This window comes from Aquarana catesbeiana, linkage group LG07 (assembly GCF_042186555.1).
Source record: "Aquarana catesbeiana isolate 2022-GZ linkage group LG07, ASM4218655v1, whole genome shotgun sequence".
In the NCBI taxonomy this organism is placed as follows: Eukaryota; Metazoa; Chordata; class Amphibia; order Anura; family Ranidae; genus Aquarana; species Aquarana catesbeiana.
In genome coordinates, this window is record NC_133330.1 from 254,175,714 (window position 1) to 254,464,071 (window position 288,358).

Here is a 288,358-nt window from a genome sequence, read left to right on the forward strand (position 1 = left end):
GAGCGGGAAGCCTTCCTTCCTGCAGTATCCTGAAGCTTTCCTATCATGGATTATATGTTCAAAGAAGATTGATTTATTGAATGACTGTAGTTCAACTTATCCACTCATGGCTGACATGATATGTTTTCTGAAAGCTGAGGCTCTGGAGGATGTTGGAATTTTTTATGTTAAAGTGATTGTAAAGGATTGTTTTTTATTTTTTAAAAATAACAAATTTTATCATACTTACCTCCACTGTGCAGCTCGTTTTGCACTGAGTGGCCCCAAACATCCTCTTCTGGGGTCCCCCGGCGGCTCTCGCGGCTCCTCCCCGCATCAGTTAACCCCCTACCTAGGAGAAGCTCTCTCACAAGGGGTTACCTTGCGGGCGCGCTCTCGAGTCCAGCATTTACGTCCACTGACACGAATGCTGGACTCGGCCCTGGCGCCCGCGCCATTGGATTTGATTGACAGCAGTGGGAGCCAATGGCTGCACTGCTATCAATCTATCCAATCAAGAGTCGGAACCCTATGGAGAGAGGGACAGCGCGTCCCCGCTGAGGAGATGACTGACAATTGCGCAGTTGTTAGCAGTTTTTGTCCGTGGAGTTTTCTGGCTGTGAAAAAAACCACAGAACTAGTGGGTTTTGAGAGGAGTTTTTCAGCTGTAAAACTGCTCCAACTCTAAAAAAAAGCTTAAAAACGCGGCTATTCGGGGTTTATCACTGTTTTTGTGGGAGTAGAATTTTGTTTAAAAAATGTGAAAAACGCTACTGCAAAAACGCTGAAAAACTCATTCTACAGCTACAGCTTTCTATAGCTAACGTGACTGGATTTTTTATAACATCCAGTGTGCATGTCAGATAAGGGTACTCACCGAGACTGAGATGCTGAGAGCGGTAACCTCTTGCGACTAAGCGCACTCCACTCCTGGTGATGGTACAGGGGGTGAAGGTCACAAAGAGCCACGAGTCACCAGCAGGCTGGCAGGTCTTGCATGAAGGTCTCCAGCAGAGAGACAGCTGTGCAGGACTGGAAGATGCTGAAGCTCAAGAAGGAGGATGAACAGCTGATCCAACAACAGGCCGGGGGTCAAACGCCGTTGACTAGTAAGAGTCTCTAGATAGGCAAAAACAGTCTAGTGCAAAGGACTGTTAGCAGGTCTGTCAGCAGGCTGATGACTAGTACTGAAGATTGATAGCAAAAGTCCGTAGACAGGCCGAGGGTCAAACACAGGTGACTGGAAGCAAAGACTGTGAGCAAGCCAGGGGTCGAGCACTGAAGACAATAGCAAAGTCCAGGAGCAGGCTGAGGGTCAATCACTGGAGACAGGAGGCAATATCCGTGGACAGGCCGAGGGTCAAACACAGTAAGCAAGTGGAGAAGTCCGAGAGGCAAGCCGAGGGTCAGATGCAGGTAAAGATCAGAGCAGGTCAAGGTCAATCCGGGTCACAACATGCAATCAAGAATCAGGTTACAAAGCAGGAAACACACGGAGAGCTGAAAGACAAACCAGCAATCTGGTCATGGCACAGAGTGGCTTTTATAGGCCAGTGTGAGGCTCGTGTTTGCCGTTACGCTGAATCGCGCATTAGCTGTTTTGCTGAATTGCACACAAACAGCCGTTTAGCCGAATTGCGCAAGCGCATTAGCCGTTTCTCTGTATTGTGCCCAGGGATGCACCGGAGTGCCGCTCTACCGTGCATGTGTGAAGGTAGGCAGCGATATTGGCGAGACTGGTACTTGCCTCTTTCCTGACAGTGCATCACTGGCCTTAGGGGGGCTGCTGCACATAGAAAGTTTTTAACCTTAAAGTGGATGTAAACCTGATTCATATACTTGTAGTATTTCCCTATTTCTCTCTCCAAAGCACTATGTTCCGTGTCTTTCTGCTGCTCCGCTCTTCTGTTATCAGCATTATAACTTCTGACAAGTTCTCTGATACAGGAGATAAAAGCATCCTGAAATGTGTCGTGGGAGGTTGCTATAAATAGATTAGCAGAGAGCTTGCTTTGTAAAAGCACAGCTATGAAAACATTTTCCTTCTTCTGCCAATGTGGATTGGGGGTGTGTTCCTTTCCTTCAATCAGCTGTCACACAGTGTATGTCAGAACAACACTCCTACTGCTGAATGAGGAAGTGAAAATTCTTACCCGATGTAAGGATTCTAAAGAATATAGCAAGCTGAAGACGGCAGATATACATGTAAAACTTATGTAGGGAGATTTGTTTCATCGCTGTGTATCATCATCTGAAGCTGTTCACTTCACTGGGTATATGTGAGGGTTTACAGCCCCTTTAATGCATAGCATGCATTAATGGGGCTGTAAACCCTCACGGTTTTTCACCTTGATGCATTCTCTTTTACTTACCTGAACCCAACCTTTCAAGCGATGTGGACGAGCACAGCAGCTCCAGCTGCTGTCTCGAGTCCTCATTGGATAGATTGATAGTAGCGGGAGCCAAAGGCTCCCGCTGCTGTCAATCAAATCCAGTGAAGCGGGGGCGGGGCATAGTCCTACTGTCTTTGTCAATAGACACAGCAGCAAGAGCCCTACTGTCTTTGTCAATAGACACAGCAGCAAGATTCGGGAGTGCGCCCGCACAGGTGCCCCCATGGAAAGGGGCTCTCTGAGGGGGCACTCGAGAAGAGAAGGAGCCAGGAGCACCGTGGGGGGACCCCAGAAGAGGAGGATCGGGGCCCCTCTAGCAAAACCCTTGCAAAGAGCAGGTAAGTATGACAGGTTTGTTATTAATAAATATAAATAATTTGTCAACAACTGTGGATCATACAACCAAAGTGCTCCATAAGTAGATTCCACTTACCAGATGGATATGACCTATTTAATTAAAAAGAAGGTCATAAGGCGCTTTTAGCAAAGTATAAAAACTGCTTAACCACTTGCCGACTGGCTCACGCCGATATATGGCGGCAAAGTGGTTTGTTCCCGCGAAGCGCCGTATGGGTACGTCTGTACCTTTAAGGGCACACTGCATGTCGGGGAACCCGATGCGCGTGGCCGGTGGGCGTGATCGCCGCCGGCCACGCGCAATCGCATGCACGGGAGCAGGAACAGGGATTTGGGTGTGTAAACACCCAAATCCCTGTTCTGTCAGAACTACGATTACCCCACCAGCAACCACCCACCACAATATGAACCTAACCAAATACTTTGTTGAAATGATTTATGATTTTAGGCTGCTTTCATAATGCAGTGCTTCTAAAATGCATTATGCTTTTTTTTTTTTGCATTACAGCACAAATTGGTGAATAGCTGGTTGTTAGGACACCATCAGGTGCCAGCTCCTTAACAACAAGCTATTCATTGGTCGTTAAAGGCGCTGGTGGTTGATTGTTCAAGTGATTGTAAAGTCTTTTTTTGTTTGTTTTTTAAATAACAAACATGTTCTACTTACCTCCTCTGTGCAGTTGGTTTTGCACAGAGCAGCCCGGATCCTCCTCTTCTGGAGTCCCTCTTTGCTGCTCGTGGCCCCTCCCTCCTATCGTGTGCCCCCTTAGCCAGTAGTTCTCTATGGGGGGCACCCACCCAAGCAAAGTCAGAGCTCCTTGTATCCATTCAGATACAGAGCCTCAACTAGGCCCTGCCCCCTCTCTCCCCTGAGTGGCTGTCTGACTTTGATTGACAGCCGCGGGAGCCAATAGCACCACTGCTCTGTCTCAGCCAAACAGGAGGACTGTCCCGGGTGGCTTAGACACTTGTGGACATCGCTGGAGAGAGATGGGGCTCAGGTAAGTAATTGGGGGTGCTGGGGAGGCTACTACACACAGAAGGTTTTTTATCTTAATGCATTAAGATAAAAAAAACCTTCTGCCTATTACAACTCCTTTAAGGAGCCAGAACCCACTGGCATCCTTAACAACCAGTGATAATGTCTTCCCCTGTACCCCCTCAGTGGTCAGCATTAGGGATGGGTGAACGGTTCAGCCCGAGCATAAGTTCGGGCCAAACTTTCGTTGTTCGGACGTTCGGCAAACCGACCACAATGCATTGCGGCGCTGAACAGTGCATAGCAAGCCCTGATTGGCTGAAGCAGTGAAAGTTTCAGCCAATCAGGGCACAGAGCACTGTCAGAGTCATGATTGGACACTGTCATCATGACTTTATCCAATCATGGCTCATTCCTGCCCCACAGTATAAAAGTATTCTTTCAATGGCAACCAGTTTCAGTGTGATTTCGGCATGGAGAGAGATAGAACAGGGCTCTGTTCAGTGCTATTAGTTAGTGTGCTATACTGTGCTATTTTGCTTCAATTGTCAGTGTAGAATATTAGTTTTGTATCAGTCTAAGGATAGTGCGAGTGTAGTGAGGAGGACCATCATTCAGTTTTGCATAGTGTGCAGCTAGAGTAGGGACAGCTCAGATAGTTTCAGTGTAGTGTAGTGAGACTGTGTCAGTAATCTTAACATTAGTGTATAGCTAGAGTAGGGACAGTTCAAAAAGCTTCGGTGTAGTGACAGTTGAACACCGTCTATTTGATTGCGTTACTGCCAGTTTAACGCCATTTACTTCTGTGTGCGTTACTGCCAGTTTACCGCCATTTACTTCTGTGTGTGTTACTGCCAGTTTAACGCCATATAATTCTGTGTGCATTACTATCAGTTTAACGCCATATAGTTTTGTAAGTTACTGCAAGTTTAATGCCATTTACTTCTGTGTGTGTTACTGCCAGTTTAACGCCATCTAGTTTTGTGTGCGTTACTGCCAGTTTAATGCCATATAGTTCTGTGTGCGTTACTGCAAGTTTAACGTCATTTACTTCTGTGTGCATTACTGCAAGTTTAATTCCATAAAGTTCTGTGCATCACTGTACGTTTGCTGCATTATATTGCAGTATATTATAGTGTATCCGTGGAGTGTGTCTGTGTAGTGTGAGTACTCAAATTACAGTGCATCAAACACCACTTTACATTGATTAAAGTGCATCTACGTACAGATTCCCACTTCTTTTTTAAATTTGCTTATAAGCACCTCCCCCTCCCTCCCATTATTGTTTGGGAGGACAACAAGGAGAGGCAGATGTTCCCTTGGTATTGTAAGGGGGTAACAAATGTGTCCACAGGCAAAGGTGGATGTGGTGGTCAGTCCTCAGGCAGGGCATCATTTCCTCTGTTTAGTGAGTTTGCCCGTGCTATCCAGCCACAGCATGCAGAGGAGGTGGTAGACTGGCTAAATAAACCTTGCTCATCCTCCTCATCCTCTGTCACGCAAGCAGAGACAAGTGTGCAGTCCCTTGCAGTTGCCAGAGTGGATAAACCTGTCTCCTTGTCCACATCTATTCCTGCCATAGCCCCAACATCAGCCATGGAGGAGTCAGCTGAGTTATTTGACCACAGCATCAGCCACTTGCTCCGTGATGATGCCCAGCCATTACTGGATTCAGATGTTGGTTCTGAGGTTGAGGATGACAGGAACATGAGCCTAGAGAGAAGAGAGAACACTGGTAGACAAATTGGCATTCATGTTCCCCCAGCCGCAGCGTATTGGCAAGTTGTCTCCAGTGGTAATGGCGATGATGGAGGAGATGGGGATGATGATGGTGAGGTCACTGATGCGACTTGGGTGCCAGATAGAGCAGAGGAGGAAATTGAAGGTGAGGGTAACAACCCCAAGAAGGCCAACATCAAGAAAGAGTAGAGAGCAGCCACCCTATTCCATCACATTCTGCAGCTGTTATCTCCCGGGCCAATCCCCAAAGCTCAGCTGTCTGGGCCTTTTTCAGCACATCTGCAGAAGATCGCACTGTTGCTATCTGCAAACTGTGTCATTAAACGTGGCAAAAACACCAGCCATTTGGGTACCACATGCTTAACAAGGCATTTAACGTCCAACCACTCAGCCCTTTGGCAAGAGCACCTAAAAGCCACACAAAAGGGGCACAAATCTGTCCCTCCTCCTTACCCACTTCAGTCTGCCCCAGCTATACCAAGTCATTACCTCTCAGCAGCCTCCACTGACAGGGATGATGGTATAGCACAGTTTGTTCCAGGTCCTAGCAGCACATCTGCCAGCAGCACACCACCAGCTGTAGACTGTAGCTGGCAAATTTCTCTGCCCCATCTGCTGCAGAGGGAAAAAAATACAGTCCCTGCCACCCACATGCCCAGCGTCTAAATGCAAGCTTGTCAAAGCTGTTGGCTCTCCAACTTCTGCCTTTCAGCCTGGTGGATTCTGCCCTCTTCCGTGAATTTGCACAATGTGCACAATGGCAGGTTCCCAGTCGCTACTACTTTTCACGTAAGGCCGTTCCATCTCTCTATCATCACGTGGAAGGGAATGTTCTGGCATTGTTGGGCAAGGCAGTCAGCCGTAAAATCCACCTTAGTGCTGACACGTGGTTCAGCAAGCATGAGCAGGGACGATATATTTTGTTCACAGCACACTGAGTAATGCTGCTTGCAACTCGAAAGGATGCAGGACAGGGCTCAGTGCTCCAGCTTGTTGTGCCCCCACGTCTCCATACAGCTGGTAGTGATGATGCCAGATGTGTGAGCTCTGCCCCCTCCTCCTCCTCCTGCACCACCTCCATGCCCTCCTCTGCAGAATTGTCCTATGAACATCAGGTACCCCCTGAGCGTTCAAAGGGCTATTCCCAGAGTCAGGCTAAAAGGTGCCATGCAGTACTTCAGCTGGTGCTTAGAGGACAGGAACCACACTGGAGCAGAGATTCTTGTAGCTCTACAGGGATAGACCCAGAGGTGGTTCACACCACGCCAGCTGGAGCTAGGAATGGTGGTGTGCGACAATGGCTCAAACCTCCTGTCCGCCCTTAGGGAAAGTTGACACATGTGCCATGCCTGGCACACGTCCTTAATTTGGTGGTACAGCGTTTCCTAAATATGTACCCAGGGTTGCAAGATGTGCTAAATCTGGCCAGAAGAATCTGTAGTCATTTCAGGTGGTCATACACAGCCAGTGCTTGGTTGGCTGAAATTCAGCAGGAAATCACTTGCCTGTAAACCACCTGATTTGTGACGTGCCCACCAGGTGGAACTTGACTTTGTCAATGCTACAGCGGCTATACACGCAGCAGAGGGCCATCAATGAGTACCTGTGCAGATACGGCACGACGACAGGCTCAGGCCGCCTCAGCTTTTTTTCCCCCACGCCGATGGCTGATCATTAAGGATGCATGCACTGTATTGTCACCATTTGAGGTGGCTACAAGGATGGTGAGCCGTGACAGTGCATGCATCAGTGACACAATCCCTGTTGTGTTCCTGCTGGAGCAGACTCTGCGTGGCATTATGGACAGGGCACTGGAGGCAGAGCAGCAGGGGGAAGAGGAGGACTTCCTTTCCTCTCAAGGCCCACTTTATCCAGACACCATCATTCCTATGTCACAGAACACACAGGAGGAGAGAGGGGAGGAGGAGGAGGATTCTGGCACTTTCATAGGCTTCGAAGAAGAGGAAGACATGCATCAATCTGTAAGCGATGGCTTTCCAACCCCAGGACCCTTGGGAGTAGTACGTGGCTGGGAGGAGGAAGTTCCAGATGCTGTCATCCTGAGTGACCCCGAGGAGTCTGCTTCTGAAGCCTCAGCAAATTTGAGGTGCATGGGCAACCTCATGCTTCAAAGCCTGCGAAAGGACCCAAGAATACGTGGCATAAAAGAGAAGGATGATTACCAGTTGGCAACCCTCCTTGACCACCGTTATAAGGCGAAGGTCTGTGAACTCATCCCGTCCCTGCAGAGAGTGCAGAAGATAAAATCTCTTGAGGACACGTTAAAGAGGATTTTATTGAATGTTTTTCCTGACTGCAGTAGGTTACAGTGTCATAGAAAATGTTGTTTTCAATCTTCTGTTGGTCAAGAGAGCAGCATTGGAGAAGACTTCCGCCTAAGTGAGGCATTTCGGAATTTTTTTAGTCCTCGCCGCCCAGGGCTGTCAGCTTCCACATGCCATCGGCAGCGTCTGCATCACATGGTGGACAATTACCTCTGGGCCAAAACAGAGATGGAGAGCTTTCCAGCTGACGATCCACTGACTTACTGGGTCATGAGAATAGACCACTGGCAAGAACTTTCCCAGTATTCTATTGATTTGATGGGCTGCGCTGTATCCAGAGTGCTATCAGAACGGGCATTCAGTGCTGCAGGAGGTTTTCGTTAGTGATCATAGAACGCGTCTGTCCACAGACTCCGCGGACCTTTTCACTTTTATAAAAATGAATCAGTCCTGGAATACCAGCTGTGAAGCCCCTGATGCCGATGTCACTGATTAATTCTTTTTGGGATGTGGAATCTCTGCAGAACTTCGAGGCTGCCTAGCTTTGAGGGTGTTAAAACATTTCATCTGGAAGAATGTTTTTGGTATAGGTTTCATGGGCACAATTAACATCCAAAGACCAATTTATCAGCACCTGTTTGACAGGTGCATATTATTGCAATTTTTTTTGCCTTTATCAAGAGCACCTCTATAGGTTTACGGTGGGAAGGCGCCCCCGACACCCAAAGAGTAGTTAGGCCAATTCTTGCTTTCATCAAGAGTACCGCTATAGTGTTATGGTGGGAAGGCGCCACCGACACCCAAAGACCGATTTTTCTGCACCTGTTTGACAGGTGCATATCATTGCAATTTTTTACAGCTAGGCCAATGCTTGCTTTCATCAAGATTACCTCTATAGGGTTACAGTGGGAAGGCGCCACCGACACCCAAAGACCAATTTTTATGCACTCGTTACTTCAATACAAAGTCAAAGTGACACCAACTCTTGCGGTGTTCTAAAGTTCTAGTGCGAACCAAACAGGGGTCCGTTCGGCCCATCCCTAGTCATATCCCCGAGTTCTTGATTTTGGTATCATATTGAAAAGACCACCTTCCTGAACTTTATTCACCCCCTTGATCTATTTAAAGGTTTCAATCATGTCTCCCCATTCCATTCTTTCCCAAAGACCAATTTTTACGTTACTTCTATACAAAGTCAAAGTGACACCAGAATGTATCCAAAAAATCTCTAATCTTGTTCCCAGTGCACTACATTGTAGCCTCATCATACACACTGGCTCCCCAGCTGTTAGCAGCTTGCAGGTAATTTTTTTGGGCTTTATAAATACAATTATTGCTGCAGCAGATTCTAGACATGGTACAGATCTGCCACTTTACAGGTAGACTAAGGGGACCCCCCAGGCACTATATTGGAAGGAATTTTTCATTTGTATGCTTTTAATTTAAAAATAAAAAAATCATTGCTCATTTAAAAATGACGTTTTTTACAAACTTTTTTTTTTATTGATACAGGGCAGGATCCAGACCCTTATAACCATTGTATGCCCAATTACTTGCATATAAGCCATCAAAATGGGCACTTTTGATTTTTGACGATTAGGTCCCATTGACCCATCACTACTCCAACCCCCCTTGTGATGCCACCACTGGAGCAGGGAGGAGGCAAAGAGATAGTGGGCAGGATGGCCTGGAGGATCAGCTCCTAGAATGCAAGGAGAGGAGAGGAGGGTGGCTGAATTGGTACAGGAAGATAATTGTGACCACCATGGGGGGGGGGGGCATTGTTTAGATATCCACTGATTGTTAAGGAAGCTATTCAATGTTTGTTAAGGATGCCGAGTGGGTACCTGCTCCTTAACAACCAGCATATTTTTGCTATGTGACCCCAAAAACACATCTAAAAACACACCGTGGGTGCATTTTTGATATGTTTCCCATTGACTTCAATGTAAAGTGCATCTTTGGTGCGCTTTTTAAAAGTGCACCAAAGATGCAGCAGGCAGGGCCTTTCAAACCGCAGCACATTTATGTGAAATGTCATATAGGATTTAAAGGGAAATAATCTGAATGCATTTTTGTCATGCTGGAAAGATGTGTTCCAGCACAGCAAAAGCACATCAGTTGGAAAGGGGTCTTAGGCTGGATTCACACCTATGCAGTTTTAGTGCTTTTTGCATTTTGCAGATTTGCACTACAGAACGTGTTCCATAGGAAACCATGTTAAATGGACTGTAGTGCAAATCTGCAAAATGCAAAAAGCACTAAAAATGCATAGGTGTGAATCCAGCCTTAAGCCTGGCTGGTTGCTGTATACATAAGTTTTATTTTGTTCTAATATCCTTCTTACCATTTGGAATAACATTGTTCTAGGCTCACCCCCTGTATGCATACCTAGGCTAGGTTTACATTATGTGTCTGTACGTGTTTTATTTATCCATTTTTTTATGTGTTTTTTTTATGCATTCCCATTGAAATCTATGGGGCCAGAGATGCACATTGTTGCACAGTGTGAAGGGACCCCATCTAAACAAATGGAAATCTTATTGTGTATCATCCAACATTTGCACAGGTGTGAACAGGGACTTAACAGATCTTGTCTCCTTCTGTGACAAAGATGTGGCTTCCTAGTCCCCTCTTTGTCATTTTGAACAATTGGGCTAGGTCTAGTGTGTAACAAGGCTTAGCCTGCCACGTTAGGGCACCAGGATGGGGTAGGGGCACTAAAATGCATCTTTGGCTATGTAGACAAAAACCCTTGCACCGACCCTGAGTCCAGGGTAGCTCTGGTATCACAGGAGAACAGTTGGATGGATCCTGAACCCACCTACCCACTGGGTACAGTACTCTATTAGCAATCAGGTAAGGGGCACCCAAAACTAACTGGGTCCTTTGTAGAAACTGCATGCTATTAGTCTCTGCCCACAAACTGATTTTGACAGTGAAGGGCCTTTCACATGGCTGCAGATCACTTGTCCAGCTACCTCTGCTTTATCAGGTGTCTGAGCTACTGCCAGTGGGAAGAAGATAAATGTATCTTCTCTGAGTATGTATTAAAACAGAGAGAGCTGTGAGAGTGGGGGACTGCGTCTGAACATGGATAGTATATGGACATTACATCTGTGGTAGACTGCAGCCACTGATATTTAGTGATCCCGGGAGCTGTATGTATATAATGTATGTATATATGTGTGTATATATATATATGAAGTTTCTCATTAAAAAGTCTGTTCCGCAGCAGTGTGTTATATTAGACTTCAGAGGACTGCCTGCAAGCAGCACCTGCAAATCAGGTTAAGTTCACACTATTGGGTGCCTGGGACGCACGGACAATCGTATGCTTTCTTGATGTGTGAGAGAAACACGCTGCTTTGTAGCAAACACATGTGATTCTAAATGGCACCCCCCTCACATATGTAAAACACCCACATTTTTGCACACACAACTGCATGGTGTCACAGCACCATGCGATTCTTTGTGGCACAATTTTCAAAAAGAGTCTGGGACACCTTTCCCAGCATTTCGGGAAGGGCAGCCAATTGAAATAAATGGACTGCCCTATCCGCAGAACGCAGCACATACAAGTGTGAACTGGACCTTGCAGACTCTACAACAAACATGCTTTGTGACCACATAATGCTATAAGGGTGTGAACAAGCCTATACAGACAGACACACTCACTCACAAATAGACACAAGACCTACACACAAACAGACACAAAACCGACACACAAACAGACATACTCACTTCCTCTGCTTGGAAAGTGTTGAATGGGCTGTCCCCACCCAACTTCTCTTCCCCTCCAATCAGCAGAAAGTGGGTGTTCTGCGCTGGAATTTAAATTGGCATTCCCTACAACCACAACAGGAGGACAGAGGAAGGAGTTTCTCATTCTGCTGCAGTTTTCTGGTCCACAGGGCCTCTGTGGGTCCTGATTTCTATTGATGATGTTGCTCTGAGGCCACCCACAGGTGGTAACTGGTAGGCCTGGGCCCCCCTACTGACCTGATGGGGCCCGTGTCCAGTACAAGAGGGCTGCCTGTACCCCAGAGTATACAGGAAGATATCAGTTCACAAGATTTCTGGCAAAATCAACAGGTTTTTATTGTTTTGCATACTTGAACAAATATAACAGAATGCTTTCAGTGGTGTATTTAACAGACCAAATGGGAATTCATATAAAACAGGGTTTTCATACTCTTTCAATTTGGTATTACTACATTTTGTTTTATTTCTACAGAAGCCAGGCTGGCTCTGAAGACTTACATAAGTTTTATTCAGCAAACCATCTCAGACCCTGAAAAGGTTCAAGGGAGACTCCATAAAGATGATAAGGTATATTAGCAGAAATATACTGTTTTATATAGAGTAGATCACTGAACATAGTCTTTAACTACTTTGGCTCACCCCTGTATACCCGCTTTGGACCAGAGCAATTTTTACAATTCTGCTCAGTGGCTGTTTATTCTGCATTATCTTTGTTATTGTTTATTATGACAAAGATATATATATAATATATACAGTACCTCACACACCCCTCACATTTTTGTAAATATTTTAGTCTATCTTTTCATGTGACAACACTGAAGAAATGACACTTTACTACAATGTAAAGTAGTGAGTTTACAGCTTGTATAATAGTGTAAATTTGCTGTCCCCTCAAAATAACTCAACACACAGCCATTAATGTCTAAACCGCTGGCAACAAAAGTGAGTACACCCCTAAATGAAAATGTCCAAATTGGGCCCAATTAGCCATTTTCCCTCCCCGGTGTCATGTGACTCGTTAGTGTAACAAGGTCTCAGGTGTGAATGGGGAGCAGGTGTGTTAAATTTGGTGTTCTTGGTCTCACTCTCTTATACTGGTCACTGGAAGTTCAACATGGCACCTCATGGCAAAGAACTTTCTGGGGATCTGAAAAAAAAGAATTGTTGATCTACATAAAGATGCCCTAGGCTATAAGAAGATTGCCAAGACCCTGAAACTGAGCTGCAGCGCGGTGGCCAAGGCCATACACAGGTTTAACAGGGCAGGTTCCATTCAGAACAGGCCTTGCCATGGTCAACCAAAGACGTTGACTGCACATGCTCAGCTTCATATACAGAGGTTGTCTTTGGGAAATAGACATATGAGTGCTGCCAGCATTGCTGCAGAGGTTGAAGGGGTGGGGGGCCAGCCTGTCAGTGCTCAGACCATAAGCCGCACACTGCATCAAATTGATCTGCATGTCTGTTGTCCCAGAAGGAAGCCTCTTCTAAAGATGATGCACAAGAATGCCCGCAAACAGTTTGCTGAAGACAAGCAGACTAAGGGCATGGATTACTGGAACCATGTCCTATGGTCTGATGAGAACAAAATAAACTTATTTGGTTGAAATGGTGTCAAGCGTTTGTGGCAGCAAGCAGATGAGGAGTACAAAGACAAGTGTGTCTTGCCTAGAGTCAAGTATGGTGGTTGGAGTGTCATGGTCTGGGGCTGAATGAGTGTTGCCAGCACTGGAGAGCTACAGTTCATTGAGGGAACCATGAATGCCAACATGTACTGTGACATACTGAAGCAGAGCGTGATCCCCTCCCTTCAGAGACTGGGCTGCAGGGCAGTATTCCAACATGATAATAACCCCAAACACACCTCCAAGACGACCACTGCCTTGCTAAAGAAGCCGAGGGTAAAGGTGATGGATTGGCCAAGCATGTCCCTAGACCTAAACCCAATTGAACATGTGTGGAGCATCCTTAAACGAAAGGTGGAGGAGCGCAAGGTCATCATGGAGGAGTGGAAGAGGACTCCAGTGGCAACCTGGTGAACTCCATGCCTAAGAGGGTTAAGGCAATGATGGAAAATAATGGTGGCCACACCAAATATTGACACTTTGGGCCCAATTTGTACATTTTCACTGCAGCTCAGTTTCAGGGTCTTGGCAATCTTCTTATAGCCTAGGACATCTTTATGTAGATCAACAATTCTTTTTTTCAGATCCCCAGAAAGTTCTTTGCCATGAGGTGCCATGTTGAACTTCCAGTGACCAGTATGAGGGAGTGAGATCGAGAACACCAAATTTAACACACCTGCTCCCCATTCACACCTTGTAACACTAACAAGTCACATGACACCGGGGAGGGAAAATAGCTAATTAGGCCCAATTTGGACATTTTCACTTAGGGGTGTACTCACTTTTGTTGCCAGCGGTTTAGACATTAATGGCTGTGTGTTGAGTTATTTTGAGGGGACAGCAAATTTACACTGTTTTACAAGCTGTACACTCACTACTTTACATTATAGCAAATTGTCATTTCTTCAATGTTGTCACATGAAAATATAATAAAATACTTACAAAAATGTGAGGGGTGTACTTGTGTATATATACTGCATGTGTATATATATATATATATATATATATATATATATATATATATATATATATATAAAACATACAAGTAAAAAAGTAAATGTGCACATGAACGGGTCGCTATACCAACCAGTACAAAGGGTGTCCATAGCACTCTTTCAATATAGTCAGCAAAAAATTTTTTTTTTCTTGGGGGGGGGGGGGGCTGGCAAGCTTGAGGCCCATTCACACTAGGTGCAGTTACCTGCTTTTTTTTACACGCAATAAAATGCTCATAACATCACCCCCTGCCACTCTGCTCTGCAACCCAAAACACTGTGCAGTTTGGGCTGCAGATCACTGTGAATGAGCCCTAAAAGGGTGATGGGGACACCCTTTGTACAGCTTTAGCAGGATGATATCTGCATTTATAGCGAACACGTAACACACATCTAGTTTATTTCTTTCAGAACTTAGCTATGAATGCTTGTAAAGCCAAAAATGAATGGCTGGAGAACAACAAAAATGCAACAACACAAGACTTTATAGACCAGAAGCTACAACTGGAAAGCACCATGCAGTCTGTCTTCACAAAACTTAATACACCACGTAAGAATTTCTTTTTTTTTCTTTTTTTTAATCAGCTGTGTTTAACCACTTCAATACAGGGCACCTATACACCTTCTTGCCCAGACCAATTTTCAGCTTTCAGCGCTGCTGCAGTTTGAATGACAATTGCGCAGTCATGCTACACTGTACCCAAACTAAATTTTTATCATTGTGTTCCCACAAATAGAGCTTTCTTTTGGTGGTATTTGATCACCTCTGCAGTTTTTATTTTTTACAAACATCTAAACAAATAAAAAAAGACCGAACATTTTGAAAAAAATAAAAGTTTTACTTTTGTTTCTGTTAAAAAAATTTGTAAATAAGTAAGTTTTCTCTTTCACTGATGGGCACTGATACGGCGGCGCCGGTGAGGTGGCACCAATGAGCAGGCACTGACGATGGGCACTGATATGCGGAACTGATGGGCACTGGTAGGCGGCACTGATGGGTGGCACTAATATGCAGCACTGATGGGCATTGATAGGCGGCACTGATGGGCACTTATGGGTGGCACTGATAGGCGACACTGATGGGCACTGAAAGACGGCACTGCTGAGCACTGATAGGCGGCACTGCTGGGCACTGATAGACAGCACTGATGGGCACTGATACGTGGCACTGATGGGCACTGATACGCGGCACTGATAGGCATCCCTGGTGGCGCTGGCAGTGGTAGGCATTGGAGTGGGCACTGATTGGCAGCTGCCTGGGCACATATTGGTATTTCCTTGGGGGTCTAGGGGGCATACCTGGTGGTCCAGTGTGGTGGCCATCCTGGTGGTCCTGGGCAGCTTCCCTGGTAGTCCTGGGCGGGCTGTGCTGATAAACAATCAGCACAGACCCCCCCGTCAGGAGAGCAGCCAATCGGCTCTCCTCTACTCGCATCTGTCAGATGCGAGTGAGGAAAAGCCGATCACCGGCTCTTCCTATTTATATTGTGATCAGCCGTGATTGGACACGGCTGATCACGTGGAAAAAAGTCTCCATCAGAGACTCTTTACCCAGATCGGAGTTGCGGTGTGTCAGACTGACACACCACAACAACGATCGCCGCAATGCGAGCCCCCGGGGGCACGCAGTGGCTCAATATCCTGATCACGTCATATGACGTCCGGTCAGGATATTGAAACCACTTTGCCGCCGTCATTTTACTATATGGCGGGCGGCAAGTGGTTAACCACTTCAGCACTGGAAGGATTTACCCCCTTAATGACCAGGCCATTTTTTGCAATACGGCACTTCAACGTTTTAACTGACAATTGCGTGGTCGTGCTACGCTGTACCTAAACAAAATGAATGTCCTTTTTTCCCACAAATAAAGCTTTCTTTTGGTAGTATTTGATCACCTTAGCTTTTTTTTTTTTTTTTTTTGCGCTATAAACAAAAAAAGATCAACAATTTAAAAAAAAAAAAAAAACAATATTTTTTTACTTTTTGCTATAATAAATATCCCAAAAAATGTAAAAAAAAACAAATTTCTTCATCAGTTTAGGCCAATATGTATTCTACATATTTTTGGTACAAAAAAAATCACAATAAGTGTATATTGATTGGTTTGCGCAAAAGTTATAGCGTCTACAAAATAGGGGATATATTTATGGCATTTTTATTTAAATTATTTTTACTAGTAATGGCGGTGATCAGTGATTTTTAGTGGGACTGCGACATTGCGGCGGACAGATCGGACACTTTGACACTTTTGGGACCAGCCCTCTTGCTGTGGGGGCACTCGAGAGGAGGGGCCAGGAGCACAGAAGAGGGTCCTGAGAAGAGGAGGATCTGGGCTGCTCTGTGCAAATCCACTACAACAGAGCAGGTAAGTATAATAGGTTTCTTATTTTTATAGAAAAAAAAACAAGACTTTACAATCACTTTAAAAAATGTATAAATAGACCCCAAAATCTGAAATGTACAGTACCAGTTACTGTAATTTTCTAGAATACTGGATTGTTTATATCATACATTTTAAAAAAGCAACTCTAGGAACATACATGGAAACAATCCCCATATTAAACAACTGCATTCAAAAACAAAGTCTATAACGTACAACTAAATAAGATAAAAATCTTTTGGAATATGGAATTATTTATTTAATTTGAACATAAAATAGTTTTGAAAAAGTAACCATGAGTAAAGACATGGGAACCCTTTTATTATACTGAGTAAAATCTGTACATGAAAAATAATTTAGGCTTCTATTACAGAAAATAATTACATACTCTTTTTATTAATATCTGGAGCAATTTAAAATAATTATTGTTTGTTTTTCTTTAAAGGTACAGAAACCGGAAAATTCAAACGCTGATAAATGCTGAGCACCAGTTTAATTTTATTTTGAGATGTATTTTTATTAGAGCTATTTGGTTTTTATTTACTAAATACTTCTTGTATTTGGAGACAGAAAATTGTTTATTTTACCTCCTATACCACTCTTACTACCTATGTTTTTTTTTTTTTGTTTTGTTTTCTTTACAAATAACAGAAATTCTAATATTGTAAGTCTCCATTACTAAAATGTCATATAAGTTTTAACATGTTAATTAAAAATGTTTTCAATGTTTCAAATATGACACCTTTATTAAAATACTGGTGACCCTGCCATGAACATCCTTGTTCAAGCAATTCCTGTTATGGGGTGACAACCCTCTCACAGTTGTGCTCCTGCATTGTCACCCTGTCACAAGCACCCCTGGTAGGCAGTAAGGATATGTGAAGGGTCGAGAATCAACATCCAATTTAGGCAATTCCGAGTAGCTTGTCATGGGTGATTCCAGCAATAGATTCCAAATTTTGTGCAAGCTTTTAGGGTACTAATTTAAAGATTTTGGGGTTACTAAAAAGAAAATGCTCAGATTTGATCACTTTTGTGTGTAAAATTCAGCTTGAAGGTATTCAGAAGAATTGTAAAAAATAGGCTGTTTTTCACAAAGCAAAACTGAAAACCCAGCTTTTCTCAATGCTTTTGCCTTATCTTGATATACTATATGTTTCAATTCACTTCCTATTACCCCATTTAACTACATATTCTGCAGATAACTGCAAGTGGTGTATAGAAAAGTGTTTGAGGTGCACCTAAGCTGTCCCTGTGTCTTTTAGTGCTCATGTGTGCTGATGCTTCAGACAAAGTGACATCACCTGCAAGCTTGACGCGTTTCATCCAAAAGCACATTTCTTTCCCTTTCACTGAGGGTAGATACAGTTGGGTTAAACTGTTACTAACAAGAGGATTGGACACTAGCAAACAGGAAAATGGTAAACCAGCCCACCTGTATAACCCCTCCTCTACCAAGCATGCCTCAGATTTTTTTCTACTGTCCTAGCAGGATGGAGGTCTTTTCTCTAGCTCAGCCACGGAAAGTTTTTTGTACTAGCCTTTTTTTCTGCATGCATTCCTTCTCCATTAACCACTTGACCTCTGGTAGGTTTACCCCTCTTCATGACCAGGCCATTTTTTGCAATATGGTTCTGCGTTACTTTAACTGACAATTGCACGGTCATGCGACGATGTACCCAAATAAAATTTGTCTTTTTTTCACACAAATAGAGCTTTCTTTTGGTGGTATTTGATCACCTCCTGCGGTTTGTATTTTTTGCACTATAGAGAGAAAAAAAAGACACAATTTTGAAAACAAAAACAATATTTTTTACTTTCTGCTATAAAACATATCCAATAAAAAAGATGCAAAAAATCTAATTTATTCATGAATTTTAGGTCAATATTTAGGAGCTATCTTAATATTTAGGGGCTATCTCATAAGCTGCACCATTGGGTGCCATTTTCAAATTATCGCCACTGCCGGTTCACCCAGCAAGGGTCAACCCTAATTATGATAGTGCTGATGTCATTTGCTGGGTGGAGTGCTGCACTGCTGCTGTTCCTACATACAAGCAATCTAGTGGAACTCTAGTCTCCGGTCATTTACCACTGCCTGCCTCCAGCCATCTGACAATCATCAGCACCAGTAGCCTTGGGTTTGTAAATAATCAAAGCCTTGCCGCACACTTTGGGCCTAGTTGCTGTACCACCAAGCAGCCGCAACATATTTACACAAAGACACATGGGAACAGTTCCACTGTCACAGGTGACCCCAGTCCATACTTCCCTGGTGATTCTTGAACATCTGCTCAAGTATCCACTGTAGGAGCCGACATTTATAATCTGGAACCTGGTACCCCCATTGTTATTGGGTCTTTATCGATGCATTGGGTGGTACTGAGTTGCTGTCCTCCACATCCACTCAGGACTTTTTGACTTTGTGTGCCCAACTACTTTGACACTACTTCGAGTTTCAGCACGCTCCAGCTCCGCTGCAGAGACTATCTCTGATCCTCCACGATGTTTACATCAGGCCAGACCACTGGCTCCAGATGTCTCCAGCCTTGGGTCTTTAAGGGCTCCGTCACTCTAGCAATTGGGGGGCGGTACACTCCCACGGTTGAGCCACACTTGCACTCCCCAGGGTTTTGTTCTATTTTATATGATTTATTTAATAAAATATTTGTTACACTATGGAAGATCTCTCTACTCTTCTGTTTATGAGCCAAAGTGCCCTGCATTTATCTGTGGATTACCTTTGGAGCAAGGAGCTGTTTTAATGTCATTGATTATTGTAATACAACAATAGAAAATAAAAAATGTGACTTGTTGCACACCGTGTTGCACCTTCATCCCTAGTGAGACATACGAAAACAACATTTTGACATTGGGACCTTGAATGAGGTGCGACACTACTATGAATTAAATATAAAAACACATTTAATGATACAGGCAGGATCAACAGTAGCCACAGGCAATGCCATATTGTTAAACAGATCTGTAATGTTATACATATTATATACAGTTATCCATGGTAAGTATAAGTATGCAATATAGCAGCCCGACGTGTTTTGTGAACATTGTTCAATTGCTCAGTGGTTGATGCAAACTTACAGAACTGTAACAAGAAAATCACATGTTCATATTCACTTGGCTGCTACTAGAAATGCCTGTCCCGGGAGGTGTTGGATGGGTGTCCAACGGAGGCCCGGCAAGAAAAAACAGAGAGGGCGCAAGTCCAGAACAATAGAGTGGCATTGTTGGTGATAGCTGTAGAAAGTCAGGCTAAGTACAATAGGTCTAAGGCTGTACAAAAAGTAGATATATGTTGGTGTCACTGAAATTGAGCCTGGGTATATGAAATATAAGGTAAGGAGTATGTCCATGGTGATAACAGTAAAGAAAAATTCCTGAATATAAGGCTCACTACTGTGATATGTATACGTGCAAAGTCAGACTGAGTACAATGAATCTAATGCTGAACAAGAAGTAAAGAGATATGTTGATGTCACTGAGTGAGCCTAGGTATATGGAGTATACCAGTGCTCAAAGCACAAGTTAGGAAAATTAGGGAGTGTGAATATATATATATGTGTAGCCATGCTTTGCTAATTTAAGGCATTACAGGTGGTATGAGTTTTGCTCCCTCTATTGTCCATTTAGTGCTATTAAGACTTTGTTTAGTTTCTGTGAAGCAGCGCTACAAAGCATTGTGGTAGATGTAGTTTAATGAGGAAGTGACTCATGTGTTAACTTAGTTTGGGAACTACTAAACCCACAATGCCAAGTCACATGCCCACAAGGCTAAGTTATTGCGCTGCATGCTGGTAGCCGGAATAAAAAGGACAGCGTGGCCATCTTTGGGTCTCTTGGGATGTCATTCAATACCTGCCGGCAGTGAGGTCTGTGTGTGTGACCGGGAGACTGCGGCCTGTAGGGCGCAGAGCGGAATTGATCAGCCTCTGAGGTGTTCCAGAGTACAGCCGGCTGACCTAGTGAGCGGATGGACCTGAGGAACCAGGGTCTTTGGAGGTTTCCTGCTTTTCGGCCATCAGCAATCTGGAGGGGCGTGACGGCGCTATCCTTGGATCAGACTGAGACATCAGGAACGGAGTGTTACAGTTCTGCGTCTAATGTGGTGAGAAGGGTACTTGCCCAGTTCAGTAAAGTGCATTGTTGCTAAGTGAGTTATTTAGAGACTGCTGGTGAGACTTGTAGTTCCACAGAAGTGATTCTACTTATGCACAGGCCACATACAGCGGAACTCTGGGGTTTGTTGTCCCCTGCACTGTAGAGTCAGCACTGCATTGCACTCACAAACAAGAAGAAAGTGTTACAAGTGTTCTGTTTTTTCATTTAAACCAGTTATCAAGGCACCTAGTTTGTTTCCGTTTGGATTACAAATACTGAAGTTTAAATAACAGGCTAGCTGAAGAATAATTGAAGACAAGGAACTTTTATAATCTTCTGCAAAGCATCACGGTTCTACTTTATATTTTGAACATTGAATTGCAACTTAGGGGGAGCCCTTGAGTACAGGATATATATATATATATATATATATATATATATATATATGTTGCATTGTATTATTGCTTGAGAAGTATCATAGTGCGGTTTGATATGTGAATTGAGGTCTTAGTGAGAAGGTGTTTAATATAAGTCTTGGAGAATATTGAACATTTGTCTCACTGTGTACCTCTCTGCATATACCCCCTCCCCTTGCAGTAATTATTGAATCTGCTATTTTTATGGTTACACTGATTGTTATCAACTGACGCTTATTGTTTATGTTGTTTAATTGCATTGTTCTTGTGTTCAATATCCACTCTACTAAATTTTCTAAGTGGTTCAGTGATTTTGTGTGCAATCTTTATTGATAACATCCTATTACAGCATGGAACCTGAGGTGTCAGAGGTAAAAGAGGATCTGCAGAGTCGGGGTAGTCAGTGGGGTATAGAGCAGTGGTTCTCAACCTGGGGGTCAAATGATGATTTGCCAGGTGTCACCAAATCCTTGGCTGTTCCTGAAGCCCGCACCGCTCTCCCAGCCGGGCTGTCCCTGGAGCCCGTGGCCACCCACTCAGCCCCTTCGCAGCCGTCCATTCAGTTCACGGCATGGCTGGGGGCAGAGACTAGAGGTCAGCTGACTGGTGAGGAATGTGAAGTGGGAGGGGCTGAAAGAGACCCTATCTCCTGATTTCGGCATAAGTGTCACTGCTACGAGACACCACAAAGTCGGAGACACAGTGAGTAACACTATCTGTGATTATAGTTGCCATTAAAAGTCTCCACTACAGTTCTCAGATCAGCAGATGACCTTGATCAAGAGCACCTAAGTTGGCTGATCAGAACTCCCCCCAGCATTGCCACTCATCCCATTCCCCCCACTAAGGAGTAAGAGAAGGAATAAAAATAGAGAATACATAGAAGGGAGAGGAAAAGAGGGGGCGGGACAAGGAAAAAGGGAGAGAAAGAACAAGAAAGATGGCTAGAAAGCGGGATGGGGGGGGGACCAAGAAATTAGGATAGAGAGAGGTAAAAGGGAAAGAAAGGAGAACAAAGAGAAAGAGTGGTGCATCCTAAAATGTACCATAAGGGGTTTTAATACTGTACAAGTGGAAGGGACTCAGGGAGCGCTAAATGTCCATGGGTTAGGGGCGCAAATTACTTGTCTTGCCTTGGGTGCTGATAACCCACGCTATGAAAATCATTTTACGATTAGGGTTCTCCACAACTTGGGAAATTTTATCAAGGGGTCACGGCCCTAGAGAGGTTGAGAATCACTGGTATAGAGTCAATCAGCAGCCCTCATGGGGGTCCTGCTACATATATATTTGTAGGAAATTCCCTGGTGAAAAGTGAGGTGACAGAAGAGACAAAATAACTTAAAATGAGCCTCCACCATTGTGAGTACCCCAGGGAGGGAGGGAAGGTGTATAGGGGTGTCCCAAAAGTACATCCAAATATGACAACAAAGTGGTATTTAGAACTCATGTGTAATCATGGTAAATGAACTATATCCAATATTGGAGGTCAAAAAGTGACAGATGACCTCTGTAAACTAAAATATACTGAATTGCTTACGTGCATTGAGAAAGATCCTGTTGAATAATACTTCTCAATTGAGGTCAAAGTCTGATGTAGTTCTCATTTATGAATACAATATGGTGCATGGTTGACAGGATATGACGAAATAGGATTGCAAGCAAACGATGAGGAAAAGGATGTGGTAATAAATGATAGTAATGTGTAAAGGCATGGTAACTGAATAGTCGCAGTGTGTGTGAAACTATTAGGCTCTGTTCACATGTCCACGTATGGGGGCAACAAGTGCAGTAAAAACCCACAAATAGAATCGGGGGACACCTGTCACCCAAAAGAAGAGAAGCTTCTGTATTTCTTTTGCACGACAGGTGTCCCGCAATTCTGTTTACGTGTTTTAATTTGTTGCCTGACGGATCGCGGGAAAACAACATCATCATGTTTGGGGTGCTATTGGAATCGATGGGCAACGCACCTGGGATGCATGGGCGTCATTTATTTTTTTTATACACATACACATATATATATACACACACACACATATATATATATATATATATACACATATACACACACACATAATTTTCAGAGTTGTCACATGGTACAATATGCTTTCACATGCAACATTTAGTGTGCATCTGTAGTCATATCATGAACTTTTAGGCCCCTTTCACACGGGTGGACTGTTCAGGTCTGCCCGTCAGTTTTTGGGCAGACGCTCCATGGAGGTCTATTGAGCGACGGATGTCAGCGGCGATGTCTGCTGACATCCGATCCGCTAAAATCATATGGCAAAACGTTCGCCATCCGTCCTGGCGGATCAGATGAAAACGGACATGCTGTCCGTTTTCAATGATCTCTCCATAGGAATTAGCGGCGCTCAACAGGCCCCTCCCCGCTCAGTGAGCAGAGACAGACTTGTCATCCACCGGCTCAGCGGAGATCAACGGAGAGATCTTCCGCTGAGCTGGCGGACTCTGCTGAAACGGATCCGCCTTGTGTGGAAGGGGCCTATATTTTAGTTTGTCAGTGTTTACCCAATGTCTTTTTCAGTTGTAAAAGTGATATTTATCTTGCATGTATTCATTTATTACGATTTGTTTCTTTTCTTCTATCAATTCGTTTTGTTTGAAGGTTTCACTTGGTGAATATTTGTTTTTGTGTTTATACTTGTATGTTTTGATTTAATCATTGATCAAGGTTGTCACCTGCCTCTGATTGACATTCCCCCAGCACCTGCACAGGGGATAGATCTATATAACACGTATCAGTTAGGCATATCTTTGTAATGTTTAAGCACATTTCTGTTGTGTGAAACAGGTCTACCTTGACCACTGCTGGTGTCATTTTGGATGTTTTCATATTCCAATAAACTTGACTTGGAGCCCACGTGAGGTGCAGCCCTTTCTTCTTTTGATGGTTTCTTGCACCGGGCTCCTGAAGGTTCTAGTTAAGCCCCTGGGTCTTATGGATATCATGAGAAGAGGTATCCTTAACATTTCAGTTGTTTAGCGATTTTGGGAATCAAGCCACCTCATCCTCTACAAATAGATTATCCCCACTGCATCACCTCTTGTAGGGTGACTTCAAACCACACACAATGTCTGGAGGTACATTTATTACCAGCATGGATAAACAGTTTTGAAAGCAATTATACAAAAGATCAATTTCCAGTTCACATGAAGCATTTATTTGACAAAAATTATTTCACAGGTAGCCCAGATACTTGAAAGGCAAACTTTCTGTAGTGAGTACAAATGCCTAGATGGTTTACAAAAGACTCCTGCAAATTTTTATTTTTGGAATTCAATGGAAAAATATCTAACACAAGAGAAAAAAAAAAGCCACACTGCTTTAAGAGCATTGTATTTGGTCAAAAGGCACTCAATGGCTGGGATAGGCTTTCAGGGGGCTTGATACCCCTTTAAGCCTCCTGCTAATCAGATCGTTAAGTCTCAACATTTGTGTAGTAACAGTAGTGCAATGCAGACCGGAGATTTGGTGCAGGCCAACATAATTATACAAAGCCTTACATAAAAGAAAAGCAACTATTCATTTACGATAGGCATAATGTTAAGCCACAAATACAAAAAAATTACATAATGATTCAGTCATTTTTTTGTGGGCTGAATTACTGAAATGTGAGGCGATCATACATAAACATATTTTATTATTTGTGTAAAACCTGGCTTAATCTCTTTTCACCACCCATCAGAAGTGGTTCAGCATGGAAGATTAATGTGGCTGAGCAGTATACCGCATGTATTTCTTCCCAGAAGGCAGCTCTTTGGTGAAAACGCCACAGGTGAAGATCTTGACAGCGTCTGCCTCTGGTACATTTGGTGGAACCATGACTCTGTCTCCAGGCTGTGTGAATGGAAAAGCACATGGACTTTGTTATGACAGGTTGTATACAGGGCATGTACAACACAAGGCTTGCTGTAGAGGTACTCAACAGGAGGGAGGAGCACCAAAAGAGGGACACGAGGAGGATCTGGGCTGCTATGTGCAAAACCCACACACAAAGCAAGTATAAACATTTTTTTTTTTTTTAATTTTGGTTAAAAATAACACAACACACACACACTTTAGTATCACTTTAAAATTACTCTTCTGCATTAGGCACCGTACTCATGGGGGCATTCGTTCTTACAGTGTAAAAAAATGGGATGTGTTTCGGTGCTTGCGAGGCATTGATTTTGGCAGGCTGCTGCCAGGGGCACCAAAATACGCTCAATTTTTACACTGTACAGACAAACATGCCTGTGCGCATGAGGCCTTAGAAAGTTAAAGTAGAACTATGGGCAATTGTAAGGGAGGGTTATAAACGTCAGACCTCCCCCCCCCCCCAATCTCTGTCCCATTGCGGAGATTTCCCTTCACTTCCTATCTCAAAGCCAAACAGGAAGTAAGAGGAAATTCCTGCAAATTAAGGGAATTCCTTGGGGATCCCCTCTATTACTTTTCTGGGGACAACCCAAAGTTTTGGGATTTTCTTTGATACTTTCAATGATAATAGTAAACAGCACAAATTAGAGAGGCAATCTCCCCAACGGGGACACAGACCGCAATACAAATTGACAGGTGTTCTAATCTATCCAAAACAACAAGAAAAAAAAAAAAAAAAAAAAAATTTGCCTTTAGTTAGTTATACTTTAATTCCAAGTTCATTCATTCACAAAACCCGGTTTTCATGGTGTACTGTATACCAAAGTGCAACACATGGAGCATTTTTATTAAATTTGTACAGTCTTGATGTGTGAACCTAAATCATATCAGAAAAAAATAAATAAATAGGGTAGGTTAATAAGTTGGTATGGTGTAGGGTGTCTGAAGGCTCTAATTTATAGGCCGCACTTTTAAAATAGGGTTTTCCAGCTTATTCTAAAATATTTTCAGGCACAGTATGCCAATTTTCATTAGAAAATAAAGTTGTAAAGATGTACAAAAACTAATTACACCCAGATGCAGTTTAAGCCCTGGTTCACACCAATGCGTTTTGATAGAAAAAAAAAAAAAAAAAAATTTGCATGATAAGTCACACCCCATTAGCAGAATTGAAACTATTCAAATCGTTGCGACTCAAGGTCACGACTTTGAAACAAGTTCCTGCACATCAAAAATCGAACTGATCTGCAGCTTTGAAATCATGCCAAAGTAGCGCAATTTCAAAGCCGCACTGGTGTGAACCACAGCCTACCTGCAGCCCCAAAGCCAGTCACCTTCATCTTAGAACACAAGGGCAGCACAGTGGTGTAGTGGATAGCACTTTCACCTATCAAAAAGGGTCGCTGGTTTGAATCCCGACCGCGATACCATTGGCCTGGAGTTCGCATGTTCTCCGTGTGCCTGCGTGGGTTTCCTCCGGGTACTCCGGTTTCCTCCCACACTCTAAAGACATGCTGGTAGGTAAATCGGATCCTGTCTAAATTGGCCCTAGTATGTATGAATGTGTGTTAGGGGTCTTAGATTGAAAGCTCCTTGAGGGCAGGGACTGATGTGAATCTACAATGTATACGTAAAGTGCTGTGTAAATTGACGGCGCTATACAAGTACCCAAAATAAATAAAAAAAGATTTAATGCTGTAAAAACATGAATGACAAGGGTGGTAAACCTGGGAGGCGTGACTTGTGAATAGTGGGAGCTCCGAGACCAGCCTGAGAATTCGTCAGGATCCTGAATAGCACCTGTGACTAAGACCCATAACCCAGAAACGAACGCTCTCGGCGGTGGGATGAACAGCAAACACTCGGCAGTGGACCGTCTCAAGGAATTTGCAAGGACAGACAAGCAGGACGGTGGGCGAAGCCCCCACAGACACGGAGTGGCGGACCACCAGCTATGGAAGCCCAGAAGCCCTGCATGCCCCAGCCTGAAAAGCATGAAAAGAAGGAGAAGCAGCCCAAGCTGTCACTGGAACAGATGAACTCGCAGCTAATGGAAGCCATCCAGCTAAGTAATGCAGCCCTGACAGGTAAAATGGATGAAATTAAAATTGATATCGGACTGATCAGGCAAGATATGCATAGCATGAGAGATAGGATGGCAGTGGTGGAAAACAGGATAACTTTATTGGAGGATGCTGTTAATCCTATACCTAAAAAAACAATAGCAAAAAAAAACAGATTGTTATATTGCAACAAAAAACAGACAATTTTGAGAATCGGATGCGCCGCAACAATTTAAGAATAGTTGGATTGCCAGAGAAAGTGGAGGGGTTTAATCCAGGGGACTTTATAGAGAAATGGTTAAAAAACACGTTCCCAGATATGGAGGCATCAGCAACATTTGCAGTTGAGAAGGTGCACAGGGTGCCTGCAACAACGACAAAACCAGGGTTCCCCCCCCCCCCGACCTTTGCTAGCACGCATGTTGAACTGCAGAGATAGAGATATAATTCTGCGGAAGGAAAGACAAAAAGGAGAGATTCACTATGAAAATAGCTAAGTGTCAATATTTCCGGATTTTTATTTAGAGTTACAAAAGCAAAGAGCAACGTTTTTTTTTAGATAAAAAGAAGGCTGAGAGAAGCAGGAATTGAATACTGTATGGCATATCCAGCACGTCTAAGAGTGGAGGAAGGGGGAAAGACTATGTATTTTAGTACAACGGAACAAGCTAGAGAATGGATGTGGACTATTAAACCTACATCTAGATAAGGGGAAATATAGGCTTCTGTGGAAAAACTTCCAGAAAAAGACGCTACGAGAGGATTAATTCATATTAGAAGTGGGGGTGGGGAAAAGGGAAAAGTTTTTTGTTTTTTTTTTTGCTTTTGCTGTGAAGGGCATGGATAGATTGCACTGGAAAAAAAAAAAAAAACCAGAGTACACTGAATGAGCATGATTTTGATAAGTGTTAAACAGATATTATAATTAGATAAGGAGTACACATAAGTATTGGATATAATAAGGTTGTGGGGGGGTTGGAGGGGGAAAAATGGGGAGCTGAACACAAGAGGAAGGAATAATGGAAACACCGTAAAAACACAAGAAGACACGTACGAGGGAGGGGAAATAGGTGACACATTTGGGTTTTTTTCGTTTTCTTTTTTTATCCCCCTTTTCTCATTCTTTTTGCCCTATGCGCCCCCTTTTGCCTGCCTTTGCCCCACTATTAGTATGGTGGGGTGGGTCGGGAAGCAGAAAGGCTAAAATAGATACGAATTACCTACATAAGAGCAGATGCATTATGTCGGTAATGCCCTAAAAAAAAATTTTGTGTAAGAAAGTTGAATGAATGAGGGGGGAGGGGGAGGGGAGAAGAGTCACAAAGGAAAAAAAAAAAAAAAAAAAAAGAAATCAGGTTTTCGGGTCAAGGAAGGGAAAAGCAGAAAGAAAACATGAGTAATCAGTGCACTTTTTTTCATGGACTGTGAGAGGTTTGGGTACACAATTAAAACAAATACAGGTCTTTACAGAAATTAGCAAGGTACAAGCTAAAATAATTTGCATCCAAGAGACACATTTAGTTAAAGAAAGCCTTGATCTTTTGAAAAAACCCTGGATTCAATGGTCAAGTCATTCATGCCATACAACATTTTCAAGGGGGGTTTCCCCTATTGTGGTACGAACGGTAACTTGGGAATGCATCAGGGTAAAGAAGGATCCGGAGAGGAGATATGTTTTTGTATTTGCCCTGGTGCAGTCACTGCCATTTGTTATTATGGGTATATAAAACCCCCCACCTGCTACAATGAAAGTATTAAAAGAGGCAATGATATTTATGTCAGAACATCCAGACGCACATGTTATACGTATGGGTGATTTTAATATGTGGTTAAATCCAAAATTAGATAGGTTTGGAAAAAACATTCAAAGGGGAATGGTGGGGTCTAAGTCCTTGGAAAGGTTTGCAAACGAAGTTGGATGGTTTGACCTGTGAAGGATTAGAAATCCAGATACCAGGACATATTCTTGGCATGCACCAGGGAGGGGGTGCATGTCTAGAATCGACCTGACGATGGGAAATGAGAAGATACTCCCGATGGTGCAATCTGTTAAATATATGTCTAGAGGGGTGTCTGATCACTCTGGGTTGGTCTTCGAGTTAAAAATGGGCTCTAGAGGAAGGAGTCCGGGGGATAGGATTCAATACCACTGGTTGACCCAAACTGGACCGAATGATAGAATACCAGACCAGATGGTAATGTTTCTGTAAGACCATGGGGAGAGAAAAATGGAAGGGGTGCTCTGGGATACCTTTAAGACGAATTTAAGAGGGATAACTAGATCTACAATATCATATATAAAACGCACTAATAGACAGGAAGAGGAGGAATTGGCAGAGATGCGCACATGCAGAAGCTGAGTTTGTAAACAACCCCTCGAATATAAATCAGATAAGGTGGGCAGGATTAGAACATCAGTATAAAAATCAAATATCAGTTAATGCCAAACGTAAGAGGTTCCAGCAAAAACAAAAAAAGATTCAGCAAGGACATCAATTAAACAGGATTCTAAACTATTTGATAAAGCAACAGACAGCATCATTGGGGATTTCAGAAGTGAGAAATGAGAAGGGGGAAATGGTGAAAACAGCAGAAGAGATACTTATGAGATTCCAAAGATACTATGTCAATATGTATTCTTCAACATTGACTTGCAATGGAGAAGAGATAGAGAAATATCTATAGGACCTAGAATTCCTTAAACTAAACAGAGGAACAAAAAGAAGGGTTGGAGAAAGATTGAGGAAGGGGAAGTGCGAGAGGCTATTTTTTCCATGGGTAAGGGTAAAGCTCCAGGACCGGATGGTATACCGCTGGAAATGTACCAGAGATGTGCAGATATATTGGCACCAGCCCTGACTAAGATGTATAGGGAAGCATTTTCTCAGGGAGAGATGCCCCAGTCCATGTATGAAGCAACAGTAATATTAATACCAAAACCAAAAAAAGGACAGATCCGATTGTGCGTCATACAGACCAATTTCTTTGCCGAATATCGATTAATAATAATAAATATTAGAAGAACCCAACTTATTGTACAGCTGAGAGAGTTTATTCCGGAGACAAGTGCCTTGGCATCGGTGGATACGGCCAAGGCATTTGATTCCATAGAATGGGAGTTTTTACAAATAGTGCTGAAAAAAAAAGTGGTTTTGGGGAAAAATTTAGGAAATGGGTAGGAATATTATATAAGCAACCATGCTCAAAATTATTAATAAATGGAATAGTATCGCCTACATTAAAATTATATAGGGGAACAAGACAGGAATGCCCAATGTCCCCTCAACTACTTGCCCTTGCAATCGAAGCATTGGCAAATAGATTTAGACAATCTAAAAAGTATATAGGGATTAAATTGGGGGAAAAGGTTGAGCACATAGGGTTATATGCAGATTACATCATATTGTATATGGAGGATGTGCATACCTCCCTGAGAGAGGCAATGAATATAATAGAAAGATATGGGATATTTTCAGGGTTGAAGATTAATTGGCAGAAATCTGCTTTGATGCCGCTTGGACCAGGTAATGGCAGAAGACCCCAGACCCCACAAAAAAAATGGTTGAAACATTCAAATATTTAGGAGTAAATATTACCCTGGATCATGCCGACTCTATTAAAGCTAATATCCTTCCTGTGGTAGAATATATTAAGAGAAAACTGACAATATGGGTAAAATTACCAATATCAATGGCAGGAAGAATACAGCTAATAAAGTTGATTGTGCTTCCTAAGTGCCTGTATGCGTTTACACATTCCCCGGTAAAAATACCAAAACAGATATTTAAAGATTTGAATTCTCAGATGACTAGGTTTATTTGGGCATATGGTAGATGTAAATTAAAAAACTTAACACGCTACAGAGACCCAAAACAGCAGCAGGGTTGGCGCTCCCGGATTTATATTTATATTATCTGGCAGGGCAACTGAAACTCTTAAGCATTTGGGTAAATCAGGAACAAAAAACAAGGATAGAGGATTATTTATTAAGTAAGATGCAGGTAGACGATCTTCTGGTGGGATTAGAAACAACTGACTTGAGGAGAGTGGGAGTTAGAATTCCCCTTCTAAAACCGGCTAGGGCAATTTGGAAGGAGGCAAAAAAAAAAAAAAAAAAAAAAAAAAAGAAGGGATACGCAGATATCCCACCAGAAACTGCCTTATGGAATAACCCGACATTTGAGCATTTGGAAAAATTTGAGGGAAGTAAATTTTGGAAACAAACTAAGGTAACAAGCATTGGTCAGCTGTATGCTAAAAATATAATATTGTCCTATGAAAACTTGTGTAAACAATATAATTTAACAAGCAGTTTTATAGATATTTGCAGTTAAGGCAGGTATTACAGGTACAGTTTAGAAGTAAGGAATTAAAAATATCTAAATACCCCCTTATAGGTATTTTGAGATCACAGGGACCAAAGGGATTGGTATCCAAATTATACTCACACCTGTTACAGAATAAAATAAGAGGGGAACCACTGGGAGTAAGAGATAAATGGCAGATAGCTGTTCCAGATATGAGTGATCAGGAATGGGATGAAGTCTGCTCCTCCCACTTGAAAGTATCCCCAGCAATGAATAATAAGATAATTCAATTAAACATAATACATCAGACCTATTTGGCTCCGAATAGGTTATATAAAATGGGGAGGATGGCTACACCTGAATGCACAAGATGTGGGCAGGGAGGAGCAGACTTCCTCCATGTGATGTGGTATTGTGACAATATAGGGAGGTACTGGCAGCAGGTGGTCAGGAAACTGGAAAAAGATATAAATAGATCTGTCACGGGTATGATTGAACTTTGTTGGCTGGGAGTATTGGAAGAGAAGGGTGAGAACAGAGACACTAGGATGTTTTTGTGGGAAGCGTTATTTTTGGCAAGAAAACAAATAGTAGAGAAATGGATTCAGCCAGACCCACCGACATTAAATCAATGGGTAAGAGCAGTAAATCAGATCCTACCATATGAGAAGATATTGTATGAACAAAGGGGAAATGTGCAGAGATATAAAAATATATGGTAAAAGTGGAATAGATCCTATTTAACAATGGATATGGGAATACCTGAAAATAGAACATAAAAGTGACTATAAGTGGTTGAGTGAGAATGAAAGGAATTGGAGAGATTGGTAGTAGAATGAGAAAAATTTGGGGATTTATTTATATAGTAAAGAAATAAAATGTAAAGATATGTAAACTAACATGTATAGAAATGTAAACTAACATGTATAGAAATGTGTAATAAAGAGTTTTGAAAAAAAAAAAAAAAAATTATAATATAATATACAGGTAAAAGCCAGTAAATTAGAATATTTTGAAAAACTTGATTTATTTCAGTAATTGCATTCAAAAGGTGTAACTTGTACATTATATTTATTCATTGCACACAGACTGATGCATTCAAATGTTTATTTCATTTAATTTTGATGATTTGAAGTGGCAACAAATGAAAATCCAAAATTCCGTGTGTCACAAAATTAGAATATTACTTAAGGCTAATACAAAAAAGGGATTTTTTAGAAATGTTGGCCAACTGAAAAGTATGAAAATGAAAAATATGAGCATGTACAATACTCAATACTTGGTTGGAGCTCCTTTTGCCTCAATTACTGCATTAATGCGGCGTGGCATGGAGTCGATGAGTTTCTGGCACTGCTCAGGTGTTATGAGAGCCCAGGTTGCTCTGATAGTGGCCTTCAACTCTTCTGCATTGTTGGGTCTGGCATTCTGCATCTTCCTTTTCACAATACCCCACAGATTTTCTATGGGGCTAAGGTCAGGGGAGTTGGCTGGCCAATTTAGAACAGAAATACCATGGTCCGTAAACCAGGCACGGGTAGATTTTGCGCTGTGTGCAGGCGCCAAGTCCTGTTGGAACCTGAAATCTCCATCTCCATAGAGCAGGTCAGCAGCAGGAAGCATGAAGTGCTCTAAAACTTGCTGGTAGACGGCTGCGTTGACCCTGGATCTCAGGAAACAGAGTGGACCGACACCAGCAGATGACATGGCACCCCAAACCATCACTGATGGTGGAAACTTTACACTAGACTTCAGGCAACGTGGATCCTGTGCCTCTCCTGTCTTCCTCCAGACTCTGGGACCTCGATTTCTAAAGGAAATGCAAAATTTGCTTTCGTCAGAAAACATGACTTTGGACCACTCAGCAGCAGTCCAGCTCTTTTTTTCCTTAGCCCAGGTGAGACGGTTTTCGCGCTGTTTCTTGGTCAACAGTGGCTTGACACGAGGTATGCGGTAGTTGAAACCCATGTCTTTCAAGCGTCTCTTGGTGGTGGATCTTGAAGCACTGACTCCAGCAGCTGTCCACTCCTTGTGAATCTCCCCCACATTTTTGAATGGGTTTTTTTCACAATCTTGACTAGGGCGCGGTGATCCCTATCGCTTGTACACTTTTTCTGACCACAGTTTTTCCTTCCCTTTGCCTCTCTATTAATGTGTTTGGACACAGAGCTCTGAGAACAGCCAGCCTCTTCAGCAATAACCTTTTGTGTCTTTCCCTCCTTGTGCAATGTGTCGATGGTCGCCTTTTGGACAGCTGTCAAATCTGAAGTCTTCCCCATGTTTGTGTAGGCTTCAGAACTGGACTGAGAGACCATTTAAAGCCCTTTGCAGGTGTTTTGAGTTAATCAGCTGATTAGTTTGTGGCACCAGGTGTCTTCAAAATTTAACCCTTACACAATATTCTAATTTTGTGACACACGGAATTTTGGATTTTCATTTGTTGCCACTTCAAATCATCAAAATTAAATGAAATAAACATTTGAATGCATCAGTCTGTGTGCAATGAATAAATATAATGTACAAGTTACACCTTTTGAATGCAATTACTGAAATAAATCAAGTTTTTCAAAATATTCTAATTTACTGGCTTTTACGTGTAATTACACACAAATGACAAATGTATAATATTGTCCATTTTTCAATAGGACTTATAGGAGTTGGGAAGCTGGATAAAGAAACCAAAAATAAAGAGCATCAAAAGCCAAACATCAAGCACCAACATAATGCAAATATTCATTTATTAGAAAAATAGGAATTATAAAATTTGGCAGAAACAAAAGTGTGGACTGAACCCCATAAATAGCCAGCAGCAGAAAGGAACACTGGATGCTCCACAGACCACTTATTGACTAGCCAGATCTGGTGATAGTACATACTGAACTTGGAGTTTGAAAGAGGCTGGACAGGCAAGTGAACTAAAGCCGGGTACACAAAGGCCGAATGTCAGGAGACATTTGCCGGTTCAAAAAAAGTCCGACATTCTGCGTGTATGTATGTATGTATGTATGTATGTATGTAGGTCTGGCCGGCTTCTGTCGGATGAGCATGCTGGAAAACCAGCAGCCGACTGACTCCTGATCCGTGCTCTCAGCCAATAGTGGACAGTGCTGATCAGTGTTTTCTGGAGGGGGGGTGGGGGGCGCGGGGCTAGGGGCGTCCCCCTGTCAGAACACAACAGCTTAACGGGGGGGGGGGGGGTTGGGGTGTGTGGGTGTGAGATTACTGTACTAATGTCGGATTGTTAGTACAGCAGCTCCAACCTGGGCTGTCAGTTTGCATCAGGCTATAGCTTTTAAAAGCTCAAATACATGTTTTTTTCACATGCTGCCTATAGTGTCATAGTATGAAATACAATATACTACAAGTGCAGTGAAAGAAAAGTGTTGCAACATGTGTGGTCAGCATTAGAACAAGTCATTGTTACCTTCCAGTCCACGGGGGTTGCAACATTGTGGTTTGCCGTCAGCTGCAGTGAGTCTACAACCCTCAAGATCTCATCAAAATTTCTACCAGTGGTTGCTGGGTATAGGATAGAAAGCTTCATTTTCTTATCTGGACCAATAACAAAGACCTGAGGAAATACAGAACAGAGGATTTAGTAATTACACATCACTGGCATTAGTTGGCATTTACACATTAATGCCCATTATCTTCAAGATACTCACACATCGGGCAGTCACTGGCATTCCCTGAGAGTCCTTCTCATCAGGGTCCAGCATACCCAACAGTACAGCAAGTTCCCTTTTAGGATCTGCAATAATTGGAAAGGGCAGAGTCTCCGTTGGCTCATCACAGTTGTAAGAATTTATGTCCTGGGAAAAAAAAAAAAAAAAATTAAAAAAAAAAAAAAAAAAAAAAAAAAAAAAAAAGGACAGAGCCAAGAACTTTAAAATTAGCATATTAAAAATAACAGTGGAACTAAAAAAAACTCTTTAACTGGTATCATAAAAAACAAACAGGGGGACCAAGAACTTTGGCATAGTTTAAGCAGTTTTCAGAAATAGACCATGGCTGCAAACATTTTACCAAATACACTTGCAAGGTTTGCAGGGGTATGGCAAAAGGGCAGTGCTAGGGCAAATAAAGGACATCTTTACTAAAAAGTGCCAACTTCACCAAAAAATATTGATTAGCTTTAGAACGTATCCCCCTTCCAGCAATCTACCTAAAAATACTTACAGTAACCCTAATCCCAGGATCCCCACTATGTGGACCTGTTCAGCACCACACAGCTTTTGCAGAATGAAGTACTGGCTGCATCGAGCTTTCCCCATTAGCTGTTTGCCATTAGCTGTTTGCATTTATTTCTATAGCTGGTCTGTACTACTGGCAGCCATCCAGAGGACAGATACAGCCATATAAATAAATGGGTCGAGTGGCACTAGGGAGGTGGTCAGGATTTTTTCTGCAAAGGCTGTGTGGCATAAGTCAGGTGACATAGTAAAGATCTCGGGAGCGAAGCTGAAGGCAAACACTTTCTGTAGGTGGCTGCCACTTAAGAGTGGTTTAAAGGACAATTTTCCTAGAAAGAAATTTGTCTTATATAATACTCTCTCACATCAGAATGACTATGTGAAATCCTGGCACTGGGTACAGTGTCCCTCTTTCCATCTGCAAATACCAATATCTTTATACAGTCATAATTTATCATAAAAAGGACAGTTATAGGTTAGTAAAAGCAATACTAGTAGGGGTGCACATCTTCACTGGTCTCACGATTCGGATTACAATTATCCTGTCCACTATTCGATGATGCATCGAAAAACTCGAGTTTTTCTCCAGGGGCCGAGGGATGGTGGAATCAGGGACACAGGCATAGTGGGATCAGAGGCACAGGGGTGATGGTAGTGGAGGGATGGGATCATTAACATTGGCACTCACCTGCTCTCAGTGTCAGTCGATTTCCCCTCCTCCATGCTGCTCAGTGTGTCTTTGCCCTTCCGGTGCCTCCAGTGAAGCCTTTCCTGATGTCGGGTCTCCTTGAGCTCCTCCCCCTGCACTGTACTGGCTGTCAGCTCATCAGCTGACTTTCTGCTTCAGTGAAGGGGCAGGGGCTTTAATCACCATGCAGGCTCTGCCTCAGTGTTTCTCTAGGAGAGGCAGAGCACTGCATGGAGGGACGGATGACGTCACCAGACATCCATTCAGCCGACTTGCACCATCATGAATGTCTGAATTGCGATGCATCAATGCTGCGATTATATTCCACACCCCTAAATCCTAGGGCATTGCGTTGATCAATGGTTGTATGCCAACCAATGTTTAACAACAAAGCATAGGCTGAAATTTACATCTGATTTTGGTATGCTGGGTCTTGTTGTAGTTTCCATAAAAAACACACTTTCAATAGGAATGAATGCAAACATGTAAAATCATACTGAAAACTTCACCACATGAAAGATGCAGGTGTGTAAATGTCAGCTTAGACCAGTGGTCGCCGGATGCTGCCCTTTGCCTGCTTTTATCTGGCCCTTGGGGCACTATTGCAGACAATGACCTCAACGATGGGGCACAATGACACCAACCATGAAGCCCAATTCCTGCTAATGACACCAATGATGAGACACATTCCTACCAATGGCACCAAAGATGGTGCATGGTTTACTTCAACTGATGCTAGGCCATGTTCTACGCCAAATGGCCACAGACCCCCCTAAAGACTGAAGGACAGTACACCAGCTTTTTATTTGAGCCCCTACCTTAGACTGTATATTATACATATTCTTTCTATATACTGTACTGCATTCTCTTACTCGCTCTCGTTTCTCACTTGCTCATGAATAAAGGAACAAAGTCTTTAATCATGGCAGAGGTCACCTCCTAAAACAGTTAATGCAGGACATGTGGAAGTGGTTACAATGCGTCTCCTTAGATTCTGACCACTTTTTTTAAAAGCAAAACAAGTAAGGAAAGTAGACCACCACCAGTATTAAACCCTCTGCGTTTTTTCCTTCTTCAAATGACAGCAAGTCTGTCAAGGGTAAAGAAAATTTAATATGTGTATGACCCCATCAGAACAGATCTTGATCTTCCGCAAACACAAATCTGGTGCTAAAAATGACCAGAACATCATATCAAGCAACAAAGAGTCCTCTTTTCTCTTTCCTTGTGTGGAGTGCTCAACCATGTCTCGTCACTGCAGCTACTCAAGCCACCTGACAGAAGTTTTTCCCCGAGGCCTATCGAGTATTAAAGTCTATGTATGGTCAAAATTTTAAATCATATTTATTTAAAGATAACTTTAATATGCGACAAAAAAAAAAAAAAAAAAAGTGGAAACCTTAATTTCTACATCAAATTTCAATGATTTCTAGCCTCCTTTCACACTGAGGCAGTTTTCAGGCATTTTAGCACTAGCAATAGCACCTGTAAACCGCCTCCCATTCATTTCAGTGTGACTTTTCACACTGGGGCGGTGTGCTTGCGGAACGTTAGGAAAAGTCCTGCAAGAGGCATCTTAGAGGTGGTTTGGGAGTGCTGTATTTAGCGCTCCCAAAACACCCTGCCCATTGAAATGAATGGGAGCGCAGCTTGAGCGGCACTTTAACGCTAACATGGTTGTGGCCCCAGTGTGAAAGGGGTCTTAAAGATCTTTGAAAAACAGCTAGGGGTAGATGGTGCAGGGTGTGCGCTAATGAGATCAGCTGGTCAACTGAGTATTTAAACAGCTGGGTTTTTTTTTTTTTTTTTTTTTTTTTTTAACGCTGAAAAAACAAAAAGCAACAATTTTGGGGAAAGAAAAAAAAAAAAAACAGTAAAAACAAAAATGTATTCATCAATTTAGATCAATTTGTATTCTGCTAAATATTTTTTTTTTGTAAAAAAAAAAAAAAAAAAAACATCCCAATAAGCGTATATTGACAAAAAATAGGGGATTAATGGCATTTTTATTATTTATTTACTAGTAATAGCGGTGATCAGCGATTTTTAGCGTGACTGCGACAATGTGGCAGACAGATCGGACACTTAATGGACATTTTTGACACTTTTTGGGAACAAGTGACATTATTACAGTAATCAGTGCTAAAAATATGCACGGTTATTGTACTAATGACACTGGCAGGAAAGGGGTTAACCGTGTTCCCTCACTGTGTGTTCTAATTGTATGGGGGAGGGGCTCACTGGGACAACACACAGATCCATCTTCCAGCATAGCAGAAAGTCAGGATCTGTGTGATCTCCCCTGTTAGAACAGAGATTTGCCTTGTTTACACAGGCAGATCCCCATTCTGTCACTGCGGAGAACGATCGTGGGTGACCGGCAGACAGAGTCCGTCAGACCCGCTGATTGGCTCCCCCGCTGACCAATGGAGCCCCACAGATCGCCATGTATGAGCCCCACGTATACCCATGGCGATTTGCGCAGTTGAGCCAATCTGCTACAGTATAACTGCAGGGGCTGGTCAGCAAGTGGTTAAAGCTGATCTTCACTGCATCTAAACACAACAAACCAAAAACACCATTTAATTCACTTTTAAATATTTAAAGCAAACTCCCCCATTCACGTATCCATGCTTCATTTTTTTGAGAAATCACTTTGAAAAGCAACCTGCTAGCATTTCTGGTTGTGGCCATCTTGAGTAAGGGCAGATGATTCATGCAGCATTTAGTTCCTGGAATCCATCTGCCCTTAGCTCAAGCATGCATGCAGGAGTGTGCGCTTTGCTGAGAACCCCCCCCCCCTTCCTCATGAAGACTCCTGGGGCATATGACATAATTTGCCTTGGCAAAAAACAAGGCAGTAACTGAAGAAATGTTAACAAAAACATTTTTAAAAATTGTAAATATGTTATACTTTCCTATTTACTAATGCTAGCAGCATGAGGGTCAAAGATAATCAATGTTGATTGGGAGAGTGAAGTTTCACTTTAAATACATCAAGGGAGTGAAGAACCTTAAAGCAGAGTTCCACCCAAAAACGCCAGAGCGGAAACCCTCTTTTCAGAGGGTCCCAGCTCCCACTTCCTCCCGGGGCTCCGCAGCGCCGGAAGGGATATCACCTCTCCCCCCTCCTTCTCGCCAATCATCTGGGACATGTCAGATGATTGCGGCTCGCGCATGCGCAGTGCATGCCCACAGTGACAATGCCAATGCCGTAGAGAGGAGGGGGAGACGAGCGGGGCTTAATTCCCGTGCATCGCTGGACCCTGGGACAGGTAAGTGTCCGATTATTAAAAGTCAGCAGCTGCAGTATTTGTAGCTGCTGACTTAATTATTTTTTATTGGAATTCCACTTTAAGGAGGGCAGTTTTTTTCCAATAGGAAACCAAAATAAAGTACACGAGGACATGACCCCAAACTGGAGGAAAGTTCAAAACAAAATTTTAGACGGTATTTTTTATTATGGAAAGGGTAGTTAATGCTTGGAATAAACTTGCAGCAGAGGTAGTGAGACAGTAAATGGTTTCAAACATGCTTGGGACAAACATAGATCTATAAATCAGACAAAAAAAAAAAAAAAAAAAACAAACACACCACACTATGGACTACTGTCTTTTCTGCCGTCACTTTTCTAGGATTCTAGGTGTGTAATTCTTGCCTACTTTACACAAAGAAAGGCATCTGGGCATACTAATTCACACCTTTATGACACAATTCTTCTACAAAAATGATCACCCTAATCAAATACAGTGGATATAAAAAAGTCTACACACCCCTGTTAAAATGTCATTTTTCTGTGATGTAAAAAAAATATATTACAAAAAGATAAATAGTGTGGTTGCATAAGTGTGCACACCCTCATAACTGGGGATGTAGCTGTATTCAGAATTAAGAGATCACATTCAAACTCATGTTGAATAGGAGTCAGTACACACCTGTCATTTAAAGTGCCTCTGATTGACCCCAAATAAAAGTTCACTGTGCTAGTAGGTCTTTCCTGATATTTTCTTATGCTGGCCATACACTATAGGAGAAAAAAAAAAAAAAAAAAAAAAAAAAAAAACACCCCACGCCCTAAATTCGGTCATTTAGACAGTTCATTCATTTATCGGCCAGTTAATGGACACAAGAATCGATAATCGTTGGGACGTTTGAGCCAAAAAAACTAAGGACAAGTTTGGAAATTTTCTGCCGAACAAACGATAAATTGAAAAACGTTCATGTGTTTCCCATGAATAAGTCGATTGCGACGAAACATGTCAGGGCGTGGATATACGGCAAGCACCTGAAGCTTGACGCAAGACGTGACACGCTGCATCGAATGGTGGACGCTTGAGACTAGGAGTGGATGAGACTGCACAGCTGTCACACTATCCTGGGTCCACCGTGACCACTATAGATCGCTTTACCAGTGCATGGAGTTTATGTTACGATTTCCTTTGGAGTGTTTTTTTGGCCTGCTTTGGTTTTTACACACGAGTGCAATGGTGTGCGATGGTTTGAATTTTTAATAAATTTGCTTTACTTAATCACACTATTTGGAGCATTTTTTGGAATCTGGAGATCACATTTTAACCCCCCAATAAGGGTGGGTTGAGGAGAGTTATGCCAAACACGAGAGTGGGAGGTAATTGTAGTTGGTAAAAGCAAATCTTTAAGTGGGAGTGAAAGCACAAACACTGAGGTGTGGTGGAAGATCAAACAACCACCAAGAGTTTTCATTTATAGATTTTTTTTTTTCAGACCGTTCATCGGAATATTTATGAGCTTTATGTCAACACTTTATTCATTATTCTCACATCTGTCACAGGGTGTGTTGTTTTGAACATTATGTGATAGGATGTGTTTGCTCACCAATAACTTTTTTGTTAGATCACATTTATATTGTGACCGAATTTCAATGAGGGTATTATTGTCAATATTCACACATATATACCTTTACTGTTCATTTAGATTGATCAATGCTTTCATTAGCACATTTTTATTTTTTTTATTTTTTTGAGCGTTACTATTTACTCCACTCAGTCACGTATTTGTTACATATTAAGTGGCAGCTATAGTTTATTTAAATGATACTTTTCTCACTTATTCAGAAGCGCAGTGAAGGTATCACAGGGTGTAGGGCGTTAGCGTGTGAACTATCAAATGAGAGTTCAGCCAACTGTATGGCTGAACTCGCATAGCACAGACATCACATGTGACAGGCACCTGCAGTGCGGGTGCGAATTACCGTATTTATCGGCGTATAACACACGCCGGCGTATAACACGCACCCCAAGTTTAGGAGGAAAGTTTAAGGAAAAAAACTTACATTTAAATGCCCATCAATGCAGCCTCATCAGTGTCCATCTGCAGTGTTGTCCCCCAGTGCAGCCTTGTCCCCCAGTGCAGCCTTGTCCCCCAGTGCAGCCTTGTCCGTGTCCATCTGTAGTCTGTGCATCTTTGAAAATGGCGCCGCCGTTCTCGGTCGCTTTCGGCCATTCTCGGCGGCTCTCGGCCGCACTCGGCTTTCGGCGGCTCCCGTGGGACTACGAGAGGCACCGAGAATGGCCGAAAGTGGCCTAAAGCCGTCGAAAATGGCCGAGAGCCGCCGAGAATTGCCGAAAGCGGCCGAGAACTGCGGCGCCATTTCCAAAGCCGCCGAGAAAAGCTAAAAGCCGTTCAGAGCGGCCGAAAAGCTTACAATCGGCGGGGGATCGGCGTATAACACGCACCCACGATTTTCAGGGGAAAAAAGTGCATGTTATACGCCGATAAATACGGTACATGCAATGTCTGAGATCACATATGTGTGAACCTGGGCTAAAAGGTGGAAACATTTTTGAAATGATTTATCTGTCACATTTTTTTTTTACATCACAGAAACCTGACATTTTAATAGGCGTGTAAACTTTTTATATCCACTGTAGCTGCAAATAAAGATACACAGACCATGAGCTCTTTAGAGATTATGCAGGATTGTGTACGCCTGTCACATAAGCAGCAGTCATCTGACAGATATCCACAACTGTTATTTGCTCCAGTTGCCCCAGGCAGGCTCACACCTGATGGCTTCAACTAGAGAACCATAACTTGTTTAACCACCTCAATACTGGGCACTTTCACCCACTTCCTGCCCAAGCCATTTTTCAGCGCTGTCACACTTTGAATGACAATTGCGGTCATGCAACACTGTACCCAAATGAAATGATTTTTTTCCCCCCACAAATAGAGCTTTCTTTTGGTGGTATTTGATTACCTCTGCGGTTTTTATTTTTTGCGCTATAAACAAAAGAGCGAAAAAAATAAATAAATATCGCAATAAGTGTACATTGATTGGTTTGCGCAAAAGTTATAGCATCTACAAAATAGGGAATAGATTTATAACATTTTTATTATTATTATTTTTTTTACTAGTAATGATGGCGATCTGCGATTTTTATCATGACTGCAACATTATGGCGGACACATCGGACACTTGACACATTTTTGGGACCATTCACATTTATACAGTGATCCATACTATAAAAATGCACTGATTACTGTATAAGTGTGACTGGCAGGGAAGGGGTTAACACTAGGGGGTGATCGAGGGGTTAATTATGTTTCCTAGGGAGTGATTCTAACTGTAGGGGGAGGGGACTCACAAGGGGAGGAGACCAATCGGTGTTCCTCTGTACTGAGAGCATACCATCGGTCTCCTCTCCCCTGACAGGATGTGGCTCTGTGCGTTTACACACACAGATCCTCGGTCCTACTGTGTTACCGGGCAATCGCGGGTGCCCATCGCGGCTGCCAGGCACACGCATCGGGACCACAGTGACACGGCGGGCGCACACACACACGCCGCCAGCGTGCGCCCCCTGGTGGGCTGGGAAGGCGAGGGCGTCATACGACGCCCTCCCAGAACGAGAGCCGTGCCACTTGGCCGTCATATGACAGCCGACGGGCGGAAAGCGGTTAATAGAAAAAAAAAAAAAAAAACCCACACACCAGACTTCGGACCAAACTCGCACAGGACCCTTTTTATGGTACGCACCAGAATCGGATCGCATGGGTGTACTGTTCACACCCATGCAATCCGATTCATGTCCAAACTGCGATATGCAATCTACAATGGGGATGTCATTAACATTGTATTGACACTCCCGGCAGTGCGCATATGGCAGTGTGAACTGCTGTGCGTTGAGGGAACCCGCAGTGGATTCGCAGAGTTCCCGCATTGCACAAGTGTGAACCGAGCCCAAGTGGAACTGCATCTCTCAATCAACTTTGACTATTTTTAATCCTTATGCTGCTAGCATCAGTAAATAGATGGGAAAGTAAATCATATTCTGTTCCAACCCTTTTTTTCACATTTCTTCAGTTACTTTCTGGTTTCCATGCTTGGTCAAATGATGTCATACATCCCAGGAGTCTTCAGGAGGGGTTTTCTAAGCTAAGCACACCCTCCTGCTCTTATGAGCGAAGGGCATATGGATTTCAGGAAGTAAATGCTACATAATTTAGCTCCCCTTACTCAAGATGGCCACACTTTGTTTTCTCTCTCTTCCCTCTTGAGGCCCCCCCACTCACATACATATGTACAAATGTAAATGCATGCGTCGGGGGCGCCTGCACGTTGATTGCGATACACATATTGCTGCGCACGTCGGAGTGAGAGCAATAATTCTAGCACCAGACCTCCTCTGTAACACTAAACTGATACCTATAGGGGGCTTTTGAAGTGTCACTTATAGAAAATATAGGGTACTGAAGTTTGATGCTATTTCACGGGCGCACATAAATTTAAGGTTGGACATGCTGGACATTTACTCACTCGGTGCAACCTCGTCTTTTAGATTCTACCAAAAATTGGGCTAGTTGATGGTGTTGGTTTGCCTTGAAATTTCACTTGTGTGTTTTCTACTGAAATGTTGCCTTTCCTAGAACTTTGCAGTAATAACGTGTGACATAAAAAATTGCAACTATCTTAATTTTATTTTCTAGAATGTCTACTTTCAAAATGTATATAATGTTTGGGCGTTTTGTGTAATCTTCAGGCCTAAGGCTTTAATGTCTAAAGATGAAAAACGGCGCACACACACACCTCTCCTAGCTTCCATATAGGACTCAATTCTGAGCCTTTCCTCAGTTGAATGTTATGTGGTCAAGGTCCACAATCTGCTGGGGTCTACTGATGTCATAAAAATTAAAGTGTTTGGCTCCACATGGAAGGAGTTGTCTTTGGGTGCAATTGAAGACAATAATGAGCTGAATATTATTACTACCATTAATAATAAAAAACACACACACTTTTTTTGGGGGGGGGGGGGGGGGGGGGGGGGGGAGGGGGGTTGGCTCGGGTACCTGGTTTTGACAGGTACCCTCTCCCACTTCCGGGCCTCTCCTCCTTTGCCCTGCTGCTTTCTGGGACAGATAGAGGTCCCAGAAGATGGCTGGGCCATTCAGAAAAGCGCAACGCAACTCGTGCATACGCAGTTGGAAACAGGCTGTGTAGCTGCAAGGCGGCACTTCCCGTTTCCCTTACAGAAGACGGCGCCTGCACCCAAAGAAGACATTGTGGGATCCCTGGACAGGCAAGTGTCCTATAGTAAAAGTCAGCAGCTTTTTATTTATTTATTTTAATTTACAGACTGGAACTTCTTAAACTGTAGATTTATTTTAATTGCAACAGCAGCCTTTATTTATTTATTTATTAAAAAAGGGTCAGAGTTGCCCCTGACTGTCCTATCTCTATTTCAGTAACAGCCAGAAAGGAATACAAATACACAAATATATACCTTGCTCCATCCCAGATGGTCTTCCACACTGTCTATGGACAAAGCAATCATGCGGACATTGCGTTTCTTGAATTCTGGCGCCAACTTTACTGCCCGTCCGAGCTCTGTGGTGCAGACTGGTGTATAATCTCTTGGATGTGAAAAAAGTACACCCCAACTGAAAAGAAAGAGAAAAAAAAAAAAAAAAAAGTTTAGTTAAAATTTTGAATTTATAAGCGTTACATGCCAACTTACCACATGAATGAATATGGACCACGTGCGTTCAGGGCCATGCACCGCACCCACTCCTGCCCACCTGTCAAAATTCAACTGCATCTGCATTCACTTCAATAAGCTGCCTTGCCACACACACACAAGAAAGAAGACTACACTAAACTGGCAAAGTCACAACCTTCCAAAACTAAAAAATACACATGTATGATGTCTGATCAATGCAGAGGGCATTCACACTACTTTCACGGAGGCGCTTTGCAGGCTCTAAAGTGCTAAAAATAGCGCCTGTAAAGCTCCCTGAAAGAGCCGCTCAATGCATTCCAATGTGAAAGCCCCGAGGGCCTTCACACTGGGGCGGTGCACTTGCAGGGCGGTCAAAAAAGTCCTGCAAGCCGCATCTTTGAAGCGCTGTATTTACCGCTCCTAAAGCGCCCCTTCCCATTGAAAACAATGGGGCAGCGCTGCAAACCTGCCGCCCGCCCTTTTTCGCCCGCTAGCGGGGGTTAAAACCACCCCGCTAACGGCCGCATAGCGCCGATATAACAACGCTATATTTAATAAATCTCATGATCTGCAATTTGTGGATAAAGTCCTCTGCAGCCTAAGGGTTCAGATCTACCCATCTGCAATATGGTCTTAGTCCTGCATGGCTTCCTTTAACCAACCTATGTAGATGTCAGGGACAGGGGGGGTCAGGAAGGAATTTTTTCCCCTGCTGTAGAAAATTGGAGCATGCTCTGCTGGGGTTTTTTGCCTTCCTCTGGATCAACTGTGGGTATAGAATTGGGTATATTGGATTATACGATATTTTTTATTTTATTTATTTATTGTTTTTGTGGTTGAACTGGTTGGACTTGTGTCTTTTTTCAACCTGACTAACTATGTAACCTATCTTGCCCTAAACCAGTAAAAACATTAACAGGCACACAGATATCAAAGATGCAAAATATCATGCTCTCCAGACAGCAAGCCTAGGAGTAATGCCAAAAATGCCACAGGGTTAAAGGGCTGTACAAGTTTGCATTCCTGCAGTGCAAAGCACAAGCTGAACTATTTAATCTGGTCTGAGAAACTATGCTCGATATGCCTACTAAATCTGCAACATTATGCAAACTTTACACACACAACAAAGTGCAAACCACCACCTCTTCTTTATTATTTTGCAAATTCTATACATAGGAAGCACGCAAAAGTACAAAGCTGAACTCAAACTCCTGTAAAAACACTTGTACCCCCTCCTTACCGTAACTTCCATAGTTATGCAAAAAACTGATGAAAATTGCTGTATGAACATTTCAAACTGATACTTTGAGACCTGAAGGTGGTGTTTTTTTATCTTACGAGGTATAGGGGGCCTCAACTGTGGCCCCCGACCTCAAAGAGGGCCATACAAAATGTTCACTATATGTAATGCTAGAGAGGACCATCAGACATACTACAGGAAATGATGGTCAAAGACTGGAGACCTGCTGGGTCGATGTCACAAGGGGGTGGGTCACCAAAGGATCCCCCCCCCCCCCACGTTGAGGGCACGTGGCCTGGTATGGTTCATGAGTGGGGGGAGGCTGATTTGCTCATCCCCCCCCCCCCCCCCCTTTTGCTGACCTGCATGCCATTTTTATTTATTTTTTTTTGGTGTGAGGTTCCCCATAAAATCCCTGGTCTGGTATAGATAGGGAAAACCCATGCCCCCCCGCCCCACCCCGCCCCTTTACTTTTCATTGCCAGAATTCTTTTGTTCACATTCAGGTGTCAGTGGAGAAAATCCCATCAACATAAAGAGCAAGTTTAATTTTTTTTTTTTTTTTTTTATTAACATGTTATACTTGCCTGCTCTGTGCAATGGTTTTGCACAGAGCAGCTCCGATCCTCCTCTCAGGTCCCCTCCCTCCTGCCAAGTTTCCCCCATAGCAAGCAGCTTGCTGTGGGGGTACCCGTGCAGGCTCACTCCCGGGCTGCTGTTCTGCGTGTCCATTTAAAACACAGAAACGCTGCCCAGGGCCACCCTTTCTCTCTCTTTCCATTGGCTCACAGGCTGTGAATGACACAACCAATGAGAAGGGAGAGTCCCCAGAGAGCTGAGGCACATCACTGGACAGGTAAGTATTAGGGGGGGGCTGCTGCACACAGAAGTTTTTTTACCTTCATGCATTTAAAAAAAAACAAAACACCTTGAGCCTTTTGAAACACTTTCGTTTCTCAGACTCCAAAAATATAGCCTGGCCCCTCACCAACAAATACATGTTCTGTGCAGTGAAGGGTACTCTCAATTCATAGTGAGGAAGCTGGTGCTTTTATGAATGTACGGGAGGCAGAATATTATATATATTTTTAACCTTCATACATTCTATGCCTAAGATAAAAAAAACAAAACACCCCATACATCTTTTAACCACTTCCCACCCAAAGCCATCATATGACCACCTGGACTTTGAGAGATATCGTTTTTTATAGCCAGCAATTCCCTGCAGCGTAAAAGCGATCAAAGCGGCTGTTTAGCCCGGTGCTTCTCCCGGCTCGTCCGTGTTTTCAGGGTGCTGGAGAATGACAGCGCTAGTGGCGGCAGTTTACCATAGAGCTGACTGCAGACCAGATGGTCCCTGGCCATCTCTATGGCCTTTGGAGGTCACGGGGTCGCTTCCGATGCTGGCAGATGTAAACACTGCCATTTTTTTCTTGCTGGGAAGCCTGAGATCAATTATTTATTTTTTTTATTTTAGGTTTTTCAGTATAGAGGAGAGATGTGGGGACTTATAGACCTCAGATCTCTCTGGACCTGTCATGCCCTATTCCTTTTGCAAGCGATGTTTACATTCCTTGTAATAGGAATAAGAAAGTGATAAAAAAAAAAAAAAAAAAAAGTAAAAAGGAAAAAAAAATAAAAATAAAAAAAAAGTGGCGCAATAATTCTAGTCTTCTCCTCTAACTGTAAACTGGTAGCCTGTATTTTTTTTTTTTTAAAGCATAACCTATAGAGGTTTTTGTCGCTATTCCACGACTGTGCGCACTTTTAAAGTGTGACAGGTTAGGCATCCATTTAATCGGTGTAACATCTTTCACATTATAGAAATTATTATATATATATATATATATATATATACACACACACACACACACACACACATACATACATACATACATACATACATACATATATATATATATATATATATATATAAAAAAAAAAATTTTAATTCATTAAAGTGTTTTTTTTTTCTAAAAAAAAGTAGCTGCGGGGGTGGGTGGGGGTGATGTTTGTTGGTGGGGGGGAATTGTAAGGCGTATGATGATGAGCAGGAATTGTAGGGTGAAGGATGATGGGGGGGAGGGGAATTGTAGGGTGAAGAATGATGGGGGGGGGAGGGGAATTGCAGGGTGAAGGATGATGGGGGGGAGGGGAATTGCTGGGTGAAGGATGATGGGGGGGAGGGGAATTGCAGGGTGAAGGATGATGGGGGGGGAGGGGAATTGCAGGGTGAAGGATGATGGGGGGGGGGAGGGGAATTGCAGGGTGAAGGATGATGGGGGGGGGAGGGGAATTGCAGGGTGAAGGATGATGGGGGGGGAGGGGATTTGCAGGGTGAAGGATGATAGGGGGGGGAGGGGAATTGCAGGGTGAAGGATGATAGGGGGGGGGAGGGGAATTGCAGGGTGAAGGATGATGGGGGGGGAGGGAGTTGCAGGGTGAAGGATGATAGGGGGGGGGAGGGGAATTGCAGGGTGAAGGATGATAGGGGGGGGAGGGGAATTGCAGGGTGAAGGATGATAGGGGGGGAGGGGAATTGCAGGGTGAATGATGATGGGGGGGGGGGAATTGCAGGGTGAATGATGGGGGGGGGGAGGAATTGCAGGGTGAATGATGGGGGGGAGGGGAATTGCAGGGTGAATGATGGGGGGGGAGGGGAATTGCAGGGTGAATGATGGGGGGGGAGGGGAATTGCAGGGTGAATGATGGGGGGGGGAGGGGAATTGCAGGGTGAATGATGGGGGGGAGGGGAATTGCAGGGTGAATGATGGGGGGGAGGGGAATTGCAGGGTGAATGATGGGGGGAGGGGAATTGCAGGGTGAATGATGGGGGGGAGGGGAATTGCAGGGTGAATGATGGGGGGGGGGGGGGTTGGGGGGTTGTAGGGTGAATGATGAGAATTGTAGGATCACATTGCTGAAGAAATCCGGTGCTATGTTGCAATGATCCCTCCACCCTGTCTGCTATAGCAGGAAACTCTCATGTAGCTCTCCGATCCTAGTAGAGAAGGATTGCAGACTACTCACTCATTTCCCAGGAATTCGTACAGTTTGATCCGGCCGATGGTGGTGTCAGCCTCGATGTTAGGGAAGTCTTCCCCGAGCAGTACTCCGGGCATGGCGGCTGTCACTTCTAGTGATGAGGGACACGTAAGAATGACAACTCAGTTAATACGATAGTCCGGAGCATGCGGGGCCAACCGGGAAGGGGGAGGGGCTTATGGCTTGACTTTGGAGCAATGGTGGGCAGACCTTAAGGGGCGTGTCTCAGTGATAGACGTTTTAGTGTGTGGTTGGCTCTTCTCCTTCCTCTTTGGATTGGTGAGTCAGATGAATGCGGACGTGATAGCTGTGTGTACCGGCGGGGGGGGAGGGGGTCACAGACCGGAAGATTGAATGTCTTCAGAGACTGATTAATCATTAAAGCGGAACATTACCCATAACAACTTGATAACAAAAAATGTTTTTTAGCAAGGAACATACATTCCACATTAATATTTATACTACCAATATGTTCGCTGTAAATTGCCTCCAGCATTGTTTCTTCTCGCTTGGAGCTGCCATTTTGCTGAAGCCCAGAGCCCCTGAACAGCAGTAAATCCTAAAGTGGGAACTAAACCCAATGATTTAACCACTTCAGCCCCTTTTTTTGTGATATGGCGCTGCGTTACTTTACTGACAATTACACAGTCATGCAACGCAGTAACCAAACAAAATTGATGTCCTTATTTTTCCCCACAAATAGAGCTTTCTTTTGGTGGTATTTGATCACCTCTGCGGTTTTCATTTTTTGCGCTATAAACAAAAAAAGACTGACAATTTTGAAAAAAATATATATTTTTTTATTTTCTGCTATAAAACACACCCAATAAAAAAATGTTGAAAATCGGGAAAAAAAAATCCGAAAAAGTGTTTATTGATTAGTTTGCGCAAAATTTATAGCGTCTACAAAATAGGGTATGGATTTATGGCTTTTTTCATTTTTTTTACTAGTAATTGCGGTGATCAGCGATTTTTATTTGCGACGGACAGATCGGAGACCTAACTGACATTTTTGACACTTTGTTGAGAACCGGTGACATTACTACAGTGATCAGTGCTAAAAATATACACTGACATTGTACTAATGACACTGGCAGGGAAGGGGTTAACATCAGGGGTGATCAAGGGGTTAACTGTGCTCCCTGGGTGTGTTCTAACTGTGTGGGGGGTAGGGTTGCCACCTGTACGGGATTCACCCGGACAGTCCGGGTTCTGAATCATCTGCCCGGTTTTCAGACTGCCTGAAACCCGGACAGACTATTCTGGCAGAGGGAGAGCTTCATTAACATACTTGTCACTGTGGCGTCAGTCACAGCAGCAGTGTCATTTCTTCTCTCTAAATACACACACTGTGCTGGTGTGTGTGTTGGGAATCTGAAGCTGCCTTCTGTCTCCCCTCTCCAGGCTCCTACAGTCTCTGTTATCTCGGATCCCCCCTCTCCAATCACTAGTGCCGTGTTCTGAGAGAAGAGGGGGGCGGAGCTGAGGAGATCACTGGAGCTGCTGTCGGGCTGGCCGCTGCTCACTAGGAGGTGAGCTGATTTATTTATTTTTCTAAGGAAAGTTTCCGAGGGTGCAAAGTTCCAGGAGGATTTCTTTTGCATTGCATTGAAGGGTTAGGATAAGGAGAATCAGAAGAGACAGCAAGTGAGTGTGTGTGGGGGAAGAGTCTGCAGCCCGATCACAGCCGACTCACAGTATCTCCCAAGCAGCACACTTATCTATAGATACAAACATCCCCCATCCTCTGTCCAGATTATGTTATGTAATTTATGACCATTCACTTAACCCTGTGTGTATGTGGTGAGTCTACACCTCTGATTGCCCAGACTCAGAGCCTGGATAACACAGGGTTATATGAATGGTCATCAATTACCTTCACATATTCTGGACATACAGAGTTCTGGGGGCTGGCATCTTATAACAGATTGTTGTCATTGAGTAGTATTGTTGTATATTTTAGTAGATGACCACAATAGCTTTTTTTTATTATAGGCATTACTATCTGACCACTTCTCAGCCCCCAACTCCCCCCAGCTTACATCAGACCACTTCATACAGATCACTCAGAGCTGCTTCCTACCCCCCTGCTGAGGGACATCACTCCCTGGTCACCCCACAGACACTGCAAGAAATCCCTCCCCATTCTGCCCCCATCACACCCTCCGCACTCCTCTCCTTTACATACTGCCCCCATCACACCCTCCGCACTCCTCTCCTTTACATACTGCCCCCATCACACCCTCCGCACTCCTCTCCTTTACATACTGCCCCCATCACACCCTCCGCACTCCTCTCCTTTACATACTGCCCCCATCACACCCTCCGCACTCCTCTCCTGTACATACTACCCCCATCACACCCTCCGCACTCCTCTCCTTTACATACTGCCCCCATCACACCCTCCGCACTCCTCTCCTTTACATACTGCCCCCATCATACCCTTCACACTCCTCTCCTGTACATACTGCCCCCGTCACACCCTCCACACTCTTCTCCTGTACATACTGCCCCCATCACACCCCCTGCACTCCTCTCCTGTACATACTGCCCCCGTCACACCCTCCACACTCCTCTCCTGTACATACTGCCCCCGTCACACCCTCCACACTCCTCTCCTGTACATACTGCCCCGTCACACCCTCCACACTCCTCTCCTGTACATACTGCCCCCATCACACCCTCCGCACTCCTCTCCTGTACATACTGCCCCCATCACACCCTCCGCACTCCTCTCCTGTACATACTGCCCCCATCACACCCTCCACACTCCTCTCCTGTACATACTGCCCCCATCACACCCTCCGCACTCCTCTCCTGTACATACTGCCCCCATCACACCCTCCGCACTCCTCTCCTGTACATACTGCCCCGTCACACCCTCCGCACTCCTCTCCTGTACATACTGCCCTGTCACACCCTCCACACTCCTCTCCTGTACATACTGCCCCGTCACACCCTCCACACTCCTCTCCTGTACATACTGCCCCCATCACACCCTCCGCACTCCTCTCCTGTACATACTGCCCCCATCACACCCTCCGCACTCCTCTCCTTTACATACTGCCCCCATCACACCCTCCGCACTCCTCTCCTTTACATACTGCCCCCATCACACCCTCCGCACTCCTCTCCTTTACATACTGCCCCCATCACACCCTCCGCACTCCTCTCCTTTACATACTGCCCCCATCACACCCTCCGCACTCCTCTCCTTTACATACTGCCCCCATCACACCCTCCGCACTCCTCTCCTTTACATACTGCCCCCATCACACCCTCCGCACTCCTCTCCTTTACATACTGCCCCCATCACACCCTCCGCACTCCTCTCCTGTACATACTACCCCCATCACACCCTCCGCACTCCTCTCCTTTACATACTGCCCCCATCACACCCTCCGCACTCCTCTCCTTTACATACTGCCCCCATCATACCCTTCACACTCCTCTCCTGTACATACTGCCCCCGTCACACCCTCCACACTCTTCTCCTGTACATACTGCCCCCATCACACCCCTGCACTCCTCTCCTGTACATACTGCCCCCGTCACACCCTCCACACTCCTCTCCTGTACATACTGCCCCCGTCACACCCTCCACACTCCTCTCCTGTACATACTGCCCCGTCACACCCTCCACACTCCTCTCCTGTACATACTGCCCCCATCACACCCTCCGCACTCCTCTCCTGTACATACTGCCCCCATCACACCCTCCGCACTCCCTCTCCTGTACATACTGCCCCCATCACACCCTCCACACTCCTCTCCTGTACATACTGCCCCCATCACACCCTCCGCACTCCCTCTCCTGTACATACTGCCCCCATCACACCCTCCGCACTCCTCTCCTGTACATACTGCCCCGTCACACCCTCCGCACTCCTCTCCTGTACATACTGCCCTGTCACACCCTCCACACTCCTCTCCTGTACATACTGCCCCGTCACACCCTCCACACTCCTCTCCTGTACATACTGCCCCCATCACACCCTCCGCACTCCTCTCCTGTACATACTGCCCCTCATCACACCCTCCGCACTCCTCTCCTGTACATACTGCCCCCATCACACCCCTCCGCACTCCTCTCCTGTACATACTGCCCCCATCACACCCTCCGCACTCCTCTCCTGTACATACTGCCCCCATCACACCCTCCGCACTCCTCTCCTGTACATACTGCCCTGTCACACCCTCCACACTCCTCTCCTGTACATACTGCCCCCTTCACACCCTCCGCACTCCTCTCCTGTACATACTGCCCCCGTCATACCCTCCAGAAATGTTATTTAATCACAAAACTATATATATAGTGTATACTACATAAAAAAAATTGTCGTTCATTGCATTGTACAGAGGTAATGAAGGTAATGCTACAAAAAAAAAAAAATTGCCGTGCCCTGCTAAAGTGTTCGGGTTTGGCTTGATGAAAAGGTGGCAACCCTAGTGGGGGGGGGGGGGGGGGAATGGGCTGCCCGGGACAACACACAGATCCGTATTCCTGCACAACAGAAAGACAAGATCTCTGTGTGATCTCCCCTGTCAGAACGGAGATCTGCCTTGTTTACTATGGAAGATCCCTGTTCTGTCACTGTGGGGGAATGGCGCAGGAGGACGGCGGACATCGAGTCCACCAGACCCGCTGGCCAATCGGCGTGTGCCAGCCTACAGAGAGATGCGTACAATCTGGTGTACCGGTACAGCGATTCGCACAGCTGAGCCAACCTGCCGCAGTATAGCTGCAGCGGATGTTCAGCAAGCAGTTAAAGTGGAGCTTTAGTCATTAAATGAAGTCCTGCTAGATCACTTCGGGCTGGCCCCTTCTGCAGGTATAGATATGTAAAACATTCAAAATAAGCGCCTATACTGTTTAAAATCCAGCAATACGCTGTCTCACCCTGCTCTGCACATGCTCAGTTGCAGTGGCATCACCCTCTCTCCCTGCCATCTGTGAAGCTGACACATCGAAAGAGAAGCCACTGACTGAGGCAGTGAGCCTGGGGGGCCATCCAAGTGACCAGACCCTGCCCCCCCTCTCTCTCTCCCTGCCCCCCTCTCTCTCTCTTTCCGTGCCCCGTTCTCTCTCCCTGCCCCCCTCTCTCTCTCCCTGCCCCCCGTCTCTCTCTCCCTGCCCCCTCTCTCTCCCTGCCCCCCCTCTCTCTCTCTCCCTGCCCCCCCCTCTCTCTCTCCCTGCCCCCCTCTCTCTCTCTTTCCGTGCCCGTTCTCTCTCCCTGCCCCCCTCTCTCTCTCCCTGCCCCCTCTCTCTCCTGCCCCCTCTCTCTCCCTGCCCCCCTCTCTCTCCCTGCCCCCTCTCTCTCCTCCCTGCCCCCCCTCTCTCTCTCCCTGCCCCTCCCTCTCTCCCTGCCCCCCTCTCTCTCTCTCCCTGCCCCTCCCTCTCTCCCTGCCCCCCCCTCTCTCTCTCTCCCTGCCCCCCTCTTCTCCCTGCCCCCTCTCCCTCTCTCTCCCTGCCCCCCCTCTCTCCCTGCCCCCCCTCTCTCTCTCTTTCCGTGCCCCCTCTCTCTTCCTGCCCCCCCTCTCTCTCCCTGCCCCCCTCTCTCTCTCTCTCTCCATGCCCCCTCTCTTTCCGTGACCCCTCTCTCTCCATGCCCCCCTCTCTTTCTCTGTGCCTCCTCTCACTCCGTGCCCCTTTCTCTCTCTCCCTGACCCCCCTCTTTTTCTATCTCTCTGTGCCCCCTCTCTTCCTGGCCCCCCCCACTCTCTTTCCCTGCCCCCCCTCTCTCTCTCTGCCTGCCCCCTCTAATTCTATCTCTCCTTGCCCTCCACTCTCTTTCCCTGCCCCCCTCTCTCTCCCCCCCCCCACTCTCTCATTGCCCTCTTTCTCTCTCCCTGCCCCCCTCTACTTCTATCTCTCCTTGCCCTCCACTCTCTTTCCCTGCCCCCCTCTCTCTCTCTCCCCCCACTCTCTCCTTGCCCTATCTCTCTCCCTATCCCCCTCTCTTCCCTCTCTCTGCCCCCCCTCTCCCTGCCCACTGCTCCCTCTCTCGCCCCATCTTTGTCTCCCACAAGGTGCAAAAATGATTGGGGGGGGGGGTGACACCATGTTTTACCACACCAGGTGGCACCAACTCTAGTAGCTCCACTGCTCAGTTGCTCTCTATTTTTAGGCGCTGCTGAGTTTGTAGAGGCTGATTTGCTGACAGCATCAAGCCCAGGTTCACACCGCTGCGTGAATGAAATGGTGCGAGTTCAGCTGAACTCACACTATTTCATTCCCACATGTCAGTCCCGAATTTGGCGGCGATTTCTGAGACATCTGTGCAGATTTCTACTACTTTTAAAATCGGTGCTACTTTTTGAAATCAGTGCGGCGCCGCAAATGCGGCGTCGCAGCGATTAGGACGCTGCCATTGCTGGCAATTGCCGCCGATTTGACATGTCAAATCGCAAGCCTCCTATCCTTTACAGCCAAGGAAGCTGCTTCTGTTTGATCTGCAACTACCATGGTGATCAGATATGACACTGGCCATTTGACAGTTTGACAAGAATATAACTGCTTTTTGAAACTGTTAAAGAGGAAGTAAACCCTGATGAGTTTACTTCCTCTTTGTTTCCCTGCAAAGGTAAAGCATAATGGGCTACTATGCATCGCATAGTAGCCCATTATGTGTCACTTACCTGACACAGAAGCCTGCAATGTCACCGCTGTCCCTTCTCCTACGAAGCGTCCATCTTCTTTCCGGGTATCGCGACTCCGGCGCTGTGATTGGCCGGAGCCGCAATGACGTCACTCCCTGCATGATCGCTATTAGAGATGGCACGCCCAGTGCACCTGCACGCCGTTGTCTACGGCGCATGCGCCGTAGACATCGTTGTCTGTCTTTTGGAAATATCTCCTAAAGCATGTAGGTTTAGGAGATATTTCTTGCACCTATAGGTAGGCCTTAATCTAGGCTTACCTGTAGGTAAATGAGGTCTGTAAGGGTTTACAACCACTTTAAATCGATGTGTTTAGTTCCGGGGCTCTGGGCTTCAACAAAGTGGCAGTCTCCAGCAACAAGAAACAGGTACAATGCTGGAGGCAATTTACAGCACACACTAATTCTGGTAGAATAATTATTAATGTGGAATGTATGTACTTTCCTAACGAACATTATTAAGTTGTTATGGGTAAAGTTCCGCTTTAACGGTTTCAAAAAACAGTTACAATTCATGGAATGCTGGGATTGCTAATTGTTACATTAGCGTCTGTCCTCAACTGTCAAATCATCCAATGACTGGTGTCATAACTGATCACATGTGCAGCACCATGGAAGTTGAAGATCAAACGGAAGCAGCTTCATAGGATAGGAGGGTTTAAAGCGGAGGTTTGCTGAAAAAAATATTAAAAGCCAGCAGCTACAAATACTGCAGCTGCTGACTTTTAATATATGGACACTTACCTGTCCAAGGTGCCCGCGATGTTGGCAGCCGAAGCCGATCCGTCCTTCGGCTCTCAGCTGCTGCCGCCGCCATCCTCGGTAAGGGAATAAGGAAGTGAAGCCGTGCGGCTTCACTTCCTGGTTCCCTACTGCACATGCGCGAGTCGCGCTGCGCGTCCTCTCAGGTCCCTTCTGTATTCCTTGTCTCACAGAATACAGCGGGGGAGGACGGGGTAGGCGGCGGAAGTGGTGTAGGTCACCGAAATCACCGCGGTGATCTATGCCAGGAAGTGGGAGCAAATACCTGTATTAGACAGTTATCTGCTCCCTCCTCCCCCCTGAAAGGTGCCAAATGTGACAGCGGAGGGGGGGAGGAATCCAAAAAGTGGAAGTTCCATTTTTGGGTGGAACTCCACTTTAATTCCGCTTTAGCCCAGGTTCACACTGACAGCGAGAATCAAAACATGCGAGTTTAGCTGAACTCGCACAATTTCATTCCGCATGTCAGCCCCGACTTCGGGAGCAATTTCAGAGACATCTGTGTGGGTTTCGGCATAGATGTCTATTGAAATCGCACCCCAAAGTCGCCAAAAGTAGTACAGAAACTACTTTTGGGAATCAGTGCGGTGCCGCAAATGCAGTGTCGCACTGATTCTGACGGAGCCATTGCTGGCAATAGCCACCGATTTGGCATGCAATTTGACATGTCAAATCGCATGCCAAATCGCTGTAATATGAACCAGGGCTTAAGGCTGTCAGCAGATCAGCCTCTACAAACTCAGCAGTGCCTTAAAATGCCTAAAATTGGGAGAAACTGAGCATGTGCAGAGCAGGATGAAATATTGTATTATTGGATTTTACACAGTGTAGGCACTTCTATACCTGCAAAAGGGACCAGCCTGCAGTGATCTAGCGAGACTTAATTTTCTGACTAAAGTTCCACTTTAAAGCGGAAATTCACTTCCCCCTCAGATTTTTTAAAAATTTTATTTAAAGGAGAACTAAAAGCATTTTTTTTTTATTTTGGATAGAGTAAGGGAGGGTAATAACCACTTTATTTTTGCCATCTGTGTCCTATCAAGGAGATTTCCCTTCACTTCCTGTCCTATAAATCTCACCAAAATGAGGGAATCCCTGATTGTCATCAGAACTAATGTCCCCATTGGAAGATTTTCCCTCTATTCCTGCCAGATTCCCTCCCCTCCTCTCCTTCTGGCTGCTGCTGTGGACACATGGGGGTGTTTCAGGATGGAGAGCAGAGGAAGGGGCCGGTAAATATATCATTCATCACTCACTGTGTTCATTCATAAATGAAGTATAGTAAACTGTTTACTATGCTTCAGTGTGTGAATGAATATGACGCTGCTCACCACAGAAGTGATTCCCTGCCGGCAGAACACAAGAAACATAAATTGCTTCTATATATCCCTATGGGGGCAGCCTCTGTCTACCTCTGTAAACCTCCAACAAAATGGCACTCCGCTCACTTCCGGTTGCGGCGTGACCTCAAACACTGCAACCAAAAGTGAGCGGAGCACCATTTTGTTGGAGGTTTACAGAGGAACAGTGTGTACTAGGTGATAGTGTGTACTAGGCTTAAGCCAAGTCTGTGACACTCTCCCTCACACTCCCTAGAGCTAGCACAGAGCGTGCCCCTCCCCCCCCTCCCCCACGGTCCTGAGAGGACTCGATCTGCTTTTCCTCCTCCCGCCCCTACCCCTCTGTGTCTGTCGGTGGGAGATTTGAAGCCCAGCAGCTGGCAGATACATCATAGATGAAAGATGATGATGCCTCAGCCTCCATCCCTGGGTGAGTGAGCTCACTGTCCATTAAAGTGATTTTAAAGTCTTGTTTTTTTTTTTTATAACAAACATATTATACTTATACCTGCTCTGTGCAGTGGATTTGCACAGAGCAGCCCAGATCCTTCTCTTCTCAGGTCCCTCCTGGCCCCTCCCTCCTGTCAAGTGCCCCCACAGCAAGCAGCTTGCTATGGGGGCACCCGAGCCAAGCTGCAGCTCTGTGTGTCCATTCAGACACGGAGCTGCCATTAGGCCCCACCCCCTATCTCCCCTGATTGGCTAACTGGCTTTGATTGACAGCAGCGGGAGCCAATGGCGCTGCTGCTGTGTCTTAGTCAATCTGGAGGGAGAGTCTCGGACGGCCCAAAAGACTCGTGGACATCACTGGACAGAAAGGGGGCTTAGGTAAGTATTAGGGGGTGCTGGGGCGGCTGCTACATACAGAAGGTTTTTTATCTTAATACATAGAATGTATTAAGATTAAAAAATCTTCTGCCTTTACAAACCCTTTAAGTCTGATGGAAGTCTGTCCCCTCCCTCCCTTCTCTCTCCTGCCTCCAAGCAAATGAGTACGCTAAGATAAGGGGGACTTAGATGTAAAGGGTGCTCTGCGGGCTCTGATGTAAGGCGGGCTTTGATCTGATACCCTGATTTTAGGGGGAATGCTGGGAACTCTGATATAAGTGGGGGCTTTGGTGAACAGAAACCCCCTTACATCAGAGTTCCCCTTTACACCAGAGTCCACAGTGTTCCCCCTTAAAAAAAAAAAAGAAATGTTCAAGTTTTGCTTGAAGAAAAGATGGCAACCATAGGCTAAAAAGAGATATTTCGCCTCCTCACAGTTTGTGTTAGTCACTGAAAGCCCACTGTACCCATGTTTGTACAGTTTGTATATACTGAAATTTGCTGTAGTGCTGTAGATGTAACAGCCGGTGGTAATCAAAGCATTTTCAAGCACAATCTGACTACTCGGTTTTACACCTCTGAGCCAACCAGTGTTTACCAATATGTATAGACCTGACCTCTACCACCGTGCTCTTCCTCCTGCCAGTGTAGACTGAAGGTCAGACTGATTAGGCTGTTATGTTTCTTTCAGGACTTATATGGTCACCACCAGGAAACATGATTATTACCCTACTTTATGGTAGAAAACGCCCTGCTTATAACAACCATTTATCATACCTAATCTAGGTCAAACTTTAACTGTCTGCATTTAAAAGATTTGATATTACAGTTCTGGCAGCTTGAATGCTGCTGGTAAAACACACACTAGTCCTACAGTTTGTATTTTTTTCTATGATCATGGAAACTTTGACATTTGCTGTTTGTAAAAGCTGTATCTTCAGCTATACCAGATTAGGATACTGGACTTCATCAATAATAAATATATTGCTGTGGGATCTCACCTCACTGAAAACAACTTGCACTAAAATGCAAGGTCTGCTAGTAGGGTAGGTGGGTGACACTTTCTCCATGTACACCATTAACTCATTGGGCACCAAGTGTGGTTCACCTAGGAGACCTACCCTGAGGTGGGTTCCTTGGGCTACTCCAGGTGATGAACGGGGTCACTTGCCTAGCACAGAAGAACCGCCTTGCCCAAAGGCGTGCTCACCAGTTCCGGGACCAGGCGAGGGCACCGGCATGTGAAAGTCAAAGATTAAGGTTTTCCCCCAACTCAAAGATGAGCCACTTGTGTGTAGTGTTATATACAGAGTTCCTCCAGGAGATGTTGTCCCTTGTCCTACACACTTAAACAGTTGTATCTATTGCATTAGGAGGGACAACAAAATAGACTAATGACTTTGTATTATTTTCTCCAAATTCTTAAATTGTGTATTAAAATCTAATAAAATCACAGCCCCAATTTCTGTTTTACATTTGTTTTTTCTAAAAGTTCATTCCTATCCTTCATAAAAACTTTCTTTCTGGAGGTTAATTAAGATTAATAAGGATATTGGTCTGGTCCAAAAAATGGGAATCTATTTTACAATTTCTTCTAATTCTAGTGAATTGGCTCTTAGGCTTTTAAAATGGCAATACCACTCTGTGATGAGTGATGGCGTACATCGATTCCGCCCCTGGAGGACATCAGTCAATGAAACGCGTAGGGTAGGGCCTTTGCGTCACTACACATGCCGGGTTTGAGCTTGTGGTCAGTGGATGGCCAGAGTCAGGCTGGGAACAGACCCCAGTGTGCTATTTCAGACCCTGGTTCCTTAGAGAGAGATGCCAGGACCTCACATGCACACCTTGAGTGACTTCAGACCAGACTTTAAGCAAAGTAAACAACTTTACTGAACATTTGGCAGAACATGTACAACATGCTACAATGTCCTTTCCCTAACCAAACTTAACTGTGGCTGCTCAAGGTTACCTGTTTGTGTGTAGCAGATTTGTGGAAAAGTCCAAACTCAAACAAAGGACTCCATGTCCTTGGGAGTATTCCGATGAGTCGGTGGTCCAACAGGCTTCTTAGGACATAATTTTGAGTTTCAGTGCATTCCGAGCCCTTTCTAAGTTCCCAATCATCACATCCATCTCATCCCACTCCAGGATCCAGGCCTCTGTCCTTTATATCAGACTGGAGGGAGGCTGGACCCCCGAGGAAAAGCCAACACACTAGGAAAGTTGGAACAAGCATTAGCCCCTTCCCTCCCAACTTGGGCAGCAGGGTAGACTGATTAACCAAGAGTAGGCAAACTGCCTACTGACATTGCTATGTTTACCTACCTCACTTATATGGTTAATAATACCTAACATAAATGATTAAAACCTTTTATCTATATGAATCAACCCATGAAATTAGGGACAAATGATACCTGTGCGAAAAGGATAACAATCTAATTTATTTAAATTTACTACAGAAAAGAAACTTGTATTAATCCGAGGTTAGCAACTATCACATAAATGATACAACCTTAAAAACAAAGATGCTACCAATGATACAAATTTTTTTTATAATGGTCATACACATGCTATCAAGTTATTAACTAGGATAGAAAAAAGTTAGAGAGAAGAGAAGAGACATATAGATAATACAGATACATTACCTAGACAGCCCTTATGTTACCATGTTTCATTAGACAGTGAGCCGAAGGGAGTTAGCATTCCTAGGCTTTGTTTTTTCTGTTCCCTCTCTATCCATCCCTGCCAATCAAAACCCTGGACCACCTCATTGGTTCAGAAGTGGCACTGAATCCTGATTGGCTGAAATTTAAGCATGCTTCCCACACAAGCAAGAGGCTATCTCCGATGCCTCTGTGTCTGCCCTAAAACAGTTAGCCATCTTTGATCTTAATATAACCAGTTCCGAAATTAGCATGTCAAAAAACCGCCAACCAGGTGGTGACACAAAGTCTGAAGAGTAACCTAATTATCACCTGCCTAAAACATTCAACAGCTTTTGAGAACCAGGAATAAAAGAAGTATTTTTAAAATCTAAGCTGGGCTTGAACTGATATCACAAAATATATAAAGTCCTGTAAAAACATATACAAACATATATACAGTATATATATATATATATATATATATATATATATATATATATATATATATATATATATCTCCAATGGGGCATATATATATCCAATGGGGCATGGTAATTTAATAAGAGAGTCCTTTTATTAGAGAGTTCCCTTGAAGATACACATATGGATTTCAAAATCTCCACCACAGTCCCCCCTGAAGTTCATTCATGAACTTATGTCCTTCTTCAATGATTTTATATCCACCCACAACAGCCAGAAGCCCCGACCCTTCCCCACCACCACCACTGCGGCCTCCTCTTCCTTTCTTGAACACGCCAGATCAAAGTAGACTCGAGACAGCAAAGAAATTCTGGTGCCTTTGAGACTTCACATCCAAACCATGAGTGTCTGTACTGCAATGTTTCATCCAACCTCTGCCTTGGAAGAGCGGAACTCCAACATTGATGACGGGATCCTAGCATATCTAGTCCTGTAACTTGGGAATACAGTGTAATGATTATAATGATTGGATCGGACCGAGAGACAGCACTTTTCAGCATGGTGAAGGAAAGTTCAGGAGAGTCTTATTCATTGCACATCTGTCTCAAGAAATAATTTGGTTGTCATTGCTTCTTCCGGTGGTGGTTGGGCGGGCCTCCGGACAGTCGTGCATGAATACAAAAAAAAAAGGAGAATGTCAGTGTACAGGTATTGGAGGAATGCCGGACAGGAGCAGAGGGTTGGCCATTAAGACTAAATGCTTATAAGGGGTGTAATGTGGACAAGTAAAGTGGGATCCCCACAGGGTACAGAGTCCGGGCAACAGCCAGTATCATCCATGGCCCTTGATGGTAGGAATAGTCAACACTGCCTGCTATTGCCAGGTCCCTAGATTCACCACACCTGCTCACAGGGCTCAGGTTAAAGTGGTGTTCCACCCAAAAATGGAACTTCCACTTTTTGGAATCCTCCCCCCCTCCGGTGTCACATTTGGCACCTTTCAGGGGGGAGGAGGGAGCAGATATCTGTCTAATACAGTATTTGCTCCCACTTCCTGGCATAGCTTACCGTGGCGCTTGCAGTGACCTATGCCACTTCCGGCGCCTACCCCGTCCTCCCCCGCTGTATTCTGTGAGACACAGAACACAGCAGGGACCTGAGAGGACGCGCAGTGCGACTTGTGCATGCGCAGTAGGGAACCAGGAAGTGAAGCTGTTTATTCCCTTACCGAGGATGGCGGCGGCAGCAGCCAAGAGCCGAAGGACGGATCGGCTTTGGCTGCCGACATCGCGGGCTCCCTGGATAGGTAAGTGTCCATATATTAAAAGTCAGCAGCTGCAGTATTTGTAGCTGCTGGCTTTTAATATTTTTTTTTCAGCGAACCACCGCTTTAAAATAGTAGACAGACTAGGGGAGGTAGAATTACATTAAGACATAAGACCTGGATGTCCAGAGATACTTTGTGAAATATGGTACTTGCATGTTTCAGGAAATCATTCTATAGGACCCACTGGACTTTTAAAAATGGAATCGGTAAAGCCTTACAATTCACAGCTCATCTCTGATATTCAAACAAAAGTTCCAGAAGACTAATACATTTACTTTTAAAGATATAGAAGAACATTATCAGCTAATGGACTGGTACCCTCACTTAAAGTAAATAAAGATAAGAATATGAAACAAAGAAAGTAGGAACGAGAAAGAAGAGAAAAAAATAAAATAAGCAAAAATTAAAAAGAAAAATACAGGTTTAATGCTGCTTCAACCCAGACCACACACATTTCACTTTATGTCAAAGAGCATTGAATCTGCATTTATAAAACAAACGAGCAATATATAACTGTCCTGAATTTAGAAATGTATTATTAATGAAAATTATTATAAAGTGCCTTGAAAAATAATACATTGCCGCCGTTGCAGCAGCAACTTAGCAAAAAAAATAAAGAGGAACAAAAAAATAAGAATAGGTAACTCTACTCCCATATTACTGATCAACAGGTGAACAGGATCACTGTCACTAAAAATTTACAAGTCGGGTACAAAAAAATATTAAAAAAAGGAGAGAATAAAACAATGGCTGCCAAAAACTTTTAGAATTTAGTCAAATCCGACTGCACTTTATTGCTCAAAAATTTTTTAGATGCTTTTTCCCAAAACAACAAAATGAAAAATATAGTTCTAGGGTCTTATTTTTTAATGCGCACAATATTCTACATCGGTCTCTTAATAGATACCCACATCTTGACAGCAACAGGGTGGAGTTTACTAAAGCTGTGGCCCTAAGACTGTACCTGAATAAACTTTTCCCATTAAGAAACCTTAGTTTGAGATATTTGGATTAACCTCTTTTGATCTTCAGATCACCCAAATCATCCAATCCGCTCCTCCTAAGACATCATGATTCCCTTGTTACCTCCTCCCATGCTCAACCTCAGGACTGCTCCTGAACCTCTGGAACTCCCCCACCCCAATATGTCCAGCCCGGCCCTACCCTTTTCACACCTAGGTGATCCCTAAAAAGAAAAACTTATTCCGGGAAGCCTACCCCGCCTCCACCTAAAATGTTACCTCAGCCAGCTTCATATTCCCAGCTGCTATTATTTTTGTACCACCCTCCTCCCCTTAGATCATAAACAGGGCCCTTCTATTCACGCCCTGCAAAAACTGTTGGCACTATCTACCTGTTGCCCAAACTACCCAACTACCTGACTTTTAACTCCTCCCCGAATCCCAACGGAAGTTTCAGTAGGTGTAACGGGATGTTAGGTTTGCTATAAAACCTTTCTTCAGGGGTGATCGGGGTACAACCCGGTGTTCCTGCTATATCCATGCCAAGGGCAAGAGGAGATGTACAATAGACTCACCGAGGTAGTATACCCTGCTGAGTACCATTTAACCTGATGCTGAAAGCAGTGCATCATTAGACATGTGATACCAGCACCAGTACCCCGGTCTCAGGTCTCAAGTATTTTTAACTTTGTTTAGGACCAGTTGGGACAGTACCCCAGCATCCATTAGACATGACCCCCTCCTGTGCCAGTATTGTTGCCTTTTCCCATAGCACAACACCTTCCTTTCTCCAGCACTCATCAGTACCAGTCATCTGAGGCTGTCCAGACTCAAACCATCAGAACAAGATGGACTCCAGGGTACACAATAAAGTCTGATAGGATAGTACCTAGATTGACCGTGATATCTGCACAATGTTCCATCCCTGCCATTAGGGATGAGAACAGTGCAAGTTAGATTTTGAGGATCCTGGAACTGAGTCATCCACCAATCTATTACGACTCATAGGCAACTTGGATACTACCCCCACCTGCCTGTCCTTGCAAAGTGATGCTGGACAGAGCAAGTTGGTTTTCCTAACCACTTCCCTGATATATAACACAAGACCCCCCAATGTGGTCTTGAGTATCTCCAGCTCCATAACTAATTACAATAACCGCAGAGGGGAATTAAGCAGTCTTAAACAAATATATACAAAAGTCAGCATAGACACTGATTTTTTGAGAATTGGATCAGAACATACAACACACACTTAGGTAGTCCAGAACACACCTGAATGGGCTGACAAATAGAAGCACCAACTATATAATGGTGCTGAAACCAGGAAAAAGAGGAAAAAAAATGTCTATGGAGGCTGTGATATCCTTTTGTTCTGACAGCCATGAAACCCAATTATCGAATCTGAGGGATAAAACACCAATAAAATTTTAGTAATAAACATTAAATTTTTCCTCCTTGAAACAAAATAAACCAATGGTTATATACCTGTAACAAGACATTAGCATATGCAACACAAATATACATTACATTACATAAACAGTGCACTTTTTTAAAATACCAAAAATTGTTGAGCTCAACTTATTATTAATATGTATTACTTAATACATATTAATACCACATGGATTTTTGTTTTATGGTATACCAATAATTTCCCCAAAAAAATGTATTCATGTATAAACCTTTTAGCGGTACCATTTTATCAACAAATCACAATACCTCACCACAAAACCTCTTGCAGAACTGTCTCTCTGGAAAACAAATACATTTTAGTAAATATACATTTCAACTCACTATTACAGATAATTATCTTGGCTCAGGTAATCTGCATGTCAATACAGTTCGCTTTACACTCTCACAGATTTGGTGAGAAAGAAGGGGGGTCATTTGGGTGGGCTGTCAGCAGCTGAGACAAACATCACACGACACGACATATATTGCATATTCCACACATTCGCACAATTAGCTAGGTTAAAGACAACTCTAGACATCACACATATCAGCATGTTTTCTATAATAACCTGTACTTCTTCTTACGGACGCTTGGACCCTGTCCTGATTTCCCAACCTTTTATAGGTTGATCCTCCAGGGGTAGCAACCCTCTGGACCGTGATTGGGTTGACAGCTACCACCCCTGTCACCGTTGCTGCTTTTCACTACTTGTCAGAACAATATTTTCCCTGTTCATGACGATAGTCCTTCAAGTCAGCCTGGAGATTTTCCCGAACTCTTTAGTCTTCCCCGTGGACTTTTCAGAAGTATTCTAAAAAAAAAAAAATGGCTTAAAGTTTTGTCATCTGCGTCCCTACTCCTCAGCATCATTTGGTGTGTTTTTTATTCTACCACCCATGCACTCCAAGTATTTCTTTCATTTGTTCCCAAGCTTTTGGCTTAAAAGTACCTCTTTTAGAATACCTCTTTCCAGTCCAGCGATCCCAATCTTGAAGTTACCACCCAAGGCCCATATTTACAATGGACCTTGAACTGATTCCCCAACCTTTTTACAGGTTGCCTTTACTCCAGAGGTAGCTACTCTCTGGCCAAGAATTGGGTTGACAGGTACCGCCCCTGTCACCGTTGCTGCTTTTTTTTTTCACTACTTGTCAAAACAATTCCCTGTCCTGACTATAGTCCTTCAAAAAATTAGCCTGGAGATTTCCCAAACTCAAATAGTTCAATCCCCCCCCGTGGACCTTTCTGAAGTATTTTAAAAGAAATGCTTAAATAAGGGCTATTACTTCTGTTATCTCAAGAATGATTAGCACAAACTTGGATAATCAGAACCCTGATGAGTGCTTCTAGTACAGGAGGCAGTCATGGGCGTCCGCAGAACTCTTTTCAGGGGGCACTTCGGCAGCGGCGATACACAGTCGCATTTAACCCTTTCTTCAACCGCTAGCAGGGGTTAAAAGCGCCCCACTAGCGGCCCAATAGAGCCGCTAAAACGATGGTAAATCGCCGCTAAAACTAGCGGCACTTTACCAATAACGCGGCCAGATGGCAGTGTGAAATAGCTCTTGAGATAATTCAGCTTCACTCCATGCCCATATAAATATAGCCTAGAGAATGTACATCTTTCTATTTGCTATATACTGTATAGGTTGTTTTCATCAAGATCAAAATATGGCCACAACAGATGTATTGCAATACATTGCAAATAGAAAGATGTACATTCTCTAGGCTATATTTATTTGGGCATCATGGACTGGTATCCCTGAGAGGCTGAGTAACTTCCATACAAAGTGAAGAAGATATTATAACACACACAAATATATTTTTCCAGCAATAGCTCAGCTGTCCAACTTTCCAAGCAATATATATACATATATTTTCCTCCTAACTGGCACAGTGGCACTGCAGTGCTGTTACCTGTGGTTCTTCAGTGATGCGATAGCACTGGCAGCGCATTCTCTCTCGGCCACTGCACGCACCTGTGGGAGGAGCTGACGCCACGCCGGCCGGATCAGCATAGCGACGTTACACAGGCAGGCTGAGGCAGCCAATCATGTTCCGGAACAGCCGAGATATCGAGCAGAGGCACGAGCGGCAGTCAGAGCCAATCCGATGATCGGGCCGGGGGTGAGGGAGGGAGGGACGGATGTCTGTATCAATCTGTGATAAGTCGGAACAGACTGAGAGCAGCTCCAGGCCAGCAGACGTAGGGAACAAAAAGTCCACGGCTGCCGCAGAGGCAGCAGTGACGGCCATTGCTTTACACAGGGCAACTGTCTTCACTCTTCAACACCTTCATATAGAGGTTAACCGATATGGGTTTTTCTCTGGCCAATGCCGATATTTAGAAATCAGGGCAGCCGATGGCCGATATATGTTGCCGATTTTTGCGGCCGATATTTTAGGCCGATTTTTTTTTGGCAGGTGGCACTGGCAGGCACTGACAGGTGGCACTGGTTGGCACTGGCAGATGGCACTGGTTGGCACTGGCAGGTGGCACTGACAGATGACACTGGCAAGTGGCATTGGTTGGCACTGGCAGGTGGCACTAATTGGCACTGGCAGGTGGCACTGGCAAGTGGCACTGGTTGGCATCGATTGGCAGGTGGCACTAATTGGCACTGGCAGGTGGCACTAATTGGCACTGGCAGGTGGCACTGGATGGCACTAATTGGCACTGGCAGGCACTGATTGGCACTGGCAGGTGGCAGTGGATAGCACTGGCAGGTGGCACTGGCAGATGGCACTGATTGGCACTTGCAGGTGGCACTGGTTGGCAGGTGGCAGAGGTTAGCACTGGCAGGCCCTGGTTGGCATTGGCAGATGGCACTGCAGGTGGCACTGGATGGCACTGGCAGGTGGCACTGGCAGATGGCACTGATTGGCACTGGCAGGTGGCACTGGTTGGCACTGGCAGGTGGCACTGGCAGGCACTGGTTGGCATTGGCAGATGGCACTGGCAGGTCGCACTGGATGGCAATGGCAGGTTTCACAGCCGATAGTGTAACTGTGTGAAACTGTATGGAGAGAGAGAGGAGCTGACAAATTCAACGTGATGTTGGAGGTGGGCGGGACCCGGGGTGGGCGGGACCCAGCAGCTATCCAGCCAATGATTGGGCTGCTTAAGAAGGGGCGGGGCCACATACACATAGCGGCCCGCCCAGATCCCATCCCATTGGCTGGCTGGTGTTGGATAGCTGGGTCCTGCCCACCCTGGGTCCCACCCACCCCCGACATCCAACCTCAATTTTGACAGCTCCTCTCTCTCTCCATACAGTTTCACACACTGGGGCGCTGCTCTACCAACAGCGTGTGGAGAAGGGAGGAGGAACCCCACGTTCCTCCTCCCTTCTCCCATATATCGGTCGACCTCTACCTTCTTACAATTCCGGGGGGGGGCAATTGCTCCCCCTTGCCCTATGCTGTGGACGCCCATGGAGGCAGTCAACTGAGGCACACCTAATTTCAATATGATTTGTAGCAGTTACAATATAGCTAGTGTTTACAGGTCTAATTAGGAAGCTCACAATCCCCAGTTAGTAGTTTACAAAGAGATAGATTCATACTAGGGCTGAAACCACTAATCGACAACTAATCGATTATGAAACTAATCGATTACTATTTTCACAATCGATCAATCGGTCAGTAATGCAATGGGGTTAAAAATACAAAGTGAGACTCCTATAGCACAAAAAGAGCAAACAATCGCCACTGCAAATACTACCTTCACCGTTCTACAGTAAAAATGAACCCCTTACAGTAGCGACTATCCGCTCCTCCCTGTACCACAATGGGCCAACCCTAGCCTTCCCAACCCCATTATGTTGATAAACGTCTTAGACCTGGTCCACATCCATGTGCCCTCTGGTGCCTCTTGCAGAGACGCACCCCAGTTCACCTACATGGCTTCCCATGAGACACGTTCATATCTATGTTTTTTTCAGCCTCAGCGTATTTGGAAAGGGTCAGGGATTTTTTTAAAACGCAAAACGGTGCTTCTTTGGTTCAATATACTCCAATGGAGAAGCTGTAGAAAAGCATGTAATGCGTTTTTGCAGCAATTTGTGTTTTTTTAATCTGCCCAACAACAAATTGGCCAAAAAAAAATGCAAAAACGCAAATCGCACCAAAATCACGTGCGCAAAAATCAAAACACACAGCAAAAAAGCACTGCAGAAACAGATCAAAAGCAAACTGCATAGGTGTATACCGAGCCTTATGCTGGCCACACGGATCAATTTTCAGATGAGAATATTCAGAAGAAAAATCTTTGTACATTCGCTGAATGAAAGAATGTTTGAAATTTTAACTTGTTTTTAACATTCTGTTTTTAAAATCAATGTAATTTCTGAATGAAAACCACATACACTGTCTGAAAATTCCCTTGACCAAGAAGTTCCCTATTATCTCCAAATCTTCCCATCACTGTAGTTGAAAATAAACTTCGACCCGACCCCACTAACGATTAGAAAATCGAACGAACACTCCTAAAACGACACTTTTTTTAAATGAAGACATTGTTATTTATTTATTTTAAATTAAAAAATGTGATCTCTGAGTCTGATGATATCCACCAGACTCACCCCCCAACAGTACACACAGCATACATCCTCCAACAGCATACACAGCATACATCTCCTCCAACAGTACACACAGTATATCTCTTTTGTCTGCCACTCCCAGAGTGGACCAGACACCCTGCTCCCTAACCATATAGTTGGTTATTTACACTCACCCCTGACTGGAGACATCCAAGAATAAATTGTACCCTTCCTAAACTCTACATACCAACCAAATCCCACACCACACTTTCTTCCAAGGACATTAACCGATTAATGGATCAATCAAAACAACAATCAGCCAACCAATCGACCAGGAAAACAATCGTCAGTTGCAGCCCTATTTCATACATATCAAGATCATTCAGTGTGACCTAGGCTCCGTTTCCACTAATGCAATTTGCCATATAGCCTTTGGATACAAAGTCACATTACAAGTCGCAGCCCATTGATTTCAATAGCACCAGTCCCAATCTATGCTACTCAAGCTGCAACGACTATGAAAAGGTACCTGAACCACTCTGATGTGACTCTGGATGTGACTCCGACCCAGAGTGTAAATTTTGGATTAAAGTCGCATTCAAAGCCACACCAAAGTCGCACCGCACAGTCACACTCTAAACTATGCGACTTTGGAGTTGCACCAGTGGAAACGTAGCTCTATGCCCACAGGAGTGTTTCAATCACAACGATTGGTCTAATCTCATTCAAAGGGTCAACTGAACTTGCTTTTTGGCAGAGAGGCACATATCCTTTTCCACTGCCTCCAAGATTCCAAATAGAGCCCTCATCATTCGCACTTATAATTTAATTTCTTATATACATTATTCAAAATCAGTCTCATCAAAGTATTAGTATAGACAAAAGGTAAAAAGGAAAGTTCTGAGAAGTTTTGTTAGTCTGGGTATTCAGACGGGAGACAGGTGAACACAAAAGGCATAAGAAAAAAATGCTCAGCGTTTCTGGGGTTAGGTATAAACCAGCTCTGTCTTCCATACAAGAAATCACATTCACCCAAACGTTAAACTTCCTCACACAGGGGCACCATCTGATATGGCAATGTTTACCTACCTCACTTATATGCTTAATGATACATAACATAAATGATTAAAACCTTTTATCTATTTGAATCAACCCATGAAATTAAGGACGAATGATACCTGTGCGAAAAGGATAACAATCTAATTTATTTAAACTTACTATTGCACAGAAAAGAAACTTGTATTAATCCGAGGTTAGCAACTATAAAATAAATGATACAACCTTAAAAACAAAGATGTTACCAATGATACAAAATATTGTTATAATGGTCATACACATGCTATCAAGTTATTACCCAGAATAGAAAAAAGTTAGAGAGAAGAGAAGAGACATATAGATAATACAGATACATTACCTAGACAGCCCTTATATTACCATGTTTCATCTAGACGGTGAGCCGAAGAGAGTTAGCATTCCTAGGCTTTGGTTTTTCTGTTCCCTCTCTACCCATCCCTGCCAATCAAAACCCTGGACCACCTCATTGGTTCAGAAGTGGCATTGAATCCCGATTGGCTGAAATTTAAGCATGCTTCCAACACAAGCAAGAGGCTATCTCTGGTGCCTCCGTGTCTGCCTTAAAACAGTAATGGCCCATACACACGATCCGAATATCGTACGACCGCTCTCGCTTAATAGTCGCAAGTAGAAATTGAATAGCTAAATAAATTCACGAAAATTCTCGTATGACAGACAAAAAAATCAGAAGTGATGTCATGTGTTGTAATGTATTTGTATTGTAGTTTCGGACAACAACTATACTGACTAAACGAAAATCGTGCGATCTGGAATCGTATGAGGAAAATTTTCGGGTATGTCCGATCGAATAATATCAGATGAACGGTCGTGATCGGCTGTCGAAAGTAGCGTACACACGATCCGAATATCGTAGATCCTTCCTCGGACAACCGCTTTCGTACGATATTCAAGACAACAATAGAAATAAAACAGCAATAGCAATGAACAGCTACAGTTATAGGGTAAAACAGATTTGTACAATACAACAAAACAATGAGAGGGCTAAGTATTTTTGTACCACAATCCTAAATCTTGGGGGGGGTTGTAACAAAAAGCAGTACTATAGGCTATAAAACAAAAACTATAGTGAAGCGCTCCTAATTACAAAAGCAATAAATATGCAATAAATACTCAAGTGCAATGTACAGTGATCAATTAAAAACGAAAAAAATCTCCACACAAACAATTTTATTAGTTCATAACCGATGTCATAAAATTCAACGCATGTTATAAAAATCATGTGCCAAAGCCAGTATTTCAAATACAAAAAAATATATATATATATAAAAATCTATCAATAAAAATATCATGCTCCAAAATGTGCAAATTCTCAGACAAATTCCCACAAGGTATTTAGAACATCTTCATCGTGCCTCTCAATCATCTTATGAATAAACATGACCAGAATGCGTAAATGGGTGGATTCTCACCTTAGAAGTTTACCTTACTGCATTACACAGGTCGAAACAGTGTTTAGGGTATATCCTGCTCCCTGGGTGTTCCTTTGAGGCTTTTGAGGGCATAAAACTCCTTGCACATAGATCTTCTATCGTGTAGACTTGAAAGCTCATAATAGAGAAAAAAATCCATAGTGTAAAATCCTTTCACTTTCTTGTACTAAAAAAATGGTTACACTCAAAGGATATCTCTTTAAAAACAGCTCTTACAGAAGCACACACGGATTAACAAGACAGTGATCCAAAACGACATAAGGGCTCTGCCCACTGTGATGACATCTTAAGCTCCTCCCACTGATGCGTTGCTTCCCCCAAGGAGCTCCTTATGTGGATTATTTGTAGTAGTAATTATCACATATTACTTATCTGTGGAGAAGTGCAGGGATGTTTCTTTAAAGTATTCGTTTTTTTAAAATACTATAAGCTAAAAGGTCCTTGAGTCTCTCTCTCCAAAACCCCTCCCAGTGATCCGTGTGATTACTAAAAGTTGGGGCCCAGAGTCCTGTGTTGGAGTGCAAAGTGTATATTTGTATCCCATGGTAAATGTCATAAATCCCCAAACCTTGGGTGGCACTGTCCCTTTAAAAGGAGAATAGGGAGGTTGTGACCAGCGGCCTCTCACCACTATGCAGTCTGCTGTGAAGCCTCCTCTAGCTCTCTGGTGTCTGGAACCCTGTGGCATTATTGGCCACTCTGGGCTCTGTAACTGTGATCTCTCTAAATACCAATAACACCCCTTTCCTCCAGCCCATTGTGGAAGCCTGCATGTGAATGCAGCAGCACTGTCCCACTCTGACACAGCAGCAAGTTCTGGCAACAGCAGTCTCCCTGACTTAGTGACACCTTTCAACAGTCACCTCTCAGTCCCCACGTGAGACTGCCCTGAGCCTTAGCTCCTCCTTTTTTCTTCCTTTCTGCAGCACACTGTCCTCCTGGGACTTGTCCCATACCAGTGGCAGCTGGTGCTCAAAATTTCTGGGGGGCGCAAACAAACTGAAAAATTCTGAAAAAAAAAAAAAACCCACCAAAGGCAGCCACTGTGCCCATGATATGCAGCCACTGTGCCCATCAAATGCAACCACTATGCCCATCAATTGCAGCCACTGTGCCCATCAATTGCAGCCACTGTACAATTAATTGCAGCCACTGTGCCCATTAAATGCAGCCACTGTGCTATTAATGACAGCCACTGTGCCCATCAAATGCAGCCACTGTGCCCATCAAATGCAGCCACTGTGTCCATCAAATGCAGCCACTGTGTCCATCAAATGCAGCCACTGTGTCCATCAAATGCAGCCACTGTGCCCATCAATTACAGCCACTGTGCCATCAATTGCAGCCATTGTGCCCATCAAATGCAGCCACTGTGCCCATCAAATGCAGCCACTGTGCCATCAATTGCAGCCACTGTGCCATCAATTGCAACCACTGTGTCCATCAAATGCCATTGTGCCCATTAAATGCAGCCACTGTGCCCATCAAATGCAGCCACTGTGCCATCAATTGCAGCCACTGTGCCATCAATTGCAGCCACTGTGTCCATCAAATGCAGCCACTGTGCCCATCAATTACAGACACTGTGCCCATCAATTGCAGCCACTGTGCCATCAATTGCAGCCATTGTGCCCATCAAATGTAGCCACTGTGCCCATCAAATGCAGCCACTGTGCCATCAATTGCAGCCACTGTGCTAATCAAATGCAGCCACTGTGCCCATCAATTGCAACCACTGTGCCCATCAAATGCAACCACTATGCCATAAATTGCAACCACAAATGCAAACAAACTGAAAAATTCTGAAAAAAAAAAAAAACATCCACTGTGCCCATCAAATGCAGCCACTGTGCCCATCAAATGCAGCCACTGTGTCCATCAAATGCAGCCACTGTGTCCATCAAATGCAGCCACTGTGCCCATCAATTACAGCCACTGTGCCATCAATTGCAGCCATTGTGCCCATCAATTGCAGCCACTATGCCCATGAATTGCAGCCACTGTGCAATTAATTGTAGCCACTGTGCCCATCAAATGCAGCCACTGTGCTATTAATGACAGCCACTGTGCCCATCAAATGCAGCCACTGTACCCATCAAATGCAGCCACTGTGCCATCAATTGCAGCCATTGTGCCCATCAAATGCAGCCACTGTGCCATCAATTGCAGCCACTGTGCCATCAATTGCAGCCACTGTGCCATCAATTGCAGCCACTGTGCCATCAATTGCAACCACTGTGTCCATCAAATGCAGCCACTGTGTCCATCAATTACAGCCACTGTGCCCATCAATTACAGCCACTGTGCCCATCAAATGCAACCACTGTGCCATCAATTGCAGCCATTGTGCCCATCAAATGCAGCCACTGTGCCCATCAAATGCAGCCACTGTGCCATCAATTGCAGCCACTGTGCCATCAAATGCAGCCACTGTGCCCATCATATGCAGCCACTGTACCATCAAATGCAGCCACTGTGCCTATCAATTGCAACCACTGTGTCCATCAATTGCAGCCATTGTGTCATCAAATGCAGCCACTGTGCCCATTAATTGCAGTGCACTGCATTGCACCACAATGCAGCAAAAAACCCGCAAATGAAGCGTCTCCTCTGCAATCATGTGATTACATTGACGTCACGCTTCCCCTTCTTCTGGGGGGATACAGAGGGAGAAAATCTAAAAGAGAATGCATTGTAACAATAAGATCATTTCAACAAAAACAATACTTTCAAAGACAGTGTATATTTCAATGGTTAAATTATGTTTATATTTACCACTAATGACTGAAGAGGATGCTCCTAATTGCCGTGCCCAAAAAATGCAGAGGGATCCAACCAGCGCGGTAAACACTCCCGTCCCAGCACGTAGGGCGGCAGGGGTACACACACAGGGGAAACCGCCACCCCCAAGGCCCACAAGAGGCCACGCTAATTCCCAGAAGCCAGAGAGGGAGCAAAAGCAGGAAGGAGGGGGGGCAAGGACCAGGACAGAGACTGCCCTGGGGGGTGGAGGCCGGGACAGGCTGGAAATCCACAGGGGGACCAACCCTCACATCAACATTCTGTTGAAATATAAGATAAGTGCTGATATTAGAGAATAGTCATTATGAATTGAAAAGACAACAATGGAACACCTAAAAGGTGAAAAAGTATTACGTGAAAGGTGATAAAAAGAGGAAAATGAAGAAAAAAGAAAGGAAAACGGAGCAGGAGTGAAAAAAGAGTAAAATGAGAACCCACAGATAAGAAAACTGGGAGATGAAAGGGAAAATATAATATTAGACCCCAATAAAAAAATATAAAATTGGGGAAAAGTGCAACAAGGGCAACACCAGTGCACGCTAAAAGAGAGAGTAGTTGTGTAAGTAAAGTGAATGAAGATTGATTAAAGAGAGTGAAGTGAATGGAAAGTGCAACAGGAGTGAAAAATATCACATGAAAAATGAATAAAAAATATATAATGCAGTGAAAGAGTGACAGTAGCCAAAAGAGGACTTACACCGAATATAGGGAAAGCACATTACTGGTGAAGTGCTGAGAAGTGATCTGCTAGACCTGTGAATGAGGAGGTATACCTATAATAAGTTTTAGAAAGTTTTCACCCTTTTTCTAATATCATCACTTATCTTATATTTCAACAGAATGTGGATGTGAGGGTTGGTTCCCCTGTTGATTTACGGCCTGTCCCGGCCTCCTCCTACCCCCCCGGGGGGCAGTGTCTGTCCTGGTCCTTGCTCCCCCCCCCCCTTCCCGCTTTTGCTCCCTCTCTGGCTTCTGGGAGTTAGCATGGCCTCTTGTGGGCCTTGGGGGTGGCGGTTTCCCCTGTGTGTGTGCTCCTGCCAACGTACGTGCTGGGACGGGAGTGTTCACCGCGCTGGTTGGATCCCTCAGCGTTTTTTGGGCACGGCAATTAGGAGAATGCTCTTCAGTCATTAGTGGTAAATATAAACATCCTTTAACCATTGAAATATGCACTGTCTTTGAAAGTATTGTTTTTGTTGAAATGATCTCATTGTTATAATGCATTCTCTTTTAGAGTTTCTCCCTCTGTATTCCCCCAGAAGAAGACCCCTACTTCTAAGGTCAAAACGCATCGGGTTTGGGGAGCATAGTATGATTACATAACTGTTTACACCATACTATGTTTTTTTGTACTCACTGGCTGTATTAGTATGTACATGTATATGCTCAGAGCTCATGTTTTAATACATTAATGTGTTTGTTGCATTTTTTATCAAATAAACAATTTATACCTTTTTAATACAAGAAATACTATTTCTTCAACTTCTTGTTCTGCTGGCAATAAAACCCCATGGGGAAATTTTTCCATTTGACAAACTGTGATAAGCCTCACCAAATTCTGGGTGTTTGGCCAGCATTACACACCTTATCTATTTATACAAGATAGGCTACTGTAGTCTGAGTAAATATTGTACCACACCTTTATCATTACAAAAACAAGCATCAGAGAAATGGTTACACACCCAATAAGTAGTGCTGTGTCACTATGTAAAAACAAAATTAATATAAACTGAATATGAGTTTAATGATTCTAATAAATTCTATGGTTTTAATAAATTCAATGTTTTACGTTATCACACTATTTGGAGCTTTATTTCCTTCCACATATTGCGGATTCCTATTGGTCTTGGGATACTTGGAAAGCTTGTGATGGGACACACTTGACCCTGAGTGGCCTACTGCTGTATATGCCAAACATGAGAGTGTGAGGCACATAATGCTGGTAAGTGTACATCTAATTGGGGAGTGGAGACACAGTAGTGATCACGTGGTGCGGTGTTGGATCAGTTTATCAACTGAACTTTTCATCACAAAGATATCACTTCGCCTCTATTATCTCATTATATGGAATTTTTCTCATATTCAGTTTATATTAGTTTTTGTTTTTCCATAGTGGCACAGTACTACTTATTGGGTGTGTAAATACTTATTGATGTGTTGTTGCTTTTTTTTAGCACCACTATTTAACTTTCAATTTATATCTGGTAGATCTGGCTTATCATACTGCTCTCTTTAAAGTGGCTGCTATAGTCTTAGCTGTTCTCATTTGCTTTATTTGTTTGCTCTATGGCACAGTGATAAGATCTTAGGTATCGTCTTGTGAGATCTCATTGTGTATTATATTTAGAGAAATAGTGCTTTTAATATTTATACATACAGTAACAATTAGGCTGGCTTCACATGCACTATGCACTTCCATTTTCATGTTTTAATGTATTTTTCAAAGCAAGTTTTCATACAATTATGTGCATTTTCATCATCTGCTTTCCAGAATGATGTGCTCAGCATCTAGGGTGGTGTAAGAAGAGCCTGTTAGTTTCCAGATGTACACCAAGAGTATAGGGGCTGTTGCATTCCCAGGACATGAAAAGGTATTATGTATCATTGAATACTATGGACTTCCTAATGCACACTAATGCCGCGTACACACGAGCGGACTTTCTGGCAGACTTGGTCCGGCGGACCGGACACCGTCGGACAATTCGATCGTGTGTGGGCTCCAGCTGACTTTTTTTCCCAAAAGTCAGACGGACCTAGAAATAAAACATGTTTCAAATCTTTCCGACGGACTCGAGTCCGGTCGAAAAATCCGCTCGTCTGTATGCTAGTCCGATGGACTAAAACCGACGCTAGGGCAGCTATTGGGTACTGGCTATCAACTTCCTTATTTTAGTCCGGTCGTACGTCATCACGTACGAATCCGTCGGACTTTGGTGTGATCGTGTGTGTCCAAGTCCGTTCGTTTGAAAGTCCGGCGGACCTATGCTGCAAAGTCCATCAGAAAGACTGTCGGACCTAGTCCGTCGAAAAGTCCGCTCGTGTGTACGCGGCATTATAGATAGAAAACGTCCAAGAACTATTTTCTTCGATGCTCTGCAAAGCATATTTGTGAATCAGACTCGATATACAGTACATGGTATGTTTTCTCATTGAGGTGTTGGGGATTTCTCAACAAAATAAAACATGGAGAAATGGATGGATGGGGGAGTTTGCTTTGAATGTTTTAAATTAATTAAATAGTATTTTTGGTTTGTGGTCCTCAGGTGCAGTGAAGATCCACTTTAAAGGATAACTAAACCCAAGAACACAAATGTAATATATTGCAGTTCACAGTTCTTAGATGGCACAGTTCTTGGTGGCGACGGCATTATTTTTCTATTTTTCAGGCTAAGAACATTGTTAGGAAACACAGAAAATACCTATTGATCTTGCCAGACATGTAGTATCCTCCTCACTTCCAGTGAGCTGCACCAAAGAATATCATCCTAGCTAACTGGTAAACTACCAGTTGATCTGCCCTCCATGTAATGGAGATGAAGAGATAAGGATATGTTTGTAGTCCATATCAGAAGAGTAGCCTAGGGTGACAACCATGACTCCTTCCATAGACACAGTGGAGGGGAGATGTAGCCACTCAGGAACAGGAAGTGTGTTATTTGCAGGATTACCAGGTGTAAATAAAGCAATAAAGGTTTGAAAAATAAAACTGATGCAGCCACCACACCAGCTTGCAGCTTACTTACATTATTCCAAGTTGTAACTATGTAAAAGTAAGGAAGATTTGACACTGGAATCAGCCATCAGAATATGTATGTTGCTTGAACATTCTGAAAGGGCCACTAAGAAACTAAAAAGAGAGGCAGAAGTGTTTGTGGTGCAACAGAACAAAAGGCAATGAAGCAGCTGTGCTAGTGAACACGCTACTGAGCGCAACAAGTGTCCAGCTTTTACCAAAAGGTGTAACTCATGCAACAAATGGAATCATTTTGCAAAATGTTGTAGGTCCAAGCCTCAAAATAGAGGTGCATGGATGACACCATCTAGTGACAAGAAATAACAAAATGTGCACAGAATTAATGAAGTGGAAAGTGATAATCACCAAAATTGTTTTCATTGTGAAAGTGTGGAACTAATTGCAAATAAAGGAGAAATATTCACCACCCTCTCAACAGCATGCAACAAACATGTCAAGTTGAAAATTGACACTGGTGTCAAATGCAATGTCATGTCCTTATCCACATTGCACAGCATTGATCCCAAAGCTAAAATTGATCAGCCAAATAAAGTAAACCCGATAGCTTATGGCAGTCAAACAATTCAGACACTGGGCACTTCTACCTAGGATCTATCAGCGGACAAGCTTCTATTCCACATTGTGGATAGAAATGTTAAGAGCCTGCTAGGCTTATCAGACAGCTTGCCAGTGCATCCGTAAAGGGCGCAGGAGCGCCACCCCCTCTCTCCTGGCATCGCTTTGCTAACACTGAACCGCCTCTCAGCCAATCAGGTGCTTGGGTCTGTTACCTGTCACCTGATTGGCTAAAATGTCAGGCGCTGTGATTGGATGCCCGATAGAGAGGACGGAAGAATACATCGAGGAGCATGCAGAACACCTCCACTGACCCGCTGCGAGACAGGTAAGCGCAGGGCGATGCACACTGGCAGCATTTGATGGGGCACAGTAACGGCTATTGATGGGCACACTGGCAGCATTTGATGGGGCACAGTAGCGGCTATTGATGGGCACACTGGCAGCATTTTATGGGGCACAGTAGCGGCTATTGATTGGCACACTGGCAGCATTTGATGGGGCACAGTAGCGGCTATTGATGGGCACACTGTCAGCATTTGATGGTGCCAGTGTGCCCATCAATAGCCACTACTGTGCCCCATCAAATGCTATTGATGAGCACACTGGCAGCATTTGATGGGGCACAGTAGTGGCTATTGATGGGCACACTGGCAGCATTTGATGGGGCATTTGATGGGCACACAGGCAGCATTTGATGGGGCACAGTAGCGGCTATTGATGGGCACACTGGCAGCATTTGATGGGCACACAGGCAGCATTTGATGGGGCACAGTAGCGGCTATTGATGGGCACACTGGCAGCATTTGATGAGCACACTGGCAGCATTTGATGGGGCACAGTAGTGGCTATTGATGAGCACACTGGCAGCATTTGATGGGGCACAGTAGTGGCTATTGATGGGCACACTGGCAGCATTTGATGGGGCATTTGATGGGCACACAGGCAGCATTTGATGGGGCACAGTAGCGGCTATTGATGGGCACACTGGCAGCATTTGATGGGCACACAGGCAGCATTTGATGGGGCACAGTAGCGGCTATTGATGGGCACACTGGCAGCATTTGATGGGCACACAGGCAGCATTTGATGGGGCACAGTAGCGGCTATTGATGAGCACACTGGCAGCATTTGATGGGGCACAGTAGCAGCTATTGATGGGCACACTGGCAGCATTTAATGGGGCACAGTAGCGGCTATTGATGGGCACACTGGCAGCATTTCATGGGGCACAGTAGCGGCTATTGATGAGCACACAGGGAGCATTTGATGGGGCACAGTAGCGGCTATTGATGGGCAGGAGCGCCACCCCTTCTCTCCTGGCTTTGCTAACACTGAACCGCCTCTCAGCCAATCAGGTGCTCGGGTCTGTTACCTGTCACCTGATTGGCTAAAACGTCAGGCGCTGTGATTGGACGCCCGATAGAGAGGACGGAAGAATACATCGAGGAGCATGCAGGACACTGCCACTGACCCGCTGCGAGACAGGTAAGCGCAGAGTGATGCACACTGGCAGCATTTAATGGGGCACAGTAGCGGCTATTGATGGGCACACTGGCAGCATTTCATTTCATGGGGCACAGTAGCGGCTATTGATGGGCACACTGGGAGCATTTGATGGGGCACAGTAGCGGCTATTGATGGGCACACTGGCAGCATATGATGGGGCACAGTAGTGGCAATTGATGGACACACTGGCAGCAATTGATGGGCACAGTGGCAGCAATTGATGGGCACAGTGGCGGCAATTGATGTTTTTTTTTTCAGTTTGTTTGCGCCCCCCAAACAATTTTGAGCACCAGCCGCCACTGCAGAATGCGCTTAATACAACTCAGTCCAGAAGTACATCAGGCTGAGATGACCGATTATGAGGACCAACTGACACTGTTTGTAAGCTTCCAGTCATGTATCACATGTGCTTAGATGAAACTGTACAGCCTACTGTGTGTGCCCCTTGAAGGATCACACTGTCTATAAAAGACAAAGGGGGAATTTATTAAAACTAGAGAATGCAAAATCTGGTGCAGCTCTGTATAGAAACCAATCAGCTTCCAGTTTTTATTGCCAAAACCTAATTGAACAAGCTGAAGTTAGAAGTTGATTGGCTATTATGTACAGCTGCACCAGATTCTGAGTACTCCAGTTTTAGTAAATCTCACCCAAAGTCTTGCAAAAGTTGGAAAGGATGACTAGACTGGGCATCAGTGCAGGAGGCTACCCCTTGGGCGTCTGCCATGGCAGCAGTAGTCAAGAAGGATGGCACTGTCTGCATATGCATTAATCCTGTGCACCTTAATAAGGCTCTCCTGAGGCCTTATCACCCATTAAAGACTGTAGAGCAAGTGATCGCTGATATGCCACAGACAGCAGCCACAGCATTCTAGATGCAAAATGTGGATTCTGGCAAATTGCTCTGGATGAGAAATCATCATTACTCACAACATTTATGACCCCATTTGGGAGATACAAATGCTTATGGATGCCATATGGAATTTCAACTGGAATCAAAGTCTTTCAGAGATGTATGGAACATCTCTTTTACTGGACAGCCATGTGAAATATTTGTTGATGATATCTTGATTTGAGGATCCTCTGTTGAGGAACATGACAAATGACTTAAATGTGTACTAGACCATGTCAGAGCCATCGATATGCAGCTCAACCCTACCAAATGTTGCTTCAGGGTCTCAGAGGTGCCATATGTTGGACACCTTCTTAGGGATAAAGTTGTCAAGCTTAATCCAGAAAAAAACAAAGCCATCCATCAAATGCCTGCTCCAGGAGGACAAACATGGATTGCAAAGGTTTCTCGGCATGGCCAATCTCTCAAAGTTCATTCATCACTACAGTGAGATAACATTTCCACTCCGTCAACTTCTGCGCCAAGATGCTGGCTGGTGTTTGTAGTGATATGATATATATAGTGGGTGTAGATAATTAATTAGTGGTTATTATAATGATGATGTAAGTACTCTTCCGCAGCAACCCAATTCTTCCAGAGAGATGCACTTTATTGACTTCCAACACAGAACAAAGTCCAAAGTCCACAGATGACAAAAAATCCGACAGAGCATATAATTCAGAGTCCCATTTTTTCCTATGTCTGCGCCTTCATAGTCATACACAGACAAGACTATATTCTATAGACTGAATGCCATGTTATATTCACTAGACACTGAATGGCTGAGCAATTTGATTGGCCGTCTCCATTCAGGCCTTTGATATGCTTTAGTCTTTCAGACAGACAACAACCCCCAGCCGTGAACAGCTGCAGTCATAAACCGCCCCAATTTGCACTCCCGCACATCAACATCAACATCCCCTTTGATATGTGTAATTAGATTAGATTAACAGATACCACCTGAACACCCTTTTGAGCCCTTGGAATACCTACATTCCTAATCTGTATTCTTGCATATTAACATCAAGTCCCCCCTGATATATTAGCACCCTGGGAGGGAGTTTCTGCTAGGTCAATATTGTACTGTATGTGTACATATATATAATAATATAATGTCCCACATAAATCGGTGAACATATTACAATAGTGTTGATTGGACTGAACAACATACTTTTGCTGTGGATACATTGAAAGCACAACTAACTAGTTTATATGTCCTACAATATTTTGATGTGCATAAGCTGGTGGTATTGTCTGCTGATGCTTCACAGTATGGTCTTGGTGCAGTCTGTCTTCAAGATGGGAGGCCTGTGGCTTTTGCATCAAGAGCCCTCACTGAGACTGAAGCACGCTATGCACAAATTGAGAAGGAATTATTGGGACTAGTATTTGTAAAATTCCATGATTATATCTAAGGCTGCCATGTGACTGTGGAGACAGATCATCAGCCACTCATAACCATAATGTAAAACCCCAGCACACAGAATCTAGCGAATGATGCTAAAGCTTCAAAGCTACCACTTGAATGTAATCTATAAATGAGGCCGTGAATTGTTTTTTGCGGATGCTCTTTCATGTCCACACCTCCCCACTTCTGATAACTCTGGAACTATTGAGGATTATGATGTGTTGGCTCTTGATGGGGTGTTGTCATCCAGAAGGATTCCGGAACTAAAGCAAGAAACACAGGCAGATGCCACCTGTCAGCGCCTCATGGGCATCATTCTCAGTGGGTGGCCTGGCTCCTTTAAGGAAATCCCACATGATATCCGACCATTCTACTCTATGAGGGATGAATTGACAGTGGATGATGGATTAATCCTGTGTGGTCAGAGATATGTAATCCCTCACTCTCTCCAGAAATACTACTTGACACAGCATCATCAAGGTCATCCTGGCATCCATTCCACTAAGCAAAGGGCACGTGAAACCATGTTTTGGCCCACTATATACACTGACATAGAAAAAAAAGTTTCCAGATGTGCCCCATGCAATGCTCTATGACAGCACTAGATGAGAGAACCTTTAACACTTCATCAAATACCTGACAGACGATGGTCTTTCACAGCAGCTGACATATTTGAGTGGTCAAACAAGGATTACCTGGTCTTGGTAGATTCGTACTCTGGCTGGTGGGAATTTGTTGTCCTCCCAAACACTTCCAGTAACACAGTGATCAGGACGTTAAAGCGGATATTCTCCACACATGGAATTCCCTATCAATTGATGACTGACAATGCAACATCATTTTCAAGTAGAGAATTCAAGAACTTTGCTCACCAATGGGATTTTCAGCACGTCCATAGCAGTTCCAATTTCTCTAGATCCAATGGTCTTGCAGAGCATAGTGTAAGATCGGCCAAGCATCTCCTAGAGAAATGTGCATGTGATGGTTCTGTCGTTTATGTGGCCCTACTCAACAGCTGTAACACACCTAGGGATGGCATGCCTTCTCCAGCACAACGTTTACTATCACGACGAACCAGGACTCTGATTCCCATTGTCCCATCCCAGCTCCTACCAAGAGATGAGACTGATGTTCAGACTGCTTTATTTACACTCAGGCAAAAGGAAAGATAAGCCATGACAGATTGGCCAGACGCCTTTCTCCTCTGGAGTCTGGGCAGGTGGTAAGGATGGAGACAACCCGTGGGTTTAACAAACTGGCCACGGTTCATGGAAAGGCCTGCCAACCAAACAGCTATGTTGTCCATTCTGATGATAAGGCCTATGTAAGGAACCATCGTCACCTCCTACAGGTACCTAAATCATGTGTATTGCCTCTGCCCATGTGCCTACGATCATTTCAGGACCCCAAGCACAGCCATCTGCTGCTTTGCCATTTGACACTTCAAAAAATGGATGTAACATACAACCACAACAAAATTATGACGGCGACAGGCAAGAGGTTTCAATTTAGAATCCCCACAAGTTGTTACTCGATCTGTAAGAGTGTGTAAACCCAATCCAAAGCATCAAGACTTTATCACACACTGACTCTTACTTACAAGATAAACTTATTTGGTAGATGGTGTCAAGTGTGTGTGGTGGCAAGCAGGTGAGGAGTACAAAGACCAGTGTGTCTTGCCTACAGTCAAGCATGGTGGTGGGAGTGTCATGGTCTGGGGCTGCATGAGTGCTGCCGGCACTGGGGAGCTAGAGTTCATTGAGGGAACCATGAATGCCAACATGTACTGTGACATACTGAAGCAGAGCATGATCCCCTCCTTTCAAGGACTGGGCCGCAGGACAGTATTCCAACATGATAACGACCCCAAACACACCTCCAAGATAACCACTGCCTTGCTAAAGAAGTTGAGGGTAAAGGTGATGGACTGGCCAAGCATGTCTCCAGACCTAAACCCTATTGAGCATCTGTGAGGCATCCTCAAATGGAAGGTGGAGGAGCGCAAGGTCTCTAACATCCACCAGCTCCATGATGTCATCATGGAGGAGTGGAAGAGGACTCCAGTGGCAACCTGTGAAGCTCTGGTGAACTCCATGCCCAAGAGGTTTAAGGCAGTGCTTGAAAATAATGGTGGCCACACAAAATATTGACACTTTGGGCCCAATGTGGACATTTTCACTTAGGGGTGTACTCACTTTTGTTGCCAGCGGTTTAGACATTAATGGCTGTGTGTTGAGTTATTTTGAGGGGACAGCAAATTTACACTGTTATACAAGCTGTACACTCACTACTTTACATTGTAGCAAAGTGTTATATTTTCAGTGTTGAAAAGATATAATAAAATATTTACAAAAACGTGAGGGGTGTACTCACTTATGTGAGATACTGTAGATGTGTGAGGACCTGGGGGTGGGAACAGGAAGTAGGAAGTTATGATTGCTTCTACAAAATGTACACAGTAGATACACAGCAGAATTCCATTTTAGATATTGAATAATGATACTGTGCAAAGTGCAGTAACTTAGAGCAATCAATCCAATCTCAGTTTACTGTAATCAGATCGGTTGAAAGATGGTTTCTAACTGGTTACTATTGGTTAATACAGTTTGCACATAATAATTGTGGTTTGCACTCTTCTGAATAAGCCTGATCATGCTTAGTGCACTAAATAAAAGTTTTATGAAATGATTAGGACAATGTTACCAGGCTTAGTAGTCCAGTGATTTATGAAAAATTATTCAATAGTTCACCTGGTCTTGGGTGATATTGCACAGTTATGCTCTACATTTAATCATTATTTGTACTTTCTTTGTATTTGTCTAATAGTGACTTGAATGGAGCAGTGATTAGCTTGGCTTACATAAGATTGTTGAGCAATTTTCTTTTATTCTCCACATACTTTTGTCAGGCTCTTCATACAGTAGTTGCCTAACAAGCTTGTACAACTACTTACTATTGCAAACAGAATATCATTTACAGTAACCTGCCTGCACAGAGTCACTTTGTATGTTAACAACAGTAATAAGATCCTAAAATGCACCACCAACAAAAAACAAAAATACTGCGCCACAAAATAAATCAATAATAATAAATTGACTGTAGGATATTGAGATATATAGCAGCCACTATGACAAGAAAGACTTTTAAAAACAATAGTATACCTATATATATGAAGAAGGTAAATAGTAGCGCTACAAATAATAATAATACTCATATAAAACTCCACAGTGATAGGGATGTCGTTTTAACCCTGAGGGGTGATTGCTGTTGTTGCCAAAACACGAGAGTGTGAGGTAATATTAGCTGGTGAGTGTACATCTGATTGGGGAAGCGGTGGCACATCATTTGCTCACATGGTGTGGTGACAGTTGGAGCTTAGCAACGAAGTGTCTGATTATCACACTACTCATGGACTATTAATAAGAAGATAGCGGAGGAGCCCGGCAAAAGAACCGGAAAATGGGAGAAGAATCGGAGATCTGGAGAAGAGGCCGGAGACCGGGAGAAGAGGCCAGAGAGAGCGGAGAAGAACTGGACACCGGGAGAAGAGGCCGGAGAGAGGGAGAAGAACCGGACACCGGGAGAAGAGGCCAAAGGGAGCGGAGAAGTCAGAAGAGACCCCCGAAGTCGGAAGAAGACCCCCCGGAGCTGCCTAATAAATTACTTTAAAAACCTGTCTAGTGTTTTTTTTTTTATTGACACTTTTTTCCCCAGGTGAATGAGTAGGGGTACGATGTACCCCATACTCATTCACATAGGGTGGGGGGCTGGGATCTGGCGGCCCCCTTATTAAAGGTGGCTCCCGGATTCCGATGAGCCCTCCGCCTGCAGACCCTGACAACCAACGGCCAGGGTTGTCGGGAAGAGGCCCTTGTCCTCATCAACATGGGGACAAGGTGCTTTGGGGTGGGGAGGGGGGCCGCAGGGCGCCCCCCTGCCCCAAAACGCCCACCCCCCATGTTGAGGGCATGCGGCCTGGTACGGTTCGGGAGGGGGGGCCCACACTCGTCCCCACCCCCTTTCCTGACCGCCTGGGCTGCGTGCTCGGATAAGGGTCTGGTATGGATTTTGGGGGGGACCCCACGCCGTTTTTTCGGCGTAGGGGGTTCGCCTTAAAATCCATAACAGACCTAAGGGCCTGGTATGCTCTTGGAGGGGAACCCATGCTGGTTTTTTATTTAAAATTTGGCGTGGAGTTCCCCCTCATGATTCATACCAAACACCTGTTGGCAATGCTTGTCGCTCATTGCGAAAGGAAAAAACACATTTTTCCTTTCCCGATGAGCGAGCTGGCTCCTGCAACGGGGCTCGCAGTTGTCAAATCTTGCCGATAACAGCGATGAGATTGACACAATATCGCGGTCACCTACTCTACAAACACGCATGCTCAGAACCAATGCAAAAGATCAGACAACAATACAGAAGTTGACCAAAGGGTGGCGGTAAAGAGCTGAAAAAACACGTGATTTGGTGAAAGTTGGATGAAAAAGTTCTGTTGTGTGTATGCTTAATTAGTATACGGCCAACGCCCTTTGTACAAAAATCCACGGGAAAGTTTGTACAAAGTCCTATCGTGTGTACAAGGCTTTATACTCACCATTGCTGACCTGGAGGTTTTCAACATTGGAACTCTCTGCTGGGCGTTTTCTTCCATCCAGCCAGAGCGAGGACCTTTGCAGCAGTGCCAGGAGTTACCATCATTTCTGGTGGGATAAATGCGTGTTTGACCTTCTGTATCACAGAGGTCCATCTCTTCTGGCAAGTGCAATATGGTTAATATGGTGGAGGATAACGTCACCCATTTTCACTTGGAGAAATTATCCCACTTTCTGTCACGAGGAGTCTTGGCTCTCATCTCACTCGGTTATAGTATTGTTCCACTTATACGGATTGGACTTATTTCTCTCTTTTTGTCATATTTATTGCGCTGCACTTTCCATCGTTTACTAATCAAGAACACAGATGTCTCTCTTCCTCCAGTCACTCCATCCCCCACACAGTTAGAAATCACTCCCTAGGAGAACACTTAACCATTCAATCGCCCCTGATGTTAACCCCTTCCTTGCCAGTGTCATTAATACAGTGACAGTGCATTTTTTTTAGCACTGATCACTATATTGGTTTCACTGGTCCCCAAAAAGTGTCACTTAGGTTTTGATTTACTAAAATAAAATCCACTTTGCACTCCAAGTGCACTGCAAGTGTACTTGGAAGTGCAGTTGCTTTTTGATCTGAGGGGAAGATCTGAAATGAGGGGAAGCTCTGCTGATTTTATCATCCAATCATGTACAAGCAAAAATGCTGTTTTTTATTTTCCTGCATGTCCCCCTCAGATCTACACCGACTGCACTTCCAAGTCCACTTGTAGCGCAAAGTGGATTTGCCTTTAGTAAATAAACCCCCCAGTGTCAGATTTGTCCGCCGCAATGTTGCAGTCCCACTAAAAATCACTGATCGTCGCCATTACTAGTCTATAAAACTATCCCATAGTTTGTATAACTATGGAATAGATAACTTTTGCGCAAACCAATCAATATACACTTATTGGGATTTTTGCCAAAAATATGTAACAGAATACATATAGGCTTAAATTGATGAAGAAATTAGATTTTTATAATTTTTTTTATTGGGCGTGTTTTATATTAGAAAGTAAAAAATATATATTTTTTTTTCAAAATAGTTTTTCTGTTTATAGCGCAAAAAATAAAAACCGCAGAGGTGATCAAATGCCATCAAAAGAAAGCTCTATTTGTGGAGAAAAATTTGGGTACAGCGTCGCACGACCACGCAATTGTCAGTTAAAATAATGCAGTGCCGTATCAGAAGAAATGGCCTGGTAATTTAGGGGGTAAAACCTTCCGGGGCTGAAGTGGTTAGGGAATTCCTTGGGGACCCCCAAGTCACCAGATCTACTGTTCACATTAGAAGATTTCCCCTCCATTATGCCTGAGGCCTATCCGGGGGACGTTTAGCTGCTAGGCTGCCTGAGGGTCTTTCCAGGAGTGGGAGAGCAGCGTAGGGTTGGGACTGCAGGCTTACAGTCCAACCAGAAATAGTGGATCTGCTGGACGGGGAATCAGCTGTGATTGCAGGTAGAAGGTGAAGCTGTCGCCACTAAGGGACCAACCACCTTGTTACTGGAGACCACTGTGAGTAAGCTGAAGACAGTACTGGAGCAGTCTTCTCACCAGCCGGGGATGGTGAAAGAAGTGGGAAAGCTTCAGTGAGTGCCAAGCCAAGGAGCCAGCAAGACAGCAGAGGTGACGCTTGTGGAGCATCAGGGGGGCCAAGCCAGGGACCTAGCAAGTCATCAGGGGTGACGCTTGAAGAGTATCTGAGTGCCAAGCCAGGAACCCAGCAGGGAAGCGGGAGTGACGCTTGAGGAAGATACTGAGCACTAAAGTGGAAGAGAGAAGAGGATCCAGTGACTATTGGATCTGAAGTCTAGTGAAAGACTGGGAGTTCATTGAGTAAAGACCCACAGTGAGTGAGCGGAGAACTGTTTGTGTTGCCAATAGTCGAATACAACTAATGTTAGTAACTGCTACAAGATTGTTGCCATAGGAGACAGCAAACCTACCTATACAGAAGTGGTGTCCGGCTGGAGGCCTTCACCTGTATAGCTGTCATCCTATAGAAGTCTCGGATTCTGCCAATTATCATTGCATCTACTTAACCAGTTGCCGACCGCCGCACGACGATGTACGTCGACAGAGCGGCACAGGCAGGCAAAAGGGCTTACCTGTACGTCCTTGCCTGCCCGCGGGTGGGGGGTCCGATCGGACCCCCCCCCCCGGTGCCAGCGGCGGTCGGATCGAGGTCAGGGTTGATCAAAGGTGAGGGGGAGGCCACTCATTCGTGGCTCCCCCCTCGCGATCGCTCCTGGACAATGACAAGCTTCCTTGGCTTCTGTGAATGTAAACAGAAGCGGAGGAAGTGATGTCATCTCTCCTCGAGCCGGTCTTTTCGTCTGGCGCCGAGGAGAGAAGACATCCAAGTAAGTGCACCAACACTACACTAACAGTAGAACACGCAGGCACACTTGTCACCCCCCAGTCACCCCCTGATCACCCCCCTGTACCCCCTGTCACTCTGACACCAATAGCAGGTTTTTTTTTTTTCTGATTTATTGCATTGGTGTCAGTTTGTGTCAGTTACAAGTGTTAGGGCAGTTAGGTTAGCCCCCTTTAGGTCTAGGGTACCCCCCTTTAGGTCCAGGGTACCCCCCTAACCCCCCTAATAAAGTTTTAAGCCCGTGATCACCCCCCGTCGCCAGTGTCACTAAGCGATCGTTTTTCTGATCGCTGTATTAGTGACACAGGTGACGCTAGTTAGGGAGGTAAGTATATAGGTTTGCTGTCAGTGTTTTATAGCAACAGGGACCCCCATATACTACCTACTAAAGGTTTTAACCCCTTGATTGCCCCCTAGTTAACCCTTTCACCAGCGATCACCATATAATTGTTACGGGTGACGCTGGTTAGTTGGTTTGTTTTTTGTAGTTTATTGTAGTTTATTACAGTTTTAGGGCACCCGCCGTTTATTACCCTATAAAGGTTTAGCCCCCTAATTGCCCGGCGGTGATAGAAGTTAAGTTTTTAGGATCAGATAAGGTCTGCGTCGCCCCAGGCAGCGTCAGGTTAGCGCCAGTACCGCTAACACCCACGCACGCAGCATACACCTCCCTTAAAAAAGGGGGAAGGTACCATCCAATAATGTCACAAAAGTTGCCGCCATCCCTAACATACGGAGAAAGGAAAATGACCCCTCAAAAAGTGGTGGGACTTTGAAGGCAACGGAGTAAGAATAAAAAACAATTTTATTAACACAGATATACAAAAATATACATATCGAAAAAGATTTTTTCAAATACAGTCATGTGGATCAGTTTAACAGTAAAAACAAGATTATGCTGGTGAGCGAACCAAATGTGTGTTCATGTAGTCTTCTACCTGAGCCTACGCGTTTCGGGACTACAGGAGTCCCTTCATCAGGGGCAAATGGTAAGCAGACTTTACACTAATAAAACATGAAATATCGTAATTAGATACAGTTGCATTAAACATGTTGACTGCATTTAACATCATTCTAGGATGTTGTGGGGGGGTGCCGTGCAGTTCTCGCCCAGGGTCCCTCTGCCCCTGCGGTGCCCTTGTGACGATCATCGGAGGGTAATTAAAAAACCACTTACCCCCACCTCATTCCTAATCCTGTATGTATCATTACATTTTCAGTAACCCCCCCCTATGAGGTGGTTTGTATTACTCTACTTGGTGCATAATCTGCCCAAACATCAGTAGAGGGGCAAATCACCTCTATGCGAGCCCCCCCTGTTTTGTTTTTTTTTTTTTTTTTTCTGCTGTCAGGGTTTGCTACTCTCTCCTTTTTTTCCCCCCTTGCTGCACTGAGCGGTGTCTTGTTGTTGCCATGGATCTCCTTCTCAGCGTCCGTAGGTGGATTGACGCTGTGGGTGTTTCCATGACACCTATGCCCTGATCGGAGCGGCAGGCGGCGCGAGACTAAATGGCGTCTCAGCGTTGCCATGGATCTCTCCCCCCTTTCAGCGTCCCATGCTGGATCGACGCTGTCTCCATGGTACCTTCACCCCGACTGGAGCGGTGAACGGCATGATCCTGAGCAGCGTCTGACGGTTGCCATGGTTTCCCTTTCTCAGCGTCTATTGACGCTGCGGGATTTCCCTGGCACCTGCACATTGAGTGGAGCTGCAGTATGATTGGCGGGATTTTAACGCCAATCATTGCCGCACCCACCTCCCCTTCCTCCTTTTATACTCCACCTCCGAACGCCTGTGTCGGTGTCACTGTCCGACTCGGCGGCGGTGGTTGGAGATGATTGAAAGCCACCAACGATATTGTAACACTAGAGACACAGGTAAGGCTTTCTCTGCACTACTTGTCAATACTATTTCCTTGTTAGTATCCTTTCATCTGAGTATGCTTTTTAATGTGCTTGCCTGAGGAACACCCTGGTCCTGCACATTGGGCAGCACTACACATAGCCAATACCTTTTTTTATCCCTTTTTTTACAGATTTTTCTGTATGAGGTTGTTACTTCCTATAATATTTGCAGTCGACTCTGTGCTTAAAGCACATCCGCTCCTTTCACTCGCTTATTGGGGATACCTATCTACGCCTAATCACCATATCCCTCATACACCAATATTGGGGTAAGTCATGAATGTTTAGACCATTTTCTCACCCCTGGCCTTGATGCATACCCGCATGTTGTGCGGTGTTTACGCATCCTCAGCACATGGGTGCTTGCCGCTTTGAGGTACGTTGTTTATGCGTTTTTATGCGTTTTTTAGCATATGTATACTTAACTACCCTATAAGCCCTTCTTAGTATTTCAGCACATAAGGCCTTTTCTTTCCTTGTATTTGCAGATATGTAACTTTTTCTTCCCCCCCTCTGATCTTTCGCTCGCTGGGACTTCCTGGGGTAGCGTTGTCCCCCTCTGGGGTGGTACACTGGGACCAGTGTGGAGAAAGCGGGGCCGAAGATACGCCTGTTTCCTAATTTTGGTTTCTTGGCGTCCTGTGTGCATTTGCCCCCGAGAATTGCTCCGACGGTCGGCCTCTCGTCCTGGTCATGCTTGGGTATGTGTTTTTTTTTTTTTCCTAGAATGATGTTAAATGCAGTCAACATGTTTAATGCAACTGTATCTAATTACGATATTTCATGTTTTATTAGTGTAAAGTCTGCTTACCATTTGCCCCTGATGAAGGGACTCCTGTAGTCTCGAAACGCGTAGGCTCAGGTAGAAGACTACATGAACACACATTTGGTTCGCTCACCAGCATAATCTTGTTTTTACTGTTAAACTGATCCACATGACTGTATTTGAAAAAATCTTTTTCGATATGTATATTTTTGTATATCTGTGTTAATAAAATTGTTTTTTATTCTTACTCCGTTGCCTTCAAAGTCCCACCACTTTTTGAGGGGTCATTTTCCTTTCTACACCTCCCTTAGTGCTATAGTATCTGAACGGATCGATATCTGATCCGATCAGATCTATACTCCCCAGCAGTTTAGGGTCCCCCAAAAAAACGCAGTGTTAGCGGGATCAGCCCAGATACCTGTTAGCACCTGTGTTTTGCTCCTCGGCCCAGCCCAGCCCAGCCCACCCAAGTGCAGTATCGATCGATAACTGTCACAAAACACTAAGCACACATAACTGCAGCGTTCGCAGAGTCAGGCCTGATCCCTGCGATCGCTAACAGTTTTTTGGTAGCGCTTTGAATCAGTCGCTGACAGTCAGGAGCTTTTTTGCCTGTGAGTCTCACTAGTGTACCCCTAAATTTAGAGCCCAAAATGGCAAATAGAAGGTACACTAGTGAAGAGGCCTACACGTTTCTGAGCATGACAGATAGTGAAGAGGAAGTCACTCATCTGTCAAGTTCAAGCTCAGAATACGAACCTGTAGAGGACAGCGGCTCCATGACAGATAGCTCTGACGACGGAGTTGTGGTCCCTGCTAGGGTCAAGCGTACCAGACCCCGATCTTCTTCTTCTGTCCTTGAAGTGCAAGAACCGCAGGGCTCTCGTATGGAGCAGAGAAGTACTAGTGCCGCTACTCCTTCTGGTGAACTGGCAAGCACCAGCGGCCTAGTACACCCTGGTCGTACATCCAGCACTGCAGTATCACGTGGTGACGTGGCGAGTCCCATAAGTGCAGTTCAAGCCGGCGAGGTGGCAAGCACAACTAGTGTCCCGCTGCCACCAAGAAGACAAAGACAAAGTCGTGCCCATAGTGCCCTTCCTGCTGCATTCGCCAATCCAAATTGGGTACCCACCACTTCTGCAGCACCCGTACTTCCCCCTTTCACTGGCCAACCCGGAATTCAGGTGGAAACAGTTGACTTTATGCCACTGGATTTTTATTCACTGTTTTTCACCGAAGATCTCTATAGATCTATTGTGGACCAAAGCAATTTGTACGCTGGTCAACACATCGCCGCTAATCCCCAGTCCTCCCTTGCCAGAGATTGGAGACCAATTACGATCTCCGAATTTAAGATCTTTCTGGGCCTTTCCCTCAACATGGGCATAACCAAAAAGAGTGAGTTGCGGTCATATTGGTCCACTGACCCAATTCACCATATGCCCGTGTTCTCTGCTTCAATGGCCAGGGCACGATACGAGCAGATTTTGCGGTTCATGCACTTCAACGACAATGAACTCTGTCGTCCTCGTGGAGACCCTGCATACGATCGGCTCTACAAAATTCGGCCCCTCGTAAACCACTTCAACCAACGTTTTGCAGACTTGTTTACTCCCCATCAAGTTGTCTGCGTTGATGAGTCCCTGATTAAGTTTTCTGGCCGCTTGTCCTTCAAACAGTACCTTCCCAGCAAGCGTGCCAGATACGGGGTCAAGATGTATAAGCTCTGTGACAGGGCCACAGGCTATACATGTAGATTTATGGTTTACGAGGGCAAAGATAGTCACGTAGAGCCGATAAACTGCCCTGACTACATAGGAAGCGCTGGCAAGATAGTGTGGGACTTGGTGTCACCCTTATTCGGAAAGGGGTACCACTTGTACGTGGACAATTATTATACGAGCGTGCCACTTTTTAGTCACTTGTTTGATCAGCAGATTGGAGCATGTGGCACCGTGCGACCTAATCGCCGGGGCTTTCCCCAGCAGCTTGTAGAGTCCCGTCTTAGGCTGGGGGAGAGAGCCTGCTTGCAGTATAATAATTTGCTCGCTATGAAGTGGAGGGATAAGAAGAATGTTTTCGTTCTCACCTCCCTTCATGCAGACACGACGACCCAAATTACTACGGCGACTGGTGTTGTGGAGAAACCCCTCTGTGTCCACGAATACAACCTTAATATGGGAGGGGTGGACCTCAACGACCAGTTGTTGGCGCCGTACCTAATTGCCCGTAAGGCCAGACGCTGGTACAAAAAAGTGTCTGTTTATTTATTTCAATTGGCTTTGCTGAACGCTCATGTGCTATACAGAGCTTCAGGACGGACTGGATCCTTCCTTAAATTCCAGGAAGAGATCGTCAGAGCCCTTCTGTTTCCAGACGGTGCTCCACCTCACCTTCCCAATCCAAATGCAGTAGGCCGGCTGCATGAGAGGCATTTTCCTTATGTCCTCCAGAGTACCCCTACCCAACGAGCCCCCCAAAGAAAATGTTGTGTCTGCAGAAAGCGCGGATTTAGGCGTGACACCCGGTATTATTGTCCCTCCTGTCCTGGCAATCCTGGTCTTTGCATTGGTGAATGTTCTGAACGCTACCATACACTAGTTGAGTATTAGCGTAGGGTACAGCACTGCACAGACTAGGACACACTTCCACAGGGTCTCCCAAGATGCCATCGCATTTTGAGAGACCCAAACCTGGAACCGTTACAGTTTTAAAAGTTACAGTTATAAAAAAAAAAAGTAAAAAAAAAAAAAATACACAAAAAAAATAAAATAAAATAAAAAAACCAAAATAGTTGTCGTTTTATTGTTCTCTCTCTCTCTATTTTCTCTCTATTGTTCTGCTCTTTTTTACTGTATTCTATTCTGCAATGTTTTATTGTTATGTTTTATCATGTTTGCTTTTCAGGTATGTAATTTTTTTATAGTTTACTGTGTTTTAAACATTTTTTTGTTTTCAGGTACGCCATTCAGCTGCAGCGCGGATTTATTTATCTTGACAGCAACAGCGTTTGCTCCCACGATACATAAAGCCGTGACTCCAGCGCTGTCGGAGGTGATTTCACCACCACAGTTACATACTTCAGCATATATGCCGAAGCGTGGGGGCAGAAGTGGGTGGAGGAGCGATTTGCTCCTGCCTTTTGCGGGAGGATGCCCCCATGCTTCGGCATATATATATTTTAGGTAGGCACAGGTTGCGTTAAATGTTTTATTTTTTACTATGTTTTTTTTTTGTATTTGCTTTGCAGGTATGGTAAGTATTACTGTTATACTGTAATGTTACTTTGTTTTTTGTTAACCATCATTTGCTTAGCAGGTACGCCATTCAGTTGCAGCGCGGATTTATTTATCTTGACAGCAACGGCATTTGCTCCCACGATACATAAAGCCGTGACTCCAGCGCTGTCGGAGGTGATTTCACCACCACAGTTACATACTTTAGCATATATGCCGAAGCGTGGGGGCAGAAGTGGGTGGAGGAGCGATTTGCTCCTGCCTTTTGTGGGAGGATGCCCCCATGCTTCGGCATATATATATTTTAGGTAGGCACAGGTTGCGTTAAATGTTTTATTTTTTACTATGTTTTTTTTTTGTATTTGCTTTGCAGGTATGGTAAGTATTACTGTTATACTGTAATGTTACTTTGTTTTTTGTTAACCATCATTTGCTTAGCAGGTACGTCATTCAGTTGCAGCGCGGATTTATTTATCTTGACAGCAACAGCGTTTGCTCCCACGATACATAAAGCCGTGACTCCAGCGCTGTCGGAGGTGATTTCACCACCACAGTTACATACTTCAGCATATATGCCGAAGCGTGGGGGCAGTGGGTGGAGGAGCAATTTGCTCCTGCCTTTTGCGGGAGGATGCCCCCATGCTTCGGCATATATAAATGGTGCATGTATGCCCATCATTAGAAGTGGGTGGATGAAGGGAGGTATTCTAATGGTGGGCATACCCACCAATCAATATCTTTTTTTCGTTCAGCCCACAGGCTGCATGAAAAAAAAGTTAACAATATATGCCCAACAAGGACCAGCAACGTACTGGTATGTTGCTGGACTTTGAGTGGTTATACCAGAATGATGCCTGCAGGTTTAGGTATCATCTTGGTATCATTCTTTTCAGCCAGCGGTCGGCTTTCATGTAAAAGCAATCCTAGCGGCTAATTAGCCTCTAGACTGCTTTTACAAGCAGTGGGAGGAAATGCCCCCCCCCCCCACCGTCTTCCATGTTTTTCTCTGGCTCTCCTGTCCCAACAGGGAACCTGAGAATGCAGCCGGTGATTCGGCCAGCTGACCATAGAGCTGATCAGAGACCAGAATGGCTCCAAACATCTCTATGGCCTAAGAATCCGGAAGCTACGAGCATTTCATGACTTAGATTTCGCCGGATGTAAACAGCGCCATTGGAAAATTGGGAAAGCATTTTATCACACCGATCTTGGTGTGGTCAGATGCTTTGAGGGCAGAGGAGAGATCTAGGGTCTAATAGACCCCAATTTTTTCAAAAAAGAGTACCTGTCACTACCTATTGCTATCATAGGGGATATTTACATTCCCTGAGATAACAATAAAAATGATTTAAAAAAAATAAAAATGAAAGGAACAGTTTAAAAATAAGATAAAAAATCAAAAAATTAATAAAAAAAAAAAAAAAAAAAAAAAAAAAGCACCCCTGTCCCCCCCTGCTCTCGCGCAAAGGCGAACGCAAGCATTGGTCTGGCGTCAAATGTAAACAGCAATTGCACCATGCATGTGAGGTATCACCGCGAAGGTCAGATCGAGGGCAGTAATTTTAGCAGTAGACCTCCTCTGTAAATCTAAAGTGGTAACCTGTAAAGGCTTTTAAAGGCTTTTAAAAATGTATTTAGTTTGTCGCCACTGCACGTTTGTGCGCAATTTTAAAACATGTCATGTTTGGTATCCATGTACTCGGCCTAAGATCATCTTTTTTCTTTCATCAAACATTTGGGCAATATAGTGTGTTTTAGTGCATTAAAATTTTAAAAAGTGTGTTTTTTCCCCAAAAAATGCGTTTGAAAAATCGCTGCGCAAATACTGTGTGAAAAAAAAAAATGAAACACCCACCATTTTAATCTGTAGGGCATTTGCTTTAAAAAAATATATAATGTTTGGGGGTTCAAAGTAATTTTCTTGCAAAAAAAAATAATTTTTTCATGTAAACAAAAAGTGTCAGAAAGGGCTTTGTCTTCAAGTGGTTAGAAGAGTGGGTGATGTGTGACATAAGCTTCTAAGCCTGGTTTCACACATGTGCGGTGCGAATTGAAGCTCAGGTTTCACTGGGGAGATAACAATCTCCTGTTCAACGAATTCATTGCGTTTTTGCTCAGGATTAGAGAGCAGGGAGAGGGGGAGGGAGGGGGGGGGAGAGAGGGGGAGGTGTAGTGAGGAGAAAGAGAAAATCCTTGTTCAGAACGCAATGCATCTGCGAATCAGATGCGTTCCCATAGGAGATAATAGGCTTGTAGTTCGCACCGCAATGCCCAAAAAACGCACACGTTTTTTGTGCAATGCGCAGTGCGAATGCAACGCACATATGTGAACCAGATACATTCATATGAATGTATTTTAAAATGTCCTGCGAATTAGATGCGGTGTAAGCCGCATCTAATTCGCATAGGTGTGAACCCGGGCTAAATGTTGTGCATAAAATGCCAGGACAGTTCAAAACCCCCCCAAATTACCCCATTTTGGAAAGTAGACACCCCAAGCTATTTGCTGAGAGGCATGTCGAGTCCATGGAATATTTTATATTGTGACACAAGTTGCGGGAAAAAGACAAATTTTTTTTTTTTTGCACAAAGTTGTCACTAAATGATATATTGCTCAAACATGCCATGGGAATATGTGAAATTACACCCCAAAATACATTCTGTTGCCTCTCCTGAGTACGGGGATACCACATGTGTGAGACTTTTTGGGAGCCTAACCGCATAGGGGACCCCGAAAACCAAGCACCGCCTTCAGGCTTTCTAAGGGCGTAAATTTTTGATTTCACTCTTCACTGCCTATCACAGTTTCGGAGGCCATGTAATGCCCAGATGGCACAAACCCCCCCCAAATGACCCCATTTTGGAAAATAGACACCCAAAGCTATTTGCTGAGAGGTATAGTGAGTATTTTGCAGACCTCACTTTTTGTCACAAAGTTTTGAAAATTGAAAAAAGAAAAAAAAAATACGTTTTTCTTGTCTTTCTTCATTTTCAAAAACAAATGAGAGCTGCAAAATACTCACCATGCCTCTCAGCAAATAGCTTGGGGTGTCTACTTTCCAAAATGGGGTCATTTTGGGGCGGTTTTGTGCTATCTTGGCATTTTATGGCCTTCAAAACTGTGATGGGTAGTAAGGAGTGAAATCAAAAATTAACGCTCTTAGAAATCCTGAAGGCGGTGATTGGATTTCGGGGCCCCGTATGAAGCTAGGCTCCCAAAAAGTGCCACTCATGTGGTATCCCCGTACTCAGGAGAAGCAGCAGAATGTATTTTGAGGTGTAATTCCACATATGCCCATGGCATGTTTGAGCAATATATCATTTAGTTACAACTTTGTGCAAAAAAAAAAAAAAAAAAATTGTCACTTTCCCGCAACTTGTGTCAAAATATAAAATATTCCATGTACTCATCATGCCTCTCAGCAAATAGCTTGGCGTGTCTACTTTCCAAAATGGGGTCATTTGGGGGGGTTTTGTGCCATCTGGGCATTTTATGGCCTTCAAAAATGTGATAGGTAGTGAGGAGTGAAATCACAACTTTACGCCCTTAGAAATCCTGAAGGCAGTGCTGGGTGTTCAGGGCCCCGTACGCGGCTAGGCTCCCAAAAAGTCCCACACATGTGGTATCCCCATACTCAGGAGAATCAGCAGAATGTATTTTGGGGTGCAATTCCACATAAGCCCATGGCCTGTGTGAGCAATATATCATTTAGTGACAACTTTGTGAAAAAAAAAAAAAAATTGTCACTTTCCCACAACTTGTGTCAAAAAATAAAATATTCCATGGACTCAACATGCCTCTCAGCAAATAGCTTGGGGTGTCTACTTTCCAAAATGGGGTCATTTGGGGGGGGTTTGTGCCATCTTGGCATTTTATGGCCTTCAAAACTGTGATAGGTAGTGAGGAGTAAAATCAAAAATTTATGCCCTTAGAAATCCTGAAGGCGGTGCTTGGTTTTCGGGTCCCCGTACGCGGCTAGTCTCCCAAAAAGTCCCACACATGTGGTATCCCCGTACTCAGGAGAAGCAGAAGAATGTATTTTGGGGTGTAATTCCACATATGCCCATGGCATGTTTGAGCAATATATCATTTAGTGACAACTTTGTGCAAAAAAAAAAAAAAAAAAAATTGTCACTTTCCCGCAACTTGTGTCCAAATATAAAATATTCCATGGACTCAACATGCCTCTCAGCAAATAGCTTGGGGTGTCTACTTTCCAAAATGGGGTCATTTGGGGGGGTTTGTGCCATCTTGGCATTTTATGGCCTTCAAAACTGTGATAGGTAGTGAGGAGTAAAATCAAAAATGTATGCCCTTTGAAATCCTGAAGGCGGTGCTTAGTTTTCGGGGCCCCGTACGCGGCTAGGCTCCCAAAAAGTCCCACACATTTGGTATCCCCGTACTCAGGAGAAGCAGCTGAATGTATTTTGGGGTGCAATTCCACATATGCCCATGGCCTGTGTGAGCAATATATCATTTAGTGACAACTTTTTGTAATTTTTTTTTTTTGTCATTATTCAATCACTTGGGACAAAAAAAATAAATATTCAATGGGTTCAACATGCCTCTCAGCAATTTCCTTGGGGTGTCTACTTTCCAAAATGGGGTCATTTGGGGGGGTTTTGTACTGCCCTGCCATTTTAGCACCTCATGAAATGACATAGACAGTCATAAACTAAAAGCTGTGTAAATTCCAGAAAATGTACCCTAGTTTGTAGGCGCTATAACTTTTGCGCAAACCAATAAATATACGCTTATTGACATTTTTTTTACCAAAGACATGTGGCCGAATACATTTTGGCCTAAATGTATGACTAAAATTGATTTTAATTGATTTTTTTATAACAAAAAGTAGAAAATATCATTTTTTTTCAAAATTTTCGGTCTTTTACCGTTTATAGCGCAAAAAATAAAAGCGGCAGAGGTGATCAAATACCATCAAAATAAAGCTCTATTTGTGGGAAGAAAAGGACGCAAATTTCGTTTGGGTACAGCATTGCATGACCGCGCAATTAGCAGTTAAAGCGACGCAGTGCCAAATTGTAAAAAGTGCTCTGGTCAGGAAGGGGGTAAATCCTTCCGGGGCTGAAGTGGTTAAAGTGGTGTTCCAGACGAAATTATACTTTTTAAATAAAAATACCCCTATAATACACAAGCTTAATGTATTCTAGTAAAGTTAGTCTGTAAACTAAGGTCTGTTTTGTTAGTTTATAGCTGTAGTTTGTTATTTTATAAACTTACAGCAGGCCGTGGCCACCTTAAGTGTGGGCATCTGAAGCCAGACTGTTTTTCTTCCTGGATCTCATCCTTGCAGATCTCGCACATGCTCAGTGCAGCACAAGCAGTGTAATAGGTTTCAGGTCAGGTTTCCATAGCAACGGCAGTTTCAGAGGAAGTTCAGAAGGCACTGCAAATAGGAAATGATGCGATGGGCCGCGGCCAGGGAGGAGGAAGTGAAAAATGAATACAGCAGATATACAGTAAGTGCTGAGAAAAAAAAATTTAAAAATATCCAATTCGTTTACAGTGCACAGTTTAGTGAGGGATGCTGAAGAGTTCTAAAAGTGGGTGGAACTCCACTTTAAGGGTGTCCTGGCCATAACACTCTCTCCCACAGTTCTGTTCAATGAGACAATAAATCTCTTTGCATTCAAAAAGTGTCCGGCGCCCACCTTTTCATCTTGCAGTACAACCACCATGCCTTGTAATCCACTCTACACAGAAGGATGTCAGCTGTCTCTGGAGGTCACCATTAGGCCTCTAGAGGTCTCGGACCTTGCTACATACAGTTCACCAACACAGTATACTTTATTAGGGTAGTAAGAAAAATTAATATAAAAAATCAAAAAGTGAAACTGGGCAAATGGCAAAATAAATTAACATTAACACACATAAGCTGCAGCATAAAATATACAGAATAACATACATGAAAAAATAACTCAATATGCTGCTCAAATAGAATGATAAAGTGCAATACATAGAGAACAGTAGTGAATCCTTAAATAAAAAGTTCATACGGATAGTGTCAAAAGTCCAACACCCTTGAGATTACTTCAAAGTGTGTCAAATAGAATCTCCTTGTGTAACAACTTCCCTCATTGAAGAAACACACCACATGTATTTACACCCACTGATGATGTCAACTTACCAAAGGACGTGTGACTATCATAGAAAAGTTAAAGAGGAACTGCAGTCTGCTCACATAATTTGTAATAAAAACATCTTTGCCATTCTGAAGCTTCTATCCAACCACTTTGCATATTATTTTATATACACTGTGATTCTATACTTGCCAAATATGCTGCAGAAATCTTCCTCCACAGTGTATACACCGCTCCTAATGCGCCCCTGCCCATTAAAATCAATGGGCAGCACCGGCAAAGCGACGCTGCAGCGGGTGCTTTTAACCCTTTTTGGCCACTAGCGGGGGTTAAAAGCTCCCTGCTAGCGCGCCTGAAAAGCGCCGCCAAAACGACGGTGAATCGCCGCTAAAGCAACGGTAAAGCACCAGGGGCGGCTCAGTGTGAAAGTGCCTTAAGAGCTATAGGTTCCTGCTGCTGTCAGTCAAACTCCTGTAAGGAGAGAGCGGGAGCATGGCTGAGTGTCTCTGAATGCACACAGCCCAGCTCAGGGGCGCAAGAGGCGGGACCCAGAGCAGTGAAGGGTGGACAGCACCGGTGGGGGACTTCCAAAGAGAAAGTATGGGACCACTCTGTGCAATATGGTTGCACAGAGCAAGTATAGAATCTTTTTTAATTTAGCAAAAAGAAACAGATTTTAATATCACTTTAACTATTATATATATGGTATATATATATATATATATATATATATATATATATATATATATATATATACACACACATATATATATATTTTAATCAGCAACAGGGATGGTACTTATGTTGAATGAAAAGTGTTCCATGTGCTGGTGGCTGCTATATTCATTTAAATCTTCATACCTCAGCCTCCCCAATACCTCCACAGCTATGATCTTCTGGTGGTAGAGGGGTTCTTACGAGCTGCTGTACCTCTTACAGGCACACCTCAAAAGTACCGCCTGTGCCCTCGCTTTCCATTCCCATGCTCCATTCATAAAAGCTGTACCATCACTTCCCGCAATAAAAATTACTCAGTGAATGGAGGAAGGGAGGATGAATGAAAGGTCTGCCTCATTTCATTCATCTTTGTTAATAAATCTCCTGGTCTTCGAACTTTGGTGACGTGTGACGCGACTTGCATGCTGGGACGCGGCGGCCATTTTGCGGCATGGAAACGCTGGACATTTCCTACAATGCTTATATTAACCTGCTGAAATGTGAGTGCAAAACTTTTTAGCCTTTTATCAATAAACTATTGTTTGGATGTCTGCACTATGATGAGTCTTTTTCTCTCTTAACTGAGTATTGAGACTGTGAAGGAGATACAAAGTCATCCCTGTGCTGCTGAGGAGCTGCCAGTGATTTATATCCCATGCTTGCTATCATCTAAATAAGGGTAAGGGGCAGTGTGTTTGGGTGACAGTGGTGGTCTCTTCACTTATCTGATACCTCAAGACACATCCTTTTGGCTTATTTTGGACTTTCTAAAGTGGATTACATTATATGCTTGTGCAAGTTGAGTCTGTGCCAGCAATATACTTTGGGTTCATATTGGACGTTTTCAAGCTCTTCACCATTTTCCATCCAGAAAATACAGTATTAGAAGTATTTAAAAATTAGGGAAATAAGAACTGTATGTGAATTTTATCCAGAAAAAGCTGGTACCCAAATGATCAAACAAGGAACTAGAGACTTCTTTCTATTTATGGATATGGAGTGGAATGATTCTATTTTTATTCTATGATAAGGTGAATCTGGAGAGGTATACCTACGCCATCTAGTGGTTAGTTATCTCCAATAGATTTAGAACTTTTTTTAGACTTCTAGATTTTCTTTTTGCCTAATTGTTAATAACATTCAAAACTGCTGTAATTTCAAGTTGTTATTCGCCAGTGGTGCTTTAAAGAAGGCCTGCCTCTTTCACCCCCCCCCCCCAATATCTTGTTCAGTTATTGACTCATTTACCCATTTACTGTATTTTAGGAATGTCTCTTGGATATTCTTACATGGATTATGTATGATATTCATAGTCTTGTGAATGTGTAATGTGGGTCCTGTGTACAGCATTTTACATTCATTGTACTTTTGTTTTAGTTTTAGATCGAGTGGTGAGGGGTTAGACCCTCTGTAAAGCTTTCAATGACATCTGTGTTCCTGCTGGGAAGTTTTACCCCTCTATTTGTTGCGGTGACTATTGTCCCTGAAACAAAAAGTGATGGAAAATCCACATTTTAGGTTGTCACCAGAGCAGGAGGAGATCTACTGTTAATCTAGTGTCAACTGTCTAAGCTGGGAATTACCCTTGCTTTTGAAGCATAACTGAAGGCAAAACTTTTTTTTTTTGTTTCGGATAGAGTGGAGAGCAGTGGCAACCTTTGGCAAACAGTATGCCAACCCCCCCCCCGCCCCCCCCCCCCCCCCACCGGTCAGTAGTACTTACTTAGTACTCGGTAGTACTTACCCCATCACCGGCGGCTTCCCTTGCTTAGAGGCAGCACCTCCCATTCTCCTGCTCTCCATGACGGCTTCTGTTCCTCCCTCCTCCTCTGGGGCCAATCGGGAATCTTCTCTTTTACACCTGGGTGGGATTGGAGCACATTCTGTGCGACCCAAGCCCACCCTATTTTGAAGCCTATTAGAGCCTCTGACCTGAAAGGGGCCGGACGCATGAATAGGGGGTGGCCGCGACGGCCGTGGATAGATTCATGCTATGCAAGAATCTATCCATTGCATATATGGGGTGGCAGCGGTGCCCAGGCTCCGCTAATGGATGGGCCGCCACTGGTGGAGGAGGAGTAGAATCTCTGTCAGGTTTCTATTGCTGTGTGTGCCCCCGTTAGGGAGATTCATTCTCTCAGTTTTTCATATTTACCGTTATCACCGAAAGTCCCGCATTTTGGGTTATCGCCAGAACAGGAAAAGAGGAAAAATTTTTCAATGAGGACACTAGTATTGGTGACGACCAGGTATTTTCTCACTTTGGAAGGATTTCCTCTTATTTCCTGTTTTGGCTATAGGACAGGAAGTGAAGGGAAATCTCCCTAATGGAACACAGATGACAAAAAAAAAAAACCTGACAGGGTTTATAACCTTCCCATACTCTATACAAAATGAAAAAACAAAAACATGTTTTGCCTTTAGTTCTACTAAAACAAAAATCTCTCAGTGGGACAAAGACAGCAAAAAAAAAAAAAATACACACAAGAAAAAAACAAAAAAAAAACTAAAAGGTGTCGTGTGTGTGATATTCGTTCAGTATTATCTATCTATTGGCAGTTCTATAGACCAGCTCTCTGGGTACCATATCTGATAAACATACCCCATACTCTTTCACATGGGGGAAGGGATCTGGGGGCCATGATATTTACTGGTTGTTAAGGACGCTGGCGGCCGCCCTCTCCTTAACCGCCATGTTTAGTAGATTTCAATACTAAAATACCGTATCACTTCATAAAATAGCTCATGTGGTATTTTATTAGATTTTTTTGTGAATTACAAAAAATATTTTAAAAACGCTAATGCCCCGTACACACGATCGGATTTTCCTGCAAACAAAACCGTGGGAACGCGGTGACGTACAAGACGTACAATGGGCTGAGAAAAATGAAGTTCAGGCTCAATCAAGCAGGCTCTTCTGCTTGATTCTGAGCATGCATGGACTTTTGTGCGACAGACTTGTGTACACACGATCGGACTTTCCGACAACAAAGGTTTGTTGGCGGAAAATTTGAGAACCTGCTAGCAAACATTTGTTGGCGGAAAGTCCGACAGCAAATGTTCGATGGAGCATACACACGGTCGGACTTTCCAACAACAAGCTCACATCCAACATTTCCTGACGGAAAGTCTGACCGTGTGTATGCGGCATAAGAGTTTTTTTACCTCCCATAGAGGTATAAGCCTGGGCCTGTCATGATTTTTACGTAAACATGTTTAGGCCTCATGCACACGGACATAAAAAAGCCACCAGGCTACGTCAGGGGCATTTCACATTTTTTTTTTCACACCTCTAAATGTATCTGAACGTTAGCTAATGTATTCATGCACATTTAGGTATTTTAGCGTGTTTTTATGTGCAGTGCTCAGGGGCAGGCAAAAAGTGGTTCAGTCACACGTTCTCAGAGAAGTGGTTTTGCATTCTTTACATGCAAACGCGCATAAACGCTCCTAGCAGGTCTATGCGCTTTAATTTATGCTAGTGGCTAGAATATATGAATAATCTAACTAATAAAATAACTTATGCTCAAATGCTCCCAAACGCCATACCCGCATGAAGCGCCTAAATGCAAGTGAAAAAATGTGAGATTAGAGGCATTTTTTCTGACAGCTTCTGGCAGAAAAAATGTCTCTAAACTTCATTCACCTGTGTGCATGAGGTCCTATGAGTTATAAGGGGAATTTCTAGAAACATTAAGAAAATGAGAACTCATGGCTCAAGACATACTGCCAAGGATATCACCCACTGGGCCATCAAAACTTGAGTGCTTTATCAGCCTTACATATGGAGAACATGGACTTATGTAATGGACAGAGATGAAGTCATTAGTTGCTGTTTACCTATGATGCTTAGGCTTGGTTTCTATCTTGATCTGCAGAGTATATATAAACTTATACCAGTGGTCTCTAAACGGAAAGGTCGTAAGCACCCCTTTGCTTGCCTTTATCTGGCCCTCGGGGGAACTGTTCCTCCCACTGACACCAGCAATGAGGCACTATTCCTCCCAATGACACCAACGATAGGGCACCATTCCTCCTAATGACACCAATCATGGGACACTATTCCTCCAATACCATTGCATACCTCCCAACTTTCTGAGATGGGAACGAGGGACACCTATTAGCAAAAGTATGTAGGCATAGGACACACCCACTGCCACGCCCCTTAAAGGAGAATTATACCAAAAAAAAAAAAGATTAGTTAAACCTACAAGTGCTTTTTTTACCACTATTATTCCTTTATACTGGCTTTACAAATTTGCAATTGCAACAATTTAGAAATTGGATGAAAAATTTAGCACTAGGCAGTGGCGTCCCTAGGGGGTGGCTACTGGGGCTATAGCCCTGAATCTGGGGCCAATAGCCCCGAGTCCCTAACCTAGGGTTGTCTCTGGACTCCATCTGCTCAGTTGGTGGCCGGGGGAGGAACATGACTAGTTAATGTTATCAGGCACAAGTTCTTATCTATATTTAGCAGTTCTGACAATTTAATCATTGTCCCGATGTCCACTTCTATACCAATCTGCCGGGTAATGTAATTGTTGGGAACCACAGCACAAAGATTACTCTGCCAGGACTATTTGATGATTTTCGGGCTCAGGAGTAATCCTTGTGTTGCGATTCCCAACAATTACATTGCCTGGCAGATTGGTATAGAAGAGGATGTCAGGACTCAGATTACATCTTCAGAACTGTTGAATATAGATAAGAACTTGTAGAAATAGGAAGTGCAGCGCTGGACTAGTGACAAAAACACATGTGAGTGATGATGATAAATCAGTTATTCAATCAATAAATCAAAATAGTGAACCACAATAAATAATGTCCAATGAATGATCAAAAAATCCACAACAATTAAGTGCTCAAAATTATATCGTATTAAAAAAACAAATAGATCAATAAACATAAAGTCCAAAAATTAGTGATGTGTTGAGATCCGATAATGGGTCTGGGATCAGTTATCCACCGCGTAGTGCTGCCCACCACCTAATGGTAAAATTGAAGGCTTACCGGAAAGCCTGTGACCGCCCTTACTCAGGGGGGTGAAACCAGGCTTAGTAGAAGCAGACCATCAAGGGAACACTCCAGGACACACTGCATCAATCTCCTATGTGGACGACCAACTGGCGATGTGCTTCACAAGGTACTTTTGTAAATCACTTCCCCATACTTTGGGCGATGAGATGACTCAGGGGGCCAGGATAGACTGACAGCAATGCCCGGCTGTGACCTCTCCCGGGCGCCGTGCTATCTATGAACAATCAGAACGCGGAAGCTCCTAGTGGTCAGGGGGTGTCCGAATGGAAGGGAGGGGGTGTGCAATCTGGGATCAGACGCTCAGGTCTATAGGGAGGGAAGAGGTGGGTAGATGATGCTTTGGATTTCCTCCTACTCTTCTCTCCTCTTCCTTTCTCCCCTCCTCTTTCCTCCACCTTTTCCTTTCACTATGCTCCCTCTCTTCCAAGGATGAAGAGGAAAGAAGAGTAGGAGGAAATCCAAAGCATCATCTACCCACCTCTTCCCTCCATATAGACCTGAGCGTCTGATCCCAGATTGCGCACCCCCTCCCTTCCATTCGGACACCCCCTGACCGCTAGGAGCTTCCGCATTCTGATTGTTTATAGATAGCACGGCGCATGGGAGAGGTCACAGCTGGGCATTGCTGTCAGTCTATCCTGGCCCCCTGAGTCATCTCATCGCCCAAAGTATGGGGAAGTGATTTACAAAAGTACCTTGTGAAGCACATCGCCAGTTGGTCGTCCACATAGGAGATTGATGCAGTGTGTCCTGGAGTGTTCCCTTGATGGTCTGCTTCTACTAAGCCTGGTTTGACCCCCCTGAGTAAGGGCGGTCACAGGCTTTCCGTTAAGCCTTCAATTTTACCATTAGGTGGTGGGCAGCACTACGCGGTGGATAACTGATCCCAGACCCATTATCGGATCTCAACACATCACTAATTTTTGGACTTTATGTTTATTGATTTATTTGTTTTTTAATACGATATAATTTTGAGCACTTAATTGTTGTGGATTTTTCGATCATTCATTGGACATTATTTATTGTGGTTCACTATTTTGATTTATTGATTGAATAACTGATTTATCATCATCACTCACATGTGTTTTTGTCAATAGTCCAGCGCTGCACTTCCTATTTCTGAATAAAAAGAAAAAGAATTGCGCTTGGTGTGTGAATAAAATTGTAAAGAAAACACATCAATTATGAAAAAGGTCCTGCTGCTGTGCACTATAACCCCGATATAAGGGCACATAGAACAAAGTAGAAATAGGAAGTGCAGCGCTGGACTAGTGACAAAAACACATGTGAGTGATGATGATAAATAAATCAAAATAGTGAACCACAATAAATAATGTCCAATGAATGATCGAATAATCCACAACAATTAGGTGCTCAAAATTAAATCGTGTTAAAAAACAAATAAATCAATAAACATAAAGTCCAAAAATGAGTGATGTGTTGACAATTGTGCAGTCGTGCGACGCTGTACCCATATAAAAAAAATTCCCACAAATAGAGCTTTCTTTTGGTGGTATTTGAGGCACCTCTGAGGTTTTTTATTCCTTGCGCTTTAAACAAAAAAAGACCAACAATTTTGAAAAAAAAAAAATATATATATATTTTTTACTTTCTGTTATAAAACATAGTCAATAAAAAAAGTAAAAAAAAATGTAATTCATCATCAATTTTGGCCAATTTGTATTCTGCTATAAGCATATATTGATTGGTTTGCGCAAAAAAAAATATAGCGTCTACAAACTATGGGATATTTTTATGGACTTTTTATTTATTTATTTATTTTATTAGTAATGGCGGTGATCAGTGACTTATAGTGGGACTGTGACATTGCGGCGGACAAATCGGAGACTTGATACTTTTTTGGGGACCAGTGACACTAATACAGTGATCAGTGATAAAAAAATATGCACTGTCACTGTACTAATGACACTGGCAGGGAAGGGGTTAACATCAGGAGCGATCAAAGGGTTAAATGTGTCCCTAGGGAGTGCTTGCTGACTGTGTGAGGGGATGTGCTTTAACTGTGGGAAGACAGCCTAGCAGAAACACAGGATCTTGGTCTTCCCTACTAACAGACTACCGTTCTGCCTCTGTCGAGAACCATCTACAGGTCCCGGCGGACATCAGGTCTTCCAGACTCGCTGATTGGCTCCCTCTGTGTCCAATCACAGCAGGAGCGGGTCACCATCGGTGCACCGCAGGCCCGGAAATGCAGAATCGTACCTGTACGTGATTCTGCACACAGGAGCTGCCACCCTGCAGTAAATGTACGTGGTACGAGGTTGGCAAGAGATTAAACAGTCAGATTGTAACATGTGTGGTTAGCCTTTGGTTCATTCATCCTGCCACTAGAGTAAGGCCCCTTTCACACTGGTGAAGTTCACCAGCAGATTTGCCTGTTCAGCGGGGGGATCTGTCCGCTGATTCCTGTTGAGCAGGCAGATGAAAGGTCTGTGTCTGCTCCACTGATGCAGAGCAGACATAGACACAGCCTGCTGTTCTCTATGGGCTGTCAGATGGAAATGGACCGCTTGTTGGATGGGGAACAGATCCCCATTCTGTCTGTTTTTAGTGGACAGGATCGGATCAGATTTTGGAGGGTGTCAGCGGACACATGTCCGTCTGAAAAACTGACGGTTGAACCCGATTGGTCCATCCGTGTGAAAGGGGCCTCTCATGATACAGTGGAGGATAATGGGTCGCTCGCACTCCACTTCATCAATTCATAAATCTTTTTGTATTCTCCACAGAATAATACTCATATTGTAAATGAATGAGGGGAGGGGTGGATGAACACCATATGACAGTCAGAACATGCAGCAGAATACACAGCGCCCTGTGAATGGATGAGGGGAGGGTGAATGTGAATCACAATCTCCATTCCTCCAATCACAGAATGCCTTGCTTTCTGTGAAAAGAATACAAACATTTTTGTGAATGGACACGGTGGTGTGCAAGTAGCCTGCTATCCTCCACTGCATACGCTGTATAAAAGGTGCAATTACTTTAGCGCCTTTAGTTCAGCACTTACACTAATAACAGGGTGAACGAAACTACGATTTTCTCATAACGCAACAACATCCGCACGCGTGGGACCCTCATCATTAGAGGAGATTTCTTTTTATACAGCAATTTTCCTGGAGTTGTGTGCTTTAAGGCTGCTAATTGTTATGTGGCCTCCAGTCTGCACAATAAAATGTAAGAAATGGTTATAGCTTTTCTATTTCACCTCAGGATTTCACTTTTTGAGATGGGAATGAGGGACACCTGTCAGCAAACGTATCCAGGCATAGGACACACCCCTGGCCACGCCCCCCTTAAAGGAGAATTGTACAAAAAAACAAGATGGGTTAAACCCACAAGTGCTTTTTTTTTATCACTACTATTCCTTTATATTGGCTTTTGGAATTTGCAAATGCAGCAATTTAGAAATCAGAAAGGTTTAGCACTGGGAAACACTTTTTGATAGATAAAAAGTGCATTTTATATACAACTATATAGATCAGACCAAAATGAGGAGGAATGAAGGACTGAGGGACATTGCTCCAAATCAGGGACAGTTGGGAGGTATGTTTGTGTGCTACTTTAGTACAGGCTTTTTATTTCATTTTAGCATCCTGTCAATAGTTCTTATACTAAGTTAGGTGTGTTTGTTCTTTTGCAATAAAGATTTTGTATTCAATGTTTTTTTTTCTTTCTACTTTTTGTTTGCTGTGCCTTCCCGCGCCGACATTTGAAGTCCATGTATGTCTTCTGTGTTTGGTTTTATGATGCACATCAGCTGGCCGGCGCGGTCGGGCTGATTAGAGTCTTGTGGATTCATTTTGTATATTTTGTGTCCGGTAATGGCGACGTTTGTGAGTGAATTGGAGGCGGCCAAGAAGGGTCTGAGTGAAGCGCTGGGTGAAAACGTGAAGCAGTGAGTGACTTGTCTTGTCTTATTGTACGAGTACCGGGCGGCCTGCACATCCCCGGGCTCTATTAGAATGCTCCTACCGATGTGTTAGGGGAGAGCTCAGCGGCTCCCTAGTCATGTACTGTAATTAGATGTAAAGCCCAACTGAACGACATTTACTCTGCTAAAGTTCAGTGCCCAATGCACATTTGCCTATTTAGATAAATAAAAACGTTTGTTTTCACTTAATTTCCAGCCTTTGATACATTCAGTGCTGCTGATCTCCTGCCACCTTTTTCCATCCATGTCTGATGTACTCCAGCACAAGCTCTATGATATTCCTCAGACTGCGCTTTTATTTTTAAGCTGTAAAAGCAGCAACTCGTAGTCTCCATCGCAAGCCAATGTGTCTGGGTGACAACACGGGACGGTGACTGGGACAGAGCGTTGTCACCCTATAACAGGAAGTGTCTGAATGAGGACCCTCATGGCAGGATTCCCAGGTGTTGTTAGTGAAAGCTGCAGATCTATAGATATCAAAAATGACTTCTAACCTGACATTAACCACTTACTGCCCCGGTACATTGACTGCGGCAGCTGCAGGCTCAGTAACCTACTGGTGCGCCACCTGGGGCCCTTGCCACCGTGATCTCGGTACCCGGCCTCTGGTATCACATGATCGCTATGATTGGTCAAAGCGATCATATGTTTACACTAAGAAAAAAATAGTCATGAATGGCTTCCATTCCATGAATGGCTGTTTTTCTTACTATTGTGATTAAGTTATTGATCCACAGTTATTACATGGTACTTGGGCCAATTACAGCACCCTGTACCATGTGATTAGCTGTAGCTAATAAGGATGAGCTCTGGCGTGTTCGCACACTCCATGTGTAGAGCCCGCCAGGAAGTCGGCACTGCGTTGCGCTAATCACAGGCAATAAGACATTTCCTGATCTCTGCAGCCGTACATCGGAAAATGTCTCATTGCCTGTGAATAGCACAGCGCAGTGCCGACTTCCTGGCTCTGCACATGGAGTGTGCGAACACGCCAGAGCTCATCCTTATTTGTGACAGCTAAAACTATTGCTTCTAATACCCCGTACACACAATAGGATTTTTCGACAACAAAATCCTGGATTTATTTCCGATGGATGTTGGCTCAAACTTGTCTTGCATACACACGGTTACACACATCTTGTCGGAAATTCCGATGGGTTCTTCCTCTTTGTTTCCCTGCAAAGGTAAAGCATAATGGGCTACTATGCATCGCGTATCGAGTAAAGGTGCAAAAGATTACAATTGTAACTAAATATAAGATTGAGTGTCGGATCGGTTTGTCGAGGTTTGAAGGGACATTCCAAAATGAAGTATTGCAAGACAAATTCCTTAAAGTAATCGTAAAGTTTTCATGCTCCCCGAGACTCCTGGAGCCTTCAGCTAACATCTCATGACCGTCTCTAAGGCTGATCGACTGAAGGAGTTCCAGGATCTGCTGTCCCCCATTGGGTGGTTTGCACCCAACAAGCCTTGTTGACTTGAGTGGTATATGCCCAGCCAAGTCAATATTATCTGGTAAGCCTCCTCCCTCTTTCACGGTGGTGGTGTTTGCTTCCATTTTTTCACTCCAAGGTTCCCAGGAATGCCAGGAACTTCTCACATGTGTATTGGATTACAAACCTAATTAGACTGTATTTCATCATTTCGTTCAATTTGGACATTTGTGTGTAGTGCAGTCACTATTTTAGCACATTGCTTAATATCCATTCACATCTATTATGTTAGAGTTTGTGTCATTTTGTCACATATATGTTTGAATCACATACAATTTTTCCCTTTTCTTGCAATCATAGCATTAGGGCTCTTTCTCACGGGGCGGATCAGTGATGATCCGCCCGGTGAACATCCGCTTGCTCAGCGGGGATCGCTCCGCCGATCCCCGCTGAGCAGGAAAATGACAGGTCCATCGCTGCACACTGTGCAGCGACGGACCTGTCAGAGCGCCGCTCTCCCCTATGGGGGATCGGATGACGACGGACTGTAGAGTCCGTCGTCATCCGATCCGAAAACGGATGGAAAAGTAGGGTTTTCCTCCGTTACACTTTTCAGATCGGAGCGGGTCAGATGTCAGCGGACATGTCACCGCTGACATCTGACGCTCCATAGGGATACATGTATGTCCGTTTTTCATCCGAAAATACAGATCCCCCATGTGAAAGAGGCCTTGCACTTATTTATTTTCTACCTACTTATCGCCATTTTGGATGACCCCGGAAGTGCCAATGCAAACAAGCCTGGGAGCTGGATTCTCATCAGAGGGGTCCTTGTCTCTATATAAAAGAGTCTGGCTGCAGTGGGTAAGTACCCCAGACGAAGTCTTGTATAACGAAACGCGTCGGGAGGACTCCATTGCCGCCATTTTTATTTGCAAGCGCTTTTTATTCTGAGATGTGTTTTTCCTTTTAATAAATTTTCCATGGTTTACGGAATCACTATTAGCCCCTTCTTCATTACATGTGGGTAATGTCCGTTGGTGTCCGAGCTTCTATATGGAGAAGACTTCTTTGGGATAGCAACGTTACAACTTCACCATTCACCAGCCCTTGGTATCCTATCTCCATTGCCAGTGAGCAACCTAAGCCTGTTTGACCCACATAGCGTATGCTAGGTGGGTCCCAACTTTCTGGTAAGCCTCCAGTCATCTCGGGTGGTGGTTTCGCACAAGTGTCTGTCAGCACATGTTGGATTATATTCAGAAATTTTTCACGAGTATATGTTTTGGAATTTATCACCATTGCAACATTTATGTTCACCGTATCTGCACATTCAGTTTTGGACTTTATTGCCATCATTACATCCTGTCATCACTTTTGGTGACCCCAAGGCTTTATAATATGAGTGACTTTTATGTCCACAAAACATACAAAACACTATTTTTCACAATTTATCTTGCTATTTTATGTGGTATAGCAATATTTTCTTTCTCAGTTTTTAGCGCTACACCTGGTTGTATACGATTTATTGCAAATTTTCTATTTGTTGTGTTAGCTGCTTACGTTTATGACTTCTTTGGAGTAAGCGCATGGTTTATAAGTTTTTTTTTTTTTTTTTTTTTTTTTTTTTTTTTTTTTTTTTTTTTCTACTTATCTCTTTTGTCTACAGCTGTGCCGGCTGCTGGATTGCGGAGTGCAGTATACACTTTTCATTATTCACCATGCGCAAATGACAACCTATATAGAAAAAAAAACATAAAAAAAAAAAACGTAAAGTAGACTTTTGCTTTAACACTTAAAGAGGGAGTCCACCTGAAAAAAAATATTAAAAGCCAGCAGCTACAAATACTGCAGCTGCTGACTATTAATAAATGGACACTTGCCTGTCCTGGAGTCCAGCGATGTTGGAAGCTGAGCAATCTCTCAGCTGCTGCCGCCGCCATTCTCGGTGAGGGAATAAGGAAGTGAAGTGTTGCGGCTTCACTTCCCGGATCCCTACTGCGCATGCGCGAGTCGCGCTGCGTGTCCTAAGTGGTCCTCGCTATCTCCTGGGACCTGTGTGTTTCCCAGGAGACAGCGGGGTGGTGCGGGAGGGGGTGTGACTCCCGCGGGAGTGGGTGCAGATACCTGTCTAATACAGGTATCTGCACCCCCCCCCCCCCCGGGTGTAACTCAGCTTTAAAAGAAGTACAGCCAAAGCTCATGCATGTATGGTGTGAATGAGCCCTCACTTCTGGGTCTCCGGGCTTCAGCAAAATGGCAGCCTCCAGCAAGAAATAACAGAATCAATGCTGGAGGCAATTTACAGCACACACTAGTTTTGGTAGCATAGTTATTATATGTGGAATGTACAGTGCCTTAAAAAAGTATTCATACCCTTTGAAATTTTCCACTTTTTGCCATGTTAGAAACAAAAATGTAAATGTATTTTATTGGAATTTTATGTGATAGACCAACACAAAGTGGCACATAATTTTGAATTGGAAGGGAAATAAATGGTTTTCAATTTTTTTTTTACAAATATGTGAAAAGTGTGAAGTACATTTGTATTCAGCCCCCCGGAGTCAATACTTTGTAGAATCACCTTTCACTGCAATTACAGCTGTAAGTCTTTTTGGGAATGTCTCTACCATCTTTGCACATCTGGAGAGTGAGGTGTGTTGTTGACAGTCTGGGTTTGCAGGAAGAGGGTTGAAAGATGCCGGCGGTCAATCATCCCCATACGTTGGTACTGAATGAAGGAGGAGGAACTAGGAAAGCCTTGCTGGTGCATGGGGGGATAAGATTATTATTTTATTATTATACAGGATTTATATAGCGCCAACAGTGTGCAGCGCTTTACAACATAAAGGGGGATAGTACAATTACAATACATTTTACCACAGAAGAAATAGGATGGTCCTGTTCTTGGACCTTACAATCTAAAGCAGGGGTCTCCAAACTATGGCCCTCCAGTTGTTCAGGAACTACAATTCCCATCATGCCTAGTCATTTCTGTGAATGTCAGAGTTTTACAGTGCCTTATGGGATGTGTAGTTCCGCAACAGCTGGAGGGCCATAGTTTGGAGATCCCTGATTTAATGGAAGGGGAAGGTGGTAAAAAAGGTCATGGCTGCAGGGGATGATCTGATGGAAGAGACTCAAGTACAGTTTTTTTAGGTGGAGGTGGGGTAGGCTTCCCTGAATAAATGAGTTTTCATGCATTGTCTATGAGTGGAGAGGGTAGATTAAAAAGAAAACTAAGAACTGACTAGAACTACATCCTGCCTCCCTTTCTAGTCCCCCGAAAAGTATTAAATGTAAAAAAAAAAAAAAATCACAAACACCTAAAACATGTAACTATTCCCAGGTGTGCAAAGCAAAGCCCCTTGCAGAATGAAGTTGTCAGGACTCGGGTCTGAACCTGCAAACCCTGCTGTGTCTGGCTCTTGCTGAGCCACCTGAGATGCTGGACTGCTCCCTGGACAATTCCTTGAATGATCTTGCCTTGAACTCTTTGCTCCTCCCATGAACTTCATACTTAAGCAATGCCTTTGCACTTCTTGTTTGCCAGAATTTTGTACCCTCTCCAGCCAATATCTTGCTCTTGCCACTCTTGCTGCCGTCTGTATCTTCACTACCACTCATTACTAAACTTTTTTGCCTTTTTTTTTTTTTTTTTTTTCCCCTGACTATGCTTCCACTTGACTTCGTCCTGCAACCACTTGTTATCAACCTTTTGGCTTGTTCTACAACTAGCCTTTTGCTTGAACCTACAATCACTCGTTTACTGACCTTTTTGGCTTTTTTACTGACTATGCTTATTCCTACCTCCTATATCTGCTACTGGACCCCAGCTTGCTCACCTCCTGGTGGGGTGATCCTGAGGACGGCGACCTGGTACTAACATGCACAAAAATCCATCTCTACCATCAGGAGCTCTGGTGGTTAGTGGTTAGACCAGTGTTTAATTTTGGCAGCAAATTTTGATTTAGTTTTAGTCTTAGTCTTAGGACTAAAATAGCATTTTAGTTTTAGTCCCATTTTAGTCTTCTGCAATTGTTTTAGTCGTATTTAGTCCACTAAATCTCCAGTACATTTTAGTCGACTAAAACTAATTTTAGTCGTCTAAAATCTAATGGGTGTAATTAAATTGTAATGCATTAGTTAACATTACTCTACAATTTCCAAACTCATTATATACTGCTGGAGTGAAAAATCTAATATGTTATTTATTATGGTATTGCGGTATGAACATGCACTACAGACCAGTGTTAATTTTGAAGTCAAATTTCAATTTAGTTTTAGTCTTAGTCTTTTGACTAAAATGGCATTTTAGTTTTAGTCCTATTTTAGTCATCTCAGTTGTGTTAGGCGTATTTTAGTTGACTAAAATAATATTCATTTAGTCGACCTAAAATGTTTTAGTCGACGAAATTAACACTGGATTAGACCCAGTACCTACGGTGAGCTTGTGTCATTTGGCAGGGTGACCTGCTTCTGTACTTATCCAATTGGTTGGTGGGAGCCCCTGACCATGACAGAAGTTCTTTTCTTATTTCTGTTGCTTAAGTGTAAGATTTCATATTTCTGTATCACTTCATTTTCAGAAATGTCCCATATTCGTTTAAGGCCCCTTTCACACGTGCGGACCGTATGTCCGTATTTCATCCATCCGTTTTTGGATGAAATACGGACATACATGCATCCCTATGGGATAGCGGGTGTCAGCGGATGTACATCCGTTGACACCCGATGTTGTCCGCCTCCGCTCTCGTCCGATTCTGCGGACGGAAGAAAATCCTATTTTTCTATCCGTCTGCAGAGCGGATCGGAGGAACACGGACAGACGGTCCGTGTTCCTCCGATCCCCCATAGGGGAGAGCGGAGATCTGACAGGGCGGTCCCTGCACAGTGTGCGGGTCCCGCCCTGTCATCTGCCTGCTCAGCTGGGGAAAGCGGAGCGATCCCCGCTGAGCAGCGGATAAACAGGGGGCGGATCAACACGGATCCGTCCCGTGTGAAAGGGGCCTTAAATCTTTGTCAGATTTTTTTTATCTAAATATTAAAATGGTTGTTAATCCACTCTGTTCTCTCCACACAATCCTCTTTGTTTTATAATGCTATGTGCCCCAGTGTGTGGCCTTTTTTTTTTTTTTTTTTTTTTTTTTTTAAATAAAATGCCGTTCTATACCTTATTTCAGAGCGGCGTGACCGGCCGCCTCTATCCTCTCTTAATCTAACAGCTGCAGCTGGAAGGGCTGAGAATCCCCCGCTTATGCCAGTGGGAGGAGAGCAGAGAGAGAGAGAGAGAGAGGTGGCCGGTCAGGCGAGTGGCGCTCTGAAATAAGGTATAGAATGGCATTTCTTTTATAAAGCACTGGGCACATAATGTTTTCAAACACTGGGAATTGTATGAAAATTTTAAAGGATTTTCAGCAGCAGGAGGGGAGGGGCGGGCACTGTCACTAGCTGACAGGCAGGTGGTGGAGGAGGAGAGGAGGACAGAGGAGAGCTGCAGATGATGGAGGCATGTAAACTGACTGCAGTGTCGGGGCTCAGCAGCCATGATAAACCGTGGTCAGTTTACAGGGGGAGGGCAGAAACGGGCGGGATCAGCCAGGTATTTCAGGTGATGGAGAAGGCCAAATTACACAGCACCAGCACTGCGCTGTATAACTTGCTTTAAGGGAACATGATCCAATTTTTTTTTTCTCGAATCGTCTTCCAGGGCAGCATCCGAGAGATAGGCTCCTCCTCCCTAAAACAGGAAACACATTAGTCCACCATTATAAATTTCACACTCTTACCTGTGTGCCTCAGTTGTTTGTGTTTCCTCCGGACCCACAGGAGCTGCAAGAACGTTTGTTATTTTATTTTCACCTGTCTCTGTGCTTGTTGCAGGAGACCCCCTGCCAGCATCCCATACAGCCCAAGGGGCTTTGGGAGGGCGAGCAGGCGCAGCACTGGGCAACATTGCTCAAAGCCTGAGATTTCGCCCCTACTGAGGGGTCTGCAATCATCCCCCCAGGCTGCAGGAGGACTCTGTCATCCCCACCCCATGCCGCTGTTAGGCCTGTGTATGCTTCCGCAAGCACCCCCCTCTGGCTTTCCGCAGAATCTGGAGCCCGCCAGGGGGGATGGATACATGCATAGATGGGCGCCCCACCCCCCCCCCCGCCGCCGCCGACCGCTGCCGAAAACCTCAGCAGCAGAGGGTCTAGCAGGGAGGGTTTTGCACCTTCTAAATTAGGTCCCTGGTGGCTGCGGCTGTCCCCCCAAACGAATCCACCGCTCTCCGGGCGGCGCAGCAGCGTCCTCACCGCCACAGGAAGTCGGGGGTGTACCAAGATGGCGCCGAGGAAGTTCCGCTTCCGGGTTGGCGGACGTTTTCCCGTAGTCTATCTACTGCGGAGATAGAGCAGGGACACCTAGGGGCGGGAAGTTTAAAAAAAAAAAAAAAAAAAAAAAAGAGAAAGAAAACAGAATACAAATAGCAAATTTGTTCAATGCTACCCTTCACTACCAGCACAGTTACTCTACAATACAGCGGCATGTGCAGGTGTGTCCACCAACCTGCACGGGGTCAGCCGGGGGCGGGGCCGGAGCTTATGCAGGAAGCAGATAAAAAGGCCTCTAAGCAGAGGATCCTGGTGGCTGATCATGTCTGACGCTTCCCCACCCTGCCCTGCAGATCCTGCAAATCAGGACAGCTCCAAGGTAAGCCAGAATATTCTTGAATTATCTCTGTCTTAACCTCTTTACTGCCTATCTACAGGCAGTTCCTTTGACCACCTAAACTCACGGGGTTTTTTTGTTCTCTATGCTCGCTTGCAGGCAAAGACCCCTGAGGAAAGGAAGGCTAAAGGCAAAACATGTGCCTCATGCAGCCACAGGCTTTCCCCAGATTGGAAAAAGCCCCTGTGTCAGAAATGCTTAGACAAAATGGTGGCAAAAGAATCACAGGGATTTTTTGAAAGACCTGCTCAATTCGTTTAAGAAAGAAATTCAGAGCACCATGGCACCACTACGCTCAGCTATAGAGAAATTAGAAACGCCAGCAAGTGTCGCTCAGGCCAGTATCCCATCTACCAGCGGAACACACATTCCAAGGGAGAACAAGGTACAGGCAGAACAAGAGGTGGATTCAGATGAATCTGAACAATCTGAATCAGAAGACTGTATCTGTTTAGACTCAGAGGAGGAAGGGCATGGGAAGCAGGGGCGGCAAACCTAAATCCGGCTATTGCTTCCACCTGCACAGCCCGAACCTTGCTAATCTGGCTAACCCAGCTGCAAGATCTATTGGAGAACGACACACCCAGGGAGGAACTAATTAAAACCATCCCCACACTAACTAGAGCGGCAGCTTTCTTGGCAGATGCTTCAGCAGAAACTGTCAGAATATCCTCTAGGACCATGGCACTACTAAACTCGGCCCGCAGAGCCCTGTGGTTAAAATCCTGGGGGGGGGATGCACCTTCCAAGAACCGTTTATGTGGCATACCATTCACTGGAGACCTACTGTTTGGTCCCGAACTAGAAACAGTCCTGGATAGGACTGCAGCAAAAAATAAGGGGCTCCCTCAAACCAAGAAGAGACAAGGGAAGGCGCCCTTTCGGCATTTCAAGAAATTCAATAAGCCAGGGGCAAAAAAGCACTGGGGTCAACAAAACAAGAAAGGCAAAGGTGAATTCATCCTCAAGCCTAATACCCAAAAGAACAAAAAACAATGACTGCCTTCAGGTGGGGGGCAGATTGGCGGCTTTCTCCCACCAATGGGAGGAGATAACAGAAAACAAATTCATACTGCGCACCATAGCGGACGGTTACGCAATAGAATTCTCCAACCGCCCCCCAACCAAATACTTAGCGACCATGCTACCCAAGGACAGCAATCAAGCAAAGGTGTTTCTAGAATCCCTACAGAAACTATTAGATCAGAAGGTGATTTGTCACGTTCCCCAAGAGGAGGAACAAAAGGGCTTCTACTCACACATCTTCGCAAAAAAAAAAAAAAAACCATCAGGCAAACTAAGGCTGATACTAAACCTCAAACCACTCAACCGAGGAATAAGATACAAGAGATTCAGAATGGAATCTATCTATTCAATTAGGAACATCCTACCGCAGGAGACATTCATGGCAACACTAGACTTACAGGATGCCTACCTACATGTCCCCATAAGGAAGGATTACCTGGGATGGTTAATAAACGCAGAGAAATCGCAAATGATCCCAAGCCAGAGAGTAGTGTACCTGGGATACGTGCTGGACTCCAGACTGTCAAAAATTTTCCTAACAAAGGAAAAAGACGTAAAAATGACACAAGCAATTACGTCCCTGCTAAGGAACCATTCCACAACGATCAGGCACGGAATGTCCGTACTAGGACTGATGACGTCTTCCATTCCAGCCATCACCTGGGCACAAATTCACATGCGACCCTTACAGAACTACATTCTGTCCCAATGGGATGGCAGGCAAGCATCCCTAGAAAAATCCATTCCCGTCCCCGCCACAGTCAAACAAACACTCTACTGGTGGCTCAACCCACTTCGGGTCATCGAGGGGCGCAGATGGGCTCAAGTCAATCCAGTCAGCATCACCACCGATGCAAGCGCCCTAGGATGGGGAGCCCACATGGAAGGGCGGTTCTCGCAAGGGAAATGGACACCCAAATGGGCACAAGCCTCCTCAAACTTGAGAGAGCTGAAAGCTGTGGGGGAAGCGCTAAAAACCTTCAAGCCAGCATTACAGGGGAAGGATGTAAAGATACAATCAGACAACGCAGCGACAGTCGCATACCTAAACAGACAAGGGGGCACAAAATCCCAAAAACTGATGAGACTGACACAATCTATCCTACTGTGGATAGAAGTGAATATAAGATCGATATCCGGTATTCATCTAAAAGGAACAGACAATACAGTGGCAGATTTCCTGAGCCGGAAAACGATAAAACACACGGAATGGTCGCTAAACCAAACAACCTTCACTCAAATCACCCAGAAGTGGGGAATACCCGAAGTAGACCTATTTGCTTCCAGGGCGAACGCAAAATCTCCGATATTTTTCTCCCTGGACCCTACAGATGGCAACAGCGGGGTGGATGCTTTCAACCAAAACTGGAAATGGCATCTGTGCTATGCATTCCCTCCAACTGCCATAATCCCAAAAGTAATCCAAAAAATCAAGGCAGAGAAAACAACAGTGATACTAATAGCACCACACTGGCCCCAGAGAGCATGGTTCAGTCATTTAAAAAATCTCAGCATACAACCTCATCTGACACTGACGGACCGCCCGGATCTACTGTCACAAGGCCCAGTCAACCATCCGAACCACAAAATCTTGAAGCTCTCGGCTTGGTTACTGAGAGGGTAAAACTCCAGAACAAAGGCCTGTCAGACAGAGCAATCAACACCATCTTAAACAGCAGAAAGCCGGTAACGAGAGCCATCTATGAGAAAATAAGGAAAAAATTTGCTTCTTGGTACGAAGACAGACCAATCTCCAACGGTGGGATAATTCCAATAGTTTTGGACTTCCTACAAGATGGTGCAGACAAAAACATATCACCAAGTACCCTGAAAGTACAGGTTGCAGCACTTTCCTCGGTCATGGATACTAGACTAGCGGAAGACCCGCTGATAAGACGATTCCTCATAGCTCTTAAAAGATCCAAACCAGCCAAATTGTACAAAACTCCCACCTGGGACATGGGCACAGTACTTAAGGGCTTTCTTTCCCCTCCGTTTGAACCTATCGAGGACAGCTCAGACAAAAACCTCACGTTAAAAACTGCGCTCCTTCTGGCCTTAGTATCCGCCAGAAGAGTGAGTGAGATCCAAACTCTATCTTCAATAGAACCATACTGTCTAATACATCTGGACAAGATAATTCTCTCTCCAGATCCGGCCTTTCTACCCAAGGTCTCTTCTACATCTCACAGAACCCAAAACATCGTCATACCCTCACTTCCAACAACCATGGATAGTAGGAAAAGAAACATTTACAGCAAACTTGATGTAAGGAACACGCTCATAGCGTATCTCGAAAGAACAAAAGAATGGCGTAGAACGACCTCCCTCTTCATCCTCTATGCAGGAATCAACAGAGGGAAACAAGCTTCAAAAAGCACCATCAGCAGATGGATAAGGATGGCCATACAGATTACCTATAAGGCACAGAATCTCACTCCACCTAGTGAAATCAGAGCGCACTCAACTAGAGCCTGGGCAACCTCGGCCGCAGAGAAAGCAGGGGCAACTCCGGAGCAGATCTGCAGGGCAGCGACATGGTCGAGCTTCAGTACTTTCGCTAAGCACTACCGCATAGACCAGCTGTCTGACCAAGACCAAGCATTTGGTCGTAAAGTGCTCCAGTCTCTAACCCCACCCTAGTAAGTATTGCTTGATATATCCTCTCGGATGCTGCCCTGGAAGACGATTCGAGAAAACAGAGTTAGGTACCTGGTAACTCTTTTTCTAAGAAGTCTTCCAGGGCAGCACTAGTTCCCACCCTTGAAACAACAAAAACCAGGTACAGAGGGGGAGCTTGCAGCTTACAGGGAATTCCTTCGGTGCTTTAACATAACTGAGGCACACAGGTAAGAGTGTGAAATTTATAATGGTGGACTAATGTGTTTCCTGTTTTAGGGAGGAGGAGCCTATCTCTCGGATGCTGCCCTGGAAGACTTCTTAGAAAAAGAGTTACCAGGTACCTAACTCTGTTTTTTTTTTTTTTTTTTTTTTTATGTTAACAAACACTTTAAGCTTTTTATTTATTTATTTTTGCTTCATAAATTTTTACAAGCTTTTTTTTAAGTGTTTTACAAGTGTGTTACAAGTGTTTTACAGTTTCAGGCATTTTTGTTTAGCCAATAAAAAGCACTAGGGTGAGTAGAGGGAGAGGAAATTAGGGGCGGAGAGCTGTTATACAAGCGTTTTACAAGCGTTTTTCTGCTCAAGTCAGGTGTTTCTATTGAAGTCTATGGAGCCAAAAACACTTGTAATCTGCCAAAAAGAAGCTCATGTACTTTTTTGAGCTTCAGGCGACAGAACGCTGGGGTGTGAACAGGGCCATTGAAATGAATGGGATTTGGCTTGTTGAATGTTTTAGAGCTACAAACTACAATCAGAAAATCGCTCAGGTGTAAATGTCTGTACTTCACTTTTATGTTATTACATGATCTGACAGTTTCTGGGCGAAACCTTTTTTTGGGGAAGATTTGATGTGGAAACATCGCCTAGTAACAGCAATCATGAATTACTAGTAAAGGCCTGTGAACATTTTATTTATTTTTGTACACGAAGTGTCAGTTTTGCAAAACATACAGATTTTGCATTAGGGGATTTTGTTTTTCATCCTAGATCATTATTTTCTGTCAGTTGTACAGTTTATAAACAACAATATGGGATGACAATTTATTTAATACAGGCTTGTTAGGAAAAACAATTTACAATCTAACAGACTAATCCTAGTGCATGTAAATTATATTCTGCCAAAAAAAACATTAACTAGACATATATGCCTAGAACAAGAGGGAAACCCAGATTGGGTAATTCAAGATAAAAAAATTGGCCCAAAAGAGGGAGAATTGGATAAAACTTGAGCACAGTGGATTTCAGGCTCAATTCCCAAGCATCATGTGGTCTGAATTAAAAGGTTTACAAATTGTCAATTTATTAGTAATTTAGTAGTAAGTGGTTAGTAAAGTGGTTTGACCTTTCATGAGAATGATGCAATCTTTTAACTGATGAAGCAATATTAATCTAGATAAATGAATAATGAACATGTGATTTCCAAACATTACAGTGAGCAGAAGTTCCACTTTTGGGTGATTGTAAACGATCCGCTTTAAAGTGATTGTAAACGATCATTTTGTAAAACAGCCTATTCTGTTTAAAATAGAAATGAAAGGCAAAACATATTTTTGTATAGATATAAAAAAAGCATTATAAATACCTTCCTTTTTTTTCTCTTTTATTTATATATATATATATATATATATATATATATATATATATATATATATATATATATATATATATATATATATATATATATATATTTTTATATTTATCCATCCCCCCCCCCCCCCCCTTTTCTTAGTCACATTCCCTCTGTTCTCAGCTGCATAAGAGCTGGGGGGAGGAGAAGCAGCAACACACTGAGCTTCCCAGTGAATGGTTGCACAGCAAGGACGTATTGGGGTAAGTCTGATCTTTGGAGGAGAGCACACTGAGTTCCCAGAATAGCTAGATAAATGAACACAGTGTGCTCTCCTGCTTAGTGTGGTCAGTTTTTAATAGGAAAGCAAGGGAACTAGCAGGAACAACCAAGTATTCCAGATAAAGGAAGCAATACAAAGAGAACAGGATACTTTCTCATACAAGTACATGGTACAGCAGGCACACATCAGGAATTTGAAGTGTTGGGGTAATAAATGCTTTAATATTAGCATTGCAGTACACAAAACGCATAGTCCAAGATAACAAGTAAACCCAAAGAAAGGCTATAATCACCCATTTGGATCAGGATTTTATAGAAGGAACATGGTTTATCTTTATATAAGGAAATGCCTCTGGTAAAACAGCCCTTAATAAATATAAAAGGGAGGTAAAACGCCATCATCCTAGATGGCTGCCTTCCATGATAACAGAAAGTAGACGGCATTAGAAAACAATGCAATGGACACCAGGAAATGTGCCAACATCACCGGCATGCATGTTGTGAGGATTTATGAGTGCATCATGTCCATGCACTGAAATACGTGCGTGATCGTCAAAGGGTAGGAAGGGATCTTTTAATAGAAGAAGAGTTAGAGAACGGATACAAATATGTTACAAAGCTTTATAGAATAGTGAGAGCATTATTTAAACAGATATAGAGTGTGTGTGTGAGAGAGAGAGAGAGAGAGAGAAAACTATACAGGGAATTCCATGTACAGTGTGGACGGAAAGTATTCAGACCTCCTTAAATTTTTCACTCTTTGTTATATTGCAGCATTTGCAAAAAAACATTTCAGTTCATTTTTTTTTCCTCATTAATGTACACACAGCACCCCATATTGACAGAAAAACACAGAATTGTTGACATTTTTGCAGATTTATTAAAAAAGAAAAACTAAAATATCACATGGTCCTAAGTATTTAGACCCTTTGCTCAGTATTTAGTAGAAGCACCCTTTTGATCTAATACAGCCATGAGTCTTTTTGGGAAAGATGCAACAAGTTTTTCACACCTGGATTTGGGGATCCTCTGCCATTCCTCCTTGCAGATCCTCTCCAGTTCTGTCAGGTTGGATGGTGAACGTTGGTGGACAGCCATTTTTAGGTCTCTCCAGACAACAAAATCCTGGATTTATTTCCGATGGATGTTGGCTCAAACTTGTCTTGCGTACACACGGTTACACACATCTTGTCGGAAATTCCGATGGGTTCTTCCTCTTTGTTTCCCTGCAAAGGTAAAGCATAATGGGCTACTATGCATCGCGTATCGAGTAAAGGTGCAAAAGATTACAATTGTAACTAAATATAAGATTGTTGGCTGTGTCGGATCGGTTTGTCTGGGTTTGAAGGGAGATTCCAAAATGAAGTATTGCAAGACAAATTCCTTAAAGTAATTGTAAAGTTTACATGCTCCCCGAGACTCCTGGAGCCTTCAGCTAACATCTCATGACCGTCTCTAAGGCTGATCGACTGACGGAGTTCCAGGATCTGCTGTCCCCCATTGGGTGGTTTGAACCCAACAAGCCTTGTTGACTTGAGTGGTATATGCCCAGCCAAGTCAATATTATCTGGTAAGCCTCCTCCCTCTTTCACGGTGGTGGTGTTTGCTACCATTTTTTCACTCCAAGGTTCCCAGGAATGCCAAGAACTTCTCACATGTGTATTGGATTACAAACCTAATTGGACTGTATTTCATCATTTCGTTCAATTTGGACATTTGTGTGTAGTGCAGTCACTATATTAGCACATTGCTTAATATCCATTCACATCTATTATGTTAGAGTTTGTGTCATTTTGTCACATATATGTTTGAATCACATACAATTTTTCCCTTTTCTTGCAATCATAGCGTTGCACTTATTTATTAATTATCTACTTAACTCTTTGTCTACAGCTGTGCCGGCTGCTGGATTGCGGGGTCACAGCGCAGTATACACTTTTCATTATTCACCACGCGCAAATGACAACCTAAATAGAAAAAAAAAAACATAAAAAAAAAAAATGTAAGGTAGACTTTTGCTTTAACACTTAAAGAGGGAGTCCACCTGAAAAAAAAAATATTAAAAGCCAGAAGCTACAAATACTGCAGCTGCTGACTATTAATAAATGGACACTTGCCTGTCCTGGAGGAGTCCAGCGATGTTGGAAGCTGAGCAATCTCTCAGCTGCTGCCGCCGCCATTCTCGGTGAGGGAATAAGGAAGTGAAGTGTCGCGCTGTGTGTGCGCTAAGTGGTCCCCGCTACCTCCTGGGTCCTGTGTGTTTCCCAGGAGACAGCGAGGCAGTGCGGGAGGGGGCGTGACTCCGGCTGAAGTCTATTCCCGGAAGTGGGTGCAGATGCCTGTCTAATACAGGTATCTGAACCCCCCCTCCCCCCCCCCGGGTGGAACTCAGCTTTAAAAGAAGTACAACCAAAGCTCATGCATGTATGGTGTGAATGAGCCCTCACTTCTGGGTCTCCGGGCTTCAGCAAAATGGCAGCCTCTAGCAAGAAATAACAGAATCAATGCTGGAGGCAATTTACAGCACACACTAGTTTTGGTAGCATAGTTATTATATGTGGAATGTACGGTGCCTTGAAAAAGTATTCATACCCTTTGAAATTTTCCACTTTTTGCCATGTTAGAAACAAAAATGTAAATGTATTTTATTGGGATTTTATGTGATAGACCAACACAAAGTGGCACATAATTGTGAATTGGAAGGGAAATAAATGGTTTTCAATTTTTTTTTACAAATATGTGAAAAGTGTGGAGTACATTTGTATTCAGCCCCCCGGAGTCAATACTTTGTAGAATCACCTTTCACTGCAATTACAGCTGTAAGTCTTTTTGGGAATGTCTCTACCAGCTTTGCACATCTGGAGAGTGAGGTGTGTTGTTGACAGTCTGGGTTTGCAGGAAGAGGGTTGAAAGATGCCGGCGGTCAATCATCCCCATACGTTGGTACTGAATGAAGGAGGAGGAACTAGGAAAACCTTGCTGGTGCATGGGGGGGGGGGGGGGGGGGGTGGTAAGATTATTATTTTATTATTATACAGGATTTATATAGCGCCAACAGTGTGCAGCGCTTTACAACATAAAGGGGGATAGTACAATTACAATACATTTTACCACAGAAGAAATAGGAGGGCCCTGTTCTCAGACCTTACAATCTAAAGCAGGGGTCTCCAAACTATGGCCCTCCAGTTGTTCAGGAACTACAATTCCCATCATGCCTAGTCATGTCTGTGAATGTCAGAGTTTTACAGTGCCTTATGGGATGTGTAGTTCCGCAACAGCTGGAGGGCCATAGTTTGGAGATCCCTGATTTAATGGAAGGGGAAGGTGGTAAAAAAGGTCATGGCTGCAGGGGATGATCTGATGGAAGAGACTCAAGTACAGTTTTTTTAGGTGGAGGTGGGGTAGGCTTCCCTGAATAAATGAGTTTTCATGCATTGTCTACGAGTGGAGAGGGTAGATTAAAAAGAAAACTAAGAACTGACTAGAACTACATCCTGCCTCCCTTTCTAGTCCCCCGAAAAGTATTAAATGTAAAAAAAAAAAAAAATCACAAACACCTCCTAAAACATATAACTATTCCCAGGTGTGCAAAGCCCCTTGCAGAATGAAGTTGTCAGGACTCGGGTCTGAACCTGCAAACCCTGCTGTGTCTGGCTCTTGCTGAGCCACCTGAGATGCTGGACTGCTCCCTGGACAATTCCTTGAATGATCTTGCCTTGAACTCTTTGCTCCTCCCATGAACTTCATACTTAAGCAATTCCTTTGCACTTCTTGTTTGCCAGAATTTTGTACCCTCTCCAGCCAATATCTTGCTCTTGCCACTCTTGCTGCCGTCTGTGTCTTCACTACCACTCATTACTAAACTTTTTTGCCTTTTTTTTTTTTTTTTTTTCCCCTGACTATGCTTCCACTTGACTTCGTCCTGCAACCACTTGTTATCAACCTTTTGGCTTGTTCTACAACTAGCCTTTTGCTTGAACCTACAATCACTCGTTTACTGACCTTTTTGGCTTTTTTACTGACTATGCTTATTCCTACCTCCTATATCTGCTACTGGACCCCAGCTTGCTCACCTCCTGGTGGGGTGATCCTGAGGACGGCGACCTGGTACTAACATGCACAAAAATCCATCTCTACCATCAGGAGCTCTGGTGGTTAGTGGTTAGACCAGTGTTTAATTTTGGCAGCAAATTTTGATTTAGTTTTAGTCTTAGTCTTAGGACTAAAATGGCATTTTAGTTTTAGTCCCATTTTAGTCTTCTGCAATTGTTTTAGTCGTATTTAGTCCACTAAATCTCCAGTACATTTTAGTCGACTAAAACTAATTTTAGTCGTCTAAAATCTAATGGGTGTAATTAAATTGTAATGCATTAGTTAACGTTACTCTACAATTTCCAAACTCATTATATACTGCTGGAGTGAAAAATCTAATATGTTATTTATTATGGTATTGCGGTATGAACATGCACTGCAGACCAGTGTTAATTTTGAAGTCAAATTTCAATTTAGTTTTAGTCTTAGTCTTTTGACTAAAATGGCATTTTAGTTTTAGTCGTATTTTAGTCATCTCAGTTGTGTTAGTCGTATTTTAGTCGACTAAAATATTCATTTAGTCGACTAAAATGTTTTAGTCAACAAAATTAACACTGGGTTAGACCCAGTACCTACGGTGAGCTTGTGTCAGTTGGCAGGGTGACCTGCTTCTGTACTTATCCAATTGGTTGGTGGGAGCCCCTGACCATGACAGAAGTTCTTTTCTTATTTCTGTTGCTTAAGTGTAAGATTTCATATTTCTGTATCACTTCATTATCAGAAATGTCCCATATTCGTTTTAAATCTTTGTCAGATTTTTTTAATCTAAATATTAAAATGGTTGTTAAAGTGGTTGTATACCTTTTTTATTTTTAACTTTTACCTACAGGTAAGCCTATAATAAGGCTAACCTGTAGGTAAAAAAAAATATCTCCTAAAACCTGTAAGGTTTAGGAGATATTCCCCTTGCAATGAGCCGCTGACTGCAGCGGCGCATGCGCACAGGGGATTATCGGCTGACAGCCCGGCAAACTCCGGAGCTTGCTGGGCAGAAGTCTCCTGCGCGCATGCGCGGGAGTGACGACATCGCTGCTCCGGCCACTCACAGCGCTGGAGCCGCGATACCCAGAAGACACGCCGAGGGGAGATGTCAGCTCCCTCGGCGTGGACCAGGTGAGATGCCGGCGCCTCGTTCTAAGGTAAGTATCTCATAATGAGCTAGTATGCGGTGCATACTAGCTCATTATGCCTTTTCCCTTGCAGGTGTAGAAAAAAAAAAAAAAAAAGACAGCGGGTATACAACTGCTTTAATCCACTCTGTTCTCTCCACACAATCCTCTTTGTTTTATAATGCTATGTGCCCCAGTGTGTGTTTTTTTTTTTTTTTTTTTTTTTTTGTTTTTTTTTTTTGTTTTTTTTTTAAATAAAATGCCATTCTATACCTTATTTCAGAGCGGCGTTCATGTGACCGGCCGCCTCTATCCTCTCTTAATCTAACAGCTGCAGCTGGAAGGCCTGAGAATCCCCCGCTGATGCCAGTTGGAGGAGAGCAGAGAGAGAAAGAGAGGTGGCCGGTCAGGCGAGTGGCGCTCTGAAATAAGGTATAGAATGGCATTTTATTTATAAAGCACTGGGCACATAATATTTTCAAACACTGGGAATTGTATGAAAATTTTAAAGGATTTTCAGCAGCAGGAGGGGAGGGGCGGGCACTGTCACTAGCTGACAGGCAGGCAGGGGAGGAGGAGAGGAGAGCTTCAGATGATGGAGGCATGTAAACTGACTGCAGTGTCGGGGCTCAGCAGCCATGATAAACCGTGGTCAGTTTACAGGGGGAGGGCAGAAACGGGCGGGATCAGCCAGGTATTTCAGGTGATAGAGAAGGCCAAATTACACAGCACCAGCACTGTGCTGTATAACTTGCTTTAAGGGAACATGATCCAATTTTTTTTTTTTATTTTTTTTTTTTTTTAAGGTTAACAAACACTTTAAGCTTTTTATTTATTTATTTTTGCTTCATAAATTTTTACAAGTGTGTTACAAGTGTTTTACAGTTTCAGGCATTTTTGTTTAGCCAATAAAAAGCACTAGGGTGAGTAGAGGGAGAGGAAATTAGGGGCGGAGAGCTGTTATACAAGCGTTTTACAAGCGTTTTTCTGCTCAAGTCAGGTGTTTCTATTGAAGTCTATGGAGCCAAAAACACTTGTAATCTGCCAAAAAGAAGCTCATGTACTTTTTAGAGCTTCAGGCGACAGAACGCTGGGGTGTGAACAGGGCCATTGAAATGAATGGGATTTGGCTTGTTGAATGTTTTAGAGCTACAAACTACAATCAGAAAATCGCTCAGGTGTACATGTCTGTACTTCACTTTTATGTTATTACATGATCTGACAGTTTCTGGGCGAAACCTTTTTTTGGGGAAGATTTGATGTGGAAACATCGCCTAGTAACAGCAATCATGAATTACTAGTAAAGGCCTGTGAACATTTTATTTATTTTTGTACACGAAGTGTCAGTTTTGCAAAACATACAGATTTTGCATTAGGGGATTTTGTCTTTCATCCTAGATCATTATTTTCTGTCAGTTGTACAGTTTATAAACAACAATATGGGATGACAATTTATTTAATACAGGCTTGTTAGGAAAAACAATTTACAATCTAACAGACTAATCCTAGTGCATGTAAATTATATTCTGCCAAAAAAAACATTAACTAGACATATATGCCTAGAACAAGAGGGAAACCCAGATTGGGTAATTCAAGATAAAAAAATTGGCCCAAAAGAGGGAGAATTGGATAAAACTTGAGCACAGTGGATTTCAGGCTCATTTCCCAAGCATCATGTGGTCTGAATTAAAAGGTTTACAAATTGTCAATTTATTAGTAATTTAGTAGTAAGTGGTTAGTAAAGTGGTTTGACCTTTCATGAGAATGATGCAATCTTTTAACTGATGAAGCAATATTAAAGCGGGGTTCCACCCAAATTTTGAACAATATCTGTATGTATTCTCTTCCTTGCCTAGATGCTGACATGCCGTTTAAAAAAATTTAAATCGCAGTAATTACCTTTTATTTTTCTATTCTTCTTTGCACTTCCTGGTTCTCCTCCCGTGGGAGTAGGCGTGTTTCTAGCCTCTCCCAGACTCCTGGGAGCTAGTCTCAGGCTTCCCAGGATATCACTGAGCATGTGCGGGAATGAGCAGTGAATGCTGGGAGCACAGCATTCACCACATCCAGGAAATAAATGCTTGTGGGCTTCAAATGCCCACAATGAAGATGGAAACCGCCTGCAGTGAATAATATAAGTTATTCTTTCCAACAAAATCTGACACAGGCGGACATATTACACACAATATGTGAGTATGTAATGCTGAGAAGAAAAGTTTGTGAATGAACTCAAAAAAAAAAAAAACTATAGATAGGTGGACCCCCGCTTTAATCTAGATAAATGAATAATGAACATGTGATTTCCAAACATTTTAGTATTATTTTATAAAAATATGTATTACTGGGTTATGGGGATTCCTTGGCAGATTTTATACATTAATGTGGTTAGAATTACATAAGAGAAGATTGTTTAATAGATCCCCCCCCCCCATCCCCGAAAGGTGCCAAATTTGGCACTGGATAGGGGGAAGGAGTACAGTGAGCAGAAGTTCCACTTTTGGGTGGAACTCCGCTTTAAAGTGATTGTAAACGATCATTTTGTAAAACAACCCATTCTGTTTAAAATAGAAATGAAAGGCAAAACATATTTTTGTATAGATATAAAAAAAGCATTATAAATACCTTCCTTTTTTTCTCATATATATATATATATATATATATATATATATATATATATATATATATATATATATATATATATATATTTTTATATTTATCCATCCCCCCCCCCCCTTTTCTTAGTCACATTCCCTCTGTTCTCAGCTGCATAAGAGCTGGGGGGAGGAGAAGCAGCAACACACTGAGCTTCCCAGTGAATGGTTGCACAGCAAGGACGTATTGGGGTAAGTCTGATCATTGGAGGAGAGCACACTGAGTTCCCAGAATAGCTAGATAAATGACCACAGTGTGCTCTCCTGCTTAGTGTGGTCAGTTTTTAATAGGAAAGCAAGGGAACTAGCAGGAACAACCAAGTATTCCAGATAAAGGAAGCAATACAAAGAGAACAGGATACTTTCTCATACAAGTACATGGTACAGCAGGCACACATCAGGAATTTGAAGTGTTGGGGTAATAAATGCTTTAATATTAGCATTGCAGTACACAAAACGCATAGTCCAAGATAACAAGTAAACCCAAAGAAAGGCTATAATCACCCATTTGGATCAGGATTTTTTAGAAGGAACATGGTTTATCTTTATATAAGGAAATGCCTCTGGTAAAACAGCCCTTAATAAATATAAAAGGGAGGTAAAACGCCATCATCCTAGATGGCTGCCTTCCATGATAACAGAAAGTAGACGGCATTAGAAAACAATGCAATGGACACCAGGAAATGTGCCAACATCACCGGCATGCATGTTGTGAGGATTTATGAGTGCATCATGTGCATGCACTGAAACACGTGCGTGATCGTCAAAAGATAGGAAGGGATCTTTTAATAGAAGAAGAGTTAGAGAACGGATACAAATCTGTTACAAAGCTTTATAGAATAGTGAGAGCATTATTTAAACAGATATAGAGTGTGAGAGAGAAAGAGAGAGAAAACTATACAGGGAATTCCATGTACAGTGTGGACGGAAAGTATTCAGACCTCCTTAAATTTTTCACTCTTTGTTATATTGCAGCATTTGCAAAAAAACATTTCAGTTCATTTTTTTTCCTCATTAATGTACACACAGCACCCCATATTGACAGAAAAACACAGAATTGTTGACATTTTTGCAGATTTATTAAAAAAGAAAAACTGAAATATCACATGGTCCTAAGTATTCAGACCCTTTGCTCAGTATTTAGTAGAAGCACCCTTTTGATCTAATACAGCCATGAGTCTTTTTGAGAAAGATGCAACAAGTTTTTCACACCTGGATTTGGGGATCCTCTGCCATTCCTCCTTGCAGATCCTCTCCAGTTCTGTCAGGTTGGATGGTAAACGTTGGTGGACAGCCATTTTTAGGTCTCTCCAGAGATGCTCAATTGGCTTTAAGTCAGGGCTCTGGGTTAACGGCACAGCACTTGGCTGGGGTGATGGGCGTGTGACGCTTGCACGGGGGAGGAGCCCAGCGTCAGCTCTGGCGGAGGTGCAGAGACAGAGCGTCCGGATGTCTCGTGGGGTGAGAGACCACAGAGACGCGGACCGGCGGCGCAACTACCCTCTGGACTAGACCGCTTCGCCCCCTTTCCCCCCCCCCCTCACTGCGGACGTGTAGCAGGAGGCCTTGCCTGGCGGGACCCCCCCCGAGCGGAGGAGCAGCGGCCGGGATCGGGGCCTTTTAACCGCACTGTCGGCGGCTGAAGCATCACCGCAGAGGGATCAGGCGTGGAGCTCCTGCCCGATGTCAGCAGCAGGTTTTTTTTTTTTTTTTTTTTTTTTTTTTTTTTTTTTACGCTTATTTTTTTCCTCTTCTTTCTCTGCCACTGGTTTGAAAAGGAGTGATCCCCCTGCCTTAATCCATGTTGCACTTATTCCAAACTGAATGTACACTAACAAAAGAGGAAAGAGATGAGAAGATGCAACACAGCACAATATAGCCTAGTTACCCATATCTCAAACCAGTAGCATAAATCTTGAAAATTGAAGTTGAAGTTGTCTGAACTCTGAACTGTGTTTTCTGTGTACAAAAGTGCGGGGCTATTTGATGGGAAGTGAGTAAAGGATGAAGATACATGACCTTTTTTAATTCAGGAGTGCACTGACAATTTCTTCCCCAGGGCAGTAAAAAGTCGGCTAAAGACAAGCTCTCCATACAGTTTCCCCCCCCCCCCTTGTTATATTGCTGAGAATATTGCTGAGAATAAGGTCCCACTGAACTACATTACCTGGAGGGGGAAAGGGGAGGAGTGGGCAGGACAGGAGGAGGAGGAGGGAGGAAGAAAGGAAGGTGAAGGGAGACATCCCCGTCCGCCGCCCCCCCCCCTCCCCCCACGCCCAGACTACCCTGCCGCCTGGCCCTACGGGGAAGTTATAGCAGTGGGATAAACTAAATCCCTGGGGCGGAGACTCGGCCCAAAGCAATCAGCCCCCAACAAATGGTAGCTGAAAATGCCAGGCTAAGGAGAAAGCATGAGAGGCCGTACAACACGAACAACTGAACCCCAGAGAGAGTCTCAATACCAGCTCTATTCAAAAATATTTAAAAGAAGTAAGCGCCAAAAGCCCAGGCATGGAGGCGAAACAACCAGGGGCTAAGGACAGAAAGAAAGACCAACAGAAGCTAAAAGGGGGTCAGGGGGACAAGGCCTGTGAAGAACTGGACTTCGAGGGGGCATCGGCCTGGAGCTCCGCGGAAGAACACAGGATATTGGCATTAGTACCAAGTAAAACAGAATTAGCAGAAATGTTTTCCAAACTAGAAAACGTGATAAAATCTGAAATCTCAAACGTTCGAGCGGATATGGGGCACTTCCTTCGGCGGGTGGAAGAGGTTGAGGTAGCCTCAGCGCTTCAGACTAAAGAAATTTCCGATTTAAAGGATCAAGTCTGCAAATTGCGGAAGGAAAACCGCGACATAGTGTTCCAGCTGGAGGAACAGGAAAATCAAAGCCGCCGACAAAACCTGCGCATTAGGTCCATCCCGGAGCAACAAAAGGAAGACCTATGGGAAAAGATGAGGAAAATCTTCAACCCAATTATGGGAAAGCGAGAAGAGCCCATACTGATAGACAGGGTGCACAGAATAAGAAGGCCCCCCCATATAAAGTCAGATACTCCAAGGGACGTGATTGTTAAATTTCATCAATACGAAGACAAGGAAAGAATATGGAAGAAATTAAAGGGGGCCCTCCCTATAACGTTCGGAGGCTAGGAGCTTCAGATTTTTTCGGATTTATCTGCAGGAACCCTCGCTCGCAGAAGACAGATGAGGCCAATTCTGGACCAGCTAAGGAAATATAACTATAAATATAGCTGGGGGTTTCCAACATCCCTGATTGTCTTAAAGGACGGCAGATCAAGTAGGATGAGATATTTGGAAGAAGCTCAGGACTTCTGCGACGGCCTGGGTATTCCCATCCCAGAGTTGCCGCAGGCCAGACTGATTGAGAGACCTTGAGGGTAGAATGTTATGACCTGACCGGGGGGGGGGCGGGGCGGTCAGTGGAGGGGTACCCCCTTTTTTTTTTTTTTTTTTTTTTACCTCCTCTTCCCTGGCTAGTCCGCCTCCCCTCCCCTCTAGGGGGGGTGTGGGCGTTCTCTCTCTGTGGTGATGGGCGGTGGTGGGCCAAAGGTTGTGGGTCGGGGGGGGATGATGATGTACACTGTCGCTGAGTAATTTTGCTGTTGGGGGGGGGGGGGGGGCGGAAAATTAGAGGTGGGTCCACTGGGGTATTTAGACTTCAGAGTTAAGCCACACCTCATACACTCTCTCCTGGTGGGGGGGGAGTGTAGAAGCCAGGGCTCTCACCGGAGCCCATCCTTGGGAGGGAGTTCCGTAGATTGGAATGGGAGCAGTTCCAAGTCAGGGGACTCAGGGTGGAAATTTCACCATTGGTGGGGGGGGGGGGGGATAGTGGGTGGGATGGGGGGGATAGTGGGTGGGATGGGGGGGTGGGTGGTAGCAAGGGGGGGGGAGGTAAGGGGAGGGGGAGGGGTACTTCAGGACGTGCTCGGAGGAGTCGGAGACATGACTGTAGATCAGGCCTACCGAAATGCTGGAGCTAAGACTTATTTCGTACAACGTGAAAGGGCTAAACTCACCTAGCAAAAGACATAAAATCCTAAGAGAACTGGAACAGCTGAGGGGAGATTTAATCTTTCTTCAAGAGACACACTTGACTCTTGACACTAGAGTGAGGCTCTTCTCCGCTAGGTTCCCCCAGTGGTTTTATGGAGACACCCCCGACAGGGGGTCAAAGGGAGTCGCTATTGGACTGTCAAAGGCCACAAACTTCTCCCTAAGACAGTGGTTCTCAACTCCAGTCCTCGGGACCCACCAACAGGCCAGGTTTGCAAGATAGCTGAAATTCATCACAGGTGATATCACTTGCTGCTCAGTGATTGCAGTATTCTAGTCTGCAACTCCCCAAGGTAATACTTAAAATCTGGCCTGTTGGTGAGTCCCGAGGACTGGAGTTGAGAACCACTGCCCTAAGAGAAAGAATGGTAGACCCTGAAGGCCGTTTCATTTTCTTAAAAGGCAAACTGGGACCCAAACTGATTACCCTAGCAAATGTATATTTATCCCAATAAGAAGCCCACTGCCTTTTTGGGTCAGATACTGAATATACTGTCAGGGTTTGGAGAGGGGGAAGTGATCTTGGGGGGGGACTTAAATTTTTACCTAGACCCAGAGCTGGATGGTACGTCCCGTGCCCAGGGGACAGGGAAGGTGTCCCTTAGGGCTATCAGGCGCAAGCTATATCAAAGTCATTTGATAGATGTCTGGAGGCTCCAACATCCTAACGAGAGAGATTACACCTTCTTCTCCCCTGTGCACGGGACCTAGTCCAGACTGGACTATTTTTTAGTAGACCATGGTTTGCTGGACTGTGTCATAGAAACAAAAATAGAAGTAACAACTCTGTCCGATCACTCCCCGATCATGATGCGGATTAAAATACCGGATGTGCAAGGGCGTTTTGGCTCATGGAAATTAAATGAGGATCTACTGAGGGACCCTGAAATTGTAGAGAGATTGCAGGATGAAGTAGAATTTTTTTTTAAAACAAACGATACGGGGGATGTACCATCAGCTATACTATGGGATACACACAAAGCCTACATCAGGGGTATATTGATATCAATAGGCGCAGGTCTGAAAAAAAAGAAAAGAGAAGAAAGAGAAAAATTATTAGGGGAAATTTATTCCTTGGAACAAGCACATAAAAAAACAAGGGGCCAAGACCTGGACGGTTACCACCTACTGGTCACCAAAAGGGAGGAGTTAAGAGACTTGATGGACCTAGAAGCCAAGAAAGCTATAAAAGCTATAACTAGGAACAACTACTTCTGGGCTAATAAATCTGGCCAGGATTATCAGGAAGAAGAGAAGTAGAAACTATGTAGAGAAAATACTCAGTAAAGGAGGAGCAGTGAGTGTGACTAGTAATGCCATAGCAGAAGAATTCAAAAAGTTTTATGGGGACCTGTATTCGATCGGGCAACGGGGATTAAGCGATACTGCTCGATTAGATAGGAGCAAGGAATTTCTGAAGGAGGTGGGACTAAAGGGCCTGTCAATTGAGGAAAGGGAACTACTGGACAGACCCTTGGAAGAAGAAATTCTGGCAGCATTAAGGGAATCCCCGAAAGGGAAAAGTCCAGGCCCAGACGGCTTCACCTCCCTCTACTTAAAAAAAATGAAACATATCCTGGTCCCGAGGCTATGCCGATTTTGGAATAACCTCGGTCCAGGATCGGAAATGTCCAGGGAAGCTTTAACCGCCACAATTACCCTAATTCAGAAGGAAGGGAAAGACTCTAGGCTGTGTTCTAGCTATAGACCAATCTCCCTTCTGAACGCGGATGTTAAACTATACGCAAAAGTTTTAGCGAATAGGCTTAAAGAGAAAATGACTAATTTGGTACACCCAGACCAGGTTGGTTTTGTCAACGGGAGACAGTGTAGGGACAATGGGGTTCGAGCGGTGTTACTATCGGAAGTATGTAAACAAGGGGGACCCCCAGCTCTATTCCTGTCAATTGATGCTGAAAAAGCTTTTGACAGGGTAGACTGGGGGTTCATGATCAACACCCTGGAGGCCATGGGCTTCGGGCAGAGGTTTGTTTCCTGGGTTAGGGTTCTGTACAGCAACCCGGCAGGGATGGTGAGAGTCAATGGGGTGACATCAACGCCCTTCAGGATGTTCAATGGAACAAGGCAGGGTTGCCCTCTCTCCCCCCTCCTGTTTGTTCTGACCCTCGAGCCACTGTTGTCCGCCATTCGGAGTAACTCGGACTGCAGTGGCATTAGGGTCGGAACGGAGGAGCATAAACTAGCGGCTTATGCCGACGACGTAGTGTTCTTTATAACAAACCCTAGAATAACTCTCCCCAATATGTTGCAGATTATCAGAAAATACGAAGAAGTTTCGAATTTTAAGATTAACTCCAGCAAATCTGAATGCCTGAATATTAACATAAGTAAGCAGGAAAAAAACCACTTGGCCGCTGTCTTCCCCTTCCCTTGGAAGGAGGAGATGGAATATCTGGGGATTAAACTAGCCAATACCTTTAATAGACTATTCATAAAAAATTTCATTCCTATGTTAGATGACACCAGGCGAGAAATGAGAAGACTTCAGGTCAGACCCTTATCGTGGTTCGGGCGAGTCAACGCGATAAAAATGAGTTTAATGCCCAGGATTCTGTTTAAATTCCAGATGCTGCCCATTCCTTTACCAGGATATTATTTAAAAGCTCTTAGGAAGCTTATAAGCGAGGCTGTATGGCGTGGCAAAAAACCACGCATCGCCTATACAGTATTAAGTAGGGGGAAGAGAAAGGGTGGTATTGCCTTACCAGACTTTAATAGATATTACAGCGCAGTGGTGTTGTCCAGGATCACAGAATGGAATAAAAAGGACACGGACAAACGCTGGGTTCACATTGAGCACTTTTTGAGCAACATGAATTTAGGACAGGCACTTTGGAACCCTCCAAAATTTAGAACACTGAGCACTCACACATCTTTATTAACGCTTAACACGCTCAAACTTTGGGATAGGATACACTATAAGAATAAATGGTCATATAACTCACCTTTGATTCACATGAAAGATAACGTTTTTTTTGCACCAGGGAGGAGGGAGGTGGGAGGGAATTGGTTGAAGGGCGACACTGTACAATTGAAACATTTTCTAAATAAGGGGCAAATACGCACTTTTTCTGAGTTAAGTATAGAACCACACCTGTGGGTAATGAATGGATGGAGGTACCTCCAGCTCTCCTACTTCGTCGAAAGTCTCCCGAAACCTCTCAGGAGCATGGAGGAGCTCAGACCGTTCGAGCAGCTCTGTGTAAAGGAACAAGCAGGGAGAGTAATCACGCAAATATACAAGATCCTGGGAGCCACGGACGAGCTGGAGGTGCCCCCGTACATTAAAAGGTGGGAACTGGAACTGGGCTCTCAATGTAGTGAAACTGTGATAGATAAGATCCTGAGAATGGCTCATTATGTAGCAGCCGACTCTAGAAGATCAGAAAGCCACTTTAAATGCCTCGCGAGATGGTACGCCACCCCAGACAGGGTTAGCAAAATGGATAGGACTAAATCAAATACTTGCTGGAGGGGTTGTTCTACCCCAGGAACTATGGCCCACATTTGGTGGGAGTGTCCTATTATAAAAATCTTTTGGAAAAAAATATATTAAGTTTGATAAAAGCTATCACAGGGAAAGTAATAGCAGAGGACCCATGGGCTTGCCTCTTCCATGGGACCCCGGACCCGGTAAAGAACTACAAAAACTCCCTGATCCCTATTATGCTAGATGAAGCTAAAAGGCAGATATCTATGAATTGGCTGAACATCTCGAGCCCCTGCACTCGAGAATGGTTGTACAGCCTCAATGAAGTATACAACGTTGAGCGTTTGGATAAGGGAGGAGGTGAATCCGAAGAGGAGGAGCACTCAGGGAAATGGGTAGCCTGGATTAAGTTTAAAGGGACCTGGGATTATCTGAAGGAGATTGTAGGCCCAGCATAAATAAACAGCATAATTACACAATTGGGTAGACATTACCTTCTCGCTGAGCGTGGGCCTGAGGGGAGGGGGAAGGGGAGGTTGGGGGGGGGGATAACTGGTTTTAAGAATTTAAAAAGGTTATGTTTGAAGATTTATCCCCGAGGGGTTTTGTACTGTTATTCATAAAAAATGATAAATAAAGAATTAAAAAAAAAAAAAAAAAAAAAAGTCAGGGCTCTGGCTGGGCCATTCAAGAACAGTCACGGAGTTGTTGTGAAGCCACTCCTTTGTTATTTTAGCTGTGTGCTTAGGGTCATTGTCTTGTTGGAAGGTAAACCTTCGGCCCAGTCTGAGGTCCTGAGCACTCTGGAGAAGGTTTTCGTCCAGGATATCCCTGTGTTTGGCCGCATTCATCTTTCCCTCGATTGCAACCAGTCATCCTATCCCTGCAGCTGAAAAACACCCCCACAGCATGATGCTGCCACCACCATGCTTCACTGTTGGGACTGTATTGGACAGGTGATGAGCAGTGCCTGGTTTTCTCCACACATACTGCTTAGAATTAAGGCCAAAAAGTTCTATCTTGGTCTCATCAGACCAGAGAATCTTATTTCTCACCATCTTGGAGTCCTTCAGGTGTTTTTTTTAGCAAACTCCATGCGGGCTTTCATGTGTCTTGTACTGAGGAGAGGCTTCCATCAGGCCACTCTGCCATAAAGCCCCGACTGGTGGAGGGCTGCAGTGATAGTTGACTTTCTACAACTTTCTCCCATCTCCCGACTGCATCTCTGGAGCTCAGCCACAGTGATCTTTGGGTTCTTCTTTACCTCTCTCACCAAGGCTCTTCTCCCCCGATAGCTCAGTTTGGCCGGACGGTCAGCTCTAGGAAGGCTTCTGGTCGTCCCAAACGTCTTCCATTTAAGGATTATGGAGGCCACTGTGCTCTTAGGAACCTTAAGTGCAGCAGAAATTTTTTTTGTAACCTTGGCCAAATCTGTGCTTTGCCACAATTCTGTCTCTGAGCTCTTCAGGCAGTTCCTTTGACCTCATGATTCTCATTTACTCTGACATGCACTGTGAGCTGTAAGGTCTTATATAGACAGGTGTGTGGCTTTCCTAATCAAGTCCAATCAGTATAATCAAACACAGCTGGACTTAAATGAAGGTGTAGAACCATCTCAAGGATGATCAGAAGAAATGGACAGCACCTGAGTTAAATATATGAGTGTCACAGCAAAGGGTCTGAATACTTAGGACCATGTGATATTTCAGTTTTTCTTTTTTAATAAATCTGCAAAAATGTCAACAATTCTGTGTTTTTCTGTCAATATGGGGTGCTGTGTGTACATTAATGAGGAAAAAACTTGAAAGATTTTAGCAAATGGCTGCAATATAACAAAGAGTGAAAAATTTAAGGGGGTCTGAATACTTTCCATCCCCATTGTATATTGGTAGACATATCCTCTAAAGGAAAAGAGAAACTATAGACCGTACCAGATTCCTAGGCTTATACAGCCATCACTATTGGAAACATCTGTATATAAAATTGAATTTGAAAATGACGTTAAAGAAAACAATACAATTCTGTTAAACTTTAAACTTAATTAACTTTTTTGTTAAACTTTATTAACCACTTCAGCCCCGGAAGGTTTTACCCCCTTCCTGACCAGAGCACTTTTTGCAATTCGGCACTGCGTCGCTTTAACTGACAATTGCGCGGTCGTGCGACGTGGCTCCCTAACAAAATTGACGGCCGTTTTTTCCCACAAATAGAGCTTTCTTTTGGTGGTATTTGATCACCTCTGTGGTTTTTATTTTTTGCGCTGTAAACAAAAAAAATAGCGACAATTTTGAAAAAAACGCATTATTTTTTACTTTTTGCTATAATAAATATCCCCAAAAAGTAATTAAAAAAAATTTTTTTCCTCAGTTTAGGCCGATACATATTCTTCTACATATTTTCGGTAAAAAAAATCGCAATAAGCGATTATTGATTGGTTTGCGCAAAAGTTTTAGCGTTTACAAAATAGGGGATAGTTTTATGGCATTTTTATTAATAATTTTTTTTTTTAACTAGTAATGGCGGCGATCAGCAATTTTTATTGTGACTGCGACATTATGGCGGACACATCGGACATTTTTGACACATTTTTGGGACCATTGTCATTTATACAGCAATCGGTGCTATAAAAATGCACTGATCCTGTGTAAATGACACTGGCAGTGAAGGGGTCAACCACTAGGGGGCAGGGAGGGGTTAAGTCAGTACTAGGGATGTGTTCTAACTGTAGGGGGGATGGGCTAGCTGTGACATGTCACTGATCTCTGCTCCCGATGACAGGGAGCAGAGATCAGTGACGCTGTCACTAGGCAGAACGGGGAGATGCTGTTTACATCCGCATCTCCCCGTTCGTCCTCTCCGTGAGGCGATCGCGGGTATCCCCGCGCCGATCGAGTCAGCGGGACCCGCGACCCGACTCAAGGAGCTCCCGTCTGGCGGCGCGCACGCAATGGCACGGCGGGGAATTCAAATGGGACTTGCAGGTACGCCCATTTGCCCAGCCGTGCCATTCTGCCGACTTACATCGGCCTGCGCCGGTCGGGAAGTGGTTAAATAAAAGTTATATTTTTCTAACGGGCAATATGTGCATGTAGCACATCAGTATTTACAGTCTGAGCAGTCTACACTTCAAGCTTTCACGGTAGGGTCAAAGATAATCCATCCACTTCCTCCTTGGCGTTGTAAGGACATCTAAGTGATTGGCCCATAGGAAAGGATAACCTTTAACACTATATGGAAGCGGGTTTGCAAATTTTAAAATGCATTTAATTTTCAATGGCCTTGTGGCTCGGGGAAGTACATGTAGGTAGTAGTAGTTGGATGCACTTTATGCATCTTGTTTGTTAACTTTTTTTTTTTTTTTTTTTTAATGATTGTGGTGGACAATATCCTGTATCAAATCATTGTTCAAATTTCTTTTCTAGATATTGGGCTAACCTGAAGCTCTGGTTCAAGCAGAAAATTAGCAAAGAAGAGTTTGATGTTGAAGCAAGAAGGCTCCTCACACAAGAAAATGGTAGGTGGTGTAGATTGGGCAATAAAAAAATCAGCCCTTTTCTTGGGGTATTTCCTTACATATGACTGATATATTGTTCATGCTTTCATCACACATCTGTATGAAGGATGACTAGGCTACTTTGTGAAAATCTGACCTCTCAGCCTGCAATGGCAGTAGGGTTTGTTGTGAAAGGAGAGATCTTCCACTGGACAGCAGGAAAATAGGACCGAATGATTAGGAAAATGATATTGTGTGGATACAAAGAAATTAGTCACATCACTCTCCTTTTCATATAGGCTTTGAAAAATGGCTTTTATAAAGTGGATCACACTCTACCCCTACTACACACAACTGAAGTTGCAGAAAACTTGTGTTGTGTGTTAACGCTGTGGTCCAGCTGAACTAAATTAAAGTTCTCTAAGGAGAACACTGTGGTTTTTTTTTTTTTTTTTTTTTTTTTTTTTAGCGTCTCTTATGTAACTGGAATATATTTTCAACTCTGAAAAGCAGCTTACTCATCAATCTAATATATATATTTTTTTTTCAGTCCACTCCCACAATGATTTCCTCTTGGCTATTCTTACTCGCTGCCAAATCCTTATTTCCTCTCCTGGTAAGTTATTTTTTCTTCTTTACAAAAATAAATGTATATTTCAATTTCATGTGACAACACTTAAGAAATGACACTTTGCTACAATGTAAAGTAGTGAGTGTACAGCTTGTATAACAGTGTAAATTTGCTTTCCCCTCAAAATAACTCAACACAGCAATTAATGTCTAAACCGCTGGCAACAAAAGTGAGTGCACCCCTAAGTGAAAATGTCCAAATTGGGCCCAATTAGCCATTTTCCCTCCCTGTGTCATGTGACTCGTTAGTGTTACAAGGTCTCAGTTGTGAATTTGCACTGGACTGCATCAAAAACGCACTAGTACGCATCAAAATTGCGCATGCAAAAAAGCATCTGGAGCGCTTCCGGACTGCGTTTCTATGGTGTGAACTGGCCCTAATGGCTGTGTGTTGCATTATTTTGAGGGGACAGCAAATTTACACTGTTATACAAGCTGTACGCTCACTACTTTACATTGTAGCAAAGTGTCATTTCTTCAGTGTTGTCACATGAAAATATATAATAAAATATTTACAAAAAATATGAAAGGTCTACTCACTTTTGTGAGATACTGTGTATGTAAGTATATGTATGTGTGTGTGTATGTGTATATATATAAAATTTACACTCACCGGCCATTTTATTATCTACACCCATTCAATAACTTGGAAATACAAATTGCTAATAAGCCAATCGCATGGCAGCAAGTCCATGCATTCCATGCATTTAGGCATCTAGACATGGTGAAGATGACTTGCTGAGGTTAAAACTGAGCATCAGAATGGGGAAGAAAGGGGATTTAAGTGACTTTGACTGTGGCATGGTTGTTGGTGCCAAACGGGCTGGTCTGAGTATTTCAAAATCTGCTGATCTGGGATTTTCACACACAACCATCTCTGAGGTTTACCGAGAATGGTCTGAAAAAGAGAAAATATCCTGTGAGTGGCAGTTGTGTGGATGAAAATGCCTTGTTGATGTCCAAGGAGAATGGGCAGACTGCTTGAGATAATAGAAAGGCAACAGTACCTCAAATAACCACTCATACAACCAAGGTAAGCATTATACCATATCTGAACACACAACACATCAAACCTTGAAGCAGATGGGCTACAGCAGCAGAAGACCACACTGGGTGCCACTCCTGTCAGCTAAGAACAGGAAACTGAGGCTACAATTCGGGGAAACAAATGCTGTTCATATAACCCTGCTCTGTGTTTAAAAACGACTGTGTGCTATTTGAGCTCAAATCTCCAAATGATGAATAAAATGCTTTTGCTGCATTTTGGTCTGTTATAAATATACAATTTTTAAAGTATTATTTTTTTTTTTTTTTGGTACGTGCATGTTGATCATGTCGAAGCTTGAATTCAAAGCTGTCCTGCACATACTTTGTGCTATCTCAAGTATCATAATTAGCCCTCCTAGTTCTCACATTGGACTGCAGAATAAGTGTGTGTGTGTGTATGTGGGGGGGGGTTTAGTTTGAGTAGGTTAGCAAAAGACAACCGTAGGGCTGACACTCTTTATTCCAGACAAATGTTGTGTGGTTTTAGCCCACAGCAGGTTCTTGCAGGGTCTTTAACCACTTGCTTACTGGGGACTTAAAGCGGTTGTATAGTCTATTTTTTTAACTTTTACCTACAGGTAAGCCTATAATAAGGCTTACCTGTAGGTAAAAAAAAAAAAATCTCCTAAACCTGTACGGTTTAGGAGATATTCCCCTTGCTATAGCCGCTGACTGCAGCGGTGCATGCGCACAGGGGATTCTCGGCTGAAGGCCCGGCAGTTGCTGGACCTTGCCGGGAAAGAAATGAGAGTGATGACATCGTGGCTCCAGCCACTCACAGTGCTGGAGCCGCGATACCCGGAAGACACGCCGAGGCACCATGTCAGCTACCTCGGCGTGGACCAGGTAAGATACCGACGCCTCGTTCTAAGGTAAGTATTTCATAATGAGCTAGTATGCAGTGCATACTAGCTTATTATGCCTTTTGCCTTACAAGCGTATAAAAAAAAAAAAGTGTCAGCGGGTATGCAACCTCTTTAAACCCCCCTTCTGCCCAGACCAATTTTCAGCTTTCAGCGCTGACGCACTTTTACTGACAATTGCGCGGTCATACAACACTCAAATGAAGTTTTTATCATTTTTTTTCCCCACAAATAGAGCTTTCTTTTGGTGGTATTTAATCACAGCTGGGAATTTTATTTTTTGCTAAACAAACAAAAAATGATGAAAAAAATTTTGAAAAAAAAAAAAAAATCATTTTTAATAGTTTGTTATAAAATTTTGTAAACAGGTAATTTTTCTACTTCATTAATATGCGCTGATGAGGTGGCACTGGTGGGCACTGATAAGCTGCACTGATGGGCACTGATAGGCACAGTTAAGGCGTAACTGATAGGCACAGATAAGGTGGCACTGATGGGGACAGTTAAGCGGTACTGATGGGCACAGGTTGTGGGCACTGTTGAGGCACTGGTTGTGGGCACTGATGGGTGGCACTGTGGGCACTGATGGGTGGCGCTGGTGGGCACTGGTAGGCAGCACTGTTGCCTATTGCTAGGTGGTATTGGCAGGGGGCACAGGTGGGCACTGATGATCTTGCGGCAGCTTGCCATGATCGGGACTGATGTCCCTCTCACAACCGCCGGCGATCGGCTTTTTTTCTCCTCGCGCTGACAAAAAATAGCCGATTACCGGCTCTGTTGACATCACATGATCAGCTGTCATTGGCTGACAGCTGATCATGTGGTAAGCGGTCGGGATCGACCCCTTACTTCGATCTGTGATCCAGCGAATTTCATAGACTCGATCACAGAGCGTGCCGTGTGCTTGTGCCCAGGACTATGTCAATAGACGTAGTTTCGGCAAAGCAGGTCCGCGCTGTAGCCGTCATTCGGCTATAGCGCAGATCTGAACTGGTTAAAGGGATAAACATGGGCGAATGTGCATATATTGCAGCGATGTACTGCATATGTTTTTTAGCCTGACCTAAACTTTGAATGCTAAGTGATATAGGTTCAGTAAAATTGCTGTGTGTGTGTATAGAAATTAAAATGAACCTCTCTGGACTACCAAAGTGTTCAAATTAGCATTGTTGGTAAGTTGAGGAACCTTGTGGTACCTACAAGAAATCTGTGTGCTTGTCTTCTCATCTGTTTCTGGTTTCAGGCTGGTGAAGACCCTGGATTCTAAGCACAGACTTTTTACAGGGCCTTGTCTTCACTGCCTTGACAGGAAGCCCATCTGCCCACAACATTAAAGTGATATTAACTTTTTTTTTGTTTGTTTAAAAATAATAAACATGTTATACTTGCCTGCTTTGTGCAGTGTTTTTTCACAGAGCAGCCCAGATCCTCCTCTTCTTGGGTCCCTCGCTGGTGCTCCTGGCCCCTCCCTCCTGCCGAGTGCCCCCACAGCAAGCAACTTGCTATGGGGGCACCCGAGTCGGGCCGCTGCTCTGTGTGTCTATTCTGGCGGAGCCATGACTTAGCCCCAACCCCCTCTCTCTTCTCATTGGCTCACTGACTTTGTTTGACAGCAGCGAGAGCCAATGGTTGTTGCATCTCTGTCAATGAGGAGCCAGAGACCTGGGAGAGCCTCGGCTCTCGTTCACATCACTGGATAGAGATCGGGATCAGGTAAGTATTAAGGGGGCTGCTGCACACTCAAGGTTTTTTACCTTCACGATGCATGAAGGTAAAAAACCTTCAGCCTGTACAACCACTTTAAGCCCTGTTTCTTTTGAACTTTTGGCAGTGTCTCATTGGCCACTGAGATTGCAGTATCTATACTTTATACTGCTGTTGCCTAGAATCCTCTCTACAATAAGAAACTGATTTAAAGATGAGCATTAGTAATTCCATTAACTACAAGGTGCCAGCACCTCACTTGTAATAATAATGTATACACTACCTGGCTGGTTGGTTCACTTTAAGGGTGCATTCACACTTGCAAATGCATTTAGCTGCGAGTAGGCAGCCCCATTGAAGCAATGGGAGACTGCCCACTCACGCAGATAATCATGCCCACTTGTATGTAATCAATCATGCTGTGATCACATGCGAGTGATCGGCCCTGAACGCAGGCAGTATTCAGAAGGGCTGCCTACTGTGGGAATTTTTCACATGTAATCGCCAGCAAGGTGCATTCGCAAATGTGAATGCTCCTTAAATGTTATACATTTTTACAACTTTACTCCTTTTGTGGAGGTGTGGGAAATCTGCTTTTTGACCCCAGAATTAAATAATACTGGTGCATAAGAAAATGTTTTCAAGCAGCACTCCAGATAGTATAGTGAGTCAGCATAATCGTCTCTTCAAGGATCTGGAAGGTGACAAAGAGAGGTGAAATGAACCAAGAGATGATGTAGTCACCACCCCGGCTATGTGGTGTAGTAGATGTATGTGAATCTGGAGAGCTGAACAGAATAAAAAATCATTTGACAGTGTTCACATAAATATAAGTTGCACACAAAATTACTCTCTAACCCACCTTCTTTATTGGAAATAAACTGTAAATGACATACATGTGTGAATGGTGTATATCCCACCTGGTAATGCAATGGGTTTACCTCTTTATCATACTTGTCAACAGATGTTCTAAGCCTGTGCTCTAATAAGGAGCCATGTGCCATTTATAAAAAGAAGACAAAATGTGGTATTTTAAAATGATCTTAAAAATACTTTTCGGTGTGTTTTTATAGAAGGACCAAGTGCATTAGGAACCGCGGCTAAACCTGGAAAACCAAAGGGCAAGAAAAAGATTCCATCTGTTCGTCAGAAGTTTGATGTAAGTTTTCTTTTTGTGCCTTTTTATAGTGGAATGGAAGCTTTAAACTACATTTCCTTCTTTTTAAAGTGTGCCTGTTACTCCCCAGAAAAAATTACTTCTCATTGTTTGTTTAAACCAGCCTGCCTGTTTTTAGTAGAATGTGATGTCATTAATTGCCATTTTTATTTGTCTACGCTAATGGCACCACTCTCTTGGTGATCGAACCAGAAAAATGTGGTTCCATTGCTACTTCTTCAATAACCATTGGCATTCTCCAATTTTCCAGCCCACGTGGGAAAACCATTTGCTGTTTGGTGATTCTGCCACGTGCAAGGTGTCAACAATGACAGAATATCCAGTGTAACATCAGCTTTGAACTTCAGTGTATAGATGCTAGTTGTGACGGAAACGTTCCAGCACCCAGCTTTGGTGCTTCCGTCAGTACACTGCTTCCTCCAGTCTGGACATGGATACCAGATATTATAGCCGAAACATATAAGACTAGCCGACAAATAGCTTGTATGAAACGAACCATTTATTGAACAAACTCACACAGAATATATACCCCACCATGTAAGGTGAGCCTGATTACATTATTGTATGCAGATGAAATTATATACAGAAATATAATTTAACATAACTAAACAACAACCGGCTATAAACTATGCTACTCTCCCTATAGCAACTACTAGCTGACAATGATATAATTAACATGCTAATTAACTCTTCACTTAAACCAGCCTGGGTGTCCAGACTGCCTGGCAACAAGGCTAAAACAAAGTACATTACACATTATCCAGTATAAACACAGTACACCTTAAACGGTTCCCCACCAGCCCCCACAGTTGTACTGCGGTAGGTTGGCACCCCTGGGCGAGCCGCTGTAACTGTACATCGGCCCTTTAAGATGCTGTAGGAGGCGCGCGCGCCTGCAGCGTTTGCCTGGGGCTGATGCGAGTGCCTGGCGCGATGACCGCCAGGCACGTGCGATCGCTCGTGACAGAGCGAGAACTGGGATCTGTGTGTGTAAACACACAAATCCCGGTTCTCTCAGGGGAGAGGAGACAGATCAGGTGTTCATACTAAGTATGGGTACCGATCTCTCTCCTCCCCTAGTAAGCTTCATCCCCCCTACAGTTAGAACACACACTAGGGAACACCCTTAAGCCCTTGATCACCTCCTAGTGTTAACCCCTTCCCTGCCAATGTAATTTATACAGTAATCGGTGCATTTTTATAGCACTGATTGCTGTATAATTGTCATAGTCTCAAAAATGTGTCAAATTTGTCCGCCACAATATCGCAGTCCCGATTAAAAATCGCAGATCACCACCATTACTAGTTAAAAAAAAAAAATAATTAAAAATGCCATAAATCCCCCTATTTTGTAGACGCTTTAACTTTTGCGTAAACCAATCAATATACGCTTATTGCAATTTTTATTTATTTGTTTTTTTAACCAAACATATGTGGAAGAATACATGTCGGCCTAAACTGAGGAAATGTTTTTTTTTTTTTTTAATTGGGATATTTATAGCAAAAAGTAAAATATATTGTATGTTTTTTTTTTTTTTTTTAATTTGTCGCTCTTCTTTTGCTTATAGCAGCAAAAATAAAAACCGCAGAGGTGATCAAATACCACCAAAAGAATGCTCTATTTGTGGGCAAAAAAGAACGTCCATTTTGTTTGGGTACAGCGTTGCACGACTGTGCAATTGACAGTTTAAGCGACGCAGTGCCGTATTGCAAAAAAATGGCCTGTCCATTGAGCAGCCAAATCTTCCGGGGCTGAAGTGGTTAATAAACAGACAATAGCAGGAGACCCCAGTAACAGACTGTCCGACTCCTACCTACAATAGTCTGAGGCAAAGCTCATACAATGTTCCATCATTCTGATACAGTGGAATTAAAGGGGTTGTAAAGGTTTGTGTTTTTTCACCTTAATGCATCCTATGCATTAAGGTGAAAAATCACCTGTCAGTGACCGGCCCCCAGACCAAACCCCCCCCCCGTTTTACTTATCTGAACCCTCAGACTTGTCACGCCTTCTCTCTGCTAGGGGGTTCTCGGCTCTTGATTGGATAGATTGATAGCAGCGCAGCCATTGACTCCCGCTGCTGTCAATCAAATCCAATGACGCGACCGCCGGGGGGCGGGGCCGAGTCCTGCACTTGGCGTCTGTGGACTCAGAATGCTGGACTCGGGAGCACGCCCGCAAGGTAACCCCCCCAGGAGAGTGCTTCTCCCAGGTTATCTGATGCAGGGAGGAGCCGAGAGAGCCGCCAAGGGACCCCAGAAGAGCAGGTTCGGGGCCACTCTGTGCAAAACGAGCTGCACAGTGGAGGTAATTATAATATGTTTTTTATTTAAAAAAAAAAAAAAAAATTACCTTTCGTGTCACTTTAATGTATCATAGATTTCTTGAGGGATATTGTTGATAAATATTACTGTCCCACGATTATTACACCTTTTCAACCCACTCCAGAAGGGAAGCTTTATTGTCCTTATTCAGAGAAGTAATCCAAACCTCGCTTTCAGCATCAAAGCGGAAGTAACAAGGAAAATGTTTGCCAGCACACCATGGATCAACATGGAAGCGTCCAAGTGAATTATTTAATGCATGATCACTTCAAAAGAGTAGTTCAACGTTTTTTGAGTCACGCAGGACCCCTTCGTCAGGCATGTGAATTTACAGTGACAAGTATTTAAATAGCTATCAACCAATCAATGGAAAGCAAGAAAAAAGGATCCACCCACCCCTTGACAGGTGTGATGTCACAGGTCCCGCCAAATGTATGTTTTTTAAAAATGTCACAGACTAAATGTTGATGCATAAACCAACCTTTATGGAATGCTTGTGGACCCTGCAACAGACTCGTCGATCGGGACCGTAAGTAGGAGCATTCCGTCTGTACACCGAACAGCGTTGGTGCAGGGATCCGTGGTTGCTAGGCAGCAGGTCGGAGCCAATTGAAACAGTGATCGCTGTCCGCGCATGCGCACTGCGGACAGTGATAGCTAGGCAATGGGGGGCGTTGCCAGGGTTTGGGTCGCCGATGTCATGGAAACGTATGACGTCAGGAGACCCCACCCACCTAGGCAGATTGCGTCCATTCAAAAAACAAGGGGAGTGAAGGAAACAGTGACTGTGAAAGGTGTAAGTGCATAGAGAGAAATTAAGCCATTGGATCGGGAATGCATACAGGGAAAGGAGGAAAATGGGTAATAGGGAAAAGGTAGACCAAGGAGTAATGGAGGACACAGGAAAGTGTAAATAGATAAAGATGGATAGTGGCAAAAAGAAAATATAAAGGGGAGGGGAGAGGGGGAGAATAACAGATAGAAAAAAGGGGGGATATATAAAGAGGAAAAGAGAGAAAAAAAGGAACAGAAAAAAAGATAAAGGAGAAGAAAATAAGAGAAAAAAAATTACAAGTAAAAAATAAAAAATAAATAATAAAAATGAATGTAAGTATAAAAAATAAAATAAAATATAAAAAATAAATAAAAAAAATATATAATAATAATAGAAGAAAACGAAAAATAAAACAAAGAATAAAAAACGGAAAATGGGGAAAACCAAAAATATTATAGGTTAAAAAAGGAAAAGAACAAAGCCTGGGTGCAGAAGGACCTAATCAATGGTAATTCAGGTTCAATATATATACAGGGGAAGGTACAGTTAAAATAATCATAGCATTTAAGGCCAACCCCATCATCATTTTATAATAAATTCATCAACAAGTGGTCCCCCTGGCCAAAGGAAAAAAGAAAAACTCCATGGTCAAAGTAGACTAGTTCGATAATAGTTCAAGCCACAAAAAAAATTACAGATTAGTTATCTTTCATTTAAGAAGTATGTAAATGACAAGTTAGTGCTGAGTCCTCCAGGGTGGACCGTGCCCGGGGTATGAATCCACTAAGCTTCACGATGAAGCAACAGTCGGTCATGATCACCGCCTCTGATAGGTTGTTGGATATGTTCACTAACCATACCCCTCAGTTCATGTATTTGATGTTTGTACTTGACGAAATGCACTGCCACTGGTTTGTTTAGATCTGTCTGCGTGTCCCTCCTCTATTTTAGATAGGGTGAGTCTAATGTCACTCCTGTGCTTTTTCCTTTTTTTTTTTTTTTTTTTTACCTATAATATTTTTATAACACATACATTTGGCAGGACTTGTGACGTCACACATGTCGAGGGGTGGGTGGATCCTCTTTTCTTGCTTCCCTTTGATTGGTTGATGGCTATTTAAAGCGGGGGTCCACCTATCTATCGTGTGTGTGGTTTTTTTTTTTTTTTTTTTTTTTTTTTTTTTTTTTTAGTTCATTCACAAACTTTTCTTCTCAGCATTACATACTCACATATTGTGTGTAATATGTCCGCCTGTGTCAGATTTCGTCGGAAAGAATAACTTATATTATTCACTGCAGGCGGTTTCCATCTTCATTGTGGGCATTTGAAGCCCACAAGCATTTATTTCCTGGATGTGGTGAATGCTGTGCTCCCAGCATTCACCGCTCGTTCCAGCACATGCTCAGTGGCATCCTGGGAAGCCTGAGACTAGCTCCCAGGAGTCTGGGAGAGGCTAGAAACACGCCTACTCCCACGGGAGGAGAACCAGGAAGTGCAAAGAAGAATAGAAAAATAAAAGGTAATTACGGCGATTTCAATTTTTTTAAACGGCATGTCAGCATCTAGGCAAGGAAGAGAATACATACAGATATTGTTCAAAATTTGGGTGGAGATCCGCTTTAAATACTTGTTGTAAATTCACATTTATCACATACTTGTCGTTGTAAATTCACATTTATCACATGCCTAACAAAGGGGTCCTACGTGACTCCGAAACATTGCACTACTCTTTTGATGTGATCGGGCATTAAATAATTCGCTTGGACGCTTCCTTTTTGATCCATGGTGTGCTGGCAAACATTTTCCTTGTGACTTCTGAACCAGTTCCCAGCTGGTTGTTGCTGCAGCACCCAATCCCTTGAGAGCTTTTCCAGGAACGTGTGCGATGGGAATATGGAGTACTGTACTTAAAGTGGACGTAAACCCATCCATAAAACAGTTTGTTTTTCTGGCATGTCCCAGAAATGTAATACTCCTATTGGAATTGGTTGTGCTCGCAACCAAACTTTCAAACCATCCAATGGCTGGTGTCATAACTGATCACATGTGCAGCATCATGGCAGTTGTGGATTAAACAGAGGCAAAGATGGCAGCTTCCTTGGCTGAAAACGTTAAGGGGGTTTACTTACACTTTAAGTGGTGGTCCATCATTAGAGAATGATCTGCTCTCTCCATGGACCATAATCAGTGGGTAAGAGGCTTGCTCCTAGTCCTCTCCAAAAGCCCCGTCTTGGTTAGGACTGTCACACTAGTCTTTAAGCAATGTGTACAGAGAGCTTGAAGCAGCTTTCTTGAAGTCTTCAAAGTGGTTGTAGACCTTTTGAAATAAAAACTGAACAACACATAGCCTTTATATATTTAGTTTACTTCCCTTGATCAATAGCACCTCCTTTGGATCCTGGCTGCTCTTTTCTCTGTAATCTGCATATGTCACTCCTGACGGTTTTATGGACACCAGGCAATTCATGGTGACATCCCTCCCCACCTCTAGTACAGAGGAGGTGACAGCCTCAGATGTGCATGTTTCCCAGTGAGGCTGTGTTTAAGGAGTTATGTGCATTTCCTCCACTCCAGGTCTCAGATTACACTTGGCTATGTGGTATGAAGTACATGACGTCAGATCTCAGCATCCTGAAAGCTGAGATATTGGATCGGTGTACTTTGGAGGAGAGAGGGCTGCTGATGGTCAGATACATTGCTTAATCATTGTGTATCACCTGAGGATAGTCAGTCAGTGCAGTGAACTCATGTGAAGGTTTAAGTCTATCTTAATGGAATGCTGGTTGTTGGCAGGTTTAAGTAGGTTTTTTATAAAAGCTTAAAGGTAGCCCCTGAAATACAGTTTAGAGAGTTGGAATAACTTAAAGTTTGCTAAGTGGTTCCCTATCACCGCTTGAAAGAGCCTCCCAAAATGATGGCAATGCACCCCCCATGGTTGGCAACCACCACCATATTGTACTACACAACATAAGAGGATCAGTCCTGTCATTCCTTTCTCCATGCCTCTAGACCATGTACATTTCCTAAAAGAGAGTCAATTTTTAACACTTCTGTGCTGTGTAAACCTCTTTAGGGTTTACTGAACATTGGGGGATAGTTAAAGCATCACCAGTTTGAAGCTCTTTAGACTTTACCAAAAAATGTTAAATAACAGTCACATGGAACTTACTGCATGGATATCTCTGCCTCAGCACATTGTTTTGATAATGGAAGGGGGTTATCAGGAGCCAGCCCTGTGCTTATGTATGTTTAGAAGAGAGTCACTAAAGAATGGCAATGGTCACTTTTCAGTGAAACATGCCTGACGAAGGGGTCTTGCATGACTCCGAAACGTTGCACTAGCCAAACCTTTTCTTCTAGTTTTGGATAGTATGGGGAGGGCTTAAACCTGTTAGGTTCTATTTATGCCTCCGTTGTGCAGATTTCTCTTCAGTTCCTGTCCTGTAGAATAAAGAGAGCACAAACCTCCTCAAAGAGAGGGGTGAAAAAACATTAACCATTTTTACTAGAACAGGTGTCCCTATTGGAAACTTTTTACCTGCCATTTTAAATCCCTATTCCAGGAGCAAAGAACTGTCTCCATCCCACCCCTCTCTTACCCATCCTGCCAGGACTTTTTGTTGCCTTACCTTGTGAAGCCAGCTTAACTCACTTAAGTCCCCCATCCAGGTCTCTCACTGTTGCTGGTTGCGGACGACCGCTAATCCAGCGATGCAACAGCATCAGAGACCACCGGTCTTCGCTGACATTAGTCCTTCTCTGGATCCAGAGAGGACCCCACAGCAGGCCCTCTAATAGGAAGTGTCCACATCATGCAGGTAGTGACGTGGACACCTAAAGAAGGACTCATGCAGGAAGTAAACAGAAGAGAAGACAATCATGCCGGTGACCTGGGGGTCCCCAAGAAATTCCTTTAATTTCCAGAGATTTCCTCTTACTTCCGGTTTGGCCATGGGACAGGAATTGAAGGGAAGTCTCTCCAATGGGTCACAGATGATGGGGAAAAAAAAAACTGAAGGGGTTATAACCCTCCCCTACTCTATCCAAAATAAAAAGTTTTGCCTATAGTTCTGCTTTAATGTTTTAAATGTATTCATACGCAAGCATTGAAGCGGTAGTAAAGACTGTAAATAAAGACAGGGCTGACAGGGCTTCCATCTTCACCCAGTCTTCCTTCTGGGTTTGCAGGCTCCAACCATATGAATGGCTAAGCCGCGATGATGTCACTCCTGTGCATCTGCACAGGAGTCACAATCACGGCACAGCCCTGTATGCCGTCCATTCAGAGCGCAGTGCGCATGCGCTGGTTCCTACAGAAATCGCAAATATCTCCTGAATGGTGTATGTTTAGGAGATATTCCTTGTACCTACAGGTAACCTTTTACTATGAGCTTACCTGTAGGTACAAGTCACCAAGCAGTGTTTACTACAGCTTTAAGCTAACCAGCACAAATTGACAAAAGCACAATTGCAAAAGCAATTTACAATGAGTAATGCAAACTGTAAATGATTTCTAAATACCAACACATCAGGACGATGTGGGAATTTTTTTTAAACAACACTCATCGTCTTCATAGTGTCTTAGAAATACTGCCCTTGGTCTTGCTTTATCTGCATGTAGAAATGAACTGGTGCCTTGCTGTGGTGTTGAGTTATGTGCTGTGTTGCCTTTCGGTCTGTATGGGGCAGTCTTTCAAAACTCACTGATTAAATGTTGTGCTATATGTATTTTGGAAACATTCCAGTTTGAGAACGAGATGGGCTATATCTATCTGTTGTGGGTTTTTCTTTTACTATCTGGGTTTTACAGTTTTTGTAATTGTGCACCATTTAACTTTTTTCCAGCATCGCTTCCAGCCCCAGAATCCTTTGGCTGGAGCTCAGCAGTTTGTCAGCCGAGATCCTCAAGAAGATGATGAGCTGAAGCTATGTTCCCACACTATGACTTTGCCCACTCGAGGACAACTGGAGGGAAGGATGATCGTTACAGCATATGAACATGGACTGGACAATGTAACGGAGGAAGCAGTAACCATTGTCATCCATGCATTGGAGGCAAGTATTACGGCTGTATTCTTGAAATTTTTAACTTAGAAAGCAGCACAGTTGTGATTGATGTGTTTTATTGTAACGCATTGCAGTTGTGTGACTATTCCTGTGTTTGTGTTGTAAGGTTTTTGTACCAGAACAGAAAAAGCCTCTGGAGCTGGGCTTTTATTTAAACTTTCTTGTGTCATTATGATGAGCACAGCTTGAACAGCAGTACAAAATACAAGTCTAAAAATCCTTGCAGTATTTATGGTAATACTTTTCCAGTTTCAGATTTAGTTTGTATGGACTCAGACTAGATTACTACGTGAATCTTTGTTTTCTGATTTTATTGGTAATCAGACTGTCTTGAATCCTTTTTTTTTTTTTTTTTTTTAAGGTATTGAATGCATTGATCTTTGTATGGGAAGTGTCAGTAAACGGAAATATATTGACTATATAAATGCTCGTAGATTTTAATTGGGGGGGTCAATCACATTGAATGACTTAAAGTGGTTGTAAACCCCATTCATAAAATCTGACCTGGGCACATATATCTGTAGTGTTTACTTATCTCTCTCCGAAGCTCTGAATCCTGTGTCTTTCATCTTTCTGCTTCTCTGTACTTCTGTTATCAACATGATAACTTCTAACAAGTTCTCCGACACACTAGATAAAAGCAGCTGGCAATTTATGTCGGGGAGGGAGCTTAGACATAAGCAGAGAGCTTGCCTATTCACAGTACAGCTCTGCAAGTTTCTTCGTTCCTCTGCCTATGTGGGGGGGGGGGGCATTTCCTCCATTTAGCTCTCACACCATGTATGCCCAGACTCCTCACCCACTGCTGAAACGGTTAGAAATATTTGTAACACAATGTGCACTTTCTAAAGAATGTAGAAAGAGACTGCAGATATACAAGTGAAACTTATGTAGGGAGATTTGTTTCATCCATGTGTATCATCTGAGGCTATTCACTTCACTGGGCATAGTAGAGCATCCACTTTAACTGCCCTTAAAGCAGACAATATAAGGTCCACTTAAACTGTCTGCCTTCCCCCTCCTCTCTTTAAAAATCATCTGATCCTTACCCCATCGGCCGAGGAATGGACCAATACCCTTCACAGTCTCTCTTGGTTTATTGTACTCCACTGTACTATGTTCTTTTGTGCCTCTCTGTACCATATTAAAACTTAGTCTTTATGAAACTATAAATCATCTGATGGTAGTAGGTGTAAAAAGTACCTGTAATGAGAAAGTTAGATTTATACTTGCATTTGTATTTCCCAAGATCTTGCTGGAAGGAGTGTTACATCATTCTAACCTAGACACTGTGGGTGGAAGAAAGGGATACAATAGGTTTCTTGTTGTGTGTTTTTTTTTTTTTTTTTTTTTTTAATTTTTCCTTTACCGCTACAGCCACTGCAGAGAGATCCATTAACTTTGAAGCTCCGCTTCAAAAAACAAAACAAAACAAAAAAAAAACGTCCTGATCGCCATTGTATCATTCAAATAACCTGCACCAGCTCTCAGCTCTGTCCCTCTCTGAAGCAGATCTGTTTTTAATTGGCTGCTCCTCTCTAACAGTGGATGGCCAGCCAGCCCAAAAAAACACCCACAGTTGAGAGATTTGCCTTCTGATACAATTTATGTCTATGGATTACTCAAAGAGGTCAGTGTAAAGCCCCTTACAAATATCCAACATTTGGCCCATGTGTATGCCACGGCTTTTGTCGGACGAACATGCTGGAAAACCAGCAGCCTAACGACTTCCGATCAGCGTTCTCAGCCAATGTCAGAGAGTGCTGATCAGAGTGTTTTGGCGGCGGGGCCCTCCCCCTGTCAGAACACAACAGCTCAGCAGGGGAGATCGCTGTACTAAGTTTGCATAGTTAGTACATCGGCTCCAACCGGAGCTGACAGTGTGTACCAAGCTTAAGTTTCAGAGTGATAATGTGCCCTAGTTTACGTAGCTCTAGACTTTCATTAACCGACTGTTTTTTTTGAGGAAAATAATTAATGATTTTATCTCTCTTCAGAAACATCTAAAAGATCTGTTGACGTCCGTAGTATCGCGTAGACAAGCCTATCGCCTCAAAGATGGACACTTCAGATATGCTTTCGGCTGCAACATTAATCCTCAACCTTACCTTAGGAACAGTGTGGCAACCTACAATCAGCTTGCTGAATGGTAAGTGCAGAAATTTCATCTAAATAATTTCATTTTATAACTTTAATGTTAATTTTGCCATTGAAAAGGGAAAATTAACCTCCTGTAAAATCTCATTTACTTTAAACAGAGAACAAAGAAAAAATACTGTACAAAGCCTGCCATTGCTAACATCATTCTAAATGCTAAGTGCCTGGCTGTTATGTGGATTCAGTACTTTGAGATGCTGACGTTAAACCTTAAAGTATGCAGATTATGAGTTCAACTTTACTTCAAAACTAACCTTAGAAAGTAGTATTTTACTGAAAGGGTAGTTGATGCATGGAATAAACTTCCAGCAGAGGTAGTGAAGACAGTCAACGGGGAAATGGCTTCAAAGATGTTTGGGACACACCTAGATCTATACCCGAACAAAAAAGTTTACAAACCCCCCCCCAAAAAAAAAAAACCCAAGTTAATACAAAACATGTATTAAAAAAAATTTAATGGGCAGACTTGATGGACTACTCTTTTTTCTGCTGTCACTTTTCTATCTTTCTACTTGCTTGTACCAGATCAGTCGTTCAAAAATTGAAACTAGAAACAGCCAGACAACTGCCATTTTTAGAAGTCGGTAAACAATGTAGGCATGCTCATGTCTTTCAATTAAAGAGAGTGGGGATGGAATAGAGGATTTCTACTAATCTATTAAAATTTCTCATTTAAAGCATGTGTACCCAGATACAAAATGTAATCTATAGCAACGTACCTGTCCTTATGTGATGGCTGCTTTAGTTTTCTTTAATTTTTGCTTTAGTTTTCTGTTTTCAGGTGTTTCTCCTTTATTTCCCCAGAAGTTCTGGCTAGTAACACACTTCCTGTTTTAGGGTGACTCCTCTACAGTATCTATGGAGGAGCAACAGAGACACCCTTGGACAGCAGTACTGTCTGGAGTGCATGGTGACGTCTGATGAACTAGTAGATTTAGATGGACTTTACACAAATGACTATTTTTAGCGCTGTAGCGCCTGTAAAGTGCCTCAGTGTGAAAGTAGCCTTAGGGTGCTTTCACACTGAGGCGTCGGCAGTAAAGCGCTGCTATTTTTAGCGGCGCTTTACCGTCGTTTTAGCTGCGCTATTCGGCCACTAGCGGTACGCTTTTAACCCCCGCTAGCGGCCAAAAAGGGGTTAGAAGCGCCGCTGCCCCATTAATTTCACCGCTGCAAAGATGCTGCTTGCAAGACTTTTTTTACCGTCCTGCAAGCGCACCGCTCCAGTGTGAGAGCACTCGGGCTTTCACACTGGAGAGACAGGAGAGGCTCTACAGGCGCTATGCAGGCGCTATTTTTAGCACTCTAGGGCCTGTAAAGCGCCTTAGTGTGAAAGCAGTCTAAAAAAAACTCCTGCAAGCAGCATCTTTGCAGCGGTGAAGGAGCGGTGTATACACCTCTCCGAAACCGCCCCTGCTTATGGAAATGAATGCATCGGTGCTTTGCGGGTCATTTTAATCCTTTTTCGTCTGCTACCGGGGGGTTAAAAACACCCACTAGCATCCGAAAACCTCCGCAAAAACGCAGATGCCCCAGTGTGAAAGCAGCCTTAGACCCCTTTTCACACTGAGGCGCTTATAATCTGCCAGTAAAACACTGTTTTTGAAAAGCTTTTAAGGGGCTTTTTTTAAGCTCTCCAAACTTGCTCCAAAGATGCTGCTTGCAGGAGTTTTCTTACTTCCCCACCAGTGCACCGCCCCAGTGTTTTCAATCGCTTTTTAAACACAAATGCACGTGAAAAACTCCTCCGTGTGTGAACGGGGTCGGTCAAGATTTATTGGCCTTCCTTTTGCTGGACAGCTTTGTTTGGTGTTCCCATTTTTGTCCACTAGGTGGTATGTGAATACCTTCTTAGATAAAAGTATAAAAAAACAAAATGCAGTCTACTGTATAAACAATAAAATACAATCAAACACCCTTTCTTTTTCTAATTGTTGCATCCCATCATAAATAAATTTTAGTTTTTCCCCTTGCTTGAATAATGGATAATATATTGGGAAGGGGAGATCTGATGACCTTGTGTGTCCAGACACTGGAAAGGACAGCAGTACCAGTCACAAAGAACTAAGTAAGGAATTTAGTTAGGGCTTCTTGGCGTTTCTGCAACCTGTGCTGTAATATACAAACAAGCCAGACATTACTGAAATATTAGATTTGGAGAACTGTACTGTTTTATGAATATTTTTTTATTTAGCGCTGCACCATCTGCATATTTATTTACTTTAGGGATTTGATTGTTGACCCTGGTGGTCAGCTGCTGAGTGCTTTTTTTATATACTTATCTGCGCTGATTTAGGCCCCTTTCACACTGGGGCGGTGGGGGCGTCGGCAGTACAACAGCGCTATTTTTAGCGCTGCTGTAACGTCGTTCTTGCAGCGGTATTCGGCCGCTAGCGGGGCGGTTTTAACCCCCGCTGGCGGCCGAAAAAGGGTTAAAATCCCTCGTACAGCGCGGCTATAGCCACGGTATTGCCGTGGTATAGCCGCGCTGTCCCATTGATTTCAATGGGCAGGAGCGGTGAAGGAGCGGTGAATACACCGCTCCTTCACCGCTCCAAAAAAGCGGTTTGCAGGACTTTTTTCACCGCCCTGCCTGCGCACCGCTTCAGTGTGAAAGCCCTCGGGCTTTCACACTGAACAAACAGCGGAGGCTGTTTAGGGGCGGTTTGCAGGCGGTATTTTTAGCGCAATACCGCCTGCAAACCGCCCCAGTGTGAAAGGGGTCTTACTCTTTTTACAGTTGGGAGAACTGTAACAATGCAAACACAATTTAAATGAATATCCAGTACAACTGCATGATTTATTTTCATCAATTAAAGTAAGTTGTTGGTTTTCTGCATCAATCAGGATACAGTAGGGTGGTAATGTCAACAGGTGGCACGGGGTCACTCTCCCTGCAGACTTCAGAGGGGTAGTTCTTTTAAACGGAGTGGCAAATCATAACCTTGATTTAAAAAAAAGGCAAACTACCCATTTTGAATCTATATAAACATGCTTCAACTACTATCAGTCTGAGCAGGCGGCATGTGCATTTCTTTAAGCTGCAAGTTCTGCAGGTCTGCATATAGAGGTCCAGTGTCATTTATTTTGTTGTTCAGGATTGGATCAAGTCTTGGTAGGTTTGCATGCAAGGCCTCATACACACACTAGACTGTGTGCTCTATTGGCTACATACAAGGTCTCATCTTTTTACTAAACAGTGGGTTTTGTAGGTTGCTAGGCCTTGTCCTCCCACTAGACTGGGGGCTGTAAACATTGCAACTTAGGGTTCATGCTCCTATTAAACCAGTGGTGGTCAACTTGGTAAATATAGGGGACCTCAAGTGCAACCTCTTACATGTCCAAATGGATGCATAATAGCTTAGCTTTTAAAAATGTTTTTTTTTTTTTTTTTAAATAAATTTTAATAAAGGTATTATTTAGTTTTTATGCTCACAACACCATTGTCATATGCAGATATTGTAAATGGTCTTCTAGAACACAAAAGAAATATAGAAATTGAATGGATGGGGGATGATGCAAGCATCCAGATTCATACATTACTGGATACAGTAAAAGTATTTGCAAGCGGCAATTGCAAATGAAGTAGGTGATTAGTGTCTGACATGAGTTGATATGCACATTCGCTTCTAGGTGGGTAAATAAGATGTTTAAATAAGTGCCACACCCTTGAAGAAAAATGATACTCTTCTAGAATGCTGTTTTTTTTTTTCTTTTTTTTTTTTTTTTTTTTTTTTTTAGCAGTCTTTGGTCAGATTTTGCTCTGATTGGCTATGTTACAATATAGTCATTGTAAGCTATGTTAATATATTGCCACAAAAAATGTTTTATTTACCCCCTCCACAAAAAAAAAAAAAAAAAAAATTTAAATTACAGCTCTCCAATTCTTAGATGTGATGGCTGCATTAGTTTTTTTTTTTTTTTTTTTTTTTGGCTTTTTTTAATTTTATTTCAACTAACAGATTAAGCTGTCCAAACAAAGTAGCATTTAACTTATCATAGGGGCCCATTGTTCTGCTTTCGCTGATCGGTATGCAGAATATAATTATGGTAATTAAATAATTATCTATTGCTTCATAGGTATGCCAGAGGGCTGTGCTCTAAATAAGTATGTTTGTTTTTTGTCTCTGGAAATGTAATGAAATCACAGCTTTTACTGTGCTGGGTCTAGAGCTCAGTGGGCAACACAAGCATTTTACTTGCTGGCCACTAGTGCCTGAACAATGGGCTTGGTGGGACTACTGTTGTAAGGCCATAGATCCCTCAGGATCACATAAATCTATAACCCCCCCCCCCCCCCAGATTAAAGCTGCATCTGAGCACCACAAACCAAAAACTGTATTTATTTCATATTTAAAGCAAGCTCCCCCAAACATCCATGTCGCCATGCTTTGTTTTGTTCAGAAATCACTTTGTAAAACATGTAGAACACCCCTTAGAATTTATGGCCATGGCCATCTTGAGTAAGGGCAAATGATTCATGTGGCATTTACTTCCTGGAATCCATCTGTCCTTAGCTCAAGCGTGCATGCAGGAGAGCGTGCTTATCTGAGAAAACCCCCTCTCCTCTCCTCCCCTTCCCTCCTGAAGACTCCTGGGATGTATGACATCATTTGCCTAGGCAAGAAACCAGGAAGTAACTGAAGAAAAAGATTAAAAAAAAAAAAGTTTAACCAATTGCCTACTTGACGCTAATTTTCAGCTTTCAATGCTCTCACACTTTTAATGACATTTACTCAGTCATGCATCATTTGTACAAACTAAAACAAAGAAACGTGTAAAAATTACACAAGGCATCCAGTGCTCCTCTGTCCAATGTATTGACAATTAGTCCACTGATAAACCCACTAAGAGTCTATAATATAACATCATTTATAGCAATAGTGGATTAATGGTAGAGGGGTGGATGAAAAATGGATGGATGATGGATAAAGGAAGACTGGATGAAGAGCAGATGGATGGATGGTTCACCTCTGCAGCTCCTGTAATATCTGGGCAGGATCAGCTCTTAAAGTAGGAAATGGCAGGGTGCTGACGTTAATGCCAAGCACAAAAACACCTTTATTAAAAGCCGCACACTTGCAGGTCAGAAATCCACCAATCCACCAGTGGATAGTAACACAGTAGGTTAGGACACCAGAGCTGATCAACTGAAGATACACAGAGGCAATGAATGTCTGCCAAGCATGCAGCAGCAGGGGCTTTATAACTCCAGCAGGTAGTGTGGACTGACTGCATCTCCAGCTGTACTGTGAAGATGACAGCTGGTAGAATTCTATGGTACTGTCAAGAGGGGAGAAGTATAAATGTACCCTTTCTAAATGTTCATATTTTTTTCCCACACAAATAGCTTTCTTTTGGTGGTATTTAATCACCACTGGGTTTGCGCTATAAACTAAAAAAGACCGAAAATTTTGGGAAAAAAAATGTTTTCTTAGTGTTTACTTAGTTGCAAATAAGTAATTTTTCTTCATAATTTTGACAAATTTATACTGCTACATTTCTTGGGTAAAAATAACCCAAATCGGATGGTCAGTTTTTCACCTGATTTCTCCATAGATGAGAGCGGGACTGTGTCCGTCTCCGCTCTGTACAGTGAGTGGAGACGGACCAGTCTTCAGCCTGCTCAGCGGGGCATCAGCGGAGCGATGCTCTGCTGAGCAAGCAAATTCCGTCCCACTGAGGTGCCTGTGTGGAAGAGGCCATAGAGTCTACAAGCTATGGTACCAGTCTTTGAAAATTGATCACACCTGATGTACTGACAGCTCATTTCTTGAGACCCCAACATGCCAGGGCAGTACAAATACCCCCCAAATGACCACTTTTTGGAAAGTAGACATTCCAAATTACTTTGGAAGAGGTATGGTGAGGTTTTTTTTATTTATTTATTTATTTATTTTCCCCCCACAATTCTTTGGAAAATGATCCCCCCCACCACCACCACCACCACCACAAAATTGTCATATTAACAAGTTATTTCTCACACACGGTATAGGCATACTTGCAACTACACCCCAAAGCACACTCTGCTACTTCTGAGTATGGCTATACCACATGTGTGAGACTTTTCCATAGCCTGGCCACATAGAGAGGCCTAACATGCAGGGGGCACCTTTAGGCATTCTAGGGCCATAAATTACACATATAATTACCTGACTACCTATGACAAATTTGAAGGCCCTGGAGCACCAGGACAATGAAAACACCCACACAGTGACCCCATTTTGAGAATCAAACACTTCAACGTACATTCTATGAGGCATAGTGAGTCTTTTAAAAATGTCATTTTTTTCCATGTTTTCAGAAAATGTGAAAATTAAAATAAAAACGTATTTATTATTTTATTTTATCTACTTTTACACAAAGTTGTTCATTTATAAGATGTTTCTAAAACATAGCATGTACGTACCAAAAATGACACCCCAAAATACATTCTGCTACTCCTGAGTATGGTGTTACCACATGTGTGGGACTTTTTCACAGCCTGGCCACATACAGATGCTTAACAACTGAGGAGCACCATCATGTGTTCTAGGGACATAAATTACACATTGAATTTCCTGACAACCTATCACATTTTTGAATGTCCTTCATATTTCTAACACATACCAAGAATTACACCCTGGAATACATTCTGGTAAGCAAAGGGTAAACAAAAGATTACCTGTGGTTTTAGTAGTGCAGTTGTCAACAGTGGAGAGCATTGGTCCAGGCAGCAGGCAGGGACATGGTCAGCGAAAGGAATGGTCCAGGCAGCAGGCAGGAATACTGTCCATAGTCAGTATAGGCAGAGGTATTGTCAGCACAGCTAAAGCATTGGCCCAAGCAGCAGGCAGAGATATGGTCAGTAACTGCCAAAGGAATTGTCCAGGCAGTAGGCAGGGACATGGTCAGCACAGCCAAAGTATTGGTCTTGGCAGTAGGCTTGAACATGGTCCCTAGTCTCAGTACAGGTGACAGGCAGAGGTATGATCAATTAACAGTCCAGGGTAAGTCACTAACAGGCAGAAATATTAGCCTATGGGCCTCATGAGGCAAGACTTGGGCACAGGGGTAGAGGCTTCTTCCCACCCAAATCTTCGAAACCTCTGGTCTCCAGACCCTAATCCGGGAATTACAAAACCCAGTGGTCGATAATTTAGGCAGCAAGCAGAGGCACCGTCAATAAAAAAGCCAGGGTCAGTTCAAGAGCAGGCAGAGGGTATGGTCAGTTTAGGTGGTAGGCAGTGGCATGGTCAAATAACAGGCTAGGGTCAGTTCAGGAGCAGACAGAGGCATGAGGAATGTGTAGGCAAAGGTCAGTGGTGTCTCGTCTAACTCCTCTTCTGGAGCACACCCAACATTTAATTTTATTTTTTTTACATCTTTTGGCCTCTTTCTCTGAGAGGGACTTTTTCGGGAAAATGGCATTCGTGGAGTCTGCTCACTGCATCTGAGCGAATGCTTTCTAGTGAGCCTTCTGCTTACAAAAGGGGCAGTGACAATTTCCTCCTGATAGCGAAGAAAGGATAAAGATGTCTTGGTGGATTTGCGGTAGATCACATATGAATTATAAATAACCAAGTTGAAAAAAATAAATGGAGACCTTCTTGTACCAATGGTGGGTTTTTCTTTCAGCAAGGTAGGGCTGGATCATCTGATCTTTGAAGTCGACTGCACCCATGAACAAATTGTGATCATGCACACATTGTGGTTTCTGGACTGGGCCATTCCTTCTCGGGGATTTTCACGTAGGTGTCATTGATGAAAGCATCTAGATGTCTCGTTTGTCCCTCCTTCATAGCCAATATTTCTTCGTTTTGCAAACTCATCGACTCCCCTCGTTGTAGCTCTTCCTACTAGCTCTCATGGTGCCCCATAACTAGTGTTTTTTTTTCCCGGTGAAGATTGCGCAAAAGGGGCAAACTGGTGAAGGAATTGTCAACCTAGAGAGAACCCTTTTCAAGGAGTGAAAATACAAGCTCCCAAGCTACTTTTCCACTTGATCCAATATAGTCTGGGCATTCGGGGGGGATGCAACTTTCCTCCATACATGAGGAAGGCATAGGTGCACCCCATGTCGCATAACTTGTGGAGCTTCACCCCATGTCAGGCCTTTTTTTTGGGGATAAACTGCTTGAAGCCCAGCCTGCCAGTGAAGCGTACAAGTGACTCTTGTCTTCAACAAGTGATATTTTTGTCCGGGATAAATAATTGGGTGAATTTCTCTGAGAAAAATATTTAATCTCGTCGGTAATGCTTAGGATTTGGTATGCCTCCTCACTGGAAAATCATTTTTTAGACCTACTGGGGACTGTGGGCTTGGTTGACACACTGCTGAGATGGGGGCACTGGGATAGTTATGGCTGCACTGCTGGGTGCTGATGAGGCTGCTGTAATGAGGCTGCAGTGCTGGGTGCTGAAGAGGCGGCACTGACGGGCACTGATTAGGATCCACTGATGAGCGCTCGCTGATAAGCACTGATGTTCACCGATGAGCAGTAGAGGTCGACCGATATATCGGCCGATATTTGGCTTTTTTTACTTAATCGGCATCGGCCAATTGTGCTGATAAAAAAAGCCGATTATAACTTCAGCGGGACTTGCAAATGACTTCTGTAATAGAAGTCAATTGCAAGTTGTCTGAAGGTTTCTTCTCTCCTCCTCTGGGCAGCCTGCCAAATCTGATAAGAAGATACATTGTATCTCTTTCAGGTTCTTTTATCAATAGACTGAACTCCGTGGAGAAGTTTTCAGTTTAACCATTTAAAGACTAAATCTTTTCTGACACTTGTTGCTTACAAGTAAAAATTCTGTATTTTCTGCTAGAAAATCACTTGGAACCCCCAAACATTATATATATATATATATATATATATATATATATATATATATATATATATATATATATATATATAATTTTTTTTTTTTTTTTTAGCAGAGACCCTAGGGAATAAAATAGCGGTTGTTGCAATATTTTATGTCACACGGTATTTGCGCAGCGGTCTTTCAAACGCAATTTTTTAAAATAAAATACACTAATTAAAAAAAAAAAAAAAATAAGCAGTAAAGTTAGCCCATTTTTTTTCGTCCAAAATTTTTGGTTACCTCTTTTTGTGTATTTAATATTTAAGATATAGTTATTTTTTTTTAATCTAAATTATACATACAAGTGAACTGATTGGAGGTTTGTTTTGTTCAATAAATGTTTAAATGTAAAAAATTTTCTGTATCACTTATTACTTAAGGTTGCCTTCACACTGGAGCGGGCAGCCGTTGACGGTAAAACGCTGTTAGTTTTAGCGACGCTTTACCGTCATTTTAGTGGTGCTATTCGGCTGCTAGCGGGGCGCTTATAACCCAGCTAGCGGCCGAAGAAGGGGTTAAATGTGCCCCTGAAGTGCTGCTGCCGAAACGCTTTGCAGCCACTTCGGCAGCGGTGCGCATTCATTTCAATGAACAGGAGTGGTGGAGGAGCGGTATACACCGCTCCAAAGACATCCTGCCAGCGCATCGCCTCAGTGTGAAAGCACTCGGGATATCACACTGAGACTGTAGGGAAGCTGTTTTACAGGCACTTTACAGGTGCTATTTTTAGCCCAAAAACGCCCCAGTGTGAAAGGGGTCTAACTGTTAGATTTTATGAGATGAAGGGGGAAAAAAAAGAAAAAAAAAAAAAAATCGGCCTAATATATCGGCATCACATATCGGCCATCGGCCACCGCGATTTCTAAATATCGGCATCGGCCAGAGAAAAACCCATATCGGTCGATCTCTAATGAGCAGTATAGGGCACAGATAATCAAGTCAAGATAAACTCACTCTGCACAAATCTGATCTCTTTCCTTTCCTCACAATCGGTATCGGTGTGAAGAGAGAGCTGAAACGGGCTTTGTTTACAAAGTGATCGCTTGTCATTGGACAGAGCGATCACGTGGTAAAGGGCCGCTGTTATTGGCCCTTTTCCCCCGATCTGTGATGTGCTGTGTCCACAGGACACAGCAATCGGGGACACTTCCTGATGCTCAATGATGGGGGGACGTCGTATGCTGCCCTCCCAGAACTGGTTGGCCATGCTCTAGCTGTCATTCGGCTATAGTGGGTCGGCAAGTGGTTAAAACAAGTAAATATGATATACTTTCCTATTTACTAATGCTAGCAGCATGAAGATTAAAAATAATCAATGTTGATTGGGAGGGTGAAGTTCCACTTTAAATAAAATAGTGCTCTTGGTCCTTACAGGCTAAGGAAACTTCTGTGATGTTACCAAACCAGCTTGAGGACTGCTGGAAAAAGAAAATAAATAAAACTAATTACTGATAGGGAAAAAAATAAATCAAAGAAAACAACGTAAAAGAAAAAAAGCTTTGCTTAGAACTCCTTTCAAGACCATACTTTGTATTTTGCTTGTTGAATCAGTTGTGTTTTTGTGCGTGTAAGGGAAATTTTACTGCGGTTTTTCACTTGCAATTTTTGGCTAGGCAAATGCAAAAAGTAATCTGCTGCTTCCTGGTTATTACTAGTTACATTCTATACTTGTATTCTGGGTTTCATTTTCTAGTCCTCAAGGTGTACATAACTACTTTTAGGTGTGTTTTTTTTGTTTTTTTTACACCGTTTCATGCCTCAGTTTGGGGTGCTGCCTGCTCTTGGTGAGTTTATGTATAAGTAAGGTTTGTCTGGGGTACTTTTTTTTTTTTTTTTTGCTAGGCGAGTTTGCTTTTGGGCTGCTTTGTCGTTTTTTTACCCTTGAGCTTATAGTTAGGCAGGCCATACAGTATGCAATTTTCTTTCCCCGCAGTCAAAAGACAATAATCGCTGCTGGAGGCTGTAACCCAAAAGGCTGGTTGCACTGAAGTCTTGATAGGTGGTTCCTGCTGAACTGGCTGAATTTCGATCCATCTGTTGACGGCTTTAAAATATATATACCCTATATAAACCCTAACAACAAACTTCTTATTTCTCTCATATGGTCTGTTAACTACACCATTAAAAACCATTTTGTTATATCTGTCTGATGAGGGCAAAAAAAAAAAAAAAAAAATCTGATCTTGCCAGATATCTTCTAAGATGATCACTTCCTGTGCTGCATTCTTATCAGTTACATTATTCTGAGAACTATAGGACCGCACTCATTTATGTCATGAAGGAAAGGGAAAGCTTTTAATTGTTCTATCTTGTTTCAGTTGTTATGATAAATTATTGTGAGTGAGCATTATCACCCTAGAACAGGAAGTATATTACTTGCAGGATCACCAGGTGAAAATAAAGGGGGGAAAAACCCTAAAAAGGGAATCATTGCAGCCACCTCATCAAAATACTGGTAAACTGCAGTATATAATTTCTTTGGTGTTTTAGGTACTTTTTTAAGCTCATTCCGACCTGTCTGTTGTGCTACAGTGCAGTCACATGCGTTCAGTGCAGCACACCATTCATGCAGTGCCTTTCCTTTGCAGTGGTATCATTATGCACTCAGGCAAGGCATATGTTAGTGTGCCACAAACGCATAGCCATGTTGTGGTTTATTGCATCTGAGAAAAAGGTGGAAAGTGCATCCAGCAGTGATTACTGTAGGTAATCGCTGGCTGAGCGGACAGCCACAGATAGGTGCTGCTGCCAACCTTTCAATAAAGTGTCCAGGGCTTGGTGGCCGCAGCTAGCTGTAGACAGGCAGGTTTCTGCCACTGTCATTTTTACAGGCACTGATCTATGATAGCGTGGTCAGTTTGCGTCCCTCCGTCATGCTGCTGTGTGTTCAGAGTCTATGCATCTCCCCCTTCCTCTCTTCCTGTCATTTCCGTAGCTCTGAGCTGATCCCCTCTCTGCCCCTCCCCTCCTACATCTTTTCCCTTGTGGCTGTAAAGTAACATATATAAATTGCCTGTATCCCCTCTGTTTTAAGAACATATTAAAGTGATTGTAAGGGTTTGTTTGTTATTAAAAAAAAAAAAACACATATCGTACTTACGGTACCTCCACTGTGCAGCTCGTTTTGCACAGAGTGGCCCCAAACCTTGTCTTCTCGTGTCCCCCAGCGGCTCTCGCGGCTCCTCCAAACATCAGATAACCCCCTAGGAGAAGTGCTCTCCCGAGGGGGTTACCTTGCGGGCGCGCTCATGAGTCCAGCATTCGGCGGCCATAGCCGCCGAATGTATGACTCAGCCCCGTCCCCTGGCGCCCATGTCATTGGATTTGATTGACAGCAGCGGGAGCCAATGGCTGCACTGCTATCAATCTATCCAATCAAGAGCCAAGAACCCCGGGCAGAGACAGCGCGTCCCCGCCGAGTCAAGTTCCACGGCTCAGGTAAGTAAAACAGGGGGGGGGGGAGCTGGGGGGCCGGTCACTGCCAGGTGTTTTTTCAACACATAAAGGTTTACAACCCCTTTAAGTGCATGGTGTGAGTTTTTTTTACATTTTAAATGTAGGCCGTTGGATTGGTAATAAGGAGGCCCAAAGTGTGCTAGGAAAATATTCCTCACACCATTACATCACCACCAGCAGCCTGAACCGTTGATACAAGGCAGAATTGATCCATGCTTTCAAATTCTGACCCTACCATCTGAATGTTGCAGCTGAAATCCAGATTCATCAGACCAGGCAACGTTATTCCAATCTACTATTGTACAATTTTGGTGAGCCTGTGCGAATTGTAGCCTCATTTTGCTGCTCTTAGCTGGCAGGAGTGGCACCCAGTGTGGTCTTCTGCTGCTGTTGCCCATCTGGTTCATGGTTCGCTGTGTTATGCGTTCAGAGATGGTATTCTGCATACCTTGGTTGTAACAAGTCGTTATTTGAGTTACTGTTGCCTTTCGATCATCTCAAATCAGTCTATCTATTCTCCTCTGACATCAGCAAGGCATTTTCCCCCTTTACCTTCCAGGACAGCTACTTGAGAGATCATTGGCTCCGCCCTCTACAGGAAACACAAATCGGATACAATTTAAAAGGCCCCTCCCTTTCCTCTGACCCTTAGATGTTTTGTGTTTCCAGACCCTCCAGGAGCACCAACATGTTTTTTGTATTCTTAGGTCTGGTAACTGTTGTTGGTGGGACCCCCCTTCTCTGGTTTAATCCAGGACTAGTTGTGGCCAAGTCTTGGGTGTTAGTCTGTAATTTTACCAGAAGGGTTCCCTATTTCTGGGGTTACTTGCCTACCTGGGTTGTGTGTAGTGGCAACTCCCTTCCATTTTTTCCCCCACCTCTGCTGCGTGGAACTGTGTCCACTGCTTCATTGCGGTGTACTAAGATGGCGTCAGAGGACTTCCAGTGATGTGGCAAGATGTCGCCGGAACTGGAAGTCACATGGCGCACCTCCGGACGCCGTTTTTTTCTTAAGGAAGCACGGTGTGGATACACTGAGGACATGCTGCAGGGGATTAGTCTGCTAAACGCCGGTCTAAGTGCATTTTGCGGTACAGCAGCAGTCTACTTTACGGCTAAACTCCGCTTGCTTCATGGAGTTTGAGGACAGGTCTGAGGATGGAGCTTCCGCTCGTATTGAACCAGCGGCAGCATCTGGGTCCTATACTGCCCCCAAGGTAAGCCCTTGTCTGTGGATAGTTCTACAGCAGGGGACTTTTTATATGGAACCTTTTATTTATGGTCCTTGTTTCTGCTTTTTTTCTAGGCCAAACTGGTGAAGAAGAAATGTGGGAACTGTAGGGCCAGGCTTTCTGACCTAGACCCATAGCTCAAGAGTCTTCAGCCTCTGCTAAATCCCTTCCCTTGTTAGTGTCTTATGCCGCGTACACATGAGCGGACTTCTCGTTGGACTGATCTCCGAAGGACTTTTCAACTGAGTTCCGATGGAGTTCCAACGAAACGGACTTGCCTACACACGATCCCACCAAAGTCCGATAGTTTCGAACGTGATGATGTAGGACCGGACTAGAAAAAGAAGTTCAATAGCTAGTAGCCAATAGCTGCCCTTGCTAAGCCCCTTCAGGCTTTTTTTTTACTCCATTTGGATCACAGGAAGAATTCTCTGGATCAGCTGGTACATCTACCAGGAGGGAATTTTCTCGCTCTCTCCTGGTGGGAGCAGCGAGAACATCTGCAGGGAGGGAAGGATTGGGCACAACATTCCCCGGTAAAATTACCACAGACGCCAGTCTGTGGGGTTGGGGTGCTCACTCACAGGACTGGCAAGCCCAGGGAGCCTGTTTGCCAGAGGAGGCAGGCCGCTCCTCGAATTTCAGAGAACTTATAGCTGTGGGGAAAGCTCTTGTGTCTCTGGAAGAGATGGTCTATTCAAAAGACCTATTAATTTTCTCAGACAATGTCTGAACAAGCAAGGGGGCACTCGCTCAGAGTCGCTTCTGTCATTAACACAGCAGTTTCTGTCCTGGGCGGAGATCCATGTCACTTTAGTCAGGGCAGTCCACATCAAGGGGTCAGAAAATGTGCTGGCGGACTATTTGAGCAGGGTGAGCATCAGTTCCAGCGGTTGGGAACTACATCAAGGCACTTTGCGGGAGGTGGTGCTAAGATGGGGTCTTCCCACAGTGGATCTTTTTACCTCCAGTCTCAACAGAAAACTGCCAGCGTTCTTCTCTCTGGAGAGAGAGACAGAGTCCTTGGGGACGGATGCTCTCTCCATCCCGTGGGATTTCACTCTGGCTTACGCCTTCCCTCCTTTTCCCCTCTTCTAGTAGTTCGGAAAATTATTCAGGACCGGGCAGAAGTTGTTCTGATTGCCCCCTGGTGGCCCAGGAGGAGTTGGCTCTCCTCTCTGAAGGCCCTCTCTGTGCGTCCTCCCTGGCCCCTACCAGTTCAGAAGGATCTGCTCCATCAGGGACCGGTGTTGCATCCAAACCCTCAGACCTTCCATTTGACGGCCTGGAGGCTGAGCGGCGCATCCTACAGTTGAGGGGGTGTTCAGAGAGGGTTATTCAAACTATCCTGGACAGCCGTAAGTTGGTCACGAGAAGAATCTATGGGAAAGTTTGGAAAACTTTTATTTCCTGGCAAAGGAAAACCTGGTTTAGATTCTTTTTCCACTTCCTGTATATTGGACTTTTTGCAGGGGGGAATGGAAAAGGGACTCTGTCAGCACCCTTAGGGTTCAGATAGCTGCCCTATTTTTGTTTACAGAGAGAAGACTAGCAGAGGATCCTTAAGTCAGGAGGTTCCTTTCAGCCTGACCTAGACATGCTCCCAAGGTCATCAAACAAACATATTCCCCCCTGGAATCTGTCGTTGGTATTAAATGCATTAACAAGGGCTCCTTTTGAGCCTTTGCATGAGGCTTCCCTGAAAATTATTTCTTTGAAGATTTCCTTACTTTTGGCTATTACGTCGGGGATAAGGATTTCTGATCTAGAGTCTTTTTCCTGTTTCCCCTTCCTGAGGATTCTAGAGGACAGGGTAGTGATTAGTCCTGATCCTTTCTATTTACCCAAAGTTTCTTCCAACTTTCATAGGTCCCAGGAGATGGTTCTTCCTAGTTTCTACACCTCTCCCAAGAATGTGGAGGAAAGGTTTAGTCTTTTAGATGTAAAGAGATGTCTTCTGCTTTTATCTAGAAAAGTCCAGTGGTTTTAGAAGTTCCTCCCAACTGATGGTTTTATGCAGTGGCCCCAAGAAGGGGTCCAAAGCATCTAAAAGTTCTATTGCTAGGTGGATTAGGGGAGCTATCTGTGAGGCATACAAAGCACCCCTCAATCTAGAATTGGGGCCCATTCAACGAGCTCCATGGCCACATCATAAGCAGAAAGAGCCGGGACTTCATGGGAAGAAATTTCTAAAGCTGCCGTCTGGTCCTCCTCTCATGCATTTGTCAAACATTATAGATTACAGATGCTTTCCAGCCAGGGCCTTTCCTGTGGTAGGAAAGTGCTTCAGGCTGTTGTCCCTCCCTATAGAATCTTGCTTATCCTCTCATGTAGCTATCCTGGAAGGTGAGGGAGGGGGGGAAACCCCCGTTAGACTGACCGGTAGCGGTATTTCCAGGAACCTTCCAGGACAGCGTCTATATTCCCACCCTATTCAATTTTTTTCACTGGTCGACATTGTTTACCTGGTGGTGGCATTTTGTTATATGTATTTCTGTTTTTTTTTTCCTCTGCCGAGTGCATTTTTGGTGGAGGTTTACTTGATCTTCTAAACAACTGAGGGTCAGAGGAAAGGGAGGGGCCTTTTAAATTGTATCTGATTTGTGCTTCCTGTAGAGGGCGGAGCCAATCATCTCTCAAGTAGCTGTCCTGGAAATACCGTTACCGGTAAGTCTAACAGGGGTTTTTGTCCACAAAACTACCACTCACTGGATATTTTCTCTTTATGGGACCATACTCTGTAAACCCTATACCTAGAGATGGTTGTGCATGAAAATCCTGTAGATCAACAGTAGTTGAAATACTCAGACCAGGCCATACCTAATAAAGTGGCTGGTGAGTGTATGCTGTATATGTGACTTTACAACCACTTTATTAAGGTAAACAGAAAGGAGATGATCCGTCTGAAGTAATGGCCCTTTTTAAAGTAATCTGGCATGCTTTCTTTGATTTCACTGTATTTCGTACTGGCTGCAAGTCAGAAAGAGCTCATCTTGTTTCTTGACTGGCAGGCATACATTGCCTATCTAGGTTTTCCTCCCTAGCCCATCCCTTTTAAGCATCATTTCCGTTTTTCAATCATAGAAGCTCCACGTGTGGGCATTGACTAGGGTTGACTGCATATAAATGCAGCCTGCCCAGGAATGCCCACATTTTCAGATTGACATTCACCGATTAAGGCATTTTGATATCTGCAAAACTCCTCAAGAAATGTCCCACCACTTGCAATCTAAACTAGCTTTAAAGTATATTTTACATTAATATTTCATATTCCAGATAGGATTCTTTGCCAAGACCCTGAAACTGATCTGCAGCACGGTGGCCAAGACCCTACAGCGGTTTAACAGGACAGGTTCCACTCAGAACAGGCCTCACCATGACCAAAGAAGTTGAGTGCACGTGCTCAGCATCATATCCAGAGGTTAGAAAGAAGTAAAAGTAAAGGAGCGCCCGGTATCCAGTAAAGTAGGTATAAAGGTATTTTTATTAAAATTTCAGCAATAGAAAGAGGGCAATGCATTTCGGGGGACTAAGGACTCCCCCAGGGATGCTAATACAAGTGGTTATAAAGAATGATCCTGTTGGAGGGTGCCTCTGGCACATGGATCGGACCGCTAGATGTCAAAAACGCCGCTGTGTGTTCACAGCCAGGTTCCTTCCATAGTATATGTTTAAAAAATGCCACACTGCCTTTAAATAAAAATTATTTAAAGACAGCGCGTTTTTTAAACATATACACTAGTTTTGCACGAATTTATGGGATGTGATCAATGCCAGCAGCTGTCCATACAATAGCTATTTTATAAGTGGTGGCTCGCAAGATTTCTTTATTTCAGGATCATTCCATAACCACTTGTATTAGCAGCCCTGATGAAGGGGGGAGTCCTTAGTCTGGCCTCTTTCTATTGCTGAAATTTTAATAGGATAGCAGGCGCTCCTTTTACTTTTATTTCTTTCTAGACACACGTGAAGTCGACCCATAAGGCCGTACCCCGAGGTAGCAGCCCAGGCCTGAACAGGACTCGCCACTACCTTTTCCTCCAACTGGCCGCGAACCTCTGGAAACCAATTCTTTCCATCTGCCCATACTCCACATAACCTATAACAGTGACTGATAGAGTAAGTCCAGCGTGATCTACACCTCCTCGTCTAAGATATTCAGAGGTTGTCTTTGGGAAATAGATGTATGAGTGCTGCCAGCATTGCTGCAGAGGTGAGGTTGAAGGGGTGGGAGGTCAGCCTGTCGGTGCTCAGACAATATGCCGCACAGTGCATCAAATTGGTCTGCATGGCTGTCTTCGCAGAAGGAAGCCTCTTCTAAAGATGATGCACAAGAAAGCCTGCAAACAGTTTGCTGAAGACAAGCAGACTAAGGACATGGATTACTGGAACCATGTTCTGTGGTCTGATGAGACCAAGATAAACGTATTTGGTTCAGATGGTGTCAAGCGTGTGTGGCAGCAACAAGGTAAGAAATACAAAGACAAGTGTGTCTTGCCTACAGTCAAGCATGGTGGTGGGAGTGTTATGGTCTGGGGCTGCATGAGTGCTGCCGGCACTGGGGAGCTACAGTTCATTGAGGAAACCATTAATGCCAACATGTACTGTGACATACTAAAGCAGAGCATGATCCCCTCCCTTCGGAGACTGATCCGCAGGGCAGTATTCCAACATAACGACCCTAATCACACCTCCAAAACGACCACTGGTGGCCACACAAAATATTGACACTTTGGGCCCTATTTGGACATTTTCACTTAGGGTTGTACTCACTTTTGTTGCCAGCGGTTTAGACATTAATGGTTGTGTGAGGTTTTTTTTGAGGGGACAGCAAATTTACACTGTTATACAAGCTGTAAACGCACTACTTTACATTGTAGCAAAGTGTCATTTCTTCAGTGTTGTCACATGAAAAGATAGGATAGAATATTTACAAAAATGTCTGCTGCAAGTGTTTAGAGCTTTGTTTTGCCATGGTGTGGCAAGTTACCTTGCTGCAGCATCCAAGGTCATCCAAGGTGTTGGAACCAAGTACCCCAGCCTGTGGAAGGCAAGCTGTGATAACAGGTCTGAGCTATCAGAATGAAAGTGTGTCCCCAATAGATCCAAACTACACAGGCTATTACTACGATAATAGGCCTGCTGATGAAAAACGGGAAAGCAGACTTGCACGCCATTAGCTGACTACAAGTGTACATTGCAATATTTCATGAGAAAGTAAATTCGATCATGTTTGCTCGATCAGCTGAACAAAGAGGGAGTGGGTAATTAGAACTCTTTCACATCAAGTTTATGTGGAGGGGTAATTTTGTGGAACAAGGACAGTTGAAGTGTTCTTAGATAAGCTGACTGTGGATGGCTGCCAGCTCGTGACAGGCTAGAAGTAACTCTGTGGAAGGCAAAGACAGAAGGAGAGCAGCGCCATCTAAGTAGCATTGTTAACCACTTACGGACCGCCCTCCGCAGTTTTATGTCAGCTGTTTGAAGGAGGATATCGTTGTTATGGCAGCAGCTAGCTGCCATAACCCCGGTATCCTCTTCTTCAGCAGGCGGTCCGCTACAAAATAAAAGTGATCTCTACGGCGGATTCGCCACAAGATCACTTTTATTGGCGGCGGGAGAGGGGCCCCCCTCCCGCCGCGCTCCGTTGCCCTCCGCCACTTAACAGAGTCATCGGCGGAGGCGATCGCGTGTTGTCTCCTGTTAGGTATGGAGACGAGTGAGGGGAAGATGGCCCCCACCCGTCTTAATACAATTGCTGGGCGGAAGCGACGTCAAAACGTCACTTCTGCCCACAGCTCTTAAAGAGATGACTTTTTTTTTTTTTATTGCATTTTAGTGTAAATATGAGATCTGAGGTCTTTTTGACCTCAGATCTCATATTTAAGAGGTCCTGTCATGTTTACATTCCTTGTAATAGGAATAAAAGTGCCTTTATTTTTTTTTTTTTTAAACAGTGTAAAAATAAAAGGTAAAATAAATAAGAAAAAAAATGTTTTAAACGTGCCTTGTTCCGACGAGCTTGCGCGCAGAAGCGAACGCGTATGTGAATAGCGCCCACATATGAAAACTGTGTTCAAACCACACATGTGAGGTATTGCCGCGATCCGTACAGCGAGAGCAATAATTCTAGCCCTAGACCTCCTCTGTAACTCAAAACATGCAACCTGTAGAATTTTTTAAACATCACCTATGGAGATTTTTAAGAGTAAAAGTTTGTCGCTGTCATGGAACGTCCCACACTACGCTTGAGTGCTTCCGTCAGTATACCGCTTCCTAAGTTCTGGAACACGAGTCCAATAGATCTGGCTATAGGAACCCCCAAGAACTAGACAACACCAGTCTTGGAGTACATCAGAACTGTTTATTATGAATCAAAGTTACAAGACTTTATATGCCGTTGGAACCTCCTCTAACAATACAACTGTAACCTAATTAACATAATTAACATGAGCTAATTAACTAAAAAATTTACCCAGACCAGATGACAGACTTGTGGGCACCGAGCTTCACACAGTAGTATAAACACAATAGCTGCAGCTCCAATAGGAGTCGTCCCGTCTCCTACATTGTATAGAGGACAATGTGATCAGCTCCTTCAATTAACATAAACACAGGTAGTTGGAATTGATGACACAAGCATCTCCTCACAGGATGTGTCCCAACAGTATGAATCAGTCTTATCAGCAGGGGGCTGCTGGAGGAATCCCCTCTCTCTCTTCAGGGACACAAATCTACAGTAAGGAGTCCCCAACAGAATCAAACATACAATATATACATATATACACAACGGAGTCCGATTAGTACAGTTCAGACTGGATTTCTAATTCACTTCACAAAGAGTATTGTTCTATTGAAAATCCAGGGCCCATAATCAAAAGGCAACAGGCTTGCATTCAGTCCTCTCCAACAGCCTCTGTCCCGGCTAGGTTTGTCACAGTCGCCATTCCACGAGCGGGCGCAATTTTGAAGCGTGACATGTTGGGTATCAGTTTACTCGGCGTAACATTTATCTTTCACAATATAAAAAAAAAATAGGCTAACTTTACTGTTGTCTTATTTTTTAATTCAAAATGGTGTATTTTTTCAAAAAAAAGTGCGCTTGTAAGACCGCTGCGCAAATACCGTGTGACATAGTATTGCAACGACTGCCATTTTATTCTCTATGGTGTTAGAAAAAAAAATGTATAATGTTTGGGGGTTCTAAGTAATTTTCTAGCAAAAAAAAACTGTTTTTAACTTGTAAACAACAAATCTCAGAGGCTCGTTCCTTAAGTGGTTAAGACATTTTATTCCATAAAAGACAATTGGTAACTCACAAGATGTATGAGATGTCAGCGCATGTGGGATTAATAATGTGGTTCATCCGCTTGTGGGAAAGACTATCTTCTCACTGATGAAGAGGCAGCTGATGGGTCCAGGGACGCCGGTGATTCCCATCGCTTCCAGACACCCAGGATGGCTCACAGACAGCAGTGTATGTCACTTTCGGTTGGAGAGAGAGCAGAGAGGAGCGCGCGTTCGGAGCATGCATGCTCCTTCATCAGGCTTTGACTGTGGAGGAGGTATATGTAGTCTGTTGTGGCCAGGACTAATCGGATGTTACCTTGGCAACCTTTCAAGGTGGTAATTAGTGGATCATGGGGCACTGGATTGTCAGATTATCTAGTTAGATTCCATCAAGGTTATCTAATAGCAATTCTGATAAAAAATATTGTGTACTGGACGGTTGCGAATGAAACAAGGTTTTACAATTATGATTAGAAATAAAGAACCAATCAGTAATCGATGATTATGGGCAATATATGAAGGTGGAGATAAAAATAAACTAAATATAAGTATGAAAACAATAATGATGAACTGGAAATTAAAATGAAAATGAAGATAAAAATAAATAAATGAAGATAAAAATTGTTATAAATGTGGAATGTAGTTACATGGAATGGATGTGGACAGAGAGGGATAAGGGAGAGAGGAGGAAATTAGGAAGGTGAAAGGTGGGGGGCGGGGGGGAGAAGGGGTCACTAGGGAAATTAAGTGAAAGAATAGAGGGCGACCAATTTGACAAGGTTGAAGGTTGTTAGCCAAAACGAATGAAGGATTATAATAGGGCAAACCTAATATATATGATATATGGTGGTGCATGTTTATACCAGGGAGAAATGTTGTGTGTATATATAAATAAGACCAGTGGTTCTTAACTCCTGTCCTCAGGACCCACTAACATGCTAGGTTTGCAAGATAACTGAAATACATCACAGGTGATATAATTTGCTGCTCAGTGATTGCAGTATTCTAGTCTGCATCTCCCCAAGGTAATACCTAAAATCTGTCCCGTTAGTGGGTCCTGAGGACAGATGTTGAGAACCACTGATCTAGATCTATTTAAAGAAAAGGGTTCTTTTCTAGTTCCTCATTCAGCCCACCCGGCACAAGGGTATCTAATTTGGTATATCCAGTAGGATTCTCTTGCGCAAAAGTGCCTGAAGCCTTCGGCTGCTGGGAAATTATTGGGTATTGTTTCGATTACCCAGACTTTCAGGTCAAGGGAGGAGTGTTTGTGGTGAATGAGAATGTTTGGGAACACTGTTTGTCAGACCCGGTGTCCCCTAGATGCCTGTTTTCCCCAAACCTTTTACGGAGTGTACGGATTGTGCGGCCTACATATTGAAGAATCATTCTTGCCAAACCAATCTATTAACCTTTTGAGGAGGTGAGTTGCCATCTAGATAAAGGAAGGCCCGTAGACGTGGTGTATCTGAATTTGGAAAAGCATTCGACAGTTCCCCATAAACGTTTACTGTACAAAATAAGGTCCGTTGGCATGGACAATAGGGTGAGTACATGGATTGAAAACTGGCTACAAGGGCGAGTTCAGAGGGCGGTGATAAATGGGGAGTACTCGGAATGGTCAGGGGTGGGTAGTGGGGTCCCCCAGGGTTCTGTGCTGGGACTAATCCTATGTAATTTTTGTTCATAAACGACCTGGAGGATGGGGTAAACAGTTCAGTCTCTGCATTTGCGAACGATACTAAGCTAAGTAGGGCAATAACTTCTCCGCAGGATGTGGAAACCTTGCAAAAAGAGCTGAACAAATGAATGGGGTGGGCAACTACGTGGCAAATGAGGTTCAATGTAGAAAAATGTAAAATAATGCATTTGGGTGGCAAAAATATGAATGCAAACTATACACTGGGGGAGAACCTCTGGGGGGGAATCTAGGATGGAAAAGGACCTGGGGGTCCTAGTAGATGAAATGCCAAGCTGCTGCTAACAAAGCAAACAGAATATTGGCTTGTATTAAAAAGGGGATCAACTCCAGAGATAAAACGATAATTCTCCCGCTCTACAAGACTCTGGTCTGGCCGCACCTAGAGTATGCTGTCCAGTTCTGGACACCAGTCCTCAGGAAGGATGTACTGGAAATGGCGCGAATACAAATGTAAATGTACGTGATCTGCCTCCCGCGGGTGGAGGGTCCGATCGGACGACCCCCCCTGGTGCCCGAGGCGGTCCTCTTTTGTCCCCCGGCGATCGGAGGTGAGGGGGAGGCCATCCGTTCGTGGCCCCCCCCTCGCGATCGCCGTCGGCCAATCAGAACATTCCTTTGCTGCTGTATGCCATACAGCAGCAAAGGAAATGATGTCATCTCTCCTCGGCTCGGTATTTTCCGTTCCGGCGCCGAGGAGAGAAGACATCACTGTGAGTGTAAAACACACACAGTAGAACATGCCAGGCACACAAAACACCCCCGATCGCCCCCCCGATCACCCCCCAATCACCCCTCCCTGTCACACTGACACCAAGCAGGTTTTTTTTTTTTTTTTCTGATTACTGCATGGTGTCAGTTTGTGACAGTTACTGTGTTAGGGCAGTTAGGGTTAGCCCCCTTTAGGTCTAGGATACCCCCCTAACCCCCTCCCTAATAAAGTTTTAACCCCTTGATCACTCCCTGTCGCCAGTGTTGCTAAGCGATCATTTTTCTGATCGCTGTATTAGTGTCGCTGGTGACGCTAGTTAGGGACGTAAATATTTAGGTTCGCCGTCAGCGTTTTATAGCGACAGGGACCCCCATATACTATCTAATAAATGTTTTAACCCCTTGATTGCCCCCTAATTAACCCTTTCACCACTGATCACCGTATAAGTGTTACGGGTGACGCTGGTTAGTTTGTTTATTTTTTATAGTGTCAGGGCACCCGCCGTTTATTACCGAATAAAGTTTTAGCCCCCTGATCGCCCGGCGGTGATATGCGTCGCCCCAGGCAGCATCAGGTTAGTGCCAGTAGCGCTGACACCCACGCACGCACCGTACACCTCCCTTAGTGGTCTAGTATCTGATCGGATCAATATCTGATCCGATCAGATCTATACTAGTGTCCCCAGCAGTTTAGGGTTCCCAAAAACGCAGTATTAGCGGGATCAGCCCAGATACCTGCTAGCACCTGCGTTTTGCCCCTCCACCCGGCCCAGCCCAGCCCAGCCCACCCAAGTGCAGTATCGATCGATCGATCACTGTCACTTACAAAACACTAAACACATAACTGCAGCGTTCGCAGAGTCAGGCCTGATCCCTGCGATCACTAACAGTTTTTTTTGGTAGCGTTTTGGTGAACTGGCAAGCACCAGCGGCCTAGTACACCCCGGTCGTAGTCAAACCAGCACTGCAGTAACACTTGGTGACGTGGCGAGTCCCATAAATGCAGTTCAAGCTGGTGAGGTGGCAAGCACAAGTAGTGTCCCGCTGCCACCAAGAAGACAAACACAGGCCCGTCGTGCCCATAGTGCCCTTCCTACTGCATTCGCCAATCCTAATTGGGAACCCACCACTTCTGCAGTGCCCGTACTTCCCCCATTCACATCCCCAACCAAATGCAGTCGGCTGCATGAGAGGCATTTTCTTTATGTCCTCCCGAGTACCCCTACCCAACGAACTCCCCCAAAAAAGATGTCGTGTCTGCAGCAAGCGCGGATATAGGCATGACACCCGCTATTATTGTCCCTCCTGTGCTGACAATCCTGGTTTTTGCATTGGTGAATGTTTTGAACGCTACCATTCACTAGTTGAGTATTAGCGTAGGGTACAGCATTGCACAGACTAGGCGCACCTTCCCAGGGTCTCCCAAGATGCCATCGCATTTTGAGAGACCTGAACCTGGAACTGGTTACAGATATAAAAGTTAGTTACAAAAAAAGTGTAAAAAAAAAACAAAAAAAAATATATATAAAATAAAAAAAAATAGTTGTCATTTTATTGTATTCTCTCTCTATTGTTCTGCTCTTTTTTACTGTATTCTATTCTGCAATGTTTTATCGTTATTATGTTTTATCATGTTTGCTTTTCAGGTATGCAATTTTTTTATACTTTACCGTTTACTGTGCTTTATTGTTAACCATTTTTTTGTCTTCAGGTACGCCATTCACGACTTTGAGTGGTTATACCAGAATGATGCCTGCAGGTTTAGGTATCATCTTGGTATCATTCTTTTCAGCCAGCGGTCGGCTTTCATGTAAAAGCAATCCTAGCGGCCAATTAGCCTCTAGACTGCTTTTACAAGCCGTGGGAGGGAATGACCCCCCCCCCCCAACCTTCTTCCGTGTTTTTCTCTGGCTCTCCTGTCTCAACAGGGAACCTGAGAATGCAGCCGGTGATTCAGCCAGCTGACCATAGAGCTGATCAGAGACCAGAGGGGCTCCAAACATCTCTATGGCCTAAGAAACCGGAAGCTACGAGCATTTCATGACTTAGATTTCGCCGGATGTAAACAGCGCCATTGGGAAATTGGGAAAGCATTTTATCACACCGATCTTGGTGTGGTCAGATGCTTTGAGGGCAGAGGAGAGATCTAGGGTCTAATAGACCCCAATTTTTTCAAAAAAGAGTACCTGTCACTACCTATTGCTATCATAGGGGATATTTACATTACCTGAGATAACAATAAAAATGATTAAAAAAAAAAATGAAAGGAACAGTTTAAAAATAAGATAAAAAAGCAAAAAAATAATAAAGAAAAAAAAAAAAAGAAAAAGCACCCCTATCCCCCCCCCTGCTCTAGCGCTAAGGCGAACGCAAGCGGCGGTCTGTCGTCAAACGTAAACAGCAATTGCACCATGCATGTGAGGTATCACCGCGAAGGTCAGATCGAGGGCAGTAATTTTAGCAGTAGACCTCCTCTGTAAATCTAAAGTGGTAACCTGTAAAGGCTTTTAAAGGCTTTTAAAAATGTATTTATTTTGATGCCACTGCACGTTTGTGCGCAATTGTAAAGCATGTCATGTTTGGTATCCATGTACTCGGCCTAAGATCATCTTTTTTATTACATCAAACATTTGGGCAATATAGTGTGTTTTAGTACATTAAAATTTAAAAAAGTGTGTTTTTTTTTCCCCCAAAAATGCGTTTGAAAAATCGCTGCGCAAATACTGTGTGAAAAAAAAAAAATGAAACACCCACCATTTTAATCTGTAGGGCATTTGCTTTAAAAAAATATATAATGTTTGGGGGTTCGAAGTAATTTTCTTGCAAAAAAAAATAATTTTTTCATGTAAACAAAAAGTGTCAGAAAGGGCTTTGTCTTCAAGTGGTTAGAAGAGTGGGTGATGTGTGACATAAGCTTCTAAATGTTGTGCATAAAATGCCAAGACAGTTCAAAACCCCCCCAAATGACCCCATTTTGGAAAGTAGACACCCCAAGCTATTTGCTGAGAGGCATGTCGAGTCCATGGAATATTTTATATTGTGACACAAGTTGCGGGAAAGAGACAAATTTGTTTTTTTTGGTTTTTTTTTTGCACAAAGTTGTCACTAAATGATATATTGCTCAAACATGCCATGGGAATATGTGAAATTACACCCCAAAATACATTCTGCTGCTTCTCCTGAGTATGGGGATACCACATGTGTGAGACTTTTTGGGAGCCTAGCCGCGTACGGGACCCCGAAAACCAAGCACCGCCTTCAGGCTTTCTAAGGGCGTAAATTTTTGATTTCACTCTTCACTGCCTATCAGTTTCGGAGGCCATGGAATGCCCAGGTGGCACAAAACCCCCCCAAATGACCCTATTTTGGAAAGTAGACACCCCAAGCTATTTGCTGAGAGGTATAGTGAGTATTTTGCAGACCTCACTTTTTGTCACAAAGTTTTGAAAATTGAAAAAAGAAAAAAAAAAAAGTTTTTTTCTTGTCTTTCTTCATTTTCAAAAACAAATGAGAGCTGCAAAATACTCACCATGCCTCTCAGCAAATAGCTTGGGATGTCTACTTTCCAAAATGGGGTCATTTGGGGGGGGGGGGGGGGGTTGTGCCATCTGGGCATTTTATGGCCTTCAAAACTGTGATAGGTAGTGAGGAGTGAAATCAAAAATATACGCCCTTAGAAATCCTGAAGGCGGTGATTGGTTTTCGGGGCCCCGTACGCGGCTAGGCTCCCAAAAAGTCCCACACATGTGGTATCCCCGTACTCAGGAGAAGCAGCTGAATGTATTTTGGGGTGCAATTCCACATAGGCCCATGGCCTGTGTGAGCAATATATCATTTAGTGACAACTTTTTGTAAATATTTTTTTTTTTTTTTTTTTTTAGTCATTCAATCACTTGGGACAAAAAAAATAAATATTCAATGGGTTCAACATGCCTCTCAGCAATTTCCTTGGGGTGTCTACTTTCCAAAATGGGGTCATTTGGGGGGTTTTGTACTGCCCTGCCATTTTAGCACCTCAAGAAATGACATAGGCAGCCATAAACTAAAAGCTGTGTAAATTCCAGAAAATGTACCCTAGTTTGTAGACGCTATAACTTTTGCGCAAACCAATAAATATACGCTTATTGACATTTTTTTTACCAAAGACATGTGGCTGAATACATTTTGGCCTAAATGTATGACTAAAATTGAGTTTATTGGATTTTTTTATAACAAAAAGTAGAAAATATCATTTTTTTTTCAAAATTTTCGGTCTTTTTCCGTTTATAGCGCAAAAAATAAAAACCGCAGAGGTGATCAAATACCATCAAAAAAAAGCTCTATTTGTGGGAAGAAAAGGATGCAAATTTCGTTTGGGTACAGCATTGCATGACCGCACAATTAGCAGTTAAAGCGACGCAGTGCCAAATTGGAAAAAGACCTCTGGTCCTTAGGCAGCATAATGGTACGGGGCTAAAGTGGTTAAACTATGTAGAGGGTTCTTTATTGTAAGAGTGGCAAGGTAGTGGAATTCGCTTCCACAGGCGGTGGTCTCAGCGGAGAGCATCAATAGTTTCAAGAAACTATTAGATAAGCACCTGAACGACCACAATGTACAGGGATATACAGTGTAATACTGACATATAATCACACACATAGGTTGGACTTGATGGACGTGTGTCTTTTTTCCACCTCACCTACTATGTTGGCCACACGGACAGGATAGGCAATACACCACAAACTCTGAGCAAGTAGAAAGTCCCCCCTCCTCCTCCCCTGGCACATTTGACATGTCAGGTTTTTTTTTTTTTTTTTTTTTTTTTGGTTGGGGGTGGGGGGTGTACCCAATTCTGACTTTTTCCAGAGTGAACAACCTATTTAAATAGAATGTACCATCCTGCAGGAACAATGTCTCATTTAGGGCTATAGGAACTTTGTGCACAATTGGCCCAGAACTAGATTTTTACCATGCAGGCTGCAATAAAAGTGAGAGACCGCTGCCGACGGTGATAAGTAAGCACTTGCTGGGGTTGGCCCATTTGTGTATATTTAGGGGGCTGAGCGTTTTTAGCAAAAAAAAAAAATGGACGTGTCCTTTAACCAAAGTAAGGGCATGATCTGGTGTTTTTTGTTCATCATGAGTTGGCTAATCCCTTGGAAAATCTAAACCGCATTTATGCATAGTGTAAAATAAAATGTATTCAGGTAATTGGCAAATCTTCCAGAAAAGGACATTTTTACAGTAAGAAGAATTAGCACAATGTTTTTCACCATTCTTTTTGCATGGTTTCAGCTCGTGTGGAATATTCATGTGTTACTTTCAGCCCAGTCCAAGTGTGGCGATCCCCTGTTCTTATTGAGGAACCGGAGCTGCCTTATTACCCATACACATTTTTGATGGGTAATAGTATACTGGAAACATTTGCTGGTTTCTCACATTGCAAACACTTTTGTTTGCATTATGTTAAATGAGTTTTACATCTGCTTAACAAAGGAGGAAGTCTGACTCACTCATAAATGTTTTAAGGTGTAAAGGTGAATGTATGCTGTCCAGTGTCTCTGTACTTTATGCAAGGTCTTTTTTTCGTGTTTGCTATTTTGCTTTCTGTTTGATGCATGATATCACAGATCAGAAAGGGATCTCCCCTTCACATGAAACAACAATATTGGTTTTTCCCTGCAGGGAAACTTCAAGGGCTTCAGAATATCCTGTGGTAACATCCTAGTGAATTGCATTAGCTCACTTTGTAAAAACCTAAATATTGCACACGAAGAGTAATTTACACTTTGCAGTCTGGAGTATTCTAACATTTTGCAAGTTTTTTATCAAATCATTTTTACAAGAACGTATGTTGCCATAGAGAACATGGCATAGAATTCTGACAGCTACCATGAAATTCATGGCATTGTAGTAATGTTGTAATAGTCTTTTCGAACTTTGATAAACTTTACTTACCTAATTGAATTTCTTGATTTAAAGTGATGTTAAAGGTTTGGTATTGTTGTTGTTTGTTTTGTTTTTTTTTTTTTTGCTGTGTTTTGCACAGAGCAGCCCTGACCCTCCTCTTTTCGGGTTTCCTGGCTCCTCCTCCTCCTTCCTGCCGAGTGCCCCCACAACAAGTAGCCTGCTATGGGGCACTCCCGAGCTGCTGCTCTGTGTGTCTATTCACACACAGACCGTGGCTCAGCTTCGTCCCCACTCTCTCCTCATTTGCTCTCTCACTGTTATTAACTAAAAACAAATGGAGTATACCCTAGGATTTTACATGAGGTGCCCATAATCTTCTAGTAAACATGATTCACAGTTTATTGATAAATGAATAAAAATCTCATCACATGAAGTGCAGATAGTTGAATACAGCACTGATTTGTAGTAATTCCATCACAGTACATATATGTATATAAAAAAGTTCAATATATCATGACAAGTGTTGACGCGTTTTGTGAGTCAAAGCTTACTTCCTCAGGAGTAAATGCAATTAACAATACATGTATGTAAAGTAATATATCAGTATAAGATATGACACAATTAGTAGTAAGTGTATTTTAGCTAAAAAAAAAAAAAAAAAGGGGATGTGGCCATAGCACCATACGTGATAAGCCTCCATCCCAATTTTAAATCGAAAAGGAAAAACATTTGGTCTAGGGGACTTTGAATGAGGCTAACTACTAGAGAAATCATTAATATACACAAGTCATTTTATTGCATAACAAGTATAAAAAAATCATTTTACAGACATGATGGAATGTGGGTAAAAACATTTAATCAAGTATAGCCATGTTAACTAATTATCTTAGTAACATAGAACATGCAAGTATTAATAACATTTTCATGATAAAACCACACAGCAAAACACATAACAAAATTACATAACGATTCAAAAATTTCTGGGCATCCTATAACTACGCATTTCATGGATTGATCTCCACTTACTCAGGAGTAGATGCATAAAATAAAGACTAAGGGTGATATATATAAAAAAACTAATTGAAATTGTATGTAATGGGCATTCAAAGTCACCTAGACCAATGTTTTTCCTTTTCAGTATATTTAAGTTTGAGCCTCTGGGGCCACCATGGAGGACTTAAAACTCACAAATCAGCTAAAATGGGATGTACATGGCAATGATTCCAATAAGTGGCCGCCAGGAACGTCTGGCCAGGGAGCTGAGGGAGTTAGTCCTGCAAGGACCCAAGGGGGCAAAGCGAGGTGGAAGCAGTATGTGTGCAGTGAAGATCTGTCAGTCCAATAATATCACCCAGAATTATCGCTATAAAGAAAAGCGCGTATATTAGGCTATCGAGTATATCTAGGGCCAACTGGGATAATATATACAGAGGTGAAGTGATAGCTCCAGAGTGGTGGAGAACCAACAAAGTGGATGGTGCTACTGAAATAGTACTTGGACTCCAAAAAAAGAATCCATCTTAAACCAATCAATGAAAAAAAGGTTGTGCAAACAATACAATGGAAAAAGTGAAGAGACAAACCACCAGGTCAGTAAGACAAGTAGCGGATAGAATAAGTGTAGGCACCAAAGCCCACCATAAGTGTACTGAAAATGAGAGGTCAAATGTTGCTTGCTGTCACTGAAAGTGAGAGAAAGGAAGGAAGTGAGGCTGTGATTGACTGATAGTAACGAAAGCCACTGGCTACTGCTGCTGTCTCAGCCAATGAGGATGGAGAGACCCGGGGGCGTCGAGGCTCACGTGCACATCACTGGATCAGGATCGCTGCTGAACACAGAAGGTTTTTTACCTTGCATACAGTGCATGAAGATAGAAAACCTTGAGGCTTTACAGCTAATTAAATTTTTGACCTGCCAACTATTGTTTCTGCTGTCAAGTGCCCTTTGAACTTATGACTTGGGGAAAAAAAAGTGGTCATTACTCCAGTACCATTCCAATAAAACGCCACCTATACGGAGTATCCGTAAAAGTGCCAAATCTTCTGAATTTTTTTTTATGGCTTTTCAGTAAAGGTGACATGTTATGGCCATGATCTTGGCGTTTTCACTCTATCTTCTAAACCAATTTTGCAGAGTGTTTAACTGCTTTAGTTTTCCATCACTTATATTTTTCACACAATTTTGCTGTTAATATGAACATTTGAACAGCACATTGGGCATAATGGCAGCCTGAAGACTTTGCAGCCCTGCTGGCCTCTATAAATCTATGTTTATGTACTCCATTCTAGGTTCCAACAGTCTAGATCTTTGCTTATTAAAGTGGTTGTAAAGGCTCCTGTTTTTTTTACTATAATGCATTATATGCATTAAACTAAAAAAACATCTCTGCTGCAGAAAAATTACTTACAAAGCTTTTTCTTTTTCCCAAAACTTTCGGTTTTTAATTTGTTCTGCAAAAAATAGAAAATCCAGTGATGATTAAATACCACCAAAAGACAGCTCTATCTGTCTCCAAAAAATAATAAAAATTCCATATGGATACAATGTTGCATGACTGCACAATTGCCTTTCAAAGTGCAACAGTGCTGAAAGCTGAAAATTGGCCTGGGCAGGAAGGGGATGAAAGTGCCTGGTATTGAAGTGGTTAATAAACACTTGTTACCTCTCGACTCTGTCTATCTAGTCATCTATATATCTGTTTTCTGGTCTACACTACAGGAATAGAGGATTGTGTCTCTACATAGGGAGACCAAATCTTATCATATGTACTTGAGCAGCCTCTTTACTCAGACGTTAATTTGTATTAAGGGAGTGCTTGGTTTTTTTGTTTTTGTTTTTTTTTTTCCTTTTTGTCATTGAGCAATTTTTGGTGTCTCTATGATCATATTATAATCATATTAGTATGAAGTAAAGTTGAATAATATCTTGATATTAGTTTGTAACATTCAGGTTGCAGGATCAGCTGTTCCAGTTTAGAGATAGATAATTGAACGTCATCCAATCCAAACGGTGCTGCTACTGCATGATAGTTGCTGTATGTTTGTGACTCAGCATTACACTTAGAGAACTGATCTTTTTAAGAAGAGGGTTAGCAACACCAGCCTACAGACTGATGGAAGTTTCCTATAAAGACTGCTTTTACTTATTGTAGTGTAAAGGCCAATTCATTGTAATTTCCTTCATAAAACAGGTGGCCACGCTCTTTAGTTGTAATCATGAACTTGCTTTATTCACTTACTGGGCTTTCCAGAACTAGCTAATATCAGATGTTACCTAATTACCTAAAGCTGAAATCCAGGCATATATACACAAATTAATGCAGCCCTGTATTCATTAATAAATAACTGCATTTTTTTTTATTGTAACCAATAAAAGAATTGGAATTTGACTTGATTTGCAGCTTCTCCAAACAAAGGGACAAAGAAACATTTTCATAAATAGGTCTGCTCAACTATAATCATTTTGATTTTAAAAACTCCAATTTTTATAGTAGACCTGTTACAAGAAAAATATAGGAACAGCCATTGCTAGCTATCCTCATTCTAAAAACACAGGTGGTCTAGCTGTCCTGTGTCTGGCTTCAATATTTCTGGGTAACATCCTGGAACAAGCATGCTATAAATGAGGGTCAGAAAAGTGCCAGAATTCCTTATCTCTGTATATTTGTTCTGTGTTGGTGATTCTGGAATTACTTAGAGGAGCTCCAGGGTCATGCAGAAAAAAAATTAAATACTGTAGATGCTGACTTTTAATATTAGGACACTTGCCTGTCCCAGAATTCAGCAGGGTCTTCGGCCATGCTAATTTTCAATCGGGTGCTGCTGCCGCCATCCCCTCTAACAGAAATCGTCAGTGAAGCCTTGCGGCTTCACAGCCGGTTGCCTACTGCGCATGCGTACTGCGCTCTGTGTATGGGCTGGCTGCGGGGGAGGGGGGGCAAACTTCCAGCTGAGTTTGCTCCCCCCCAAAAGGTGCCAAATGTGGCAACAGAAGGATGGAAGAGGCAGACAAGCTGGGGTTCCCCTTTTGGGTGGAGCTCTGCTTTTAAGGTAAAACATCAGCATATCAACCAGGGAATGAATGTTTTTTTAGGAAGATTGATGAAAGGTTTGCTATTAAGACATGTATGTATTTATTTATTGCGTTGTAAAGACAAATTCATTGTAACTGCCTTCCTGTCATAAGACATGTGAGCCAGCTTTCTCATGTTGCTGTTGTCATCGTTGTCGTCATCGTCATAGTGCTAAACCTGCTCCATTCTTCACTTGCTGGGCTTTTCTTAAATGAATATCTGAAGTAAAAAAAAAAAATAAAAAATACCTTTTAGTGTAATTGAGGGCAAAACTTTATAAGAAAAACTCAAATTTTGTGTTGTCACCAGAACAGTAATAGAGGGGAAATCCTCCAATGTGGACACTAGTTTTGGTGATCTTGGTGACACCCTGGAATTCCTCACTTTTGTATGGGTATCCTCTCACTTTCTGTTTTAGCTATGGGACAGGAAGCGGAGGGAAATCTCCCCTATAGGACACAGATGGCAAAAAAAAAAAACTGGACATGGGTTATAACCCTCTCTGTCCAAAATAGAAAAAAAAAATGTTTTGCCTTTAGTTACACTTTAAAGCTGAACCCCAGACATATATAAAGTGCATACATTATTGCCGCTCTGTATTAATTGTAACATCATTTGATGCATTTCTACATGCATCTAGTATAAGATTTTGATTATACCTGGTATTGGCTTCTTGGAGACACTGTACAGCCACACTCAGCCTGAAACAGAGATGGGCAGCAAAAGGAGCCAATCAGTTGTGCTGGAGTGCTCATGTGCGACAAGGTAATATGCTGACAGGAGGAGAGAGCATAGTGGCAGAGTGACAAACCCTTTGTTCTGCTGATGTTTTTTCACTGTCCAGTCATAGACTGGGGGCAGAGACAAGACCTGGCTTTATTACTTCTTTTCGATATGAGATTAGTAGGGCTGCAACTAACGATTATTTTCATAATCGATTAGTTGGCTGATTATTGTTTCGATTAATCGGATAATAACCTTAAAAAAAAGTGTGGTGTATAATTTATTATGTAAAGTTTAAAAAAAAGGCAATTTATTCTTCAAAATCTATATGCAGGGGTAAATATAAATAATCAACTATATGATTAGGGAGCAAAATCTCTAATCCACTCTGAGAATAACAGACAGAAGAGATATACTGTATATACTATTGGAGGTTGAATCTGGTAAATATCATCAGACTCAGAGATCACATTTTTTATTTAGACCCCATTCACACTGGGGCACATTTAAAGTGCCCTGTTCCCACGTAATGTGCGCTGCCTCCTTGAAATGTGCCCTACTCCCACGTAATGTGGCTTGCCTCCATGTAAAAGTTTACTTTAACCACTTCTCTACTCGCCTATGGTCAAATGACGTCCACAGATGGGATCTTCCATCCTGGGTGGACGTCATATGACGGCCCTGGGTTCCCGGCCGCCTAGGGGGCGTGCGCGTGCCCGCCGCGTTGCTCGGGACCCTGTGCATGTGCCCGGCGGCCGCGATGTCCGCCGGGCACCCGCGATTGCCCGTTAACCGGGCCGGACCGTGGATCTGTGTGTATAAACCCACATCCTGTCAGTGCAGAACAGTGGAACACTGATCGGTCTCCTCCCCTTGTGCGCCCCCTCCCCCTACAGTTAGAAGCATTCCCTAGGAAACACATTTAACCCCTCCCCACCCCCTAGTGGTTAACCCCTTCACTGCCTGTCACATTTACACAGTAATCTGCAATTTTATAGCATTGAACGCTGTATAAATGTGAATGGTCCCAAAAATGTGTCAAAAGTGTCCGATGTGTCCGCCATAATGTCGCAGTCACAAAAAAAAATCGCTGATCGCCGCTATTACTAGTACAAAAAAAAAAAATAATAATTTAAAAAAAAAATGCCATAAATCTATCCCGTATTTTATAGACGCTATAACTTTTGCGCAAACCAATCAATATACGCTTATTGCGATTTTTTTTTTTTTTTTTTTTTTTACCAAAAATATGTAGAAGAATACGTATCGGCCGAAACTGAGGAAAAATTTGTGTTTTTTAAAAAAAAATTGGGATATTTATTATAGCAAAAAGTAAAAAATATTGTGTTTTTTTTCAAAATTGTCGCTCTTCTTTTGTTTATATTGCAAAAAATAAAAACCGCAGAGGTGATCAAATACCACCAAAAGAAAGCTCTATTTGTGGGGAAAAAAGGACGTCAATTTTGTTTGGGTACAACGTCACAAGACCGCGCAATTGTCGTTTAAAGTGCGACAGCGCTGAAAACGAAAAATTGGTCTGGGAAGGAAGGGGGTGAAAATGCCCGGTATTGAACCGGTTAAATGTAATAGTAATGCCTTCTATTACCTCCAGTCTATCAGCCTCCACCTTCTCTGGGTTCAGATGCTGATCTTCTCTGCACAGTCTTTAAAGTCTTTTTTTTTTTTTTTTAAACAAACATGGTATACTTACCTGCTCTGTGTAATGGTTTTTCAGAGCAGCCCCGATTCTTCTCTTCTGGGGTCCCCCACCGATGCCTCTGGCTCCTCCTGCCCAATAGCAAGCTGCAAATTATAGTATAGCGTGCCCCTATAGCGAGGTAAAAAAACTTCTGCTTTTAGACCCACTCACTTTCTGCCCAGGACTACATGTTCCATGAGGCATTGCTCCTCACACATTCACATTCACAAGTTCTCAGGCACTTCCTGACATGTATGGATGGTGTACTGAGATGTATGTGTGCTGCACTGTATTTCCTGATATGTAAACAAATAATGCATTCTGTATGCAGGCCAAATAATCGGCTGGCCGATTAATCGAATAGGAAAATAGTTGATAACTATTTTCCTAATCGATTAGTTGTCGATTAATCGATTAGTTTCAGCCCTAGAGATTAGCATGCAAAAAAGACAGACGATCATTCTTCCGATAATCTCATTGTGTGTATCAGGCATTAAAGCAGATCTAAACCAAAGAACAAAGATTGCATGTATTGCAGCCTACTTTTCCTTTAGATGTGGTGGCTGCATTTGTGGTTTTTTTTTTTTTTTGTTTTTGTTTTTTTCACACTTTTTTTTCTTTTGTATTTTGACCTGATGCTACTACCAGGAATACACTTGTTCTAGGTTAAAACCATACTGTATCTAGGTGGAAGTTTGTTAGGACTATATAACACCTCCCCATAACTTGGGGGAGGTGTTTTGTAGTTCCTGTAGTTAGCAGGTAATCATACTAACATAACTTCCTGTACATCTTCTGGACTGTCAGTTCACACATGTCGAACAGATATAACCAAATGCTTTCAATGTTATATGGACTATAGGTGAGTCAAAATGTGTTGTTATCCTCTTCTGATTTCCCTTGCCGGCGATCTTGGCTCCTCTTCTTCTGTGTCTGCCCTGCTTGCTATGGGGGCAGATGTGCATGCTCGATCCCAAGCTGGGCTGTGTGCATCCATTGACTCACACAAGCTTGTGAAATTAGGGGAACAGGAGAGAAGACCCAGTGGCTAGGCACAGAGCTGGATCAATGCAGGACAGGTAAGTATTTGGAGGAGGTTGGAGGGGGGCACAGCAAGTGACAAAATATTTTTTTCCTTAATGCAGGTAATGGTAAAAAAAAAAAGTTTTAGAACCAATTTCACTGCCAGACAGGGCTGTGCTTTGTAGCAGGGCTTTGTAAATCTCAGAACTGGATGAACAGAGCTACCTATCTTTTAGGCATGAAAAAAAACGCCAATTTCTATGCATTTTACCTTAAATTAGCTGCTTTGTGTCTTTGCTCCCTGACTTCCACCAGATAACTGATTAAATATGGGTATTATTTATTGATTTGACTGATTTTGTTTTTGGCTTTCTCTTTTTATTTAGTCCGCCAGCATTCTCCACTTCTCCTGGAAACCAGAACCCTGGAACTCATGTTCATCCTGACGATGCTGAGCAGCAAGCTGCCCTCTTACTAGCCTGTTCTGGAGACAACTTGCCTCCCAGCCTGCCACCAGTTAATATGTATGACCTTTTAGAAGCCTTAAAGGTAATGTCAGTTGTCTCTGAGTCTATAACAATGCTTGTCAAAAAATGACACTTTTACCTCTAAATTTTAAACCATGATAACACATATTTGCTAGGTAGAAGGTTTCTGTATTATGTATGTTTTATATATGAGGGTTAAAAACCTTTTTTGAGAGCAATATCTAGGCTGCCATTGCTGATCCTTCTTCTGGAGTGCCATTTGTTATGCAAATGCTTTGGCTTCAGTGCTTTGAGTCATTGACCTGGATCAAGCACACAGATAAGAAATTTGACTTCTTTCAGAATATTTTTAGATTAGAGATAAGAGTTAAAGACTCAAGTACAGACAAACCAGTCACAGACAACTTGCATTCTCAAAAGAGATCCAGCAACTGCCACCCCCATATATCTGTCATAACAGGTGTACTTCAAAGGGTTAGTCCACCCACATATGATATGCTGGCTATAGATGGCTAGTAAGCTCTTGGCTTTTGATGTATTTTGACCACATGCAAAAATGAGATTTTCCTGGGTGTTTTCCCACCCACTTTTGCATGTTTCAAAATAATCCAGCAGGGAGCAGGGGAAACCCTACTTGGGGCTTATGCGCGTGGTCGGAAAAAGCCAGTATTGTTTATCAATGCTGCATTTTTATGGCTTTGAGCGGGGGGGACTCCAAACTTTCTAAACAGAGGGGCAGTTTACTGTCCTTCAGAGTCTGAGGGGGCTGGACTGTAATCAGTGAGAGAGAAAATGACCCATCGTCAGTGGGAACAAAACAATGCCCCATCATTGGTGTCAGTGGGAGGAATAGTGCCCCATCATTGGCATCAGTGGGAGGAATACTGCCCCACTCTTGGTGTCAGTGGGAAGAATAGTGCTTCATCGTTGGTATCCGTGGGTAAATTGTGCCCTTTCATTGGTATCAGTAAGAGGAATAGTGCCCCATTGTTGGAGTTAGTGGGAGTATTAGTGCTGCATAACTGGTATCGGGGGAAGGAATAGTGCCCCATCATTGGTAACAGTGGGAAAAATAGTGCCCTGCCATTGATGTTGGTTAGGAGGAATAGTGCCCCGTTGTTGGTGTCAGTGGGAGGAACCGTGCCCCAAGGGCCGGATAAAGGCAAGCAAAGGGCCACATCTGGCCCCTGCAGTTTGGAGACCACTGGCCTTAACCACTTCGGCCCCGGATTAATTTATCCCCTTCCTGATCAGGCCATTTTTTGCGATACGGCACTGCGTCACTTTAACTGACAATTGTGCGGTCGTGCAACATTGTACCCCAAACAATATTTACATAATTTTTCCCCCACAAACAGAGCTTTCTTTTGGTGGTATTTGATCACCTCTGCGGTTTTTATTTTTTGTGCTATAAACAAGAAGAGCGACAATTTTAGAAAAAACATCTCTTTATCGTACCTCACGGGACACAGAGCCATAGTAGTTACTATGTGGGTTATATAGGCCACCTTTAGGTGATGGACACTGGCACACCCAAGACAGGAAGTTCACTCCCTATATAACCCCTCCCATTACTGGGAGTACCTCAGTTTTTTCGCCAGTGTCTTAGGTGTTGGTCACGAGTAAAGGTGCTATGCTGAGCTCCGCTGGAGTAATCTCATTACAGAAACAGCCTTTTGAGCCGATACGACATATCCCCTTGGTCCTTTTGACAAGGAAGCTAGTTTTTCTGGTAGCCATATTTTCTGCAAGAAGGGTATCAGAGTTGGCTGCTCTTTCTTGTAAAGAGCCATATTTAATTATTCACAAGGATAGGGGTAGTATTGCGTCCTCATCCTAACTTTCTAACGAAGGTAGTGTCAGGTTTTCATCTAAACCAGGTTATTGTTCTACCTTCATTTTTTCCAGAACCCTGTTCTACGGAAGTAAAGTCGCTACATTCACTTGATGTAATGAGAGAAGTCAAAGTCTATTTGAAGGCGACTGCTCAGATTCGAAAAATGGATGTTTTGTTTGTGTTGCCTGAAGGTCCTAAAAAAGGACAGGCAGCATCGAAATCTACTATTTCTAAGTGCATTCGGCAAGTAATTGTTCAAGCTTATGGTTTGAAGAGGAAGATTCCACTTTTTCAAATCAAAGCACACTCTACCAAGGCTGTTAGTTCTTCATGGGCAGTGCATCACCAAGCCTTCATGGCTCAAATCTGCAAGGCCGCAACTTGGTCTTCAGTCCATACATTTACCAGATTCTTTCAGGTGGATGTAAAAAGGCATGAGGATATCGCTTTTGGGCGCAGTGTGCTGCATATTCATGTTTGTACCTTTGTGAATCTGATTGGTTCCACCATTTCACACCTCATTCAAAGTCCCAACCTCCCCCTCTTTTTTCATGTTGGTAGGGATGGGGGCGTGAACTTTCCCTCACGTCCCATTTAAAGTCCCATTGTTCCCCCCTTTGCTTGTTCATAGATTAGGGTGGAGGTGTGCTATGTGTCTGGTGCCCATCATTTTCTTATGACTGTCCTCTACAGGGTCAGATCGTAATCCAGCCTTTCACCTACAATATCTAATGTGCATACACATTTGTCATTTTTAATATTTTAGCTGCTCTGGGCGGCCGGTTTATGTCTGTGTGCTCCGCGGCCGTTGGGCCGGCGTTTTCGCCAGTTTGTCTGGGAGTTGCGATGGGCGCCCTCCCCCTCCCCTCCTTTTCGTCCTGGTGACGTGGGTGATTGGGCGGGCGCATGCACTGCTCATCGGCGCCACGCCTTTCAGCCCTGCGCGTGTGACGTCCTTTTGGGCATCTTCCCGCACGTGTGGCTGATATGCCAGCTTCGCCGACACACGGGGAGTCACCACTCCATATTGAGTGGTTTGCGTAAAAGTTAGTGTCTACAAAATAGGGGATAGATTTATTGTTTTTTGTTTTATTTTTTTTACTAGTAATGGCGGCGATCAGCAATTTTTATCAGGACTGCGACATTGCGGCAGACAGATCGGACACTTTTGGGACCATTGACATTTTTACAGTGATCAGAGCTAAAAATAGCCACTGATTACTATTAGTATATTAGTAAGGGGTTAACACTAGGGGGCGATCAAGGGGTTAAGTGTGTTTCCTAGGTGTGTTTCTAACTGTGAGGGGATGTGACTGACTCGGGGAGGAGACAGATCATTGTTCCTACTTAGTAGGAACAGAGGATCTGTTTCTCCTCCCCTGTCAGAACAGGGATTTGTGTGTTTACACACACAAATCCCCGTTCCTGCTCTCATGCCTGCGATCGCGGGTGGCTGGCGGCGATTGGGTCCCCCGCCATGCAGCGGGCACGTGCCTGCTATGCTTTTAAAGGAGCCACCATACATATAGCAATTCGCGCAGAAGAGCCATTCTGGCGCCATATGTATGTATGTGTGTTGTGGTTGTTAATTTATGCATGTACACATATAAACATGTGTAAACACGTGTACATGGTGTACATTTTAATGGCAAAGAAGTAGAATTTTAAGTATCTAAGCACTGTACAGATGTTTAAATGCAAGCACTTTAAGAATCGTGTAAAAGCAATTTTTGAAGTTTAGAAAAAATGAAAACATGTTTCAGAACCTCTCTGATTTTTATTTTAACCTTTGTTCCATGTTTGGGAGATTTCCATTCACTTTCACTCCTGTTGATAATTTTATCACCATGACAGTTCTTGGGAGGATTCTCAAAGCGCAACATGGACGGCAATAATAATAAAAAGAAAAATTCTTACGTACTTAGGTGTTTTTTTATTTTTCTTGTGTCCCAGTTAGAGAATTTCCATATCTTCTTCCTTTTTTTTTTTTTTTTTTCTCTTGTTGAAAAATTTGTAATTGAGACAGGAAGTGAAGGCTGTAAAGTGCTCAGTATAATAAAGTGATTATCCAAAGTGCTGATGTGCTTAAATCAATCCAAAGTTTATAAAGTGCTTCATCCACTGGGACCATATAGTGGAGGGAAGGGGTGATGGTGATGTTATGAATTGAAGGGATCCGGTGGGACCTGGCTCTCTAAACTCTCACCTTAAATAAGGTAAATCAAGGCATCAAACAGGTTCTTAGTTGGGTGTTGTATGGTGCCATTCAGGTGGGACTTCTCTGGTGGTGCAAAGGTATTCCCTATAAAAAAGCACCTATCAGATAGAGGAAAAAGGGGGTTGCCCACCTGGGCTCCACCGGTCCGGTGGGATAAATAGGGAAGGGGGAGAAATAGACCTCCAATGGTGTAGTATATTGAGTGAAAATGCTATTTATTCAAAATTAAAAGTGGACTCTTACATTTCAAAAGATTAAAAACAGTATAAAAGCATAAACAAGCTGAGGAGCGGCGTCTGAGGCGCCTCCTTACTGACTTCCGGTTTCGTCTGCTCTCTGCCACGCCCTACGCGTTACGTCACCGCTCGTGACTTCAACTGGGGAACCGGATTGGCCCGAGAGGGATGTTTTTTATGTGATGGCATCGGAAGTTGTGTAGCGGCCATTTTTGTTGCGGTAAAGTGTACTTATCATGTTATGGTCGTCATAGCGGCCATTTTTATGGTGGTAAAGTGCACTTGTGTTGTCGCGGCCATCTTACAGGTGACAACTTGTGTAAGATAGCGGCCATGTTGAAGAGGATCAAAACAAGTGTGTTACATTAATTTGTGCAAACTATGTCTATGTTTGCTCCTTCGATAATTAAATAAAAGCTGATGTTCGAATGAAAGGGAAATATGTATAGTATATAGTGTTGTTCCATTACTAATGTGAAACATTTAAGGGAAGATAGTATTTTTGAGTGGTCGATGATGCTGTTATCCGCCATATTACTGTACGCAATGTACGGATAACAGCATCATCAACCACTCAAAAATGTCCAACTTACATGTGGTCCTATTGACATTTATGACAACACAGGCTACAGGAAAATGGCCGACATCTAATACTATCTTCCCTTAAATGTTTCACATTAGTAATGGAACAACACTATATACTATACATATTTCCCTTTCATTCGAACATCAGCTTTTATTTAATTATCGAAGGAGCAAACATAGACATAGTTTGCACAAATTAATGTAACACACTTGTTTTGATCCTCTTCAACATGGCCGCTATCTTACACAAGTTGCCACCTGTAAGATGGCCGCGACAACACAAGTGCACTTTACCACCATAAAAATAGCCGCTATGACGACCATAACATGATAAGTACACTTTACCACAACAAAAATGGCTGCTACACAACTTCCGATGCCATCACATAAAAAACATCCCTCTCGGGCCAATCCGGTTGCCCAGTTGAAGTCACGAGCGGTGACGTAATGCGTAGGGCGTGGCAGAGAGCAGACGAAACCGGAAGTCAGTAAGGAGGCGCCTCAGACGCCGCTCCTCAGCTTGTTTATGCTTTTATACTGTTTTTAATCTTTTGAAATGTAAGAGTCCACTTTTAATTTTGAATAAATAGCATTTTCACTCAATATACTACACCATTGGAGGTCTATTTCTCCCCCTTCCCTATTTATCCCACCGGACCGGTGGAGCCCAGGTGGGCAACCCCCTTTTTCCTCTATCTGATAGGTGCTTTTTATCGGGAATACCTTTGCACCACCAGAGAAGTCCCACCTGAATGGCACCATACAACACCCAACTAAGAACCTGTTTGATGCCTTGATTTACCTTATTTAAGGTGAGAGTTTAGAGAGCCAGGTCCCACCGGATCCCTTCAATTCATAACATCACCATCACCCCTTCCCTCCACTATATGGTCCCAGTGGATGAAGCACTTTATAAACTTTGGATTGATTTAAGCACATCAGCACTTTGGATAATCACTTTATTATACTGAGCACTTTACAATTTTTTGCACTGCTATTCTATGCCTGTATAATATCATTTGTTTATATAGATGTATACATATTTATTTTTGGGTGTGATAGATTTGAAGCGCGGAATCACTTTACTATTTTTATTTTGCTGAGTGTAAGTGAACACTTTAGATTTTGCTGCAGTCCACAGAGACATCATCACCATCCATACGTTTTTCACCATTTATATTATTTTCTATTTCAAGTCATCATATATTGACTCAGTACGTTACTCATTTAGCGCGAGGGACTACACCACACAGGAAGTGAAGGCTGGTTCCTCCATCTTGGCCCTCAGGCATTGTTCGATTCCTGGCAGAAGTTTGGCTGCAGATTTAAATTCGGCATAATCATTAAAGTGTTCATGTCTAGATGTTCCAAAAGCTTATATAGTTCAAACACTTGAAGTGATGGCATTTACAGGTCCGTTTGTATGGGAAATCTTTTTGGTAAATTGGTAATCAGAACGAGACCAGAAGTGTTTTTGTCATCTTTGTCTTTTCCAGAGAACCATCGCTTTATTCTGTAGGGGCCCATTTTAGCATCTGTACCACATTTGCATTTTAAAATGTATTCCACTCTATTGTGATCTGTTTCTAATCAGGTTTTCTGCAAGAATTTCTCAAGGATGAAGACATTTCCTGTGCAGGTTTATGCATCAAGCATTTAAAGCCGCCTTTCTCAATCGGGGTTCTACGGAACCCTAGAGTTCCTCCAAAGGCTGCTAGAGGGTTCTAAGGAATAAGTAATTTCTGTCTGACATAAATCTTTTTAGATATCTGTAAGGGGGAATTCTTCCCACTGACCATCATTAATCTACAGGAAGCTGTAGTTTAAAATGGTTGTAAAGTCACATGTATTACTTTGATTCTCTCTGTTTTAGGTCCCTTTTCAGTACAGTGTGTGTGTGTTTTCCCAAAATTATAATGCTAAATACCTTCTTTTTTTAGGGTTACAACCACTTTAAAGTAGTCATTAGCAAGGGTTCCCTGAGTCCAGAAATTATTTCAAGGGTTCCCCTCAGTTAAAAAGGTTGCAAAAGACTTGTGTAAAATGTTTATATAGAGAAAAATGATCCATCATAGCTATGCAAAACACTGCATCTGGACTGTTATCAAAAACTTACCATACATGTGGCAATTGGATTGACTGAAATTTCAATTCCTCTTTTTTGTCCAAATTGCAAAGTGGTCGAAGATCTAAAACCGGCCATACATGGATCAAAATTTTTCTGGATCAACAGGGATCGGCTGAATTTCGATCCCTGTATGGGCTAGTTGGTTGTATACAAATTTTCCCACTGGCTGAATCCGTTCTTTTTTTTGTTCAACCTGCTGGGTTGAATCATGTATGGCCTTCCTCCTCTGCAAGGAGATGAATGAAATTGTCTCAATCTAATGCAGTAGAAAGAGCTGATCAGTTTTAACAAAATTGCAAGATTTGTTTCTAATTTATTTCCATTTCTATTCCATATTTAATAAGTTGTATTAAACTAATAAATTTCACAATCAACCAAATTCGGGTGGTCAGTCAAATTTTTGGGTGGTAGATTGCTTAGTTTTTGGCTATTACTTGCAACGATACTTATGATTCCTGGTAGCTCCAAAGTGGTTGAAATTGAGTGAAATTTGCCACATGTATGGCCAGCTTCACTTTGCCTTCTAATGTGTAATGGGAATGCATTTTTCGCCGCACTTGGAATAGAAGGTGCTGTATTTACAATCACTGATGGTAAACTTGAAACTTTTTATTCTACAGATTCACAGAGAAGTTATACCTTCACACACTGTATATGCACTGAACATGGAAAGGATACTCATGAAGCTGTGGCATCCAGTACATCAAGAGCTGCAGCAGGATGTTATTCACCGGCAAAGATTATCGGCCAAAGAGGGATTATTGTGTTAAAAAAAAAGACTTTTCTGTGGGCTAATCGATCAAATGATAGCCAGGTTTATTTGTTCTAGTGATCTGCTCTAGCCACAAACTAAACAACACAACCAAGTATGATCATCTGCCTTCATCAGATGCGGAGAATTTTGCTGGACTTTTCTTTTGTTACCAGTATAAACCACGTTTCATTCAATTATTTTAATAAACATTTCCTAGAATAATACATCTTTTCATAACCGTTTAACCTAACAGTATATTGGAAATTATAACTCGTGACTTTAGGAAAAGATTCTCAGAAGGTGATTTTTCTTCGTTTTATCTTTTGTGGTTTTCTAGACCACATAGAAATTACCATATGTTTCGTTCTTGCTTTGTAAAAGATAAAAAGTGTTTTTTCTTGTTTATTAATCTGCATATTGAAGAACTGTTGTGTTAACTGGAAATTATTTTTTTTTTTTCCCACAGCAGTCAGCCTGTTTTCAAGGATCTGTGAACAGTCTTAGGCCCTGTTCACACACCTGAGTGTACTGGTATTGCAGGCAGAATTGCAGCAAAATGCGGGACACGTCTGCAGTGCCATTATTTCCTAATAGCACCCAAACGCAGTGTGATTTTACTGTACCACAAAACTCACAGTGCCAAACGTGGTACATCAGCTTCTTTGGCGTGTTTTTGACACAGAGAGTGGCCCATTCAAAATGAAACGTGCCACAGAAACACGACGCTGGAGCATTGCTAGACATCGCTCAGATGTGAACGGGGCCTTAACGTGGTCAGTGACTGTATGATTCTTTTGAATAGAATGCCCTTTTTATTTAAATTTTTGAGCAAGGCCAACCGATGCAATAGTTACACTGTGAGAAATGGAAGTATATAGTTGCAGGTTTATGCCCTGTACACACGGTCGGACTTTCCGACGGAATATGTGTTATTGGAGCTTGTTGTCGGAAATTCTGACCGTGTGTGGGCTCCATTGGACTTTTTCCATCGGAATTTCCGTCACACAAAGTTTGAGAGCAGGCTATAAAATTTTCCGACAAAATCCGTTCGCGTAAATTCCGACCGTGTGTGGACAATTCTGACGCACAAAGTGCCACGCATGCTCAGAATAAATTAAGAGACAAAAGCTATTGGCTACTGCCCAGTTTATAGTCCCGACGTATGTGTTTTACGTCACCGCGTTCAGAACGATCGCATTTTCCGACAACTTTGTGCGACCGTGTGTATGTAAGACATGTTTGAGCCAACATCCGTCAGAAAAAATCCATGGATTTTGTTGTCGGAATATCCGATCAATGTCCGATCGTGTGTACAGGGCATTACAGTTGCTAAATTATATTCTATAGCAATAGTGTTGAAGGCATATTTTTATTGTAAATATTTACATTTATAGTCAACAAATGGAGCTCTGGGCTCCTTTCCACGTTTGCCAGGCTATTCTTAACCGTCCAAATAAAAGAAAAGAGAAAGAGAAAAGAGAAAGCAAACAGCTTCTGCTGTGATCCCTTTTTAGAAAAAGCCATAATGCTCTGTAAAAAATACTTCTGTGGGGATACCATGTATTAAATGTTTGTAAAATAAATATATTCTTATGTAAAAGTGTACAAAAATTACTACAAAAAACAAAAAAGATATGTGTTAAAAAAGATCGTAACCTACCTTCCTCTTTTACTAGTCAGCTTTTCACTGGGACTATGGGTGGCATCATTATCCTAAAGAATCAAATCCAACACATCAGCATAGTGAAGTTATTTACAAAGCCTTTTTTTTTTTTTCTTTTTTTTATGTATGTTCTTTAATAGTTGTACTGAAGTGATTGAAATGACAATAAGCCATTTTGTATGAACACAATACAATACATAAGGTTAACCAATATTAATAATCTGGTGGCAAAATGGCTAATGAGAGGAAGGAATTGATTAGACCCAGCCTAGGATAACAGGAGAGTAAGCAAGGTAAAATAGGAAAGATGTTAATTTAAAAAAAAAAAACTGCTTGGGGGATTGTATAATGAAAAAACAAAAAGTAAAATTCATGCATTTTTAGTTTTTACCATCAGATGCCTTATGCCGCTTACACGCGGTCGGACTTTACGGCAGACTTTGCCTGGCGGACGGGATTTCTTCGGAAAATTCGATCGTGTGTGGGCTCCAGCGGACTTTGTTTTCTCAAAAGTTGGACGGACTTAGATTTGAAACATGTTTCAAATCTATCCGACGGACTCGAGTCCGGTCGAAAAGTCCACTCGTCTGTATGCTAGTCCGGACAAAAACCGACGCTAGGGCAGCTATTGGCTACTGGCTATGAACTTCCTTATTTTAGTCCGGTCGTACGTCATCACGTACGAATTTGATGGACTTTGGTGGATTGTGTGTAGGCAAGTCCGTTCATTCAGAAAGTCCGTCGTAAAGTCCATCGAAAAGTCTGCCGTAAAGTCCGCTCGTGTGTACGCGGCATAAGGAGTTCAGCACTGATAATGGATACAGAGTGCTTCATTTTTCTTTTTCTCGCTGTTGAATTTGTGGAGAACTAAGCACTTGGTGACCTGGCACCCAGGCCTGGGAGTGTGCGGCAGCATATCTGTAGCAAAACTTTTGGATTTTTTATGTTGTGGACCTATCTTGGAATGTAGAATTTGTGAAAAACTTAGTGCTGTGTGGTACAGGAGAGGAAAAACGAAAAAAAGCAAAACTTCACCCTTTATGTAAATACTTACTATTGTTACTCCTCATGCTGCTAGCATTGGTAAATAGGAAAGTATATCATAATATTTAAACTTTTTTTTTTTTTTTTTACATTTCTTCGGTTACTTTCTGATTTTTATGCCTGTGCAAATTATGTCATATATCCCAGGAGTCTTCAGGAGGGGAGAAAGGATTATCTTAGCCAAGCACACCCTCCTACTGCATGCCTAAACTATAACTATTATGGCGTCCCAGAACGGCCACTCTCGCGCGCCCCTGGAGGCGCGCAGCGCAGCGATCGCTGCCACTTCGTGTTGCTAGGACACGGCACGACCCCGATCTCTGAAAAGAGCCACGTCCACGGCTCTTTAACCATGTGATCGGCTGTGTCCAATCACAGCCGGTAATCGTCGCTCCTCGCCTCAAACTGACAGTGTGGCAAGGAGAGCCGATCAGCGGCATCTCCACGCAGGGGGACATCTAGGAATGTAATCGGGGCACTGATCATCAGTGCCCTGATTACAATTTAGAAATACAGTGTCGCCAATCATTGCCCACCAATGCGTATATATTGTAAAGCGCTGCATCAACTGTTGCCGCTATATAAATCCTGTATAATAATAATAATGCCAGCAATCAGTGGCACCAATCAGTGCCTATTAGCGATGCCAGTCAGTGCTGGCAATCAGTGCTGCCCATCACTGCTGTCAAACAATGCCCAACAGTGCTGCCCACCAGTGCCACCTACCAGTGATGCCTATCAGTGCCCAAAAGTGCAGCATATTAGTGCCACTAAATCAGTACCCATAAGGGCCACCTCATCAATGCCAACCAGTTCAGCCTATCAGTGCCGCCTCATCAGCGCACATCAGTAAAGGTGAAAAATTACTTAGTTACAAAATTTACTGACAGAAAAAAAGTAAATGTTTTTTTCAACATTTAACATAGATTGATGCGCTCTGATACAAAGTTTAATCAATGTGAGAAAATAATTTTTTGTGCTAAAAAACCAATGTGAAAAAAATTGCTACCAAATCGCTAAAAAATCGCATATATATAAAATCGCAAGTATATGAAAAAAATCGCAAATATTTAAAAACTGTGTTCCTCCAGTTATACAAATCCACTGGAAGTGGTGCGATATCTCCAAAGTAAACTAAGCAACAATTGTGTATAGATATACTAAAAATGCGTTTGCAAATAGTATTCAATCCAAATTAGTGCCAATAAATAAATAAATTAGATCTATTCCCTGTGATAAGTGTTGAATCCTCCATAATAAAAAATAAATAAATTATATGCTTATAAAGGTGCAATATATATACAATTGATGAGTATAAATAGATAAATAGTGCCAATAGAATCTGATTAAATATAGATGATTAAATTCATAAGATGGGATAAGTAACAGGCGACAGTTCAATCCTCAGTAATCTGGGATATCTGGATTCCTGCAGTACTTATTTGTTCACCCTCTGAGCTATTTCTTCCACAGCCACAATGAATGGTAATTTTCTCAGTGTCAAGTGGTTTTATGTAAAATAAACAAAGAGAGAAAACATTGCGCAATATTGTTACAATAAAAGTTCACAGGCAAAACAGCACAGTGATACACTCACATGTGCCTGACTTGTTTTAGACATGCAGATAAGGAGATAGGCAGATCTCAGCTGGCTTGTAAGGACAAGGCTTGCTACGCAAGCTGCTGCTGCTTGATACAATGTATTCAGCAGACTGTGTCCTAGGCTCCTCCCACGCGTTGCATCACTGACACGTGACTTTCTCAAGTGCTGCAGTACTGCAGGAATCCAGATATCCCAGATGACTGAGGATTGAACTGTTGCCTGATACTTATCCTATCTCATGAATGTAATCATCTATATTTAATCAGATTCTATTGACACTATTTATCCTCATCAATTGTATATATATTGCACCTTTATAAGCATATCATTTATTTATTTTTTATTATGGAGGATTCAACACTTATCACAGGGAATATATCTAAGTTATTTATTTATTGGCACTAATTTGGATTGAATACTATTTGCAAATGCATTTTTAGTATATCTATACACAATTGTTGCTCAGTTTACTTTAGAGATATCGCGCCACTTCCAGTGGATTTGTATAACTGGAGGAACACAGTTTTTAAATATTTGCGATTTTTTTCATGTACTTGCGATTTTATATATATGCGATTTTTTTTAGCGATTTGGTAGCAATTTTTTTCACATTGGTTTTTTAGCACAAAAAAATATTTTCTCACATTGATTGATGCGCTCTGATACAAAGTTCAATCTATGTTTTAATTTTTAGGGGATTCTGACCACTATATATAATTGATAGCAGCTTGAGATCATTGTCAATCTAACAATTTTTATTTAATTAATTCCACGTGCATTCACATACATTTCATTTACACTTATTTGATTGTATATGTCACGCTAGAACATTATTGCGCTTGGTATTTTTGTTTATTTGTTTTTTCAACATTTTTGGTCCTTTTTTTTTTTTTTTTTTTTTTTTTTTGTAATAAATAAAAAATCCAGCAGTGATTAAATACCACCAAAAGAAAGCTCTATTTGTGTAAAGAAAATGATAAAAAATTAGTAGGCAAGTGGTTAAAGTGGTTGTAAAGTCTCCTTTTTTTTGCTTTAAAAATAACAAACATGTTATACTTGTGTGGGAGGAAACCGGAGGAAACCCACGCAGGCACAGGGAGGACATGCAAACTCCAGGCAGGTAGTGTCATGGTTGGGAGTCGAACCAGCGACCCTTCTTACTGCTAGGTGAGAGTGCTACCCACTACACCATCTTAATGCATAGAATGCATTAAGATTAAAAAAAAAAAAAAAACTTCTGTCTTTACAATCCCTTTAATGTGATTTCTCAGCAAAATTAAGCACGAAGACATGGATGGATGGGGCAGCTCTTTGAATTTTGCAAATAAATTAAACAGCGTTTTTGGTTTGTGGTGCTCAGATGCAGTGAAGTTCTGCTTTACATCATAGACCAGTGTTTCTTAACCAGGGAATGTCTGCCTCTCCTGACACCAGTGATTTTTTTTTTTTTTTTCTTTTAGCATTCTTTAAGGGAGAATTCTTCCTGCTGACCATCAGTGTTGTGAGCATTCTTCTCATTGATCACCACGGGCCACCAGTCTATAGGGGCCCTTCTCCCACTGGCCACCAGTCTATAGGGGCCCTTCTCCCACTGACCACCAGTCTATGGGGGCCCCTCTCCCACTGGCCACCAGTCTATAGGGGCCCTTCTCCACTGGCCAATACTGTAAGGGGCACTCTTTTTTTACTGTCCACCAATGTGAAGGAACAGTACATAATTTTTCACTGGCCATTTTGACCATTGTTTTTGTATAATGTATGCTAATGTACCATGAGCTGGCGATGTCTTTTTTAGGAGGGGTTTACTAAGACCTAAAAGTCATTTTGAGGGTTCCTCTGTTTCACTGTAAGATTCCCCTCTGAGTCTCTAGTGCCCTCCCACTGTACTTTAAAAAAAAGTATTATTTTATAAAATGTCTTTATTGCTCTGTAAAGTGGACCTAAACTAAAAAAGTGAAGTTTTTTTAATGTTTTATAAGGAACGTTTAAAAATGGTGATTGTGCCTAAGCAGTGACTTGAAAATGTGCCATTTGTTTGGAATTCATCCTGTGAAAAAAGCAGCATACTTTCTGGTATGTGAGCATATCTAGGTATTGTTGTTCTGTAGCCTCTTAGCTTACTACCCTTAACGAGACTTGGAAAGAGATTTGGTATTGTCACTGCGCATTGTTCTCCTTGGGGAGGAGGATCTGCTATTATGAATCAAAGCCTCCAACCAAGAAAGCTTCTTTGAAAAACAGTGCAGAACAAGGTGTGATAAGTCAGTAATGGGGAAAGATCCACTGCAGGGAGTCTACATGCAATACTGGTAGCTAGTGTTTTCCCTCTGCCTGCCTTTTTTTGGACACCACTTCCACAGTTTAGGACTCCTTAAAGCTGAATCCCAGCCTAACACTAACTAGGCTTAAATGTCTTCTCGCCCCCTCCTGCTACATAATCTGTGTTAAGAAGATATCTATTCTTACCCATTTTTAGTCCACTCCGGTCTGGTCATGTGATTCCTGTTGTTATAGTGAACAGCAGCTGCAGGGGAGAGAAAGGACTGACACAGGGGAGCCAGAGGGGACTAAAAATAGGTAAGTATACACATTTTTTGCACAGGTTAGCCAAGATTGGTAGCAGGAGGGGGCAAGGGAAAATTTTTTAAGTTTTAGTTCGTGTTAGGCCCCTTACACACTGGTGGACACTGATGCAGAGACACAGCCCACTGTTCTCTATGGGTGTTCAGATGTAAACCGTTCTGCTGTCCGTTTACATCCGACTCATCTGATCTGCCAGATGGATGGGGAACGGATCCCCCCATCTGTCTGTTTTCAGTGGATAGGGTCGGATATACGTTTACATCCGCAGCTCAATAGAGGGCAATAGATGGTCCAATTTGGACAATAGATGGTCCAATTTGGTCTGCCTAAAAAAACTTTCAGGCGGACCCCATCGGTCCATCCATGTGAAAGGGGCCTTAGGCTGAGATTCTAATTTGAGGAGTTCTAAACTGTGGAAGTGGTGTCCAAAAAAAGACTAGTTAATATGAAGTTGGGATACTATTTTAACCACTTGATGCCCGCCCACCGTCAAATGACGACTGGGCGGTGCAGCTCTAGTTCTGGGTGGATGTCATATGACGGCCTCCCAGAACGACCGCTCTCGCTCGCTTGCGCCATGTTGCTAGGACACGGCGTGATCCCCGATCGCTGTAAAGAGCCATGGCTCTTTTACCATGTGATCGGCTGTGTCCAATCACTGACGGACACATGTAAACATAGAGATGCCGGTAATTGGGGCTCCTTGCCTCACACTAACAGAGTGTGAGGAGAGGAAAGCCGATCACATCTCTCCTGATCATCAGTGCCCTGATTACAATTAAGTGCCCACCAGTGCCAGCAATCAGTGCCCACTTTTGCCTATAAGTGCCAGCAATCAGTGGCCATTGGTGATGCCAGTCAGTGCTGACTATCAGTGCCGTCTATTAGTGCCCATAAGTGCGGCATATTAGTGCCTCCTTATTTACAAAATTTACTGACAGAAACTAAGAAAAACTTCTTTTTATTTTATTTTTTTCAAAATTTTCGGTCTTTTTATTTTAGTAAAAAATAAAAAACCCAGAAGTGATTAAATACCACCAAAAGAAGCTCTATTTGCGTGAAGAAAATGATAAAAAATTCACATGGTTACAGTGTAGCATGACCGCGCAATTGTCATTTAAAATGTGACAGCGCTGAAAAATGACCTGGACAGGAAGGAGGTATAAGTGCCCTGTATTGAGGTGGTTAAAGGTTAAGCATTTTAAACATGTTATAGCAGCCAGGACTTTTTATATCTGTCAAGCCAACTGTCAGCTTTTTATTAGAGGTGGTTCGGATGGCTGTAAAGTCACTCAGTTACTTCCACACACTGATAGTAGTGAGTAATATGTTGTATGTACTAAAATTAGCTTTTTTTTATTTTATATACTGAAAATATAGGTTTGATAAGTTGTGCTCATATCATATGAAATACAAACTTTGCAACTACCACTGTTTTATTCTCCAGGGACTCTGCTTTTTGAAAATGTTTGGGAGTTTTGACTAATCTTCAGACCTAAAATGTGCATTTTAATGTGTGCAAAAGGGGCTTACAATGATAGGGTTAAAGGAAACCTGTCGTAAGGAGTCTCATTACTGAAAATACTACTTGCCTGGCTGTCACACTGATCCATTGCTTCCTATCTTTCCAAATTGAAATAAGATTGCATGCTCTGTGTTTAACTTATGTAGCCTGCTTGCTTGTTGCAGATTGTTGCCATAGAAAGTATTGAATCCTGGAGACCAAGTCACTAGCATTTTCAGAAGGAGGTCAGCAAAGACAGGATCCCTATTTCCTTCAGTACTGGTTTCCTTTAATCATCAAGCGATGTGGCTTGTGGTTTCTGCTGTTTTTGACAATGCGGAAGGAAATAGTCAATCATACACAAACAGGTAGAAAGGAAAGTCACAGAACTCAACTCTAAATTTTACTATATATATTTTCAAATGACATCTTAGTTTGAGCAAATGAAAATTCCTCTTAAAAAAAACAAAACAAAAAAAAAAAAAAAAAGGCATAAATGATATAATTGTTACACAAGCCATGATCCCCGCACTGAGGGGGATATGATTTGCAACTTCTGACCTTTCTTTTACTTGATTGTCAATGTTATCCAGTAGCTTCAACACTTTGAGTCACTGACCAGAAAAAAAAAGTATGCAGATCTACAGTTCTGACTTCACTGACTGTATGCATGTACTGGGTCCATTTCTCGGCGTTGAAACCAGAGATAGCCAAGCATACAGGAGGTTTGCAATTACAGATCTGTATTTCTATCAGTACAGTTTTTTTTTTTTTTTTTTAAACTGTCTAAAAATATTGCCTCTGAAGGTAAAGGGGGGCCTGTGGATAAAAACAAACTGTGCAGCTTTGACCAAAGTTGAGCCCTTGCTATAGGTGTTGTGCATTTACGTATCACCTGAAGCCTGGGTGAAAAACTCCCAGAGATGGCATCTCTTCTGTCACAGCATTGCTGAGATCAGGGCTGGGGGAGCACATGCAAGGGGGGGTTTAGATCGACTGGTAGCATCCTAGCAACAAGGCAGGACAGAATGATGCTAATTAGGGGAATTTTCCAGACAGGATTTGGGAGGTACATACCGTACGTACATTAACCGATGCCCAAGGCATTATTTAACTTTGCTAAAAGCTGCATAGTTTGTTTTTATTTACAGGTGCTCCTTACATGCATAGGCAGTTTTTGGGTAAAGGTGTACTACCCCATTAAAGTTGAACTATGGTTCCTTATAAAACAAAATATGTTGCAGCACCCAGTATAAGTGCATCTGCGGTTTCATTTTTTTCCTGGCCCCCTGCAAAATTGCACAAAACGTGAAGACTGTAAGCTGAGGTGTCCGGGAGGGAAGTTTTCTGTTTTCCTTATGAGGCTTGTGTATCCCATAGTGCAGGGATATGCAGTCAGTGGACCTCCATCATGCCTCTGCCTCTGGGTGTCATGCTTGTGGCTGTCAGTCTTGCTATGCCTCATGGGACTTGTAGTTCTGCAACAGCTGGAGGTCTGCTAAATGCATATCCCTGCCATAGTAATTGTTTAGATTGTAATACAGCAGCCTTTAGATGTACTTTATTATTTTTAAAAAAAGTTGATTTCCTTATTGCTCATTAAAAGAGAAATATGGTCAAAGCTTTTTTTGGCCATACTTCTCTTGTGGGTCACCTGCTTAAGCTCTTCCGTGACCCAAAATCAGCCGCCAGCAGCAATCTGTGTGTAAATACCTGCATTGGAGGGCAGGGAAGAAATTTGGGGTCTAATAAACCCCCAATGTCTCCATAAAGAGTACTTGTCCCCTGCCCATACTATCACATAGAGCAATGGTTCTTAACCCTGTCCTCAAGTACCCCCAACAGGCCATGTTTGCAGGTTTTCCTTTATCTTGCACAGGTGCTTTAAATCAGAGTCAATGGCTTGGTATTTTTGGACAGCTATTTTATCTAAGAGAAATTCCCAAAACATGGCCTGTTGGGGGGTATTTGAGGGCAGGTTTGAGAACCACTGACATAGAGGACTTGCTACCCGCCTTGTGGCAGCACTAATGTTAACAAAAGAAAAGTATATAAAAAATAAAGCACCCCTGCACACACCCCAAATAAGAAAAGCATAGGGCACATGTGCATATACAATAATTGCACCACACGTGAGGTATCCACATGAACGTCAGGGAGAGCAATCATCCTAAGGCCGTAACACATGGTTAACTGTAAACTGATAACCTTTAAAGGCATTGTTTAAGGAGAATTTTGGGTACCAAAGTTTTTTGCGATTCCACGTGCGTGTGCACTTTTAAGACTTGATATGCTTGGTATCTATTTACTTGACGCAACTCAATCCTATCTGTTTGCACTAAAATTCATTTTAATGTTTTTTTTTTTTCCGGAAATTATACATTTGGTAAATAACTGGAAATAAGGTGCAATATAAAAAAAGTGCAACTACCGCCTTTTTATTTTCTGCTTTCAGAAAATATATACTTTTTGGTGGGTTTGCACTAATTTTCTAGCTAAAAATGCAGATTTGAATGTGTGCAAAAATGTAAAAATTGTCCTGGTAGGCAAGTGGTTAAAGTGGTACTACACTGCATCTGAGCACCACAAAAAATGCTATTTAATTCATTGTTAATATTTAAAGCAAACTCACCCATCCATGCTTTATTTTGCAGATAATTCACTTTGAAAAAAACACCCCCTGGCTGTGGTTATCTTGAATAAAAGCAGATGATTCATCGAGCATTTACATCCTGGAATCCATCTGCCCTTAGTTCAGGCATGCAGGGGGTCTGGTTAGCTGAGAAAACCCTCCTCCCCTCCTGAACACGCCTGGCATGTATGACATCCTTTGCCTATGCCTGGAAACCAGAAAGTAACTGAAAAATTGTAAAAAGAAGTTTAAAACAAATAAATGTGGTACTTTCTTATCTATAAACGAATGCTAGCTGCATAAGGATTAAAATAGTCAATGTTGATTTCAATGATAAACCACGTCGGATCCCATGCACAGTCAGCATTGGGTACCTCTGGCTCACGATCCACTAACATCTCCTAAAAGACCTGACAACAACAGCCTGCATTTGTTGCTCCCTGCTTAAGTCAACAAACTCCTAAGGCTCTTTAATAGCTCCATCAGTTGTGGCTGTCTCTTTTGCTTGATCCAGTGAAGAGTTCTTTGCAATCATGCACAGCTTTTTTGGGCCAAGTTGCTAATATGATTGCTGAATCAGAATTCAGGGGCTCTATGTTTTCATTCCTTCCCCTTCAGAATTTGACATATCTGCATCTGCAGGTACCTTGCTTTTTGCTACAGAAGTTCCCTCTGAACTCACAAGTCCTGGCTTAATGGATGACTTTGAGACTAAACCAACTGAGGATTCTGAGGTACAAAATAACTATATTGGCTATAATTGATGCTGTGCTGAGCTCTCTTAAAACCCTTAAACCTGTCAAATCTTTTCCAGTTTTCTCATTATTGGAAACCTGGTTATACACTGACATTTATTTGACCAGTATTCATTTGACAGAGATTTTCTTAGGAAATGGTCTGTACCAATGGTGGCCCCTACACCCCGCACACTGTTCACTCCATCACTCCACTATGGATTTTTTTGATAACAATGAGATGGAGAGACGCAACAGATACAATGAGGTTCTCTCAAATTCCTACCCCCAACACCATCTCCCAACATATCCCTTCCCTCACATCCTTGACCAAACTGCGCAAATCCTTCTGCAAATTGAAACAGGACGCAAAGGCGAACATTACCCATTACCTTAGACCTCAAAATCACCCCCAGAGGTTTGCGAATCAAATACTGTGACTCTGTCGAAGATGACCTGGGTATACAATGGAGACAAATAGATGATTTTTGTTCCCCTAAATCAGTAATGGCGAACCTTGGCACTCCAGCTGTTTTGGAACTACATTTCCCATGATGCTCAACTACACTGCAGAGTGCAAGAGCATCATGGGAAATGTAGTTCAAAAACATCTGGAGTGCCAAGGTTCGCCATCACTGCCCTAAATAGATTGATTTCATTTTACTAACAGCATATTGGAAGTGCTGGGGCTCTTCAAAACATCATTGCCACTCTTGCTCCTGATTTTATGGAACACCACACCCTTATACTATACAAAACTGGTATACCACCTTAACCAAGCATCTCTCCAAACACCTGGATAACATCATACAAACCAAATTGAGAAAATTCAAGAGAGACCTTGAAGATTTCATACTAAAATGTGTGTACTCATGTGCCAAAAAGACACAACCACCAAGTCTTGATCACACACCCCCTTCCACAAATGACTCTCTATCCCAAACCAAAATTTGGGGTAGGCCACATGAGAAAATTTAGTTCAAGCCTCCCCCACACTACCAGGACCTTGGTCCCTACCAACCTTATCCCTGCTACAAGCCCTTCCCCACCTCCTGCCTTATCCAACTCTCATGATCACCCTTCTGTTACCACGTCATCACCTGACACTTCTAAGAACACTTACCATCATGGTAATTCTGGCCCCTCTAACACGAGATTCATCAGATTCCAACATCAATATCACCACACATGACTCCCTAAGTGGCCCACTATCCTCCATGAACCCATCACCAAACCACAGAGATCCAAGTTCCCCCCATACCATCCCTTCAGCCTCCCATTCTAAACCACATCCTGATCCGGACATTATTCTTACACCCCGCGCAAGCACTTCCCCCAGCCATGGGAGCTCACACAGTGGAAACGCCACAATCTTCCATCCTACCAGATGACTCAGGAACCTCCATCCACACCAACCCAACATTTCCAGATCTGGCCACTAGGGCCAACATCAATCATGTACCACCTGTATTCCCCATCAACCTTGATTTTTTAGGGTCTCCCCTCTCTGGACTCTTCCAAGCAAAAAGAAAGCTCACCGAAGAGGAAGGAGGTGGAAGGAAAAAGAAACCACAAGAAAGATAAAACGGGCCAATTAGACAACATCAAAATATTCAACCTATCTTCCTTTGTACTGGAAGACTCCCACATTTCCTTACTACAAAAGGGATTACATTTTGCACCTTGCAATAGACCAAACCCTTTTACCCTCTTTAAAGATCTGAACCGATTCCTTCAGGACCTCATCATCAAAAAATTCTTTAACCATCTGAACAAAACCATATCTAAAGAAACTCCCCTGACCCCAACTCCCTCATCTGACCTCCAGGACTTAGATGCCCTGAACAACCTTGAGGAACTCCTATGGGGGGACTACATGTTGGACCCCGAAGTATCAATCTGCCCTGACTTTCCCATCACTCACACACAATTCAAGCCAAAATCTACATTTTGTCCCACCCACGTTAACGGCCCCTACATTTATACCTTCTACAGCTTTGTCAATGCTGATATGATAAAAATGTGCCAAGATCCCAATACACCATGTAGAAATCTTAAGAAGGATGGAATCCTCGCCCTCCAGTCACTAGAAAACAATCACAACCTTATCAAACCAGCAGGTAAGGGTGGCAGCATAGTGATTTTGGGAAGAAAGGACTACATGAATGAAGCCTACAGGTTGATATCGGACAAGGAAACCTACACTATAGAGAGATCCCTCTGGCCCTTTTAGTGAAGACCTTCGAACCATTGTCCAAAAGGTCAGTTCAGAGGGTATTCTAAGCAAAAATACACAAGGACCCAGAACAACCACCACGGAGACCTATCATTGCCTCCATGGACAGTGTCACACACAGCTTGTCTCAATACATTGACCAGTTCCTCCAGCCCATCGTCCGAGCCCTACCCTCTTTCATTCGTGATTCTTCATTCCTTCTGGAAATTCTGGCCAGTTACACCTGGGAACCCACTTTCAGTTGGCTCTCTCTGGATTTCTCACTCTATATCTTCATCCCCCACAGGTCTTAAAGTGGTCAATTATTTCTTATCACAACATTCCCAAATTAATTATAAGCAAGCTGCTTTCATTCTAGAAACCACAAAACCCTGCCTGGAACACAATTTCTTTCAATTTGATGGCCAGTTCTATCTGCAGACCAAAGGCACAGCGATGGGGGCTTCCTTCGCCCGCCTGCTTCGTCATTTTGACCATGGGTCTATGGGAACAGCATCACTTTCATCGCAATAATCACTTTGCTCAATATAGCCACTTTTTTGGAAGCTACATAGATGATATTGTTATCATCTGGGATGGTTCTGCTGCTCTCATCACCAAATTTGTCTGAATGCTGCAACAATAACCACTCTGGCTTGTCCTTTACCCATGTTACTGATAGAGATTCCCTTATTTTTCTGGACTTAGAATTAAGCCTTACCGGATCCACCATCACATCCAAAAAATCACTTCAAAAGTACTGCAGGGAATTCATATGTACATTTTGCCAGCAACCACCACCCAAGGTGGAAAACCAAAATCCCCAAGAGCCAATTCTAGAGACTACAAAGAAATTGTACATTGGACATGAATTACATACAACAAAGTGAAGTCCTGAAACAAGAAACTCTCTAAAAAGGTTATAGTCAGAATCTCATTGAAGAAGCCTTTACTTCACACCTAGACAATAGCAAAAATATAAAGATCACACAACCCAACAATGACCAGGCCCCGCTCCGCTTCATAATACAATATCACCCTAAATATAATTTTATGGAAAAGATCATCCAAAAACATTGGAACATTCTCTTACAAGACCTTATTCTCCAGTCAACCATCCCAGCTAGACCTCTTGTCACCTACCGCAGAGCACGGAATGTAAAAAAGTTGCATAGCTCCCAGTAATCTGACAGAAAAGAACCCCGGTAACACCATTCCCCAGTTCTTGAATTTGTCTGGAATGTTTCAGTGTCACAAGATAAAGTGTTAACCTGCCCCTTTATACAACACAGATCCTTCACTGCCAATGGGAAAACTTATCCCATCCCCAATTTCTACTGCTGTGCCACTGAATATGTGGTTTATGATGTACAATGCCCGTGCCGCCTAATTTACGAGAGACATACCATCAGACCCCTGAGGGCCCGATTTGGAGGACACCGCTGGGCCATAAAAGTGGGCAGCACTGACTATAGTGTCCCCAGACATTTCAAAGACAACCATGGACAATTCACCAAAGGAATTCAAGTTTGGATCATCAAGAGCATCCCAGCCCATCTTTCAAGTGCAGAACATTTCAAAAAGCTTTGCGAACAAGAAACTTTTTCGATTTTCTCCTTAAACACTATGGCCCCCCAGGGACTCAACGAAAAATTGAAAATAAATACTGTTATCTAAACTATTCTCTTTACCAACTACCAGTTGGCCATAACACCTTTCAACACCCCCATATCTACCCAGGAGCATTCTTCTACTGTTTTACATACACTCATCTACCCCTTGACATCCACTCTTAAAGTGTTTGTTAACCCAAATATGCAAAGCTGTGCCAGCTCCTCTATTATAGGCAGGCATAACATACTGCATACAGTGGATATAAAAAGTCTACACACCCCTGTTAAAATGTCAGGTTTCTGTGATGTAAAAAAATGAAACAAAGATAAATCATTTCAGATTTTTTTCCACTTTTAATGTGACCTATAAACCACAACTCAGTTGAAAAACAAACTGAAATCTTTTAGAGGGGGAAGTAAAAATAAAAACAATAAAATAATGTGGTTGCATAAGTGTGCACACCCTCTTATAACTGGGGATGTAGCTGTGTTCAGAATTAAGCAATCACATTCAAACTCATGGTAAATAGGAGTCAGTACACACCTGTCATCATTTAAAGTGCCTCTGATTAACCCCAAATAAAGTTCAGCTGTTCTAGCAGGTCTTTTTGACATTTTTTTTAGTCACATCCTACAGCAAAAGCCATGGTCCGCAGAGAGCTTCCAAAGCATCAGAGGGATCTCATTGGTAAAAGGTATCAGTCAGGATAAGGGTACAAAAGAATTTCCAAGGCATTAGATATACCATGGAACACAGTGAAGACAGTCATCATCAAGTGGAAAACAAAAATGGCACAACAGTGACATTACCAAGAACTGGACGTCCCTCCAAAATTGATGAAAAGACGAGAAGAAAACTGGTCAGAGAGGCTGCCAAGAGGCCTACAGCAACATTAAAGGAGCTGCAGGAATATCTGGCAAGTACTGGTTGTGTGGTACATGTGACAAAAATCTTCCATATTCTTCATATGTCTGAGCTATGGGGTAGAGTGGCGAGACTGAAGCCTTTTCTTATGAAGAAAAACATCCAAGCCCAGCTAAATTTTGCAAAAATACATCTGAAGACTCCCAAAAGCATGTGGGAAAATGTGTTGTGGTCTGATGAAACCAAGGTTGAACTTTTTGGTCATGATTCCAAAATATATGATTGGCACAAAAACAACACTGCACATCACCAAAAGAACACCATACCCACAGTGAAGCTTGGTGGTGGCAGCATCATGCTTTGGGGCTGCTTTATTTCAACTGGAACGGGGGCCTAATGCCGTGTACACACGGGCGGACTTTTCGACCAGACTGGTCCGACGGAACGAATCCGGACAATCCAACCATGTGTGGGCTTCATCGGATCTGCAGCTGACTTTTTCGGTCGAAAATCAGACGGACTTTAGATTTGGAACATGTTTCAAATCTTTCCGACGGACTAGAGTCCGGTCAAAAAGTCTGCTTGTCTGTATGCTAATCCGACGGACGAAAACCGACGCTAGGGCAGCTATTGGCTACTGGCTATCAACTTCCTTATTTTACGAAGGAATGGCTTCACCACAAGAAGATTCAAGTTTTGGAATGGCCCAGCCAGAGCCTGACCTGAATCCGATTAAAAATCTGTGGGGTGATCTGTAGAGGGCTGTGCACAGGAGATACCCACGCAATCTGACAGATTTGGAGTGTTTTTGCACAGAAGGGTGGGCAAATATTGCCAAGTCAAGATGTGCCATGCTGATAGACTCATACCCAAAAAGACAGTGCTGTAATCAAATCAAAAGGTGCTTCAACAAAGTATTCGTTTAAGGGTGTGCACACTTATGCAACCATATTATTTTCGTTTTTTATTTTTACTTCCCCTCACCTAAAAGATTTCAGTTTGTTGTTTAACTGAGTTGTACAGTTTAAAGGTCACATTAAAGGTGGAAAAAGTTCTGAAATGATTTATCTTTGTCTCATTTTTTTACATCACAAAAACCTGACATTTTAACAGGGGTGTGTAGACTTTTTATATCCACTGTAATACCCTGTACACACGATCAGACATTGAACGGACATTCCGACAACAAAATCCATCTGATTTTTTCCGATGGATGTTGGCTCAAACTTGTCTTGCATACACATGGTCGCACAAAGTTGTCGGAAAATATGATCGTTCTGAACGTGGTGACATAAAACACGTACGTCGGGTCTATAAACGGGGCAATAGCCAATAGCTTTCGTCTCCTAATTTATTCTGAGCATGCGTGGCACTTTGTGCGTCGGATTTGTCTACACACGATTGGAATTTAAAGGATCGGATTTTGTTGTCGGAAAATTTTATAGCCTGCTCTCAAACTTTGTGTGTCGGAAATTCCGATGGAAAAAGTCTGATGGAGCCCACACATGATTAGAATTTCCGACAACACAATCCGATCGCACTTTCTCCGTTGGAAAATCTGACCGCGTGTACAGGGCATAAGTCTTTTATAAAAACAAGGCATGTAAATACCTTTTTAGAGCTATCTTCAGGCTGGTCACATGACTTGCTTTACACCTCCTATACATGGCTTCTGCAGGAGGGGCCGAGATCTCCCTCAGACGTCAGCCGGGAAGGTCACATGGCCACTCAGCTCCTCCCGAAGAAGCCCTGGAGACCGGCCGCGAGTCACGTGACCGACCTGAAGATTGCTCTAAAACTGTATTTACATGCCTCATTTTTATAAATATTATATATTTTTATAATAGAGGGGCTGGCAGTGACCTTTTTTAAACATTTATTTCTACTAATAGCGGGGGGCGGAGGCAGAGACACAGAACATGGAGCTGACAGGCAGGGGCGAAGAAGAGCAGAGAGGACCCCTACGGATGACGGAGGGATGTACGCTAACAATGGTGATCAGGGCTCAGCAGCTATGATTATCGTGGTCAGTGCAGAGAGGGGGACACAGAAAGTGGCAGGATCAGCTAGGTTTTATACAGTTTAGAGGGGTGCAGACTACACAGCACAAGCACTGTGCTCACAAAACTGGGCTGTTTAACCGGTTCAATACAGGGCAATTTCACCCCCTTCCTTCCCAGGCCAAATTTTAGTTTTCAGCGCTGTCGCACTTTGAACGTCAATTGCGCGGTCGTGCGACGTTGTACCCAAAAAAAATTGACGTCCTTTTTTCACCACAAATAGAGCTTTCTTTTGGTGGTATTTGATCGCCTCTGCGGTTTTTATTTTTTGCGCTATAAACAAAAGAAGAGCGACAATTTTGAAAAAAACACAATATTTTTTACTTTTTGCTATAATAAATATCCCAATTTTTTTTTTAAAAAACAAATTTTTTCCTCAGTTTCGGCCGATACGTATTCTTCTACATATTTTTGGTAAAAAAAAAATCGCAATAAGCGTATATTGATTGGTTTGCGCAAAAGTTATAGCGTCTACAAAATAGGGGATAGATTTATGGCATTTTTAAAAAAAAAAAATTATTTATTTTTTTTTAAAAAAAAATTATTTATTTTTTTAGCGGTGATCGCGATTTTTTTCGTGACTGCGACATTATGGCGGACACATCGGACACTTTTGACACATTTTTGGGACCGTTCACATTTATACAGCGATCAATGCTATACAATTGCATTGATTACTGTGTAAATTTGACAGGCAGTGAAGGGGTTAACCACTAGGGGGCGGGGAGGGGTTAATGTGTTTCCTAGGGAGTGATTACTAACTTAAGGGGGAGGGAACGCTCAAGGGGAGGAGACCGATCAGTGTTCCTCCATTCTGGGAACACAGATCGCTCTCCTCAGAGCTGACAGGCTGTGGATCTGTGTGTTTACACACACAGATCCACATGCCGGCCCGGTTAACGGGCAATCGCGGGTGCCCAGCGGACATCGCGGCCGCCGGGCACACGCACCGGGTCCCGAGGAACGCGGCGGGCGCGCGCGCGCGCGTCCCCTAGGCGGCCGTGAATCCCAGGACATCATATGACTATGGGCGGGTAGGGAAGTGGTTAATATCTGCTTTAAGGGAACAGGATTTGTTTTTTTTTTGTTTTTTTTGTGGGGGTTAACAAACACTTTAACATTGTGTTTTATACATTTTCCCTTCCATAACCTTTCACTTTTACTTTCCAACCCATTATTATTATACGGGATTTATATAGCGCCAACAGTTTACGCAGCGCTTTACAATATAAAAGGGAGACAATACAGTTATAATACAATAAGATACAAGAGGATTAAGAGGGCCCTGCTCAGAAGAGCTTACAATCTAATAGGGTGGGGCAGGTGGTACAAAAGGTTGTAACTGTGGGGAATGAGCTGATGGAAGTGGTAAAAGATTAGTTAGAGAGACATTATAGGCTTTCCTGAAGAGATGAGTTTTCAGGGATCGCCTGAAGGTAGCAAGAGTAGGGGATAGCCAGACAGGTGGAGGTAGCGAGTTCCAGAGGATGGGAGAGGCTCTGGAGAAATCCTGGAGACGAACATGAGAGGAGGAGATGAGAGGGCTTGAGAGTAGGAGGTCTTGAGAAGAGCGGAGAGGACGATTTGGGTGATATTTGGAGATAAGATTGGTGATGTAGCTCGGAGCAGAGTTGTGAATGGCTTTGTATGTTGTGGTTAGTATTTTGAATTTAATTCGCTGGGTGATTGGGAGCCAGTGTAGGGATTGGAGGAGAGGGTTGGCAGACACTGAGCGGTTGGTAAGATGGATAAGTCTGGCAGCAGCATTCATGATAGACTGGAGAGGGGATAGCCTATGGAGAGGCAGGCCAATGAGAAGGGAGTTGCAATAGTCAAGGCGAGAGATAACAAGGGAGTGAATGAGGAGCTTGGTGGTTTCATTTTTTAAAAAGGGGCGAATTTTAGAGATGTTACGGAGGTGAATTCTACAAACTTTTGACAACGATTGGATTTGAGGCTGAAATGACAAGTCAGAGTCTAGGATTACACCTAGTACCCTGGCGTGAGGGGAGGGACTGATGGTTCATTGTTGATTTTGATGGAAAAGTCATGGAGGGGGGCACGGGCGGGGGGGAATATTAATAGCTCAGTTTTAGAGAGATTTCGTTTAAGGAAGTGGTGCGACATCCATGCTGATATGTCAGTTAGTAAGTTAGTAATGCGAGAGGAGACTGAAGGAGTGAGGTGAGGAGTAGACAGATAGATTTGGGTGTCATCTACGTATAAGTGGTACTGGAAGCCGTGGCCAAGTGACCAAGGGAGGAGGTGTAGATAGAGAAGAGAAGGGGTCCAAGAACAGAGCCTTGGGGGACCCCCACAGAAAGGGGCAATGGAGAGGAGGAGACAGAGTTGTAGGTGACACTGAAGGAGCGCTGTGATATATAGGCAGAGAACCAGGATAGAGCAGAATCTCGGAGGCCAAGGGAATGTAGTTTATTGAGAAGGAGTGGGTGGTCAACAGTATCAAAGGCTGCAGAGAGGTCAAGTAGTAGGAGTATGGAGTACTGGCTGTTGGTTTTAGCAGTTAGTAAATCGTTAGTGAGTTTTAGTAAGGCAGTTTCTGTGGAGTGCTGTGAGCGAAAGCCAGACTGTAAAGAGTCAAGGAGGTTATTTTCACTGAGGTAGGAGCTAAGACGGTTGTCGACTAAGCGTTCTAGAAGTTTAGAGGTGAATGGGAGCAATGAGATGGGTCTTGAGTTGGTTGGTTGGTAGGGTCCAGTGAGGGCTTTTTAAGTATGGGAGTGATCTGTGCATGTTTTAGAGGGGAGGGGAAGGTGCCACTAGAGAGGGAGAGATTGAAGATGTGAGTGAGGGAGCATAGGATAGAAGAAGAGGGTGACCATAGTAGTTGTGAGGGAACAGGATCCAGGGGGCAATTGGTGAAAAGATTTGTAACCTCTTCAGTAGTAGCCAATTCAAAAGAGGAGAGTGTTGAATGTGCTGTTAGGCAAGGTATGTTGGGCGGGGAAGATGTACGCACAGTAGAGGTATCCTCATGAATTGCATCAATCTTGTCTTTGAAGTGATTGGCAATCTCTTGGGCAGTGAGTGAGTTAGTGGGTAGAGGGGGTGGGGGACGAAGCAGAGAGTTAAAGGTTGAGAAGAGCCGACGGGGGACTGGATGACAAGGAATTAAAAAGAGAGACAAAGTAGGCTTGTTTGGCAGCATGGAGGCATGAATTGTATTTTAGAAGGGCAGATTTATATAGGGTGAAGTCTTGCAGGCATTTGGTTTTTGGTTTCATTCATATGCATACCATACATGGCTCGTGGTTTTTACCTTTTTTGCTCTTAACTATTCTTCCTTTTTCTTTCTTTTTTCCTCCCTCTTTCATCATCGACAGATCCGGGATGTTGATGCACAGTCGGCGCCCCTGCTTCTTGGTCAGCCTACAGCTTGGCATAGTCTCCACCTCGCCTTGGAACACTGCCATCACAATTCCCGAGGCAGCTCCATGGCCAGAGAGTCCTCAGCGGTCACCCCCAGCCTCCATTGTCTGAGCAGTCTGGCAGCTCCAACTGCAGCCATCTTCACTCTCTGATTAGCCTGACACTTCATCGAGATCTGGGGTTAAACTTCATCCGCTGCCACCGCCACTTATCACACAAGTTTTGACCCTCATCTGCATCTGATGTCCCGAGCAACCTGTGGACACTCCATCCACAGCTGCTGACATACACCCACACAGCCGTGCATCCAACCTGCAAGCCGCCGACATTGACCTGAACAGCCTGACCTTCCAACTGCAGGCTTCACACCACCGCACCACAGACATCTGTAGTTCACCCATACCAGCCACCCTCCTCAGAGCCCGAGCAGGATTTACTACTCTCCAGACGTCCACACCTTCTTCACTTCCAAAATTTAGTTTTATCCATCATTTCTCATCATCTCCTTTTTTACTGTATTGTTTCTCTATCCATAACTGCTCCTTTCAACACCAGAAGCTCTTTTTCTCTACTCGCACCAATGGCGGATCCGGCAACATCTTGCCTTAATAAAACACACACTGTTCATGGTGAGGACAAACCAGTGTCTAAATGACAAGCATTTGGAAACTTTCAAAAGAACGTCAATTTGGGGCCTCATTTGATAACCTCGTTAAAGATGTTACTGGTGGTAAAAGTGCTTCTTTACCACAGCAAACATTGCCTAAATGTCAAACTAGCTGATCTTCTCTTGTCTCTGAAACCAAAAATAGTTAATTTTGTTTCCCTGAGGCTTCTCACTCAAAGGCCGTGCCTAAGGGAGGTGCCCAGTACCACCACAAATCTTGACCACAGACATGTCCTCTATGAAGGGACGCCTCTACTTATCAAAGTAGGGGGACACCTGGTCAGAAAGCATCCCAGATGCCTGGGTATGAGATGTGGTGTCCAGGGGCTACAAGCTAGAATTCAGCTGTCTGCCTCCACCCTGCTACATGTTCAACCTGCCTGTTTCTCTGCTCATGTTAGCAAACTTTTAAACCAAGTAATTGCCATTGTGCCAATGATGGAAAGGTTTTAGAGGTTTTACTTCAACCTTTTTACTGTTGAAAGGGAACATTTACACCATCTTGGACCTGAAGGCTTTAAATGCCATTCAAACTCCAATGTTATTCATGGAATCCATCAAGTCTATTATAGCCTCCCTTCATCAGAGTGGGCTTTCAGGATGCATATTTGCATGCCCTTATTTTTCCGGTGCACTAATGTTACTTTTGCTTGCTGTGGGCACTCAGCACCACCAATTTTTGTCTGTACCATTTAGACTATTGTCCACATCACGCGTGTTCACCAATGTTCTAGCCCTTGTGCTGACTTTCCTACACTTTCCAGGCATTGTTCTTGTTGGATAACTACATGATCTAATACCTACATTGAAGCGCATTATTTCTATTATTACATTGTAATATAAAATTAAATCATTCAACTCACCATAATGCCGAATCAGTGGGATCCCTGAGCGTGTCAGCTGCCACGTCGCCTGCCACCAGCAGAGTCCTTCCTTGCATCAGATGTCCCTAGCAGAGTCCGTCCTTGCATCAGGTGTCCCCAGCAGAGTCTGTCCTTGCATCAGGTGCCCCCGGCAGAGTCCCTGCTTGCATCAGGTGCCCCCAGCAGAGCCTGTCCTCGCATCAGGTGCCCCCAGCAGAGTCAGTATAGACCCCCTCAGTGCAGACCCCCTCCATCAGTGCAGACCCCCTCCATCAGTGCAGACCCCCTTCATCAGTGCAGACCCCCCTCCATCAGTGCAGACCCCCTCCATCAGTGCAGACCCCCTCAGTGCAGACCCCCCTCCATCAGTGCAGACCCCCTCCATCAGTGCAGACCCCCTCATTGCAGACCCCCCCTCTATTAGTGCAGACCCCCCTCAATTAGTGCAGCCTCCCTCTATTAGTGCAGACCCCCCCTCAGTGCAGCCCCCCTCTATTAGTGCAGACCCCCCTCAGTGCAGCTCCCCCCTATTAGTGCAGACCCCCTCAGTGCAGCCCCCCCTCTATTAGTGCAGACCCCCCTCAGTGCAGACCCCCCCTCTATTAGTGCAGCCCCCCTCTATTAGTGCAGACCCCCCTCAGTGCAGACCCTCCCCTCCCATAACGCCCCCACCACACGTCCAGGAGCGGCTGGTGTTCTGCCGAGAAAGTTCCCCTCCGCAAGTAAGGACCCCCCTGTACTGCACAGGCGCAGCGCTTGCGCAGTACGAGCTGGGGAACTTTTCGGCCAGACACCAGCGCCGTGTGTTCAGTGGAGAGGGGAGGGGCCGATCCGTGCAGCTAAAGAAGCCGATTCATTGGCTGCACGGATTCGGCCCCCTTCCTCTCTCCACTGAAAAAGAAGGGGTTCCTGGGATGTGATTCCTGTGACCTGGGTCCTGGTAGCTGTTTCGGTGGTGCCGAGGGTCCTCAGAGCCTCCGGGCGGCCAGGATGTCGGTCATGGATCCTCCGTGGAGCGCCGTGCTGACCTGCGTCTTCACTTCTGGGAGCGGAGTGAGGCGGGCGGTGCTTCGCGTTCGGAGCATGCGTGCTCCTTCATCAGGCTATAGCCCGCTCCCGGAAGTGAAGATGCAGGTCAGCACGGCGCTCCACGGAGGATCCATGACTGACATCCTGGCCGCCCGGAGGCTCTGAGGACCCTCGGCACCACCGGAACAGCTACCAGGACCCAGGTCACAGGACTCACATGCCAGGAACCCCCCCACTGGCCCGTGACACCCACATTCCCCCGAGAGCACGCGGACGAAACTACTTTACATGCTGGTTTTTAACAACTCAAATGTGAGTGTTTTTATCTATTGTAATAAATATTTTTAACATACATGCTGCACTTAGAGGGCGCCGTCCTTCTTTCTTCTTTTTTATTGTTCCAGAGCTTCTTCTAGCTTTTATAGACTGGCTGCCTTCCATTTATTCAGCATCATTTTATAATTTTATCCTTACATGGACTAATACCTGAACTTGTTGTGAAACATTAGCCACCACCACCAAGTTCCCCCTCTCATTAACCCCCAACCCACCCCCTTCCCCCCACCATTTTTAGTTATATGTACTCAGCTACCTCCATTGTGCTCCATATTAACCCCTTGATCGTTTATTTATATACTCTCTCCACTGAACACTAGGGGGAAGATCAAGTGGCGGCACCGGCGGCCATTTTGCTGGAGCCAGCTGCTCCAAAAATTAAAAAAAACATTCCAGATTTTCCTGATGGAAATCCCGATTCAGGGCCAGCCTCCAATCGGTACGAGGGTCCCAAAATCGGGATTGTCCCGGGAAAATCAGGACTGTTGGCAACTATGGATTTGTTTAATCCCTGTGTATCATCTGAGGCTGTTCACTTCACTGGGTATATGTGAGGGTTTACATCCACTGTAATACAGTGGATGTACCTAGGGTATTAGTCCTTGTGCTCAGAGCTGCTCTAGGACTTTTGTCACAGGATGTGGACCTCCTGCCCTCCGTATTCAGCAATAAACTATTGTCTTCAGGTGCAGAGAATGATCCTCCATTCCCAGAAGTAGCCTATTAAAGGGAAACATGTTGGTAGGAGATGGGAGCTGTGATGTGATGATCCATACTTGTTGAAGAGCTCTTGATTGGATTACCCTCTCTTTTGCCTAAGTGTATCCTAGTTTCTGTAAGTGCATTATTTTAGCTTTAAATTACCTTTTTTTAAAACTTATTATGCGATGAGTCTTCCCTATGTTTAAACCCCACACATAAACCTAGTGGAGAGCATCAAGTGAGTCCAGGCTGGAGTGCGCAGGACTGGGAAGTTAATTAGGAGGCTGCTGGATTGATCCATCGAGGAGGTCGGGTTACATACAGGAGGAATCCACATATCTGTTCACCTCATGAGATATATGATCTCTTATAACTTGGAGATCATTGGGATCTGATAAGCGGCAGATTTAATTATATTGGGAAAAACGGATTGAAAACATTCTTTCACTGAAAGTGGTTCAATTGATTTTTTTTTTTTTAACAGAAAAGTTTTTATTTGTCTCCAGACGGAGAAATTTATGCATACAATAAAAACATACTGTGGTTATACATGGTAAACAAAGGTATATTGCATATTATCATAAGTGAAAAGTGGAAACATCACATGTAGAATTATGCATGTATCATATAACTGATATGGTTACATCACTTGAATAAAGTGTTCTTTCTTACAGCGTTATGTTGATTTATTATTTACTCAGTTTACTTCTGACATATTATTTATATTGGGATCTTTCCTAGCATCCAAACAGTGTCACCACAGGGAGGGAGAAGAGAAAAAAAAGGGGGAAGGGGGGGGGGGAAGGAGGACAGGCAAGGACCTAAAGGGGGGGGTATAGTGGGGAGAAGAGGGGGGGGCACCAAAAGCACCACCAAGTTGCCTCTGACATTATTGCTTGGTCCATTCTCCCCATATCTTTGTAAACTTCTTGGGACACTAACGATTCATATAAGTTAGCTTATATAACGGGAGTGTAGAGTTCACCAGAGCCCTCCACTGGGAGACCGTGGGAGGGTCAGGTTGTTTCCACTTAAGCAGGATAGACTTCCTAGCATAGAATGGGGCGTAAAATACAAATAGTCTCTTATGTATACTGGATGTGATATTGTCACAAATTCCCAAAAGAAGGATGATCGGGTTCATCCCTTTCTGCAAATGGCTCACTGTATTAATAGTATCCACCACCTGTGACCAGAAATGTTATATAACAGGGCAGAACCAGACAACATGCATGAAGGTGCCTAGCTCCGTATTACATTTAGGGCATCTGTCCGAATGTGTCGGCTATATTCTGGAAAGTTTCTGCGGTGTGTAATATGCCCTATGTAGAAATTTAAGCTGGATGTATCTATCCTTTGCTGAGATCATGAGCGGGATGTACTGCTGGATCCCCTCTTCCCAGTCGTCATCAGCAAAGGTCAGGCACATCCCCCTTCCATTTGGCATACAGTCTACCCCCTCCATCAGTGCCCGCACCTGATATCGCAAAATAAAGGGAGGAGAGGATACGGTCAACATTTTTGGAGATCAGGAGTTTCTCTACCCCATGCGATTTCACTATGACCCCTTCTGGAAATTGTGCCTGTATTGCGTGTCTTAGTTGTAAATATCTGAAAAACATCTTGGAGGGAAGCTGGAAAGTATCTCTGAGTACATCATAAGAAACAATCCTACCCTCCGACATGACCTGCTGCACCACCTTGATTTCATAACTAGCCCACAGTGCCGGATCAGGAACCGTTAATAAGTCATGTAGCTTGGGGTTGCCCCATAATGGAGTATATGGAGAAATAGTCCCTGAACCTCCAAGTTTAACCAACATTTGCTCCCAGACTCTGACAGTCGTTCTCATAGGGGTCGTGATGTCAGAGTGCGCCTTGGGGCCCCTGAATACCAGATTGCTTAGCGCCGAGTACGACCCCAGAATAGCTGCCTCCAGATTAACCGAGGGGTTAGATCTTGCCCGGGTGAACCACCACCTGACCATAACAATGACCGCTGCCCAATAGTACTGCTTAAAGCAGGGAAGTGCCAGGCCACCCAATGAAAGAGGGAGCTGCAAGGTTGACTTCGCAACTCTAGGAGCCATTCCCCCCCAAACAAAACCAATAACCACACGATCTAGTTTCAGGAAAAAGGAGTTAGGGATGGGGACAGGAGTATTGCGAAAAACGTAAAGGAATTTAGGCAGGAATGTCATTTTAAGGAGATTAATCCTTCCTACCGGGGAGAGAGGGAGTGATTTCCAGGCCTGGCATTTAACTGTCAGTTTATGTAGAATTGGGTATAGATTATCTCTAAGATACAGAGAGGGGTCTCTCTGTACCTCAATCCCAAGATATTTGAATTTGGATACTATAGTCAATGGTATTTGTGGATCTATGAGGGGGATAGTCTGAGAAAGTGAAAAAAGGGTAGACTGACAAGGATGATGAGGCGTCTGGTAGGTATAGGAGTGTATCGTCAGCATATAGTGAGAGTTTTTCAGTTAGAGGACCTATCTCTATCCCTCTAACTGTAGGGGAGGATCTGAGGAGGATGGCCAATGGCTCTAAGGCTAGTGCAAAGAGCCCTGGAGAAAGTGGTCACCCCTGCCTTGTGCCCCTGCCTAGGGAGAAGGAGGGAGAGAGCATACCATTGGTTCGGACCCTTGCAAAAGGTTTGTCTGTATTTTAATTTAACCCAGGAAATAAATTTGGGGCCAAAGTTAAATTTGTCAAGTACTTGCCATAGGAACTCCCACTCTACCGAGTCAAAGGCCTTCTTGGCATCCAATGAGGCCACCACACCCGGAGAGTCTACCCCGCTAGCCCGTGATATATTGGTGTATAGACGTCTCAGATTTAAATCGGTACCCTTGCCTGGCATAAATCCTGTTTGACCACCATTCACCAATGATAAGATGACTGAATTTAGTCTATTAGCAAGGATTTTAGTAGTGATTTTGGCATCTACATTCAAGAGCAATATAGGGCGATACGAGGCACAGCTTGCAGGGTCCTTGTTGGGTTTAGGCAAGACCACAATTATTGCCTCCGACATAGAAGGGGGAAGACACCCCTTCCCCAGCATGTTTAGTAGCAGGCCATGGAATTTAGAAACAAGAAGTTCAGAATTAGCCTTGTAAAACTCCGATAGGAGGCCATCCGGTCCAGGCGTTTTACCTGATTGGAGTGACGCTACCGCAAGCTGTACCTCTTTGATCGTGATGGGGGCATCTAATGTATTGCGAGCCTCTTCCGAAAGTTGTGGAAACTCTATCCTGTCCAAAAAATTATGTAGATTATCAGGGGTAAAGTCAGCTCTGGATGTATAGAGATTCTCATAGAACTTGGCAAACTGGGCATTAATACCAGCAGTGCCTCATATATTATGCCATTTTCATCCTTAATGTGTGCTATATGGGGTGTAGATGAGCGCTCTCTAGCCAACCACGCCAACAGTCTACCCGTCCTTTCCCCCTGTTTAAAAATTCTTTGTGTCTGAGAAAGCAATTGTTTCTTAGTTGTCTCCACTCTCAGCAAGGAAATCTCCCTGTGAAGAGACTGCATGGCTGCATACGTCAGAGCGTCCTTATTGGTTACATATATATCCTCCAACTCCTCAACTTTCCTTTCCACTTCCTCCAATGTCAGACCTGTGTCTTTCCTGACCCTCTCAATGGCCGTTTTATATTGTCCTCTAGTGTATGCCTTAAAGGCATCCCAAAGCATCGGGGGCGGGAGCAGTATCCGCATTATGCTCCCAGTAGACTCCCAGTTCTCCTTCAACAAGAGGGGCCACCCACTCATCAGTTATCCACAAACCGGACAACCTCCATAGCGCCGACCCCACCGGCAAGTCAGTTTGTAACTTTAGTAGAAGTGGCGCATGATCTGAAATGCCCCGGGGCAAGATCTCTACCTCCTGAATCCGTGAGAGCAGGGAGTCACTAGTATAAATCAAGTAAATTCTGGAAAAAGAAGCAAATGTGGCTGAGTGACAGGTATACTGTTTCTTTGTCTGATGTCTCAGTCTCCATATGTCAGTAAACCCATAGTTTTCCGCCCATTGCGATAGTGGGGAGACACCCAGGGTTCCATAATTGAGCCTATCAAGGGCAGGGTTGGGGGTCATGTTAAAGTCTTCGGCTAGTATAACTCCTGCCGAGGGATACTGTGCCAGCAGTGGGGTAAGTTTTCGGAGGACGTCCAGTGTGACAGGGGGGGTATATAGAGCCCCACAATCAGTAATTCTAGTCTATCACATATAGCATGTACGACTACATATCTCCCCTCTGGGTTTAAGGTGGAGGTCTAGCAGGGTAAACCCAAGAGACTTGCGAACCAGGACACTGACACCTCTGGAGAATGAGGAATGAGTGGCATGGTAACACGCCCCTACCCAGGGTTTCCGGAGGGCCAGTGTCCTGCTCCCCACGAGATGTGTCTCCTGCAATATACATATATGAGGGTTATATTTTTTCAAATAGTTGGACAACAATGACCGTTTGATCTTGGAATTTATTCCTTGGACATTCCAAGACAATAGAGTTAAGGAAGCCATCCCGTGAGCTCTACATATCCCAGGGGGCAATTAAGCAGCAAACTTAATAAAGAGGTTGTCAACATGCATATATATAACAGCACAATATTCACTTGTGTAAGAACCTCACCAGGGGGATCCCCCGTGTCACCTGGTGGGAAAAAATCAGAACCACAGATATACCTAGGGAGAAGACCATATATATAGAGTACCACAGTAAAACATATAACAAACAAAACAAAAAGGGAGCAAAAAACAGCCCCCCTGCAACCATCCACCACCCCCCTCCCCGCACCCCCCCCCAAACTTCGGTGTGCCTCCTTCCCTAAAACATTCATGGCAACAGCCACTGGGGAAATGAACAGAGGGACACCTGAGTGTCACAGTACGTACTCTGAGTCCTCCAATATTACGCAACGGATAGACGGACCCTGCAGATCATAAGGACACCCGGGAAAAAAAATAATAATGAAAAAAAAAGGGGAGTTTTTTCTTCCCTTCCTTCCTCTTTACTCCAGGGGTGCCAAGCTTAAAAAAAGAAAACAAAACCATTGCAAACCTTAACAGATAGAGAGAGAAAAGGTAACAAATATCCAGCTCCATTGAAGGGGTAGCGTATAAATGCAACATCGGAGAGTAGCAGTCTAGTGCACTGGTTTAGCAGACATGCCAGCCTCACTGTGGGCTGTAGCAGCATGTCATGTCCAGGTTGCATTTCCTGCAGCATTTTCAATGAAAGATATTACCAGTCTGTGCACACATAAGATATGCTTACCCGTAAGGTTATTTACCATAAGAGTGGAGAGGCTAACGAAACCATACCAGTGCCAACATGTAGCTCATTATCTTCTGGGCAGATACTCCAGCCATTGTGGTGCGTCTTCAGGAGATGTAAAAAAACAAACAGATTCCCCATCCTGTACTCGGAGCCTCGCCGGAAATAGCATGCTGTATTTGATTTTTTTGCTGCGCAGGTTAAGCTTCACATGGTCAAAGGATCGGCGCAATTTCTGAGTGTCCACTGAGAAATCAGGAAATATCATCAATTTGGCTCCTTCATAACGCAGTTGCTCAACTTGTCTAGCTTCACGCAGGACAAGGTCTCGATCTTTAAAATTCAGCAGCTTTAGGATGAAAGTGCGTTGAGGAGCTCCCAGGGGCCCCTGGGTAGCAGGCATTCTGTGTGCCCTCTCCACCACAAAAAAATTTGAGAAGGCCGCATTTGGTAGAAGGGTTCTCAGCAGGTGTTCTGTGAACGCTGTGGGATCCTTGCCCTCCGCCCCCTCAGGCAGCCCCACTATGCGGAGATTGTTCCGTCTATTATGGTTCTCAGCCTCCTCCGCACGTGTCTCCAGGGTTTTAATCTTGGTTTGCAGCGTGTGGAGTGAGACTGTGTTTTCCTGCAGCGTGTCCTCTGTATCCCCCACCCTGCGTTCAGCCTCGGTGAGGGGGGAACAAAAGCTGTCTATATCCCTGCGGATTAAACTTATGTCCAGCTGCATGTGTTCAATCTTACCCGTAAGGGTCGATTGGCAGGTGTTGATTGCGTGCATAAGTGCCTCAAAGTTGGACTGTTCCCTCTCTGCTGGGTCAGGGACATCGCTTTCTGCCTGAGACGCCATATTGAGAGCTCTGGTTGGACAGACGGTCCGTGCAGCGTAGTTTGAAGCTGTTTTTTGGGGCTTGTGGGCAGACAGGGTGCCTTTCCCTTTGGTCATACCGGTCACCGCCACTTCCCCTCTCGTTTTTGGTCGGTTATAAGTTTCGGACTGCAGGGTAGCAGGAGTGAGAAGTGGAGGCTGAGCGGAGCTCTCTCAGTACACGTCTGCTCCGGTGGCCATCTTGGACACGCCCCTCTAGTTCACTTGATTTTATACAAAGATTTGAACATGGATTGAAATGAAAACACCAGGATACTTTATATGTATTTTTTGATGAAAAGATATCATTTTATTATTATTATTTTTTTTTTAATGAATTTTATTTTTTGATGAATAATTTTCTGATGAACTTGGTTTCACATTATCTTATTATGTTCGTTTAACCACTTGCCGACCAGCTCACCCAGATATACTTCAGTAGGTCAGCTCTCCTGCGCGAACCGACGTACCTGTATGTCGGTCTGTGCAAGGAGGATAGCGGGCGCTCGCACGCCCGCCGCACACTGCAGGAGCATGCCCGCGGACTCGATGTCTGCTGGCGACCCACGATCGCGGTGAGGAGAGGCAGAACAGGGAACTGCCTATGTAAACAAGGTGATTCCCTGTACTGCCAGATGATATGGCAGATATCTACTGTTCCCAGTGATCGGGAAAGTGATCTCTGTCATGTTCCAGTAAGCCCATCCCCCCTACAGTTAGAACACATCCAGGGAACACACTTAACCCCTTAATCGCCCCTAGTGTTAACCCCTTCCCTGCCAGTGACATTTTTACATTGATCAGTGCATTTTTATAGCACTGATCAATGTAATAATGTCACTGGTCCCCAAAAAGTGTAATTCAGGGTCAGATTTGTCCGCCGCAATGCCGCAGTCCTGCTAAAAAAAAAAAATCGCAGATCGCCGCCATTACCAGTAAAAACAATAAAAAAAATAAAAGTCCCTAAATCTATCCCGTAGTTTGTAGACGTGATAAATTTTGCGCAAACCAATCAATATACGCCTATTGTGATTTATTAAAATATTGTGATTTGGTAAAATATGTAGAAGAATATATATTGGCTTAAACTGATGAATACATTTATTTTTTATATTTATTTTTTTGGATATGTATAGAAGAAAGTAAAACAATTTTTTAAAATTGTTGGTCTTTTTTTGTTTATAGCGCAAAAAATAAAAAACGCAGAGGTGATCAAATACCACCAAAAGAAAGCTCCATTTGTGGGTAAAAAAATGTCAATTTTGTTTAGGTACAGCGTCGCACGACTGTGCAATTGTCAGTTAAAGCGACACCGTGCTGTATCGCAAAAAATGGCCTGGTCATTAAGGGGGCAAATACTTCCGGGCTGAAGGTTAATCACATGGTGGTCATTTTTGTGTTTGTTCACAAAACTCCACTTTATTGATTCACATGAGACAGCACATATCTTTTATATTTTGAGCACTGTATCAATATCTATGGAACAAAAGACACTTCCTTGACAAATCCAAAAATCACTGGGAAATATAGTAGTATTTTGAGGGAGTCACTGACCTGGCAAAAGTAAGCAAGATGGAAGCTAAGACTTTTTTTACTTCACTGGCTGCTTGTTTGCTCAAAGTAACTAAATCTCTGGGTAGTCGAGCTTGCATTATGATTGCAGACCCTAATCTTGTAAATGTAAAAATAAAAACATTTTGCAATGGCAATTCTGGTATTTCTGTTCTCATAGGTCCACCCAATCACCAACCTAAAAATCTTTTTTTCTGACTTCCCATGCCTTCCACGCTATTGTGTTGTATTGTATTATATTGTATTGAGTTGTGCGCATTATCCTTGGTAGCCTTATGGTTAGTCTGCATCCACTGCCTTATTTGGCTGGATAATTAACACTACTGAAGTATGCAGCAGATGTATTTCACTAGAGGAATCCTCTTGTCAATGACAAATCCAGCCATTTGCCTTTCCCCTTTATTGCAGTTCCCTTTGCCAGTTTCACTCCAGGTCACAATTCAACATCCTCCAGTTGTAAAACAAACAAATACACTCTCTGGATCATCCTATGCATCTATCCAGCCAGATGAACATCTCTTTGACATGGTGAATTACAATCTCTGCCTTGAATTTCGGAAAGTTATCCTTTCCATGCCCGCCCTGGAAGGTGCAACAATGGTACCAGCCTCATAGGCTTGGGGTTAGTTTGCAACCTACAGCCCCTTAACAGTTTGGGGACCTGCTCCTCAGAGGAGATGTCACTCTGGAACTGAAAACCATTAAATCAACTCTACAACACTGGACCCCCTCTTCTGAAAGGGAACCCAAGAAGTTGACCTAATCTTTAATTAGGACACATATAAATCCCCCAATTCAACATACTTTGACTCTGACTTTGAGCTGATTAGATATATCTTCTTGGAAGGCCTCACATGTAAGGCTGGGGACATTATGTCTGTTAGGTGTGTTACTAGGCTGACAGAGAGGACATTGTAGGCACTTGTAGAGGTCATCCACCCATTGCCAGGTGGATCAAATAACTTATTTCCAGGTACTTATGCTTTTTCCTCTCAAAGCTTATTCCACCAGGTCTGTTGATGTCTCCAGATTTAGAGACCACCACCTAGTCCTCTGTTCACATATTGTCCAAATCCTGCCAGGTGGATGTTCAGACCTCTAATGCACATGAACTTTAATGGCATCCCAGTTTTAGTCCGTAGGGTTCAATATTGAGTTGGCCCACCCTTTGTAGCTACAACAGCTTCAACTCTTCTGCGAAGGCTGTCCACAAGGTTTAAGAGTGTGTCTATGGGAATGTTTGACCATTCTTCCAGAAGTGCATTTGTGAGGTTAGGCACTGATGTGATTGAGAAGGCCTTACTTGCAGTCTCCACTCTAATTCATCCTAAAGGTGTTTTATTGGGTTGAGGTCAGGACTCTGTGCAGGCCAGTCAAGTTCCTCTTCCCCAAACTTGCTCATCCATATCTTTATGGACATTGTTCATGTTTGAACAGGAAGGGGCCATCCCCAAACTGTTCCCACAAAGTTGGGAGCATGAAATTGTCAAAAATGTCTTGGTATGCTGACACCTTAAGAGTTCCCTTCACTGGAACTAAGGGGCCAAACCCAACCCCTGAAAAACAACCCCACACCATTATCTCCCCTCCGCCAAATGATTTGGACCAATGCACAAAGCAAGGTCCATAGAGACATGAATGAGTGAGTTTGGAGTGGAGGAACTTGACTGGCATGCACAGAGTCCTGAGCTGATTCCGATAGAACACCTTTGGGGTGAATTAGAACGGAGACTATGAGCCAGGCCTTCTTGTCCAAACATCAATGCCTGACCTCACAAATGCACTTCTGGAAGAATGGTCAAACATTCCCATGCTGAGCTGTCAGCGGTGGCTTTAGTGTGTGGGAGTGTTCAGGAGAGTCAGCCGACAATGAAAGCCCCATAGTAACTCTATGGGTGACATCACTTCCCAGGTATTTCCCAGCCGTTGTCGGTTCTCTCCTGCACATAGCATCCGCTGCTGGAGACCAGACTGGATCAGCTTCAGAAAAGGCATGTATAGCGATTTCTTCCTTACAGGGTTAGATAGATTAGTTTTAGAATGTGGCTGCGAGTAGGTTTAGACTAGAGTTAGTTAGGTTTTAGGTGAACTTTCACTTTAAGTTCTGTATACAGTATGTGTGACATAGGGTAACAGTCATTAAGAAACTTATGAGCATATATGTGTTATGGTTTGCATTTGTTGCTCTAAATCTATAAATCACTTCCCAGCAGTTCAGTGTCGTTTACTGATCACTGATATTTTGTAGGTTGGGGAAGAATGACTGTTGTATAAATATTAATTTTGTACCCTGGTACAGAAGCACGGTGTTGGAGACAGGCTTTATTACCTGCTTAACACTTTATGTAACATTTATATATTTTCAATACTTTAAAACCAAAAACAAAATATGGACAAAGGTAAAAAGCATTCTACATGATATGTTTATTAAAAAGTGCGGCACAGTGGTGTAGTGGGTAGCACTCTCGCCTAGCAGTAAGAAGACACTACCTGCCTGGAGTTTGCATGTTCTCCCTGTGCCTGCGTGGGTTTCCTCCGGGTACTCCGGTTTCCTCCCACACTCCAAAGACATGCTGGTAGGTTAATTGGATCCTGTCAAAAATTGGCCCTAGTATGTATGAATGTGTACCTTAGATTGTAAGCTCCTTGAGGGTGTAGGGACTGATGTGAATGTATAATGTATATGTAAAGCGCTGCGTAAATTGACGGCGCTATATAAGTACCTGAAATAAATAAAAAAATAAATAAATATATATGAACCTTCTAAATGTTTAAACACTGCAGCATGAAGAACATAAAGAAGACCACTAGTGGTGCTAATGTAAATAGGTGCATACAATGTAATCATATATAACAAGTGCATAAAGACCCTAAATATTGCAAATTACATGTGTTTAAACATTTCTAACACCCAGTGACTTAAACAGTGATTAAATCAAAAAAATGTCCATAAAAAATGTATATGAGTAAATATGTCCATAAAAATATGTATAAATCAATATATTCGGAAATAACACAAAGGTGTCCTCTTGTTGTCTTTCCACCACACCACCAGTGTTAAGTGCTCCCACTCCCTTAGGAAACGCACTCACCGACTCCACATGCCCGCACTTTCGTGCAAGGCTCACAAGCTTTTGTACCACACAGATAGGGTAAGATCCTCAACTCCATCTCCAACAATGTGTACAGGAACCGTTCCACATGAAAAATAATAAGTGCTCCAATAGTGTAAACCAGTAAAACTCCTTTATTAAACACTACCACTCTCCAAGTGTTCACTCACATTTGACAAACTTTAAAACAGCAAAAGATCGGTGCAACTTCAAATCACAGCATCACAGCAGTTGGATCACACAATAACGTAGTGCAGTCACGGCGGACCTGAGGTGTGCAGGTGTGTGCAGGCGTCAGCCTTAAAATCTCACCCCCTCCTCGGTATCTCGTGGCCAGATCGGATCTCCGCTATCTCGTATGGCTTACAGCGTCCTACGTCCTACGTCCTACATCACAGCCACGCCCCCGACATGTTTCGTCATACAATGACTTATTCATGGGATTGGCTGTATAGACTGACAATCAACACTTATATACCCTCCCATCCATTAAATCAAAGAGAACCTAGTACCGCGCCTGATCACATCCCGTGTCCCCATGACCGCAATTCATTCATCATACGAGGAAGATGCACAAAGATAACTCGATCCCATCATAAGCAACAACCTTTACACATATACCCACATGCTGGTCATGTCACATAGGGGATCTGGATCATCACACTTTACTCCTCATGTAGCTTAATACTCATACTTGACATTCAATCCATCCAATGCACGCAATGTGAACGCTCTGCATAGCATTTCTAATTATAGCAAAACATTTATATATATATATATATATATATATATATATATATATATATATATATATATATATATGTTTATTACTAAGTGTTGTGCATGTCTGGAGTTCTCTTTTAATACTAGACAGCATGTTTTCTTTGATTTACTTATGATATGCTGTATATATTAAGAGTTGGCATCTAGATGTCACATTTTCCTGTATCTTTAACAGTTTTACTTTGATTATACCGTTAATGTATTATGTAGCCTGAAATGGGATATGATTATATGGAGTAATTTGCTAGGAACATGTGGAGAACAATGAGCACTCTTCTAGGGACATACTGAGCACAGGGGACAATCTGTGTGGGACATGCTGAGCACTCTGCCAGAAGCTATATTAACCTCATGCCTTCTGGGCACTTTCACCCCCTTCCCAGGTCAATTTTCAACTTTCAGCGCTGAGGGACTTTGAATGACAATTGCGCGGTCATGCAATTTTGATAATTTTTTTTGCACAAATAGAGATTTCTTTTCGTGGTATTTAATCACCACTGGGTTTTTATTTTTTGCTAAACAAACAAAAAAAAGACTAAAAAGTTTGAAAAACAAAAACTTTTTCATAGTTTGTTATAACATTTTGCACTGATGTGCGCTGATGAGGTGGCACTGACGGGCACTGATAGGCGGCACTAATAGGCGGCAATGACGGGCACTGATGGGCAGATAGGTGGCACTGATAGATGGCACTGATGGGTGACACTGATGAGGAGGCACTAGTGGGCACTTATTGGCAGCACTGGTGGGCACAGATTGGCAGCATTGGTGGGCACTGTTGGGACTGCACTGATAATCAGTGCCCTGATTATCAGTGTACATATCCCTTTTAGAGAAGCCGGTTATCGGCTCTCTTCTCACTTGTCAGCATGACGAAATGAGTGCCAATAACTGGTTTCTATTTACATCCGTGACCAGTTGTGTTCGGACACAGCTGATCACGTGGTAAAGAGCTGCCCTTGGCTCTTTACCTCAATTTGTGATCAGAAGTGTCCTTCGGACACTGTGATCACAGAGTGCACCGCCCACAAATTGCGGCGGGTGCGATAATGGGAGGCCATCATGTGACCGCCTCCCAGAACTAACCGCCCGCGCTGTAGCCATCATTCAGCTATGGCGTGGTCGGCAAGTGGTTCGAGTATAACTAAAGTATAAAAGGCAAAAGTTTTTCTTTTTAGTTTTGGATAGAGTGGAGAGGGATTAGAACCCCTGTCAGTTATTATTGCTGCCTGTGCCCCCATTAGGGAGATTCACCCTCTCTATTTGTTCTGTTTACCATTATCATTAAAATTGAAAGTAAAAGAAAATCCCAAATTTTGGGATGTCCCCAGAAAAGTAATAGGGGGGAAATCTTGCAATGGGGACACTAGTTCTGGTGACCTGGGGGCCCCAAGAGATTCCTTTAATTTACAGGGATTTTCTCTCACTCTCACTTCCTGTTTGGCTATGGGACAGGAGGTGAAGGGAAATCTCTGCAATGGAACACAGATGGTGACAGAAAATCTTACAGGGATTATAATTCTCCCTTGCTCGATCCAAAATGAAAAAAAAAAAAAGTTTTGCATATAATTCTACTTTAAGATCCCCAGTGGCATCTGATTATTTGGGATTCTGTGCCAGGGACACGTTGAGAGCAAGGAATACTTCACATCCTGAACATAATAGTGACTCTGCTAGGGACATGCTAAGATTTTAAGATTCTGTATCAGGTACATGTGAGCACGTGTAGCACATTGCTGGGGATTTGCTGAACTCAATGAGCATTTTTGCAGGAACTATCACTACACTGAGCAAATTTGCTAGAGGCTTGTTAAGCAAAAGGGATGCTCTACCAGGAACATATTGTTTAAAATGGGCATTCTTTTTGAGACATGCTGAATTCATGAATCACACTGATATTGCAATGATTTAAGTATTCTGACATACTCAAGTTGTGTGACAAGTGATGTTTCCTGTGCGCAGATGTACACAGATGTGTAATGACAATCCTATCTATGCACATAATGACATACTTGGATGCTGCAACATTTCTTCAAATCAATTCCAAGAGAGCAATCAATGAAGTGCAGCAAAACAATTACATTTTAATTACTGTAACCAGCACATAAATTATTAAACAATTAAAATATACTTTCCCATACTGTCTCTTTATCATATTTGCAATGACTGGATCTACAATAACTAGGGCTGCACTTAAACCAATGTGATCTTGGTTAAGACACCATTCAAACCTCAGTGTTTTGTAGCTTGAAGCTCCAAAATGCTGGAGGGAGAAAAAAAATTGTAGATAGTTGACATCTCCACTCCAAGTCACTTGAAGCCAAACACCTAAAGCTTAAAAAAGTTCTGGAGATTTTTTTAGTGTTTTTAGCATATTTTTATTCCCATTGAAATTAAAGGAAAGGCATTCGCGTGTTTTGTCGTTCATTTTTGCGCGATTTTCTGCTCAATGAAAAAATGTAAAAAATAAAATAGTAATAATTTATGAATAAATACATGTAAAATAAATAGACAAATAACTAAAAATCATCATAAATAAATTAAATAAATTATTAATATGTAATAATATATAAAGATATAATAATTAACCCCTAACCTTAATAAATAATAATAATAAATAAACATCCAAACCCAAACAAAAAAAAACAATTAATAATAATTATTAATTTATATTGTGTTAGGGTTAGGGGTTAATTGTTTATTTATTACGTAGTATCCATTTATTGAATTTATTGAATTTATTTATTTATGAATATTTCTATTTATTTGTTTGTTTATTTATTAATTTATTATTATTATTATTATTATTATTATTATTAATACGAGTATCCTAACCCTATACCCAACTCCTAATCCCAACCCTGACATAACCATAACTCTAACCCCTTACCCTAACGAAAACAAATAATAATAAATGAATAATAATAATAAAAAATAAATAAAAGATAATGGAAAAGCTAAAAAAGCTGAAATACATAGCAACAAAATGATGCAACAGATGATAGTTTTCTCTAATGGCCAATAAAAAAACGCCAAGGCTCAAAAATGCTGTTTAAAACCAGCACAAGTCACGCATAAAACCACGCAAAAAAAAACGCAGGAAAAATGCCTAAAGACTCTATGCTCAGGTGTGAATGCAGCCTAAATGTTACCTTTTAAGAATGTCTCAATTATGGACCTAAAATTTGTAATTTTGCGGTAACACTCTAGCTCTTTCAAGCAAGATAAAGATGCTTGTTGGATAAGAAAATAATATCGTCAGCATAGACTGCGAAGAAGAACATATCACGTTTTTTTGATGCAATAGCACAAAATAAATGTTGCTCTTGGACCAGTATACACTGGTTACTCATATTATTTTGAGAAATGTTTTATCTAAATCACAGAACACTATATTATGATAAAGTATGAGAAAAGTTTTAGACGTCAATAAAAACCCACCTTTGGGTAAAATGTAAGGCCCTTCTGAAGTTCCCTTGATAGGAACATCTGATACTACAGTAGGAATCACTGAAAATTTCTTGGCAATGAATGTGTTTGTGGTCTTGTTTACAACTGACTTATCTGGGCTATCTGTCTTTGACCCTGCTGCTCAATATTTTCCTGGAATTATTTTATTTTCTATTTAGTTCTTTCTTTTGAAATATCATGTTGAGTGATAAATGTTCATAATAACATTGTTATCATAATCTGAGGTTTTAGTTTTTTCTAAAACAAATTTTGATATTTCATAGAATAACAAGAAAGTGTTCTCATAATCATAGAAGAAATGTAATATGGCATGCAGTATTAACCATGAAAGTGGTTTTCGACTTTATAATTGTATCCATCCTCTCTTTGGTGTCTTAAAGTATAAGTTCACCTTTCCGGTAGAGCTGCACGATTAATCATTAAAAAAATCCCGATCTCGATTCAACCCCCCCACGATCTTAATCTGGCATTTCAACAATTCAGTGCAGAGCCATTCTCTGCTCACAGTTGACAGCTAAAAAAAACAAAACAAAAAGGCAGCCTGCCAAGTTTATCACAAGATTGCTCAGGGCTTAGATGAAAAGAAACAATGTATCATTTGGTTCTTTTGGAATTTAGATTAAAGGGATGAACTTCGGTCTGTAAATGGGGGAAGTTTAACCATTTAAAGAGGAAGTAAAGCGTCTGAAAAAAAAAAAAAAAAATACACCCTGCAAGACAAAGGCATAATGAGCTAGTATGCATAGCATACTAGCTCATTATGAATTACTTACCTGAGATCGAAGCCCCCGAAGCGACCCTCGTTCGCCCCCTCCGACGCCGCCATGTATCTTCTGGGTATCGCGGCTCTGGTGCTGTGACTGGCCGGAGCCGCGATGATGTCACTCCTGCGCATGCGTGCTGGTCCCGCCACTAACGGCATGATCGTTGTTAGAAACGGCATGCTCAGTGTGCCTGCGCCCGATGTCTACGGCGCATGCGCCGTAGTCATCGGTGCCACTATTTCTGCAAATATCTCCTAAACTTTTTAGGTTTGGGAGATATATTTTTTGCACCTACAGGTAAGCCTTAATCTAGGCTTACCTGTAGGTTAAATTGGTTGTAATGGATTTACAACCACTTTAACCACCTCAATACTGTGCATTTTCGCCCCCTTCCTGCCCAAGCCATTTTTCAGCTTTCAGCGCTGTCGCAATTTGAATGACAATTGCGCGGTCATACAACACTCGACCCAAATGAAATTGTTATCATTTTTTCCCCACAAATAGAGCTTTCTTTTAGTGGTATTTGATCACCTCTGCGGTTTTTATTTTTTGCGCTATAAACAAAAGAAGAGTGACAAGTTTTAAAAAAAACACAATAATTTTTACCTTTTGCGATAATAAATATCCAATTTTTTTTTCTTTAAAACAAATTTTTTCTCAGTTTAGGCTGATATGTATTCTTGTACATATTTTTGGTAAAAAAAAAATCGCAATAAGCGTATATAGATTGGTTTGCGCAAAAGTTATAGTGTCTACAAAATAGGGGATAGTTTTATAACATTTTTATTTTTTTTTATTTTTTTACTAGTAATGGCGGCGATCTGCGATTTTTATTGTGACTGCGATATTGCGGCGGACACATCGGACACTTTTGACACATATTTGGGACCATTCACATTTATACAGCGATCCGTGCTATAAAAATGCATTGATTACTGTATAAATATGACAGGCAGTGAAGGGGTTAACACTGGGTGGTGATGGAGGGGTTAACTGTGTTGCTAGGGGAGTGATTCTAACTGTAGGGGGCGGGGACTCACTAGGGGAGGAGACCGATCGGTGTTCCCCTGTACTGGGAACACACCATCGGTCTCCTCTCCTCTGACAGGACCGTGGATCTGTGTGTTTACATACACAGATCCACGGTCCTGCTGTGTTACCGGTAATCGCGGGTGCCCGGCGGACATCGCGGCCGCCGGGCACGCGCACCGGGTGCTTAGTGACACGGCGCGCTCGCGCGATTGCCGGCGCGCGCGTGCCCCCTGGTGGCCCAAGAAAGCGAGGACGTCATATGACGTCCGCCCGCAACGAGAGCTGCGCTGCCTGGCCGTCAATTGACAGCCAGCGGTCGGCAGGCGGTTAAACACTAAGCCTTTTTCTGACATTTGTTGCTTACAAGTTAAGATCAGTATTTTTTGCTAGAAAATTATTTAGAACTCCCAAACATTCTATATATATATATATATATATATATAGATATAAATATATATCTATATATATATATATATATATATATATATATATATATATATATATATATTAGCAGAGACCCTAGAGAATAAAATGGTGGTTGTTGCAATATTATTCGCGCAGCGGTGTTTCAAACACAATTTTTTTGGGAAAAAAATACACTTCAATAATGTAATAAAAAAACAAACAGTAAAGTTAGCCCAATTTTTTTGTATAATGTAAAAGATGATGTTACGCCGCGAGAATCATGATCTTTATTCTAAGCAAAAAAAATTGTGATTCTCATTTTATCCAGAATATTGCAGCTCTACTTTTCAGGCAGAATTTCACTTTTCATAATAAATAGAAGCGTTTTCGAAAGCCATTTCTGGCCCAGCCATCCCACTGTACTTTTCTCCCACTTACCTTTTCCACAGGAGGTTTAAAATATTGTCAGTTTATTTGAATTTTTAAAATGATTTTTCAGATTCCATCACCTCCATCACCTTCCATCACCTCCTGTAGATCATCTCTCAGCATTCACTTTCTACAGGCCATCTTCCAGAAGCCTTCACTTCCTTGTTGCATCATAGAAGAGGGTGTGATAAGGTGTGTTCACCTCTCTGGACCACACCTTCCTCATTACAATACAACCTTCCACCCACTTCCTATATAATCTGATTGTACAATCTCCTTTAGTACAAGGGCCTGCCTGTATTAATACAAATTTAATGGATTGGTCAGATGGGTTATCCTATTCCATAGTTCTGATAAAGGAAATTGTGGAGAGATTGTACAATAAGATTGCATAGTGTATGGCCATCTATATAAAGGAAAATAGGAGGGGGTGAATGGAGACATTCAGTTATCAGGCCCCGTTCACATCTCCACGTAGTGAAACCTCACATTCCCGCATGCGTTTGTTTTGGGCGTTTTGGAGCATTTTTACTTGTTACGTATAGGGTAGCCCATTCACTTCAATGGGTTGCCCAACACGCAACAAATGCTCCAGAGAAGCCCCAGCACTTTTTTTTGGGGCTGAGCATAATGCATTACCACAGTTTTCGGGGAGTTTGCTACATTGGGTTGTCTTTAACATGTAATGACAATACAAGCACTATGCACATTTACAGCGTGTTTCTGAAACACATGGCAAGGTGTGAATTTATTGTGCAGTTTGCCATGGGTTTGGAAGCACACAGATGCGAATGGAACCTCATAGTTCTTGTGTAAACGCACCAATTTCATTTTCAGGCCCCATTCACATCTAGAATAGTGGGAGCGTATGTTTTTGGCTATTTTTTCTAGTGAAATTGATTTCAATGGGCTGCGCTACATGCGGCAAAGTAGCTCATGGGACATTTTGGCATGGTGCAAGTTGCATGTTTTTTACTGCGCAGTTTTGCTGTGTTTGTCACCTGGCATGTGGCAAAATGTGAGATTGCTTCTGTGTTTGGTGTGCCATTAACAATCAATGACACTGAAACTAGGTAATTTTAGGTGTATAAAGGTGGCCATACACTATACAATCTGATTGTACAATCTCCTTTAGATTTACCAAAGCTATATAATAGGAGGCCACACCATCTGTCCAATCACTCTGTATCCAATCAGACAGGCCCTTGCACTACATCAGGGTGTCCAGTGGGCTGCATGTGGCCCCATGGAGTTTAGCATGCGGCCTGATCCTGCTGGGGAAGCCAGGAAAATGCACATGTAGGGATGTAGTGATTTTCTAAATTCTTTTTGCCATGCATTGTGATCTGTTAATGTAGTGTAGAGCTATTAAATATCTGAGTCACTTCCTGCTCTCTCTTTCCCGCAAGGGACTTTCCCTGAGGGGATGTCTGTGTGATCCACTTATCTAGGCCTCAGGCCTTAGGGCCTAGAGGTATGGAGTATTGAGGGATCTCCTGTCATGGGAGGTGTCCTGAAGCTGCTGGCTAAGATGAAGTGCTACTAGCCGTTGGGGAAGCAAAGCTGCAGTTGTCCTACCACGGGGATGGTGAGTGACTGACGGAGCTGGAAAGCACCATATGAACCTTCCTGCTGTTGTCCTGCCTTGTACCCTAGGACTGAGAATACACAGAAATCTCAGTTGACAAGGAGCCACATTTATGAGATGTATTTCATCCAGCAGAGTTCTGTGACAGAAGGATTGATATGGATTGATATTAGTGAGAGGACCATGTATGGGACCATATATGGGACCAGAGACTGTGTATTGTTAATGGAACCCTCAAGTATTCTGTGTTTCCTCCACCCTCCTTCCCACTCTTCGTGCACCGGCATTATTAAAATATCTAAAATGAATTCAAAGTGAATGGTGCCCTTAATTAATCCACCACCACCCAGGAAAAAGGATTTTCACCCTGAAAAAGAATGTTCCTGTGACATTTATCACCAAGTAAGTGGGTCTGGGACATTCACATGTACCTATTGGGCATCAGTAGAGCCAAATGTGCCAGGACTGGTTACCCTTAGTGTTACACACGCGTGGAGAGATACCGGGGATGCTGTGAAAACATAGTTGATTGGTGAATGATGTGTACTAATGAGGTCAGCTGGTAAACTCCTTCCTGTGTGGTCTCTCCATCCCAAATCTGTCCCAGAGAGTCTGAAAGCTTTCTAAGAAATACAGCAAGGGCTAAGGTAAGGCTCCCAAAATCAAAGAAAGCTTTTATTTTTTTTGCAACCGAGGTACATTAATGGCATATTGGTACATAGGGGAGCTGGATTTTAGAAAAAAAAAAGTGAATTTAACCTTTAATATCTAAAAGACAAAGGTTTGTGAAACCCCCTTCCCTTAAAATTTGCCATATCCTAATACTAAATACTTTGTGCACATTTTATTCAAAATATGAACATGAAAAACAAAATATACTCTCTTATAGAAGATAGTATTAACAGCGCTTGATAAAATTAAACATAAATGAACACAATAGCTCATATGTTGCTAAAGGAATCTGACAAGCTAAAAGCATGCGATATCTTCATAAACTGCTAAAATAATCTGTCAAACTAAAGACATGTAATACCATTTACCTCTCGAATGTTAGACTCCAAAAAAGGAAAACATTCACTACAGTGAAAAAGAGATCAAATGTCCCAAGTCAGTCATTCAAACAAATACCAGCAGTGGCATATAAATCAATTGCAACCACTGCACTGACTCAGAGACTTCCTATGCATAGTTCATTGCAAGCAGCGGACATCAGAAAAAGGAAGAAAAGGGATCCTTTTCCCTCTGGAGTGCACACATTCAAGGGTCACTACACCTTCACTACATCACCGCGTGAATAGCCCCCTTTGAGTGTAAGCTTACCAGAGGTAAGAAATAGTCAAGCCTGTCATATCCTTTCTCCCATGGATCAGCTCCTCCGCTGCCAAGGTACCTCAGTCCTCCTCAGTTTGGGTAATTCAATCTCATGGTATTATCATGTAGGAAATAGAAGGGGAGGCTCTCCATAGTGTAAAAACGTTTATTGTAAAAAAAAACCCAAAGCCCCCCTTATACATATATGCTTACACAATAAGAAATTCAAAACAACACGACAGGTTCAGTGTCGGCTCACCACTGGTCAGAGCTCTGAACGGTCCGCCCACCGCAATGAGTCCCGGGATGATGCTGTCTGTCTCAAGCTGGTAGGTTGCGTGGTCATGCCCTAACGCGTTTCGTAATTCTGTCTTCAGAGGGAGTGGCCATGCAACACAACTCTACATTTAAATAGCATGGGAGTCGGGTACCTTCAACAACGTCACCCCAAGCGTCATCGGGTTCATTCCCGCCCCTTTACGGAAGGTAAACAGCTGGCATGCAGCGTCCCATCCACTCATAATAGATCACTCCATATTAGCACTATGCTACTAGGCTAATCCTACCCATGCATATCAAGTTCACAATGTATTAAAGGACCCTGAGAAGCCACCGGCCCGACCTATAGTCAATGGCATAAATTCTGTGACATCACGAGTAGGCGAATACCTTGACCTCTTTCTGCAATCCAGTGTAACCACTACAAAAGCTTATTTGAAAGACACCACCAGTTTTATACAGAAGATTAAAAGTGTATCTTTTCAGAAAGATGCTCTAATTTATCTAGTGACGGCTGACGTGGCGTCCTTATACACTATAATTCAGCATGAATATACCCTGTATTCAAAATAAATTTTTGGGGATGATTTTAGATTACTGTTTAACGCATAACTATTTCTGGTATGCCGGCAACTTCTATAGCCAGAAAACTGGCGTTGCAATGGGCGCAAAGTTTGCACCAAGCCTGGTAAACTTGTTTATGAGTGAATGGGAGGACAAGTGGGTGTACCGAAACAGAAAAGAGGAATACATTTTCTACCAATGCTACATAGATGACCTATTTATGATATGGCAGGGCACCGAGGCCTCTCTAGTGGAATACTCCCAATGGTTAAACAGTAACACTAATAATATTAAATTAGAATTTAACTGGAGTCAGGAAGAGATACATTATTTGGACGTTACTGTAATGAAAGGAGAAGACCAGCTGTACACTAAAGCGTTCTTCAAAAGTACAGATTGCAATAGTTACATTCCGGCACAGAGTGGGCATCACCCACAGTGGTTACGTAATATACCCAAAGGGCAATTTACACGCATACGCTGTAACTGTACGTTTGATAGTGATTATGTGACCCAGGCCGAACTAATTAAAAAACGTTTTGTTGAAAAAGGATATAGGGCTCAACCTCTGGAGAAACTGATAGCAGAGGTGGGTTCTAACACACAAGAAGCCTATTTAGTCCCTAAAATAAAACAACAAGATTCTAAACATGAATGGGGTTTTATAAGCGGGTTTCACGAACAATATCGTGAAATAGAAACCATTATTAGAAAACATTGGAATATTTTCGGCATGGACCGAGTGCTGAGTAAGCATTTGCCAACTAATCCACCATTCATATATAGAAAGACCACTTCTTTTGGAGACCAGGTGGTCAAAAAGGTACTTGACCCTCCAAGCAAAACTAGAATGTTCTGGGATCGAGTAGGTTTTTATGCACGTAGAAAATGTAAGTCTTGTCAGCAAGTCACTACACATTTGAGGGGTCTGACTAGTTTCACATCAACAGCTAATGGCAAAGAATTCCAGATTAAAGAATTCATTTCATGCATGTCAACGCATATAGTGTATGCCCTAGAATGTCCGTGCGGCCTTATGCATATTGGCCGCACAAAAAGAACCTTAGGCAAAAGAGTGTCAGAGCATATATATATATAATATACTTATAGGTTACAAGGAACACAGTATATCATTACATTTCAGGAAGAAACATGATAGAAACCCAAAGGGCCTCAAGTTTTGGGGGATTAGCAAACTACACCCCAACTGAAGAGGAGCCAATATGGTTAGAGAGATATCCAAGTGGGAATCATTGTGGATATTTCTGGCCAACACTCTTTGCCCGAATGGACTTAATATTGAACTAGACCTGAACTGTTTCATTAGCAATCGTTGACGTTTTTGGGTTCTCATCAATGGCTGCCCAAATGGACTTAATCAATGGCTGCCCGAATGGACTTAATATTGAACTAGACCTGAACTGTTTCATTAGCAATCATTGATGTTTTTGGGTTCTCATCAATGGCTGCTTTATATATTGCTACTTATGCCGTGTACACACGAGCGGACTTTACGGCAGACTTTGCCCGGCGGACTTTTCGACGGACTTTACGACGGACTTTCTGAATGAACGGACTTGCCTACACACAATCAACCAAAGTCTGACAAATTCGTTCGTGATGATGTACGACCGGACTTAAATAAGGAAGTTCATGGCCAGTAGCCAATAGCTGCCCTAGCGTGGCTTTTTGTCCGTCGAACTAGCATACAGACGAGCGGACTTTTCGACCAGACTCGAATCCGTCGGATAGATTTGAAACATGTTTCAAATCTAAGTCCACCCAACTTTTGAGAAAACAAAGTCCGCTGGAGCCCACACACGATCGAATTGTCCGACGAAATCCGGTACGCTGGACCAAGTCTGCCGTAAAGTCCACTCGTGTGTACGCGGCATTAGACTTATTGGGTTCCATTTATATGGGCATTATTGATAATTATACTGAATTAACATCCTCTACTTGATTTATCTACAGCATTTTACAGTATGCTAATTTGGTTCATAAATTATTAATATTTATTTTTATTTATTTTTCAATTTTGAATTTTCAATTCTTTCTCTCCCTCTTTCAAGAAATAATATTTTAGCAAACCAACTATGTATTTATTATACAGCTACTGGTTACCAGAGTTTTTTAGGTACATTTTCCAGCATGCTGGAAGATTTATGCATATACATTTTTTTAAACCCTAGATATTTTCTTTTTTTTTTTTTTTAAATTCTGTTTAACACAATTCACAAACTCTTCCCTAGCCTACCGTGGTGCTGGAGTTATACCAAGTGTGCCAAACCTTGTCAAATTTTTTCATACATCCCCTAGCTTTGTACGTAGACTTATAGTAGGGCAGCATGGCATTTACTAGTCCCTTCCAAAAAGCTACTGTTGGTGACCCCGGTTTTTTCCAGTGTAATAAAATAGCTTTCCTCCCATAGCATAATAAAATGTTGAGCATAGTCCGCAAGGCCCTTGATGGCACCACTTCATCGACGAGACCCAAAAGACAAACCTTTACGGTCATCGGCATTGGTACCGTCAATAATTCTGAAATACATGAGGTGACATCTGACCAAAACCGTTGAACCTGTTGACATTGCCAGAAAATATGGTCAGTGTCTGCCGGTGTGTGAGAACATCTCCAACACTCTGCTGAGGCATTGGGGAAAATCTTAGCCAGCCTAGCCGGGGTATAATAGCTCCTGTGTAAAAATTTAAACGGGATCAGCCTATCCCTGGCTGATACCAGATGTTTAAATGGTTGCGTCCATAACTCGTCCCAATCCTCCCCCTGTGCATCCGGGATCTCCGCCACCCACTTCTCTCTACACTTAACAACCGCCTGTGGAGTATGTTTGAAAAATTCTTTGTATGATACCGAGAGGGGCTTTGCTAGTTCCTCGCTTGACAATAACGATTCCAGAGATGAGGGCAAGGATTCTACCCTCATCTCTCGAAACTGCATCTGAAAGGCATTTCTAATCTGTAAGAATCGAAATAAATATGAATTTGCAAGGTCATGTCTTGATTTTAGTTGGAGAAAGGTCAACAATTCTCCAAAACAAGTAATGTCCTTCAATGTTTTCACTCCCTTAACTGCCCATGTCATTGGATCTGGAAAATTATAAAATTGGGGTAAGGCTGGGTTCATCCACAGAGGAGCTGATGGCGAGACCCCCCCATAACTGGGACATGCCAGTTTTACCACTGTCTCCCATGCCCTAATTGTGGCCTTCCTTGTCGTCGTCAAGGGTAGGTCAGACCTGGATCCTCTAAACAGGGCAAATCTGAGACTTTCATATGATCCCAAATGAGCCGTCTCTAGTACTGTGGCCGCATCCCCGTCCTCCATTGTCAGCCATCTGCGAGCAAAAACCATCTGACCCGCTAAATAATATTTCTGCCAGTCTGGTAGCGCCAGTCCGCCCTGATCACCCGGTTCCTGCAGTATTTTAATGCCTATTCTAGGGGGTTTGGGAGCCCAAAGAAAAGAGGAAATAATGCTGTCGATTTTTTTTTTTTTTAAATATGATTTTGGTACCCATATTGGTGCATGTCTCGGGAAGTAAAGGATTACTGGGAGAAATTTCATTTTTAGCAAACTTATCCGACCTATCAGAGATAACGGCAATCTGGTCCATGACTGAACTTTTTGTTTTAATAATGCGAGCAATGGTAATAGATTTAGGGGCATATAATCCTGTATGTTAGCTGTAATCTTGATTCCTAGATATTTTAGGGACATAACCACCTGAAGTGGTAAGTTCGGGTCAGCCTTGTCTTTGGCTTCAGTGTCTAGGGGTAGGATAGAAGATTTATTCCAATTTACTTTCAGTCCTAAAAATTTGGCGAAGTGATCTATAATCCCCAGGGCTGTCTTAAGGGAGTCTCTTGGGTCACTAAGAAAAAGTAGCATATCATCTGCATATAGTACCTTAGATATTTTCTAAACCTTATGTGTGGGATTGATGCTTGTTTTTGAATAAAGGGCTTAGCATTTATCCCAGTAGTTAGTGAATTTAGCAGCTACTATAATCAGATCAAATTTTGGGTACCAATTTATTGAATTTTATTCGTCTTGGACTGAAACTATGCTTAATAGCTACGATTCACCTGGGTACTTTAGTAGTTCCTGTTGAATCTGTTCCCTTTTATATAAAACGGATTAATGAGTGGATGTCATGATTAAAGTTTTAATATAAGGGTTGATTTTGTTTTTTAATTTGTGTTGTATTGTATTTAATTTCAATGTTAATGATTTTATTTAATACATTGTGAACTTGATATGCATGGGTAGGATTAGCCTAGTAGCATAGTGCTAATATGGAGTGATCTATTATGAATGGATGGGACGCTGCATGCCAGCTGTTTACCTTCTGTAAAGGGGCTTGGAACGAACCCGATGACGCTCGGGGTAACATTGTTGAAGGTACCCGACTCCCATGCTATTTAAATGTAGAGTCGTGTTGCGTGGCCACGCCCTCTGAAGACGGAATTACGAAACGCTTCAGGGAGTGATCACGCGACCTACCAGCTTGAGACAGACAGCGTCATCCCGGGACTCATTGCGGTGGGCAGACCGTTCGGAGCTCTGACCAGCGGTGAGCCGACACTGAACCTGTCATGCTGTTTTGAATTTCTTACTGTGTAAGCATATATGTATAAGGGGGGCTTTGGTTTTTTTTTTAACAATAAACGTTTTTACACTATTTAGAGCCTCCCCTTCTATTTCCTACATGATAATACCATGAGATTGAATTACCCAAACTGAAGAGGACTGAGGTACTTTGGCAGCAGAGAAGCTGATCCATGGGAGAAAGGATATGACAGGCTTGTCCATTTCTTACCTCTGGTAAGCTTACACTCAAAGGGGTCTGTTCACGCGGTGATGTGGTGAAGGTGTAGTGACCCTTGGATGTGTGCACTCCAGAGGGAGTAGGATCCCTTTTCTTCCTTTTTCTGATGTCCGCTGCTTGCAATGAACTATGCATAGGACGTCTCTGAGTCAGTGCAGTGGTTTCAATTGGTTTATATGCCACTGCTGGTTTTTGTTTAAATGACTGACTTGGGACATTTGATCTCTTTTTCACTGTACTGAATGTTTTCCTTTTTTGGAGTCTAACATTTGAGAGATAAATGGTATTACATGTCTTTAGTTTGACAGATTATTTTAGCAGCTTATGAAGATATCGCATGCTTTTAGCTTGTCAGATTCCTTTAGCAGCATATGAGCTATTGTGTTCATTTATGTTTAATTTTATCAAGCGCTGCTAATACTATCTTCTATAAGAGAGTATATTTTGTTTTTCATCTTTTTTTCTTTATAACAGCTGCTAGCATTATGTAATAGGTAGATTTTTTATACTTTTGCTTTTTTCCATTTTGAGCGCTAGGACCAGTTTTGTTTTTTTAACCCTGGTATTTGTGTGTTTCAAAATATGAACATATTTATATAAATTTATGACAAATGTTCGCAATACTGGAAGCATAACATAGTATTTTTATTGATTTATGCAACATGCTAGGTTCAGACTACTGTATATGATACATATTTTATGTATGATTAGCTGTCATTTGTATAAACTTTTTTTCAAATAAAGCTGATTCAAAAAAGCAGACAATGATTTGTTATCATGCCTAGCAGAATTCTGTTCTAGTGCACTTTGGTCCGAGCAAAATAGATTTTTCTGATGACATCAGAAAAGACTGTGCCAGGTTACAAAAGGCTTTCTAAAGACACGGTGTCTCCGTTCCCAGTCAGGCAGTTTACAAATGCAAGAAACCCAAGCTTTCTTGGAATGTGTGTCCAACCAGGATTAGCAGAAATACCATGCTCAAATGGCGCACCACGCAGTATTTGTACAAAAAAATCAGAAGAGCAAGACTACGCATGCTTGGAAATGAAGGAATACATTACAATACAATACAACACATTACATCACTTCCGAAGTTATATTCTGTCATACGAGAATTTTCGTAAGTTTAGTAAACTCTTCATTTTCTATATGAGACTAGCATGAAAAAAAGAAATAAATGGACGGTCATTTGTTCTCATTGTGTGTATGGGGCTTAAAGTGATTGTAAAGTCTGTTTTTATTTTTGTTTTGTTTTTTAAAATAACAAACATGGTGTACTTACCTGCTCTGTGCAGTAGATTTGCACAGGGAAAGCCTGTATCCTCCTCTTCTTGGGTCTTCTTGGGTCCCTTTTAACTGCTCCTGGCCCCTCCCTCCTGTTGAGTGTCCCCACATCAAGCAGCTTGCTATGGGGGCAAGATAAGCAGAAAAATTCTCACCGCACAGGCATAGATCCACTTCCAGGTATCAACTCAGTTGTCTCCCAGGATAAAGAGCCCCAGGTGTTGGCTAATGCTGAGTCATGCTGAAGAAAATGAGAAAATCCGGACAGCCGCACTCCAGGAAGATGTATTTCAAAAGTTGTTTATTGTAATAAATTCTTGAGCATACAGCATACAAAGCACTGTGGCAGAAAGTACAGGCAATCAGCTAACGCGTTTCACGCTTATCCCAAGCACTTACTCATAGCGCTTACTCATCAAGAGTTTATTACAATAAACAACTTTTGAAATACATCTTCCTGGAGTGCGGCTGTCCGGATTTTCTCATTTTCTTTGCTATGGGGGCACCCGAACCGAGCTGCAGCTCTGTGTGTCCTGATTGGCTAGCTGACTTTGATTGACAGCAGCAGGAGCCAATGGCGCCGCTGCTGTGTCTCAGCCAATTTAGGAGGGAGAGCCCTGGACATCGTTGGATAGAGATGGGTCTCAGGTAAGTATTAAGGGGGCTGAGGGGGGTTGCTTCACACAGAAAGTTTTTTTATTTTAATGCATAGAATGCATTAAGATAAAAAAAAAACTTTCAGTCTTTACAAGCACTTTAAGGCACTGACCTGGAACATGTATGTAGATCATGACTTCACTGATGTCTCTACCTGGTCTGTGACTCTGAAACTATTACAGCCAGAGAAGCCGGCAAGTAGCATTTTGGATGGTGTTTAGAGGTAGTAGCTTCTATATTTCTCCCATAACAAGTTTCCATTAAACAATGTGTTTGGCTAAAATTATTTATTTGATTATGTAAAGTGTTTGTAGGTTTGTTAGAAAAGGTTTTCATTATTGTCATTATTATTATTATTATTTAGCTTAAGATCAAAAAATGTGCATTTTCCCACAACTGTATAGTTGTTATTATAGTGGTAGTTTTTGGCACTTTTCTATAGTTATATTATTATTTATGCATACTGCTTTTATATTCGAATAATGGGAAACCACTGAGGCTAACACTTGATGATCACAGGCGGTGTTCTGGAGATTTTCTTAAGAGACCTGCCTGTATTACCATGTAGCCAGTATTATAGAACTGTAGAAAAGGTGGGAGGATGAAGACGTATGATGACTCAGTGTTTACACTGGCTAGAAAACTTTTTCATCATTTCAATATGCGAAGGGTCTTTGCGTGAGCTAAACTTTTCCACCAACTTGGTTTTGTTAGCCTAGCTAAACGTTAAGATTTCACAAGAAATGCATATATAAATAGTTAAGTATTTCTGAAAAATAGCCTATATAATTATCATTAATATAAGAGCTCTGATGTAATATTTCTCCATTTAATGGTCATAGTGTCACAGTTAGCCTTGATTATCTGACTCATCTGGGTCACTGGCATATCTGTCTTCTACAGTTCAGTCTTGAAAGCGTGGTACAGTAATAACTAACTTTACATATGATTATGGAACTTTGATAACTAAGGCAACAACAAGACTTTAGTGTTTGTTGGAGACCCAACATGTGAAATCTCACCTTTGTTTTGCCCAATTAAAAAAAAAAATCCCCTTTTTTTTCTGTCTGTGACCTTAATTCAGAGCTTTTCCCTTAGAGTAGGTGCACACCACAGTACATGTATCAGTGCATATACAGTCAGGTCCATAAATATTGGGACATCGACACAATTCTAATCTTTTTGGCTCTATACACCACCACAATGGATTTGAAATGAAAAGTACAAGATGTGCTTTAACTGCAGACTTTCAGATTTAATTTGAGGGTATTTACACCCAAATCAGGTGAACGGTGTGGGAATTACCACAGTTTGTATATGTGCCTCCCACTTTTTAAGGGACCAAAAGGAATGGGACAGATTAACAATCATCCATCAAACTTTCACTTTTTAATACTTGGTTGCAAATCCTTTGCAGTCAATTACAGCCTGAAGTCTGGAAGGCATAGACATCACCAGACACTGGGTTTCATCCCTAGTGATGCTCTGCCAGGCCTCTACTGCAACTGTCTTCAGTTTCTGCTTGTTCTTGGGGCATTTTCCCTTCAGTTTTGTCTTCAGCAAGTGAAATGCATGCTCAATCGGATTCAGGTCAGGTGATTGACTTGGCCATTGCATAACATTTCACTTATTTCCCTTAAAAAACTCTTTGGTTGCTTTCGCAGTATGCTTCGGGTCATTGTCGATCTGCACTATGAAGCGCCGTCCAATGAGTTCTGAAGCATTTTGCTGAATATGAGCAGATAATATTCCCCTGAAACACTTCAGAATTCATCCTGCTGCTTTTGTCAGCAGTCACATCATCAATAAATACAAGAGAACCAGTTCCATTGGCAGCCATACATGCCCACGCCATGACACTACCACCACCATGCTTCACTGATGAGGTGGTATGCTTTGGATCATGAGCAGTTCCTTTCCTTCTCCATACTCTTCTCTTCCCATCACTCTGGTACAAGTTGATCTTGGTCTCATCTGTTCATAGGATGTTGTTCCAGAGCTGTGAAGTCTTTTTTAGATGTTGTTTGGCAAACTCTAATCTGGCCTTCCTGTTTTTGAGGCTCACCAATGGTTTACATCTTGTGGTAAACCCTCTGTATTTTCTCTGGTGAAGTCTTCTCTTGATTGTTGACTTTGACACACATACACCTACATCCTGGAGAGTGTTCTTGATCTGGCCAACTGTTGTGAAGGGTGTTTTTTTCACCAGGGAAAGAATTCTTCAATCATCCACTACAGTTGTTTTCCGTGGTCTTCTGGGTCTTTTGGTGTTGCTGAGCTCACCGGTGCGTTCTTTCTTTTTAAGGATGTTCCAAACGGTTGATTTGGCCACACCTAATGTTTTTGCTATCTCTCTGATGGGTTTGTTTTGTTTTTTCAGCCTAATGATGGCTTGCTTCACTGATAGTGACAGCTCTTTGGATCTCATATTGAGAGTTGACAGCAACAGATTCCAAATGCAAATAGCACACTTGAAATGAACTCTGGACCTTTTATCTGCTCCTTGTAAATGGGATAATGAGGGAATAACACACACCTGGCCATGGAACAGCTGAGCAGCCAATTGTCCCACTACTTTTGATCCCTTAAAAAGTGGGAGGCACATATACAAACTGTTGTAATTCCTACACCGTTCACCTGATTTGGATGTAAATACCCTCAAATTAAAGCTGAAAGTCTGCAGTTAAAGCACATCTTGTTCAATTCATTTAAAATCCATTGTGGTGGTGTATAGAGCCAAAAAGATTAGAATTATGTCGATGTCCCAATATTTATGGACCTGACTGTATACTGTATTTTGAAATGTCCGGGCAATGTGCGCTGTGGTATGGTTTTTCATGAGCTGTGTTGCATTGTCTACATGTGCGTGCTGCATTTTTTATTTTTTACACATAATACTTTGTTTTTGCGTGAGGTGTATTTCAGTGCATTGCAACACACACTGTAAATTACTCAAAGTGAATTCTGGTTGGTTGATATGCTTATTACCCTATTCTTCTAGTAGTGTTGAGTAAATAAGGACAAGTATGGTTTCTTTTTAGAGTCAAAGCTTTTTTTTAGACTTTTTCATGACTGTGGCCTAATATTTGCCAAAAATGCCTGTTATCACCAATTAGAGAATGAAACAAAGCTTTTGTATATCTTTCACATACAAAGCATCAATAAAAGTATTGTGGAACTCAAAAGGGATTTTGCTCAGATTGTCTTACTATTATATGCATAGATTCAGTCACCCTGCATCCTAGAAAGAGATGTCCTCCACTTTATTTCTGGTAAATACTTCCTACAAATTAAAAAAAAAAAAAATCTTGCTTTAGTATTTTGTTATCTGCAATTCCAAATGGGGGCACCCAAGCAGGCTCGCTCTCCAGATACTGCTCTGCGTGTCCATTCACACACAGAGTCGTGGCTTGGCACCGCCCCCTCTCTCTCCTCATTGGCTCACTGGCTGTGATTGACAGCAGTGGGAGCCAATGGCGTCTGCTGCTGTCTCAGCCATTGAAGAGGGAGAGTCCCCGGAGAGTCGAGGCTCTTCTGCACACATGGCTGGATCGAGATAGGGTTCAGGTGAGTATTAGGGGGGCGGGGGGGTTGCTGCTGCACAGAGGTTTTTTACCTTAATGCATAGAATAATTGAAGGTAAAAAACCTTGAGCCCAACAACCACTTTAACTAATCAAGTAAAAATAAAAACATTTTTTGGTAATCTAGATTGAAAAAAAAGAAGAAAAAAGAGAAAGTAAATGGGAAACAAATTAAAAACATGTCAAAGATATGTGGTTTATATTTTCATAGTAAACGGGTCCAGGTGGTCGAGGGTGCATTCCTAAAGCCGCTATTCATATCATATTACAATACAAATGCTTTAGCGCGTATATTTTGTTCAAATTGTCCAAATAATTACAATTTAAATTCTTTGTATTCAAAGATCTATAGATCCAATAAGCAAATCCCATATTACGTCAAAGTCTTGTATTGTATAAAAATGTAAAAAACAATATAAAAAAAACAATATAGTGTTCCGCGCCAGGAAATGAAAATTAGCTGCAGCCTATCCAAGCTGTACCCACAGGTGTGGGATCAATGAAGAAATAAGAGACATTTATATATGGGTAAGATTGGCACTGCTAAGTGTTACCAATGTGACAGAGTATGTTAATACAAATCCTTGGAAGATTAAATGAAAAATAAAATGAAAAAAATAAAAAAAAGTTGTACTGTCACTTTAAGACATCATCATAGGGTGCAAATGTGTTAAATGTGCAGACACACTTAATAAAGTGTTAAAAAAAACTGATCAATGGGTATGTACTTTACCACTATTTTTTATGAACTTTAAAATTGAATGGATTCTATATGTTGATGTTCTTTTGCTGATCTATGCACTTTGGATTCACTAAAGAAATGGACACTGTTTGGATACATACTCATTGATCAGTTTTTTGAACACTTTATTAAGTGTGTCTGCACATTTAACACATTTGCACCTTATGGCTACTTTCACACTGGGGCACTTTTCAGGCATTTTTGCGCTAAAAATAGTGCCTGTAAAGCGCCTGAAAAGCGCCTCTCAAGCCACCCCAGTGTGAAAGCTGGAGTGCTTTCACACTGGGGTGGTGCACTTGCTGGACGAGGAAAAAAGTCATGCAAGCAGCATCTTCAGGGCGTTGCGGGAGCGATGAATTCGCTGCTCCTAAAACGACCCTGCAATTGAAATTAATGGCCAGTGCTGCCTAAGGGGCTGCAAATCACTTTGGCAGCGGCGCATCGAGGACGCTTTTAACCCTTTGTTCGGCTGCTAGCGGAGGTTAAAAGTGCCCCGCTACCGGCTGAAAAGTGCTGCAAAAATGATGGCAAAGCACCGCTTTACCACCAACGCCCCCCGCCCCAGTGTGAAAGTGCCCTTAACTGGTTGCTGCCCTCCCACCGTCAAATGATGACGGGGTGGTGCAGCTCATGTTCTGGGACGCCGTCATATGATGGCATCCCAAAATGGCCGCTCTCGCGCACCCGCGGGAGCGCGATCGCGGCCGCGCCGTGTTGCTGGGACATGGCGCGACCCCGATCTGTGTAAAGAGCTGCGTCCGCGGCTTTTTAACCATGTGGTCGGCTGTGTCCAATCACAGCCAGTCACATGTAAACAAGGAAGTGCCGGTAATCGTCTCTCCTCGCCTCACACTGACAGAGTGTGAGGAGAGGAGAGCCGATCAGCGGCATCTCCTCACAGGGGGACGTGTAAGAATGTAATCAGGGCACTGATCATCAGTGCCCTGATTACAATAAATAAATACAGTGCCACAAACATTTCCCACCATTGCCCACCAATGCCAGCATACAGTGCGCACCAGTGGCAGCAATCAGTGCCCACCACTGCCCACAAATGCCACCAATCAGTGCCCATTAGCCATGCCAGTCAGTGCTGGCAATTAGTGCCGCCTATCAGTGCTGCCCATCAATGCCCATCACTGTTGTCCATCAATGCCTATCAGTGCCATCCATCAGTGCCCATATGTACCGTCTATCGGTGCCGCCTATCCATGCCCACCAGTGCCGCCTATCAGTGCCCGCCACTGCTGCCTATCAGTGCCCACCAGTGCCGCCTATTAGTGCCCATCAGTGCCACCTAACAGTGCCCATCAGTGCCGCCTATCAGTGCTCATCAGTGCCACATATCAGTGCCACCTATCAGTGCCCATAAGTGTGGCATATTAGTGCCTCCTCATCAGTAGCACCTCATCAGTGCCCTTAAGTGCCACCTCATCAATGCCTACCAGTTCAGCCTATCAGTGCTCATCGGTGCCGCCTCATCAGCGCACATCAGTGAAGGCGAAAAATTACTTAGTTACAAAATTTACTGACAGAAAAAAAAGTAAAAAACATTTATTTTTCAAAATATTTGGTCTTTTTTTGTAAAAAATAAAAAACTCAGCAGTGATTAAATACCACCAAAAGAAAGCTCTATTTGTGTGAAGAAGATGATAAAAAATGTGTTTGGGTACAGTGTTGCATGACTGCACAATTGTCATTCAAAGTGCGACAGCACTGAAAGCTGAAAAATGACCTGGGCAGGAAAGGGATGTTAGTGCCTGGTAGGCAAGTGGTTAATGATGATATCTTAAAGTGGCAGTACATTTTTTTTTTCATTTTTTTCATTTTTTCATTCTATTTTTCATGAAATCTTCCAAGGATTTTTATTAACATACTCTGTCACATTGGTAACACTTAGCAGCGCCAATCTTACCCATATATACATTTCTCATATTGTATAAAAATGTACTCATGCATAATATTAGGAGGCTTCCCATAAAAAATAGCATTACTTTTACATGCTAAGTATGTTATCCATCCCCTAATCCAAAAGGTCTACAGTTACAGACACCACTGATATATACTATACTACTTTTTAAAGAAAAGATTTAAAACTAAAAGCATCATTAAGGCCGGGGATTTGGTTGCCTCTAATTGGTGAATCCATCTAGTTTCTCTTTACAGGAACAACAATTTTTACACAATTTTTCCCTATATAAAGAGCTGCAGCCATCTGACTCAGACAGGCTGACACAAACCACAGAAGATCCCCCTAATTACAAATTACATTGGTTCGGGAGCAATAGGAACCCATCTGGGAGGACTTAACCCTTGTTCAGAGTGTGTGTTTACCTCTTTCTTGCTTTGTTTGGAGGATCAAGTACTTGCCCTTTTTAAATTGAACATGTACTTGTGTTATCTATATTTTTTAGCAACTGGGGGTATAATTTACAGAGAGTAGTTTAATATATTCTATATGAAATCTTATTAAGCATTATGTAATGATTTTCACAGGGCTGGCGTAACCATTAGACGGGACAATAAAGTAAAAAGTATGAAAGGGACAGGAGGGGAAAAAAAGAGGTATCTCTCCCCCCAGGGACTTTTAAGGTGCTCTTTAAATCAATGGTTTAATCACACAATTTCTGTACATTTATATAAAAAAGGTTTTTATTAGATCCAGATTAAAACATCAATGCCTCACATAAGAGGCTAAGACATGATTCTAAAATGCCTAGACATGATTCGAAAATACCTAGACATAAACACTTTCACCTAGATTCTTTCACATTAAACAGTGTAACATATGGCAACTAATCAAAGGTGCCATGACAATCTGCCACTTGCTCTGCTCGACATGTTTCGCTCTAAATGAGAGCTTCTTCAGGAGTTTTTAAAGGGCAACGATTGTAGTAGACTCAGGCTACAGTGCACCAATGTGACGTAAATGCTTGAGTAGTGTAAAATCTACTGCCAATTTCAAACAGGGGTATTCTCATATAGGAGGGACCTCACCGCCATAAGGGGACCACAGGGGAATATAAAGTATTCAAAGAAGACCCTTTTATGGAACCAATGTATAAATCCTGGCCTGGAACATAAAAGTCCCACAGCCCAAACGGATACAGTGACTAGAAATGACACCACGCTATGGCGAACTAACCACTGGCGACTGCAAAGCTTAAATATCCACAAAGAGCGATTCCCCTCCAACAGTCTTTTTTAAGACGTTGATACGGCACAAGGATTGGGGAGAACCCCTCGCCTCCCCTGCAAGACGGCACCGGCAATCTGCCGTCTTGCAGGGGAGGCGAGGGGTTCTCCCCAATCCTTGTGCCGTATCAACGTCTTAAAAAAGACTGTTGGAGGGGAATCGCTCTTTGTGGATATTTAAGCTTTGCAGTCGCCAGTGGTTAGTTCGCCATAGCGTGGTGTCATTTCTAGTCACTGTATCCGTTTGGGCTGTGGGACTTTTATGTTCCAGGCCAGGATTTATACATTGGTTCCATAAAAGGGTCTTCTTTGAATACTTTATATTCCCCTGTGGTCCCCTTATGGCGGTGAGGTCCCTCCTATATGAGAATACCCCTGTTTGAAATTGGCAGTAGATTTTACACTACTCAAGCATTTACGTCACATTGGTGCACTGTAGCCTGAGTCTACTACAATCGTTGCCCTTTAAAAACTCCTGAAGAAGCTCTCATTTAGAGCGAAACATGTCGAGCAGAGCAAGTGGCAGATTGTCATGGCACCTTTGATTAGTTGCCATATGTTACACTGTTTAATGTGAAAGAATCTAGGTGAAAGTGTTTATGTCTAGGTATTTTCGAATCATGTCTAGGCATTTTAGAATCATGTCTTAGCCTCTTATGTGAGGCATTGATGTTTTAATCTGGATCTAATAAAAACCTTTTTTATATAAATGTACAGAAATTGTGTGATTAAACCATTGATTTAAAGAGCACCTTAAAAGTCCCTGGGGGGAGAGATACCTCTTTTTTTCCCCTCCTGTCCCTTTCATACTTTTTACTTTATAGTTAATTATGGGATGTGGTGCTTTCAGTTGACTATTTTTGTCCTTTCCAAATTCTAATCATTAGACGGGACAGGCAGCCGCCTATGGCGGCAGGATGGGGGGGTTGGTAAAATCCGCTTGCTGCTATTACACACCCCGCCACACCAAGCAGATTGGAGCTCTGTTTCGGGATGCGGAGTGACAAGCCGGAGAATGAGCCGGGCATGAGGATAAACAAGCGCCGGAGGAGCAAGGAGCGGAGTCTGTGTGGGCATGCTCCCCCAGGCACCATGACTTGTACAGCGGCTATACCTCTCTATCTCTGACGCTCCACAGCCTCTGGCATCCTGTCATAGTCACACAGTGAGAGCGGGGAAAGCCAGCTTGCACAGGAGTCACACTGTATCCTGTCTCCACTGTTTTCCTAACCCTACCCTCACTCTGCTGCTTGTCCAATCCGATACTCCACCTCCCATTTGTACCTGCCCAATCCGCCCACACTCCAGCTACCTGCATGCAATGCACTTGCACTGTACTGTGAGAGGAGCTTTGTGGACAGCCATTCCCAGAATAACCCCCCCTCTCTGTTCCCACCCCTTTGTGCTCGGCACCTTCTTCCCCCTTTCTTTTTCTCTCTCACCCCTCTCCCCTCTTTTCCTTCCACCTCTCTTCCTGTCAGGGCTGGGCTCAACCCTTCCTTCTCAGAGCTCTGTGCTCAGCTGTCAGTTAAATGCCAGTACTCTTTATTTCACAGTGACTCACCTGGTCTTCATTTCCTGCTCGTCAGCTAGCTCTACTAGCTATTTAAACTGTGTGGATCAGATCTTATGTGCCTTTGCCCTGGTCAACACATCCGGACTCTCTGTGCTGTGTTTTCCTATAAAAGACTTTTGCTTGGCTGACTTTCTGGTTCCTGATCCTGTTTGCTGCACCCGACTTCGCTGATCTCTTGACTCCTGTTTCCCTGGCTTGTTCTGACTACCCATCCTAGTTACTGAACTCTGGCTATGTTTTGACTAAGTTTGCACTGTTTATACCATTTTACCATTTTATTAAATAGTGGGATTTTTACTGCACTTCTGTCTCAGTCTGATTCATAGTTCCTGACAGTAGGCAAAGGCCATGAATTCAAAAGATGCAGGCAATCCACTTGTTGGTAATATTTTTTCCAGATTGGGTGAGCAGGATCACAGCATGGATCAGTTTGCCATAGCATTACGGACACTACTGAGTCACACTGCTCACCTGGATCCTCCCACTGAAGCTGTTCCAGTGCAACCTGTGTTGCAGGCCGTCCCTGTTGATACTCCAGTCTCTGTGCAGGTACCCACCTCAAATATTACTTCTACAAGAGGTATGTCTGGTTCCGCTCCACTTCCCCAGCAATTTGGGGGCGATTCAGTTCAAAGCAGAGGGTTTATCAGCCAGGTTGGGATATACTTTGGGTTGCTGCCCGAGGCATTTCCCACAGGTCCAAGCAAAGTAGGCTTTGTGATTTCTTTGCTTTCTGAGAAAGCCTTGGCCTGGGCAAATCCTCTATGGGAGACGCAAAGCCCTGTCGTCCTGAGGTACCCTGAGTTTGTGGGTTCCTTTAAAAGGGTATTTGACATTCCAGCGTGCTCCACTTATGCCGCCAAGAGCTTCATGTCTGTCAAACAGAGTACGAGAACTGTTGCCGATTACGCCATTAAATTCCGTACTCTGGCAGCAGAGGTTGATTGGAACAATGAGGCCCTTGTGGCTGCTTTTTCTCATGGTCTCCAGTATACCATCAAAGATGAGATAGTAGCCCGAGACATACCCACTGAGCTGGAGAGGTTGATCACGTTTGCCGTTTTCATTGACTCCAGACTACGAGAGAGACCTTCTCTTAAGGAGCACTTGCAGAAGCCTCCTGTACATTTTTCTCCGAACTTTGCAGTCCCACCCGTGCCTCCCTCACCTCCCATACCTCCTGGTACCGAGTCTGTCAGTAAGGTAGAACCCATGCAATTGGGCTTCACATGTCTCTCTGCAGATGAAAGGGCCTTTAGGAGGTGGGAGAGATTGTGCCTTTATTGTGGCCAGGCAAGTCACTTCCTGAAATCTTGTTCTACCCATCCGGGAGAACGCTTGCACCTGAGGTCCTGTAGAGGAGAGACCTTAGGTGGCATTGTTTCGTCCCCAGTTATCCAGATGGATAAGCCCCTGGTTCCGGTGACCCTTTCTTAGTTTGAGTCGTTCATCGAGATACAGGCTCTAATCAACTCTTGGGCTGCAAGCCTGTTTATTGATGGTGCCTTTGTGTCTAAGCACTCGATTCTGCTGCAACTTTGTGCCACTCCACTTGCCATTGAAGCTGTTTCTTCACAGTAAGAGCTGTGAAAATGTGGAATAGACTCCCGCCAGAGGTGGTTCTGGCCAGCTCAGTAGATTGCTTTAAGAAAGGCCTGGATGCTTTCCTAAATGTACATAATATAACTGGGTATTAGCATTTATAGGTAAAGTTGATCCAGGGAAAATCCGATTGCCTCTTGGGGGATCAGGAAGGAATTTTTTCCCCTGCTGTAGCAAATTGGAGCATGCTCTGCTGGGGTTTTTTGCCTTCCTCTGGATCAACTGTGGGTATAGAAGTGGGTATATTGGATTTACGATATTTTTATTTTTTTTTTTTCATGGTTGAACTGGATGGACTTGTGTCTTTTTTCAACCTAACTATGTAACTATGTAACGTCCTACCTCTGAGAGCGCTATGCATCCTTGTGGCTACTTTTCCAAGAAATTGACTTCTGCGGAATACAATTATGAGATTGGGCACAGAGAGTTGTTAGCGACCATTTTAGCCCTTAAATAATGGAGGCATCTCCTCGAAGGTATCACTGTGCCGATTCTTATTCTGACTGACCATGAGAATCTCACATTCTTGTCTGAGGTTAAACGCCTCTCTCCCAGAAGGATGCAATGGGCTCTTTTCTTGCCAAGCTTCAATGACATAGTTTCATTCTTACCCGGTACTAAGAATGTAAGGGCTGATGCATTGTTGCAACAGTTTTCCTCCGCTTCCAAGATGGAGTCGGTTCCTGTTCCTGTGATTCCTCCCTCCTCGTATTCTGGCTACGGTTCATACCAGTCTCATTTCACCTTTGGGTGACAGAATTCTTGCCACTCAGATCGATTCTCCTCCTGAGAAACCTTGTGACCGCTGCTTTGTCCCTGAGAGTCCCGGCCGTGCTCCAAACTTACCATTCTCCCAAGGCTGCTGGCCACCTAGGGAAGAATCATTTGGGCTATTTCCCAACAATTTTGGTGGGCTAGTCTACGCACTGATGTAGCCGCCTTCATAGCTGCTTGTTCCATGTGTGCTCAGAGTAAGACACCACAACATCATGACACCTTCCAGTGGGCCTCCTACAACCCATACCCAATTTAGAGAGGCCTTGGACCCACCTGTCTATGGATTTCATTGTGGCAACACAGGGCAACACAGTTATCCTTATAGTGGTTGACCGGTTCTCGAAAATGTCTCATTGTACTCCTCTTAAGAAGTTGCCCGCATCCAAAGAACTGGCTTCCATTTTTTTTTTTTTTAACAGAAGATTTTATTGAACAAATCAGCATTACAATACAATAAATTAGTACAGTCAATGCGATGAGAAAAGTGACAACAGGATCTGCCTTCAGTCAAAAGCCACTATTTAGCAGACATGTCAGTTATGCAAACGTCGGAAGTTACACCTAACAATACTTCTTATGGCATTAAAGCGTAATAACCTCTTCAGGTAGAATAAAGTAGGTAACCAACACGCAGTCAAACCTAGTAGGGATGGCGGGGAGGGGGGGAAGGGGGAGGGGGCCGAGGAAGGAAGGGGATGAGGGGGGGGCGAGCATCAGAAGAATGAACCTGAGATGTAGGATGTCCTCTAAAATGTTTCACTACTTGGTTATGGGGATGGGGGTTCAGAATCCCCGGAGGCATCAACCCAAGAGGACCAGATTTTATCAAACTTTCCTGGGCACTGTCTACTTTCATACGTCAGTCTATAAAGAGGAAGTGCCATATTCACCGACCTTCTCCACGAGGCCAGAGTAGGACGCTCCACTAGTTTCCATCGCAATAAGATTTCACGCCTGGCATAGTATAATGCAAAGGTTAGACACAATTTACTATATCTATCTCCCTCCACTTCCTCCAAATGACTAAGCAGTAGTACCTGGGGATCAACCGGCAAATGTGAGCCTATGACCCCGCTCAATGTGGAGGCCACTGTTGACCAGAAGGGGTGAAGTTTGGGACAGGACCAGACCATGTGCCAGAAAGTACCCTCCTCCTGCCTACATCTCTGACAGTTGGGATCTCTTTGATGGTAGATGCGCGCCAGTCTCTGTGGGGTGAAATACGCTCTGTGTAGGAACTTAAATTGTATGAACCTATCTTTTGCAGCTATCATGGAGGGAATGTAGGAGATTAGACACTCCTTCCACTCCTCCTCGTTCAAAGAGGGAATATCGACCCTCCACTTTTCCCAGGTTTTGGTTAATTTGGCATCATACTCCACTGTAAGGTAAAGATATAATGTTGAGAGGGGCTTCCCCATCACACTGGAAGTCAAGAGCCGTTCAATGGAGTCCGGTTCCAGAGTGAGGGGGGCAGGGAACTGAGCTTCAAAGGCGTGTTTCAGCTGCCAGTACCTAAATTGGAAGGAGGGCGGAATAGCGAAAGATTGCCTCAGGGCTTGGAAAGACATAAGTCTACCCTCTTTGACTATGTGTTTTAATGTGAGAATTCCCTTTTTTGCCCAAAGCGAGGGGTCCGGTATGCTGTAAAAGTGGGGGAGCTTAGGGTTACCCCATAGGGGCATATGGGGTGAGATGAAATTGGGCTTCCCATATATTTTCCTAGCCTCCTGCCATACCTTCACGGTAGTTCGCATCAGTGTTGTCATGGTCAGGCTGGCTCTAAGTCCACGGAACGGGAGATTGCTCAGGGCCGCATAGGAACCCAAAATAACTGCCTCCAGAGTGACCGCCGGATTCTGTATGGGCTGGGAGAACCACCACCGAATCGTGACCAGAACAGCTGCCCAGTAGTAAATTTGAAAGTTCGGTAGGGCCAATCCCCCCCCTGAGAGTGGGAGATATAAAATCTGCTTGGCCACCCTAGGTGGCCTCCCGGCCCAGACAAAATGTATCAGCAGACTCTCCAACCTTCGAAAGAAAGTCCCAGGTATGTGTATAGGTGTATTACGGAAGAAGTAGAGATACTTGGGAAGAAAGATCATTTTTAGCAAATTAACTCTGCCAACAGGTGTCAATGGAAGGGAACGCCAAGCGGCACATCTAGCCGTAAGCTGTGTCATGAGTGGTCGCAAATTGTTATCCATGTAGTCTTGGACTTTGCCGCTAACCTGGATCCCCAAATATTTGAAGTCATCTACCCATTTGAGCTGTGGGTGTGGCACCCTAGGGGTCGAGGGGTGGAGCGGGAAAAGAACCGACTTGTCCCAATTAATGCGTATCCCCGAGTACCCACCGAATCGGTTAATCAGGTCCAGTGCAGTCTGTAAAGAGGACGACGCATCCGCTAAATAGAGCAGAGCATCGTCCGCGTATAATGATAATTTCTCCTCAATTGGACCTACCTGGAGACCCTTCACACCCGGATCATTCCTCAGCAATATAGCCAGAGGCTCCATCGCCAGAGCAAATAGACCCGGGGAGAGAGGACACCCCTGTTGCGTGCCACGAAAGAGTCTAAACTTCCCCGATAAGCATCCGTTGGTACGTATTCTAGCTGAGGGGCCATGATATAACATGCGGAGCCAGTTCGTAAAACCCGTGCCAAACCCGAATCGCGAGAGCACCTCCCATAGGTAACCCCACTCGACGGAGTCAAAAGCCTTCTCCGCGTCGAGTGAGGCCATCACTCCTTTAGTCGCCTCATCTGCTCTATCTATGTGGGTATAAAGGCGTCTGATATTAATGTCAGTTCCCCTTCCGGGCATAAAGCCTGTTTGGTCCCTGTGGATGAGGGCAGTAATGACCAAATTAAGCCTGTTGGCCAACACTTTCGCCAGCACCTTTGCATCGACGTTTAGAAGGGATATGGGGTGATACGAGGAGCATAACATGGGGTCCTTCCCCGGCTTAAGGATCATCACTATAATCGCTTCGGTCATTGTGTCCGGGAGTTTTTCAAGACGCCCCGACGCAGAGAAGAGGTCCTGTAATTTATCAACTAGTTCTGTTGCGTACTGTTTGTAAAACTCCACTGGGATGCCATCAGGACCCGGTGTTTTCCCTGACTGCATTGATTTAAGTGCCCGGAGTATTTCCAGAGACGTAATTGGGGCGTCGAGCTTGTTGCGGTACGTAGCTGTAAGGGTTGGGATGTCAATATCATTTAAGTATGCTCCTAGATCTTCTCTTCTATGGTCTACCCTGGAGCTGTAGAGGGATTCATAGAATTCTGCAAAACAGCCATTTATCCCTTCCGGTGTATGGATCAGCTGTCCCGATAGGTCTTTAATACATGAGATACTCATCCCACCAGCCTGCTCCCTGGAGAGCCAGGCCAGCAGACGGCCTGACCTCTCTCCCTGCTCAAAAATCCGCTGGGACTGAGCCAACATTTTCTTCTGGGTGAGAGAGGTACGCAGACGCACCACCTCCTTCGTCATGAGTTGTAGATGCGAATAGTGCACAGGGTCTCGGGTACGAACAAAAAGAGCCTCCGCACTGCCCGCATCCCGCTCAGCCTTAATCAAATCTGCTCTACGCTCTCGTCGGACTCTGGCAATGATGGTTTGGTACCGTCCCCGCGTTGTGGCCTTAAAGGCGTCCCACACCACTGTGGGGTCTGCCGAGCCCACATTTACTGCCCAAAAGTCTAGCAGTTCCGTCCTAAATTGGGAATCTACTGCAGTGTCTGAGATCCAAAATCTGGAGAGCCTCCATACCCCTGCCACTGGGCCTAGGGAGAGATCCAAAGACAACAGCAAGGGTGCGTGATCGGAAATACCCCTAGGGAGAATTTGTATGTCTGTGACCCGTGGGAGTACCTGACTCCCTGCAAAGACCAAGTCTATACGGGAAAACGTTCTGTGAGAGGCCGAGTGGCATGTGTATGCCCTGGTCTGGGGGTGACGCCACCTCCAGACATCCGTCAAGTCATAGGTATCTGCCCACTCAGCCAACCCAGAGCAATGATGTCCCGCAGGAGTTAGCCTGTCAAAATCCGGGTCAGGGACCAGATTAAAATCACCGAGTATAACAGTATTGTCAGATGCAAAATCGTCTATCTTGCTAGTGATCTGGTTGAGCACCACCAAGGAAGCCGGGGGAGGCAAATACAAGCCCACAATGGTCCACGTTAAAGAATATATTTTGGCATGCATAATGACATACCGACCATCAGGGTCGAGGGCCAAATCCAAGAGCCGAAAGGGGAGTGACTTCAATACCAAAATAGTAACACCCCTAGAGAAAGAGGAGTGCGTGGAATGATAGTGGTGGCCCACCCAAGGTTTTTTAAGGGCCATAACCCTACGTCCTGTTAAGTGTGTTTCTTGGAGTATACATATATGCCGGTTATAAGATTTAATAAATTGGAACACCAGGGAGCGCTTGACCGGGGAGTTTAGTCCCCTGGTGTTCCAGGAGATAATATTAAGGGAGGACATATCTGTCAAGAATATTAATAATATTAGGATCAGTGGAGATCACGGCTCTTGGACTGGACCCCGGGACCCAAAACGGACACATCTGGAAACAATGCAATGCTGATGAGTTAAGTTTTTTTGGTATGAACATCAAACAAAAACAAATAAACCCAACTAAAAACAGATAAAGGATACCAGTATCCCGAGTAAATGAAACAAGCCCCGTTAGGGGAACTTTCTTCACACCACCCCCCACCCCACCCAACCCCCCAAAACTGAGGCGAGTATCAATCCCAAACTTATTCAGCTCGCCGGCTGCAACGGGGGGTCCGTGGAAGAGGCAAGCCCACCCCCCGAGACTTCACACGGGGGGGGGGAAGCAGCAGTTCAGGCGGCCCTACACAAGTGAGATCTCCGCTTGTAATGCAGCAGGCTGTGAGGACGTGAAAAGTCAGACATAAGGAAGTATCCGGTAATGCGACCTCACAGTAGTTTCGATCCATCTTGTAGTAGAAGATACAGAACAAAGATTCCAACGCTCCTCGTGGAATCAAACAGGTGCAGTGGAACTTCTTTTCCAACAGTCTCCTGACCAAGTTCTTTGGCAGGGGCATTAACTTAACATCTCCCTGATAAGGATAACCAGTGCTCCCCCCACAGATCCACACACTCCATGGATTGAACTGGGCATAACCTGTGTAACATAACAAAGTCATCCATGTAGTAGTACGTGTGATAACTCAGACCCAGATCTAAGCTGTGGAGAGGGACCAATGAAAAAAGTCATGGAGCACATACTAGAAAGACCATTAGCGATTCTGTGGCAACGTGTCCAGCCAGGCAGAGGCCTCTCTCGGTGTAGTGAAGAAGCGAGTTGTCTCGCCGTCCTGAACTCTCAGGCGGGCAGGGAAGAGTACACTGTAACGAATGTTGCGTGATCGCAACGCCGCTTTAACCTGGTCAAAAGATTTCCTAAGCTTCTGGGTCTCGACCGAGTAGTCGGGGAAGATCATCATCCTGGTATTCTGGAATCTGAGGTCTCCCACAGATCTAGAGGCACGGAGAACTTCATCTCTGTCTCTGAAGTTAAGGAGACGGAGAATGAAGGTGCGGGGAGGGGATCCAGGAGGCCCCGGCCTAGGCGGAATGCGATGCGCCCTCTCAACCGCGTAATAAGGTGACCATCGGGCATCGGGTAGGAGGTCACGCAGCAGACCCTCTATGAAGGAGGTAGGATTATTCACCTCCGCCCCCTCCGGTAGACCAACAATGCGGAGATTATTGCGCCGATTCCTGTTCTCCGCGTCTTCGGCTCTATATTCAAGGGCCTTTACCTTGGTCTGAAGCGTACGGAGTGATGCTTCATGTTCCGCAATGGAGTCTTCGGTGGTACTCAGCCTTTGCTCTGTTTCAGTGACTCGCGACCTGATTTTGTCAATATCTTGGCGGATTAGACCCATGTCCAGCTGAACGGCTTCAATCTTTGTTGTTAACGTGGATTGACAAGTAGCAATAGCCGCCATGACGTCAGCCAGCCAGGGGGGCCGAGAGTCATCCGACTCCATAATGTTCATCCGCGAGGCTCTATGGGGACTGGACGTATTAAGAGTCTCCGGGGGGGGCTGGTGGGCGTCTGAGGTGAGTCCGACTGTGGCGGAAAGGTCAACCTCTTGCCCCCTTTGCTGTATTTTGCGCTGGAGTTCCTGTGCCTCATTCAGGTGCCTGGGGCCTATATCTGGATAGTGGTCAGTAACTGGCCATGGGAGCCCCCCCGCTGGGTCCGGGGTAGTCAGGTGAAAAGTATGGTGCAGCGTGTGGCCCCTCAACAACCCCCCCTCACCTGAAAGTGTATAAAGCAGGATCCATCCACCACAGGCTGTCAGGGGGTCTTTGGTTCAGCCGCTCTCCTCCACAAGGAAAATGTCAGGGGTGGAAGTGCCCAGGGGTTCCCCCACTGTCCAGGCAGCTGTCCCCAGCCGTTTCAGGAACACTTCCTCCAGGCCACGGGGTTCGGGTCCCCCTCGCGCCGGTCCGGCGGCTCCGGATGTCCAGGAAAGGCCACGGTCTCGGCCTAGTAGAACGTGGGGGGGAGCAGAGTCTTCAGGCCCCAAGCGCAGCCTAATAACAGTCCAGGGTCTTCTGTCCCGGCCCCATCCGAGGTCCCCAACAGCCGATGAGCCTCCGCAGCAGAGCCGAACGCCGAAAGGAGCTCCCGATCCGCGGCACGGTCCACCAGGCAAGGCCTAGTCCTCCGAGGTAGGCCCGGAGCGTCGATCGCGGTCCTGGGACAGCCAATTCTCCCCTCCCCACAGCAGACAGGTCTTCCCCAGTTAATAGGGTGGTTAGTGCCGATGGATCCGGATTTATGTTACGGATCTGCGGAGCTCCCTTCAAAAGCTGCCGCTCACCACGCCATCTTGGCCACGCCCCTTGGCTTCCATTTTTGATTTGATTTGATATGGGATTTGTATTGCGCCGAATGTGCTTCGTTAGGAGCGCGTCTAGGCACACCAAGACCCTAAAATCAAGTAAGATTTCCAAAAGAACGTTAAAAAAGGAGCCTAGGGTGCTCAGTAGGAAAGAGGTAGAGTAAAAACAGAGAAGAACCGGGGGGGGGGGCTAACCCTCCAGATGGGGGATCCATGTTTTTGTATGATTTCTATTCTTCATCAGATTATCCGTAGGCCTGGATAAAGAGGAAGGTTTTTAACCCCTTCCTGAAACTCAGGAGGGAGGGTAAGGACTTTAGAGACGCTGGAAGGGAGTTACCAGTACATTTTAGTCTGCTGATTGTCGGTTCTGTGAGAAGTAAGTTGGCCGATCGGAGTGGTCTTGACGGTACATGGTGAGGGGCCCATTCAGACAAATAAATTGGGCCCAGTTTCTGGTGTGCCCTATACATAAAGCACATTGCCTTAAATAGTACTCGCTTGGTGATAGGGAGCCAGTGCAGTTTTTCCAGCACGGGAGAGATGTGGTCTGTTCTGGCACATCCAGAGACCAGGCGAGCAGCTTGATTCTGAATTGCTTGCAATTTTTTTTGCCACTTCAATGGAAGTCCAAGAAAAAAGATGTTAGAGCAATCCAATCGGGAATGCACAAGGCCCTGTACAACAGTTAGCCGGTTTTCGTGCGAAAATAGATCTTTAATTTTCCGGAGTCTCTGTATATAAAAGTTGGAGTTTTTTTTCTCGGGAGATTTTTCGCTTACATGGGCTACCCCAAGGTTATCATCTCGGACAGGGATAGCCAGTTTGTGTCCAGGTTTTGGCGAACCTTTTGTGCACAGTTTGGAATTCAGCTTGCCTTGTCCTCTGCATATCACCCGCAGTCCAATGGGGCTGCAGAACGAGCCAACCAGTCCTTGGAGTAGTTTTTACGTTGCTACATTTCTGACCACCATAAACACTGGTCAGACCTCTTACCTTGGGCAGAGTTTGCTCACAATAGTGCCATCAATACCGCTTCCGAATTGTCTCCATTCATGGCAAATTATGCTTTCCAACCATCCATGTTGCCTGACTCATTTGTTCCTCAGAGCATTCCTGCATTGGAGGTCTTTGTTCCACTTGGGTACAGGTCCAAGAGTCCTTGCAACGTGCCAATGATAGGTACAGACGCCATACTACCTGCACCTTCCTACCAAGTTGAGGACAGGGTCTGGCTGTCATCTCGCAACCTCCGACTCCATGTTCCCTCATTAAAACTGATACCATGGTTTATTGGGCCTTTCTGTATTCTCCGTAGGACCAACCCAATAGCTTATGCTTTAGGCCTTCCTTCTAATATTCGTATTTCTAATGTATTTCATGTCTCCTTATTAAAACCTGTGTTATGCAACTGCCTCACCACCTCGGTACCACGTCCTGACCCTGTTGAGAACCATGAGGAGTATGAGATACAATCTATCATTGATTCCCGTAGGTTCTGTGGGCGCATACAGTACCTGGTTCATTGGAAAGGGTACGGTCCGCAGGAATGCTCTTGGGTCTCATCCTCGGACGTACATGCTCTTGTCCTCCTTTCCATATACATTTTCCCCTCAAACCTAGTGGTTCTCCGAGGGAGAGGGGTCGTTGAGGAGGGGGTACTGTCAGGACTGGGCTCAGCCCTTCCTTCTCAGAGCTCTGTGCTTAATTGCCAGCACTCTTTATTCCACGGTGACTCATCTGGTCTTTATTTCTTGCGCGTCAGCTAGTTCTGCTAGCTATCTAAACTGTTTGGATCAGATATTCTGTGCCTTTGCCCTGGTCAACATATCCGCACTCTCTCTGCTGTGTTTTCCTGTAAAAGACTTTTGCTTGGCTGACTTCCCTTCTGGTTCCTGATCCTGTTTGCTGCACCCGACTTTGCTGATCTCTTGACTCCTGTTTCTCTGGCTTGTTCTGACTACCCGTCCTGGTTACCCAACTCTGGCTATGTTTTGACTATCGAAGAAAGTGTTTCCACCGCTCAGGCTGACACTGACCCAGGTGTAAGTCACTATAATTCCATCTAGACATTTAGTGTGACACAGATTAGCGGCGTTCTATTACCTTGAACACCGCTGCTTCATTCCTGAAATTCCACACACACCCTGCTCTCGGCCAGGCTCATCATTTAGAATCACTACGTTACAAGTCAGTCTACTGGGACCCTGCATATATCACTGCCACTTGACCAGATCAGGGCAACCCTTATCAGCGTGATTTTATGTCTTTGAATCCCACAGTTTATTTTTATTATTATAGGGCCCTATATGTACCTTGTTATCAACCGCGGGCATATCACGCATTATTTCAGGTCACATTGCTCTATATTTCACCTGCATTATTCCGACTTATTATAGAGAGCTTCATCCACTTCACCGGCATATTATAGAGAGCTTCATCATATTCATAAATTTTGTTCACATATAGTTTTATTACATTCACTCTTCACATTTACTTTGCACGTTGTCTGAGTATTTTTATCAATATATTTTCTCTTTTTTTAATGAGAAATATTTTTTACACATTTTTTCCTTTCACCCAATAGTAATCCTTTTTTTGATACTTATCACCTTTTATATATACACGTTATAGAAGCATATTCATTATTATATACACGTTTATTGATAGGATTCACCATATATATATACACACATGTATATTTTTTGCCTGCACATGTACATATACACATCTTTTTTCACATTCTTTGTCATCTATTTACATGTCACGGTTTTGAAAACATTTCTCAATCAGTCAACACACCAAATAGCCAGCAGATGCCGAGACCTCATTAAATCGGCTTCCAGCTGAGACTCTAATTGGGCAATCATGTGATACCCCATTGAGCTATATAAGAGTTTGTCTTTTTAATATTTGTTAGCTATGAGTAAGCACTCAGTCCTGAGTGCGAAACGCGTCAGCTTACCTGTACTTTCTGCATGACAGTCTTGTTATTTTGATGATCCCATTTTTTCAATAAAGTGAAGTTTTTTGACTACATCCGGTGTGCGCCATCCAAATCTTCTCCTCCATTCAAGCATGCTATGTTTTGACTATGTTTGCTCTGTTTATACCATTTTACCATTTTATTAAATAGTGTGATTTTTACTGCACTTCTGTCTCAGTCTGATTCATGGTTCCTGACACTTCCTCCTTCTCACCCTCCTCTCTCCCATTTACCTCATTCTCTCTCCCTCTCCCCTCCAGGCTAGGGCCTAGCCTGTCCATATGCCACCTTGGTTTGTCTATATACCACGCTGGCCTGTCCATATATTACCCTGGCCTGTCCATATACCATCCTGGCCTGTCAATATACCACCGTGGTCTGTCCATATATTACCCTAGCCTGTCTGTATAATACCCTGGCCTGTCTGTATACTACCCTGGCCTGTTTGTATACTACCCTAGCCTGTTCATATACCACCCTGGCGTGTCCATATACCACCCTAGCCTGTCCGTATACTACCCTAGCCTGTCCTTATACCACCCTGGCCTGTCTGTATATTACCCTAGCCTGCCTATATACCACCCTGGCCTGTCCATATACTACCCTAGCCTGTCCGTATGCTACCCTAGCCTGTCTGTATATTACCCTAGCCTGTCCATATACCACCCTGGTCTGTCCATATACTAACCTGGCCTGACCATATATTACCCTAACCTGTCCATATACCACCCTGGCCTGTCTATATACCACCCTGGCCTGTCCAAATACTACCCTAGCCTGTCTGTATACTACCCTTGCCTGTCCGTATACTACCCTAGCCTGTCCGTATACCACCCTGGCCTGTTCATATACCACCCTAGCCTGTCCATATACTACCCTCGTCTGTCCGTATACCACCCTGGCCTGTCCTTATATTACCCTAGCCTGTCTATATACCAATCTGGCCTGTCCATATACTACCCTAGCCTGTCCATATACTACCCTAGCCTGTCCATATACCACCCTGGCCTGTCCATTTACCACCCTGGCCTGTCCATATACCACCATAGAAATAAAAATAAGAATAAAAAATCATTATGAATAATTAAAGCATATTATATCACAGCAAAAAACTTTACTCATTAGTAAGTCCTTATAAGTGAGAAAAATGTTAGCAAAATGCATGCTTTGAAAAAGGGTTATTCAGACTCAAAATATATATAGCAAAAGTTCAGATCCAAAATATGTTGAATTGGTGATCATTAGTTGAAAGACTTTCTTTAAGTGAAATAGTGACCAATCCTTCACCACACTAGATACACCCAACGTGAGCAGATGAATGGGCTGCTTAACAGATATATTTGACTTCTTTAATGAAAAAGAAAGTCAAATATCGCTTTATCAAATCAGTCAGCATCTCTCCTGCTCTGCTCCTCCACGCTCATTGGAGCGCTGAGCTGTGGAGGGGCAGGGAGCGGCTGTCTCAGCGGCTCACTGAGAGGCTCGCTGAGAGGCTGAGACTGCATCAGTCCAGGCAGCTGGTAGATCCAGACTTCCTAAGTCCGGATGACGGGCTGCCTCGACTGATCCTGGTGACGTCAGCGGAGAGTGGACTTCAGACCGCTGTCCGCTGATAACGGGTCACAGGATGAAAATGATATGAAATGAAATACCACCCTGGCCTGTTCATTTACCACCCTAGCCTGTCTATATACTACCCTAGCCTGGCCGTATACCACCCTGGCCTGTCTGTATATTACCCTAGCCTGTCTATATACCAATCTGGCCTGTCCATATACTACCCTAGCCTGTCCATATACTACCCTAGCCTGTCCATATACTACCCTGGTGTAGTGATGTAGTAGTGGGTAGATAATAATTATTTAGTTATTATTATAATGTAGGTAATTTCCAAGAGCAGCCCAATTCTTCCAGAGAGATGTACTTTATTGAAACTTCAGACCAAATAAAGTCCATAAGATACTTGTGACAGATGACAAAATCCAACAGAGTAAATATAAACTAGGTGACAGGCTTTTTGTGCAGCATTCAAACACATTCAGAGAACCCAGTTCCTTCTGTCACCACTTTAGCCAAAATGGGTTGCCTTCTTATACACCTTATACAACAAAGTGCTGAGCAATTCGATCGGCCGTTTCCATTAGGCCTTTGATCTGCTTCTGTCTTTCAGAGTGACAGATAATGACCATTAGCCGTAAACAGCTGCAGTCATAAACTGCACTAATTTGCATCCTTGCATATTAACATTAACATAGCACGGAGTCACTATCTGTCCCCTTTGATATGTGGAGTAAATATTGTTTGGTCAGTATCCCCTTTGATCAACAAGTCCCCTTTGAAATGCATAATTAGATAAACAGATACCAATGTGACCCTGCACAACATTAACATCCTTTTTATGTGTAAAATGGATTTGTCCTGGAATGTTTGTATGTGATACATGTATACATATAACACAATATATAAAATACATACACACACATGCATGTATATATGTATACACACACACACACATAAAATATACTACACCTGGCCTGTCCATATCTTACCCTAGCCTGTCCATATACCACCCTGGCCTGTCCGTATACTACCCTAGCCTGTCCATATACTAACGTAACCTGTCCAACCACCCTGACCTGTACATATACCACCCTGGCTGGTCCATATACCACCCTAGCCTGTCCATATACTACCCTGGCCTATCCATATACTACCCTAGCCTGTCCATATACTACCCTAGCCTGTCCATAAACCACCCTGGCCTGTCCATATACTACCATAGCCTGTCTATATACTACCCTAGCCTGTCTATATACTATCCCAGCCTGTCCATATACTACCCTAGCCTATCTATATACCACCCTGGCCTGTCTGTATACTACCTTAGCCTGTCCATATACTACCTTAGCCTGTCCATATACTACCCTAGCCAGTCTATATACTACCCTAACCTGTCTATACACCTGTGGTCCAAGGCTGGTGTGAGGAAGCGAGCTGGTGCCGCCACTAATTGTCTTGGTCACCCCCTTGGTCACCCTCTCTACCTCCATCGTATACATGGGCAGGGCAAAGTGGGTGGAGTTGGGGCGGAACCAAGGGGAGGGGGCCTAGGGTGTCAAAAATCCTTGCACCAGCCCTGGACTTTCGCTATACCAGTTTAATTTTAATTTTGTTATTTGGATCAGTTTTGATAAGTGGCTAGTTCATTAAATATGTATCCATGGTAAGGGGTAGGGGTGTAGTTAGGTTGCACCTGGCCTTATTTTTAACAACACTAACTGGGACAATTTGGAGGATGGGATAATTACCCAGTGTGAATATACTTCATTGTGATACCTTTCCTCTATATATGATGCTTACAAGAAGATTAATGGAGACCCCTAAAAGGAAAGATGTATGAAGATAGCTAGATCTACTTTTTTCTTGGTAATCTAAGTATAACTTTACTTTTTATGTTTATTGTTTACTTTAAAAGAGAAGTATGGGAATCCGGTTTTTCCCATAATCACACTTACCTCAGTGGATGCAGCATCACACCGATGCTGTATCTGTCCCTCACTGTCTCTGCACTGAGAACTGAGCCACTGAACACCACCGATGGCTCGGTTCTCTCACCTCCCCGAGTGGAGAGATGCTGACTGTCAGTCAGCATCTCTCCTGCTCTGCTCCTCCATGCTCATTGGAGCGCTGAGCTGTGGAGGGGCGGGGAGCGGCTGTGTCAGCGGCTCGCTGAGAGGCTCGCTGAGAGGCTGAGACTGCATTAGTCCAGGCAGCTGGCAGTTCTAGACTTCCTAAGTCCGGATGATGCACTGCCTCGACTGATCCTGGTGACGTCAGCGGAGAGTGGATTTCAGACCGCTGTCCGCTGAAAACGGGTCACAGGATGCAAAATAAAATGCACTCCTGTGACCTTTAGGAGAAGCCCAGCCCAAAAAGCTCAGGCTGGATTTCTTTTTAAATTTGTCAATGGAATTGGATTGTCTATGTTTGGTTACCTAGCATATGCTAAATGCAACATATTATTAAAACTTGTCTTTACTGCTCTGCCATATGGGGCTTTTACACAACAAAGACAGGTTCCACTCAGAACAGGCCTTGCCATGGTGGACCAAAGAAGTTGAGTGCACGTGCTCAGTGTCATATCCAGAGATTGTCTTTGGGAAATAGACGTATGAGTGCTGCCAGCATTGCTGCAGAGGTTGAAGGGGTGGGGGTCAGCCTGTCAGTGCTCAGACCATACGCCACACACTGCATCAAATTGGTCTGCATGGCTTTTCATCCCAGAAGGAAGCCTCTTCTAAAGATGATGCACAAGAAAGCCCGCAAACAGTTTGCTGAAGACAAGCAAACTAAGGACATGAACTACTGGAACCATGTCCTGTGGTCTGATGAGACTAAGATAAACTTATTTGGTTCAGATGGTGTCAAGCGTGTGTGGCGGCAACCAGGTGAGGAGTACAAAGACAAATGTGTCTTGCCTACAGTCAAGCATGGTCTGGGGCTGAAGTGGTCTGGGGCTGTATGAGTGCTGCCGGCACTGGGGAGCTACAGTTCATTGAGGGAGCCATGAATGCCAACATGTACTGTGACATACTAAAGCAGAGTATGATCCCCTCATTTCAGAGACTGGGCTACAGGGCAGTATTCCAACATGTTAACTACCTCAAACACACCTCCAAGACGAGCACTGCCTTGCTAAAGAAGTTGAGGGTAAAGGTGATGGACTGGCCAATCATGTCTCCAGACCTAAACCCTATTGAGCATCTGTGGGGCATCCTCAAATGGAAGGTGGAGGAGTGCAAGGTCTATAACATCCATCAGCTCGTGATGTCGTCCTGGAGGAGTGAAAGAGGACTCCAGTGGCAACCTGTGAAGCTCTGGTGAACTCCATGCCCAAGAGGGTTAAGGCAGTGCTGATAAATAATGGTGGCCACACAAAATATTGACACTTTGGGCCCAATTTGGACATTTTCACTTAGGGGTGTATTCACTTTTGTTGCCAGCGTTTTAGACATTAACCACTTGACCACTGGGCACTTAAACCCCCTTAATAACCAGCCCAATTTTCAGCTTTCGGTGCTCTCACATTTTGAATGACAATTACTCAGTCATGCAACACTGTACCTATATGAAATTTTTGTCCTTGTTTTCACACAAATAGAGCTTTCTTTTGGGGGTATTTAATCACCGCTGGGTTCTTTGTTTTTTGTGCTATAAAAGAAAAAAGACCGAAAATTCTGTAAAAAAAATGCATTTTTCTTCGTTTCTGTTATAAAATTTTGCAAATTAGTAATTTTTCTTCATATATTTTGGCCAAAATTTATACCGCTACATATCTTTGGTAAAAATAACCCAAACCGGTGGATATTATTTGGTCTTTGTGAAAGTTATAGAGTCCAAAAGCTATGGTGCCAATATCTGAAAATTGATCACACCTGAAGTACTGACGCCCTATTTAATTTCTTGAGACCCTAACATGCCAGAAAAGTACAAATACCCCCCAAATGACCCCTTTTTGGAAAGAAGACATTCCAAGGTATTTAGAAAGATGCATGATGAGTTTTTTGAAGTTGTCATTTTTTCCCACAATTCTTTGCAAAATCAAGATTTTTTTTTTCTTCTTTTTTTTTCACAAAATTGTCATATTAGCAGGTTATTTCTCACACACAGCATATGCATACCACAAATTACACCCCAAAACACATTCTGCTATTACTCCCGGGTACGGCGATACCACATGTGTGAGACGTTTACACAGCGTGGCCACATACAGAGGCCCAACATGCACGGAGCACCTTCAGGCGTTTCTCTCCTACATGTAAAAATCATCATTTATTTGCTAGAAAATTACATAGAACCCCAAAACATTATATATTTTTTTAGCAAAGACCCTAGAGAAGGGTGGCGGTCATTGCAACTTTTTATCTCGCACAGTATTTGTGCAGCAATTTTTCGAACGCTTTTTTTTGGAAAAAAAAAACAGTTTTGTGCTTTAAAAAAAACAAAACAGTAAAGATAGCCCAATGTTTTTGCATAATGTGAAAGATGAAGTTATGCCAAGTAAATAGATACCTAACATGTCACCCTTCAAAATTGCACACGCTCGTGGAATGGCGCCAAACTTCGCTACTTAAAAATCCCCATAGGCGACGCTTTCAAATTTTTTACTGGTTACATGTTTTGAGTTACAGAGGAGGTCTAGAGCCAAAATTATTGCTCTCGCTCTACCGATCGCAGCGATACCTCACATGTGTGGTTTGAACACCATTTTCATATGTGGGTGGGACTTACGTATGCGTTCGCTTCTGCATGCGAGCACACGGGGACACGGGGGAAAAACTTTTTTTTTTTTATTGTTCATTTTACTTTATTTATATTAGTTCAATGCTTTTGTTCAAAAAATAAATTTGTTGATCACTTTTACTCCTATTACAAGGAATGTAAACATCCTTGTAATAGGAATGTGGCATGACAGGTCCTCTTTACAGTGAGATATGGGGTCAACAAGACCCCACATCTCACCTCTAGGCTGGGAAGCCTGAAAAAAAAAAAACAAAACAATCTTGGCTTCGATTGTAGCGGTGAGTCGGTAGAAGCACCTGAGGGCGGGAGGGGGGGACTTCCCCTCTCGCCTCCCGTAAGAATGATCAAGCAGTGGAACAGTCGTTATGATCGTTCTTATGGTGTAGGGAATCACCGGCTGAAAAAGCTGATATCTGAATGATGCCTGTAGCTGCAGGCATCATTCAGATATCCCCGCACAAAGTTAAGGACGTTGTATGACGGCCGGCGGGCGGGAAGTGGTTAAAACGCATTTTTTTTTAACACAAAGTTGTCCATTTATACAATATTTCTAACACGTAGCATGTACATACCAAAAATGACACCCCAAAATAGATTCTCCTACTCCTCCTGAGTACGGCAATACCACATGTGTGAGACTTTCACAGCCTGGCCACATACAGAGGCCGAGCACAGCCGAGTACGGCTGAGCATGGCAGAGTATGGCTGAGCATGGCTGGGTATGGCTGGGTATCACCGAGTATTGCAGAGTATGGCTGGGTAAGGCAGAGTATGGCTGGGTATGGCAGAGTATGGCTGGGTATGGCAGAGTATGGCTGGGTTTTGCAGAATATGGCTGGGTTTTGCAGAGTATGGCTGGGTATGGCAGAGTATGGCTGGGTATGGCAGAGTATGGCTGGGTATGGCAGAGTATGGCAGGGTATGGAAGATTATTGCGGGGTATTGCAGGGTATTGGGGGGTATTGCAGAGTATTGCGGGGTATTGTGAGGTATTGCAGAGTATTGCAGAGTATGGCAGGGTATTGCAAAGTATTGCGGGGTATTGCAGGGTATTGCAGAGTATTGCAGGGCATTGCAAGGTATTGCAGGGTATTGCAGACTATTGCAGGGTATTGCAGGGTATTGCAGAGTATTGCGGGGTATTGCAGAGTATTGCAGGGTATTGCGGGGTATTGCAGAGTATTGCAGGGTATTGCGGGGTATTGCAG

The 288,358-nt window shown here is 43.4% G+C and overlaps 3 protein-coding genes across 5 annotated transcripts in view; 2 read left to right on the forward strand and 1 right to left on the reverse strand.

Moving 5' to 3' along the window:
- ANKRD45 (ankyrin repeat domain 45) overlaps positions 1–17,233 on the forward strand; it is a 128,526-nt gene extending 111,293 nt beyond the window's left edge. For both annotated transcript variants that reach the window (XM_073593215.1, XM_073593216.1), the window contains exons 4-6: positions 11,971–12,065; positions 14,530–14,668; positions 16,945–17,233. In XM_073593215.1, the coding sequence (XP_073449316.1) occupies positions 11,971–12,065; positions 14,530–14,668; positions 16,945–16,973 (263 nt within the window). In that variant the 3' untranslated portion in view covers positions 16,974–17,233. The remainder of the gene's footprint in view (positions 1–11,970; positions 12,066–14,529; positions 14,669–16,944) is intronic.
- Positions 17,234–24,196: 6,963 nt separating this feature from the next.
- PRDX6 (peroxiredoxin 6) lies at positions 24,197–49,628 on the reverse strand. Its single transcript, XM_073593217.1, has 5 exons — positions 49,414–49,628; positions 44,928–45,084; positions 34,950–35,096; positions 34,709–34,855; positions 24,197–24,896 (listed from the first exon to the last, which is right to left on the reverse strand). The coding sequence occupies exons 1-5, from the start codon at positions 49,503–49,505 to the stop codon at positions 24,765–24,767; spliced, it is 675 nt and encodes a 224-aa protein (XP_073449318.1). The 5' UTR covers positions 49,506–49,628; the 3' UTR covers positions 24,197–24,764.
- A 1,298-nt stretch (positions 49,629–50,926) lies between these two features.
- Positions 50,927–207,303, forward strand: LOC141103533 (transcriptional adapter 1). Of its 2 annotated transcripts, XM_073593219.1 has the most exons (9): positions 50,927–50,960; positions 78,184–78,283; positions 145,001–145,092; positions 145,622–145,687; positions 150,389–150,474; positions 158,439–158,648; positions 160,658–160,809; positions 197,844–198,006; positions 205,570–207,303. In XM_073593219.1, the coding sequence occupies exons 2-9, from the start codon at positions 78,276–78,278 to the stop codon at positions 205,717–205,719; spliced, it is 927 nt and encodes a 308-aa protein (XP_073449320.1). In that variant the 5' UTR covers positions 50,927–50,960; positions 78,184–78,275; the 3' UTR covers positions 205,720–207,303. The 2 variants fall into 2 exon arrangements, with proteins under 2 accessions (XP_073449320.1, XP_073449319.1); XM_073593218.1 differs by lacking the exons at positions 50,927–50,960; positions 78,184–78,283 and adding an exon at positions 112,336–112,509.
- Positions 207,304–288,358: the final 81,055 nt, after the last annotated feature.

Bases quoted from the DNA above. Each gene is read 5' to 3' on its own strand.
- PRDX6 (XM_073593217.1), bottom strand. From the start codon at position 49,505: ATGCCCGGAGTACTGCTCGGGGAAGACTTCCCTAACATCGAGGCTGAC. The intron at 35,097-44,927 runs GTATATATTTGT...TTTTTTTCCCAG, and splicing joins ACCATCTGGGATGGAGCAAG to GACATAAATTCTTACAACTG. The intron at 24,897-34,708 runs GTAACAATGACT...CCATTCACACAG, and splicing joins CAACCCCCGTGGACTGGAAG to CCTGGAGACAGAGTCATGGT.
- LOC141103533 (XM_073593218.1), top strand. From the start codon at position 112,436: ATGGCGACGTTTGTGAGTGAATTGGAGGCGGCCAAGAAGGGTCTGAGT. The intron at 112,510-145,000 runs GTGAGTGACTTG...TTTCTTTTCTAG, and splicing joins CTGGGTGAAAACGTGAAGCA to ATATTGGGCTAACCTGAAGC. The intron at 158,649-160,657 runs GCAAGTATTACG...ATCTCTCTTCAG, and splicing joins TTGTCATCCATGCATTGGAG to AAACATCTAAAAGATCTGTT.